Source organism: Melopsittacus undulatus, chromosome 3 (assembly GCF_012275295.1).
Source record: "Melopsittacus undulatus isolate bMelUnd1 chromosome 3, bMelUnd1.mat.Z, whole genome shotgun sequence".
NCBI classification, from domain to species: Eukaryota; Metazoa; Chordata; class Aves; order Psittaciformes; family Psittaculidae; genus Melopsittacus; species Melopsittacus undulatus.
Window position 1 is genome coordinate 81,195,884 of NC_047529.1, and position 243,793 is coordinate 81,439,676.

Sequence of the window (243,793 nt, forward strand, 5' to 3'; positions counted from 1 at the left end):
TAGTGTATCAGCAGAACCACACAGCTTGGTGTCATCAGCAAACTTGCTGAGGGCACACTCAATTCCATTGTCCATGTCAGCGACAAAGATATTAAACAAGACCGGTCCCAACACCGATCCTTGAGGGACACCACTCGTTACTGGTCTCCAGCCAGACATTGAACTATTGACCACAACTCTTTGAGTGCAACCATCCAGCCAGTTCTTTATCCACCCAGTGGTCCACCTATCAAATTGATGACACTCCAATTTAGAGACAAGGATGTCATGTGAGACAGTGTCGAACATTTTGCACAAGTCCAGGTAGATGACGTCAACTGCTCCACCCCTGTCCATCACTTTTGTAGACCCGTCCGTTAAGGACCTCATCACTCCCAGCTGCTATATTATTAAGATCAGGAACATGGTATCTTGTCCTTGGTCTCTAGTTTATCCCTTCAATATTTTTTTTCTGCCTGAGTCCAGCTGGCTTTGTAGCAAAAGTACATTCCATGGACCTTCATCAAGTAAAAATCTTGGACAGAGGATCAGACCAGGGAAGTGAACACTTTTATGTTAATATAATTACCCACAGATAGAGCCTACTGCTTTTTTTTTTTTTTTTTAATTTAAGTGACTTCAGGACTTCAAGCTTAATAAAATGGACAAAGTAAAGCTAAGTATTAGTAGGGATGTGTCACTGATACATGCTCTCCCACAAGATCATTCTTCATTTCTTTTCTCCTTTCCCTTTAGCAAATAGACTTTTTATTGGTTCCTGGGTCTCAGAGATCCCAGCCTGCTTGCTCACTCTTATGACATGCACACGGCTAGCTGAAGAAATCCCTAAATCAATAAAATCACTATCTGAGATAAGAGCAAAGAAAAAGATTTTTCTGGGAAACCAAGCAATATTAGAGCTGGTCAGAAACACACTGGGAATATTTTTGAAATCTTGCTTGATTCAACTCTTATTCATCTGAGCTGAACTTGAATTAGTTATTGAACTGAATCGTTTTCAAAATATGTCAGAATATAACTTCTACATCAAGCTCATGTATCTCCAAATACTTCAATCTGCATATTGATGTAGAAACTCCAGTAGACAGAGACATAAAAATTTTAAGTAGCAAATGGCTTGGCTCTCTGAATTCAAACTTACCTACTGAATGCAAGCACTAAGTATTCAGTCATTATCTCAGTTTACCATTTATCTGCTGATACTATGTAAAGAATGGTTTCAGCCACCAATAAATATTATCTGACTACTTTGCAAATATCATTAATGCCAAAACAAAGCCTAACTTAATTAATGTATGAGTCAGCAAATACCACTTGATGACATCTACCTACTCTTTGGCTCTATCTCTAAAGTATGTGAAAGACACTGTAGCTTGCAGCATACTATGGTGTTTCTTTGCTACACAATTTTGCCTTCTCTTGCAAAGCTAGCTTGTATGGTTGGTATGATTCCTTCCACTTATGGCTGCTTATGATTCCTTCCACTTCATCATGCAAAGATGGGAAGACCATTTTTTTTCCAAAATGACATATGATGTATTGTTAAAAAAGTGAGGTTCCCATGGTCTGAACTTTTTGAAATGCTACAAAACCCATTGCCATATAGACAGTTTTCAAACAGTGCAGTGAAATCATATGGACGGGTGTGATTTTTTCTATTAAAAGCTCATATTTCTTGCATGAGAACAGGACATCCATAATTTGGAACTGTTTTAATGAAGTCTGTTGCCAGACCAGAGCGCTACTGAGAATCATAGCAGAATGCCAGAAAGTCAGTGTTTCTGCCATTCTGTAAGGTTACTTATGATGAAGTTAGGAAAGCTAAAGCCTAAATGAAATTTATTCTGGCCAGGAATGTCAAAGGCAATAAGCAGGGCTTCTATAAGTACACAGGTGACAAAACAAAGACTAGAAAAAATGTGGGCCCATTACTCAATGAGATGGGGGACCTGGTTATGCAGGCAATGGAAAAGGCTGAAGTACTGAATGCTTTCTTTGCCTCAGTCTTTCCTAGCAAGACCTTCAGAAATCCTAGATCTCAGAGATCCTGGGGAAAGACTGGTGCAAGGAAGATGTACCCTTAGTGGTAGAGGATCAGATCAGGAATACATGAGTAAATTGCATACACATAAATCCATGGGCCCTGACGAGATGCAACCATCAATGCTGAGAGACCTGGCAGATACCATGGCAAGGCAACTACTGATAATTTATAATCAATCACGGTGACTGAACGCATTTCACAAAGACTGAAAGAGAGCAAATATCAACCATCTTCAAGAAGAGAGAAAGAGAAGACCAAGGGAACTACAGGCCAGCTAGCCTCACCTCAATCCCTTCGAATATCATGGAGCAGCTAATCCTGGAAATGACTGCAGGCATGTTAAGGACAAGAAAATCATCAGGAGTAGTCAACATGGCTTCACCAAGGGGAAGACATGGTTGACCAACTCAATAAGCTTCTCTGATGAAGTGGCTGGCCTGGTAGATGAGGGGAGAGCACTGGATATTGGATACCTAGATGTCAGTAAGGGCTTTGACACTGTTTTCTGTAAGATCCTTGTAGACAAGCTGTTGATGCGTGGGCTGCATGAGCAACAGTGAAGTGGCCTGAAAACTGGCTGAATGAGCAGGCCCAGAGGGTGGTGATCAGCAGTGCAAATTCTAATTGAAGGCCAGTGGTGTACCTCAGGGGTCAATATTAGGTCTAATCATGTATAATGTCTTTATCAATGATCTGGAGATGAGACGGAGTGTATCCTAAGCAAGTATTAGCCAAAACTGGGCTGATACAACAAAAAGTGCAAAGCCCTTCACCTGGGGAGGGACAGCCCCATGCACCAATATATGCTTGGAGGCTGACTAGCTGGAAAGGAACTTGGCAGACAATTACCTAAGGATTCTAGTGAACACCAGGTTGAACCTGAGCCAGAGAAGTCTAATGCTATCCTGCAATGGACAAAGTATTGTCAGTGGGTTGAGGGTAGTGATCCCTCCATACACAAAGTATTAGCATATTGCACTCAACCGATCCAACAGAAGCAGAACTGGGCAGGTTTAAATTGGAAATTTCCTGTGTGCTTTGGGCTCCTGCCAGCTTAGAAGGGTGGAAAGCTCTTAGCAGGTTTTGAAAACACAATCTCAGAAGACATAGATCTGAGTACCACATTTGATCTTTAGTTCTGGAAAAGCTTGCTGTATTTGTATTTGTAAAGAAGAAGAAAGAGATATTTTTATTAAAGCTGTTTTAGAAAGAAAACATGGCTTGTCTTGGAAAACATTCATAGGTTGGGATGATCAAAATAATAGTGAGTTTGCCTCTCTCTTTGGTTTATGCAGGAAAATAATTAAAAATCTAAAAAAATAATATTTTTTAAGTGTTTGACTCTTCTGTTATGAATAAACTTTTCAAATTCATTGTTTTCTCTTCCTCCAGAGAATGGTAAATTTTCAAACTCAGCACTACCCTAATGTCACTTGTGAAATACTAACCTGGTCCTCAGAGTTAATATCCTCAACTCAAGATGTCTTTGATCCAGTCACCCATACACTTATCCTTCATTTACTTTCCCTTTCCATGTACTTGGGTCAAGTCACATTATTTTTCTCCATACTGCTGAAAGCAGAAACAGCTGCTTTGGACATGAATGCAGAAACAGCTGCTTTCAGTTCCTTGTATTCCCATGGCTCCTGTATTCCCATGGCTCAGCCCAGAGCCACGTGTCACAGACAGAGAGCAAATTTCCCTTCACCCAAAAGTCACAAACTGAATTATTCTTAGTGTGACAGAATGGTGGAGGCATTTAGTTGGAATCTTCCTTGTGAATTGAACATGCACATTTTGAAAGGCCTTTAGTTTCTATTTGAGCAGTTTTCCCAAGGGATAGCTCCTTTGCTCCTGAGCTGGCTCACTTGTGAAAGAAACACAGCAGAATCCAAGTTGCTTAACTAACTCACTGAAAGTGTACTTTGAAAACGGTAAAGCACAATATTTTCCTTTGGTCTCAAGGTCAGAAATAGCTGATCTTCTTTTCCTGCCACTAAACATCCATTTAAAAGCAGTCATCCACATTATAGTATTATAGTTTAAAGGAAAAAAATTGGCATGTACTTAAATGCTTCAAGGCACAGCCCTGTTCTGGAAAGTGTTGGGCAACCTTCACTTTGAGATTACTGGTAGCCTTATTAGTTATTTATATATTTCATGACAGTAGTATTTCATGACAGTAGTTTATTATGTAAATAAATGCTTATCTCTAAAGCCTGGAATAATTTTTAAAAAGAAATCATAACCACAGCTGTATATATTTTAAGCTTAGTGCTCTTAATTCAGTAAAAATCCAGGCAAAATACTATTAACATTACTTACATATTTTTATCTAGTTTCTGCTAGGTATCATAGTTGTGATTTCATCTTTAATGATTTTTCATATTGATCAAAACACTTGCAAAACAGCATTTCAGGGCTTTCCAGGTCTCCTATTGCATGAACAGACCCAGTGATTCACCCAGGCTGCTCATGGGTGCGAGGCTGCAGAAGGGCTGTACGCAAAACTAGCTGTGCAGCTTATCTGCCTTTACTGCATAGCTTCATACTCCAGTGTCAGGAGGTGGAAAGACTGCTGGATTGATTCTGTCTTATGCAATGCCAGCATGCTTTAATACCTCTATAGAACACTGAATTAAATGCCAGTAAATAATTAATAAAAATAAAATAGCAATTGTATTTTGATCATAGCAAGTGGGTTGTGTGCCAAAGAGAGGCAAGAAGTCTCTAGGAAAAGAAGAATGTATCCTTGCTTTGGAATTGATGGGTTTGATAGATATCAGCAGTTTTATTACTTTTCATCTAGTACAATGGGGGGCCAGGGGGTGGCAAGGGAGAACACAGGTCCTGCGTGTAAAGGCGACTGTGTGTGAGGAGGTGGCAGTGTTGTGTAACCACACTGACAGAGTGCGTCACAACATGTGACATGTGGCAGCAGCACAGCCTTAAATAGCTCTCACTGTCTTTTCTCCTCCGGAGGTTTTGAGAAAAATTTGGTTTTCTGAGTAATGTTTTATCCTTCTTAAAATCTCCCAATAATATGGCTCAAACTCCTCTAGATGATATGTACATGAGCTGTTGGAGAGGTTTAGGGAAGAATAGGTGGGGATGTTGGTCTTTTAAGTCCAGATGTTAAAAACATATTCCTGGGACTATGGGATGAATACATGTTTATTAATCCTTGTGTTAAAATTGATCAATGTCCCTTCATGACTCCTGCTGTAACAGAAAAGCGTCTGAAAATGACTAAAAATTTTCAAGTGATAGAGGATCCATTAAAAATTATAAGATTTTGTTTTAGCCATTAACTGAATTTTTATTTTAATTATATTATTATTGACTCATATTATTATATTTATATTAGTTTGATTATATATACAAAAACCTAAGCTCTGCACTTGAAGTTTTGGACACTTATCTGGATTCATCACATGCTTGGGTTTTTGTTATTCATTTATCTGCTAGACTTCAGAGGCCTTATTACCATATTTCTGTTCTTACTCTCATACTTACAGACTGCAACCAAGTCATTGCTTATCTCTGTAAACTAAACATATTGAGTTTCTTCAGTCTTTTTCTCCAGGAATTGTTTCTTCACGATCCTCATTGTTCTGATCTCTCAAATTTATCTGTGTAGTTTTTGATCTGTAACACCAAATTTGGACCAAGTATTCTACTAGTGGCTGTGCAAACAAGGAATACAGTAGAAACATAATGTCAATAGTGTTACGCTATAGTCCCCTTTTATTCTCTGCAGAACTATAGTGGCCATGTAAGTATGCTGAGCCTTCATGTCCAGGTCATCAGTGCCCTGCATCCTTTCCAGAGTCACTGCATCCTGAGTCCTACTTCCTGTAACCATTGCTTTCATATTTTGTTTCTGGTTGACATTACTTGGCTTCCCTCTTGATGTGCAGAAACAGCCAATAACCTCCCTAAAGTCTGATGGGAAGCTCAAATTTCCTGGGGCCCAGCCTAGAGCCCTTTTTCTGCCCCCAGAGCTATGCTTCAACTTTGCCAGATGGAAAAACCTGCTGCCCAATGCACTGCTTCCCTACATCTCAGCTAGAGTCAACTTCACATCATAGATCAGCATCTATTACCAGTCCTTAGCAGGAAATCTTTATAACTCATAGTGAGCTTTCACAGCTGGCCTGCCAGGCCTTCTGAGACACAGCCCTGTGAAAGATTTCACTGCTCCTTAGACCTATTCATGTTTCATAAGCACTGGCTTCTTATAATGGAACTTATTAAGCCAGGACTTACTCTTTCTCATCTATTCCAACATTCAGTGTTAGACCACTTAATACAAGTTGGCTTTCTCATCTGTGTTCACCACTCAACATCACCAGGCCAAGGACAGGATATTGGCTCTCTGGGGTGGGGGCTAGGGGGCATCAATAGTGTTTGGGATTTAGGGTGAAGGCAGGAAAGTAGAAACCACCCAGGAGGAGTTTTCTGGTTTGCAAGCTAAGCAGGTTGCTGAGGCCACACATGGCAGCTATGAAGAGAAAGGCAATTGCTGGATGGGTGACAACCATCAGGAACAAAAATGTTCTAAGGGGCAGTAAATAAGGAACCGGTGAATGCAAGCTGAGAGCAGAGACTGAGGCAGCCACAGAGCAGAGATGTGATTGGGCTCCCTCCCCTCCCTTCTCTTATTTCCCTTATCTTCTAACCCAACATAAGCAACTTTTTCTCCAGGCGCTCCTTGCAGACAGCATCAAAGCTGTGCATCCAGAAGGAAAAGGACTGCTGGAAACAGCCTGTAGCTAAGCTGTCCTGGACAAATAAGTGTATTATTAGCAAACAAAAAATGTATGCTCTGGCCATTCAGCTGCTTAGGGGTGGTATTTGTCTAGTTCTGACTCTTTCTTTCCTTTTCCCTAAGATTGGCTTCAACACAACACCACTGTCCTTTCTAGTAAACGAGATATATGAAATGTAACAAAAGAAAAGAAGGCAGTATCTTCCTATTTGCTTCCAACCTTCCCACCACTGCCCCCAAGCTTCATTTGCCATGCAGCAGCAGTTTTTTGTAAAACTTCTCTCAACACACTGCTCAGTGAATAAGCATTAATTAGAAGAATAAGAAGATGGAGATCAATGTTGATTTATAGGCAGAAGGCAGGGAGCTAAGCCTGAATGGATACATAGCTCTGAAATGAAATCTGCATCTAGAAAGTGGTCAGAAATAAAATAATGAAAAGACAGGTTCTTATAGTGAAAAAGTAAGTGGCAAATTCTGCTTGGACCCAGGATGGGTGAAAAGGTCAGGACTAGACAGCTTTAAAGGATACTGATGGCAATGATGAGCAGGATGGGGTTACATCAGGAACAGCTGGTTCCTTTTCTTGGCTATGTTTTTTACTTCAAGGTAAGAAAACTTCTTCTTCCCCAGTGTGCTGTCATGCAGTCTGTAAAATGTTCCCAGTGATTTCTGAAATGGGCTCCTTGCAAGAGCTTTTTCTCACCTTTGCCCCTACAGGTTCTTCCTTTTGAGAATTAAAAGAATTCGTATTTCCAGGGTTCCCTTCTCAATACCAAAATATAATCTGATTCCTGCCAAATTCTCCACCCATTTATTCCTCTCTCTAGTCCCTTACAGAAAATTAGTTTCAGAATATGACAGACACATTTCCACTGTGGTATATGAATGTCATACGGAGGGCAGTGCTGTCTTTTCACAGGCTCTCCTGCTTCCAAATTTTACACCACTCCTTATGACTTTTTTTTTTTTAGCAGGATTTGCTACTTTTTAAGTCAAAGAGGGATCCACTGCAGGAATGAATTTACACTGGCTTTGTGCCACCCAATCTTGAGAACTGAGGCACTGAGTTTAACATTTCTGAGACAAACTATAATGTGTTATAGGGAGTATGCAGCTTAACATCCGAGGAAGGAGAGAATGTGTTTAAATGGGGATGGTTTAAATGAAGCAGTATTTAAAAAAGACCTGGGCCAGCTGAAAAAAAACCCACCCTCTCTTAGAATGCAGTCGTAAAGGTTTGCTGTCTGCTTTCCAGAAGGGATTTTTTCAAATGACAAACTGTGCCAAATTCTGCTTCTCAGTCACAAAGCCCATGATTTACACCATGATTTAGTGCTTGGTGCATGAATATCTGTGAAATAATGACTGAGCAGGCATAGCAGTAAGTCCCTGTACACTCTTAATGTTATGCAGTGCAGTTTCTCCAAGGGAAATATGAATTTATGAATTTACACACTAAGATATACCCCAGCCACTCAAAGTACAGGTCCCTGGAGGCCCCATTAAATTGACATCATGATGAACATTGGGCTGTGCTGGTCTGTACACCAGCTCCTTTTTTTTTTTGTAGCTTCTCAGCAGGCTTCCTCATTATTTTGAGAGAAATGCAGCCAACAGATTGAAGATCAAAAAGAGTCAAAAGCAAGATGTGAAATATCAGTCCAGTCAGAAATGAACAAATGCCATTTGATTTTCTCTGCAGAGGAGGCAGTCTAGTGAGAAGCATACAGTTGTACCTAACGTTTGGCACGTACTGGGAGGTGTTTGATCACTTCCATCACCTACGTGTCCATCAGCAGTTAGATTTGTTTTCAGGGAAGTGATAAGGGAGAGTGAGGGGGAAGCCAGTGTCACCCTAAGCTGTTTCAGAGAAAGAGCAAGAGAGAGAGATGTTGCCCTGTTTGCTGATGGCAGTTGGTTCCCTCTGTTTGAAGCCGGAGTGATTAGCCTTCTCCTTCTTTGTATTTCTGATTGCTATCACATTATGTTCCTGTGTGCCATTCTTTTGGTGGAGTATAAAATATATGTTCTGACCTGAAATTAGACAAACAAGAGAGGTGCAGCTTGCCCCACAGTCTCAGACACAGCAGAAATGGCACTAAACAAGTCTTCAAGGGCGATGCATTGACAGTAAGCCATGTCTTCAAACTTTTGGTCCAAGTGCAACTGCTGTTTCGGTCCAAGCCACTGATAATGGCTCTACAGGAACCCCCTATCTGCACTGACAGGAGTTTCTGATAGCTAGCTGTGACTCCACAGCAGAGGTTTAGCAACAGGACTGGATGATCTCCTGAGGTGCCTTGCAGCCTCTTCTGTTCTGTCAGTCTGTATCCCCAGAGAGAAGCCAGACTTGGTGGGATTTTCTGTTTCCAACACTCTTGAACAGATACCCAGCTTTGATAAGAGATGCCAGAAACATTTTTATGTGAGCAAGTAAACAAAAACTAACTGAAGAAATCAATGGCTCAGGAGTTTTAACAGGCTTTCCCTTTTAGTAATACAGCATTTAATTTTTCTGCTTGGCAGCTTTGTACAAACAGGTGGGGAGGAAAGCTCTGAGCTGGCTTAGCTTGTGTTTTTTGACACAGCCAAATGTCAATATTCAGAAGTGTCATGCAAATCAAAGCCTCAGATCTGAATGGCTCCATTCTTGAGGAAGTTTGCACAGAGATCCAGATTTTACAGATGGTTTCTGTCTTTATGATGATCTGGCAAAGACCTCAAGACTGAACCTCAGCATGGTCTAGAACTGCATGCTGCAGACTGAACTTATCTGAAAATTTATGGCTGAGGAAAGAAAGTGGTTGTTGCTCTCAAATGCAAAAATAGCCTTTCCTTGGACTGAAAGCTGGTGTTTTCCTAGTTGCCAAATTTTTTTACAATAAAGTATGCATTAGAATGGCTGGCAGAGGAGAAGAAAGCCACTCAGGTGTGCCCAGGACAACATACAGTGAACAAAAGGGAAGATGCCATTCTAGCTTCTAGCTAGTAAAGGTTCATTGAACACTACTGATGGCTTTTGAGGTGTTGCATAAAGTCATGAGCAGTCCAAGAGAAAAACAATCATAGCAATAAGAAAATAATTTTTCCTGAACACTCTTGTGAGAAACACTGAAGGCCAAAGGAAAACATCAGAGGCAACTCAGAAGCTGAAACAAAAATCTGGTAGTGAGAATCTACTACAGTTTCCTGTCAAATGTTTCCATTCATCTGCATGAACCTTGTACGCAGCAGTCAAATGTGAATAAACTTTGTGGAGTTCCTGGTGCCCTAAGGCCAAGCACATTAACACCAGGCTTTGCATATATATATATAAAAGGAAAATAGTTTCTCTGCATTACTGAGCTATGATTCTGCACTGAAGGCTCATTCAAACACAATGTTAGTTTCATTCCAGTGAATAGGTTTTGAAGTGGATAAAAGTAAAGTAATACAAGCACATGCTAGGACACATATGCCCAGAAACAAGTGATAAGGATGCAGCTACACGCCTAGGTTAATAATAGCCTTTTATAAATTCTCTCAGGCTAGGCGGTGTACTGAATTTACAGTCAGTAAATAAACTCATCTTTACTCCTGACACTAAGTACGTGTTCCCTAAAAGGAGATGAATATTGAGATACTGTAAATAACCAACTAGTGGGAAAGGCTGGATCTGTACTTAGAGCACACAGTTAGGTCCAGTTCCCCTGATGCCATAAGCCCCTATGGTAACCCTAGATAAAGTGTTAACAAAATCTTTGGGGGTATAAGGGTCCCTGTATCCTACTTTATTTTTTTCCAGATGCATAATTTTCTGCACTAATAAAAAAGCATAACAGAATTACATGTCCTCACAGCACAGCTAGAGTAATTGCATTAAAGCCTGTGAGGGTCTGAGGTGGAGGTAATGGTCACTGCATGAATATTGCATGCTGAAAATGTAGCAGTATATATTGCAACCACTTCCTACCCACATGTGGGACTTTCCACAGGCAGAATGGAAATTATGTCAAATCAATCAACTGCTAAAGTCTGCCCAGGCAAATTATCTATTATTTCCTGATGTCCAAAGAGATAAGCACAAGAATTGTTATTCTTTAATTTTGCATGTATTTTTGCCATGATTTTCATCACACCACTGAAGAGAAGGTATCTAGGCAAAATCTTAACCCTGATCCCCATTGTTTTGGTAGTTTCGAGTGGGGAAGGAAAGGAGGTGGGGATCACAGTCCTCATCCATTTTTCCAAATGTGAAAGTCTGGCCACAGTCACAAAAATAATTCTCTTTCTGCCAGCCAGAAGCGGGTCATTGCTTGCTTACAGTTTGCCAGTCTTTTTATTTGCAGTTATTTTAGCAGCTCTGAATAAGGATATCCTGTGGCCAGCTTGGCTGTGTCCATTCCTGCCTATTTAATTATTGCATAGGCATGCCTCCAGGCCATCCTGCTTCTATCATGAGAAAGGCAGAAAGCGAACACTCCCTTGGCCTCTTGGCAGAGTTACCAGTGTTTCATGATGCAGGATCCTGTGTCATTGATCTATTCATGCACACGGATTTTGAATAAATCAGGCCTAAAATAGTTTGTAACCCAAATGAAACATTTCACAAAAGCATACATTAACTTTTAGTCATTCTGACTACACTTTGTGCAATCAATGCCACAGGGGAAAAAAATTTAGTGGCTATAAATTGTGAGGTGTGACATGCCCTTGTATGTGTCAACAGCTAAAACAATTATTTCTGCAGTAAGCAAATACAGAAAGTCAAAGAAACGGGGAGATTATCCTTCTAAACAGTTTCTATTAGCAATTTAATTTTAGCCAGCATATCTGACCTCCTTTTTACCCATCTAATTCATTTACTTGATCATTTCTTATGGACTGAGTTTATGAAAAGAAAATCTTCAGTATGGTTAGTGGGGAGCAGAGTGCATTTGAAAGGGAGGGCAATAGTATTGAAAGCATAAGAAACCTTTCTTCCAAGCTTGAGTTCTTTTGTGTATCTTCCCTCACCCTGTATAGCTACATTATATTTACAAATAAACTATCAGACTGATTCTTGCTATGAGGAACAGATCCCATTTTCTTTGTAACTAACCTACCCCCTCATTCTATAATGGAAATGGATCAGTATAAATATGTTAATGGCCTTACCTGAGGCAGGCATTTCAAAAGAAGATAACTGAGTGTGATGTACAGTTTGAGTTCAGAGCTTCCTGTTTCAAAGCATACACAGATTTCTATTTTTGTAGAGCAAAGAAAAAACTAATGAGCTTTAGACATAAAACATTTGGTACCATCATGCAGCTGCTGTATGCCAGAAATGCTGACAAACCTGTTTGTAAGTCTGCAGCAACCACATGACACAGTATGATTCACATTCATGTTGACCTTTGTCTTGTTTGTGATAGAAAACAATTAAAATTACCAGAGTCAACAGACTGCAAACTATGTAGAGTAATTGGGTTTGGTTATCTATGCCTTTAACTGTATTTCTGGGTTTCATCATTCTGGCTTACATGTACACAGAAGCTACTGAACCATTCATGCATGCTCATGTGGAGATGCAGATTCAGTGTGTTTGACAGCTCAGGAAAATTATAAAGCAATGTTGTCAAACAATGGCACAGAAGATGCAAGAAGCGTTAGCTAAACTGTCAATAAGCCACAACATTAATGTAAATTATCAAATCAAATTCATTGAGCTAAACCCAGTATAAACATTTATCTTAAGAGAACATCATTTGGATATTTGATGATTAAGTTGCCTTCCAAGACAACAGGCTAGATATATAAATTCTATTAATGTTTCCCTTATTAACACAGTGGTTTTAAGTATTTATTCAGGAATTACATGTCTAGGACACCTTATTTTTAAGGAACACCTTTATCATACAAGGTCTTCCTTGGTCTCATAATGTCTGTCAGGTGTTCAACACAAATACAAGGTGAGGCCTCCTAGTACTGTGGAAGGTGATGACAGTGCTAACTGGTATTCAAATGTACTTACATTCTTCTAGTAATGGCATCTTTAGCTTTGAATTGGAATATTTTTTCACTGCAAACCTGTCTTTTACTTTCTTTTTTTTAATGTTCTTTTCTTTCAGGAATACCTCCGTATATGCTGGCATTTTGTATTTGTCATCCCTTAGACCTAGTAGTCTCTTCTCTTCCCAGTGCCACAGAGTTCATTCATATAGCTATTTCTTTTTGTTGCTATACACTCTCAGACTTTTCCATCATGCTTCTCCCTGTAGCATTCTATTCACTTTAAAAAAAAAAAATCTAATGTTTACGAGAGTGTTGAAGCCATCATTGCCTTTGGTGCTTTCCTCCTTTTCTGCAGGAAGTAGCAATGACTATTCATGCCATGAGTACAGTTTTATCTTTGACTTGCTGAGCTTATCCAGGCTAACATCACTGCCTTTTTGCCCTTACTCCTCAAACTTTCTTGGTAATTAATGTCCATCTTGTTTCCTAATCTTTGTTCTGCAGTCAGTGATTATTTCTGTTCCTTGGGTTTTTCTTTTCCTAATGAGAGGAGATGGGGAAAAATTATGAAGTGTATAACAAATGGTGTTTCTGGTTTTTTAATTCTGGTAGTTATCCCTCCCTCTAAAATCTCCAAAGACAGAATTATAATAATGCATACAATAATTTACAGGAAGGATTGTTTTTCCTTTAAGAAAATGAGTACTTTTGTACATTCATGCTTCAGCAAGTAAGCCAGTGACGAATTGATAGGATTAAACAAATGTTCTATCTTATTTTTTACATAATTTTCCTCTACAGACTTTTTTTCTAATCTCTTAAAGCAGCCAGCAATTTTTACAGCACAAAACAAAACTGGAGTCTGATGTGAATGAGGGTTTCCTTAGATGTATAAAATAGAAATGTACAACGTGAAATCCCAGCACAGAAGTTAATAATGTCACTTCTTTAAGAGTTTAATATGGAAATACCCTAAACCACTTAATTCAAGTTTCTAAAATCCTGCTTGTTTACCTGTTGCATGGGTAGAGACCAACTTGTAGGGAATACAAGTTATTATTCAGAATATTATAGCATTTTGCTGCCTAATTCCTGGGCAAAGACCCATTGTACTTGGCACTGTGGAAATAGCGATCACAAGACATCCTCTGCTTCTCAGACAGCTTAGGCTAAGAAGATTAATAAAAGAGTAAAGAAATCAAGTATTTCTTGATCAAAATATACTTGGAGCATGCTGTTGTCAAAAGTGTATAGGCATCAAAGAAAATTATAAGTGAGATAGGGAAGAAAAATAATAAGGTAGCTCTGTGACTAGTCATTAACCTTTCTTTTAGAGTATGAAGGTTTCTGGAAAGAAACACAAAGACTCTATGGTTAAAGGTTAACAAGAGAAGCGGAGGCTGGCATTATATCTGGCCAGAAATCAGGATTTTTATAGGAAATGAGAATAAGCGCATATGGCCAGAATGGGTGTCAGCAGTCTTACAGAAGGAAATCAAGCAGTGTGGTCAGAAAAACAGAGAATAGAAGCCTAGGAATGGGGTGCACAGGAAAATCTCAGAGGTCAATATGATATGTTAGGAAAAAGACCTTTGCAGCGCACAGGGTGTCAGTAAGGTTGAGGCTACATTTCACAATGAAAGAGAAAAGGATGTTGCAATAACTGACATGTGAGATAAGGGCTCTACTTTAAAGAGGATGAGAAAGGCATTTTTTTTTTAGAAATGTAATATAGGAATAATTTATAAGTTTCTTACACAAAGCATTGTGAAAATTTTGAGAGAGCACCAAGTGGAAGATGAAGTGCTCTTCACAGGCCTAAAAGACAGGAACAGGGTTTTAGCCATACTAAAAAAAAATTAAGAAAGAAGAGGCAATTTTAAATCATGACCTGTTACATTAACATGGACTTTTCTTGCCTGCTGTGGTTTCTATTATTTTCTATACTGTAAATTATTTCAGCATAGTGCAAGCTAAACATGAAGAATCTAACATCTATTCTTAAAGGAGCATACTTCCTAGGAAGTGCTCCAGAAGTTATTAGCTATGTACATATTTAATTGTTTTGGAGCATAATAGCTGATGCTAGACAGATCTTCACATCAGTGCTGTCACATTAATTGTATTATCATCATACATCTTTTCATTGTTAGAGGTTGATATTGTATAGCTGCCTTTCTATGGATAGGCATTAATCCATACCTCTCCCCAAACAGGTGTCGTGCAAGCATGTACTTCAGCTGCATACTGATAATGCTATTAGAACATATCTGAGAACATAAATATGCATATCTATATATTAAATATATATTTATATTGTTGAGAGCATTCAAGATAAAGTACACAAATACTTGCTGGGGATTCCCACTATCTAGAGTACACCTGTAGTGTCATATAAACTGCAGTTCCCTCATTCGGTCTTCACTAGAATTATCAGCTCATATTTATTTGTTCTTGAGTCCAGCTTTATAACACAAGGCTACCTCAAATTTTTTAGTTTGTGCAAATGCAAGGGTCAATGAATGAGAGATTCTGGTGACTGTGCAGGTCCAAGAAAAGAGCCAGGAAAGGTTTCGGAAAAAAAAAAGCAGATGTCTTTTGGAAATGGTCCCATTTTCATATCTGTGAGACAACTCTACCAATATAATAGATTTTCTGACTCTTATTGCTTACTTATTTTTTATATAAGACAAAGGGGCATTCAGAAGCTCACATAATCAGATGAAAAAAAAACAAAACCAAACACAACAAACCAAAGGGTTTGTTCAGTTAATTGTTGAAGATACATCTGTTCAAAAGACAAATAGCTAATCAAAATACATCATATACAGTGCTCCGCATAAAATCATTTTATACAAATCAGTTATACAAGGCAGTGTGCACTCACAGCCTGGAAAGCCAGCTGTCCCCTGGGCTGCATCAGAAGAAGTGTGACCAGCAGGTCGAAGGAGGTGATCCTGTCCCATTACGAAAGAACTGGCTGATGGTTGCACTCAGAGAGTTGCAGTCAATGTCTCCATGTCCATGGGGAGACAGGTAAGAAAGTGGCGTCCCTCAGGAATTGGTGTTGGGACCAGTCTTTTTCAACATCTATGTTGGTAACATGGACAGTGGGATTGAGTGTGCCCTCAGCAAGTTTGCTGATGACAACAAGCTGTGCTGATGACAACAATCAGTTGACACACTGGAGGGAAGTGATGACATCCAAAGAAACCTGGATGTATCATGAGAGGCCTACAGGATGCTAGAGAGGGACTCTTCCTCAGGGACTGTAGCAATAGGACAAGGGGTAACGGGTTAAAACTTATACAGGGGAAGGTTAGGTTAGATATAAGGAAGAAATTCTTTACTGTGAGGGTGGCGAGGCACTAGAATGGGTTGCCCAAAGTCATGGTGAATGCTCCATCCCTGGCGGTGTTCAAGGCCAGGTTGGACAGAGCCTTGGGTGACATGGTTTAGTGTGAGGTGTCCCTGCCCATGTCAGGGGGGTTGGAACTAGATGATCTTAAGGTCCTTTCCAACCTAAACCAGATTTTATACTCTGCTCTTGTGAGACCCTACCTGGAGTACTGCATTTAGCTCCGGGGCCCCCAACATACAAAGGACATGGAGCTGTTGGAACAGGTCCAGAGAAAGGTCACAAAAATGATGAGAGAGCAGGAGCATCTCTCCTATGGAAACAGACTGAGAGAGCTGTGTTTGTTCAGCGTGGATAAGACTCTGGGGAGACCTTAGAGCAACCTTTCAGTACCTAAAGGGGGCCTGAAAGAAACCTGGATAAGGATTTTTTTATAAGATCAAGTAGTGATAGGGGAAGGGGGAACAGATTTAAGCTGAAAGAGGGGATATTTGTATTAGATATTAGGAAGAAATTCTTTAATATGAGGGTGCTGAGGCACTGGCACAGATTGACTAGAGAAGTTGTGGAAGCTCCATCCCTGGCAGTGATCAAGGCCAGGTTGGATGGGGCTTTGAGCAACCTGGTCTAGTGGAAGCTGCCCCTTCCTGTGGCATGGGGGATCAGAACTAGATTATCTTTAAGGTCCCTTCCAGCCCAAAACATTCTATGAATCTATGATTATGATTCTATGATTCTGTGACATATGTAGTATTTCCTTTTAGGTATTAATAGAAGGCATCAAAACCCACTAAGGGTGGGGGGAAGACTCCTTGAGCAGCATTTACCAGCATGACATGATTTTTGTTTATAAGAAGGTGTGAAATGCCATAAAATAGTACCAGTTTTCAGGAGCAATGATTTACGATGCATATCAGCATCTCAGTATAGTTTTTCACTTCAGAAAACAGGTTTTGGGTTTTAAAATATTTTGTAAATGGAGCAACAGAACATTTTCATAGTCAAAGAAAAATCCTTTTCATGTTTTATTAACTAAAACTTGCCAAGAAATACTGAGGTGTAGAACTGCATAGAGAAAAATGTAGAGGAAGAAGATAATTTTCAGCTTCGATTATGCATTATTCTAAACTTAACAAGGGCTCTGAAGTACGATACTTAACAAAATATAGCCCCAAAACTGCAAACTAGACTTGCAAAACTGCAAGGTGTTTCAAAGGACTAGAAGAACTCTACTAAAGGTAAAAGTTAGAAAATTTTTAGCTCTACTTTAAGACTGGAAAGGTAAAGTGCACTCCAGGTCCTTTAATCTCTCATCTCCATTGTTGAGCCTAAACATATAACCAGTTTAGAGAATTTGATGAAACTTCAGGGGAGTAAAGTTAAATATATTCCCGAACACTGGCATCATAGGAGTGAAATAGATCACAGCATTCCCTAGAACAAAATTTTATGAATTCAAGAAAATTCGAATTTGCCATCTTCAGTGGTATATTGCATCAGCTTTGTTTTCTGCCATGCTTTCAAGAGCATACCTTGGAAGTGTAGGCTCAAGAATTTCTGGCATAGTCCCTGTATTTTGCCATGCTGGTATAGTTGTTAAGACACATATTTAGACATACATTTTTGACAAATTTAGAACTTAGTTTTTGAGGGATTATTTTTTTGGCTCCCATTTAAAGTAACAAATTTATTTAGCCTGAATCTCTGATCCTCATATCACATCCAGCTGCTTAGCAAATGTCTATGTGCTTTTATTGCTGCCTTTATTTTACATCTGTTGTAGAACAGTAAGCAATTTGATTTTTCCTTTCAAAAAGCATAACACAGAGCTTTTATTATAAAGTACTAATAAAATAAAGAGAACATACCAATAAAACATAGTGAATAATGGTAATGCAATAAATTACAAAGTAGCTTTTTAGTTGCTTGCAGTAAGATTCAAGAATTTTAGTTAATCTTTAGATATGCACATATGCACAAAAATAATTTTCTGAAATACTAAACCATATGACAAAGAATTAATGGTGCCTTCCAAACAGGAGCTGTCAGGATGAAATATTTTTATTCTAACATGGCTCATTTTCAATATCATCTTCATAAAAAAAGTTATTAGCCATTTTAATTTCTCAGGGTAAATATGTATACAAATCCATATTTGTTACAGCCATTCAGTAATTTTTTTCTTAAATCTTTAGAGGAAAAACACTAACTAACCCCTTTTGTCTTTCCCATGCTGTTTCTCTGGTGGAAGTCATATTGGTCTCAGAAAACACAAAGTTGTTAAACATTACTTGAAGTGTCCATAAAAGCTTGAGAATTTCTGTGAAAAGGTCCTTAGAGGTACTATTTCTGTAGCACTGCATTTTCTGGAAATAACAGTTGTCAGATTCAACATGTGTAAAGGACATATAACAACACATCCATGCTCACTTCAGTTGGGATAGCAAGCTTTGCACTAGGTAATGAACTGGCCAACTCTAATCCTGTTTAGCTGGGGAAAAAAGTAAAGTGAAGAATGGAGAAGAAATAAGTTTTTAAAATGTTCTTGTGAATGGGAAGGAGAGTATTGTCATGAAGAAGAGGTACTGAGTCAGCCCTCAGTGATATCTGTTTAGTTTTCCTCTATGCAAGTCTGGTAAATCAGCATTTCCTCAGCTCCACATCTTTGTTACAGTAACACTTTTCCTCCAGCCATCCTTCTCATCTATTTTAACCAGATGCCCTTCAGTGCAGAGGCTTTCTTGGACATTTGAATGTCTTCCAGCTTGATGGGGGGCTGCTACTCCCCCAGGTACTCCAGGGATGGGTCTAATAAGCTGTTTACGCATGACTTGCAATTCAAATTAAGCTCTGTCCATCTCTGCTCTGAAACAGGGAGTGAACTGAAGATGATAGTTTCAAGAAAACTGTAACTGAGAATTACAGTTGACAAAACAAAGACGATAGGCCAGGTCTCTGCCATTGGAGGATGTCAAGACTAACTCAATTAAGTATAACTGAATTACACTGGAGCAGAGGAATGGAAAATCTTGACTGATGCACGCAAAAATGAGTGTCTGGCAGAGGAGCAGGGTCCCAGACTGCTTCTGAACTAAAGATTGCTGGTGAGGTGGCTGTAAAGTTGCTTGAAAAGGGATGTTAAATGTGAATGAAGGTCAAGCTGAATCAGCGTATTTGTAGGGAGAACATTAAACACCAGTGAAGTGGCAAGATGAGGACAAAGGGGAGAGAGGGGGATAATAACACTGAATTAGTAGGTCATAAAGAAGATGGTTTCTTCACACTACCATTAGAACCCAACACATCCATGCCAAAAAATGTACAGATGCTAGTAGTAAATTGGGTTTATAAACCAACATTATAGATCTCATTCTTGTGCTATCACCTCTTTAGTTTATGGGCTTTTTTACTGAAAACACTTCTTGTACAGCTATGCATATGGTTTCAGCTTCAAAATGGCTTTTGAATAGCAAGTATTTACCTGGCTTTGAGTTCACCCATTGTCATAAAAGGCTTATTTTTAAATAGATTTCTAAAGCAAAGGAGAATGGGGTCTGCTGAGGGTCCTCACACATGGCTTGCCAATGTGCTGAGCGATGTTGGGCAAGCAATGCTGCTGAGAGGTGAAACCTCCTCTGGCAGCTCCCCCACCCCAGGAGGTATTGAACCTCCTTAGGTCACCCTGTTTGGGGGGGACTGATGATTTTCCAACTGGTCTTACAGGCTTCACCAAGCTGGGAAAGGAAGGCTGCCTTTTCATTTATGAAAGAGATTTTTATTTTTGAAAGTCAGCCATCTCCCATATAAAGTCTGTTCATTTGATTTTCCCTTTAGAACTAGAAACAGTCATTAATATAGAGCTGCTGTCTCAAGAGTATCTATACAACCCTCAATCTCCTATCCCATCCTAAACACACAGCGCTCAAACCTGCCAAAAACCATGAAGAGTTGTTTTCCTCTTGCTCTCCCCATTAGGGCTGAGCCTTCATGTCCATGTGAGCAAGCTGTTTTAACATAAAACAGGAATTTGTTCTGTGTCAACTTTTTTAACACAAATTATGGTGACTGTCGAAGGTGTCAATTAGACTGACAAGCCTACAAGTGCAGGTCTTGCTCTCCATGACACAAGTAGCAATATACTGTATTGAGGCAGCTGTCAGAAACTAATCCAGCATGTGGTCTTCACCCTACAAGGTAGAGTACATGCCTTATATAGCAATTTAAAACCTAGAGTGTAATGTAAGCAATGAAAAATATCTGCTGAGCCAGGAGGGGAAACAGAACAACAGTGACGACTCAATATTATTTAGCCTGAAATGAAGCAAACCCAGTTTGTCTGCTGCCTGAATTTTAACAAGCATATCCTTTTTGTTAGCATCAAGATGAGGGACAGAGTCAAATTTTTGGAGGCCCCCTCTTACAGGAGAGAAAAACACAAGATGATTGGTATTATCAGCCAGCAACAGAAACAAAGAGTCTAGGTAGATACTTCACAGCAGAGAAAGAGAGAGGAAAGTTTTATAGTGGATCATAGCTGAAGTGACAAGTAGTTCTGTAATGATATTTTGTATTAAATAAGCAGTTTATTCTACCAGTGAATGCAACCTCTCTGCCTTCCTCAAGGCAGTACTGACAAGCCAGAAAAAAAGCTTGTTGCAGGAGCCTTCTGGTCCTAGCAGGGGAATAAGAAATTTGTCTGTGAGGTGGACAGGAGGGGTAGCGAATTTTTGGGAGGTTATGGAGGGAATAAGGGAAAAACTTTAGCTTTGATGCAACTTTAGAATCAAGAATAGAACTACTGTAAAGAGAAAAATAGCTCCAAGATGGAGTAGTTTCTGTACGAGAAAAAATGGACTTGCCAGGAAAAGTCTAGGAGCTCTGTTTTGTGCCTGTGATGGCAGGATATTCATGAAGAGACTCAGACCAACATTGAGATATGATGAAATAAGGAGTAATTTAAGTTAACCAAGGTAAGCAGAAGAAATTGCACAAAATAGCTGTGTGCCCAGTTTCAAGGCTGCAAGTGAGTTGAAGTGACATAAACAAGAATATCACTGCAACTAGCCTGTTCTGTGCTTAATTTGTCAACTGCGGTCATTGCTCTCCATGGCACCATCACAACCTCCACAGCAAATGACTGCAGTGTTACAGACTGAGGTGTATATGAGGAATAAGCAACAGGAAAAGATTAATCCACCATTAATGTTTTTGTCTCTTGGACTGTGTGCGCCCAGAGAGGAAAAGATTCTACCCAGAAGTTGTCTTTACATGCTATAAATATTTTATGTCCTGTAACATAAAATAAATTTTATATTTTCAGGAAGGTTTTGTTAATTTTTTTACAGATGTTAGTGAAAATTTTATCTTTACTGTCTGACTTGTTTGACTGTGTTCTGTCAGGCCAACAAACCTAAATTCAAGCTGAAAGTCAGTTGTGTCCTCTGCAGCAATAAGTACCATCAGTTGAAGTGCAGCTCTTATCGCTGAATCACAGTATAGCTCAGCTCACTTTCCCATTGTTGCATTAGTTTTAAAAATGAGAATATTTTAAGAGATTTTTATGCAGAAAATATGTGCCAATGGAGAGTACTCATTCAGTAAGAATTACATGCAAATAGTACCAATTACTTTTGGGACCATAAACAGACTCTTTGCTGTACTTGTGATCAGTACAAACACAAAGAAAGAAGAAAGTGCAAACCTTACATGAAGATGTCTGCCATAAAGCACTTAAAATTTCACACTAATTCCACCATCTGAGTAGTCAGTGAAGTAAAAGACCTGTAAAACATTTTTTCTTCTGTATATTCTCTACTTAGTGAAGGAGACTACCTTCAAACAGATATACGTTTATGCAGAGGAGATGCTGATTAGGCTGTGTCCAAGACACCTCATGATAGGAACCAGACCATTGACTTGAGTAAGAAGGGATCACTGGAATGATGTATCAAAGATGGTACTGCACTCCCCACCTGATATACAAAACTAGATCAAATATAATCACATACTCTGATAAAACGCAGCCAGGGAAGTGGCACATAAAGGAGTTGCATAACAGGGTGAAGTATAACTATCATTCTGGCAGTTTTGTCTAAGATGTTACTAGAACAGCATGTATGTTTTGTTGTCTCACGCTATGCATGGCATTTTCAGGAACTGCCTATTATTTATTATGGCATGAGAAGATGTGATCCTTTCAAGTAAATGGAAGATTATTTTCTTCCAGCATGCTGACAAACATAACACATCTTCCATGAGCTCTGGATTCTTTCTGTGAAGCTATTTATTTACTAAGGATAATGCTGGACATAGCAAGACTAACTGTGAAACTGCTGCCATAATGTATGAAAAGTTACTCTGTCCCTTTTGGGTCTTTTCTACAGCATATAGGAGAAGGTTGATGTTTCCAAGAGATTGTATCCTTTTTTTTTTTTCCCCTAGAGCTCTTTTTCCCAGAGCATTTATTTCTTCTGGCTGTATGACAGTAATAATTCTGCATGGATACATCTGTGACCCGAAGAGAAAGGTGAGTGCAAAATGGACAACTATAAATTCTATTTAAGAATCAGTGGCAAGGAATAAAATGAAAGTAACGAAACTGGCCAGAAGGCACTGACATTAGAAGAGACTCTTAACATTCCTCCCTCCCCTCCCCATCTCACTAATGTTTGAAAGTCTTAGAAATTGTCCTTCAGGGTAAGTTTAAGACTTATCCACATGACCCTCATTAGCATTTATGGAGAGTTGTTTTGCCTCTCGTTCTGGGAACCTTGCTATTGGAGTCTGCAAAGCGTAGCAGTGGAGTACAATTTATGAGTTACAAGCGCAAGTTACAAGTGCAAGGATGGAAGAAGCTTCCTGTTGCCTTTCACAGGAGAGAACATTGACAAGCATGTAGGAGAAAGCTTCTTGGAGTCACTGCCAAAGGAGCCACCATTTAGGCATTGTAGCTCTAGACATTTATTTATTTATTTATTTATGAGCAGATTTCAAAGCATCTGCCATTCAAAAGGCAATGCAGATTTCCTGTTTAAGATGCAACTGCAACTCATATAAACCATATTTGAGGCAAGTACAAAAAATAAACTAACTGAATAGTAGTGAACATAGTACAGGATGCAGAGGTCTGGTGGGTAAAGATCAGGGGGTAAGACTTGCTCTGAGTTCCACTCCATCCCAATATAGCACTGCTACCTTCTAGGCATTCCAGCTGAGAGACAAAAGCAGGGTTTAGAAAATGCAAGGGCAGTTCAGGGCAAACTCTGGAAAGAGAAAGCCAAATGAGCCAGCAGAAACAGCATCTTTCGATGGGGAGGTAGACATGTTTGGCTTCTGAGATGTGTCAAAAAGAAGTTATCTGTGTCCTAATTGCCCTTATTCCTGGCAGGTGCTGTGCAGATGCCTGCAGATGCCGACTGCATTACTGTTGCCATTGCCACCAAAGTGAGCTGAGACTGCAGCAAGACCCTGATGCCCCTGAAGAAGGGATATAACTGTGCGCCTGCACAGCACAGCAAGGTCCTCGCTTAGCATCCCTATGCTTCACACCTTTTAACTAGATTGTTTTATTCTTGAGGATTATTTTTATGAGCTGAGTACAGGATTAGGAGTACAAGTGAAATTGAGATTGATAAGGTTTGGTCTAGAGAAACAGACCAAATTCTGCATTCTGCTGTAATAACAGCCTCTTGCTATGCAATGGATGAGAGCAGGAGATCAAAAGTCTATTTTGAGACTCTCTGGAATTCACTTTACAGATGCTGCTCTTAACATACTGCTTTTAATTATTATTATCTTAAATACTTATACTACCCTTCTTCTAGAGTTTGCAAGTCATGATTCCAGCTGGACAGAAGATACCACGTTATATCCAGGAAAAGAAACCTTGTTTAACTTACATTTTAAAAAGTAGGTCCTATACAACAGACTTCTTGCAGCCCAGTCTTTTCTGACTAAATCCAGCTAACAAACACACTCACCTGGAGAGAATAGGTGTAGAAGATACAGATACTGCACCTTAATTCACAAGCACCAACCACACTAAAACTTTCCAGACTGGTTCCATGAACTACATAGTGCCAGGTATTTTGGGAGTCCCCATGATTATCCAAAACTGGATCTCCATACATCTTTATGCATTAAAACAAGTGACAATTTTTGATTTTCATTTGTGATTATTTGCTGTGCTTGCACATGTAGCTCTCAGTGGATGCAAAATAATTTTAAATTTAATGGCATTGTCAGGCTTTTTGTTTTTAAGCTTGTCCCTTAAAGCCAACAAACAGCCATCTGTTTTTGCAGACTTTTTAGTGTCCCATGTGCTTGTGACTCCTTGAAACTTCATGAGTTTTTTTCCTAAGTATTTAAATATTCATGTATTTAATCTTGAAACATCCCACTTAATACACTGAATAAAAAAAAATATTGTAAAGTCATCTTCACATTAAATACAAATAAAAAGGGCATGGAAGGTGCCTCCCTAGTTACCCCTTCAGACTTGAGCAGTTGGGTTGCATGTGAAATCCTTGGATGCCATAGTTTGTTATTCTGCCTGCAAAAAGAGTATTGACAGTTTGATATGTGACACTACAGGAGATAATAATTAGCTGCAATGTGGGAGAGAAGGAGAAAAACTGAGGACTCTGCAAGCAGCTATGAGATGGGAGCAGATCCCACCACTGGGGCTGTCAGGGGACCTGGCCTGAAGCAACAGCAGCTCCTCTCAGGCAAAGGAGGTTGTTGGCTGGCTCACTGGCAAGGCTGCCCTGGGCTAATGGAACAGCCTTCAAACCCAGTACTGGCATTTTTACCAGTTGCTGCTGGGTATATAACTGGTTGGAAAATTTCTGACAGAATAATGTTTCCATTAAAGAGACAGTTCTATTAAAATTGACGCATTTCACAGAAAGATGACAGCATTGATTCATTTGGACTCTTCCCACTTGAAAAAATGAGCCTTCTCGTTTCAATTCTATACTATGAAAACAGCTCATCTCAACTTTTACCACTTTGATTTACTGTACATTTAAATACTAAATGAGCTGTTACATAGACATAACACAAATAGATAGTGTTCTGACACTAAAGTGACCTATTGATTTAACTTTGTAAAAAAGGCTTCACAGTATCAAAAGCAAACATTTTGATAACAGCTTCACACTGCAGTTTCCACAGTGTCTATTCATAGAAGTGTAAAAGATGAGGCCTTGCAAGGCAAAACAGAGAAATCAGTTTTGCCAGTATAATGTGGCTAGTCAGGTTTCTAAACACCTCTGCATGGAAACGACTGACCAGAGATGTCATGTTCTGTGGGGCAAATACTTGGAGGAGGGTTCAGTTTACCATGGGCATGAGCATCACCCAGAGCTATGTTAAAGAGTCAGAATGACTAATCCTTTCTTCTCCACTTACCTACTGTCCATAGAATCTGCTGTTCTGAAAAGTCAGGGAGATGCAGGACTGACCACAGCTGCTCATCAACCAGCCCTCATACATTACCTCTCTCCACTGACTTTCAAAATGGGATGCAGCTTTTCAGTTAGTGGCTGGCCAAACACAGCTGTTAGAAATGTGATGTTGCAGCAAGGTTGCAGGACCCAGCCATGTGGGTGTAGTTAAACAATAATGAATAAGGTGTAGGACATTTCCTGGGGAACAGATAACCAGCTGTGAGGAGTTAATGACCCACATTGCGCTTTGGCTCATTAACTGCAAGCAGATATTAGTCCCCAGAGATCATTCTTGATGGAGGCTGGTGTTGTTTGAAATGAGATGAGGCTGTATTGTTTCCTTTATGCCTACCTGTTTGTTCCCATGAGTTTGATGGTGATCTCTTTCTCTTTGTCAGAGTTAAAGGGTACTGAATCTCCTCTGTGTGCACTAGTAAAGGTCTTGAAATGACCAGGTGGTAATGGGCTGTTCTGGCACAGCAGCATCTAGTTGTGCTAACTCCTGGCCCATGGGTAACCCCAGATTCCCTTATTGCATCTTAGTTCTACATTGGCATGGGAGTTTTCTCTGTTCCCATAGGCAATGCAGTACAACTATGAGAAAGGGAATTGGAAAAAGAGTGACTTGTGATATCTTCTAACTTATTCACGGAAATGTCAAGAATTCCTGTAATTTTTAAGCTAAAATTAGTTATTCTTTAAAGGCAGCTGTTCCACAAACTGTTTCTGAGAAGAAAAAGATGTAAAGCAAATAAGCAGCTATTTTTAGAAAACATAAAAATATAATAACAGAAGTTATTAATGGGTGTACCTTTGTCACAGAAGTTCAATAACATTATCAACTAAATCACATCCCCAGTCTTTTACAGCTGCCCAACAGTAGTGAAAGATAGCCTCTTATTTTATTGAGTCCAGTAAAAGAGATTGCATAGAGTTTTATGTCACTTTTTTGCACATTTTAAAGTTATTTTATATTCTACTTAGAAGGGAAATGCTCACTGGAAACATCACACTAAAAAAGTCAGAACTCCTCTTTCCAGCCTCTCTCCTAAACATCCCAGGGACAGCTCTGGGAATAAGCATCAATGTAAGAAGCTCCTGCTGGTCTGACCACTGGGAATTATTTGAAACTAATTTCTTGTGGAACTCCATTGACCATGATAAAATTACACCAAAGGTGAATTTGGTCCTGGCTACAAGGAAGCAGGACAGAACCACTGTGGATACCATGGTACTTGCATCTGAACATCTGGCTTACTAGTGGTTTTGGAATTGCTCTCTGTGCTGGGAACATGAGGGAGAATCACTAATGGCAGAAGGAATTAAGAAGACAGTGGCTAAGGGCAGCTATCCAGTGAGATATTATCTAAATGCCCAGAGCACTTGCCATGAACTCATTTAAAAAACTCCACTGTTTTATAGCTAATGCTAGAGAGAAATGCTCATTTGAATTACTTTGCAGCAACAGTGCTTTTTATATTAAAGGTCATGTAAACTTAGACTCCTGTTGTAGAAAAAAATCCACTCAGTAACAGGGCTGCATCTGAAAGACAAGAGGTTTGAGGGGGAGTTTTTGTTTTTCAGTTTCCTTGTACTGGTAGCCTTGGCAAGAACTGAGAAATTAGGCAGGGTTGGCCTTATTCAACAAGAGCAAGGTGGTTGTTGGAAGACTCAGTGGACTCCAGGCACCTGGGATGCATTGGACTGGAGAAGTATAAACACACAGGAAAGCAGCCAGCCAACCTAACATTGCCTACCTGATTTCACAAGGGAAGCTGCAAATGCACAAGGAGTGTTTATGGGTAGAGTTTTAGCTCTCAGTAAGCCAGACAGTTACTAAGTCTGAGATCTCTTCACTTTTATCTTATGACTACATTGTATATTTTCCAAGTAAAATTGCTCGCCATTTCATCTCCTAAAAGACCTCCTGTGATCTTAAAAGGTTGAAGAATACCTGGAAAGCAGCTAGGAAAGTCACAGCTCCAATCTCTGACCCATGAGGATAGACACAATTTTGGACAGGGAAGTTTTGAAGCAAGACCATTGGGAAAACTGGATCTCACATCTGATACAAAGTCACAGAATAAAAAGGGAGACTAAAACATACAACCCCAACTATTCCTGTGACATAGTAACTGGGTGAAATAGTATGAGTTTTCACATGGGAAAACTGGGGGATCAGGACCAGTCAGCATGGGTTTGTGAAGGTCAGGTCCTGCTTGACCAGCCTGGTCTCTTTCTATGATAAGGTGACCCATCTGGTTCATGATGGAAAGGCTATGGACATTGCTTATTTGGACTTAACATTTGACACTATCCCCCACAGTGTTCTTCTGGATGAATTGGCTGCTCATGGCCTGGATAGGTGGATTCTTCACTATTTTGGAAACTGGCTGGATAGCTGAACCCAAAGAGTGGTGGTAAATGGCATCACATCTACCTGACAATTGGTCACTATGGGTGTCCCTTGTGGTTTGATGTTAGGGCCAGTGTTGTTTAACACCTTCTTTGATGATCTGGATGAGTGGATTGGGTGCATCCTACTAAATTTGTGGATGACACCAACTTGGCTGGGAGTGTTGATCTGCTGGAGGATAGGAAGGGTCTGCAGAGGGATCTGGACAGGTTGGATGGATGGGCTGTGGCCAATGGGATGAGGTTCAACAGCCAAAGTGCTCGGTCCTGTACTTGGGTCACAGCAATCCCATGAAACGCTACAGGCTTGGGGAAGACTGGCTGGAAAGCTGCTCAGTGGAAAAGGACCTGGGGATGCTGATTGATGAAGCTGAACATGTGCCAGCTTGTTCCCAGGCAGCCAAGATGGCCAGCAGCTTCCTGGCCCAGGCCCGAAACAGTGTGGCCAGCAGGGCCAGGGCAGTGATCATCCTCCTGTACTCAGCACTGGTGAGGTCACACCTCGAATACCGTGTACAGTTCTGGGTCCTTTACTACAAAAAAGACATTGTAGTGCTGGAGCAGGTCCAGAAAAGGGCAACACAGATTATGAAGAGTCTGGAGAATAAGTCTTATGAGGAATGGCTGAGGAAACTGCAGTTCTTTAGTCTGGAGAAGAGAAGGGGGACCTTATCATTCTCTACAACTACCTGAAAGGAAGTTGGAGAAAGGAGGTGGCTGGTTTCTTCTCCCAAGTAACAAGTGATAGAACAAGAGGTAACAGCCTCAAGCTGCACTAGGGGAAGTTTAGGCTGGATGTTAAAGATTTCTTCACCAAAAGGATAATTGGATATTGGAACAGGCTACACAGAGACGTGTGGAGTCACCACCCCTGGAAGTGTTCAAAAAACATGTAGATGAGGCCCTTAGTGATGTGATTTAGTGATAGTCTTGGCAGTCCTGGTTTAAAGGTTGGACTTGATGATCTTGAAGGTCTTTTCCAACCTGTTTGGTTCTACAATATAAATATACTTACAGTAAAAAAAAGAAAATAGATTGACTACTTCTCTCTCTGCTATAAAATGCAGTAGACTAATATTACCCTCTCAAACTTTGTCAGTGTATTACAAGTAGAATGAAGATTGAAATTGAACAGCATATTTTGAGGGACGAGTAAGAAGAAATTTGTTTCTTTATTCTTTTTGTTATATTGTTTCACACCATTTTTATTGTTTCTCTTCTAAAGTGCAAGAAGGTCTCAATATGTGTGCGTGATGCCAAAATACACTTTGGCTTTAGAATTAATATTCTACCTTTATAGCAGAACAGTCATTTGAAAACTGTCATAAATGATATACCTAATGCCATAAAGCAGTTCTGAGAGTAGGTGAACTGAGGGCTCGAGGCTTTTCTCTTTTGTATATTTCTTGAGTGTTTATGGAGCTCCGCTGCCACAGAATCTTAAACTTGTGACTTTAAGAAATTATTCTCCTAATACTTCAGTGTTATTAAAGAGTAGAAAGAGCAAGTCCATGAGAAGTGACAATGTGAAGTCCGAAAGTTTTGATGGCTCTCCCCAAGTTTTCTGATTGGTTCACTGAGAAAGTTAAAAAAAAAAAAAAGAAAAAAAGGATATTTTGCATTTTCATTGACAAATTCCCTGAAGTTCTGCTTCTGCTTAACTCCAGAGCAATTTGTCTATCTCACAGGCTCTGTGAATATATTTAATTCCCCAGATTGGACAGCCTCCTCAATTTAAATGTTTCTTGGCCATAGTGAACCAGACCTAGCAGCCATCCTCGGCACACTCTTTAGAAAATGCATGCATAAGTACATTTGATCCGCAGCCAAAACAGTGCTGGAAGCTGTACTTGTTTTAATATACAAAGAAAGAAAGAGGAGAATGACATTGAGTATTCCTTCCTCACCATAAGAACACGTGCATGCTTACTCCCTCCAGTAGTAAGGAGTATCCTAAATATGAGTTAATTCACATTAGATTTGCTGTCTTTAGCTTCGGGATACACAAAACCTCCCAGCCACCAGGCGTCAGATGATACAGTACTCCCATCCTGACTCTTGCGCATGGCCCTCTGTTATACAGATGTAAAATCACTGGGTAACAAGAACATATCTAGCCTTTCAGAGCCTCAAAACACTAACTTGAGTACAGACCTGTAAATACTTTTCATTCATGCATTATTTGTCATCAAATCCATGCCTGGTTGAAGTTAGTTTATGCTAGTTGGACTCCCTCAGGGATGGAGGTTTTAAATTAAAAGAATTATGCCTCCTGGGTCCTTTAGGCTCCCAGCTCTAGGAAGTGATTTGGTAATCCAGACCACTACGCTAACCAGTCTAAGTAACATCTGGAGTTCTATTTCAAATGAAGATGTATGTGATTCAGAAAAAAGGTAAGATTTAAGATAGAAACTTTTATCTGAAACATTTCCTGTTTACAAGTTCAATGCTCAAGCTATTGGAAAAGTCCAACCAAAGTGCCAGCTTTCCCAGGGAGGATAGGGTCATCCAAGGCTGTTGCAGTTTAAACACCAGATTCAAGACTGTGGGTTCAAACTGTGAACTGGAGTCACAGAAACCCAGGAGGTGAGTCCTCTTGCAGCTTTAGCCCTATGTGACTTTTCAACCATCCCAGCTTGGTAGGGAAATGAATGAAAACCTCTATCTTAGATACATAAATAGCTACTTTAAGATGGATCTTGATTATTCACACTAAGGAAGAATGACCTCATTTATGGTTAGCCATGTTAAAGTTAGATATTTGCTACTGCTGTGTACGTACTTCCTTAGCTGAACAGATTATTCTTGAGAAGTGCCTGCATGGTTTATGGTAAGAGCCTGGGTGAATGACCTGTAACAACTTTTTGATGGCTACAGCTGGAAAAGACAAATCCCATTTCTTTGTGATTAACATTATCAAGAAGAGATGCTAAGACAATGCTGTCAAACATTTGGTTTTCATCAAGAAGAAATCTACCATTGATACATCATTTACACATATGCTTATTTTGGCCAATAGCCAAATGACACAGCCATAAAGTCAGATATATTTCTCTAATAAGAAAACAGCCTTAGTTTAAAAGTGGTGATGCACCTGGGCTAGCTGAAATCTCACTGTTGGTTAGGGGTTTTTTGTGTTGCCTTTTCTTTTTTTTCTTTTTTCTTTTTTTGTTTTTGTTGTTGTTCTGGTTTGATTTGGTGGTTTGGTTTGTTTTTTTTTTGTTGTTTGGTTTGGTTTGTCTTTTTGCTGATTTTGGTTGTTTTGGTTTGGTTTTTGTTTTTTTTTTTCTATTGGGGACATAAAAATATTTTTCTAAAAAAAGTCAGAAACCTGCTTTGTGGAGCTAAAGATCATGGCAAGAAAACCTCATCTTGAAATACATGCAATATCCCCATGAGCATTCACCAGACAAAAGGGGGGGAAGAGGGATTGTGCTGTGCTTTCACACATTGTTTTCATATAATGTGAGAACAACTGTCAATGACAGCATTTAGTTGGTTGAAAGAATGTGTTTTTCCAGTGTCTCCTTACGAAATTCTGTTTTCCAGCAAACTCCTTAGATACCGAATCTCTCAGAACAGAGCAAATGGATTGCAAAAACGCATGAAAACAAAATGACTGTCACCACTGATTAATGAAAATAATATGCGTGCTGGTAGGCACACACTCACTAATCATATTTTCCATATACAAGTCCTAATCTTATATTTACATTCAAAAAATACTTATTTTGCATAAAAGGGAACAACAAAAGAAGCGGAAAGTAAATAGAATGTGGGAGAACACAGTCTGTATCTCCTCTGCAACAGCCTGTGTCTGAAAAGATGCAATGGTAGCAATCTCCAGTTGATACCAGATTCCTTGTGACTGAATGGGGTTATACAAAGGGAAGATCCTGATATTTCCTAGACATTGTTACAGTCTTGAATTCTCCAGACCAGGAAAATATTGCTTTGATAAAAAGGACAGATAACAAATTGATGAAAGTTAAGCATGAGGAAGTAACCCTTTCTTTGATCTTTTAACATTAAACCCTCCAACTCACTAAAATAAACACAGTCAGAGGACAGGACTGATGTAATTCACTGCATCGTGCATGTTTAGATACTACAGATTACACCCCAGACAAATTCCAGCCATGTGTTTCAGTCTGAGGTTCTCTACCTTGCAGTCTCAGCAACTTCTAAATGCAAGTCCCAACTGTAGCTCAGAAAACAAAAGCCATGCAGACAGAACAGTGGTCACCCCTTCTCCATCCCTTAACCCTGGATGCAGCTGGCACCAGCAACCTCACTGTGCAGATGGTGGCCTTCCTACTCCTTCTGCAGTTCTTTCTCTTCCTTGGTACTAACTGCCAGCTTTCTGGTGAGAATCTAAATTAATTTATCTAGTGGAGTGATGTCACCCTATTGTGAAGCTCTGCTGAACAGAATAAAAAAGGAATGGAGTCAAAGCTGGAGGAACATGGTGGGGGTCTTTTTTGAACTCTCTGAGTTCTGCTACAAGGATGTGAGCATAAGAGTCTTCAGTAAATGGATGAGGTTTAATGAGTGCCTGCACCCAGACCTACGTTTGTGTTGCACACAGAAAACAGCCTCTTTTGTCTTTTCAGTATTTTGCCAAAACCTAGAACACAGGAAAAAGACAAGTACTGACAGCTGAGCAGCTTGCACCTCTATAGCTGGCTGGGTCAACCTTCCTTTCAAAATCCGAACCAAAATTTCAGATCTAAACTTCCTCTCAAACTTTGCAAAGCTAAAGCCCAGTGCTGAGCTGAGCAGCGACAGACCAACGTGAGCAAATGCATTGGAAATTCTTGTCCTGTTCTGAATGGCTAAAAAAAGGAGCCATATGCTGTTTATGCAACTGCATAATAAAGCCTGCTTTTAAGTTTGCATTTACGGAATTCAAATTCCTATGGTTTTAGTTTAAAAATAATTTTATATTTTGCACCATAGTACTTTTTCTAGTAGGAATTGTCTAGGGTTTTTTTTTTCCTTTTTGAAAGAGACATGTTTTCTCCATTTCTTTGAGTTCTTCTAACTTACAAGATAAATGTTTGAGGATTTACATTTCAAGTGGCAATTTTTCTTCACAATGTTTTTGACCCAGACAAAAAGAGCAGAAATATTAAAGGTTTAAAGTTATTGCTAGAATTTTTCATAAGCAAGTTTCTAAAGAAAAGCCAATGTCAAGTAAAGATTCTTTATTTTTAACAAAGCTTGATTTTGGAGCTGGACTCCTGATGGAAATTATACCAAAGAAATAATAGGGATGTTGGAAAGCAGAGACTATAAGCAAAGGAAGTAATTTAATTAAGGATATGGATCTGGAAGGCCTAGGGTCATCCAGGGAGGTAAAGGTAGAAAATCTGGGAAAGACAGTGAAATGACTCATAATCTGTCATTTTATCTTTTGACTAGTCAACAGTTAAGAAGACAACACTGATTTGGTTTGGTCTTAGAAAATACACTGACTTTTGCAAAGGATCAATCATTATCTTGTGAGACCTCACTTGGAGTTCTGTGTGCAGTTCTGGTGTCCTCAACATAAAAAGGACATGGTACTGTTAGAACAAGTCCAGAGGAGGGCCGCGAGGGTGGTCAGGGGACTGGAGCACCTCCCATATGAAGACAGGCTGAGAAAGTTGGGGCTGTTCAGCCTACAGAAGAGAAGGATGTGTGGAGACCTTATAGCAGCATTCCAGTATTTGAAGGGGGCCTACAAGGTTGCTGGTGAGGGACTATTCATTAGGGACTGTAGTAAAAGGACAAGGGGTAACAGGCTGAAACTTAAATAGCAGAGGTTTAAATTGGATATAAGGAAGAAATTCTTTACTGTTAGGGTGGTGAGGTACTGGAATGGGTTGCCCAGGGAGGTTGTGAATGCTCCATCCCTGGCAGTGTTCAAGACCAGGTTGGATAAAGCCTTGGGTGATATGGTTTAGTGTGAGGTGTCCCTGCCCATGGCAGGGGGGCTGGAACTAGATGATCTTAAGGTCATTTCCAACCCTAACTATTCTATGATTCTATGATTCTATTATCAGTTTGTTAAAAATCTCATCAACTCAAGTACCAGCCAGCAATCTGAGGGCTGCACATGTTTAACTTCACAGCCATTTTAAAACAAATATCAAAGTCCCATTTTCCTCTGCCTTTTACAAAGAACCACCATTCTTCCAGAACTTACTTTAATTTCATTTAAGAATTAGGGACCTTATGCTTACACACCATGAGACAGAGCAGGTGGGAAAGGAGTGGGAATTGGATGTGGAGGATAATTAAGGGCCTGGACTACATGTGGTCACTACTCCTTTGAGGAACAGTAACCAGGAATGGTATTTACCCAGGTTGGGAAGTTGGGAATGCTTTTTGGTTTGGGGGGGTGAGGGAGGTTGGAAGTCAGCAAGCATAACCATATGGCAAAATAGAAATCATAATGTCAAAACTTGATTTGGTTGTCCTAAGAAAGAAAGAACCTGCTCTTCCTGTACAAGTAGTAGTATTCTGGGAGGTGTTGGTGGTTTTTGTTGGTTTTTTTTGGGGGGGGTTGTTTGGGTTTTTTTTGTGTCTTTTTTATTTATTTTTATTTTTGGTGGGGGGAGAAGGCTGGTGGTGCTTTTTCTTGTCTTGGTGTTTTTTTTTTTCCCTGTTCTCCCCCTTTTTTGTCAAGAATTATTAATTCCTTTTACCTTTTGATTGCATAATCCTTTAATGCTTTGCTGTTCTTTTAATTAGTCTGTTATCACTATCTTTTAAGTAGCATTTCTGAGCAATCCTGCGTGTCCTTTAATCGTGTCTGTTCATTGTTACCTCTGTGACTTATTTTCTATGCACATATTTTCTAGATGAAAACCTTTCACCATCCTTTGTGTCTTAAATCATCCCCTCTACAGCAGAAAGAAGGTATCAGTCAGTAAGTATGGCAATTCTAACCTCAGGTATTTGTAGTCCGTGAAATATTGCAAAACATCAAAAGCACTTGAGCAGAAACTTTAAAAGCATCCAGAGAACATAAGCTAGTTTTAAAAGTTTGCCGTGATTGGTACATCTAATAAGCAATACCCTACTATGACCTTTTAAAAGCATTGAACACCTAGTGAAAAATACCAAGCAGCAAGGATGCCAGTTTTTTCTGTGGTTTTGTGTGTGGCCTCTCTTTGAGAAGGAGGAAAAAAGAGAAGCTGTTACCTTAAAAGCACTCCGTTAAGAGGCACTCTGCAGCTGCAGTTGTGCCATGATGTCTTTGTCTAAATTAAACTGCAAATTTCTGCAATTACCTGAAGTGGTAAATGCTGAATTTTAAACCTTAGTCAGGTCTTCTGTAAACTACTTCTGTTTCTGTGCTTTCAGGGAGTTCTGGCTTCTCTATAACCACCAGAGCACAAAGAGAAAAGCAGAGTGAATTCATTAGTTTCTGCTTCAACAACAAATCAGTACTAGAGCTGCACCTTTTGGAGAAAGAAAACAGATACAAGACAAAGGGCAGGCTTAAGACAGAGCTTTTGCTGTTTCTAGACTTTCTGTTTGACTGAGCTATTGCTAGTTGGGCTTTCTTTGGACTCAGCTAGACTGTTGTAAAGATAAAGACTTTGAAAAACCATTTGCACCAGGTACAGGAATTCTGAAAAAGAAAATCCCCGCAGGAGGCACAAGTAGTGTAAGTATTGCCTGAAACACAACATTTTAAGCAACCCAATGTGATAAGTTTCTGGAGCAATTAGTGTACATACATAACTGTATCCAAATTTGCACCTAACCCTGTGCTTTTCTTAGGGAAAAGCCTTCTGCCCTATGGCACACACACTGAGCCCCACAGACCATGCTTGCTGCTGGGCATTTACAGATATGCAGGCTATAGGGGCTGCCCTATCACTGTGGCTGCTACCTTGAGGCTGAGCTTTCCTTCTGAAAAAGTAAGAGACCTGAGCCAGAAGCAGGAATAGCTGTAAGGCAGAGGCCTTGCTCCTATGTGGCTGGCACATATCCTCACCAGTAAGAATGGATTCGACTTGCAATTGCAGACCCCTTGCCCCTTGAAAGTCTACTACAGCAGCAACAGTAAACTGGTTCCTCCACAGCTACAGAGGAGAAAGCTCTATTCTACCAGCAATCATAGAGCTAGGCTGTGCTTTAATGTGTCGTACTTTATTTACACACTTCTTTTGCTTGCATACATATTTTAAATGTTAATCCTCAACTATTTCTTTTAACTGCTTAATGGAAGTAGTTTCCTGCTCTACTGTTTCCCTAGCAGCCATGCAGTCAACAGTCCTTTTACCATGTGAACCACAATACACTGAGACTGTGGCCTGGGAGACAACCTGCTCCTGATACTCTATAGGAAGATTCTAGCAAGACTTTGACAGTTCAAATTGATGTAAAGCACTGTGGCCTGACTTGCTCTGGGTTAGCATATTCTTCTCGTTTAGAAGTCCATAGCCTGTTTGGCCTGTATTATACATGACATGAGCACCACTAGCCTCCCCTCCAGGCAGTGCCTCAACTCAGCAGGCTGCTGGCTCAGCTTACATCCCACATCACGTATGATTTGCTGCTTCAGGTCTAATCCAAGTTTAAAGTTCAGGTCCTATGGGTTTAAGTTTAAGGCATTTTGTTGTTGTTTGTCAAATTGGAAATATTTTGTTTCCTGATATTCATGATCTGACTTCTTGTCAGTGTGTTAGCTCTTTATTTAAAAGCTCACAATCCCTTGCTAAAACCAGTGAGAACTGTTTAAAGCCATTGCTAATTTTTTTTTGTGGTTTTGTTTTGTTGGGGTTTTTTTCTCAGAAATATGCTGTATTTTAGTCTTGGTCTTTGTACATAACTGAAACCAATAATTTTGGATGCCAACAATTCTGCATTCATGACTTGTCACATTAAGGAAGCTTGTTTTTCCCCAGTGTAAACACTCATCACTTCACGAAATACCTAGCCCATTTTTCCTCTCTTCATTCCACTTCCTGCAGCTATAATGATTTTAAGCTTTTTGGCACAGGACGTATTTCCATACCCCTGTGCTGTTTGTAGCACACTCTGAATGCTGTGGCTGTACATAGGACTCAGAAACATAAGTACTGATCTTAGTGTTCAGCCTTCACTGTACCACTCCCAACACCAGCACCCTGCTGCAAGGTTCAGCACTAAAGACACAGCTCTGATGTTGCAGGTGAACTGAAATTTCTGCAGAACAAATTTGCTCCCAGCTGGAGGAAATGCAGACTCCAAGAAGGTGAATTATTCTTCCTCCTGACCGTTTTCCTCAGCCTGCTGTACACAGATATGGTTATGCAGCATAGTACTTTACGTTAACCCCTTTTGTGTGATGTTATAAGTCAGCAAGAAGCCAGCTGTTTTTTCATGGTACCTGTCATTTCTCTCCTGCTGTCTCTATGAATGTGCCATAGCTTTACTAGACACACTAGCACTGACTATCCTCAGTATTGCAGCAATACAGCTCCCCAAACCCCATTCCAGTTACAGAGACAAAGCTTTCACTATAAGAGTTGCCAAATGGAAGAAGATACACTCTGTGCTTGTTTTTCAGGATTACACAAACAGACTTTTGGACAGATTTTCTTTGTGGGATCAGCATCCCATTTAAAGTATTTTCCTTTCATAGGTGCTTTATTAACACTGACACCTGGGCTTGTTAACCTGGCATCTTGTGCTGCCTGTGCATTGAGACTTTAAGCAGGTTTCCTCTTCAGCTGTGCTACCTGTACGCATGCAGGACCTGGAAGACGTGACATTTTATGCTGCCATAAGCCAGCTCTCAGACACAACTGCTGCTGGGGCAGCATGATGTCTGTCACTGCCCGCAGAAGCATTGTTTTTCTGCAAAGTCAGAACAAGGGGCAGGGAGCCAGTACTCTAGAAGCAGTACAAACAATTGCTTCAAGAGAGTTCTAAAAGCCACTGGGAACTTTTGAAGCTGGATCATGCCCAAAACAAGCTAGAATAGAGTAGTACTGAGGGAAGATCCTGGGGTTCACATTCTCCCACCTCCTCCCCAACATACTCTGTCTGAAGTTGCCACACTCTTAGCTATTCTGGAACTTGTAGACAGGAGTGGTGTTTTGGGCTCCTTAATACCCTGCCATTGTGGGTCTCTTGCAGCCCTCTCCCTGTCACCTGCAGGAAGGCTTGTAGGGAGCAAATACCCAGCAAATGGTCTCATGCTCATAGGTCATGGCCTATCTCCAGAAAACTGTGAAGAGGAGAGATTGTGAAGATGTCGGGGGTAAATGAAGGAAATAAGCAGCTCTACAGAGGACTTGAGTGTGCTGGTCAATGAGAAACTGAACTTGTGCCTCACAGGCGGAGCCCAAGCAGAGCAACCCTGGCTATGTTGCAGGGAAGGGCACGCTTGCTTACTGGCTCAGCAGGGCAACTAGCAGGGCTGTGCTGGCACATGTGTCAGTACCTGCCTCACCATTGTCCTTCTCTGGACAGCCAAATGTTGTTGACATCACCTGCCAGAAAAGAATTACATTCTGGTGGCTCAGCATGTCAGGCAGGGACCTGCCATGTTACTGCTAGCACCTGAGCTTAGATATGCTAAGTGGCCTCCTAAGGGTTTAGGGGCCAGATGAAAAATCTGCACTAGCCTTCCACAGTTGTTGGGGGTCGAGCATGGGCGCTTTAACAGGCTTGCAGCAAGCTGTGAGAAAGTGAACCTCTGACCCCAGGCTGGAATAGGAAGCGTCAAGGTCAGCAAAACAGGAATGCAATAACAAGATGCCAGAAGCATGATGTAACGCTAAGCTGAAGCGAAGGTGTGAAACCAATCAGGAGAGGCAAAGTGAAGCGTGTACCTCTCGCGGGCAAAGTGAAGCAGCCAATCAAGTAATGCGTGATCGCATGTAAGACAGTATATTAAGAGCAGCCTTGTAATCAATAAACGGAGCATTTTGTGAATCTACATCGTATCGGTGTTTTCTCCCCTCCACCTGGCCGCAGCACACAGTTTTTTCCTCCTGTACTTGACAATTCATGGTGTCAGAGAAACCGAAGTGTCATTTACTTCCATCATCAGCCTGTTTGCAGAGAGCAGCTTCGTGGTAGGCACTAAACCCTCAGGAGGCTGAAGGGCCAAGGAGAAGGAAGATGTGGCAGCTGCTTGAAGAGAATCTTGTATCTAAATCATGCTTTTTTTTTTTTTTTGCAGACAGCACTCAGACTTAAGCCAACCCAAAACTGAGTGGAATTTTCCCATTGAAGCTAGGAGAAGTAAAACACTCAATTCCTATAAGTTGCTCATATGAAAACCACAACCCACAATGGGATTGGAGAGGATTATTTTGGTTTATTTGCTCTTCAGAAACACCCTTTCTCATTTATATTTGTGTCAGATGCAGAGTGGAGAGGTAGAAAGTCAGAAACAGCTGCCTCAGAAAAAAAAGTCACGGGTTATGTATAACCTGGTGAAGTGCTAGCTACACAGAATGGTTTGAAAATAGCCTCTTTTCCAAGTTTTATTCTGATGTTCTTGTAATCTTGGAAGCATGTCCTTCTAAGAGATCAAAGACTATTATTCCTTCACACATTAAAGTGAAAGAAGCATCAAGTCAGAGCTGGACTGAAAGACAATTTAAAAACAATACTAAAGGGTTGTTTCCTTTTTTTCCTTGCTTTCTTTTTTTCTTTTTTAACTGAGAAAATACAAGTTTTTCTTATGGAATATGCTTTTATGAGGGTGAGAAAATCTTTGTCAGCAAATTCAGATACTGTGATTCTGATCTGCTACCAGTTCTGTGCTGCTTTGACTGATTTATATTGGTACAGCCACTTTCCTCCAGTTCCTCTGTGTGATGCTGTGCTAAAATGAGGCAGGAGAAGCCTTCACCAGCAATGCTCCCAGTGCAGCAACAGGCATCCAGATCAGCTGTCATTCCTTTAGCCCCAAATGCAGAGCAAATTACATCTATGACTAAGGGTCTTTTGGGCCACAGTTTAATGATCTTTTAAATAATTCTGGATCAGTCCTGATCATGCTGTCAGTCCTGGACACTCATCTGAAGCCTTGAACATATTTAATTACCTGTTTACCCATTCCCACCAAAAAATTAATAATTTCCAAGTGTTCAAATATACATACACACATCTCTGAATTGGATCTACTTTAAATTCCTAACTTCCTTTTTTTTAATGTAATGTCAACACACTGAATGTCTGCAGATATACTCTCGAAGTTTGCTAGAGAACAGTCTATTCTGAACATAAAATGTTTTCCCTTTTCTTTGAAATGGAAAATAACCTGAAAGCCTTTCCTTGGTAATAAACCAAGCTCCACAGCATACGTTTTGATAAGAAAAAAAAAAATATGATTTCAGTATTCACAAAAAAAATAGGCCTCATTGTGGTATAAAAAACAATACATATGCCTAAGCACAGAATATAACAGTATTCTCTTTGATGAACAGGATTTGCTCCATTTTTAAGCAGGAAGAAACTAATGAGAAGATACAGGCTGGCAAAGCAAACTGAGTATTTGCATTGCAGCTCCAAGTCACCAGTAGGTTTTACCCACACACTATATTTTAATATGTACCTATACCTGATAATTAGATCAAATTTCACTCCTTGACTAGCATTTTATCCTTGTTCTTCCTTATTTGTTGGCTTATTTAATTAATAGATATTTATTTTATTCTTAGACTGCAGTACTTGTAGGGGGAGGACACATTTTGTTTTTAATTTAACAAGTCAAAACAAATCTTGTGATAAAGTGTGGCACATTAAGAACAACTGGCTGTAGCCTTCTTCTGCTCTTCCATGTATCGTATTCTCTCTTCCAGCTTGGGAGCATTTCATTTAAAATTAATTAGAAAAAAAAACCCAAACCAACCCCAAACAAGAAAACATGACTTGTTAGAAACCCACTAAAGAAAATAAACATGACCATTTAGAAGAGACTTCACTTATATGTGAAGAATTCAGGATTACACACAAGTGGAAGAGGCCAGAGATATCCAACAACCTGTGGACTGCCAATTTCAGCATTATCTTTGCTTTAGAAAATTGGCCATTGTCTTCCTGTAGCATCACCAGGTTGGCTCTGTTGTCATTACTTATTCTATGAACTGCTAGAAAAACTCGTCTCCCTTAAGTGACTAGCAGTAATATATGACTACAGCAGTCCATGGGGGTTGGGGTGGGGTAGGAAAAGAGAGCTTGAGAAAAGACTAGAGAATCTAGACTAATTGAAAAGGTGAAACAAAAATATTTGCTAATTAAAGATGTCTGATTTTCACTTAGTTACTAAAACTGGATGGAAAATCTCAACAAAAACAAACAAAATCTGATTTTGTTGGATGGCAGGATTTTAATGACATTAGAGAAAAAAAGTTTCAAATCACAAGACTTATGGTTTCCATGAAACCTTCATTTGAAGGCAGAGTTGTTAAAAATAAATGCAAAATTTTATATAACAACATCCTCCAAGGTATTTCCCTTTTCACAGCATGAGCTCAAATTCATGGCATAGTGCAATTACACTAAATAGAAAAAAACCTCTAAATGTAGGATGTGACTCAATCAAGCACATTGTATCATTCCTTACTTTTGACATTTCTCCAGTTCCCACCTATAACTGCTTTTAAGGTTGTAGAAATGCTGATTCAATTTATGTGTCTTTAGAGACTTCACTGCCATACCTAATTTACGCATATAATCAGCTCATATTCCATATACAGACTGTGGCACCTTGAGAGGGCAACTCATCAGCAGTATACTGGAGCTCTAATTCAGACTTTAAAACGAGAGTTTCCTTCCTGATGAGCTATCAGCACCCCATTTTCTAACACAGGCTGTTACTTAGTGGACACTATTCTGTAGGTTTTCCCAGGCTGTCAGAGAGCACTGACCTTGCAAGACAGCTCATCCTCACACATGCTTGGCTCAGTTTCGCACATACAGACTCACTAGTTGTAGAGTGTAGACTTTGTTGATGGTGAAGATTGTCTTCCTTGCTCCATTATGCTTTAATTACATATGCAGTTCACTAATCTCAAAATGACAAGAACATTTCAAGAAATGCCATTTGTAAGGGATGGAGATCTGACAAATCTAAGTTAGCCTGAACCACAGGTACAAAAGAGCAAGGCAAGAATGAAAAGCCTGAGTCCAAACATATTTCTTTTTGAGAGAATCTTGCAAGTCTTTATAAACATACCCAAGATATTTTAAGGCTATTATGTTTATTTTTAACTCCTGGTATAAATAAAGAAATGTATGATTACCTGATCTTTCATGAATTGGAATTACTAAAGCATTTGTGCAGCATTAGGTCAAGTTAAAATATGACCCCTACAGGCATTGCAAGTAAATCAGATTCATTTCTGGACTATATTTCTTTTTAGTGGGATTCAACTTATTTTGATTCACTGTCAACTTTGATTTTCTCTCTTTCTTCTTGTTAACAACAAAGATTTCAGAAACTTTATGATTTCCCTATAATTTTAGGTAGATCATATCTTGGCTAAGGAAAGATATAGGCTGTAGTCTTTGGTTTTTGTTTGTTTACTTGTAGAAGTTAACTAGGACAGCATCCCTTATTTTGTCAGTAATAAACAACAGGCTTTATTCTTCTTTTAAACTACAGCTCATCACACTAACTGTTTCAAAGTACAGCAGCTTTTATCAGCGTCATTTGAGGTTCAAAACCTATGCAAAGAGGTCCACCATAAAAAGTTTAAACCCTGTTCTTATCAGCTTCAAGTGTGCATTGCCTTTGTCAACTTTCAGAAAAAAGGTATGTGAAATATAGGTCAATTTTCATCTGGCTTTAGCAACAAAGCTATACTTTTGCACTGAATGAAAAAGAGGGTTTCTAAACTCTTTTGAAATCCTAATATTGTCAAGGGGAATACTTGATTTTATGAAACTTAATATTTATGAAAATGTTTTATAATGCAGCCTCCATATCAGGCTTTTGGAAATGGCATCACATTAGGGCTATGCTTTTTGTGGATGCAAATAGTTGGAGATAAAAGAGATGTCATTTTAATGACAGAGCTATAGACATCCCAATGACACTGAGCAACTCTCAGACAGCAGAGAAAAATGGCATGCCTCTTTTTAAATGCATAACCTCATAAGTAACATGTGCAAATGTGAAAAACAAATATTGCCTTCCCTCAAATGATTTGCATATTCAGAAAAACCACATCTCCTACACCTATACACACAAAGTGTTATATTGCCCCTATGTACATTCATCCACTTTGCACGTGGTCTGGGTTACTGAAAATCAAGGAAATGGATCCAGTCATAATTCCCTTGTGAACGTCAAGCCAGATGGTTTATGTCTCCACAGCTGTGAAAATCTGCCATTATAATGCAGATGTAAGAAGCACCTGTCTGTACATCCTATTCCAACTAATGCTCAACAGAGGCTCATTGAAAAAAGCAGCAGCTCATCATGCTGCCATTTGCACTTGCAAACCTCACTCCATGTCTGCCCCTAAACAGAACTGCCTGGGACAACTCTTACCAGAAATCTCTCTTGATCTTATTCATAGTGGCTTTTGAGGTAGCTCCCCTCAGCCTATCTGGAAACAAAAATCTGCAATTGAGTTTTAGAGTTAACTGCAGCATGTGCTCAGTAACAGACGAAACACTGCACCTCCAGAGCTCCTTTTACTCTGCTTTGACAGTCCCAGCAGAGCTCCACAACTCAGCTATAATTCACCAGGAGTTACAGCTTTATGATAAGGTTGGGCTAAATTTTAATGAAACTTGACCAAGTTTTTCTGCAATATGGTTCCAGGAATGGGTATGGCTTATGACTGCAAACAGCTGGAGACCATAGCTAAGTTTTGATGTGAGTTTGAGCTTTCATACTGGGCCCCGGATACAAAGTACAGCTAAAACACTTAGTGCTTCTAGAAAGCTGAGATAGCAATGTTTCTACTAGGGCCACTGTTCCTTGTAGCACTCAAGAGAAACCTACTATCAGCAGGGTTCCTTCTGAGGTGCTGCAGATTAGAATAAACCAAGTGGCCATTTCATCACACAATGGAAAAAACATTTTCCATACATCCTCACAAAATATTTCTACCTTACTTGATCACCATTCAACAGAAGGACTGATGACAACTTAAAATAAGGTTGTCTTTCTCTACCTAAGGCCTCAAAAAGAATGAGACACACAGAATATTGGGAGAAGAAGTCATGAGTAAATCTATCAGACACAGGAAAGTCGAGATGTTTGAGATTTTGAATGCTGCAATATTATGATTAAAAGCTTACAATGAAGTAGCTCTGTTTTAGCAGGGCAAATTTTCCTCTGGGCAGGTCAGACTGCCAGTATGTATCCAGCTCACCTCTCCTGTTCTGTACTTGTGTGTGTATAATTGCTTTATCACAAATCTTGCATTTATACCTAAAGTATTATCTTGTGTGGATTACTTTGTTTTTACAGTCAAAGAAAATATCTGATGGGCCACAGTGTGTGGTTTCTTAGCTTGTTAAGTACTGATGTAGTAAACCCTGACAGAAGACTAGCAAAACCCTTTTTCTCTATCTTGGAGTTCTATTTGGCATAGAAATCTCAAGTAATTTCAAGTCCACTGAGCACTTTCCCCTCCAAAATCAGAAAGCTCCTAGAAATGTTATCACTTCTTTGCAAATTTGTTCTCATGCACATACTCCACACAGGAATGCAGCCTTTTGCCATTTCCATTACAGTTTTTATTCCAATATTCTTCAGTGAAAGAGTACTTTGACTGTCCAGTTTGCTCAGTCGAGCAGAGTAAGCCATCGTTAACTGCTGGCAAAAAAGGTCACTTTGCTAGCATTTTGTTATTCAGTGTCTATTCTGAGCCTTGATGTTTAACTCAGCACTAAAATATGTGGTTTTGTGTTCTGCAGGTCTCAAAGGTGCCAAACTGCTTTTGGAGTGATTAGAATAGGTTGTTTTTTTTTTTTTCTTTTGAAGGTGGTGGCTGAGACTCTTTTCATGTAATAAGAAATATTAAATGGTTATTCTGATGTCTGCCCATGGAGGAACATACACACTCTGTCCTTCATTTCATATTCTAGATACAGATTAAGAACAAAACAAAACGGAAGGGGCTACTTTGTTAAGTAAAATCAATGGTCCCCATAGAGAGCCAGAGTTTATCAGAGCTGTAGTCTTACAAACCAATCTCACAGTATATTTCACAGAAGTAAGGTGTCACCCTCCACCACTTTGGCCAACTTCCTGGTCCCGTTGGTAATGTTTTTTCTAACTTGTTTCTTAATTCACTTTGATACCTGAACCCAGGACACTGTGACAAAGACATTCTTCGCTGGCCATCCTAAATGACATTGTAATATTATAGTTAGTCTGTTAAATAATTGCAACTTACTCTCCTTGGCGAGGTGCACAGATCAACAGCACAACCTGTGTTTATCATCTTGTGTATCATCCTATGTCACTGAAGCTTTTCACTTCTGCAGGGTAAAAGTTTGTGGTAAGACCCTGCAGGTCTTTTGAATGTGCTTGCAGTACCATGAAAAGACACACACTCTGCTAATGCTCATTTTGATGAGAAATAAGCTCAATTTTCCCCTCATAGTAGGGATGTTAAAAAGACTGTCCCTCCCCATACCCTTCTCCCCTAAGACATTGGGTAAAAAATCCCAAACAACTTTTATTTCTTACTTATCACTCTAAGTAGATCACAGGTAAGATAAAAGCTTGATTTATCTCAGATTATTCAAGTAGAAGTAGGTTTTACAGCTTCTCAAGGTACTATGCCACACTCACATAAGGCTTTTCACTGTGAAGCACTGCAGACTTCTGCCCAAAACTCTGCCTGCATGAGTGAGACTTCAGAGCACTAGGATAGATACAGTCTCTAGCGGTTATGTGCTGGAACAGATTCCAGCTTCTACTTATGCAATTGTGGAAAGAGAGTGAACTGCAGACTTATTTTTAGTGGCACAGATGCACTTACTGTCTCTCATTGAGACTGGCATAAAGACACAATGGCACATTCCCAAACTGAGAAAGCATCTGTCCTCGTGTTCTCCTCTCTAAAACAAGTCTTTCCTTCTTTATCACCCTCCTATTTTTAAGGCTAGGAAAGGGCAGCACATGGCTCTTGCCACCTACCAATCTAAGTAATGTTTGCCATACCGTTCTAAAACTAGGTAAAAGCAGCAGCCCGTGGTTGATTTCAGGCTCAATAACTTCATTCAGCTTGGAGTTGAGAAAGAGAACTTCCTCCACCTGAAAAGGCTTTCACTGAATTCAGTTTCCTCTGGGAATCTCTTCTGAAAGACATGTTATTTAAATCCACCAGCTGGGAGCCATTTCTTCTGCTGACTCAGTGCCTACAGGGTGTAGCTGATTTCCTGAACCCTTACAAGGCCCATCCACCCTGCCACAGAGGGACATTTAGGGTAGAGGCATTTTAGCTATGGTCCCAAAGCATCAATAATTTCGTTCAGATTTGCATTAAGAAAAAGCAAGAATGGAATACACAATATATAGAAATGAAGTACCCAAAAGTCAAACAGAAGTTAAATACTTGCAGAAACTGATGCATTTGAAATGAAGGCACAGATCAATTAATTCCTTGGAGTTTTGAGGAAAACAACAGGCAGTATGCCAGATTTACATGGGAAGTGGGGTCAACAGTGTTATCTAACTGGAGAACAGAAACATAAAGTATTTAACATAAGTTCTATAAATTGTGCTGGCAGCAATGAAGGAATTTATTTGGCTTTTCTTTTAGCAAAACTTGAGTGATTTTTAAAGCAAAGAATCATTGTAGATGTGGAAGGAAATAAGCAATAGCAAATGGGACAAGACACAAGGTGAATTTGCCAGTATCAGATCAAGCTGATTTCTTTCTCCAGTGAGATAATTAGTATTCACACGGAGAAATATTTGGCTGATCTAACATCAGAAAATTATTTAAATTACTACACATAGGAAGTTGTTAATTAGACTGGAGAAGATAGGGAATGCCTATGAGTATTATAAGTTGCAAGAAACAGGATAAAGAGGGTGTCTTGGAAGGGCCTGTCAACCTAGATGGAAACAAGGCAGGCTGTTCCTCAGCAACTGGACTTTTGGTCTCATCTTACATAATGTTCTTATTATTTGGAGCATGCTGGTGAAGTTTGCTGACCCTGTGAAGCTGGGAGGCATTACAGAGATGTAATAGGGTTAGACAATTGTATTGGAAGAAATTGATGACCTTGTAGATTAGAGTAATAGAAACTGTATGAGAGAACTTCATTCCACATAGAAAGCTTATTCAGGACAGCAGCAAAAACTTCTGCTTTAAGGGATGGATAACAACCACAAATGATAGGAGAGGAGAAAGATCTTGCTTCCAAGCGTGAGATAGTCACTGTCCTCTCTAGTGATTAGGAAAAGCATTTCTGTAACACTGCCACAGTCAGACATCTTTACAGTAGGACAGACTTTTCCTGCCAGGCCTTTTCCATACACTCAGAGAAACAGCACATAAGGAGAATGGCATTTAAAACACTGATGAACAGAGCACTCATTTTTCTTCATTTCAGACCAGAACATGAACTATCCTTCCAAAAGAAGCTTCCTAAACACATTTCTGTCTCAAGGGAGAAGGTGAAAAAAAAACCCAGACACTCAATAGGGATGATCACATTGCTTAATACATAATTAAAAGGGTGCTGAAAGTGAAAAACATAGAATAACAAACCTTCAGAACACAACCAGACACTGTATTGCCACTTAGAAGGATATATAAAAATGGATAAGATTGACTAAAATACCTTTTAAGATTAGTGAGGAAAAGTTCTTGATTTCTGAAGAGAAGGAAAAACATGAATTATTAATGAATCTGAGATACTGACTGCTGTTGAAATTGAAAGTAGGCCTGCAGACTCGGACATCTGACCCTGAGCATGGCTATACTCCAAGTTTTGGAGAGGACAAGAGAGGAACTTTGGCAAGCAGACAAATACACCTTTCATTCCTCCACCACAGCAGAGGAACCAAAGTTCCCCAGTTCTGTCTGCTGCAGGGACATCCTATGATGAATGTCACATGAATTACTGCAGGTTTCAAAGCACTCCACAGCTTCTAAGGGATAGAGTCTGTGAACTGATCAATCAATTACAAGGTTAATCTGATTCATAAAAAGCATAAAAAGAAAAAAGAAAGAACTATATAACGTGGATAATGACCACGGTGTTTAATTACCAAACTCTTTCTGTTAGACAATTCTCTGTTCACACTTCTCAACTTTAGCAGATCTAAGCACATCACAGGCTGTTCAGGCATGGCGAGAGCTCCTTCATCTACTATGAGATGGCTTTGTGGGCAGTGGGACATCACATATCTGGGCATCAGAGGAGTACAGCTCTCCAGACAGACTGCCGGAGTGGCAAAGCAGTCTACCATTCACTGCCTGCTTTGTCATTGCAATAATGGAGCTGGTATCACCCCTATTACCAAGGAAGGGCTCTTCCAGACCAGGCTGTTGCTGGGGTTGTGTATTTCTGGCTATTAAAATGGGACTTAATCTGCTATAGGGCCACCACTAAACTTATCTAGGATCTGAACCCCTTCTGATTTGAGCATGACTGCATTACTATTTTGAATGGCTTGTGTGAATTTAAACAGGGAAAGAAAACTTAGTGTCTATGGTGACTGCATTGCTAAGGTGTGTCGGTCTCCCAAAACCTTCTTCCATTTACTGGTTATTCACTTAAAATTGCAGACACCAGAACTTGCAAGCCTAGGGAAAAAAAACCCAACATTTTGCAAGGCATTTGCACTATTGCTGATCGCGTGACTATGAAAGAGTCACTGGTCATTACATGTGGCATGAAGGGAAGATGCCAGTGAAAAACTGCAGTAGGGAAAAAAAGACAAGTTGAACACCGACAAAAAGAATAAGGAATGGTGTAAAATTTCTATCTCTAACCCTCTGCAAGGGAAACACATCACATAGATACGTTTGTGAGACACGCTTTGCTAAGTTGTCATTAAGCACAGCAACTAATATTAAGATTGGGTCTTCAGAACCAAGTTTCAGATTCACGGGCTGGCATACAGTTGTATGAGGTAGCGCAAATTATACAAATGCCGGTTGTACAAGGTAGTGCAGAATAAAGCTGAACTGTGCCAGCTCACTGTCAAACTTCTGATCAGAATTAGGTTAAAAACTTGAATTCAAGACAAAATAAATTTGTGCTTAAATTTCATGCAGCATGTTGAAAACTAACACATTGAAACAGCTCCTTTTCATCTAGAACTGAGAAAGTTGTATTCTTTTCCTATACAGACACAGACATTATCATCAACACACATACAGAACAACACACCATAGTTGATGTAAGTAAGATGATTTAGGAAGCCAGGCTTCTCAGATGCATCTGAATATCCCAATTGGTATCTACCTTCCTGTCCACATGGTATCACGACTTTGAAAAATCTGACCCCACACCACATCTGGGACTTGAGGACTTCCAGAGTTTTACCTCCCAACAGCATGTATCAAATTCAGATTTTACTTCTAATCCTATTGTTGTGAGTTGCACAGAAATCCTGGTGTCACTATTACTTATGACCACATTTTGCTTGAACTGAGCTTTAGAGTTTCTCTGTAGCTTGGCAGCAGAGCTGAAGCAACAGAACAAGGACTGCAAAGTTGATACGTGTGAAAAGACATTTTTAGGAAAGGTATAAGAATGCTTTACAATTCAATAGCACAGTCACCTGGATCTGGGGCTATGATTATACTAAGACGCCAAGTGATGCAAAACACAATTTGTTTCTGTTCTTTCCCTTCAGACCTACACTTTATGAGTGAGATTATAGCAAAAGGCTTGGCGTATGAATCATTTATGTGAAGGATATCATTAGCAACTTGCTGTGTTCTCAGCTGGCTGCCTGTTCCTAACCACCTCAGTATTTGTTAAGGTTTTTATATTGGTTTCATTTTAGAATATTCCTTTATGTAGTTGTCTGTAGGAAACAAGCTTGCCATGCATATTAGCCAGAATCTTTAGCATTATATACATTAGTTGAAACTTCTTTTCCAAGTGGAGTGTGACAGCAGCTTTTTCTTCTCCCCCACACTCTTTGTGGGGGGGCTAGAAAATTCTGTAGTTTAACTGCATGTCATCTGTGCTTTACAATAGTTCTAATGCACGAGAACTCTATATGCACAGCAGGTAAAAGGGCTTTTCTTGCAAGAGTCCTCAGCATTGTTATTGTTGTTGTAACACAGTAGTAACATTCAAACTCTTTTGGGCTGAGTTCAAACATAAAACAGTTATTTTCAAAAGTAGGTTTCCACCCCCTGTCCCTGAGCATAGGCAGACTCATTGCGTTTCATTTGCTGATACACAGAGAAGGCCCTTGTTAGTACTACACAAAAAACTGGTACCAAGTCTATAAACAGACTGCAATTCTTCTGCCCCACTTATCTTTCTCCCTACCCTCTTTCAAACAGAAACCATAAAATCCAAGATAAAGACCAGTGTGTGGCTTCCACGGGCCAGGACATTTCCCCAGGCTTCCTAGGCTCAGGCACTGCCTCAGGGCCAGAACTCCAGAGGCCTTTCTCCCAGGCACACTGGGAGAAGGGATGACAGCAGAGCTGCGGTAGGCAGGGCTGTGGGGCCCTGTGTCATAGTGCCACCACACACCAACACAGCATCACAATGCTCTGGGGCAGTAGAAGGCAGCGTCCTCCCGTGTCCCACTGCCAGAGTGCCCGGCTTTGCCACCAGGACAGAGCTGGCAGCCTGCAGGCAGCCGAGAGGAATTCCTTGGGGCACCAGTGGAATTACTTGGAGGGGCAGAGAAGGGAAGACTGCCTGAAGCTGCTGGGGCTTCTCTGCTGCAATTGCAGCTCCTGGAGGGGCCACACTCACAGCTTATGGGATGGATGGATGGATGGATGGATGGATGGATGGATGGATGGATGGAAGTCCTGCTTCAGTCCTCGGGGAGCTTGCCGTCCTCATCAGATTCTGGGGAGATAGCGGCAGTAGCCATAGGAAACAGGATGCACAGATGGGCCAGTGGCCTCGCCCGGTGCTTTGCAGCTCCCGCTGCCAGGCACGGGAAGGCTTCTTGTCCCTAGGGTTGATCAGGCCAGCAGCATTTTGCTCTTCTTGGAAGCCCCTGAGATGGCTCCAGGTGGAGGCAGAAAAGGCAGTGCCAGTGTCCCCTTGTCCCCTTAGAGGCATAACCAGCCCGTGGACCAGGAGCCGGTCTTGCTCACATGCTCAGGGAGTAGCCGATCGCCAGCGCTGGGGTCAGGAAGGAATTTTCCCCCGGGGCAGATTGGCACTGATCCCCGGGGGTTTTTTGCCTTCCTCTGAGCACTGAGCATGACCCCTTGGCAGGGCTCCTCTGGTCCTGGTGCTCTGGGTTATGGCCTGGTGCTCATGCTCCACGAAGGTGGCCCTCGTGTCCTGCAGCTGGGGGGGGAAGGGCTTTTTTCTCCCCAGGGTGGACTAGCAAGCGTCCCCGGGTTTTTTTGCCCTCCTCCGCAGCCGAGCACAGCCCCTTCATGGGGCTCCTTTGGGCTATTGTATCCCAAAGGCAGCGGCTCGTGCTCCACGCAGCTGGCCCTCGTGCCCCGCATCCGGGGGGAGGCAGCCTTCTGCGCTCCCAGGGTGGCCCCCAGCGTGGCCCCGGGACTCGCTGCTGTCCTCTGTAGCACTGAGCACCACCCCCTGTCAGGTCTTCTCTGGCCCTTTCTGGCTGGCTTCTTCCTCTGATCTCGCACCACCACAGCACTGCTCTGACAGATTTATCAGAAGAAAATAGAACCTAAACTAAGCTAGACTAAAATTAACTAAGGTAAGCTAGCCTAACCTAAAATAAAGAACTTTGTTTAAATAAATAACTTTCGTTTCGTTTTATTTATTCATTATTTTATTGAGGTTTTTATGTTATTTTATTTGTATTTAGAAATGCATTGATTTTACTCTTTTTTTTATTTATATTATTTTCCTTAATTTTATACCTAAATAGTTAAAATACTCTTTCCACCTGTAACCTTTCTGACTTGTGTCTTTGAAAGCGTTTTTGGTGCTGAAACCCACCTGCCATTTCAGGTAAATAACGGTCTCATCATTATACAACTCATTGGGAGTGCAGGGAATGGAATGGAATGGAATGGAATGGAACGGAACGGAACAGAAGAGCTCCGCTATGTTATGCATATAGTTCTGCATTACAAGCTCTGACGTAGGTCTGAGGGGCTGTCTGCAGTCCCAAGGGAGGCCAGTCCCCCCCAGGAGACCACTCAGGAAACAAGCCTATGGGAGAGCAACCAGCGGTCACTCTGCATTTCAAGGATATAAACGAATGTGCTGGGGGGATTTGTTGCCAGTCTCGAAATCTCGGCCCTTCATACAGTACCTTTATGTGATACTTAGCTGAGGGTTTTAAAACTCTTCCACACAACTGAGTCAGTTACTTGTTTTTCCTGAGTGTTGCGGGGAAAAGCTGCTCAGTGCGTGCGCTTTAAACCAAATTGGGATCAAAGTGCTTCATTGAGCTACCAAGAACATGGAAGTAGACAGCAGTCAGTGAAGGGTTGCATTCAAGTTGTAATGCAAGAGGTAACCCCCCAAACTAGACACATGAATGATAACTAACCACAACCAAGTATCTGAACACCCTGCGTAAGAAACGCAGAAGAGATTTCTTAAATCCTTCTTTCCAAGAAAATACCTCACCATAAGCGGCACAGTAGCAAATGCCACTTGGTGTATTGATAAGGAATGGTGAGGAACTCCTGTATGTTCTCTGTGCTTCTGCAGAGTTCACGCAGAGGGAACCAAAAGCCCTTTCTTTCACCTCTGGGATCACCACAGTCAAATGACCGTACATGGTATAAAATCCTTCAATGATACAGTCTGAAGACAGTGATTAATTTACAGGGACAGCCCGCAGCAGTGCCCAGTCTGTGGCCGCCATGGGCAGGGAGAGCCGCCTGGGCCTAGGCCCGGCCTCAGGGCCAGCAGCCCAAAGGCCTTTCTCCAAGGCATGCTGGCTGAAGGGGCAGCAGCAGAGCTGCAGTGGGCAGGGCTGGGGGGCGGGGCCCCGTCACCCCCCCCCTGCCCCGTGTCAGAGGGCCCCACCCACCAACGCAGCATCACAATGCTCTGGGGCAGTAGAAGGCAGCGTCCTCCCGTGTCCCACTGCCAGAGTGCCCGGCTTTGCCACCAGGACAGAGCTGGCAGCCTGCAGGCAGCCGAGAGGAATTCCTTGGGGCACCAGTGGAATTACTTGGAGGGGCAGAGAAGGGAAGACTGCCTGAAGCTGCTGGGGCTTCTCTGCTGCAATTGCAGCTCCTGGAGGGGCCACACTCACAGCTTATGGGATGGATGGATGGATGGATGGATGGATGGATGGATGGATGGAAGTCCTGCTTCAGTCCTCGGGGAGCTTGCCGTCCTCATCAGATTCTGGGGAGATAGCGGCAGTAGCCATAGGAAACAGGATGCACAGATGGGCCAGTGGCCTCGCCCGGTGCTTTGCAGCTCCCGCTGCCAGGCACGGGAAGGCTTCTTGTCCCTAGGGTTGATCAGGCCAGCAGCATTTTGCTCTTCTTGGAAGCCCCTGAGATGGCTCCAGGTGGAGGCAGAAAAGGCAGTGCCAGTGTCCCCTTGTCCCCTTAGAGGCATAACCAGCCCGTGGACCAGGAGCCGGTCTTGCTCACATGCTCAGGGAGTAGCCGATCGCCAGCGCTGGGGTCAGGAAGGAATTTTCCCCCGGGGCAGATTGGCACTGATCCCCGGGGGTTTTTTGCCTTCCTCTGAGCACTGAGCATGACCCCTTGGCAGGGCTCCTCTGGTCCTGGTGCTCTGGGTTATGGCCTGGTGCTCATGCTCCACGAAGGTGGCCCTCGTGTCCTGCAGCTGGGGGGGGAAGGGCTTTTTTCTCCCCAGGGTGGACTAGCAAGCGTCCCCGGGGTTTTTTGCCCTCCTCCGCAGCCGAGCACAGCCCCTTCATGGGGCTCCTTTGGGCTATTGTAGCCCAGAGGCAGCGGCTCGTGCTCCACGCAGCTGGCCCTCGTGCCCCGCATCCGGGGGGAGGCAGCCTTCTGTGCTCCCAGGGTGGCCCCCAGCGTGGCCCCGGGACTCGCTGCTGTCCTCTGTAGCACTGAGCACCACCCCCTGTCAGGTCTTCTCTGGCCCTTTCTGGCTGGCTTCTTCCTCTGCTCTCGCACCACCACAGCACTGCTCTGACAGATTTATCAGAAGAAAATAGAACCTAAACTAAGCTAGACTAAAATTAACTTAGCTAAAAGCTAAACTAAAATAAGATAAATAAAATAACTTTCTTTATAAATAAATTAAATACTGTTTCCACCTGTCTTTGAATGTGGTTTTGGTGCTGAAAAACCCTTGGCATTTCAGGTAAATAATGGTCTCATCATATAACACACTGTGAGTGTAGGGAATTAAATGGAATGGAAATGAGTCACTGCTCATGTCAGCGGAGCTGCTGCCTCCTGGGCTAGGCCTGACAAGTGCTTGGAGCTCCCTGGGTGGCTTTTGCTGTTCAGACCTGAGGCTCCTGGAAGTGGTGTTTCCCCTCCCTCTGGTGCTGAAGGCTCCTCTCTGGAGCTGCTCACCTTGGCAAAAACATGTGTCATGCAGTACAGAAAGGAGGAAACAACACTCCAGAGGCTGCAATTCAAGAGGCCTCGCTTTGGAGTTTTGGGCTTCTGAAAAAGGAAACCAGATGTACTTGTTTGGAAATGCATTGCTGCATATTACATTCTCCATCAGCCTGATTCCAGGGACCACATTATCTTTGGAAGAACAGGACATTAAGGATCATATCTATCCTGCAAAAATATTTCTACTATCAGTAGACACTATGTAGGGCAATTAAATGTCTGTTTCAGTTGCACAATGAACTAGAGGGAAGTTGACACTCTTCCAATTGCCTTTGCTTTTTGGACTGAAAAAACAAGCCTGAAAATTTCTGACAAATACAGAAAAACAGAAATATTGTGTGTTTAATGTGGCTTTGCAAACAAGTTGTGGATCAATCATAGAATCATAGATTAGTTGGGGTTGGAAAGGACCTTAAGATCATGTGGTTCCATCACTGCTTCAGCTTATTATGTCATATAGGACTACGAAAACCCTGCATGTATTAATTCTATCTGTGATGGGCTTAAAAAAACCCAAAGAAGTGGAGGTAGCACAGACATAGTGAGTCAATATGTATAGACTGAAGTGAAATTAGGGAGGAATTAAATTTGTTCTATAAAACAGTTGAGGGAAACCCTAAAACAAACCAACAAAACCAAAACCCAAACCAACCAAACAAAACCAAAGGACAAACAAAAAAAAAGCCACAACACACAAACGTCAGCCCCTCTTGACCCCCTTTCTCCCTAGAGATGCTTTGAGCCTGTTCAGTAGCACAGGTATTAGTATTGACTGTGGGGCTGATTATATTGCTTCTTACTAGTAGACAGAATCTCTCACAACACTAATCTGTACTTTGTCCCTTACACAGATAGCCCTTTGGGAAAACTGGGTGGAAGAAAACATGTTGCCTCTCAGTGTCAATAGCAAAATGACTATTATCCTCATCTGGGACAGGAATTCACCAGTTGTCTATCTTGTGCCCTTAACTAGCCAAGACAAGGTCTACTCACAACTTCAACTAGGCTTTGGACAAAAATTTATCATATAGCATTTTGTTAAGACACAATGTATAAGAGAAGGGAAAACAGAAATACAACTCTGACACCTTGCATAGAAAAGGCACTCATCTCTGCTCTGGTAAATACAGTCTGAAGTTGTGCTGAACCTGAGGTCCAAATGTGAAAGTTTTTTGACTTTATGTGACAGTGTTCAAGGTGTCACCAACCCTACCAGCATCTTTTTCTTTGAGTTTAGGTGCCAAAAGTCGCATCAGAATGAAACGTGAGGACTTGGAACAAATCCTGGTAGAAAATTTTGGGAATCCTGAGTGGTCTTCTGACTGTTAGTGCAATAGAAATGAAGAGTGTGCCCACATGTCTGTGTATGCATATAGATCTGTGTGTGTGTATATATATATATATATAAATTCCTTTAGACTACAGTTTGCCTTATTCATGACATAACTGTTTAAAAGTGATTCCTACATTTTTATCCCATTTCTTGACAATAGGTCTAATTTACCAGATATGCAAACAATCTGCAAAACAAGTCAATGTGAGGACTCATGGTACTAGTGCTAATCCCAGCAAGATCCCAGATTGCTCCCAATTAGGAAAATTCTTATTAGTATTGGAACACAGGGTCTAGAAGGCTCAAATATGAGAAGAGCTGAAGAACACGGTTTCTTGTTAATTGATTAGAGGAGAGTGCTTGCCAACTGAAAGAAGTCTGACTCTGTATAAACTGAACCATCCAGGAAAAGAACTTGAGCTATAAAAGCAGCTTTGTAGAGTTCCGTACTAAAATGTAATTCCTCCCCATTTTCACCTTTCTTTGGTATCGATAACACATGGGTGTTTCAATTTTTAATTAATTTGAAATATATATTTGAAAAGCTGTTTTTTTTTATAACAACAACATTAAATCGTACATACTGTAATAAACACCTCAAATAACAGTGCTTGCACTACCTGTTGTCCAGAAGTGAAAGTCAAGGAGATTCAGCTCTTATTCTTACACGGGACACTAGTTATTTGTGTAATAACTACTAATATTTATATTGCAACAATAAAGGAAGTTGAAACAGGAACAACTGGGAGTTTAATATGCTACAAAAAGTTACCTTTTCCCTAGAAAGTGAGGAGGGCAACATGCACACATTCTTGTATTGTGCAAATATTAATAGGTTAGTGTAAATAAGTCAGCTTCAAAACATTACTGAAAAAACTGTCTTCATCACCTTAAACTTTTTCCCCATGAACTTTTAAAACCATTTCTTTTTGCTTGATTTCCCCACCTCCCCCAAACTGAGTACCAGAGCTCAGCTGTGGAGACTTGTCAAAGTTCTCAGTCACAAAAATCAAAGAAAGAAAGCTGTTACATTTATGCAATATACAGCCTGTTGTTTGAAATCAGTGATACGCACTTCACCAGATCATGGCTGTACACAGTAAGAGCTAGAATCCCTATGTCTCTCTCCGTACAGATTTATTTTCAGAGGCTTTCAGGTCTTCTTGCCATTGTCACAGAGCAAGTCTGTCACGGTTTTCCAGGACCACAAGCAGCTGTTATTTAATAGGGACTCCAAGCTGGTCAAAGCATGAATGCAAGTGCTATGTCTTCAAACAAGGTGAAGATTTACAATTTTCCTAATAAGCAAAGAGACTGGGAGCAAAAGGATGCTCTGTACAGCTTCATTGTGTTGCCTAGGAGCAAATGCTCTTGGGGTTGTGTTTAGAGGCCAGGCCTGTCTTGTAGGCTACGCTGTGTTGCCACATTAGTTTTCCAGGCTGTACAGCTGCACTGTGATGGAACACAATGGCAAGATATCACTGGAGCTATCAGCCCCACTCTCAGTGCAGCAATGTTATGTATTAACTCTAGGGCAAGCAATCCCCTCATTGAGGCAAACATGAGAAACAAACTCACGTGCCAGACTGCTTCAATAGGTTACTGAAGGGAGTAGCAACAAAAATCCTATTTTAGTTACTAATTTGAAAGACATTTGGGGAAAAAAAAAAGTCCATGCTGATGTGGGATTTGTTTCTTCTACTCTAAAGCTGGAAATGTTCCCATTAGACTCTAAATCCAGAACATTGGCTGCTTCTTGTTTCATTAGAGTGATCAAGAAGGAGCCTGAAACTAAAAGCATGTATTTTCCCACCCCCTGCACTACTCTCAAATCGCGTATCTCTAGAATGCATACTAAATACAATGTGCTTTTAGATGCTGATGTATAAGTTATTTTGTGGATGGGTGTTCTGTGAACTTAATTAGCTCTCTGGATTCAGACCAGCCCAATCTTATTCACCTTTTTCAAGAAAGACCATCTGAATTTGGCAGGAATTAACTTGTGAAACTGACTAAATAAGCCAGATTTTATTCATATCAAATATATCAAGCAGTGCATGGAAAATTAAAGGTCTTTATTACAAACCCCTGTCTGTCTTCTCAACTGTCGTGACACCAATTATTTACTTAAAATTGAATTTTTAAAGTATAATTTAGAATTGTATTGTCAGCTCATGAAGTCTACTCTTTTTGGGTCTGACTCATTCTTCCCACTTAATCTCGCAAGAGTGACTTGAGTCTCAACCAAAATACAATTTAATTTCCATGTAAAATTGAATTAAGTATAATTATGTTTCATAATTACTACTTGTGTCTGAAAATGCCTCTTCCAGAAAATCAATAGAAATAACTTCTCAGCAATTTCTTCTTTGCAATTAAGAGAGACTTGGTTAAAAAAATAATCCTACTAGCTAGACATGTTTTGCAGACTGTACTTGTGTACGAAATATCATCTGCTGCACACAAATATAACTCATTCCATTTTATACTCACCTTTCTGTTCTTGAGGCTTCTTGTCAGTTTACTTGCCTCACTTTTGAGACAGCTGTATACAGAAGACTACAGACAGTGTCCCAGGGGTTTTTGTGTGTGCATGTGTTTTTCAGCTCACTGGCAGTGCAGTTGGACATACCAGACCCTACCCAACAGAACCACTTGGAAACAATCTTTTGTTACCTAGCTGAGATTACTGAAATAGGAAGAAGAAAAAAAACCCACCACAAATCAGTATATTCTGCTGATGACTCCTCACTCCTATTACAACTTCAGGCCACAGCAAGTGATAATTCCCAGAGCTTGCAGGAGCTAGAGGCCATTAGATTTTCATTGCTGGAGAAGGAAGACTTCCTTCATCTCCCCTTCCTAAAGAATCTATTCTTGCCACATCAAGGGGGAAACAGGAATCACTGTGAGTAGTGCAATCCATCCTGGAAAGAGCCTGAGAAGTTTTTCACCTTTCTGCATAAACAGGTGTAGAGACAAGGCAGATATATTCTGCCTCTTCCCTTCCCAACCACCAAGCTTATTTGCTGCATTTTGAGGTTAATGACACTCTTAAGTGATGCAAGGGGGTTGGAGCTAGATGATCTTAAAGTCCTTTCCAACCCTAATTATTCTATGATTCTATGATTACACCACTAAGTAACTTGAGGAAGGGACGGGAGAGAAAAGTGTCATTGTAGAAGCAACCTACTAGGTACTAACATTGCAGCATCATTCAGTACATGTTGTCATGGGAAGCTTATGCGGCAGAGAGAATCAAGGTGGGAGTGCAACTCCCTCAAGAGCATTTTGTTTTTACCTTCATAGTGCCTCCAAGATAATACAGAATGGCTTTGATCTCTTTTGCTAAGGGGCAGCCTCTAGCCACATATTTACCTCACCAGTCCACATTTTAAGAGATAGTTTCAGTTTATACAAGATCTGGGATGTCTCCCATGATCTTACACACTTTCAGTCCCTTTGTTTTGCAAGGGAGGAAAGTTTTTTTCTACTAATTCTAGTAGATACATGCTCACACCTTAGAAATGCCATTCGCTTCTAGAGCAGAACCTTCTTCTAGGAGCAGTTTAGCATTTTATGAAGAGAAAAATGTTGCAGTCATACACCAGGAAAGCTCAGGAATGCTTCCTTTAAAGAAGCCAGGCATATTAGCATGAGTGGACTTTCCATATTCGGTATATAACTACTGTTCAGTATATAACAACTTTTTGATAAGGCTGACACAAGATGAAGTGTGTAAAGAATTCTATTGTGGATTATACATTGAGAGCACTGTGCAACACTGATTTTGCATAGATCAAAGGTAAAAGACATCATAGCATTACTCCACATCTGAGCAAACATCATGCCTTAGCCAGTAAATCAAAGTAGTAGTCTCTCTACCTACCTTCATAGATTAATCCTACCACAGAATTGCTGAAGTCCTAATTCTGCAACTGCACCCCTGATTTTACCCACCCAACTTAAAGCCATTACTGAACTGGACACACAGACAATGAAAAAGAAAAGCCTGATCCACAGGACAATCTGTCGCATCCAAATAGAGGCAACCTCAGTGCCTGGGAGGAAGCGTTAGAAGTACTTTTCCCATCAACTACAGATGTCCAAACCAACTTGCCTAAACTAGTTTTAGAACACAAAGTTCAGGCAAAATAAATCCTCTTTCACCATATGCAATGCATGTCATAAATGAGCAGACAAATTTAACTTCACAAAGTCCCATTCAAGTGGCTGAAAATACCATAGCAGTTTCTCATTGGTCTATCAACAGCTGCAAGACATAAAAGCATATAACACAAAATTAAACAATCTCACTGAAAAGTAAACTATTGCTTGCAACAGCATTAATCTGGTATTATTAGAATTAAGGCCCAGAAGAAATTTTAAGTTTGAATTTTACCACCACTGAAAGAGACCAGAAAGTCCTTATGAATCAACATCTGATCAAGGAGAAGAAAATAAGACAATGATTGCAAAGTTTTCTATGAATCCCTACACACTATGTTATATAATACAGTATACATACATGGAAGTGCTGGTCGTATTGTGTCAAGACTTATTTACAGGGAACAATCATACTCCCTGTTCTTAGATGACAGCAGTAGCTGGAGGGACTCAGGCATATTTGCTTTGGTTCGGCACTGCTCTCTGAGGGGTGCCTGCAGCGGGTGTCCTCTGCATGACACCCTGCCTGCTATTCACAGCACAACACAGCACTAAAAGCTGGTTCAAATACTCAATGTTAGGAATTCTATTTTAGTGTAAAAGAAGAGCTGACTGAATAAAAATGCCTCAACCTTACTGCAGCTAAATTATATGCTGACCTTTCTGACGTTAAGCATTTCAACAGAATCTCAAAAAAAAAAAAAAAAGAAGAAAAAGTTGGTTTTGGTAAATGAACCTTTTGGTACTTGTTTTGTGACACATTCTGACCACTTTCAGAGTATAGACAGGGCACAAAACTTGCTGCTAATGGGCCAGTAGGATAAAGCATTAGATGTAAAACCTGTCATCACTAGGAAGATAACAGCATGTCTTCCTTTACTCATCTTGTTACTAGGCATTTTTCTTATCTTTCACAGGAAGACAAGGATATATGTGTAGTACGCAAGAATTTGCCGACAAATCGGATAGAACTGTAACATTAGAAAAGCAGATGTACAACGAGGGTTTTTAAATTACCTTCAATAATTACATTTCAAACTCTGATGTGACTCTTCTGGTGTTTTAATCAGCCTTAAAGATGTAACTGCACAGGACTGTTCTGGTTCAAATAGATGGCAATATTTCAAGATGCCCACATGCAGAGAGCTGCTACCAGCAGATAATGTTGCCTGTGTTTCTTAGTAACTGATAAAACTGTTAATTTATAAGCAGGAAGCCTGAGTAGCCTTAGCTTTATGTTAAGATCCCCCTAAAGATATGCTCCAAGACATGTCATATACAACCAGAGGAAGCAAAGCTGAGGTTAGACCACTACTATCCCTAATTGCCTGTTTTAGAATGACAAAATCTAATAACTTCAAAGCAAATGATGCAGTTAGGGATTAAAATAATTTCTTGTGAAATTTAAAATTCACGCACTTATCTTTTCCTTTTCACTGAAGGCCTGCTTGGTGCTTAGCAACTATGAGCTATCTGAGCTGCTCGTTGCAGTCACTGCTATACAATGAGAGACTTAGAGAAAAACATCTAAAGGTTATGGAACAAGCTCATCAGGAACTCAATTACTGCAAGTCATAAAAATGGTCCAGAATTAGCCAGTTCATCCTATATGCTGCTGCTGATTCAGAACAAATTCCCTTTTATTCATGTGTATGTACAGTTTATATACACATAAAATACAAAATATATATGTTGTATATATAGGGTTTATTTTTCTATGTATATTTTATATACACATAAAATACAAAATACATGTGTGTGTGTTTATATATATATATATATATGGTTTATTTTTCTGTTTCACAAGTGCACAAAGGACTTAAATGAGAACATAACTCCTGCTGATACCTAGAACAAGTTTCACAGTAAAAAAGCTAAGTATCCTTGATGTGATCACTCAGAGCAGAAAAATAACCCAACCAAAACAACCAGCCAAAACAAACAAACAACCCCCCCCCAAAAAAAACCCAGACCAAACAAAACCCACGACACCCAGTGAAAACCCGTCCCCACAGCAGAAAAATTACTTGCAAAAAAGCCAGTACTCTTTGTAAAAAATAAAAAAAAAACGTGAAAGGCAAAGTATAGCTCAAATAATTACCCTCACACTCAAACATGTGTAAAGCTACCACACTGAAAGCATGGGCTAATAAATAACATCTGCTGATAAATCCTTGAGTAAGTAAAAGGATTTCAATATTGCTACATGGTACATTAACAGAGGCAGCTCTCAGAAAGCTGAAGAGGTGTGTCCAGATGAGCCAAATAAAAAGGATCATGAACTCCTGCAGATTAAAACCTAAATACACAGTGAAGCAGACAAAAATACTCCAAGGCACAACTGATAAAAGGTATCAGTAATAAATCTGTTTTTAAGTACATAAGAAGCAGAAAATCTGTCAGATTACAAAGAGTCAATTGATCGTAACTTAAGAGCAGAAACCTATGAAGAGAAGACATTACTTCTTGCACTGCTCTTCATTCTTGGAAAAGCTGGGAAGATTCCCATGTCAAAACAAAACTGGGTGGGGGCAGGTCTTCTGGGGGATCTATTTGGGCTTTGGTTTTGTATGTGTGCAGTTTGGGGGGGTTTGTTTTGTGAATTTCTTTTTTTTGGGGGGGGGGTGGTGGTGTTGTTTTGCTTTTTAGGTTTTTTTGGTTTTGGTTTTTTTCTGGGTTTTTTTTTATTCCTTTTTTTAAGTTATAGAACAAATTGTTAAAACAAACTCAACAAGTTGCCAAGACCAGATGGTATTCACCCAGGAGCACTAAAGGAACTCAAGGATGAAATAACTGAATTGCCAGGGGTAGCATGCAGCCTCTCATTGCGTCAGTACCTGGGGAATACGACAAATGTGAAGTCAATTTTTAACAAATAGTTTCAATGGGACCCCAAGCCTCTTGACCTTGTGCTTGTAGCAGGCAGGCAAGTGTCAACTTCAAGTAAAAGAACAAAACCAAAACAGAATTAATAGACATGTGAATAATAAACTTCAGGAGTCAACATGGCTTTGAAGACCAGTTACACCTCACAGAACTCTATTTTGAATGGCACATGGATAAGAATGATAAGTGATAATATTTACTTAGATTTCCAAAGGGATACCTTATTAAAAAGGTAGAAACAAGCAACTGCAGCATGAGAGATGAAAGTGTTAGCACAGACAAGTAATCAGCAGAAAGGAGTGAAAACAAAGGTTAAAAGTAAATGGTCATCCCATGCTAACTACTGCTTGTACCTTGACTCGTGCTGGTTTTCATTCTCTTGAAGGACCCAAGGGAAACTGAACAAACCAATTTGTAAATATTAAGTTAGTAAGGGTGAGGGCCAATAGAAAAACAGCGGGATGAAAAAGCTGAATGGACAATAAAGGAGCTGCGAAAATTCATTGTAGGCGATAGTAAAGGACATAGAGAAGAAAAAGCACAATCACAGCTTCCCATATAAACGATGGCTCTTACCACTGAGCTGACCATCACCACTCAGTAGTGGTACCTTGAGAATGTAACAGAAATAGGAACATAACATATAACTATATAAATGTAATAGGCAGCTCCGTGGAAACACCAGTTCAATACTTTCCAATATTTACAACCTGAAATTTTAGGCACTAGTAGGTGATAAACAGAGAACAAAATAAGACCCTCATTATGCCGTAGGTCATTTTGACCATGAGTGTTATGTATAGTCTCCTCATATCTTGTGGAAATCTGGTACAGATTCAGAGGTGGGAAGCAACAAAGAGTAAGGAGACAAGATTGGACTGCTCAGTCACGCAATGAGTTGACCAAAGGGGCATATGGTAGAGGTCTACAAAAATCACAAAGCTCATTAATAGGTTGAAAAGGGGTCATGTGTTTTCCCTCTTTGCCAGCAAAATGAGGCGTTAAAGAAAGCCATCTGGAGCCAGGTTCAGAGGAGACAAAAGTGCAAGGTTCATTACACAACATTCCCTAAGATAATAATAATTATATGTGGGACAATATTTGGGGTTACCCATCTTTGCACTCTTTTCACTTTTCCACATGCCACACTGTATTTTGTATTATCATATATAATTCCGATACATCTGAACTAAGATTCAGAGCAGCAGTTTATCTGGATTTCAGGATAAATATGGACACTGTTTACCACAACAGACAGCTTTTCAAGAAGGAGGTATCATGGATTTGAATACCATCTCTACAAAATCATGCATGTAACAGATGAAGAGATTTTAAAATGGAATGTATCTCTTGAAATCAGAGATAATCTTTTTACTGTGCTTTCCTCTTGGCAAATAACTATCAGATTTTCAGCAGCTAAATAACAGTAGAGCTTGTCATTTCACTGCAGCTCCCCAGTAACACCCAGCAAAGAGTCTCAGAAAGGCAATGCTGATGCTGTCCATCCTCCTTAATTAAATAATGCTTGAGATTAGTCCGTCACACCCCTGTTCCCGGGAATAAATTTAAGTTGTTTGTATGATCCTATCAAATAGCACCATACCAAAGCCCCATGGTATGGGGTTTTAGGTTTTTGGTATGGTATTTTAGGTTTCTAGACCTAAGATTTTCCAGGAATCCTTGCCAGGGCAGTCTGCATATGGACATCCTACTTTGAGATCAAAGGAGAAGACTGCACTTTTCCACCAAAGAGTGGAAGGAAGGAAGGTGGGAAGGAGAAGGTAAGTAACTTCTTTATTCTTTAAATTGCCATAATCTGTACTCAAATTTCATGATACTGTTACATTTCCCATCCTATACATTTTTTCTTGCCTTCCCATCTTGGTATCCTGGCAGGTCCTGTTCCTCCAGCCCTTTGGTCTTCCCCGTCAACTGATTTAAGGGCAGTAGCCCTTCACTCATTTATTGCTCAGCTTGAAATCTCCCTCTTCCCCATTGCCACATTACCTGCAGCTCCCCAGTGTAGAAAAAGCTAAGGGTATCTGAAACAAGACCAATTTCATTTCATCACTGTTCCCTGAACAAAGGCTAGAAAAGCTGGCAAATCCCAGTATTTACAGACATGAAGTACTAGAAAGCCATGTGTCTAGGACTGGTATCTATTTTATGATCTATTTTCAATTTTCTGCTGTTCCTTGCATTTGAGGTAGTATGTATAGCAGAATTCTGAAATGACCTACAGATGGTATGCAGTCTACTCACCTTTCCAGATGGGTATATTTCTGGCTTGCCTTTTTCTGTTAACTTCCAAAGCAGCAAAGGACTTAGTTGAGACTATGTACTGCCTAACACACATGCTATGTGTGTGTAAAAACTATGTACTGCCTAACACACATGCTATGTGTGTGTAAAAACCAAAACCAAAACTTGTGTGACCAGGGAAAGGCTGGGTGTACAGTGTCACCCATTCCAGCAGACAGCTATGTGGCTGTGACTTGTATGTCACTGGTACATAGTAAAGAGACAAGAGATCAGCAGTCTCAGTACTCTAAAGTGCATTTCCTTTTGTTACAGATGAGCACTACAGGATCTTCTAATATAGAGGAGCTGTCTAGTATCCCCACCTCCCTCCATAACCCTCTAGAGATCCCATTAATGAAATGTATAATTTCTCCAAAGGCAATGAGAAGCTGTGGATGAGGGAAGCTTTCTTTGTCTGATTTACACTCTCCAGTGGTTTTGGCACCAGATTTGATCCTACTGAAATCCTGAGTGTGATGGAGACCAAAATCTTTATGCTGTTAATATGCTATTGCTTACTTTGCCATGAAATAATAATACACAAACTTTCATGAATGGATCAAAGGGCAGCAAAGGGTATTCAGTCCAATCTGAACAAGTAAACTTTATGAATAATATAAGGAATTACACATCATCAACACCACATTATATCTGGAAGCAAAAGCTATGCAAACTGTGGCAAATATCATCCAAATAAAACCTAATAATTGCACCTTAGGAAAAAAAAAATAAAAAAAACAAAACCAACTAAACAAAAACCCCCAAACCAAAACAAAAAACAACAACAAAAAACCCAAACAAAAAAAACAAACCCCAAAACAAACCCCCAAAAGCAAACCCAAAAAGCCCAACAAACCAGATTCTGTGTGAGGACCCCATAATTTTCTCTCATTAGAGGATGCTAGAAATCTTTTCCCTCATTTCAGCAATATTTATTTCAGTGCCTATTCAAACCTCTCTGACACTGAGTCAATACTAGCCTAGCTGAGCCTTCTTTCCAGCTTTCCTGTTCTCTGCTCTTGGGAAATTCTACCCAATTAATGTTGCTCATTTTATGAACATAAGACCATTAAGTGTTGAGCTTTTCACAAGTTTTATGTGATACAGTTTGGCACTTACTTGTACATGATGAAAGGCCCTTTTACATACCATTGAATACAAATATTCTAGCCAGGTGTTGCAGAAAAGCCACACTTTGAGGTAGTTCAGAAATAGTAGCAATTACTGGTTCACTCCCTGATTATAACACTATAGGCAGCTTGTAGAAGTAACACTAGCCTAAAAGTTACTTAACCTCTTCCTGCATACATCAATATATAAAAAATAATACCGCACACAGACAAGACTTCACTCCAGTCACTTCTTCCACTACCAGGAGCAGGCTGCTCTGAGCACATCTGTTTCCTCCATTAATCCCTGCAGCACAGAAGAACATCTAGACTTCGAGAAGGCTGGGGGCCCACATTTAAAACAGAGTTCAAGGACTCACAGTACATTGGCCACTGGAAAACTCTTCTTAACCTTGTGAGCAGGAAGTCCAAGGGAATTCCATTGCTGCTAGAGGCACTGCTTTGCACATATACAAATACACACCTTGCAGTATGGGTCTGCCTCACCATCCCATTCTGAATGCTGAAGTATCCCCTTCAGCCTAATCTCTTCCCACCCCAGAGACAATCTGGCTAATCTCAGCACAGCTTTCACACTTTAACCTGCATCTACTGTTCTTTAAGAGAAAGTGGGCATCTTTGTAGATGCAGCTCTAGTCTGCCAGTTTAAGTGCAGGAAGAGGATTGAGGGGGAAGAAAACAGAAAGATAATGCTTTACCTTTTCAACAATCAAGTAAATACTTTTTTCTGCCAGTTTGGTTATATGAAGCAGAAATACTGCAATGGAATTGATTCAAATGGAATTGACCATGTTACGTCAGACTTCAAAATCTGTTAGCTCTGCTGTAAGCATAAGTGCCTATATATTTACTTTTGGAAGCTTTATTTATCTTTTTTTTTTCCAAAGTAAAAAACAGTTAAGTGATTTAATCTCAAGGGAAGTGACATTTGGATTTAAGGTGTTTTTTTCCAATAAACTGAAATGTAAAGACAACATTTTCTTCTTGGCAAAAGGCAGTGGATAGCAATGAATAAAACCTGAAATAAAAATAAAATTGAGATCTGCATGGAAAAGATAATACCATTCCCTCTCAAAGAGCTTAAAGATTCCAAAATAAGAGGTAGTCTGTGTGTAAATAGAGTTTTAGATAGAAGGGCTAAGTATCCACTCTGTTCTGGGAAAGTGTTGCAAATCTCTTTTAACCAGACACTTAATGCCAGGAAAAAGACGTTGTCAGTGGTGGAACTGAGGACTGAGAATGGGTAATAAAAATTGCTTTGGGTACAAGTGAAGACTAGGTCTTTTGTAAAAATACTCCTAAGAAAGAAATACCTCCACATCAGCTGGATGAGTCTTGAAATGATTGAGCATCCCTTTTCTTTTGAGAGCAAAGTGGTTCGGTTTGGGGTTTTGATTTCTTTTTTTCAATAAAATATGTTGAGAGATGCTGGCACAGAGTCATTCTGCCGTATTAACTTTATCGTAAAGTTAATGTGAAGAGACTACAAACCACAGAACTATGCTGAACATTAAAACAGGTCAGGGAAACCATCATTTCAGAAAAAAAAAATAAAAAGCCCCTTCAGTAAATAAAATAAACATAATCAGGGCATCCTCTGTGATGAATGAAGGTCAGCTAAATGCAAACCCTTTTCTTCCACCTGTGGAGGAAGTGTCTTGTGGTAGCATGACTTAGCCCTCTAAATAATATCCTAAATATAAAGAGCTTCCTCATGCACCATAATTTCTTGCAGCAGTGCACCACTTTGCTTGTACATGTCAAAACTCTTGTCCTTATTACCTCTTCCTAGTACTTGCCAAGTGTTTAAAAAATAGAAACCTATTCCTGGCCTGTCTGCTCCCCATGGCTCACAGCCCAGTGGGGTAATCACTGTGCTACACACCTGAATCACAAAGGTTTTCATGGAAGACCCAGGCTTTTCAGCTCATATTCATGGGCACAGAAGAAAGCTTGAGAAATATTTAGAGCAAAGCTTAAGAACTAACCCCGTTGCAGCATCTTCTTAGCAAGATGTTAAAATGGGGTGTGAGAATTATTCACAATTTGAAGGAAAACCACTACCACCCCCTGTCCCAAAACTGCAATCATATCCAAGTTGTTTGGCTGTGTTAGAGAGCCTAGGCTTTACCTTCCAAAATCTTTCTGGGCACAGCAGCACACATTTAGGTGCCTTTTCATTAAAGCAGTAAAGGTCTATTAGCATAATTGTCCCACTGTGATTTTCTTTTTGCCAGAGAACAATTGCCTCCCATATCTCTGAGCTGTCATCCAGCCTTACAAAAACAGCCTCTCGCATGTGTCCCACTGAGTTTTCTAAGGCAATAACTCAGACTGGGGAGGTCAAACCACCACTTCAGCAGAAGATCAATTCACTACAATAATTATTTTCAGACAAAGCACAGAGTTCATATTTGTGTCAGCAGAGATCATTGTCAGTATTACAACAGCTTGTCCTAGGATTTGCAATACCACTGTGCAGGATGAGGTACAGAACAAGCAACCCAGGAAGAACAATGTAAATGGAGTCCCTATGAGGTGCAAGCAGCAAGGGACTGAAATTAAACTCTGCATTTTTACTTTTGCCTTCTAGGAACTAATTTTAAGTTGGATGTATTAATGAAGTATGTGAATTTTGAAATGTCATAGTATTGGGGTTATACTCAGTAAAACAGAAATCTAGAAGATATTTATGAGAGAGTTCACCTGCCTACACAAACAGGAATTCTGCCTGGATTGGCCCAGTGCTATTAATGAAATCAAGACAGGAAAGGCTGGAATGGCATATGGGTGACAGATGCAAGCGTGTAATTTGATGGTGCAGTGGAAAGAATTACTCAGTACATTATCAATTTAGTATTTTCCAATTTCTTAGGAGAAAAAGACCTCACTTCTGGTTCAGCCATTTAGAAGTTAACCTTCCTATGAAGGCAGTACATGTGTGTTGCTTTTCAAATGGAAACTTTATGCCTAAGTTCCAGCACTCTACAACAAGATGGTTAGAAAGGACTTCATAAAGTCACACAGTCCAGCTTCAGTCCTGTCATTTCTGATTGATGTTTGCCCAGCCTGTTCTTAAAGATTTCCAGTTTCCCAAGTGTAAGACAGAATCTCATGATCTTTTAGATTGTTGTTTCGTTTGGGTTTGTTGTTTGTTTTCCCTAGCACCAAAGCTCTACCTCTGTTATTGCAATTATAGCTTGCTGAGAAACATGTTCAATGAACTCAGAGATTTTTACTTATTTTTGAAGGGTTGGGCTCAGATTATTCCTTCACGCTTTGTAAAAACAAAAAAATAATCCCAAACACCCTTTAATATAAGGAATCCAACCTGATTATCTCCTGTTTTCAAGCTGAAACACTGATAGCCACATCCACAGAGCATCTTATCTGGAGATAATGGATTTTTTCACCCAATCAAGTTTCCTAAAGACCAGGTTTTCTTAACTTATTCACAGGAATTTCATGTGAAACCACATCAAAACCTATCTTCCCTTTTAGGACATCATCATACTGTCCGGCCACAACTCTAAGTTCACAGATAAATACTTAATGATCTAGGTAAGTTAACTGCAGGCTATGGGAAGTGGTCAACAGACCTTTGAAACTATTTTTCATTATTAAAAATGGTAGGCAATGACCCGGTATGTCTTCTTTTTCTTGCTCAATCTTGCTTTTACAGGATGCATTTCTTGGAAGAAAGCCCAGAGAGATTATGGGATGGTGGTTTACAACTAAACAGGTCCACCTCACTTTTTGGCTGGTGTATTTCAGTCCAATCCAGTCTCCTCTTTCACATCATTCAAGTTAGTATTTGACTTTCACTTGGCATTGCAAAGTGAGCAGCAGCTTGAATTCTGAGTCATCTGGCAAGGATACTCTCTCCAAAACAGTAAGTTCAAAGGTACATCCTCTCCACCTTTCCTGTCTACTTTTCCATCCTTTCAAACCTGGATTTTTTGTGGAATAATGAAAAAGAAATCCTTCTATTCAGAAGTGAATATACAGCATGCATTTAATGTTCAGAAGAGCATGGGTTGTACCTTACTGTCTTGGTTTCAGCTTTAAGTTATTTTTCTCCTTTCTAGTAGTTGGTGCAGTGCTGTGTTTTCAACTTTAGTCTGCGAACAGTGCTTATAATACACCAGTGTTTTAGCTGTTGCCAAGTATTGCTTACCCTTTTCAGTCTCATGCTCTGCCAGTGAGATGGGGCACAAGAAACTGGCAGGGAGCAGAGTCAGAACACCTGACCCAAACTATCCAAAGAGGTATTTCATACCACAGCACATCATGCTTAGTTTATAAACTGGAGAGAGTTATCTGCAAGGCCCAGGTTGCTGCTCAGGTCAGGCTGGATATCAGTCAGTGGGTGGTGAGAAATAGTGTTGTGTATCACCTGTGTTTTCTGAGCTTTCATTTCTTCTCTTGTTGCTTCCTATTATTATTATTATTGGTATTCTTTCTATTATCACCATGTTTACTTTATCTTAGTTATTAGACTGTTCTTGTCTCAGCCAGTGGGGTTTACATTCCTTTGATTCTTCTCCCTATCCCACATGGGGAGTGCAGAGGAGGAGGTGGTGAGCAAATGGCTGTGTAGTTCTGAGATACCAGCTGGGTCTAAACCACAAGACCTACATTAACAGCTTAGATATCAATCTCAATAACAGGCAGAGGTTTTCTTGCCTGGTATATCACATATATCCTGGAATATTGAATTACAACAACCTGAAAGCATAGGTAAATGGAATGTGATACCTGAAGCTAAGGTCCAGTCTTAGCTTGCTTAAATTTAAGTTACCTTAATTATCTTCCAAGGACAGATTTATCACCTTTAACTGGTTTAGCTGCAAGTGTTTGCTTCACTGCCTTCTAACATACACATTTAACAATTAGAAGAGCAGCATTCTACTAGATATGAATTACTTGGTTTTTTTCTTGCTCCAAAATGTAGCTCTTAATCAGATATTGTGCTATGTTAAAACCAAGTAGTGGGTGCACCATCCAGAAGCATACCTGTAAGCAGCTAAGAGGTGATTCTGCAAGATCTGTACTTCCTGCAATTGAAAACACCTAAGGGCAGATTTACAGCTCACATGTCCTTTGCATCCCGAGGGAACCAGTTGAATCCCTACACATTTTTCTAGAGCAAAGTAAAATTCAAACAAAGCAAAAGGACACATCTCCTAAGAAGTCCCTTTATTCTCAGCTGAATCTTTTCTCATGCAAACAACCCACATGTATGTGCACATAGACTAGCTCAGATAGCCATACCTCTAAGGTAACTTGCCCATCCCATGCTTTTACTGAATCCCACACCTGTATTTTAATCTGGTTTCAGACACATGGCTTCTGTACAGTGATTGCCTGCGTGTCTACATAACACCATTTTACTGTATGCAAAGCCAAGTCATGAGAGACTATTTCACTTGCAACAACACATCCCACCCTTTTCAACTAGGGTATACAACTATGTGACCTATAGTGACTCACAGGCTTAATTACCACCCACCTACTGATCCCCTCTCCATTAGCAAGCTGCCCCAGAGGGAGGTGAGGCAATGTTTCTGACTTGCTGAATTCTGCACATGCCCTAGCTCAAAAGCATTAGTGGAGAAGGAGAAAATCTGGATGCTCTTGCAAAGCTGCCTCTGTGCACTGGTTTAGATTGCAGAGGGATGGGTCAGGTATTGCTCCTGTTAGCTGTTATGCTCCCCGTGCTGAAGAAAAACATTTTCTGACCACTGCTCACATTCTGGCAGCTACAGAAAGAGTCTATGACCGGAAATAATGTCTGAATCTGAGGAAGAGCCTTGAAGGAATTTGCTTGTTTTGCCTCTAATACAGTAAATCAGATTAACTCTAGCTTAAGACTGACTATTTATATTAACATGTAATTTGTCTACATAACACAAAGAAAATATTCCTCAAGTTAGAAAAGGGCCATGCTTAGGGTCACTAGTTTCAAAGTCTGGAAATGAATCAGCAGTTTTGAAATTACACAGACAGACCAACCAAGCACTGCAGCAAAATATGGCCTGGGACAACTCTTCTGCTTATTCCTTTCCCATAAAAACACCATGAGCCAAATCTCTTGTTTAAAAACAATCCTCTGATATTTCAGTAAAAGTAGTAGTGATTCAGGATCACATGCCCTCAAGGCTGAGGTTTGCAAAATATCTGATGGTACAAGGCTGTGCCAAACAGAATGGCTGTGAACAAACCTTCTCCAAGAAGGAACAGGGCTGAATGACAAAACAACAGAAATAGGAGTGAAACCCTATGCCTTTATCATAAATTTACAGAATACCTCTGTAAGAGATGTAGGATATTATTCAGAAAAGCTGCTCCACAGCCATCTCCTTGGATAAAATAATCATGTGCTTTGCCTGCTTCCAAATAACAACATATTTCAAATCCCAATCAGAGCTGTTGACAGAGTTAAAAAATTCAATGCCAGGCCTATAAAAGGGCTACCATTGTTAAACAGATGTCTGTCAGCACAGCTTTGATGAAAAACAGTCCCTGGAGACCCATGAGGCTCGCTATGCCCCTGGTTTTACACACCCTAGACCTGGGTCTCCACACTTCATATGAGGAGCCACTTCCTTCAGCTTTATGGTATCTGAGGGCCTCACTAGAAAGGACTCTTTTGTTAGGGGACAACAGTCTTCCTGGCAGGACACATCACTTCAACTCCAGGCAGCTATGGTGTGCTACCTAAAGACACTAGCGTAGAGCAGCAAAAGCACCAGCCCTGTTCGATCTCCTAATTGAGACTGTTCAGGCAGGCAGGTGTTACTGGGTGCAGAAACAGGCTTTTGCGACTGAAGAATTGGATTCTTATTTGTACCCTCTGATATCCAAAAGCTTTGTCTTGAGCTCTCACATAATAATTTTTGTGCATATTGTGTCATACCCTCTTTAAATGTGGGGAGAGAGGAGAAGGCAGGATGACTTAAGGACTCCTTTTTAAGAAAGCTGGCTTTGGCCCTGAACCATTCACATTAACCCAGAGATATCTGATATGCATCAGACCAAACCATACTGATAACTTGTCCCAACTCTCTATTGCCCAGCAAGTGACAATCCAGAAATAGTACTTTTTCATTGAAGTAATGCAGCCATTCCTTTCATTCTGCATTTAGGTATGCAGTAGCTTCCCTGAGCTACTGCTCCATTAGCTGGCAGCTCTAACAAAAGGCCAAATAACTAGTTGGGCTAGGTACTATCAACAAAACCCTTATAAGGCTGAAACAAGTCCAAAACCCAAGCATAACAAGAAGAGTGGTATACACTAATTTCTCCAAATCCGTAACACTCCAGGTGATATCAAACAGCTGCTGGACAGTAAGATCATACCTTTTTCATCTGCTCCAAAACACAGACTGAAAAGTTTAAGCATTATTACCTTGAAATTCTCATCCAAACAAGTACAGAAGAACCATTATCTGGAAGAGCAATTCACTGTAAAAATGTGTGTTTTCCCCATACCCCTCCAGATTGCAGCTTCTTCCTTTTTGTGCAGAAAGACCACATTTCTTCCAACAAAAATTACTGAACCAATCAAAATTAGGTGGGAATGCACCCCAGAACTGGACATTGGCTGAATGACATTTTAAAGGATTTTTTTTAGCTCTTTGTTCATCAAAAGACAACACAGAGAATGCTGAGAGTTTAAATACATAATTGCCTAAAGGCATATGAAGGAAGCCATGCAAGAGACTTGTTTCCAAATGATCTTAACAGGTCCTCAACCTTGCAGCTTTTACTGAACATATGCTCAGCATGTTATACAGCAGTGCTCCTCGTATAATTTAGTAGTCTGTAAATAGGGATCTCCCTAGCATCCCTTTCCTGCTCCTTAATGCCTTGTATACAGTTTTCTCTTATTAATTCAGCTAGTTGTTAAACAAAATTTGCAGAGAAGCTAATGTAAGAAAATATTAAGTTGAGTGAAGAAACACATAAATAAAAATAGAAATTTATTACACACTCATATTCTTCTTCTTTTGCGTATTGCAGCTCAGCCCATATTACCAGTTTCCCTACCCTAATCAATGATGGAGCAAATATGTAGCACAAGCAAACCTAGGACAGATGACAAACAAGCAACAGATTTTTTTTGCAAGCAGATTGAGAATTTAGCCTGTGATCCTCCTGCTGTTTTAAAGGTCTTTTTTAGTCCTTTTGATTTAGTAAATTTTATAGCTGATGAACAATTTGCCTAAAGCCAAGAGCCTAAAGCATAACATTAATCAAGCCAACCGTTAGAGCAGTCCTTATTTATTTTGTCTTCTTTTTTTTTAAACACAGCTCCCCTACAACATCTCTTGCAAACCAGAGAAAACCGTGACCACTGTGGTAACAACACAATAGATAATAAACAGACTATAAATAGACTGTTATTTTTAGAGCTGTGCATTTCTTAATTGCATATAAACTTACACAGTTGTGAGCACTTTGTGAAGATGAAAGAATGCACTCTCCAGATTTCCACAGGGCACAGAGACTCTTCATTTTATGTTGTGGATGGGCTGTAGACATTATCTGGCAGAAGCAGAAACACAGCAAGGCAGAGATTTCTAAATGAGAGAGGAAAAGAAGAAGGAGCACTATTATCTGCCCCCAGCTCCCAGCCTTGCTCCACCTGGCTCAGCTGTGGCTCACAGCTGTGAGAAGCTGAAAGTGCTGGTCAGATCTCAGCCCTGGCTGGATTTCAAATTGCCTCTGATGGGACCTGGATCTCTATGGAGCTGCATGTACCAAAGAGAATTGAAGCCAGATGGGAACATCCTAGTGAGAATTCCTAGAAACCAGCTTTTGTCCTCACCAGGTGTAGAACCTGCTGATGATTTATGTGGCTTGCAGCCTCAGTCAAATAATAAAATCCTTTTTCATCTTAGGAACAGTTGTTCTGAGACAAAAAGTGTCTGTGTGTCTGCATCTGCGTGCCTACTCATCATTAACAGACAGATTGAAGTGACTGATGTCACAATTTTAATAACAGAAGCCAGAAACTCCAGCAAAACATTGACAAGAAGAATTTGTTTGCAGAGGTTTTACAAGACCCTTAGGAGGAAAAACAACCTTAACAAAGACAGATGTAATTATTGAGAAAATTACTGGGTGTTATGCACTGTTTCTTTCAGTCCATGGCACCAGTGAGGTAAATACTTCAGACTGGACCAGCATTCTTTTGAGATGTGCTGCTTCTTCCTAGGGAATGAATAACCACTGTTGACTGCCTGTGGCCTTCCCTTGCCAGCCATTTCTGGGCACACTTCCCTGCCTGCTGTACCTGTCACAGCCCTTCTCATTTTCTCCTGGTGCTGCTGCCCCAGCAATGCTTCACATGTGTTTCTGCTTTGGCTTTTCAAGTGCTTCCACCATTTTCCGGCTGGTGATTCTCCTCTTGCTTCCAAGGCCTTCCCCCTGCTAGAACTGAAGGACCCCTTCGGTTTGCATTGCTAGGGTTGCTTTGCACACACTTCATCTTGAACTGCTCATCTAGTCTCTCCATCAGTGCTCATGGGCTCAGAGATGAACTCTGTATCTCCGTGTGGCCCATGCACCTTGAAAGCATCAACCTCTAAGCAGAGGATAAGTCACTGACACAAAGTATGTCTATTCACTTTAAAGTATTCAATTACTTACTCCTTTTCGCAACAGAGATATTCAGACGGCATGCAAACTACTCCCTTTCTCAGGAATTTGAACAGTTCTCAAAGGCCAGATCTGTTTCAAGTATTTTCTTTGGTTTGATAGGTGAGGTGGGGAGCCAATGCCTAGCTTTTGGCCAACGAAATATCCTAGTAAATGAGCAGCAATGAAGAATTTATTCAAAGATGTAGCAAGCTTTGCACAGCTGTAAGAAGTTTTATCACTATGAGTAACAGTGCCATCTGCTGACTCCCACTGCAACCATATTGGGAGGATTCCATAATAGATAATTAAGCAATAAATTTTTCCAAAATCCAATATCTTTTCACAGAAAACAGCTGCTGTTATGGGTTTTAAAGTCATCTTATAGGGTTCTAGGGTAAAAATCATTTTCAGTATTACTTCTTAAGTGAAGAAATCCTCAGCTGTTTTGCTATGGACCTGAGAGACAGCAGTCTTTTATTAACTACTGCTCTGATGTCTGTAGGATATTTAAATTACTTTACATTATTACACAAAGCATTGGAAAGCTTTGCATAGCTGTCCCCAGTTTGCCACCTCTCTAAGTGATTACCTGGGCCACATGAACAGAGTGCCTACCTTTCCAGATGGAAGCAAGACCCTTGAGGTTTGCAGAAAACCCAAAGCAGCAGTGCCTGAACTCAGCTATTTGGAAGCAAAGCTGTTGCTTTGGGGGGGAAAGAAATAAATACAATATCTTAGTTGCTATGTACACTGAGCCTGCCAGTCTAAGGAGCCTAAAATCCACTTACTGGTCCCAAGGGATCCAACACAATGCTGATGCTGATGAGATCCATTTTAGCTGCCAGCCCCTGAAGTCCTGATGGCAGCCACCTTCATGATCAGGAACACTAGCTGATTTTATCACGATTTTTAAGCTAGTGATCAGTTATTTTTCAATCAAAATGTGCTTGATGGAGCGTTGCTTTCTAAATAAGGAAGATTGCTTCCATACATGTACCATCCTTCATCTTGCCAGAGAAAAGCTTTTTATCTGCCATTCACTCTGCCACAATTAGTTTCATGCAAAAGATTTTAGAGAGAAACCCCTAAGAAAACCAGAAGGTAATAAAAAAAGTAAATCTTGGTGATGGGAAGCAGTATAGCTGCAAGACTTACTTGCTGAGTCAACCCAAATCCTCATGCAAGTAATGCTTTATCACATATTTCTTAGCAGTCCGGAAGAATTTGCCTTTCAGCCCTCTACTGCTAAGCTGATGTGGGCTGGTTGCAAACAGGAGACACGGTTTGCTGCATCTCAGATGTTCCTTTCCTGCTATCCCATATGGCTCAGTAGCGTCTATGATTTGCACACTATAGAGACCTTTGCCATGGGGCTGGCATCACTATATAATACTATCATCAATTCTAAAACATTATCATATCATCATATCAAGTTTTCTAGACCCAAACTGTCAGAAACTGCAAGCAAGGCAGATTTACTTGTCTAATCTTTATTCTGTGTTAATATGAAAAAGCTTGGATGGGGTAAGAATATGTAAATTAAAAGGCTGTGAATGATAGTGCAGAAAATAAAGAGCAGAGACTGCATATAGAGTCTACCTTAAAGAGTAGAGATAAATTTTGGGCTTTTAGAGTGTTGGACTCTGTGTGACACAGCTGAAGTCTGAGACTACAAGGCCCACAGTGGTGGCTAGGGGTGAGTGTGGGAAGGTAAACAGCAAGCACATTTCTAAGAGCTGTGGCTGCCAAGGTGAGAGTCACTGAAGGCTTTGGCAGAGGTTTTTGGAGCCCTGACTGAGATGCTGTTAGAGCATTTATATTAAATAAGTAAGAGAAGACTGAAATTAATAATCCCATTGAAGAGAGACCTTGGACTATGTAGCCATGCACAGTAGTTTGCAAATACACTGGGAAAAGTTTACGTGGTAACCTCTTCTTCTGGGTCTGTCCCACTTGAGTCAATGAGCGTTCTGCAGTTCCTTCCAGTGGGTGTAGGGCAAAACTGACATCAGGCCAATGTTCATATGTGTGTATTGCTTCTTCCATCTGGTAATGCAAAAGGAGGCTGGCTGCTTTTATTCCAGACTGGGAAAGAGAGCTTGGGAGGTAGATTGAACTGTCATAATCAGTTTGATGGTAAAGCAACTGTATCTCTGGCTTCATTTTCTCCCTTTTCAGTACTATTTGCTGTGCACAGAATCAATCCCTGTTTATCAGGTTTTCTCCTCATCTGTCTTACTCTTTCAAACAAGAGAGAAGGGAGGGTTTTGAAGAAGCCCAGTTGAGTAAATGCTATTTGAACCCCTACAGCCAATCCAGACAGGAGTTGCCTCATGTGTCTTTCAGGCTGTGATCCAGCAAGCACACCCCACATGAAATATGCTACTTTCTTTTCAGTGTGACGTTTCTGACTCCTGTTACCCTCTGAAATCATTAGCAGAATTCATCTCTGGAAAGCTACTCATGCAATTCATATGCATTCCTATATTTCTGTCTCAGCCTACCTTACTCATCCACACACCTCATGTCAATGTGAAGTGAGTCTTCAGTTCATCATATTTTTCAAATTAATTTTGATTTATAATCCTGTTCTCCAGCATATGCACAGCTCTTCCCAGCCTGTGCAACCTGCAAATTTAATACACTTACAATGATGTCGCCTGTGACAAGATGCTGCTCAAGATGTCTCTGTGCTGGCACTTTACAGATCCAGGCTGGACTGCCAGCCCATGAAATCACTTAGAGGGTTGGGAAAAAGCATAAGGATAGTTCTGGAGTGTGTACCCAGGCTTTCAGGGTAATGAGGTCTGTTCAGCAGGAAGCAGTGGGTAAGATCCAGTTCTGCCCACACAACCATATGATAGATACTGGTCATGCTGGGAGCTGTGGCAGGGCACCTCAGCTGGTCCATGAGAGATCCAGGAAAATGATTCTGGAGTTCCTCCCAGGAATGCAGGAAGTGCCACATACCCTGACTTTGATAAAATCCAGCCGAAACTTGTTAATGAGACACATAATTCTGCTCTCTGTTACTAGTGACCCTGGGACCATGTAGGAGTGAGTGCATGTGGGCCAGGTGCAGGGTGGATCTTCCAGGTATATTTGTACATGTTAGGTTCAGAACGTGCCCCAGAGGTTGGCCAGCTAGCCACAGAGGCTTCCAAGGACTCTTGTCAGTGGCGTGGAGTCTGTCTCAACATCATTTCTGTGATGAGCATATGATGTCTCTCATTAATAATCATAATTTTTATATATTTTGATAGGATGAAACACAGAGTTGTACACTTGTTAATTTTGCTGTCCTCTTCTAATTCCTCACAGAAAACTCCTTCCTGCCAGAGGCACTTTCATACCAAGCAGCTTCAATGCTATCTTTAAGCATGACAGAGCATCCTCAGCAGCTCCTGAACCAAAGCACTTGAATCTTTTAATCTTCAAAATCATTCTTTCTATGGTGACATTGATAGTGGTCCACATACCTGCTTGTAGTGGTAAGATGTGATCATATCTCCTTCCTTACCAATGGAGTTCTGTCAATCCACCCTGTTTAAAGCTGACTCACAGAACATGATAGTATATCAATTTACATTAACAAGAAACTGGTGAGAAGACACAATGGTTTTAGGTACTGGTAATAATTTTCACTCACTGAAAGAGTTCCTTTTCCTTGAATGAACTGTAGTTGGGATTGTATCGTGGTTGTTATCACTTGGAAACTAATAATCTCTTTTTAACCAGAAATAGAACTCCTTGTGGATCTCCTGCCTATCTGATGACAAGACTGCTACCAGCTGCTTTACATGAGGAGTGAAATCGGTGTAGTCGTGGTACAGTGAGTTCTGCTACTGTAATACAAAACCAGCTTTTGTGCAGATGCCTATCTGCAATATGAGTGACAATATTCAGTACTCTCTGTACACAGTGAAAAATTTTCTGTAGAGCCCATATAGCAGTATAACTTCCCTAATTTTTATGCCGGCTAATTTCTCCAGAGAGAGGCTCAGTGGACAGGTCAGTCCTAATATCTATTGCCTAACAGAATGTCTATATGATGGCTTTTGATATTTAATGTAGGCAAAGACTGTTAAACACACAATACATCCTTACCTGGAAAGTTCCATCTGCACCCTGCAGTGGAACTTGGAATTTCCTTCCACAGTTTCAGTCACCTCACATGCAGCATATAAAAAGCTAAGGCCTGAGGTTCTGAAGAGGTGCACATGTGGGATTTCAGTCCTATCACACATTAGTAGTTTGATGCTGGATCACAGTTTTACCCATCATGTAGGTAAAGGAATTTGGAGCTAGATCTACAGTCTTTGCTTGTAATTTTTGTTTTGATGATTGACTCTGCAATTTAGATTTACCAGCCTGGGAAAACTACAGATACTGAGTAACACCTATTAGCTGGAGTTGTCTATTTTTTTTAACAGAATACTGCAGTGGAGAGAATATAAAAGACAGGGCAGCAGTCAGTACGCTGTAGAGGTGCTACTGTTCTGGCACAAGTGTTTGTTTTATTATTGGCTGTTTTCTGAATACATTCTTTTGCACTTCAGATTACACAACACAGAATCAGCAAGATGACATTCTTCTCCCCTAATACCCGTGTGTGATTTTATTCCCTAAATTTCCCCTTATAAAGCTGAACACAATTGAATCAAAAAGAAAAAAAAGAAAAGACTGCATCTACAAAGACAAATAAATAATGAAAAAAACCTATTTCAGCTACTTTAACAAAGAACCAACTTAATCTAGGAGCTACTCAGCACTTAAAACTGAATCCAACATATGCAATTACTGCATACTCAAAACCCATTCAAGACTATAACACCAAACTGCTTATTCTGGAGAATTAAAAATAAAACAACAACCAAACCATAGTGAGGCAGAAATGTTTGCAACCCTCTACTGGCTCATCACAACCCATGAGTCTAGGGCTTTTTGTTTGTTGGTTCTTGTTTCTTCATGGCATCTTCTGTAGCAAAGCTTGGCTGCACTAAATGCAGCACTTGGTGCTTTGCAACACCTCCCCCAGGTAACAGATCCCAAGATCCCTTGTTGCTCCATCCATTTGCCACAGTAGTGACCATCTACAGTGCTAGTACTGCTCTTTTGTAAGTCAAACCTTCCCCCTGAGAACTGTGGGGTGAGGTAGGAGCCCATGATGGGAAGACTTGGAGGGAATGTTCATAGCTGCCAAATCAACCCTGTTCTTACAGTGTTCTTCCTGCACTGAAAGTCAGCAGCACTGTCCATGTGGTGATGTTATCCAGCGGCTTAGGTCTGGTGCTGCATGCAGAAGAGCAGGGCCGCAGCTGAAGTTGTCACCATGGTGTTTGCCAGATCCTTGCTGAAGACAGCTTCAGATGATTCCCTGCTCTGAGGCAGCTTGGGCCTCTATTTTTGTCCCTTTTCATTTGCTAGCGAAGTCATGAACACAAGATTATTTCTTCAGATGTCAGCAATACCCAGTGATTATTCCCCTGCTCACTTATAACTGTTTAGTAGCTGAATCACTTCCCAGCCAGCAATTGTGATCTCAGAGATGGAGGCATCTGTTCACACAAACTGAGGTGTGGGAACAAATTAACTCTAGGTTTGGAAAGGGGTAAGAGAGAAGGGAGAGACTCATTTTAAATGTAATTATTTCAAACCCTAAGGCATGCAAGGCAGCCCAGGAAAATGCCCCCTAGCACCCTGCAATGCTATTTGAAATGGGCTTCTCAAAGGCACACAGAAGCCGTTTTTCAACTTACTAATAAAGAAATCACGAACAGCAGTGAAGTGGCAGGGTTGCACCTTATCATGGTCTGTGCCAGTGTGGTTCAGATCTTAATTTTGTAGCTTGGCCTAAATAGTTTACCAGATCCTGTCGCTATGTGTGGCAATATGATTTGATACGTGTTCTGGTGCAGAAAAGCGCTCACTGGTGTGAGATGATTAAGGACTCATCAGTTTGCAATTGCTGGGTTCTGCTGGCTGAAATGCTCCTAAGCTTTTGAGCCACTAAGCAGAGAGCCCTATTGTTTTTTTCCATTTCTTTTGCTCTCCTCTATGGCTGCTCGCTGTATTCCCTGAATGCAACAGACTGCCTCTCAGCATCTGAGCTGGCTTCCCACCACTTCTTCTCTGATGGAAGCCTATTCACAAACAGTCCTCACAAGCTTTCCCCAAAGCTGTTATGTGGTCTGATAAAAGCTTCATGGACAAACACACAATCAACCACTTAAAAGCATCTTTTCCAGGGGAACACTGCATTCCTGATGGCAATTTTCCTGAGGTTAATTAGAATATGTTCAATTTTCATTGTATTTCCATCATCACAGATTTCCAGCAAGCTGCTATAAAGCAGCACAGACCTTTACCACTCTTGCCTCTTACAGTGACAGCTTTAGATTTGGCAAGGGATGAGCAGGGAGGAGAAAGGAGGAGGGAAGGGGAGAAAGAAGAATGGTCAAGCCTGAAGCAGATGCAACAGTGGGAGTTTGTAACCTTGTAGAATTCACCCTGGAGCCCTACCCCTGCAGACTTTTACACCAAAACCTTCCCCTGTAGACTAACTCACCTCCCCCCCCCCCCCCGCCCCCCCAGCCCCATGCACCCTACACCAGTGTTAGGTAACAAAAAAGACCAATTCCCCAAAGAAACAAAACCTCTGAGGTCTGACATAACTTCAAAATAACAGAATGGGGCCTCCAAAACCTATTTCTTGCAACATGCCTGACGTGGACTGCTTCAGGCTTTCTTTGAGACAATTGCCACATACATGTCTTTGGTATGTAACTGCCCCACCTGTGAATATGTGTTGTCATTCCCTTAACCTTTTATATCTGTGTGTATTAGCATGAGGAGCTCTGAAGGATGATTAACGATTTCTTGCCTCCAAATCCACAGGAACAATAAACACAGACATTTTGCAGTGTGGTTTGGGCTTAGGTTTGTACACGTGGTGCTTTGGGTCTGCATTTGGTTAGTTTTGCTGGCCCCTGGACACTGAGAGTCAAAGCAAAATGCTGTGTTCGCTGGCACATGCATGCTGTGATGCAATTAACAGTTACCACCTTTTTCCTTCGAGGTTAAGAAGCAGAAGCAGCAAATTAGATGTTGCTCCACTGCTGCCATTTCTAAAACCACAGGAAGACTTACACATCCAGCTGGCTCTGAACGAATTTTCACAGCAGCTCCTGAAAAAGGGGAAGAGCCAGTGGCTCCCTTTGATAGTCCTGATAAGGGCTCAGGAAATAGGAGAGTTAAGCAAAGGTACAGGCCACACCACTGTTCTTCATGGAGAAGAGAATAGGGCCTGGAGCCCCTCAGATCCAAATAAGACACATAACTGCAGAGCTGAGAACCTTGTTACAGAGAATTCTCTGCAGGGGCCCAATTTTCAGCCTATTGCTTTAGAGCAAGGTGGCAGAGCTGTAGGATTTGACTTCAGAGCGACAACCCTGTGAAGGACAGGCACTTGGTGTGCATTAGTACTGAAGATGAAAAGTTACTATGACTTACTGTTTTCCTTCTTAATTAATTAGCTTTGATAAAGTGCAACTGGTGCAAAAGAAAATTAGACCTGTCTTCCCTTTCCTGAAGGTTGTAACAGTACAAACACCTTTTTCCCTGGCTGACAACTTTTGAAAGCATAGGGAAACTACTTTTTGTGATATCCATGTTGGAAATGTTCCAACAAATTTGGCCAAAATTGCCCAGACAATGAACAGGCAAGGGGTAGAATCACTGGCCAACCTGAAGGCATCCAGGCCTCGTCTCCACTGAAAACTAGTCTAAAGAGCTCTCTTGCCCATGCGGGTATTTAGGTGACCTCCAAACCTGAGTCAGAGCATCTGTGAGATCACACCTGAGTGTCAGTCCTCCACTTTGGTTCAGTAGTGCAGACAGACAATTTCAGCCACCCAGATATAAGGTGAACTCAGGAATTTTGTGAACTAGATGGGCTTGAAATAACTTCCTACAGAAGAGGACTTTGCAAACAGGCACCTTTGAATTCCCATCAGCAGTTTTGTGTCTGCTCAAAGGTTGGGCACTAGGAAGAAGTCAAGGGAGAAACACAAAACTCTTAGGAGGCTTTTCTTTAGTCAAAAATAAAGGTAGGAATTCATAGAGGATTAATATTGTTAGAAGCAAAATTATTATCTTATTGGCACCTAGATGCTTAGGTGTTTATTCATCTCTCACTGTTGATAAAGTTAATTAACAGATCTCAGGATAAATGATTTATTTACTGGAGAGATGACTATTTATATGATAATAACCCTCACTATTCATATTCAGTTGATTAATCTCTAGAATAAGCCAAGACCCTGTGTGAATTGATAACAGCAGGTCCTCATGCTGGGTGGGGTATATGTCAGCCCCAAACATCCACTGCTCTCCAGCATGCCAGCAATCACCATGTGAGAAAAGAAAGCAGAGTTTAAAGAATGAGAAGGTCAAAGCCTTGGTAGACCTCACAAATCTTTTTCATCAGGATGAGAAAAACTATCATCTTCCCTTGTTATCTTTGGAAAGGTTAGTTAATGAAGGCAAGCGAATTTACACTGATAAGCTGAGCTGGAACAGTACAATGCTACTACAGTCAGAACAAGAAAATCTTTATCAGCTCTCAGGAAGCCTGTTTGTGAGCTTGCTTTAAAACAAAAGTATATCCAAAAAATGAACCAGAGAATTTGGGAATTAATGCCAAAACATAATAGAAGTCAACTTCTTGGAACTTGCCTGCTCTGCAAAAATGCTGCTGTTTCCTCTGTCCAGACATAGTACAAGTGCTTCAGCTGCACCTAAACTAGAAACAACAGGGAAAAAAGGAACACTGAAGAAAGCTGTTCTGAAATGTTCTGACATCTTGAGTGTACAGTTGGAGTTGCAGGATATGGATCATTGGGCATTTTCAACTGTTTCTGAAGGAGCTATTTAAAGAGCTCATCCAACGTCTTATCTGGGCAGGGCTAGGCTGCAAAGTTTAATGCTGAAATATCTGGGATATTATTATCCAGATGATAATAAGCTGGCAATTAAATTTGTGTTGATGAAATTAAGACTGGATCACACATACATTACATATTGATCTTCAGGGAATTATAGAGCCAAAGGGATTTAAGTCAGATTTGTTAATGTATTTTATTTCTGCATCAAACTACACTGTATATTTTAATATATTGAACCAAAATATAAGCACATACCAGAAAAACTCCCCAGTTAAGATTTTTGTTGTTGTTTCCTGCTGTCTTCCATTAGTCCTTTCAGGGAAACAAAGTCCCCCAGGCACTATGCAACTGAACAGAGCAGTCACCATGCCAGCAGACTTTGCTAGAACAAGAAATTCCACCACTATGGAACTAGGAAGGGGCCCTGCACTCACACATACTGCAAGATCCTTAGCCCCACCCTGTCCCAATACCACACATATCCTGATCCCATCCCACCACCTTACCTGTGTTTGGCCTCTTGAATGGACAAAACCCAGCAAATAAGTGAAGCAATGACCAGCCAGTGAGCAGCTGCCTCAAGGCTGCAAAGCCATGGCTACAGCCCACCTCCCCTTCAATGCAGGCTCTAGTAGGGTGTGTTTCCTCTGCAGCTGATCTCGGCAAAGACTATAGGAACTTAGTATCTCTGAGATATTATCCCTCAATTCCTTTGCCAAATTTGACTGAGGTAACAGAGCTGATGGAAAGGAAGGGCAATGGGAAAGAAGAAGACTGGACAAAAAGAGAGAGGCTGAGTTTCACATCATCTTTGTTTTGATAGGATGTCATGGTTTAACCCCAGATGGTGACTAAGTACCACACAGCTGCTCACACATTTCCACCCTCCTTCTGGTGGGCTGGGGAGAAGAATCATGAAAAAATGGTAAACCCCATGGATTGAGATAGGAACAGTTTAATAACTGTAAAAAATTAAATTAAAATACAGCAATGAAAAGGGAGAAAACAAAAAGAGAGACGTGGCTAAAACCCAATAAACACAAGTGATGCACAATACAATTGCTCACCACCTGCTGACTGATACCCAGCCAGACCCCTGCAATGATCTGTCCTTCCTTGTTTTTTTTCATTACAGGGAGCTACAGGTAAAGATGAAGGGAGCCAGCTAAGTTCTTCATAGGCACATGCAAAGGAAACTGCCCTGCCCAGTTACTGCTCCGAGAGCAACAGGCACCATGGCATGTGCAAAGCAGATCTGTGCAGCTTTCCTCTCCTGTCATGGCTGGTTTTCTGTCTTTGTCCTCCAAACTTCTTCCTGTCACCCCTGCTCTGGTTCTCACTGAAATGAATCACATACTTTTTATATACTGCGCATCCCCAGGCAAAATATCTCATAGAAATGCAACTACAGTTTAGTCACCATCTGAATTTGATCTGCTCAGGCACACACTATAGGGGAGGGGCAGGTGTTGTTGATGTGTATGTTGCATAGACACTGGCTGTTAATTTTTATTGCTGGTAAACTTTCTCTCTATAAAATCTGTGTGAAAGCTGGACTACCATGTTAAAGGAAAGTTACCAGATGGGGAAAATATGGTTGATCAAAGTGGCTGTTTCCATGTTTGCTCAGTGTTGTGACACATCTTCACACTGGGTAAGGTGATTGGCAGAGAAACAACAGCAGTGAGTGCTGATGGGTGTATGCGTCATGTATAAATGCCTGGAGCTGAGCAGGGCTCAGTTTCATGAACTTCACAGAGCTCCTGAGTCTGATTGTAGGTTTTGCTGCAGAAATCAAGAAATTGAGAGAAAAATTAAATAAATATAAGTGTCACAGTTCCTGCTTCAGACTACTGAATGCAAAATGAAGTAACAGCAGGGAGACTGTCTCAGGCAAGGAATTAAAGTTTAACACTGCAAGTACTCTACAGAAGGTACAATCCTATTTATTCCTGTTTATATTAGCTTCCTTGTCTCCATTCCATTCCAGGAAGGAAGGATAGCTTTCTTGTTAAACCTGAGTTTCTGGATCTATCACAGACATTGAGCATGATCTGAAAGTCATGTCATCTCCTATTCCTTCAGCACCCTGTCTATAAAATATGGATAACACTTCTTCCCCCTTAGTCTTGAACCCTGCATGTTTTGAGTGCAGTTTATTCTATGTATGTGTGTGTAGATATATACTGAGGCAAAGACAGAAATACACAGACCCTGATTTTGCTGGTATTGTAAAATGAGACTAAAGAGCTTTTAGTAAGGCGCGAGCATGGTGGACAACTAATTTACTCTATCACCAGTTTACAAATAGACATCAATTAGGTCTGTAAGCACTGGTTCCCATGATGTGCTGCTGCTAGCAGAGATGAAATGGACTGGTTTCCAGAAGTTTTGCACCTCAGGCTATCTCCAGGCTTAAAAAGGGCTTGTTTCCTTACAGAAGGATAGGACTATTAGCCATCCCCAGCCACTAGGGTGGAAAGCCTAAACACAACCCTGCCTAGACTGTTCCCTGAGTGAAGAAGTCCCTGTGCTGGTTACCCATTTGTTGTTGGACATGTTGGCCCTGTGACACAGAAGGGCTCTGGCAGCTGGCCTCATCCTCACTGCACTGCTTATTGCAGTCACTGTTTCAGTTTTTGTGGATGCTGTACCAGCTGCTGCTTGTCTTGTCTCACACCCATCCTGAAAAAAACTGGTTTTCAAACTTTCAACCTGTACCCAACCATTTTATCCCTTCATCAATAGCTTCTCATTCTTTAACTCTGCTCTCAATTCCTTTACTCACAGCAGCTAACCAAGAGCTCTTTTCCTCAGCCCAAAATATACCTCAATGTAAGGCCCCCTGAGGTCCACTTTGTATTTGCTGCTGGCCTGTGGCAAGGCTTGGTTTTGCATGGTCACTTCACCAGGCATTGCTCATTTTCTTCATTCAGCTTTCTCCCACTAAGGCCCAGGTTTCGTGGAAAGCCATACCTTGTCCAGGGACTGAGTTTTTTTCTGAGCCAATGTCAGGACAGAGATCCCAAAGTGGTTTCTTCCTCCAGGATGGCACATCGCTGTGTGGGGCAGAGCAGGGATGCAACACTCGGGAGGCAGAGCCTGGGGCAGAGCAGGGAATTAAAGAAGTATTTAGATAAGAGTTTCTTCTGAGACAAATGGACCCCAGGTTTGTTTGGAGGAGATGCAAGACTCGTCTAACTCTGAGTCTTGAGACCAGCCTGCTATGAAATCCAGCACTGAAGCTTGCTCCATCTGTGAGCTGCTCTAGGAGTATCAGTGCATCACTGAATTCACTGAAGCAAATTTGTTATATGTATTTGTTATACACAGGGAATTAAGTGCCTGGATAACCCTGTGGGATCTCACTGAAAACACACAGCTTTACTCCCTGGTCCTGCATCTGCACCCAGTTGTTGCAACTGCAAGCTAGCAAAGTCCTGGGTGGGGGGGGGGAGAGGGAAATCAGCTATTATGAAAGAATAAGCATTCATAGCTCTTGCAGGGAACACCTGAAGGCAAGAGAGCTGCTCTCCAATTGCATCAAAAGCTGTGCTGAACATGTATGCACAGGGCAACAAAAAGCTCTTCATTTGGGCAGAATGGGGAAGCAAGGTAAATCTAAGAGGTGATGAGATGCATTTCAGAAGACTTCCCACAATACAGTAATGAAAAGAAGTTTGGCTAAAAGATTACAGAGGGATGGGACTGGCTTTTGAATTTCCCAAACAAAAACCAAAACTAAATTAGGACAAAGACCTCAGAATTTATGATATTGCTAAGCTGACATGGCTATTTGTAGGCCTCACTGTAAAACATAGCAGAGTTTTGTTGTTCAGGGAAGACGGTTATCCTGGTGGCAGGCTGAGAGCTCCCTGCTCCCAGGGGCAGCATGAAACCTGAACAGCTGGAGTCCGAATCGGGGCACTGAAGCTGGTGCTATTGCAAAGCATGTTTCTGATGAACACAACTTTCAACCTCTGCCAACAATGCTTTTGTTCCCCAAACCCTGCTTGGTACCCAAAGAGCTACACTGCCTGGTGAGAGGCTTTGGAGTGCATAATCATTTATAGAGGAATAACCAATAATGTGCAAACCTTGGTGGCGATGAATTTTATTTTAAATATTCTTATAAATGGAAGAATAACCAGACTTGCTCTGGGGAAGTAGTTTCTGAGCTTTCTGACAGGTGATAACTCATGATCTCCCCTTAGAGGCCATGAAGTGCTTTCTGCCAAAATTATCAGTCCTTCAGACATTTTTTAACTTGTGTAAGCTAGGCTTTTCCTCTTGGGCTTGTTAGCAAAGGATGCCTGACTACTCCAGGCACGTTTCGAAAGGAAAAACACAACATGGGATAATTTCTGTGTAAGAATATGAAATGTGATTTAACTTGGCTGCATGATGCTGGGCAAAATAATTAATTTCAAGGGAAGCTTTGCCATCAGAGCAGTTGAATATTCAAATGTAGCCACTGGCCAAGAATTCAGTCACCAAGGTGTCCCCTTTTTGGGCTTACGTTTTGGGGCCTGATAGGCAAATGACAGATACCTTTTGCTTAAAAATTCTCCCTGAGACACTCTGAGAATCTTTGGTAAAGCTTTTTTTTTTAGCATCACTCTAATGGTGCTTCTTTTGTTGGTGGCCTGTTAGCAAAAAGAAAAACTAAAAAAGTGGTGGATAAGCAATGGTTTTAATTGTTAAATAATCATTTACTGCTGAACTTTGTGGAAAATTTGGAGGTATGGAAAATACATGTCCAAAATGAAACATATGTCCAAAAAGCAAAGCATGGGCAAAAATTATTACAGTATTTGGTTCCAGATGTGCAGACATGACAGGACACTCATTAGAAGAAAACCCAAGCCAACAATAAAAGCTCATTCTGCACTGTCACACATGTTCCTTCCCTGGTACCTATGCAAGCCAGATTTCTAAGCTGAGAACTGTCTGCTGGTCTGTGGTCAGCCCTGCGCTGACACTCAGGACATGCAACTTTCCTCCAGAGCTCACTTTGCGGCACATGGGAGAGCCAAGTGGCTGAATGTGCTCACGACTGGACAATCAAGGCACTGCGACTCTGGCTGATGTGTATCTGGAGGTCAGTGCAGCATTTGGAGATGGACAATCAACTTGAATTTGATCCCACGCACAAATAGCAGAACTGATGGGGATGAGTTATTTCATCTTTTTCTCCAAGTTCAGAGAACAATCTGTTCTGTTGCCAGGTCTATTTGGGCTACACAGATAGAGATTTCTCAAAACATCCTTGACTTTGCCACAGTTTTCAAACTGTTTACTGCATTTCAGTGAACAGAGGCACATTCTGCTGGGAAATAACTAGGAGAAGAATGTTGCCCTAGTGCTAGCAGTGGGTAAAACACTGAAGCAGATTTAAAAAATTGAGTTTTACAGGACTGATTGTATGTATGCCTTCTTTTGGTGCAATGCTCTGCTCACTCTGCTGATAACGGGACTGGACTCCAATCAGCTGCTGCACAGCAAATAACACAGCTTGCATTGCCAGGACCTCCCCAGCTTTCAGTCAGACCCCTCTGTGGCATGGCCTCTCCTCATTAGCACTGTCCTCAGGGGAGAAAGTGCTTCAAATCTCAGCTGAAAGGTGTGGGACTGAACACCTGTGACAAACAAAGCTTTCTGCTTTGGCTCAGTAGAGGGAAGGCACGCACAGTGCCCATGTATATCTGACAGTGTTTGCAAGCCCTCCCCTCCCTCTTGCCACATCCCACCTGCTGGCAAGTGGACAACCCAGCCTCTCAGCCCACCCATTCAGCTTTTCTGCAGCACAGCTGAATACCAGTTGCATTGTGGCAACTCACTCACCGCAGCCTTGAGCCAAATCGTGCTGAAATCCTGAGGTGATCTGAACTGATCCCATGGCTCCCCACAGCTGGGAATGAAACACCCTATCCTCCTGAAAATACACTCCCTTCCAGCCTGAGAATACCCTGCTTGGGTTTTTAACCTGATCTCATTTATTTCCTATCTCTATGTCTGCGATTACTCTCCCTCAAACCCTCTCTCACCCTCTTACCAGCATGCCTTGCCTAAGTCCTCCCGCAACGTTATCAGCTGGGATGATGAGCAGCTGAGCTCTCCATATTACTGCTGACACAGGCAAGCTGACAAATTAAAGAGTGATCACAAGCCATGCCGGGTCAGCTCTTATGGGGAGTGGGAGAGGGAAGCAGACAGGACGGCAAATAGCAAGAGCTGGCTTTAGATCACTCTTCCTTTTGTGGCTCCAGGCGTGGAGTGACGCAGGGGAAAGACCCATATGCTTCACTGCCCTTGGCTTGCCAAGAGCCACTAACTACCTGGCTGATCTGAGCCATGCCCCATGCACTGTTACACAGCCAGCTGGCAGCTTTGCAAAGGGATTCAGTGTTTTTCATTAGATGGTTTGTAGTTTATTTTTTCCCTAACACGCACCCCTAAGGTAAAGAAATGCACATGATCTGTCTGCACAAGGCCTGCTCTAGCAGAAAACACTGAGAGGCAGCAGGAGGTGAAGTGCTGTGTGAAGAACAGTGAAGCATGCCCTCAGTTTATTTCCCTAGAAGATGAACTGGATCCTCAAATTTTCACAACATAGTCCCTGTGACCACTGAGGCTTTGCAGTCAGGAGCTAATCAGTGAGCAGCCAGGGGCACAGCTGGATTCTGCTCATTCAAAAGCCACACTGGTGTGTCCTGCATTTCTGGCACAAGATAGGATGCACTGCTCAACCAGAACAAATCTAGGATTAGTGGTGTTCATTTTTGCACAGAACACAGAAAGCATGGCACATAGCTCAGGAGGAGGACGGTGATGACTGAGGAGCCCAGGCTCTCAGGTTCATCCACCTTTTTCACTGCCATACTGGCTTCTGGAAGCAGCTACCGTAGCTCACAGGATGAGCAACCAGGCAGGAGGCAGCAAGTCAGCCCCTTACAGTTGAAGAGCCACTCAGGAGTGTCTAGCTGATGGGAAGGGATCTGGCATCAAAGAAAGGAAACAGCACAGAGCCAGGAGACAGGTGAGGTGAAAAGGTACAAAAGCAGGACTTCTGCTTTGGGAAGGGAACTGCAGCACCTTTTGCACTGTGCTGCTAGAGCATCCTTTGCCAATAGAGCATCCTTTCCTCATGGCTTCAAGGGCAGAACTAGAAATGTGCCTTTCCTTAAACACAGGAGTGCTTCTCTGGCACTGAACTGGTGTCAAGACACACATGGAACAACATGGTACCAGGGGTTAGTGTGACCAGCCGCACTTTTTCCCCTGCCAGTTCTGAAGGGTCGTTGTACACTTGTCATTTTGGGATGTGATTCCTGTGCAGAGAAAGAGTTGAATTGAAAGGGAAAGCAGAGGTCTCTTTTCCATTGGCTTAGCCCACAGACCTTGTTCCAGCAGGAGGAAAGGGTGATAAGATGCTTTAGTCTCTCTAATTGTGCCGCCTTTGGTGGGAGCACGGCTGTGAGGTCATTCTTCCAGCCCCTACTCAACAATTCTGACTTCAGCACTTGGGATTTTAATTCAGCCTCAGTCCTTGGTACCAGCTGAAAACATGCGAAGTTCACCTTTGCCTGAAAAAGGGTGGACTTCTGCACTTGGAAATGTCCACTGAGTACATTCAAGTGGATCCCAGCTGTGGGAGCAATTTTGCAACATGATGATTTCTAGGTGACTTGTGGGCATTCAAAGTCTGCTTTTCCTCAGAAGAGTGGCACCTTGATCTGTGCTTGTTGCATTGCAATTACTGTGATGAACTGCTAGGAAGTGAAATCAGGAAAATTATATATAACCAGCCAGTATTTCCCCACTCCTCTTTGTTACCAGTTCAGCCATGTGCGTTCCTCTGCTCATGATGCTTCTGGTGAGAAGGTGTTTCTTCTTTGTATTTGACCAATTAAAAGAGAATTACTATGTTCATGCTCTTCTTCACTAATGAATCATGGATTTATGTGTGACAGAAGGCAAAGGAATATGGGAGAAAATTTACTCTGAAATGCAAAGATCTTGATCCTGCAATGGACACCTCGCTCAACAAGTAAATGGAGCTTCAATTGGCCCCTTATCCTGTAAAGTTCTCACTTAACTCCTGGGGAGACAGGATGATGCTGGTGGTCATTGTATCTCATGGCAGGGACAGAAAAACCTCAGCAGAGAGCCACTAGTGTCAGTTATTCACTTAACTGTGGTTGGCTCACATTATTTCCCATTAGCCTGTGTAAAACAAAACCTGCAAGGGCAAAAGCTAAAATAACTGTTACTACGTACATTCTGCATTAGGTTCTTAAAGTGCCACAGAAACAAAATGTGTCTCCCCATGCTCTGTATGGAAACCGGTGGGCAGACGGTGGTCCTTCTTTGGGTTTATTCCACCACTAGATGACACTCGCGTCTCCTGCACAGCATCCAGTGCGCCTCCCGCTGAAGCCTGCAGGAATGTTGAAATTTGGGATTAAGCTGTCGACATCCCTCCAGGTGGGAGCTCCCTCAGTGCCTCTCAGATGCATCCATTGCCTGATTAATGCAAGTGATTGCACATCAGGGAGCCTCAGTTCTTTACTGCACAAGTAAGGTGAGAAAAAATGATGAGTTGACTTTGCAAATGTTGTTTCCTGCCCAAGAGAAGGAAGGTCATGTGCACTTAGCAAGAGGGTTTCTCTTGCTGAGTTGTGGAGCATGGCTATGGATTAATGAGAGAAAGCACTGATTTGGTTGCTAAATGTATGGGGTACCCAGGCCCAGGCACTGCAAGACCCCAGACTTACTATGAAGCCACAGCCATGCTGTGCCTCCCACCTAAACGCCACTTTCAAAAGGTCACAGTGCTTACATGTATTACTGCAAATGCCCAAATTACTCTCTTCAAAACTAGGACAACTCCTTGCCACCCAGCACTCTCAGGGGGCAGAACTAATTTCTGTATTCAAGTGCTCACATACTGTAGGGTAACATACTGTAGCCACCACTACAATGGAAAACTTTTTGAGTGATACACTCCATACTGTTTTGTAGCAGAGCACTAGAAAGGACACAGGAAAGTGTAGAACACGGTGTTTAAGGACAGCTGTAACAATATTCCTAAAAACTCTCCACGAAGAAATGTCCATATACTTCTGCTTGTGGATATATATGCTCACTGATGCCCAGACAAATAATGAAGGGGTGACAACTTCAGTTCTCCCCGAAATAAGAGAATATGGCAACATTTGAACATAGTCTGAGATGGCAGCCCTAACCTTGTCCTAACATGGACTTGGACAGGCTGGTGGGGCCATGCAGAATCCCACAGGATTGTACTTCCATAGATCTGCTTGCAAGATGAGAGATTTATGTTTTTTACAGCTTAGCAAGTGATTATAGGGATAATGGGTACAATTTGTTAGCAAGCTAACCTTTACAGAAACTTCCTGTTATGAAGATCTTCCTTTCACATTGTGCATCTTAACCTGAATAATGATAGTCTCATGAATTTTGCTATTTCAGGTTTCCCCTGCTTATGGTCTTTGTTTCCTCTTTTTCTGCAAAAAAAATGGAAAGCTGCTTCCCAAACACGTTTCCTCACTTGCAGTGCTGACCAGGCAATTAAGAACTTCATTCACAATCAATACACAGAGCTTTTGAGACTATATAATGCAGTAGGTAAGGAGATGAAAATAGATTTTTCCCTTGTAGGTGTTCCACAATAAACCTGAGTATTTACTTCTCCTGCAGTAAATCTACTTACCTCCATTTAATCATGATGATGAAATCAATTAAAGATATCTTACTTCTCTGTCCAAAAACTAATGAGGACAACATTTACAGGCAAGCAGGGTATTCTTGATACTGAATTACTGGACAGAGACTCAAGAGACTTCAGAGAGCCCATAAATTTGCCAGCCTGAAAAGTCTAGTTAAGACTTATACTGCTGGACAAGTCTGAAAATTCTTCAGACCACCAGTCCCTTAAACCTTACGTTGTTCCTGTAGCAGAAGAAAGCAAAAGTGGTATGTTTGATTAGACCTATTATCATATAGGGGAAACCCGTCCATTTTAGGGAGGCAATTTTCAGGAACAGCTTTTTTACTTTTGGATGAACCATGATGCCTATGAGAGATCCATCTTAAGCACAGCTCCTGCTAACTTCAGTGGGAAGCTGGTGTGAGTCAAAAGTGGTGGCTCAGTAGTGCACAGAGAAGAACAATCATAATTATAGCAAGAATTACAATTGGAGACTTTCAAAGTCAATCAGACTGCTTCTGTTAATACCAATAGCTGTCTGGTGGCTAAATTGCCTAGACTAATTCTTTTTTAACACCTCAGCCATAAGACTCATCATTAGACAAATGCCATATCCTAATATACACTGCAGCTTAAATACAATGAGAGCTTCAATCTGTTTTTTAATCTCTGTGATATTCTCTCTTGTTGCCCACATACTGGGGAAAAATGTTTATTGTAGACAGAAGACTGCATGGACTGCTCCCCCTCAGATGGTTCTTCAAGTCTTCTTATCCCTGAGAAGTGATGAGCTCCTGCAGACCTTTGGTGCCTGCTGACATGTGTAAAAAACAGTAATAAACAAACCTTAAACCAAATGTAAGTGGTTTGCTGCAGATCTCTGTGCTGCAACTCAAAACATTTGCTGAAAGAAAGTAGCATACTATGTGTATCGGATTCATAAATGGAAGGAAAAGGTCAATAAGCTATTCAAAACCTCAAGCATGCTTCAGCTTACTCATACAGTTAGCTACTCAATTCATGCAAGAGTACTTGGAGGGGAGAAAACAGACCCTCACTCATCCCAGTCCTCCAGTTTCCTCTTGTACAACATGCAAGAGTGTGGATTTGGTGTCCCAGTTGAAAAAACTGTCCAGGATCAAGCAGATGCACATCCAGTGGAGCTGGCACTTGTACTATGTCTTTGTTCAAGGCTAGGGCCTTCACGTTGTGCTCCTCATTGGCACAGACAGTGTCAATGCTGATGAATATCACCCTGAAGTTGTCACAAATATCTTTATGCTTGTTCATTCTTTGGATGTCTTAAAAGACAAGCATTGTACTCAGAGATGACAGCCTATGTTGTCAGAGCTAGACTCTACCACCAGTTAATTCAAACTGGCCTGATTTTCAGTGCCCCAGTTTGAAGCAAGTTCTTCAGCTCCTCACAAAATCAAGACATTTTTAGTTAGAGACATACCTTTTGGTAACTGATAGGGAACATTATGACCTGCCTTTAAACTGTAATGTGTAACAAAATTAGAGAAACAATTTATGGGACAGCAGATACTTCCTTTGGCAAGTTACTGACTCCCAAGTGCATTATATCCTTATAATGAGTCAATAAAAGAAGTCACAGCTAGAGCAAAATGAATGTCAAGTGGAAGAATGGACAGCAGGTATTTTTAATGATTTACTCCACCAACTCCTGAACAAGCACTTTAGTTTTTGGAAGTTCACTGTACTACACTGTACGAGGTAGATGACTATGGGTATTTCAGCAGCACCTCTTGTACTGCAGTGAGATCAATACGGTGTGCTGGTGTCAGCCTTGCCAGAGGAGAAAGGTCAGGTGAGCAGTTATCTGGCCTGAGGACAAGCACTGAAAACAAGAAGTAGAAAAGTCTTACAGGACTCAAAGGCTTGAGGCAACCAAAGCTAGATACAGGCAGCGCTGGTTTTCATGCGGCTTTGCAGCAGTGAAGATTCATCCACCGGTTAGCTGAGCTGTGCTTGGGATATATCAGGGGGCAGTTGCACAGTCTCTCAACAGGCAGAGGGACTGAAAATCCTTCCAGTTCACACAGACGCATCCTCCTTTGAAAGTAGAATAGGGCAAGACAGGGCACAGCTTTGAAGGGCTTAGCTGGAAGCAGTAAGCTTTTGTTGTTCCGCAGACCAGTGCCTTTCAGTTATTATTTTTTACTTCATTTATTTTTAGCACTACTCAAAACTGAGTACACATATCGCTGTGGGGTAAAGACTGAAAACATAGCTATCCTTGCCTTCAGTCCCTCAGAAATAAGCTCAGCTCAGCCAGAAATTCAGCATTTCTCTTCTGTAGCTGCCAATGGCTCAGAGACTGCCTTTGGTGGACACTGCCTGGGCAGGACACGCGTCTGAGCCCCAGCTCCCCATGGCTGCCCTTGTCCGCAATCCCGCTCCAAATCTGCGGCTGGGTGAGGGTGGGAGCAGCCCGCACACCGTTCCCCGTACTGACGGAGGGGCCGAGGCCCGGCGAGGGCAGGCCCAGGAAGATCGCCCTCTAGCGAGCAGTTGAGGCTAGCGCTGCCATGCTTTCCTGGGCCTCCGAACCCCTTCGCCTGGCATCCCCGCCTTCGCTGCCGCGGCTAGCATTTGGGGCGCGGGGTCCTGCTAGTGCCGGTGCCTGCCTCGGGCAGAAGCCGTAGCGCCGGTGACTCGTCTGGAGCACCAGCCAGCTGCACTCTGCAGGGGAAACAGTCCTCAGAGCCAGGGGTCTAAGGAAAAACGTGTTCTGGAGAAAAGAGTGGCACATCTGGCCCAGGGTTTTGGGGAGCGTTATGCTTGTGCTTGGGTCTAGGCTAGTGGTGGAGAGACACTGCTTTATACCACCGCTCTGAGAAAACAAAATAGATCTTGAAAAAAAATATATCTTGAGTTTCACAAAGAAACACTGAGAGTGCACTCAAGGTGTTTGCCTTGTTTGTATTTTCATGAGACTTGGAAATAACCATATAGGTAGAAGGTGTGAGATGCCTCAGAATGACTATAAACCTGTCATTATTTTCTTTTCAATAGCTATAACATTTTATATTTTTACATGAGAAAACAGCAGCATCAGGACTACCCCAAAATTTATGAGCCATTTAGTAGGCTAAATACTCTCTTAATTACCTTATTCACAGTGTACATTACCTGTTGGCATTGACACAATTCACATCTCATTTTAGAAATTCCTCCAGGCAACAACCATCATTATGAATTTTTAAAAGTGACTGAATGACTCAGCCTCCCTATTTGGCTGGTCAGTGTTCTGCATTGCTTCCATAGAACCCGTACTATCTTTGATACAAAAAATGACTGTGGCACAACCTTTCTGTAGGTTTGAGTTTAAAGTCACTTCCAGTTTTACCCATATTGCTTCCCCATCTAGCCACAGGGTGACAATTTGAAAGCAGCAATAAATCCAGTGGAACCTATGAAAAAGAATGGAACGAGGAGACCCCGGGTTTCGTTGCGTCTAGAAGCAAAGTACTTTACTGGCCTGTCAAGGGTGCTGTCTTACCCTGTGTATCCCGCTGGTGAAGTCCTGGCCTCCAGCAAAACTCCAGCTGAAATTCACTGGGCAGGGATCCTGTCCGATAAAACATCTTGCACCTGATTTGCAATTATTCTGCACTGCATGCTGGCACTGTTGTACCAGTGCTGACTGTGTGTTAAATTATATAGATGATATACTCAGCACACATCTGCTGATAGATATGTGGGAGAAAATAATAGACCTCTAGCTCTTGTTAAGGTCAGTGAGAAGACAGAAAATAGAACAACATCTCACTTTGATGTGCTTTCCTGTGCACCCAATCTGCAAATAACAGGTAAATACATTCTTCTCATCTTAGCCAGATTTTCAGATTGGTTTTGTTTTGTTTTGCAGTGAATAAATCAGCCTTTAGGAGAAAGCAGATATGGATACAGACAAACAACTCAAACACTCAAACTCAAACTCACTTGAATATCTCAGTCTATGCGTAAATGGTATTTCAGAGCATCAATTATCAAAACAGTCTCCATCTGCAACATCGCAGCTGCAATGTGTTAAGCCACTAATATATTTGGGAGAAAAAAGGAAAACACTCAAAAAAAAACCCCTAAGATGCCAATGAAGTCTTTGGCACTGTTAACGCTGAATAGTTTAGTTGAAAACTACTTAAACAAGTCTGAGAAATGTGCTTTTGGGAAACCTACCTTTTGCACTTGAACAACAGAAAAGCATTCCCTTGTTCTAATGATGATGGCTTTTGATAATGGGAGTGAAGTGCTGTGAGACTCATTCTCCAAAGAGCAAGGACAAGGTGAGAGGAAGCAGCTTCTTGTTCTTTCATAAACTGAATCCCACATTGCCTTATGCCACATTTCTGTGGCGTGAGAGAGAAAAGTACAAGCATTGCTTTAGGCACTTGTGACTAGTTTTTGGTCTCTTATTCCATAAAAAATATGACTCCTGGGAACTGGAGAAAGATACATAAAACCCTGTGACATACATTTTCATCCCTTTGTCTATGCAGGTGGCTGGGAGTGGAGCAGCTTTAGTCTTTCCTTCTAGATCTATGATTCTACCTTCCAGCCAACAGCTGTCTCCAGAGCCAACTCAAGGTTTCTCTGTAGTGCAGCGGGGCTCAAGGGGAAGAGTTGTGTGTTGTGGTCTCTGACACGGGCAGAGAAGAGGATGGACGGATTTTGAATTCTTCACTGCCCCTTTGTGTCCCTTTTGGCACTTCCTGCTTTCTGTATGCTATCTTTCAGGTCCTTTCCAACCCAAATCATCCTAGGATTTTAGGAATTACTTCTGGTTTCTCCTAGCCATGCTATGGCTGAGTGCTTTGACTGCCTCTGTACCATGGCAATAGCTGATGTCTGGTTTCTGCCACTTGTAGAGTGTTCAGCCATGGGATGGAAATTAAGTCTAGGACGCTCTAGGCCACAGAACAGTGGTCTCTTTAGTCAGACACTTCATTTATGTGACTTACTAGCAAGTTAAACCTTACCAGCATTCCTGGAAGTGCAGCTGCTGTATCCCTCCTCACATGTTCCAGCTTTGCAATGGGTTGGCTTATACACAGAGTCAGGCTGTCTTGCTGTGTTCTGTATTAGGTCTTGTGAGAATGGCACAGTGGTCCCAACTCAAGGGTAGCAGGGAAGGATGTCTGTGATGTCCTGCTATGTAGGTCACAGACTGACAGCCTCCACTTCAGCTCTCTCAGGTACAGAAGCCTGGCTGTTGCTTTCAGTGGGTTTTGGTGCACCCACTGGGTTACCACATGTAAAGCAAACACCTCTCATGTGCCCCTGAAGAGTGAAGGTTTTGGTACCTGCCCTTAGAGAGAAGCCTGAGTTTCAGAGAAGTATCCACTCAGACCTGGCCCAAAGTGACACATTTTGCCTACATTTGTGTTACCCCATTCTCAGATTAACCTGACTCTCCCTGGACTACTGTTCCTACCCACATTCCTACTGACACAGAAATTAAAAGTCCCGAGTCCTACCTGATCTTCTCTGGTTTTGGCTAGTAGCACCTTCAACACACCTTGCTTTTGTGCTATTTTCTCACTTTATATGATGCAAACTAGTTCCTTCCTTGATTTTCTATTTGCCCCTCATTACAAGAAATATACTGAGGTGCTGTACTGTATTCAGAGGAGGGCAACAAAGTGGGTGAATGGTCTAGAGCACAAGTTCTATGAGGAACAACTGAGGGAACTGGGGTTGTTTAGGCTGGAAAAGGCTCAGGGGAGACCTTATTACTCTCTACAACTACCTGAAAGGAGGATGGAGAAAGGAAGTGGCTGGTCTCTTCCCCCAGGTAACAAGCAACAGAACAAGAAGTAACAGCCTCAAGCTGCAACAGGGGAAGTTTAGTCTGGACCCTAGGAAAGATTTCTTCACCAGACTGATGAACGGGCATTGGAACAGGCTGCCCAGGGAAGTGGTGGAGTCACCATCCCTGGATGTGTTTAAAACCCACGTAGATGAGGCCCTTAGTGATGTGGCTTAGTGGTGGTCTTGGCAATCCTGGGGTAAAGGTTGGACTTGATGATCTTGAAGGTCTTTCTAACCTAGTTGAATCTCTAATTCTTTCCTGTCTGTCATCCTTTGGGATGGAGGACAACATCATCTTGTTTATCTGCAAATTACAGGGATATTTAAGTTACTGAAACATTACTTGGATATTGAATCTATTAGGGCAGATTCAAGAAATGAATGAGAGAAAAAAGGGCTCTGAATGTGAGATTTCTTTCATTCTGCAGACTGCTGTGTGATTATGCAAAGCTGTTCTCTTATGTTTTCTGCCAGACAAAATATGTAGACACTTTTCTTCCTTTTGGAGGGGAAATGCTGTGCATGTGCATAAATGCTGTGTCTCTTCCTTGAATTAAAATGACAGAGGTGGTAAATTGCACATTGCTGGGGTGAGCAGACTGGCAACTCAGTACTGAGCCTGATTTCACAGCACATTGCTTGTCTCAGCAGCGAGGCATCCTGGAACGGGCTTGATCTGGTTTTTGGTCTGTAACTCATTGTGTAAATGCCAGCCAAATTAAAGCAAAGCAGATGGGACAAGTCATTTGAAGATTAATGAAGCTACTTGTGTTAAAAAGTAACTTAGATATGTATTTTAATGAAAAAGATCTTGTCTAGTTCATAATGGCTGGTCAAAAGAAAAGGATCAAGCAGTGAAAAATCACTAAAGCTTGGCAGAACACACCTACAAAGAATTATTTGAAGTGATTAACTCTTCTCAGAGTTAATCCCCATTAAACTGACTTATCAAGTCAAAGACTTAATTTGTCTCTCAGGTACCTGCACTGCTTGGTGAATAGTACCATTTTTTCCTAAAATGTCAAAGTAAAGAAAGCAAACTCTGAGAAATTCTTTAGGGATTACTCATGATGCAGCCTTAATGTGTTCAAGTTTTCATTTTCCTTTGGCATTTGCAGTTTCCATCAAAACTTTGCAAAACTTTTCCTGAACATTGACATTTCCCTTTTTCTAACTGATTATACCTCATATGAAAGAGAAATGAGTATCAGGAATCAATACAGTGAACAAGTGATTTTTTGTTTTACCACTACAGAATGCAGCTCAACCTTAAAGATGCTCTGAAAGATGCCCCCCTGCTCTAAAGAATCTCTAAATCTTTATTTAAAATTTCAGCCAATCACAAAGTGTAATTGTAAAGTATTTGCTGTAGTGGCCTAAGCTCTGAGCTCAGTCTCTCAGGCTGCATAGGTGTTCCACAGGAAGAAAGCCAGGCTTGTCTCATGTGCCGCAGTGCTGCTTTCTGAAACTGCTTCTTTTTGTGCAAGTCCTTAGCAATGATCACATACTAAGAGTCTGTTCAACAGCATTTTAAATGCAGAGATTAGAACTGTATATGAGCTGTATATGTACATTTGTATATGTATATGAGTTGGAGGTACTTAAGATGCAGGGAATCGCACAAACACAAATAACTACCAGAGTATTGTAGACTGGCTCTGTAAGAAGCACACAACATTCTGCAAGAGCCAGATCAGGATTTTTGAGCTGTTGGAGTAATTCATCGTCTTTGTTTTTGCACAGAAATTGCCATATTCTTCTTCTGGAGTAAGACCCTGCATTTCAGGGGATAAGTATGTAACTGTCCAGGTCACAAGACAACTAAATGGCATCATTTAGAGATTGACACAGCTAGCTATCCGTGCTGTTCTTCATATACAGTCTTTCCATGAACAAAAATTAGAGGCTGTATAAGTGACTGAAAACTTTCTCAGGGATGATTTGCTAAAAGAAATGTTAGAAGGCAACTGTTCAACCCCTGCTTCCACTCCCCCAAATCCAAACCCTCTCTTCTGTGACTTTAAGCCACCAGATACCTGGTAAAGCACGCTTTGATGCACAGCTATCCCTCTATTGCAGCTCCAAACCAACTATCATCTTAGAAGATCAAGTAATTATTTTTTGACTCAGAAAACCTTTCTCTATCTGTTCTCTTTTGTTTTATAAAGAGCTTGACCCCCCATTTCAGTCCTTTGCTGAAGTTCTTTACTGAACAAGAAAGCACATAATTTCAAGCTTGTTCTTATGCCCCTACTAAATCTTTAAATGAGAAAACTATGAAACTTGGAATTGTGTATAACATGAGAACTAGATTTGATAATATTAATTTGAGTACACTGTGTCTGGGTCGATTACATATGGAGATGGGTTGTGAACATGCAGATTATTAGCTGTATTTTTGACATTTAGATGTCAATTATGCTGGCTTTTGGAACTGGATTGATTTTTACAACAGAATGTCATTATAGTGCTTGCAGTGACATCAAGAACAGAACTTCAACTTCTACAGAAGCTCATTAGAGATTCACATAAGAAGACAACTAACACGTGCTATTGCCATGGAAACAAGATGGAATATTATGAAGCAGTAGAGCCCATATTCCAAAATAGAGAGGACAAAGTCAGAACAATTATAGCACAAGACTGATAGACTTCTTAATGGCAGCCTATAGGGGTCAAAGCAAAACTTAGCTCCTGCTTTTTGAAATAAAAATTACCAGTGCAGTTGTAGGACTCTGGTTTCAACTCCTACTTTTCAAACACAGTAGCTCAGGTCAGTTAGTTTAGTTTACATTGTGTGCAAGGAAGGAGGCCAAATAGAGGCAGAGGCATCACAGGAGGTGTGTAGGTGTGGTGATGTACAAAGAACAGATACCACAGAATAGAGGAGTGAGTGAAGTTCAAGCCAGGCAGCAGCATACTGACAAAACAGAGGTGAGCAAAACCAGCAGAAGGAAAACATTTGGTATGTCATTAAGGTGCAGAAGAAAAGCTAGTTTCAAATGCACTGGCTAGCCAGTGTCAGCAGCCAGAATGCAAAGGGTAACATTTCTATGATTTGCATCAAATAGGTGAGTATCCTGGTTTCTCATGTTGCCTAGATAATGAAATGCTTTTGGACATACTGGACATACTGGATGTATACAATATGTAAGCAGTCTAACTTCCCAAGTTTCTGCTTGTGACTGCCTGGTCTGGAGATAGTTTTTGTCACTGTAGGAGTTTTGCCAATTGTCTCCGAGTACAGAGTGCCAGCTAGTGAGTATGAATGCATGTATTTTTGTGTGTTTGATTACTATACCCCAAATATACAAGAATTCTATGCTTAGAGAAGCAAGAATTTCATTCACACACTGGTTCTACCTTTAAGAAACATTTTTAAATTCCAGTCAAAGGTTTAGGAGCCAAGGGTCTATTGTAATCCCTTTGAGCAAAGCCACCATGGCTAAAAATAGCTTAGGAAAGATAAACAAAGAGTAATAGGGTTTTAAGGTGTATTCAACAAGCCTTGAAGGTTGTGCCATGAGTTTGCCACTGCAGAGCTACTGTGAGATTCAAAAACACTCAGGAGAAGGATAAAAGGGAAAAATATTATAGTACACAAAAGGCTTGTGAGTGCCTACAGAACCAGGCTTTGGGAAGCCTTCCAATGCCCACATATGAAAAATGTAGTATGCCACTATTTAATTATTACAAACTTCATAAACTGTCATCCACTTAAAGAGCTCATGTTTCTGCCAAGTTAAATGGTTTCAAAACTGATAGGTTACATTCACTGTTTCAACTCTGATTAATTCTTGAGTAGTTCTGTTTTGACTAGAAAAAGACGAGAAATATGGATTTTGGGAGAAGAATCCAAATGGAATATGAATTTTTGCTGCAAAATTTTATTCCATTAAAACATACAAACTCTAATAGTAGTGAGTACATTTATGAGAAGTAAATTACTGAACACTTTGCCAAGAAGAATAATATTAAATCAATTTTTTCACTAGCACTAGTCAAAGAGATAAAATGTGATACAGTTGACAAAAATACTAGAAAATAACGTTATTTCTCAACTTTGCATATAAACTTTCTTTCCCAAATTATTTAATATAATTAAGTAGCAACTACTTCTTTTTCCCTGTATTTTTTTTCTGCTTTTTTTTGATTGCATCTTGCTCTGCTTGCAGGGCTGCTTCCTGAGCTTCCAGCTCTTCTTGTTTTCTGCGCTTAGCCTCTAGCAGCTCATTGCGGTATGCTTCCCGAATATTGCGAATTCTGTCACGTCCTTCATCTAAGGATGCCTAGCCAAAAACAAAAAGCAACACCCCCCAAGTACATGAATCTTGGTTTCCTCACTAACAACTGCATTCTTCCTGTTGTGTTTCTCTTTGGAACTCTGTAAGTACAGGGAGTACGTATCTCCTCTTATTTTCATGTGTATTTCTATTGATTTGTCACAGTGACACTGCTGTATGTCAGTCTTTTCAACATGAAGAAGAGAAAATTCATTAAAAATCTTTTAAAAATTGCTGGCATAATAAGCTAATTGTGTGAAAGGAGGATAGGCAACAGATTAGGTACCTGTCTGGTCTAGTTCCTCTTCAGTTACAGGCTTGCTTTTTTATTCTAAACACGTCTCTTAAAAACTTGTTTTCAGAAATGCCTAAATGGCTAAGAAGTTCCAGTCTTTTAAGAGACTAAAGGAGCCAAAATCACATTGACTGTCAATGGGACTTTGGGCAAGTGGGACTTGGATACTTCTGAAAACTTCTTCCTTTTACATTTCCACCCTGGAAAATGGGAAAAGCTGGGTATCTTTATAGAGTTCTCTGTGGTCTAAGGATGAAAAAAACCATACAAGTGCTAATAAGCATAGTATGCATATTCACAAGTAACTCATTTTAAATTCATACTGTGAAACACCTTTAACGGGCATAATTTCTAGAAGGAGACTAGTAACTACTCAATAAAAATTTGTGCTTCTAATATGTGATATGTTAGTCACCCAAAATCATAGCAGCATCTGAAAACCTGGATATGCATTCTTACTGAGATCAATCAATCACTGTTAGAGAACTATGGCTCCTTGCAGACTTGTAGTTAAGTAATATAAACCAGACTGTCTGGGAACTTGTTAAGGATACGTTTTTGAGCGACTTCTGTAGTTACAATGGTTTGATGTAAAATTATTTTTACTGTCTCTTACCCAGTTTTAAGAGCTCTGAATAGTCACCAACCGATTGCTGGTGGTCATTATATCACCACTGTACAAGAATCATTTTGTTCCTGCCGACAATCAAGGGTAAAGCTGATTTTGTTAAGATATTTGTACTGATTTCATGTGCAATGCATTGTCTGAGTTAATCCTAGGAATGGATCCTATACTAATGCTACCAAATTTATTATTTATCAACACTTTTTTTTAGTTAATTATTCCATAGTTTTGTTTGCTGGCATCATGCATATTCCAAGAAAACCCCATTCTCTGACTTAAAATGCATTAGTGACTGTAAAATGCATTAGGATCAGCTCAGCCTCCTATGTAAATTAACTTGTTCTTTATTACTTTCCAAAAAGTTTTATAAAATTCTATAACCAAAAAAATAGCCAAACCAAAGATGATTTATCTAATCTGCATCTGGTCATATATGTGAAATGCCTAATTTATTTCCATTTATAATTTTCCATTTATGGTGATATTCTTAGTGTTTTTGCAAAGAGCTGTATCAAGAAAGTACTAAGAATATCATATTAAGGAAATTTTACAGTACTTTTTTTTTTCCCCTAGAACCTTTAGTTTTAACCTTTGTCCAAGCAACATTTCAAGCATGTTCATTGTTTCTCATTATTGGTACTGAATACAAAAATCTCGAGAATGGTTCATCAAGATATTCACATTAGTGGTGGATGTCACAGTAATAGTTACTGGAGATTAATCTTGAAAACCTACCTGCAGATTCTCATACATTTCAAGTATATTTTTCTTCAGCAGAGCTCTTTCGTTTTTTTCTTGTTTTCTTTGTTCCAAAACCACTTCTCGAAGTTCCTTAAAACGCTTGATTTTTTCTGCTTTACGTATCTCTTGCTGTTGAATGATATACTCATTTCTTAGCACAGGCTCTGACATTGTTTTTCTGAAGGAAGTGCAAAGATATTTGTCTCATTTCAAATACAGGTTTGGGTGGTGTATATTTTGCTTAACACCTATATGCATATATCTAGTTTATATACTGCAATGTCACCAGCATATGGTTAGACATGGTTAAGGAGTCACACTTTCTCTGCTTATATATATAACACTGATGAGCAAGTACACTCTGAGGCCAGGTCTTGTACTTGAATGCCTACTTTAAAAATATTTGTAAAATCATGCTCATGTTTGAGCATATGAAAAACTCCCACGTGTGACCCTTATTTTTAATTTGCAAGAAATATATTCCCAGAAGATTCTGATATTAAAATTCAGCATTGAGACAAATGTATTTTGATTTTTTTTTTTGCCGTGGCATAATGGCAGCTAAGTGAATAATATATTTTTATAGTTTGACTTAAATGACTAGTGTAAAAGTCAAGGAGTTAAGACAAATGAAATGCTAAGAAGACTCAAGCCTATGGAAATATTTTGCCTCATTTTCTACTGTTTTAATGTTATTCACTTCAATATAACACCACTTTCCTATTCAGTTTAAAATTAAATTTGGAGATTTTTCATCATGTTCTAAGGTCTTTTGAAAATCAGTGAGCTGCATAAATGCCACATTGAATACAAATGAACTTAAGCATGAACTGGTTCTAACTACAGCACAGCAAACATACAGATGCATGTTTATGAGCTAGGCAAGTTTACATCAACACAAGTAATAAATAATAGTTTTTTAAATAAAGAATATAATTAATATAATTATTTCAGGTATTAGCTATTATTATTAACTGAACTTCATTTGTCAACTATATTATACTGCATCCAATTACAGACAGGATACACGTGCATAAAATATATTCTGTTTAGTAATGCCTATGTATGAAAATCTTTAGTCAGTCTTTCATTTTAGTATTTCACTGGGAGTTAATTGTTCCTGCTGCAGTTTACCTCATGTAAGGACTAAGGTCTATAGGCTCCCATTTGTTTTGCTGCATTTGTAAGCTTGAGTCAGTACCAGCCTGTGATGCTTGCGTTCCTGTGGTAACATAATCTACAACAGAACACATTAAACAGATTAAACTAGTTATTCAGTTATGATAGGAGGCTCCATCTAAAATTAATTCTTTTGGCTCAGCAAAATGCATTATTACATGAGAATATGGGTTGGAGATGATATAGTATTTCTGCCTTTCTACTTTGAACAGTCATGATAGAATCAAGGATGCTGCAAAAAACCTGCATATGCTAGCATGAAATTAGTATATATATTTTAGCTAAATCCACAGTACTCAAGAAGGTGTGTAAACCTAAGCAAGAACGATCAATTTCATGTGTCTAAAGAATATAAGAACAACTTCTAATAAGCAAGGAATTCTTTTATTCAAAAAAAAACCCAAACAAAACCAAACCACCAAAGAACCAAAACACACACACACAAATCTGATTGTTCAGCTCTAGCTGTAGCTTAAAAAAATTATATTCCCTTTTGGCAGAGATTTATCTTAGGAAATACCAGTCTAAAGAAAAAAGGTCCCATGACAACCTAAAATTGTCATTCCGAAGTCTTAGAATTTCTTTAACCACATGGACAGCAGCCATGTTATGCTTTAATGTAGCATTCTCACAGTAAGATGACACATCTGGTATTAAGCATGATGCAGTACTGTGATTATTCCAATGCTTCCTCCTTTCCGTTCATGTGGATGTGCTGAAAATGCTTGTGAAATGTGATGAGATTTAATGATGACTGCAGTAGTTTGTTTCCTTAAGAACTCTCTTATTATACTACTTACAGTAGTAATTGAAACATTGAAAAATATTGCTGCAATTTTCTCACAAAAAATAGGAAAAACGGGTTTTTGAGCATTAAAAAAATTTACTGTCTGTATATTTACTGTCTATGACTGAAGTCCTTACCCATTAACTTAGAGGAAATGGTACTTTTTAAAGTTCCTTTGGAACGCAAGAAGTAACAAATGATGTGTTTGTCTAAGGCGTAAGGTGAGGATTAGTTCTACTTTAAGTTCTGAAACATTTCTAGACTGATTACTTACCTAACAAAATATCATAAAAATCATGGAATAGTTAGGATTGCAAAGGACCTTAAGATTCTCTAGTTCTAATCCCTCTGCCTTGGGCAGGGACACCTCACACTAAACCATGTCACCCAAGGCTTCATCCAACCTGGTCTTGAACACTGCCAGGGATGGACCATTCACAACTTCCTTGGGTAACCCATTCCAGTGCCTCACCACCCTCACAGTAATATTAATCTTAAGAATATTAATCACAGTATTAATATTAATCACAGTAATATCAATCTGAACAAATTATGTACTGGTCATAGGTTCTAGTTCCATGTACTGGAGCCATAACCAGATATTGTCACAATCAGACAGGGTACTATACTTTCCTTTTTGTGATGACTTGCTCTCTGCATTATTCTCAGAAGAACAGAAACAACAAGCAGCTTTGCACCCAGTGTGGATTTTCATCAGAGTCCAGTAATTGCCACAGAATATAAAAAAAGACTGCATAGAAGTTCTAACCATTAAATAAAATTAGGCAACACATAGGGAAGCTGCCAGGAAACTGATGCTACTCAGTATGCACATTTTGACACCTCACTTCCAAACACTGTCCATAAAGAGTTTCCATGAGCACTAACAATGAATACACCCATTAGAAGTACTAGTGTCTTACTGACATGCTATTTCAGCTCCAAAACTATTTTTTAATATTTCTACACTAATTACCTCTGGTTAAAACTTGGAGTTGAGGAAGTAGGTATTTTCCAGTGAACTTCCCAAAATTGCAGGTTATTTTAGGGTTAGAATTCTAGTACAGAAGGAATGGACAAAGTTTGCTTAAGGATAACTTAGCAGCCTCCAAGAATTGTGAAGCTGTATCTGTGTCACAATGCAACAATTAAAACAAAGAGGATGAAAAAGATAATTGATTAAGCATGCCATTATGCATTTGGACACCTTTTATTGGGGCTGTTCTATCCATTTACTATCAGTATTTAATGCAGAAGTCTTTTCAAAGGAGCTAGACATGATGAACATGATGAATCAAAGACAGAAAGTTGTACCCTTACCTCTTTCTCCTGAACTTGGTGTTATACTGGCAGTCTCAGTCCCATCTGTGGCCTCCTCTGAAGATCCCACAGGAAACTTATTAATAAACCGCATGCGTTCCTGAAAAGCCTAGAGAACAAAGTTTTAATCCAGATAAGAAAACTTCTACTGAATACTTCAAATTCTAAAGAATTTTAAAAGTAGAAATCTGTAATTGGTCAATAAGACAGTAAATCTTCAAATCCATTGCATTAGAGTTATGATGCTACTTCAGATTACTGGTGAGTATATTTCATTGATCTATGAAAATACCACTTCTGACAACAAAAATACTATTAGTGAACCGCTGGGGTGAAAAAACATATACATAAGAGGACCACATTTCATGTCAGAGACATATTCAAGCCACATCTCCAACAGATTTTTTTTTCTGAAATAATAACCTGTCAACATTAAACATCCAATTTTTCTAGTAACATTTTGGAACCTTGTTTAGTTTTAATGTCTTGTGTAAAGGAGAAGTAAATTAGCATCAGTACTTAAAGTTCATCCTTAATTTCTATCAAGTGTGTAATGCGTATGTGAATGAGACCCCCTAAGTAAAGCATTGTGAGATGGTACTTCAGTAAAATGAAAAGTAGGGAGTACACTTTGAATGCTTCATGCGTGCTGGCTATATTTAGTACACATCCCAAATGAGGCACTGATGCTGTCAATAATAGACCTAACACCAGAATGTAGTATGCAACTCTGCCTGGGGCTGGAATCAGAAATGATGTTACAGTTCTCATTGAATTAGTTCTGAGAAGCTGAATACTTTACTTATACTGAAGATCATCATACAGTGGAATACTGAAAAAACACTGACCTTTGGGCAGTTTAAAATATTTTTTGGATTTAATAAAAAACCCCAACAAACTATTCCCCCCCCCCCCCCCAAGAAAACCCCAACCAAACCAAAATGCAACAACAACAAAAAAACCCACCCAACAACCAAATAAATCACCCCTCAAAAAAACCCTAACCAAACAAAACCCCCCAAAAAACCTGAAAAACTGAATGCATGGTCAGAAAACATCCACCAATTGAACCTTCTTAGGGAAATATAATTTTCTCCTAGGAGCTCCCGAATTAGTATTGCTTCTCCAAAATGGTGAGTTCATACAGAGCAGCATGTACAAACTCGTGGGTAATCTGTAACCCAGAATGAATTTGGGAATCCTGGCTGCAGGGACAGTTTGACTGATGATATGGCCAAGTGTTCTTCAAGAGAAATCTTTTTGGTATATTTGCAACAGTGTTATGTCTCAGTAGAATCTGTTCATGCTAAACATTAAACACTTCAAAAGTAGCAACTTCGCAATTGCCTAAAGGTAGTGGGCTTTCTATGGATAAACTTTGTTTTATAAGGTAGAATCTAAAGTCTCAGTAATCTACAGAAGACTAAAGTAGATGGTCTGGATTCCTGCATAGAATTCATGCACAGAATCACTTTTGGTTCTTTAAGCTGTATAAAATTTCCTGTCTTCCACAGAGTGGTTTGGACAGCCATATGAAGTCAGGTCTCTGTTGTGGCAACTGCTCTACCACCACAGCAGCTCCTGGAACTTGTGAAGAAACATCACTACAAAGACTGCACTCTGATATTACCTTGATAGCTCTTCCTGGCTCTGCAGACTCCCATGCTTGTTTCATAGCTTTGATCTCATCTGCTTTCTCTGTGTCTTTCTTCACCTCCAGAAAGTCTGCCTCTTTCTGTTCACTAACTAGACGTAAAGTCCAGTGTGGTTTGTTTGAAGCAGCTTGCTGAAAGTGAGGTATCATAAACATAATGTATCCATTAGTATACATCTAACACCACTATGTAGGATGAAGGTATGTTTCCGTATCCTGGTAATTTTCCCAAGTGATACACATTTTCATTGGTAGACTTTGACATGCATGACTACACAATCAGTGGCTGCTGAAGAAAGATTACTTGGCAATGTCTAGATGCAATTTGAGGTATTTTCTTTACATGCTTCCCTGGCTCTCATGCAGCATGCTCCACACTTCCAGTTCTTCTGAACACTCTGTCTAAACAAGATATTTTGCAGTGATTTTCTCATCTTATCTTCCCATCCTTTTTCCTTTTTTCCTGCCTTTCCATTTTTCCTTCCATAAGCTTTTTACTAGAAGTCTTAATATACTTAACTAGGCTTTTTGTGTAGAAATACATCTCACTCTGTCTTATGAGGCATCATGATTTTTCCCAGTCACTTCTCAAACTCTAAATCACCTTAACAGATAGCTTCTCCAAAACGGTGGGGTACAAGCAGTGCCTGAAATCTAAGGGACTATTCTGCTAATGAACAAGATATTGTGCTGCACATATTTCTGGAAACTATCATCTGCAGAAGATTTAAGCCTAAGATTTAGAAGTAAAGACAGGAGTTTAGCTTTTATTTGAGACTAAAGGTGAGCATCTTCTTTATTTGTAAGCAGTCCCATCTCTAAACTTGCATCTGTTTTAGTGGCAGCCTGAAGAAATCCCAAGAACCAACATCCCAGAACCCCTAGTATATCTCATAACTGAAGCTGAAATCTGACACAGCCTGAATCTGCATTGTATTTCTATAGCCAACAATCTCAACTGCAGTCACTCAGATTGCTCAGAAAGAAGGGTCAAGGCACTGTTCTGGAGCTCTATATAATTATGTGTGGGTGTGAATCAGTGGGAAGTTTGCTGAACAGTAGGTTTAGTCAACAAAACAATTCAGTAGAGATTTCTCATGAAAAACTCTTTGGAGATGCCCTCCTCTTGAACTACCTGCCATCAGGCAGCAAAATTCCTAGCAAAAGCAATACCATTAAATGAGGAGCTGTCAGTTTCTCCTTTGTCTTCCATTAATCTGTTTGCAATCCATAAAGTCAATTATTCCTTTTAAGGCATACAGCCTGGCAGTAGCCTTTCAGTCAAGCACAGAACACTGGGGTTATCCCACCACAGGTGAGAATTTGTAAGCAGGTAACAATTTTTCTAACACTTTATATCTGCAAGCTAACGGCAACTGTAACATATGAGATGGGAACTGACTACAGTTGAAATACCTATTTCATCTCCCTGGGAACCCCTGAAAACCTCTACGGTGGGGGACAAATGGAACATGAAGATAGTGAATTCATGGAATTCAATAAACCTTCAGCAGAGACTGAAATTAGGTCAACAAAAAGAACAATTGATAGCTGCTTTATACATAAACAAAAAAATGTGCAATTACATCTCTAAACACAGGATGCATGTCTTTTACATGTGTAATTCAATCTCAGGTACAAAGCTAAAAAGGTGGCAGAACAGGGCATAGAGAAATGAAAGGGGATACGCTAGAAGTGCTAGTAATACTGATTTTGATACAATGATGGCATATTCAACAAATACTATTTTTGGTTTTGTTCTCACCTGAGATTCAGATGGAGAAACAGGCAGTAAACCTGATCCTCTTTCTTTATTGGACTTATCTTTTTCTGTCTTCTCAGATGGTTTATCTTTTGTTTTTCTGGTTGTTTTACGAGCACTTGCAGACTTATGTACTTCAGAAAAACTGAGCGTTAGAGGAAATCTGTGCTCCTCATGCTTTTCCCCATGTACTATTCAGATGTGGTTATGATGTATGATGAATTAGAGGATCCATTGTCATCCATAAATATATTTTCCCATATAATATCCAGGGTGGAGAAACAGCACAAAACAGCCATACAGAAAGACAAAGAGAAGTCAGTTAATTAGTTGGCACTTTGAAGTACTACACTAACATTTATTGTGGGACCAAGAGAGAGCATGGGTACAAAATAACTTTTAAAAACAGACTCATAAGGTGGTTATATTGTGACACCTTTACCTGTCCTAAATAGCACTTTACCCAGGGCTTAAATGTGAGCTTGGCATGGTTCCTGCATACCCATCACTGCATTGTTGCCTTGTGCCTGGGTCAGTCCAAAGATGGCAGTGTACAGGGTCACAGTCTGAATCTTATTTCTTTTATATATTCTCATACAATCTCTGTCAGTGTTATGCACTAGACTGGTCAAAAGCTCAAAATAGGTAAAAATTAATGTTCTTACTATCTCATATGCTTATACATCTGTAAGTGTGAAGAGCAGAAGGGAAGGTACACCCCACCAGAAATGCAAGGAAGTTAAGGCAAAGAACCATATCTGAGATTTGATGAATATTTAAGAAATTCAAAATTATCATTCTCAGAACTATCTGAGAACATTTTGGATTAATTATTTTATCTGTACATGTATATGCTGTATGTATTCCATGTATGTGAATTAAAGATACTGAGAATTGATATTTGTAACACTTATTCTGCACTGTCTTAGCTGGGGGGAGTTGTTAACAACACTTGTTGCATATAATACTCTTGTTAAATTAGTAAATAAGCAAGTAAATAAATAAATAAATAAATAAAGCAAGTTATATTAGTATATAGCTTTAACAGCATAAGGAACATGTCAACTGAAACAACCTGGAATGAACCCACACCCCTATGAGAAAGATTAAAGATCTGAATCTGAAATCTCTATTTCCCTCCAACTTCATACTGCTTGAAACGTTAAACAAATGCTGAAAACCTAGATTTAGTGAATACAGTAAACCAGGGGATTTCTCATAGAAAAAAGAGGAAATGAATGGCTGTTTTACAATTTGATAATAATAACAAGATATTTTTCCCTTAATGCTATGCTTTTCTAATTTCTTTCCACTAAGGACAAATCATTGTACTGCATGATTAATGAGCTTTGGACCAGATCTGCAATGTCATGGCTGAAGTTATCTGGATATATCAAATTGTAAATATTAAATATATAGAAACATATTCATAATACACATATAACTACACAAATATGATATAAAAGTGTATTACATCATACATTATACATGTGCTTATATATAAATTGTATTATTCCTCCTGATGCTACTTAAATAATGTAAAATGGCACCAAAGTGCTAAGCTTAAATTGATTCAATGCTACCACAGCATACATTAAAGAATGAAAGCAAAAATTAAAGTGGTCTCCACAAATATTGAAGGTACTAAAAGAACTCCAGAGGAAATGCAAATAAGTTATAATATCATTACATAAATGGCTTTCCATTTACTTTCACATTATCATAACACATTAGCACCATAACTCAGGCTAGTGTACATGCATTATTTAGTGAATTATTAATTTTTAAAGATAAATCATTTGCTGTTTATAGAAACACTCAAGAGACATCCAGTGTTATTAGCTAAATGATATCAGACAAAGACTTGCTATGTTATGGGATACTACAAGCTTTGTCTGGCTTCTATATTCTACATTTCTGAATTTTAACATTTTGATCCTCTGGACTTATTCATACACTGAGAAGTTAGTAAATAACAGTCAAGCATATGAAAAGACAGGGATCTTATGCATACACTGAGAAGTTAGCAAATAACAAGCACATGAAATAACAGGGCTAAAATGAGGTATCCTGCTTTAAATCCAGAGGTCCTGTATACAAGCACAGCTACAGGCTGCAAGGACACTGGATTGAGAGCAGGACAATTAGGAGGACAGAGGGGTGTTGGTTGACAAAAAGCTCAACATGATTCAGCAGTGTGCACTTGCATCCCAGAAAACCAGCTGTATGCTGGGCTACATTAAAAGGAGCCTGACCAGCCATTCTCCCCCTCTGCTCCACCTGGACTAGTCTGTTCAGCTCTGGGACCCCCAATATATGAAGGATGTCACCTGTTGGAACAGATTCAGAGGGCCACAAAGATGATCAGAGGGCTGGAGCACCTCTCCTACAAAGACAGGCTGAGAGAATTGGGCTTGTTCTGGCTGGATAAGAGAAGGCTCCAAGGGAGACCTCGTACTAGCCTTAGAGTACCCAAAGGGTGCCTTCTAGAAATTTGGAGAGGGACTTTTTACAAGGACATGTATGGATAGGACAAGGGTGAATGGCTTTAAACTGATGGGAATATTTAGATTAGACATTAGAAAAATATTCTTCACTGTGAGGGTGTGAGACACTGGAACAAGTTGCCCAGAGAAGTTGTGGACACCATATTCCTGGAAGTATTTAAGCCCAGACTGAATGGGGCATTGAGCAACCTGGTCTAATGGCAGATTTCCCTGCCCATGGCAGGGGGGTTGGAACTAGAAGATCTTTTAAGGTCCCTTCAACTATTCTGTGATTTATGATTCTATGATATGAAGGCTTAGTTCCTTTAGCTAAAAGTTTGCTGCACCGCACAGGTTCCCCCAGCCCTCCTCCCTCCCTCAGCAGAGCAGGCAGTCTCCCCAGTTTTGCAATCATCCCCCAGGTATTTCTGGAGGAGCACTGGCTGCAGGTTGGCACTATATCATGCAGCCCAGGAGAGAGTTGACTGAGGGAGATGCGAATAGTTCCTCAGGGCTTTTCCAATAACAAAGCCAAGCAACTGCTTCGTATGCAGATGTGGTAAAAAGAATGGGATGTGGTAAAAAGAAAGGAAGGCAGGAAGATGATACAGAAAGTAAAAGGCCATTCCAGCTCACAGCTTATGCAACCATCATCACAAACTCTCAGTGGCAGTTACTGCACATCTATGGCACCAAGAAAAGCTTGGGCATCACACCAGTTGACAGTGATGACAAACAGCTGATATCAACTCCTAAAATAACTTCTCTACCATTTTTCAATAATTTACTCAGAGATTCACTTAGTCTAATGCTGGAAGGGGCCACAGTGATCATCCAGTCTGATGTCTTGTGCATGACAAGCTGAACAATTACACTAAATGATTCCTATCTTAAATTTATAACTTCTGATTACAGATTTAGATACCACAATTGTTTTGTTTGGCTTTTTTTAGGCAAGATAGACCGCTACTCCTCATTTATGAAATTCAGATTATTGAAAATGTATGTTATTCATAGGTAAAATAAAGAGGAGTCTTTTCAAGTTTTGTTTTTTTTTGAGAAGATACTATGCTCCCAGTATTTGAAATATAGCATTGAATATGAGCATTTAGTGGTATTACCCAGTAGATGGCAGAAATGACTCTTACCTGTCCCATGAAAGACTTTCAGATTTGGTTACGAAATGATTGAGAAATTCAGATGTTGCTTTTCCTGTTTCTGACTGGACCCTCAGTCAGAGATATTCTTAACAGACACCAACATCAAGAATCTTTCTAACGCTGGGATCATCCAGACATTAAGGTTGCATAAAAATACACCAGGAGAGGAGGAAACTACTACTGTGGTTGCAGTAGTAGAGTGGGGTTTTATAGCATGGCTTCAGGGTCTACAGGTTTGTAACCTCTAGCACCATCAAATATCCTCAGTGGTCTACTTTTTGATGTCCTGAGCTCAGCAGTAGCAATTATTTTTCTCCTTAGTAGCTGGTGCAGAGCTGTGTTTTTGACTTTCAGCCTGGGAATAGCACTGGTAACACCAACATTTAGTTGCTGCTCAGTGATGTTTACTCTGACCAAGGACTTTCTGAATCTCATGCTCTGCCAGGGAGGAGGGGAAGCCGGAAGGAAGCAGAGACAGGACACCTGACCCAAATTAACCAAAGAGATATTCCATACCACAGCACGTCATGCCCAGTATAGAAACTGCGGACAGTTACCTGGAAGAGCTAGATCACTACTCAGGTCTGGCTGGGTATCGGTCAGCAGGTGGTGAGCTTGTATTCTCTTCCCTTGCTATTTCCCTTATCATTATTATTATTGGTCATAGCAGCAGTGGTTTGTGTTATACCTTAGTTACTGGACTGTTCTTATCCCAACCCATAGGAGTTACATTCTTTTGATTCTCCTCCCAATCCCTCTGGGAGCAGGGGGAGGAAGAAGAGGGGAGTGAGCAAGAGGCTGTGTGGTTCTGGGTTGCTGGCTGGGCTTAAACCACAAGTGGTGAATCACTACAGAGAGGCAAGCTGGGAAAGAGAGAGGAAGAACTGAATACCCTGTTAAACATTCTGTGAAATCTTGCCCTTGGCATGAGCCAGCAAGTTCGCCGGTGGGAAAAAGAAAACCTGTGGGAGAAAATTTCCCATCTTTGGAGCTAAACAAGGAATATTCCAAAGGATATTACCTTTACCTTTTCAAGCCTGCCTCTACTACCTGAGTTGGGCACCCTGTTTCCCTCTACTATTCCAGGTGGATAAACAGCCTTCTTGTATGAACAGCTAATACTCTTGAATTAGCTGAAGGCAACACACTAAGTACATGCTGCAGACAGCATTCAGCACACACTGATAATTCAATTCTGGGTTGTGACAGTTGTATAATAAAACTTCTGATCTTACTACAAGAAAAGTAAAACCAAAGAACCCCAAAAGGCAATAGCTAAAAGCCATGTATACAAAACAAATCTTAAAATAATTTTAAATAATTTTGTTCACGTAGTCAAATAACTTAAAATGCTATCAGCAGTTGCAAGATTCCTTGGTTTTTTTTCCACTTCCACACAAGAATTATGATCCAGGCATTAGGGTTTTTCTAACTATTTTTCCATTGAAGTCTTACCCCATTAACAGTTCCCAATGGAAGTGAAAAAAAGGGACAAAATAATAAAGACTGTATAAATAATAAAATATCTGGCACTTTCTAATTTCTGTGTATTTGGGTTTTCCTGCTTAATGCCTTTTTAATGTTTTGTGTTTGCAATGAGCTCTTTAATAAAACATTTAATGAGATTTCATGTATAAAAAATATGACTAAATATTAGGAATCAAATAATGTTTGCTAACACAGTTCCTTTCAAAATTATTGCCAAACAGCAATATTACAGATTTTGACCAAAGAAAAACCCTAAACATCCATATGGACAGAATTATCACAGCACCTGTATGCCAGAAAGCTTACTTTCTTCAGAAATGCTCTTAATAAATATTCTTAATATTGGTGAATACTGACAGAATAATAGTATGAGTCTTCATTTAGATGGAGACTAGTCTAAAAGTCTTTAGTAAATGCTAATACAAGGCTGGAATATACTTTTGCCATGACAAATTAGCTTTAACGCAAAACTAACTCCAGATGGCACTGTCGTCTTACATGAAACAGTGACAACTGAAATGGTGAAAATTTGTTGGAGAAATTTTCCACCTGGCTCATTGCAGCTTTCCTAAAAATCACACGGTGAGAAGATGCCTTTTTGGTTACACAGCAACACTGCTACTATATGAATTGTGTGTTTGACAGCTGGTGCTGGCAGCTTTAAATGATAAAGCTCAGTTTTCAAATTGCTTTAAGACTACTTCACACTCAGAAAAAAGATTTAAAGATTGAAAGAAAATTTAAGGGTATCAGCAAGTGTACATATATAGAAGGAGGACAATACAAATAATTTCTCCTTATTTCATATTTGAAAAATTGATTTATAGAACTTTAACATTGATGAGATTGATGATATTGGTAATTTAATGAATAGTGGAAAGTAGTATTTTAGGTTCTGCAGGAAATTTAGGAGTGAGAGCACAGGGGAATTAGCTGCGTATGTCCATGTGTGTGTGATATTCTGCACCAGCAGCTGGAGTAGGGCTGCAGCTGCAGGAGCCACTATGGGATCCACGGAACAGGTACTGGCAGACTGGGTGTTTAAGTCCAGCTGTTGTAAGGATCCACCTCATATACACATACACACACATGCATATATATAAAAACTCTCTACTGGATTTCCATTCTGTCCGGCCAGACAGGGAAGCAGGATGAGGCCATTGGCACTATCCGTGTTTGTGTGAGTGTTCTAGGTATCTGTCTGTGATCTGCATGGCTGGCAATGTATATATGTATGTATGCAGTGTGTATGTGTTCTTTGTGCATGTGCCTGCTGTGACTACATCTCTAGCATCTCTCATGGCTGGACATGGAGTGGCAGCTGAGTCACCTCAGGCTGTTTGATCCAGCATGATAAATTTTCCTCTAACATAATTAAGATCCAAATCATAAGGAGAAACAAATATGAGACATTTATCTAATTTCCAGAATACTGACTAGTATTCTAATGGCTTTTAATGTATGTTGGTTCAGGGGTTTTTTTGTTTGTTTGGTTTGGTTTTTGTGTCCTTTTTTTTTTTTTTTTCCCTGTCCCTTAATGAGAAATGCTAAGAGAATCTACAAAAAAAATAAAAACTTTAATTTCTGTGTCCCCTGCCTGGCTTGAATACGCAGCCTGGCCTCAGGGCCTTTACTAGTCTTGCCTCCTGCCTAAATTCTTCTGCTAGTAGTATGGAAGTAATACATATCCTGAAACAGGTCTTTTTCTTCTTTTTACTTTTGTCAGTGCATCTTCTTCAATTATCAGCAAGCGTGTTTGTCTGGTTTCAGGAGGAATTCTGTGTTTGGATGTACTTTGTCAAGGCACTGTGCTCTTACATTACACTTCATCAGTCTCTGACTGTAGAAGCAGTCATACTTCTGTAGCTGTTCTAGATCCCTACTTAAAAGTTAAGCCCTAAGAAACTCAGGTGAGTTTTGCAGTGTATTCTTTGCTTTCCTTATAAATTGTGAACTAAATATATAGAATTATGCAATCAAACTTTATTTCTATAAACCACAGAACAAAGAGCTTTATTGCTTAATTATTTCACTCAAGTAGTGAATAAAAGAAAAAAATCATATGGTTGTGGCTTGTAGCAATACAACTTTTTTTAATTGGTAACATGACATATTTGAATAAATACATACACTGACCTACCTTTGCTTTCATTTTTCTCCATTTCTTTCAGTTCTTGAACAAAGAGAAACTGACTCTCTTCACGTGGCCAACTATTATACAGCACCAATGCTTGTATGATATACTTGTGAGACTGAAAGAGAATCCAGCATGTTAACACACTTCTAGTAAGCATTCAAAAGTTCTGTAGGTTAGTGACCTATCAGCTCCTGAGCTCAGCAAATAAAACACATAATTAATTTACAAGCTTGTACATTATAGTATTCACAGGAATCTTAAAAAAATCAGTGCTAATTCCAAAGATTTTAATTTAATTCCTGTGAAATTAAACAATTACTCGTGTGTTTTATCAAGCAAAACTAAACTGGGCTATACAGCCTCAGGCTGCACTGGGGACATTTAGACTGGATATTAGACACAATTTCTTCACAAAAAGTGTTGTCAAGCATTAGAACAGGCTGTCCAGGAAAGTGGTGGAGTCACCATTCCTGAAGGTATCTAAAAGACACATGGTTGTGGTACTTGGAAACATGGTTTAGTGGTGGCCTTGGCATTGCTGGGTTAATGGTTGGACTTGATAATCTTACAGGTCTTTTCCAACCTAAAAATTTCTATTATTCTATTCCTTTAAGATTTCCATGTAACTTTCCTATATATGCCATGTGCAAAAAAACGGAAACTTTTGTCTTTGATTTTAAGACCTACTACAGTCCTTTGAGCCCTTATACTAGCACTCCATAATGTCTTAATTTGAAGCAGAGATGTCAGGGTCCATGGGTTATTTTATAAATTGTCTGCACTGAACATGAAATGATTCCCTTTATTTTTTTTTTCCAAATTCTAAAGCCATTTCTGAGTCAAAGGAACAGTGGAATTTATTTCTTTTCTTTTTATTATTATTTTTTTAAATTTTTGAATATATTGATTTGAAACATTGTTGCACCTGAACTCAATTATCTCAATTATAACTGCTTTAGAAAATAAATGCTGTTGGTTTTTTTTCTAAGATAGACAAATATTACTATAAGATGTCCAGAAAAATCCACACTTTTGACATCCCTCTCTGAGAAACTTGGCTCAAGTAGCAGCTCTTCTGTGTGTGTTACTAAAGCCTTCAGGTGACTGTCAATAGGTGTTTCTCTATTAAAAATATGAAAGATAGCCTTCTTTTACATCAAATTTCATAGAAAACTCATATGGAAGCATCAGAAGTTTAACTTAATTTCTGGTAGCTTTTGGCCCTTAGCTGAAAATTATGCTATACTTGACTTGGATTTGGCAAATGAAGACCACTTAAAAATTGAATGCGTCACTTTGATTCGAAACCAAAAATGACCCTTTCTTATTTGTTTACCCATACAAGTACATTATCCCTCAGGATACCAGATCTGCATTTACCAAAAGAATTATCAATACCCCTTAATTGCTTGTTTGTTTGTTGTTTTGGTTTCTTTTTTCCCCAAAATCCCAGTGATTTGGAATCTCTTACTTCTTGCGGAGTTCCATCCTTTTTTTGACATGTTTCCAAGACAGAAGATTCATCTTGTAATGTAGGTGGACCTTCTCGTACATGTCCCGCCTTCAAAGAAGTTTTGGTGTCCTTTGAAGATGAATTATGAGCTTTTTTTTTTGATCCTTTCACTTCTGATTCCTTCTTTGTAGTACTTTGACTAATCTTGTTTGCTGCAAGATTAAATATGTCGGTGTTAATTTTCAGAAATACTACAAAATGTTGGTATGAGGTAAATAGATACCATAGTCAATATTCACAGAAGTCACACATAGTCAATAATGCTCACAAGGGTCCAATTGAAATTGTTTATTTCAAATACTATCTTGATTTTATTCTGCATGCAAATCACAAATCTCTTCAAAGCAAATAATGAGAAATTTGAAAGACTGCCTATATAACTGCTGTTACTGTTTATAAAGTGCATCATTTTACCCCCTTCAAGCCCCACACTACTTTCCTACACTAACCATGACAGCACTATGCTATGTATTACATAATACAGATACCTTTGGGCTCTCTATGATGGGGTCTCTGTGAAACTAATCTAATTTAATAAGTTGTGGACACCTGTGTAAGGAGGGGAGAGGTGCATTGGCCACAGTTCTGGCAACTCCTACCCTTACAGAAGTCTCTGATGTCAACCTGGCACAAAGGTCATAGCTGACTGAAGTTTAGAAAAAGCCATTCTTGAAAGGAGCTATAGAACTATTTGTGGCCTGTAATTTATAAAGGTATATCAATATCTCCTAAGGAAGGTATATAGGAAATAACTGAAATCAGGAATGTGCTAAATAAGGGCTATCATGGAAGTATTAATCCAGAAAGTGTATATTTGTGTTCATTTCTAATGTAACTGAACACTGAGGACAAGAAGCCTTTACTCTTCCCAAGGTATATCGAAGAAGCCAAGGATGATACTGTATCATCACAAGACTTCAAAAGAAAAACATAGTTTCACGTGTTTTGACAAAACATCCAGGAATTAACAGAAGCTGTCAGGACTAGCTGACCAGATTCAGCAAAATTTACTGGTGGTGTGTCAGTGTATAAATGCCAAATAAAATGTTAAATGTGCCACTAGAAACTCAAATGGACTTATGAAATATTGTTTTTTATGAAAGTCAAACGCCACAGATAACTTGCTATCTCATCTTTCCTCTGTATAAGGCAGTGCTCCCTTTTTCCTAAGAAAACCAGAAGTCAGGAAATGAAAATAGCAACTTTTGCAGAAATGCTTTCTTTAAGATACCTTAAACTCCTAATCCCAAGCTATGACTTGCTCTTCTGCATGACATTCAGAATGTTCTTTTCTATCTCTGTGAAAACCTGCTGCAAAGAAATAATTCAGATTCCAAATGGAAGAATAATGCTACACACAGACATATTCTAAACTGATAACTTGCCTTTAGGCAACCATTTGCAATATTTGCATGCAGGTTTCTAGTCAGGAAGGATCTTCAAGGCCTACTTGAGCACTGTTATCAAGGAACAGTGCAAATGATTTACAAAAAGGTAGCTTTGAAGAAGTGAGTCCAAGTAAATGTACTCCCTCTTGTAGTCAAGAGAGGTGAGCTCCCTCCATAAGGTCAGATGTCTGGGCTTTGGGAGCCGTGTGCTGCTGTCTGAAAGAGCGTACCTCTACCTATCAAGGTGTGTTTCAAGGGAGGTTATATTTCTTTGGCTACGATCAGCTTTCACTGTCCTTCTCTCTCTCCTAAACCTGAAGAGCTTAAGAATTAAAAAAATCTATAATGGTTTGCCCAGAGGAAGATCTTGCCATGAAGATAGCTCAGAATGGTGGAACTCTCCATAAGGATTCTGCTTAACAATCCATGCATAATCATTCTGCTTTCCATGCTGCAAAGATGACTTGCAGAAGTTCCCAAATATCCATCAATCCAAAATAATAGTTCTAGCAATTGTCAACAGGTGGTGCTGTGGTACCAAATTACTTTTCTTCCTACCTACATAAATATCCAGTCTTGGTTTTCCTAAGCAAAGCTCTGATCAGAAGGAATGACTATCTACCTTTGGATCCAGATTCAAACACAAGATTTCTGAACATGATTTTTATACTTTGACACTGTATTGTACCAGACTGCTACTATGGAAAATAAAAGGATTATGAGCATCCTCTTCCCCATCTGTGCTTACAGGCCTGTTGCACTTGTACCAATAAAATGAGTTGTACTGGCAACATGTTAATATGTAACTTCTTTATTGACAAGCAAATGTTATAGGTCCATGTCATAGGCTGCATCTCAGAGAGGTAAATATATTCAAAATCAAGTGGTTTAATGCAGTTTTTTAGCTATAAAAGATATATAGAAACCATTTGTGACCATAGATGAATTAACAAGTTATGAGTGGGAAAGGGGAATAATATTTTATTGGTGATATTTGCACAATAAGGTCACTTAATGTCACTTCTGGCAACACAGTGATCAATTCTATGAGAGACAGAACATGTGATTCTGAATAAATCTCAAATATGAAGATTGACTTTCCTAACTAACAATTTTGGTGCTGATGATATAGTGGTTTCTGATTATTCCGATTCTGTGAAAACACTCTTGTTTAGAGAACAACTAGATGCTAACAGTATCGATCTTGTATTGAGTGTCAGTTTTCCAAATCCCCACCTGAATTTGGCATTTATGGAGGTCCCTATCTTTTTATTGTACTGGGCAAAATTTCCTCCTGCTGTTGACAATAGCAGAGAAACAAGAAACATGCTTTTACAACTATAAATGCTATAAATTGCTATAAATTGCATTCAGCAGGCTGAGTAATATGATGCTGTCATATTGGTTATACTGAATACATTCAATCTTTTCATTTAGTTTGGAAGCTCTGAAAAATTTGGAATACCTACACAAAATGTCTGCTTTGTAATAAACAAGATACCTCATATAGGAAAAGAATTTAAATGTTAAGGCCACTTGGTTTAGTATTGTAAAAATAACAGTAATAGTAAAAAACCCCAACAAATTGTGACAACCATTCTTTGCAAATGAAAACTCTCTATACACTCACACCCACTTAAATGGAATCAGAATATTTGTTTCACCTTCAAATACAGTCTAAAACCATTAAAACTTTTCTTACAGGCTCCACTGCTGAATACAAACCTTAAACAACAACCTTTCTACTTTCAATCAGGTTAATGTAACAGGTATTTCATTGAATGATTCACAATGGATTAAAGTAACTTTAAATTATCAGAAATTATTTGTATCATGGCATATAAGAATAAGACATAGAAGCCTAAGTGCGTGTCTGTTTTCTGAAGATATTTTGTAAAGCTCTTCTTGCCTATGTCCTCTGCTAGTTTGGCAAAGTCAAAATGTCCCTCTTAAGTATTCTGACCCATTCTTCCCATTCCAGCATCTGTTGGAACCCATTTATATTCTCTTTCACCTTATCATGTTTCGGACTGTGATCTTTGCCAACAAGTCAGTTTCGTGAAAGAAACTTTCTCCACTTTAGTGAGGGTAATGTGGCAATTTATTTCAAGAACTATGATGCTGACCCTAATCTGAGCTATTTTACAGCCTTCCTGCTGTTATTTTCATCAGTTTACAAATAAGGCTATTAATCCATTCCCACATTCCAAAACCAGTACCCAAACCAGCACCCAAACCAGCACCCAAACCAGCTATTGATTATCTTGGTAGCTCAGACAGAATTATGACAGCTTATCCTTGAGTTCCTTTAAAACTACAACATTGTCATCTAACGAATGATTTCAAGAGCATGATCTCCACAGTACTTAATTTTGCAATTCTGGTTATAAGGTGCAGTTGAGACAGAAATCAAGATACTTCATAAACATGATTAAATTATTAGAAATAATGCAAAAAAATGGAAATCTAGATGAAACATTTTTCTAAAGGATGTTAGAAAATGACACAGTTCAAAATAGTGGTGATGAGCACATTAAATATGCTATTTTGGGCTCTCCTGAAGCAATCAGACGCAACATTTGAAAAATTTGTCTTTGCCTCAGGTTCTGAATATACTCAAATGGGCAGAAACTCATAGGTCTACAAAAGATTTATTGTATAAAAGTCTTCATAAAAGGACTGAAGACTTTAGTATCTTACAACATGGATGTATAGTGGTGTCCACGGAGAGTACAGTAGCTGACTTGTTTATAAACAACTGCTTTACTTAATCAAACTTGTAATGCTTATGAATAATATAATTTTCAAAATGAAGCCCCATTTATATAGTGAAAAATTAAAAATAGTATACTCTCCTACAAATAAAATGGAAACAGCTTAAGAAGTAAAGTGTATAGAAAAGAGGGAAACAAACTAAAATTATGAAAGAAGATGGCATGGCAGTAGTATCTGCAATCTATTACATAAAAGATGGTACTTCATTTTTGTTAAAGATTACTTAGATACCGCAGGGACATTTACTGATACTGTGCCTAAGAATTATGTACCTCATTTAGCTGTATTTTTTGTTCCTGAATAGTTGAATTAAACAGTGCTTCAAAATCAAATGTCAATCAACTGTCCGAGAGTACTTTCATATGACAAAATGTTCATTCCTGTTTTGTTTAAGCTTCTTTTAAAAGCAGCTAAAGTTAAGGCTTTTGCTTTAGCCCCAACTTTATCAAACAACAAAAATGCCAGCAGCAAACAGCTAATATTATCTGATGGTAGCTCTTGAGTACTGAGTTCATTAGAACTAATTTCTGACAGCCTGAAGTGAAGCATGAAAGAGGATGGCTGGATAACCTAACTCTGCTGCCTGGAGTGTGCAGGAAGTTACCTCGCTACATCGTAGGGGGATGATGGGAGAGTATTGCTACAGTCTCAAGCTGAAGGCTCTCTCCATGAAGTCCAGTTGTAAATATATACCTCCTTAGTTGGACAGCATATCCAAGGAAACTAAATTATTTTTGTATCATCAAAAAACCCAAACTTTAGTCTTCTCTACTAATTGATACTACGGGATCACAGGAGGCTGAGTGAGGCTGGAAGACACCTCTGGAGATAATTTAGTTCAATTCTATTGCTAAAATGCAGGGGTCAGATAGGGCAGGCTGCTCATGGCCATATCCAGATGGGTTTTAATTATCTCCAAGAATGAAGACTCCAAAACCTCTCTGGGCAACCTGTTCCAGTACCTGATATCCTGAGAGTAAAAATAAAAACCCTAACAAAACTGCAAACCAGGCAACCCCCACCCTCCAAATCAGCTTTTCTAATGCTTAAATTGATTTTCTATTTTTCAGGTTTTGCCCATTTCCTCGTCTTGTCACTGTATTCCACTGAAAAGAGTTTGACTTCATTTGCTTTACCTCCTTGCCCCTTATCCTGGTATTTACATGCTGTGAGGCTTGGATATAAATTCAGAATGTTAGCTTGCTGAACTACAGGGACTCAGTTTTAATTGGTGCTAGCTGAATTTTTCTTAGCTACAGTCACAAGTTTCGAAGTACTTTGAGAAAATACATGAATTTTAGCATACTTATGAAAGGTGACCTTTGAACACAAACTGGTTCTCACCTTCAACAAGAGCTGAGCTGACAAGACTGCAATGTAATAAATAGCAATTAAAAAACAAAGAAACAAAAAAACCTGAGTAAATAAACTTATTGGATTCAAATGTTCAGCCAAAAATTATTATTTGCTGTAATTTTCAAATAAATTTGTCACAAAAGAAATTTTGTTTAATTCAAGTGTTCCCATAACATATAACTTTTTTTCAGTATTTCAGTTACTATCACAAAGAATTGACAACAATATAATAGCAAAATGGGCATTTATGCCCTTTATGCCAACTTTGCAAGAGTAGGGAAAGTAGCTCTTCCTTCAGTGTCTTCTATGAATATCATGTGAAACCACAGCAGAGCTAGTCAAAACAGTAGTGTTTTTCTCTAAGGATGAATGTTATATAATTTATTAAGTCTATTTTTTTCTTGTACTCTGGGCCTCATATGCCGGATGACAAGCCAATAAAATACGTGCTGCTGCTAAAAGGAGTGATGCCCAGGACAGTGCATTTAAACCATAAGGCTTTAAACCTGTGAATTACCTACCATGTTCCACGGTCTGGACATCTGTTTCCTAACAGCCAAAAATTTTTGAACCTTAAGATCAAACAAAGGCAAGCTCTTGAAAAATAAAACTTATTTAAATTCTCAAGGACAAGACAAGCATATGCATAAAAATTTCAGAAACCAAGAAGCTACTTCAATTATCCACAAAGTCTTTAGTCAGTTATAAAAGACAATCAAAAGACAGAGGAAGAAAATAAGACTGGACACCTTATTTCAGTCAGTCTTTTCAGTAACTTTCCCCATTGCTGAGAATGAAGGACTCCTGTTCATTGCTTAAAAATTAAGCCAATTTCACTCAATCACAAAGCAATTAAGGATTCATGGAAAAAGTAGAAAAAAAAATTTCTGTGATTATCTAAAGATACTGTAAGAGTGCATATCCCTCAGTAAATAAAATTATCAAACACAGAATACAATACTTACACTGAGAACTCAAAAGCATTTCATTACTCAAGAAATTAAAAGCAGGGATGACTGCCTGTCCTTTTCCCGTGACACTCAGAATTTCCTCTTCATTATCTAGAACTTGTAGTTTAATAAATACATCTGATTTAGAGGTTTGTACCTGCACTGTAGCAATATGTGATGCTGTGGCTTTTACTGAATACCTGAAGAGGAAGAAAAAAATTATAGCAATATAACCAACTATCCAACTATGCCAGAACATTCTTTCTTAGGAAAGTGCCTAAATGCTGTGCTGACCTGGAAATAATACTTAAAATTGAGTTTGCAGTCAATGGTTTTCCCACAGTCTGGTGTGCTAAACTTCCTGTAGTAAAGTCGAGTGAAGTGAATTTATGATAAAAGTAAGTGCTGCTGCAAAAACCAGGGTGGTCTTGCCATTTCTTTTTTTCACTGCCTTATCTAATAACCACATATATATTTTCTCTCCTGTGTTATTACTGTTTGTGAAAAACATGGTTAGCCAGATTAGGGAATATTTAAATTAAATAATCCATTAATTAGAAATATTGGTACAAATTGTCAGGAGTCAAAGGAAAATATTCTAGAATTAAACTTCAAAATATATATGTGTAATCAGCTTTAAGCATGGGGCCTGTTTTACTATAGAGTGTAGTCTTTTGTGGAAAAGTAAGTAAATTGATTTCGTCAGAGTCAGTTCTGAACTCAAGCTCAGCCATAACAAACTGATTTTGATAAAATTTAATAAACTAAAAAAAGACTAATAAAAATTAAATCATCACAGTTTAATTAAATATGTTGTCCTAAAAGAATCAGCATGCTAAAATAAAATCTATAAAAAAATTTCCAACACTGCAAGATGGAAATTGGTCTGATATATCAGAAAAGAAAGTGGTTTATTTCTGTATTATTTAAAGCTTTATCTGAATAACTTAAAAAAAAATAAATCAAACTTGATGTCTCCTCCACATCTGCAAAATCTTGATTTTAATATATTTAATCCCGCAAAGTACTATGGAGTTTCAGTAATTGACATATGGATATGATAACAAGATTGAACTTAAGAGAAATGTAAAATACTGTTATTATGATTTTAAAGTTATGGCCTGTGTACTTCATACCTGTTCTTCATTAGGCAGTAGCGATATTTCAGAGAATAAGAAATGTTAAATTTCATATTGCACACCGATGGCCCAAAAAATTCTGATATTTGCCTTACAATCCTCCCATTCTAAGAAAGAGAAAAGAACATACTTTTCTACAGGTATGGTCCATATAAAAGGCAGAATTTAATCATTCTTCTCTCAATATTTACCTGAACATTATGTGCTTGTCATTGGGTATGTAATACTCTTTAATTTCTTTAATAGAATACACATTATTTACAGCATCACGAGAGAGAAATGGGAGTGGACTGTAAGAACCAATGAGCCGGAGCCTCCATCTTCCAGCTGCCACAGGCAGGTCACCAGTACGTGCTTCAGCCATAAATGTGTATCCTTTCTGAAAGAAGAAAACATGACATTTTTACTTGGAAATAACACTACTCAAAAAGCATTCCATGACTACATGCAACACACGTTCTGTCCATGTTATGCTTATTAATATAACAAGCAAAATACTTATTGCTCTATTATAGTTTAACTTATGAAAAATCTCTTATTGCAGGAATTTGCATTTGGTAAAAAATTACACAGCAAGTCAAATCCAATCTCACCTAACTTCAAAGGTGGCAGGTACAATAGAACTCCTGAGGTAATTTTCTAATCACATTTCTTGACGATTCTAAGTAGTTTAAAAACATCCAATTTAACAAATATTAATGAGCTCTTACTCTTTTATTTAAGCCTGTGCAGTACTCTAGTCTGAAAAGTGTTCTTGTAACATGACTGGAGTTCAGTAAGACATATTTATTTAATATATTTTCTTGCTTTGTACATCATATGACTATGTAAATAACTCCTGAATAAAACATCCGTACATCTCTAGCTTCTGTGATATTACTATTCTTTGTCCTGTAAAGCCATTAGCAATAATATCAATCAAATTCTTTTCATTTGTTACAAAACATTTTTCCCCTCTTGATACCTGAGCAAAACTATATGTCTGATGATGACAGTAGTAGCAGTAGCAATTGCAGTAGCAGTAGAAAGAGTTAAAGACTGCATAAGTGAAGAAATTCCACTCCAAGCTCTGAGACAACCATATCAATCCTATACTATTGCTGGGAAACAACTGGCTTGTATGCCAGATGTAAGAAAGATGTGTATTGTAATGTGTTGATGTATTTGAAAACTGCACAACAATTCTGAGGTTACAGATGTTTTTAACTGCAAAGGTTACCACAGCTGAATATAAAGAAACTAATATTTTGGCAATTTAAGCACAAGACATTCAGCAAAAACTAGCAATCCTCACATATATGAAAGAAAAATAGATCAAGATAAAATGTAAACATGAAAATTACTGCATTCACTGATACACCAGAGATTCTAAAATGCCCCTTCATGCTGTAGGCAGTGTGAAATTATGGGTGTATTTAGAAATTTAGAGATCAGATTAATTCTGTGTTCAAATCTGAGGTTAAATTAACATCACCCCTACTTTCAATAATGTTATTGTAAGTATAGTATTAAATATCAGGATATTAATCTCATTTTTATGAAGATGTTGATTTAAGAAAAATATCTGTATTATTTAAACAAATAAATTAATTAAAAATGGAGCACAATTAATAACCCTGATGCAGATTTGTCTGCTCTTTATGAATTCTGTGAAAGAATATGGGGACAAGAATACAATTACATTTAATTTTATTTTGCATTTGAAAAAAAAAGGCAATATATTTCATTACCTGAAAGGCAGAGGCAGGAAAAAGGGATATGGTGAGTGCAATATCAGTTGAAATATAACAGGAGAACTCAGGATTAAGTCTCTTCTTCAAGTTCTCTAAGTTAGCCATACTAATGAGCTATTTCAAACATAAAATTTCATATTCCACCCAAGAAAAGTCCAGATCAAAATTCTTTGAAAGGTTTTCTCTCTTGGCAGTGTTCAAAATTTCAGTTAAAGGAAATCAGCATTTACCAGTAACAAAGCTTTGCTGAAAAAAATTTATAATAACTATTCTATGATTCTATGGTTGTGATTTCAGGACTACGCAATAACGCAGGGTTGTAGCTTCAATAATACTGAAAATTTAGAATGGAAGTAAAAGAAATTACTCACGATTCCTATTTGTGCAGTTGTAACTGCAAGGCACTTCACACCCTATACTCATTACAAGGTAATGGCAACCATTCAGTTATGATTCAGAAGAACTCACTTATTTAAATAAGTTAGTTAAGTATACAGTTAAGTCCTCTCTGTTCATAACAAGTACACATGAAAACTGAAAGGAATCTAGGCAGATATTAAAATTATTTCTGACAGCAGAGCAAAGCACTTTATGCTGTATACCTGTTTATAAAGATAACATTATGCAGTCTTAATGCTCACTACAAATACGCAGAAAACTGAAGATAAAAAAAAATGTTTGAGTGGGCACTTTCTGAATACTGTAAGGAATAAGGACAATAACTGAATTTTGCAGCTGTTAGGAACACTGAGTAATTATCAGTCACTACTATTAAGTTAGGAAACAGATCTAGAGAACACCATCAGATTTTACGCCTCTTTCTCAAAAACCTGTGAAAGGTTTCATTACATAACAGCAATGAAGATAAACTTGCTATAATTGGTAAACTTGTTACCAATTGTAGGTAACAAGTAAACTTGTTACAATTCACTGTCTCTAGAATCAGAAAGGGTTGTTATCTAGTATATCACTTGCACTACTGAAGGACATCCAAGGATCAAAAAGCAACATCACTATGAACCCTTGGCTGACACAAGCCAGTTACCCCTGTGGTAACTTTTCTGACACCTCCTGCTTAAAACCCAAAAAAACAGGATTGTGAGGCCCTGCCTTCATGGTCAGCTCTTCCTATCATTGTGAAGCAGAATTCACCAAGCATTGGATTGTTCACCCACTAATAGGGAACATGAGCTGGGTTTAGACTGTCATGAGACTGGTTAGTATTCCCCTACTGATGTGTTGTTGCAAAAGTAATCCTGCCCAGTACGAGAGGAACCGCAGGTTCAAACCTGTGGTGTGTGTGGTTGGCTGAGGAGCCACTGGTGCGAGGCTACCATCTGCTACCAGGCTTATGACTGAGGGCTTCTAAGTCAGAATCCCGCCTAGATGTAGCGATACCACAGAGCCGCTGGTGCCTCAGTGGGCTCACAATAGCGGTTGCTGGAGATTGACCCAGGAAATGACAGTCTTGCTCAGAACTTAGGAGAAGGAAAACTCCTATCTTCAAACCTGGGCTGATGGAGCTCATCCAGCCTTGTAGGTTCTTCTATCTAAGAGAAGGGCACTCTAATAAAACCTATGACCTGCAGACTTTGCTGTCACTGTCCTAGCTCACTAGGCCGTGGCAGTTAAACCTCGAGTGTAAAGGGGTGGGGGGCGGGACACATGTCCACACAGGCTGCACTTCACCTAAACAATCCACTGCGCAGGCTGGAAGGGCTTGCTCTCACTTGTCGGTATAGACAGGCAAGGGTCGAACTGGTAGGTGACAAGGTACATGGGTAGCTGCAGATCCAACCTTGCATGCAGGCGGACCAGCGCATGGGTAGCTCGGGATTACTCAGCAGATGACAGTCCTGGTTGGACACTCCCTGACTGCCTAAGCACCCTTTTTAAAACAGATTTGCATATCCCACTCGCCCTTGGTCATCGTGCTTGAAGTAAGCGTGGTTAAAGCCCTTCCCAAAATCTTCACTTGCGAAGCCAAGCCATCACTTACACTAACTTTCTGGTAAAATTTATTTCCATATGTCCTTCTATGACTAATCAAGACAAATAGCTGATCAGCGTCCTGATCAGTGTCCAGAATTTGACTTCTATTTTCTAAACTAAATATGTTGTTAATGATGATTTCTTAAAGTCTTACCCTGTTAGCCAGCTGAAGCTTGAGAAATACTTATCTCTATTCTTTCTACAGTCTGTTCAAAGGCATATATATATATGAATGACAAAGAAAGTAGAATTAAAAAAGAATCAACATAACAAACAAAACACCAAACAAAACCCAACACCCTCCCCCCCCAAAAAAAACCAACCCCCCAAAAAACTCCAAACAACCAACCCAAAGCACAAAACCAAAACAAAACAACTGTATCAGCAGTAAACAAAATTACCATGGAAGAAGAAAAAATTAATACCAAAAAATTCAAAATAATGTAAAGCAAATAGTTTCTGTCTAGATCATAATGTCTGCAGAAAGAAGGTAGACATTATTGTTAGTGTGCAAATTTTATACTTATTGTCAATCATTCTGAAATGAACTTTAACGTGTTCCAGGAGCATCTCTGCAGCAGAATAACAATATCTGTTGATAGGATTTCCTTTTATCTCTGTTGTAAGTTGCTGAAATGTAGTTTTGAAGCAGAACAACTAGTAACTATTCTGTAATAATACTGATGTTTAGGAATTCAAGCATACTGCATAATTTTTTGCTTGATGTATTGTATCGTTGACTATTTTCACAAAATACCGTTAAAAAGAAAGGTAACAGCCAGATTAAAATAATACCACTGTATTTTTCTTTCATAATAATTTCATAGCATCATGTCAAACATCAAGAGAGCTCTCAACAGCTTTTGCAGGTCCACTGAAACTGTGAAATATTTACAACTAGGAAAATCAAGCTAAATTGTACAGTATAAGGTTATGTCTTACTGAGAAACTCAGTAGCAGTGGTTAAGAAATGTAATTAGAACAGTTAGAAAAATACAGCATACCTGCACAATCCTGTTTAAATACTCTTAAACCAAAATCACTTTTTTACTGATATTAACCACATTTAATATTATAAAACGTAAGTTATGAGTTTAAAGAATAATAACAAGAATGTCTGCTTTAAGAGGGGTCTTCCTCAATAACAAAGGATAGGAATAAAATAAAAAGGGACACTATCATTAGTTAATGACAAAATAACTGAACTATCATGCTGTACTCAGGAAAAAAAAAATGGAATGTACCAGGTGGGGTAACACATAACAAAATAAACATTTCCAATACTAAAACCACTGTACTGCATGAAGTGTTGGTAAGGTCTTATTTAGAATATTGCATATAATTCTGACACCTTTAGCCTAGAAAGGTATGTGTTAATGGGAGGAGGTGTGAGAAAGAATTAGTAAAATCAGGGAAACTGAAAACCCGTCTTGCAAGGCAGAACTAGACAGTTTTACCCTGCTAAGCAAGACAGATTCTGATTATGAAATCTGAAGTAAATCTGAAGTTGTGATTGCTCTTTCCGCAACCCATCACTTTCCTTAAAAACTGTAAGTAATGCTCACCGCTGAGATTTCTTTAAGCATCCTGCAACTTGCCATTGTCAAATGTTGAATTTTCCTGTCTGGTGGAATCTACACTCCCCTCTAAGGATCCCAAATTAGTTTTGAGAGCAACCCTTCTTATTTAAGCCTATTCCCCCAGCAGTAGCAGACACATTCAGCTAATATTCCCTATAAACACCAGATAAGGCAAGTTCATTCTAGTGCAAAAAAAGAAGAAAGGTCTGATCAAACTGGAAGTTACAAAAGAAAGACAAGAAAACTGCTCCTCCTACAGTGTTAGACTATAAATGACATCAATTCCTTGTTATTGACAGATGATACTGTGAAGGCTGAAATTTGAACATGTCTTCACTAAAAGATCAACCTGCGAAGATGTGGCTAGAATAGTTAATATTAGCAGTAATATTACAGAGGCCAGAGGTAAGCCAGAATAGGAAGAGAAGTCGTAAATGATTTTACAGGTTTTGGATTAGTTAGTCTGATGATCTTCTGAACTGTCTGAAGAATATTAAATTAACAGATTAAATGAATCACAAATCTTTTAAATTTAATTATGTTAAATTATGTTTGATACCTGATGAAGGACAGATAAGGCTCTGGAAGAGTACAGAACTGCAGTGTTGTATTTTTAGATGGACAAAGTTGTCTAAAAATTTTCAGTCAGCATAGCTCCAATGGCTGAAAACATAATGAAATAACTAATAAAGCTCCTTGCAACCCCCTCAACGTAGCAAAAAGACCGAAAAAGCAAGTCCTATCAAACCAATCAAGCTTCCTTCTGTAGGAAAGCACAATATAGGAAAGGAGGATACACCTGCCCCTGTCTCTGATCATTCCTCCAAGCCTATGGAAACGATGTTATAATGAAGAAACCCTAGTTGGATATCACATCCAGAAAGTACATATTCAAGGATCATTTTGGAAGAGCAGGATGCAGTCAGTGAGATTTCAAAGATCTAACCTGATTCCATTCAACATTTTTATTACTAATGTGGATGGTGAAATGGAGAACATACATGTTTAATTAGCTGATACCACTAACTAAGGAGGACAGTAATTTTAGACAAGGGAAAATAAGAATTCAAGATTATTTTAAACTAGGGAAATGGTCTGAAAAAACAGCATTAAAATCAGTGGTGAAATACACTATATTTAGTCAAGAATAACAAATTACAGGATTCAGTTCTTCAGGAAAGCACCTACTGTTACATGACTCAACGATGGTGTTGTACAATAAGACAAGCATCACAGCTGGACATATTAGCATAAGTAAAGCCCAAAAACATGTAAGCTTATCATTCCTTACTCATTTGTATGGCCACAAGTTAATCCTTGATGTAAAGTTTAGTGTGCTCAGTTTGGGCATAATAAACAAGAAAAAAAACAACAGCAATTGGAAAGAGTCCAGAGGAAGGAGGAATAAAGAGTGCAGAATACCTAACTTGCAAGGAGAGACTCAGCAAACTGTCTTCTTTAGTCTAAACATAAAAAGGCAGGAGGACAGGAAGCCGTGATGACACTTTAAAAATACAGTTACGCTTTTAAAAGCAAACTACACTCATGCTTCTGAGGTAACATAGAGGCTTTGAGGGGAGCACATCTATATTGCAAACAGCACAGGGAAGTCGGATGATATTCCTCCATTTAGCATTAGTAAAAAACATTAAAGAAAATTAAGACTATTCCTTCATTGTAAAACGTTTAGCACAGATGCAGATCAGTGATAGTCTCTGTTCAAACTTGCTAAAAAATAAGAGCCACTTCTAAGTAGAACATTATGATATAGCTAAAAATGTCCACAGAATTTGGTTAATTGTTATTATTTTAAAAATTATACTTTTCACAACAACACTTTGTATTACCTTATTTTTGGGATAAACACGAGGTGCCACTTTGAAAAAGACATGGGGCATTTCCTCCAGTGTGTCATTATCAACAACATGAAGTCTATAGGAAGGGATAGTAGTATACACCCTTGGCACTATAAGCATGTCTTCTGGAACAAAAAATATTTCTCTAAAAAATAATAAAATTATAATTACTTCACAAATAAAATGACTTGTAAGACAAAGTAAAAGCATGTATTTGAAATGGACTTATGTAAAATCACATTTTTGAACCAGGTTAGTGAAAAAACACAGTGTATCACTACTACTTCCTCACAATAATTCTGTATGAAACTCACCTAAAAAGCACAAACCATGTATTTGGTGGCTGATCAGTATACGATCCATTATAGTCAGCAAAAGACATCTTACACCATTCATCTTCATAACAAGGAAACCTTTCAATTGACTTACAGTTTCTTTTAAACATTTCTCTGGAAAGCATAAATCAATATCAATATTTGAATCTAATCAGGAGGGCATATATATTTTGACCTTAATTTATGCTAAGCATGAAGAACACTGCTTCATGCATGAATGTGAAACAATGATCTAAAATGTGTTACTAAAATTCCTCTAGTAGCTGTTTACTCTCAAAAAATAACAACTCAGGTAGGAATCAGCTCTTTAAGATCTAATGGCTCATAATGGCCAATACTTACAAATATTTCTATCAGCCAGTCTAACCAGAAGTATAACTGCACTGAATAGCCCAAAATATTATGGCTCCTACAAAACTTTTACTTCCTTCTTTTTTAAATTATTTAATAAATATCAGCTAGAACTTCCATTTATGTATATTAAGCTGTCATCTTAAAGCTGTGGCATCATTAGGAGATCAAAAACCCCTTTATTTAATTTTAAAATTGTTTTGAACAAGAAAGGAATAAAACCAAACCCAAATAAGTTTAAAATGGAATGAAAGACACTCCTTTCACACAAGAAGGAACCTAAGACTGTAAATTCAGAAGTTAATTGTAAGGTAAATAAGCTCAGAAGTGTTACAATGTTCTGCAAAGTTAGAGCTAACCTCACTGGCACCTGACACCATGAATTTTTATTTAGCACATGCAGCATCAAAAATTAATGTTTCTCTGGACAAAGCAATGTGAAGAACAGCTACAGCATTTACTGGCATGTGAACAGGTTGTTGGGTGAAGGACAGATGATGGATAACAGATCTCACTCAATCTTTTGGCTCTTTCCAGTGATTTTCTTTGGAGACTGATTGAGTATATTCCTACACAGAGGTGAAGAAAAGCATATAATTTTCCCTGCCATTCCTTCTGTCTTGCATTATTCTTTAACTACCCAATTTCTGCACTAAACAGTATTGTTTACTAAGTATGTGTTTTGTGCTGTCTTTTAATTGCTCTAATTCAAAGTTTCGTTTATATGATTTACATAAAAGAGCTTAAAGAAATTTCACAACATCCATTTTTGGTGATATCTGTCTTTTGTGTCAAGTATGAACATATTCAAATTGTTCTATTGCAAAAGTTTTAGCCACAGATTTGGACAATGCTCCTGTGATGTTCTTTTATTTCTATATAGGGATTGGAATTACAGAAACAATCTCCACATTCATGTTTTCAGCAATGGTAATAGCTGACCTTGACATTTAATTAAGGTGAGTCACAGAGTGGATGCAAGTACTGCCAGAAGTAATTTCAAGCAGAACAGTTTGAAATTTTAGACATGAAGCCTGGCAAAGGTTCCTTACACCACTGATAATGAGCACACAGACAGAAAAAGCCCCTCAGAAACCTCAGATTTTTAATTCATTGGAAATGATCGTGGGAAAAACATGATGATCTTACATGGGATGCATAATGAGAAACAAGTGGTAACCCTAGCACAAACCGAGGTTTTAGGACATTTTAAACCGGTGTCTGTGTTGTAAAGTAGTACTGCTTCTGGCACCCAGGAAGTCTGGGGTCAGAAAATAGGAAAACTTCCCATATTACTGAGCTTCCAAAATTCCTGCATGTGACTTTACTGGCCAAGGTGCTAGCTTGTTACATCAAAAGTAAGTTTGCTGGCAGTTAAAAAATGAAAATTACATTAGTATGGTTTTAACACTGAAATATAGCCCCAGGGGCAATGCCTAGGAATCAAACCCGTAAGTTTTAGACTACTGTATAAAGCAGACTAAAAAATGGATTAGAAAAAGGATAAGAAACACTAAAATGTGAAATAAAATTACACCCCATATGAGTGTTCCTGAAATTGCTGGTTATGAGGAGTAAGGATTTATACCCACAGCCAGTAATTATTGCCGGTTCTCACTCCTCACCCCTGGCAGAACTAATCTACTGCTAGATCAGTTGTGTGACACTTGCAGAGAGACTTTTTGAAGGACTTAATGAAAATACATGATTCCCCAAGTGTGTCATGCTTGCAAATGACTTAACAATGTTGAAATCAGAACTGTTACCTTGCAAAAGTTGTAATTAAATGCCAATGAAAGCATCTTCTTAGAAATACATCTATCAAGCAAGTACTACAAGCAAATCTACTGATGTTATAAACTGGTATAATTACATAGTATAGCTACCTCCTTCCTAATGTCAACTAGGATTCCTTAACAGTGTGAATCAAAATGCTGCTTTAAAACCAACTGGCTGTTTATCTAAGGAATCAGTATCAGATTTATACTTATGAAACAGCCTTTATGATATTAAAAAACTAAATGCAGGAGAAAGGTAACAGTTTAGCTCGAGCTGTACAAAAAAAGCCTTTAACACACATACCTGTTACAATTAGATTTGCTACAGTTTTACTCATTTAAGCCCCACATAATAAAGCACAGGATGTCTCCACTAAAAACAACAGAATTTTGTAATTTTAAAACTAGCAATGCTCTTACCATATTTATTTTGTGAATCAGCAATTTATGGCAATTCTATGGTACTGCTTGCAATAAAATGGCTTATTTCATGATTACCTTAACAACATTACAGCACACTCTTCAAAATTTAACTCAATCATAGTCCACAGGTTTTGCAATGTTTCTTTGACATTAGTGTTTTCTTTAGTACCTGGAAATAATAAAATAAGTTAGAAAATAAAGTATCTAACTTTTGTATTGTTCTAAATATACACCTAACAAATACTTGTGAAAAATGCCACTCGTTCAAGTAAACTGTCTTATGAATCACTAGTTTTTATTTGTCATTTTACAGAAGTCTCACTGAGATGAAAACTAATTTCTCCTTTGACAGAGGAAATGCTATTCATCATCACCTTTGTACTTTTCAGCACTCCTACAACTGCAAAAATGATGTGGCCACTATTTTCTCCAATTTACAGTTTTTTTCACTGTAACATGTTGTAGTGATATGACATGATCTCTGTCCTTGGAGAAGATGCTGTTCACCTCCCAACAGCTTTCATTTGCAGATACTATGAAGAAGCAGGTATGTGCCTAGGCAGTCTGTGTAGCTAAAAAGAAAAGAATTGGGCAACTTCATCAGGTAATCCATCCCACCCAGTTTTGATAGCTCTCAGATGACAGGGTGTGTCATTTCAAGCTACTTCTATCCACACGACACAAATGAAGACTGGACAAGTTTAGACCTATTGTTTAACTTTTCAAGACTGAAGTTAGGAGGAATCCTTCCTTACTGTATGACAGAAATCGAGGGAGAAAAAAAAAAAGAAAAAATAGAAAAGAAAAAAGAAGGGGGGGGGTAGAGTAATAACACTTTATTGCAATAACAAGTAAAAAAAATATATATATATAATGAGGAAAAGGGAGATGTGGAGACAGTGTTCTCACAGGAGAATGAATATTTGGTACATGAGCTCTGAATAACTCTGAAAGATACAGCAAGGCTGTGAGAGGCCTGAGGGAGCTTAAGCAAGCAAGGTAAGAGGAAGCTGGAATTCACTGAGTTATGAGAACTGTGGACTGCTGGCAAGCGTTCGAGGTCAAGTTCTCACACCTGTGCTTAACCAATTATATGCTAGTCACTAAGGGTCTTCAAGACAAGTATCCAATCATGATATGCCAAATTGCCGTACGTGTGTAAGCAACATAAGGAGTTAATCCTTTGCAATAAATAGCTTTTTGTCTGTTCATATTGATCTCTGACTGAGTCCATTCCACGGCAAGGAGAATAGACTGACTGAAAAAAAACCCAACACTATAAAGCAGTGTGAATATAAAATCAGAAGTAAAGGATTAAAGGTAATAAAAATATTAAGAAATCAGAAGAAGACAGTCACAGACAATAGAAGAAAAGACTTGGGATGATCACATAGTGCTCAAATGACAAAAAGCTAAAATCTAAATTTCAAAATAACAGCTTCTGGCACCTGGGATTTGTAGGAAAGTACTACTACTGGAAGTTTACAAAAATTTCTATGTAAATAAAAATAGAGGGCACTAGACTACTTAGCAGAAAAGCTTAAACAAGACTGGGCTACAGGTGATGGTTTGGAGAGAGGCAGCACCAGGTTTACTAATGAGGAGACGAATGTATAAAAGACAGCTTGAAGAGATCATCTGCTGCAGGCTAAATATATAGGTGAAAAAACTCAAGCAATGATGGTATATCAAGAAGCATACAGGTTGGGGACGGCTTACTAAAGAGGTAATATGTATCTCACAATTGAGCAGTTTTCTTTGTCACAATCCTCAGCTATTCATACACTGTGAGGCTAGAAGGAAATGCTGATCTAACTTCTGTGTAACAATCCCATAATATATCAATTTCTATTTCATCATGTATAAATCACAGAATAATAATCCTCTCCAAATTTGACGAGTAACTGTTTGATTTTAAAGTTTTCAGTAGTACAACACAAATTTTGGTTTATTCCAATAAATACCTTACCCCCTTTAAAATTTTAGTTTAATATCTACAAAAATCTAGGAAGGGTTGTCTTTCCTCTACTTTTTAGTACCATATGTGCCAACTAAGTCATTAGTTGGCACATAGGAACCTAATCCTCTTAGTATAAGAGATCAGTGATATACATTGCATTTCAGTTCATTTTAACTAGACATTAATTAGTAAAAAAATCTTTAGAGTAAATATCTGAATAAGATGAAATATGAAACATTTTTAAAAGACACACCTGGTTTTCTGCTGTTCAATACCTTCCTAACATAGGTCCCTCTCCAGAGGGCTTGAATTTTAAGAGCTGCTGCTGCTTCTTCCGAAGTGGGAATTTGGCTCTGCCAACTACCAAGGTTATTCTTCAGATAACTCTCTGAAAGAAGGAGAAAAAGCAACATCAATAAAGCTGGAAGTCCTGTAGCTGCCTGCAATGAAGTTAAAAAGAAAAACTAAAGCACAAAACAAGAGCACTATACACCAGAAACAGAGGTTTTTGCATAAAACTTTCAGTTATGATAATCACTTTTGAAATTTTGCGCTTATCATAAAATTAGACGAAATATACTCTGCAATTACGCAAAGTCATAATGCAACTACTGTGCTAATTCCAAATACCAAATCATTGAATTCTTACTTCTCTTTACAGACAGCTATTGCAGTGCACTTTTTAAAATCAGGTCTCCAAATGTAATTTCAAAATATCCTTTCAAATATGAGCCAACAGGATTTGATACATTAAAGAGTGGCCCTGAATAAAGCTTAAAAGAGTTTCACAAGATTTAAGTCTCTCAGTCTAGTAATTTTATTAAGTAATAATTTAAATACCAATGTTCAAACATTGCATTCAACCTTTGCTAAGGAGCATTGGAATAAAGAGAAGATCTATAATGAAGTGAGAGTTCATCTGACTGCAACTTTCTGTTATCAAGGAGTTTTGGAGTAGAACAGAAATTAGTAGGTTCTGACAGGTTAGTAATGAGCTCTTTGAAGGCATCCTGGCCTAGAATTAGCATCCTGGCAGCCATCAGCAACAGGTTTTAGAGGGAGGGTATGGAAGCAGCACTACAAAAAGCCAGAGTCAGGGAGCCAGTTTAGAACTGCACAGATGCAGAGATACAGAACAGGGGCAGTGAGGCAGAGTAAAAGGAACAAAACAGTGCTCCAAAAGTATGCACCAACAAACAAAAGGAGAAAAGTGAGAAATCTGCTGGAATAACTCAGACCACACTGCAAACTACCTTAAGAAAATATATTGCTGTCATCAGACAGGAGATGACACATTTCAATCTAATCACTTAAATTGACTTTTATTAAATATGGCTATGCTCCCAACTATCATTCCTCCTTATTGTTTCATTTCCAAACCTCAGAAAAACTATTTAATCCTTAGTGACTCTGAAATGTTACACAAGACCACTGTGACAACAGATTAGAACTCAACAATATGAATGGCACAACCACTTTTATAAAACGGAAGCATATAATCACAGAATAATATAGGCTGGAGTGGACTACTGAAGTTCATCTGGTCCAATGCCATATCCAAACCAGGATCAACTTAGAGCAAGCTGCTCATGTTCTTAAGTACATATTTACATAAGTAAATTTTAAATTGCTTCTGAATACACAAACTTAATAACTTGGATGCAGTGCCATACAGAAAATTATTCATAGAAACTGTCAAAAACTATCCCAGATCAGGCTGAAAACCAGAAATGCTGAATGTTTTGTGAAGTTTTATGTTCCTAAAAGCTTAACTCTTTTTTTCTTCTCTTTAAAACAATGCCATAAGAACAAAAAAAAATTTCTTTGCAACATACAAGTCAAAATAATGAGGTCAAAATTAAATATTCTGATGTTTAAAGGTCTTTTTGACTTAATGCTTCTTAATATTTTGTCTTATAAACAGAGAAGTACCTTACTATGGAATGTTTTAAATGAACATTCCATATACTAGAAGATATCTTCATATATATATGAAGATATACTAGAAGATATCTTAATATGTATGAGTATATATGTATGTAATATTTATATAATATTTATTTAATATACAAATATACATGAATATATTATATATACTAGAAGATACTTCAAATTTGACATTATGACTGAAAACTTATTCTTCAAAAATTTTTGACATTTCTTACTCATTAAACAGAAGATACCCTGCTAATAATAAACCTGAAGTTCTTAAAGCAGCCTAGCAATACTTTGTTCACAATCAAATCACCCGCAGTTTTCTTGTAACAGTGTGGATGAATCTATTGTAGGCAAAGTAACATGATGCTTTTTTTTCCCCCCAGAAAGATCTATTTTGCATATACTGGAGAGGCACTTTAGCTATTCAACCAAGTAATCACAAACGTTCCCTCACTCTTCACTGGAACTCACATTCAACTACAAAGTGCAAGAAACAAATATCCAGAATTATCTCTCCAGTCACACAAACCAACTATATCATCACTGCTCTTAACCTATGTTTCTGGAAGAAAGATAAGTTTGTTCTGGAAAACAAGAGGGCAGGAACAGGAATTATCAAATATGGTTTACACACATAAAACAAGCTTAAGAGCTCACAGCTTGACTTCTAGACAACATTAATGAAGGTTTTAACAGAACTGCACACAAAAGTTACTCTACTTCCAACTTTAAAGTTGGAACTTATCCATGAGAAAGAAATGCACCCTTTGAATTGTGCCTAAATAACTGTCAAGTGCCTGAGACTCTAAAATCACTGCCACAGACCTTCAATGAGTTAATGAACTGAGTTGGCTCACTGTGCAGGTCCAGTGAAACCAGGACAAGGTAAACAGATGAAATGTTCAAAAGAGAACAGGCAAGCAGTATTGATCTGTCAAGACTGTGTCCCCTCATCTTGCATATGCTTTCTTTCCCAGGAAGCATCACATACATCTGTAAATTCAGCATCTCATGACTCAAAAGTTTTGCCAGGTCCCTTTATCTAATCTCTTCCCAGAAGACCATGCCATGGAGAAGCACTCAGCTTCAGAAACTTCCATCTTTTTGTCATGTGTTCACATGGCATGGTCTTCCACTTGCTTATCATGGTTCAAGTGCTAATTGCTTCATTGGACGGATGGTATTTGGCAGACAAATAAAGATGATTAGATCATCTTTGGAGTGGTTTCTCAGAAATTCTACCAGGCATGATTCCTAACTGCAGTACATCACAGTATCCTTGCCCTCAGTAAATCTTGAGATGAATTAAGCAGAGTATAAAATGAATATGCTAATATAAAATCAAGGTGGCATTTCATGAAAAGCTCAGTTTGACCTAATCTTCTCTCAGACACAAACAACAAGATTTCATTCATCTGTTACAGCAGTCTGATGACTGTTAAATCCCAAGGGGTTATAATTCAAGTTTTAACAAGATCTCAGCAACTAACTGACAATGCATCAGTACTAACATAGGCCAGGCAAATCAGGTGATGCCAGTCCTTCTAGGCTTTCCTTATAATGCATTTTTAATCTGTTTTTATCTGCCATCTACCCTAATTTTTTCTTGACACTTCACTTGATTTATGCTGTTTAAAACACAGTTGTCTCTATTTCTTTAGAGTTCAGTGACTGGATCTGAACAAAAGCATATATTTATTCCAACGCAACCTTTATTAAGTAGGGCAAAACATACATCCAAGGTCAATAAAGCCAAAGGAAAAAAAAATCACAGTCCAGTTTGACAGGAATCTCTTATAAGATTAAGATTTTTTTAAGTCTGGAAAAGCAACTAAATTAAAAAGAGATACTGGACACTGGAGGAAATCAAACTGACATATAACCTCCCTCCTTCATGTATTCCACCTTTTTGATTCATTCCTCAAATTCTGAAAAATATTCTGCCACAGTGGATCTCATAATTCAGTAATATACATGAGGTCTTTGCTACAACCTGTCAAACGTGCTAATTATTCAAATCTAATTAAATAATCTCTTTCCTTCAATTGTTGACAATTATTTAAGGGTTTTGGGGGGAACACAGAAAACAGTAGCACAATCATCTTGAAAAATGTGTCTGGTGCTGGGGACTTCCAGTGGTGTGACAAATGTCAACATGCTGACCCTTATACCCTTGCCATAGGATATAATTCTGTGAAAAATACAAAGAGTTCTGCAATCATTCTGGCTGATCCCTTATCTCCAATATCTCACAGACAAACAGCTTTCACAAAAGGGGATCTGGACAAAAGTACCCATTAAAGAGTAAGATACAAGTATATGTGCTTTCTTAAGAAACAAGAGTATTACATCATTTTGTCAGTAAAGCTATCTGTGTAAATTTTAATGAAGTTTTTTTATACTATTTTTTTAAAAAAGCTGACAAATTAAATGAAACTACTATCATTCTCATTGACCAAGGAGAAAGACTTTATACTGTAAGTTCATAATAGCAGAAGGAAAAGCTAAGTCACCCTGAAAGGACTTTAGATAGTGATGATGTATCTTCCTGCCAATTTTTCAGATAAATTCTTTCCCTGTAATAACATAAAATCATATACATAAAACTTCTATTAATAAATTAAAATATTATTAGATATTAATAGAATAAAAAGTTACTTAAACTGCAAAATAACACTCTTAAAACAGAAAAGAGCTATGTATCTGGATGCTAGGGAAACTTAATTCTAAATGCTTATGTCTCCAGCCTGCATGCAAAATGAGGCAAAGAACCTGTGGGATGTGAATTATGCCTGCTTATAACAAATCTGCCTTCTAGTAGCTCCTCCCACAGTACCTTTGGATGTACAGCATACCCTAGTCACAGGCCAGAGAAGAGGTTGATGGTGCTGTAACTAGTTTCCCACTATGTGTATGTGACTAGCCAGCTAACTAGCTAGCAAACATGATTATTGCCAAATAATAGGCTTAAAAAGCAAGCTAACAAGCAAGCAAGCAAAAACCAAATTACCCACAAACAAATTCCCTCAGCCCATCACCAAGAAATAGTTGCACTTCCAGAGGCACTAATTTGATTCCTTCTTCACTCTCATTTTGTGAACAATATATGCATGTAAGGTCTTTTCAGCAGGTAATTTGAACAAAAGCCATGATGCGTAGTACATCAGGTAGAAAGAGCATCTGTAGAGATACTTGTTAGTACTTGTCAATACAGACAACTGCAAGTAAAGGAAGACAAAGGGCAATTTTATACACTTGAAGTGATTAGCAATACCAATACAGTACCTGAAGACACAATGGCATCTTCAGAAACCTCGGTGTTTTCAAAATCCAGAGTGAAGGACCTGAAGGCAAATTTACAGCTGTAGGAAGCTTTCTTGCCTAATACATTTTTGATCAAATACCAAAATACACTATTGAAAACCTAAAATCAAAAAGAGGAAAAGCATTCAAAGAATGATTCATTTTAAAATGCTGATTTATATTGTTTCTCATTATTTCAAAAATTTCTTAATCTTTTCTTTTTTCAATGTAAAAACTAAGTCTTCCTATATATAACAAATATACTATTTTCTACTATAACAAATACAGTATCTGAAAAATAGGCCCAACTGTAGAACTATAATGCTTCAAGACAGCAATCAAGAGAAAACCAGTTTCATGCCCAGCTTATTAAATATAGGACTGATTCCACAGTAAGTTTTTATCATCCAAAAATATCTTAGTTTTTGTGAAGTGAGTTGATGGTCTCATATCAGAGCACAGAACACACTATAATCACCATCATGATACTGGCATACTAATTAAAGGTTTCAGAACAGAGTTTGTGCTTACTGAATTAGGAGGTGGCACCCAGGGAAAAGTAGAAACATATTGATGGTCAAGAGGGGAAGATTTGTTGTCCTGTTTATACAACTAAATGGATGGCTCTGTTTTTATTCTGGATATACTGATGATCTTTAGAGAGCAGAAAACCAGTGTCTTTTCTTCCTTCAATAGATGGAAATTTTAGAGTACGTTTTTCAGATCTTGTTTCGTAATTTGAATTAAAGAACAGTAACAAATTACTGGAAAGATAATTTTTGTCTTTAATTGTCCTTCTTTTGGATTTTTCTGCTTTTGGAAATGTTTTCTCCTAAATTATATTTTTTAATATTAATAAACACTTCCTTTATTTTGAAAGACTTAAGAATGGCAAAGAAAAGATCTACTTTAGTATATTCTTATGTCCAGAATAATTTTTACTGTTTGTAGTAGATAGGTAATTTCAATATTCTTATTCTTGAATCTCTGCCAGCTCAGTTCTTCTCATTTATCTAATTTATGTTTTTTTTTTTATTCCTGTGTAACTATACTTAGTCTTCTTAGAGATGGAGAGAGGAAGAGACATGTATATTCACGCCTACTGAATTTATCGTAATGTCCCTCAGTTTTACACATATTTCATATGAGCACATACATTTAAAATCTGTATTTTCATAGAATGGTTTGGGTTGGAAGTGAACTTAAAGATCATCCAGTTCCAACCATCCTGCAATGGATTCTGTTGCTCCAACAGCTTCAAGTCCTTACGCTGAGGACACCAGAACTGCATACAGTACTCCAAGTGAGGTCTCACGAGAGCAGAGTAGAGGGGCAGGATCACCTCCTTTGACCTGCTGGTCACACTCCTTTAGATGCAGCCCAAAATACAGTTGGCTTTCTGGCCTGCGAGCACACACTGCCAGCTCATAAAATCATAGAATCATAGAATAGTTAGGGTTGGAAAGGACCTTAAGATCATCTAGTTCCAACCCCCCTGCCATGGGCAGGGACACCTCACACTAAACCATATCACCCAAGGCTTCATCCAACCTGGTCTTGAACACTGCCAGGGACGGAGCATTCACAGCCTCCCTGGGCAACCCATTCCAGTACCTCACCACCCTCACTGTAAATAATTTCTTCCTTATATCCAGTCTAAACCTCTGCTGTTTAAGTTTCAACCCGTTAGCCCTTGTCCTATCACTGCAGTCCCTAATGAATAGTCCCTCACGAGCATCCCTGTAGGCCCCCTTCAGATACTGGAAGGCTGCTATGAGGTCTCCACACAGCTTTCTCCTCTCCAGGCTGAACAGCCCCAACTTTCTCAGCCTATCTTCATACAGGAGGTGCTCCAGTCCCCTGATCATCCTTGTGGCCCTCCTCTGGACTTGTTTTAACAGTTCCATGTCATGTTAAGCTTCCCATTGACCAACACCCCCAAGTCCTCTGCAGGGCTTCTCTGAATCCCTTTTCTAGCCACACTGTAGCTGTGTATAGGATTGCACCAACCCAACTGGAGGACCTTGCATTTGGTTTGGTTGAACTTCATGAGGCTGTCATTGGCTCGCCTCACAAGCATGTCAAGGTCCCTCTGGATCCCATCTCTTCCCTCCAGAGCATCAACTGAACCACATAACTTAGTGTCGTTGGCAAACTTGCTGAGGGCACACTCAATCCCACTGTCAATGACACTGACAAAGATATTGAACAAGACCTGAGGGACACCACTTGTTTTTCGTCTCCAGCTGGATGCTGAGCCATTAAACACAACTCTTTGCATGTGGCCATCCAGCCAGTTCTTTATCCACTGAGTGCTCCATCTATCAAATTGATGTCTCACCAATTTAGAGACAAGGATGTCATGTGGGACAGTGTCAAATGCTTTGCATAAGTCTGGGTAGATGACATCAACTGCTCTGCCCCTGTCCATCAGCTCTGTAGCTCCATCACAGAAGGCCACCAAATTGGTCAGGCAGGATTTCCCCTTAGTGAAGCCATGCTGGCTGTCACCAAGTACCCTGTTGTTTTTCATGTGCCTTAGCATGCCTTCCAGGAGAATCTGCTCCAAGATTTTGCGAGGCACAAAGGCACAAAGGTGAGACTGACTGGTCTGTTTATAGTTCCCTGGGTCTTCCTTCTTTCATATTCCCCTTCTTGAAAATGGGGTTTATACTACCCTTTTTTCAGTCATTGGGAACTTCATCTGACTGCCATGATTTTTCAAATATGATGGACAGTGGATCAGTAAGTTCATTGGCCAGCTCCTTTAGGACCTGTGGATGGATTCCATCAGGTCCCATGGACTTGTGTACATTCAGGTTTTTAAGATGGTCTCGAACCTGATCCTTTTCTACAGTTTGCCTAAAGTCTTCATTCTCACAGTCCCTGCATCTGCCTTCCAAGTCTTGGGCAGTGTGATCTGAGCACTTGTTGGTGAAGACTGAGGCAAAGAAATCACTGAAAACTTCAGCCTTCTCCAAATCCAGGGTAGCCAGTTCTCCTGATAGCTTCTGGAGATTACATTATCCCTAGTCTGCCTTTTGTTTGCTACATACCTATAGAAGCCCTTTCTGTTACCTTTCACATCCCTTGCCAGATTTAATTCTAACTGGGCATTAGTTTTCCTGACCTGGTCCCTAGCTTCATAGCATCCTAGCTTCCCAGGCAGCATCTTCCCAGGCTGCTTGTCCTCGCTTCCACCTTTTATAAGCATCTTTTTTTCCCTTCCAAGTTTCCTCAGCAGCTCCTTATCCATCCATGGAGGCCCCCTTGCCCTCCTGCCACATTTCCTTCTAGTTGGACACAACACTCCTGAGCTTGGAGCAGGTGATCCTGGAATATCAACCAGCAGTCTTAAGCCAGCCTGTGCTCTAGGGCTATATCGCATGGAAAAAAGTCTGTTCTCTTGAAGTCCAGGGCTGCGAGCTTGCTGCATGCCATTCTCACTGTCCTGAGGATCTTGAACTTAATAAAGAATGCCACATTTGGAGCACATAGGAGATAATTTTTTAAAAGCATAGCCATTCATGTGAAGAGGATAACAACAATGTTAAGCTGTAATGTTGCTTCTGTAGCTTTTAGATATGTGTTTATTAAAATTGTTCACCTTGAAGTGTTCTTCAGCCATTCCAGTACCACGGATGCTAGGAGGACAGTGAGTTAGTTCTAACTCCTTCAAGGATTTAGAAAGCTCAGGCTTACTGCTGAAATTATTTATCACATTTCCAATAGCTTTCAGGATAGCTGTGGCCTGTTCTATAAACCGGTAGCTCTCCTGGAGAGAGAATAAAACCAGCCATTGTTAGAAAATTGCTTTATGGCTGTGACAGCATACAAGCATTTTTTATGTGAAGTACTTAAGTAACGTGATTGTTATTAAATTTTAAACTATAAAAATCAATTGGGTCTCTGGTATTCGAAAGCATACAAAAATTTCATGGACTTTAGCTATTGAAATAATAACATTATAACACTATAACAGGCACTGTAACATATACCTGCCAAGGATTTTATTTTTCCTGTACCATTAGCCCTAGGACACTCAATAAAAACCAAAATGCATATGGACACTTTTTTACTGCAGTGATAAGAAGAGTGTTATTAGCTGAAATATGCAGCACCTCTTCTATTATAAGAGGACAGGTGAGTATTTGTATCCCACTGAAAACAATATCCAAATAGATGCTGCCTAAGGCACCATTAATCTTCATCAGGATTTCTGTGCAAGAATGTGGACACTTCCCTGTAAATGATACTCCACAGAAAAATTGCTGTTTCCAAAAAGTGCAGAGTAGACCTGAAGATAAAATTCTGTGTTATTGTCTTGATGAGGAATAGCTTTTCATTCACAACCCGAAGACAAGGGGATAGTACAGCCAGAAGATGTTTTTAATAGCCCAACTTCTTGTATTTAAACTTCCTTGCTGCAATAAATTTGCACAAGCTGCTTTAAAGTCTTATTATTAGGACCCTTAATATACACTGCTATGTAAATCTGTGTAACACTCACCTTTAAAACTAGTTTTGCACAACTGCGCTCTAGAAGCTATACTTCTTCCTCTCAGTGCCCATGACATATACTTGGGCCTACTGCTTTCCAAAGAAATCTTGAAAATATGGATGACAGTAGGCAACAAAGGATTGTAGGCAACAAAGAACAAAAGCTATAGTAATTACTCCCCTGGGCCTCTCATCTCAGCTATGAAAAAATGCCTGAAGCAATAGTTCATTTTAGAGACAAAAGTTGCTATGGCATGCAGTGAGTAATATGTGATCCCATAGGACAAAACAAACTATATTGATGTGACAGTTAATTTTCCTACGTGGATATTTTTTCATTATTAATTAATATTTGTACAAATATTTCAACACTTCTACCACATGCCTCAAAAAGAGAGCTTATACACTACCTCTGACCTGTATTTCATGTAAAAGAGTACTTTTAACATTCCATTTTATGCTGCTGTTCAATGTAACCGGAATACTACTTACATATTTCTGTAAGACAGTTGTTGCAATAACCATCTCAGTGCCCACTGTACTGTAAAACACATTACTTTTATGCGCTCATCCATTTCAAACTGAAATTAATAGTATAACATTAAAATATAGCAACTATAAACTAAGATGAAAAAGTACTTCACTTTAAAACTAAATAATAGTCAAAAACATCATTATTAAAATGCTTGACTAGTCTGGTTATGCATACCTTTTCAAGACATGGTATCACAATATCCTCTTCTCCAAACACACATGGCACCATGCTACACAGATGAATATGGTGTCCTATGGGAGAACTTACGGTGAAGAGCAATATATGTCGCCTACATTCCAGCAAAAACAAATGAAAATACAAACATAAAGCACCTTAATTAAAAAAAAAGATAAAAAAAGAAATCACAGCACTTCTTAAGCTTTTCTTTTCATACATTTGCTAAAAATGAAATCCTTTCATAGATGCCTGGTTCTTCAAATCCTGCATTTCTAACTCTTTGTTTCTCGAGGACCTCCAAACATAGCAGTAGGTATGCAAGCAGAGAAGACACTATTATTTTATTTTTAGTTTATTAGTTTAGGGTTTATTTGCATTTTCTATAGCAAAATAGGTAGCTTCACTATTTCAGATGGATACAAAAATCAAATCTTTTTTTGGTCAGGATTATAGTTAGCCATACTTAAAAATCTATCTACTTTTAGAAAGCTTAAAGAAGTGTTCTGGTCATACATTACTTAGATTATACTTTCCATGTTTGCATTGATAAAGCCAGGAAAATTTAATCCATAATCGTGTCAGGCTAGATCAACACTACCTTTATGGACTATTTTATGTAGCAACTGTGGGCCAAACCACACAACTGTTAACTCCTAATGTAGAAAGCAACAGAAATTCAGTATGTCTTACTGCAATACACTCAGCTCAATCTTGTTTGCCTGTTCGTACCCTGTAACAGATTCCACTCATAGAAGAAACCATTCCTAGCTATAGTTATACAACACTGGAAATTCATGCTTTTCTTTCCAGCAAACAATGTCTTGCATTCCCACTGAAACACTTGAGGAGCGTGCTGATATCAAAAAGTGAAGCTCCATGGTCTTTGTCAGAACAGCATTTAGTTGGTCACAGCGTCAAACTGTTAACCAGAGATCCAGCAGTGAGAGGAAGAAAGGAGAGTTACCTCTCCACACACACTCACACTTCCAAAATTGCATCTTCTTGCAAGCAAAATCTGAAATGCCCCCTGGCCTCTGACAGACAGAGGGAAGAAAGTGCCTTCCTGGCTTAGCAAGTAATTTCTCATTGGGAATGAACTAGGGAAGCAGTCAATAAGCCCATTTATTTCCCACATCTTCTGCAAATTAAAACTTTCTGAAAGCCTGCTGGCTCTGCCTGGAGTAGGGAGAATAAAAGGTGAGAAGCTCATCAATTTGAGCTACCTGTATCTCTGGTAGCTTTGAAATTTGCAGGGGCAAAAAATATATGTTTTGGTTTCCATACAGGACAGAGATAAGCAACTCTGGAAAATACACTACGATAATACATGTAGTGGCAGAGCTAATAAACAAACACTATGATAATTTTTCCACTTTTATTCTAAATACAAACAAATAGTCCTATTGAAGATCTCTGACTTAGTATTAGCCTGATATTATTGTGGTGTTTTCTTTCTACGACTGTTTATTTGAAACCTTACTTGATTGAAAAAAACCCACCATACATTTTTGTCTCATCTCCTTGAGATTAAACTGGTGATTCTCTATTTCTGGAAAAGCAGAAGGCCTCAGTGAATTAGTCAGCAAGTTTATGCTTACAGCAGGATATGACAATGTCATCTTCCTTGTTTCACTGGAAGCATTTCCAGAAATTAACAAATAGCAAGGACTCTCGCCTTTTATCTATTTCTTTCTTTAAACAGTCAATGCTCTACACTGAATACTAGAGTTACATGCAAAAGAAATAAATTGTATTAAGTGCTATGTGAACATGAAGTAAGATATGCAAACTTTCATGGATAAGCTCAGAATTTCTCCTATTATGTTTTGTATACCTTGTTTCACAAAAAAAAACTATAAAACTTCATATGGTATCACCACACTATCATAGTTCCACTAAAAATATTAATTCTTTAATTTTTGTTCGTACTCCAGGGAAAATCTAAAAATAATTATTGCCAGAAGAACTTTTAAGCAGAAATTTATATTTTAGTCTAACTTTTAGCAAGTCAGTGTGATTTTTCTTGCTAAATGCTCATATTAAAAATTTTTATAAAGGTTTTGGTAGTTATTTCAAACACAAAAAATTTGCAGTCTTACCAAATCCTAACTATCAACCAGTTTGATATTCCAAAAACTTTTTTTTAGTAAATAAACCCTTAATAACTGTATAAAGTAAAAAAATCATCTCAACCCTGAAGACTAAAGCATTAGGACAGAAATGAAGCCTCACACATACCCAACAGGAAGATTTAACACAGTAGCTTTGGTTGCAGATGTATGCATCTTTAACAGAAGTTCTCCAGGACTCAGACATTTCCAAGAGAAACGTTCAACTGTCAGCACTCCCTTTGAAATGCTAGAAGATTCTTTTTTAGTATCTAGATTAAGAAAGAAAAAAATCAAAAAAACAAAACAAAGCAAAAAAAAAAAAAAAACAAACAAACCACCCCCTACCCCTCCCCCCCCAATTGTGTGGGAATAACAGCAATATTATGACAAATACACTTATGCAGAATCTGTAACTACCTCACATTCATTGATGTCTTCATTTAGACTTTGATAACTCAGAGAAAAGAGACAGTAATTTAAAATGAGCAAGTGGTACAGAATATGGCTTATTTGTAATATTTACTAGAAAATAATGGGTAAAAGAATGTGTCAGGAGGATGTGTAAATCAGGCATCTTCCAAGTCACCTAAGGCCACTCTAAAACTACGTAAAAATCCACTCTGTCCATATGCAAAGGAAGCAAACAGCAAACAGCCATACAAAGCTTATATTTATATTATAGTTTAATTATTTTAATTGGATGGTTAGTTTGGGTTTTTTTCCCTTTCTTGTGTTTCTATCTGCTCTTCTCTAGATGCACTAAGATTATGTCCATACCCAATATCTAAATATCTGAGTAACTAAGGACAACTGTCATGACATGCATTACCTTTTCTGAATGCCATTCTATTATCTTCATAAAATACAAGTAATTTTTACTTAAACCATCCAAGCTATTGTATCTTCAAATAAGCCAGCTGTATAGTTTAAAATATATGTTTCAGTTTAAAACTCACTTAAAAATATACTTTCGTCATATTGCTGACTTTATTGCCTCTTTATCAGCTAAGGTATAAAGTAAGCTACAAGAATGTTATCTATAGAAACAGAAACCCTATGAAACACAAGAAAATCTGTACTAGAAATACACCAATTAAAAGCTCGCAGCAAATTGTAATAAACAGTAAAGGGAGGGATCCTTTCAAGAAAACATTCATCACCAATATGAAACAACTACAACTCTCAATCTGTGCTAAAATACATCACAGGCAAACACAGCAGCACAGACATATTCATGAATGGGAAAACACATTAACATGTACTCTTCTGTGTTGAACTTACCTCCAGTATCATACCAGCGCACTAATGCAGAAAAGCTAACCAGGATTTCAATGGGCATCAGACTATCCACAAGTAAGTAATAGAAGACTCGGTCATCAGAAAACTGCATAGAAAACCAGACATTTCTGAATCTTTCATTTTCACAGAATGCTGTCAGCCTGGGCTTACATGAAATAGGACTAAGATTTTGGATATTGTGACCCTACCTATGGTATGGCAAGTAATTAACTGTCATTACTTCCTACAATTTCAGATGTGTCAGTTAAGCCCAGAGCCTCTTGCTGCATGTATAATAATATTCAATTAAGAGACAGGTAAAAGGAAAAAGTTTCCTGAATGAGAATATCACCTACTTTTAATTTATATTCTTCATATGTACCTCAGTTTAGTAGCTCTTCTTGACAAACAATATTCAACGGAAGACCAAAAATCTTTTGTGCTGAAACTTTCTGATTCTAATTAATTACAGTAGCTTGAAAGAAGTACTTTTTAATTCGGAACACATGACTAAGTCTGCTTCTTCTTCTTTTTTTTTTCTTTACAAAAATACTATAGGGAGCGTTTTTCACTCTCAACTTTAATATATAATTCCTATGCCAATATTAGAAGCTATAGAATGGTTCCCAGGAAGTCTTCAAAATTTGAAGGTCAGTGAAGTTCTTAGCTTCCAAACAGTTTTAATACCTGTTTTTGCTACATTATCCAGAGTCATATCAATAAATTTTTGGATTTGATCCTGGAATACCACCCCTATTATCTTCATAGCATGATATAAAAGTGCTCTTTTATAAGTCTGGTACAGAATTTACCTAACAGCGTAAACACCTCATTTGCATCAATGTAAAAAAAAAAAATGGTTTTACAACAAAGGGTTAGGGTTTTGGCACAATAGCACACACAGAGTTATGTAATTTTGATGCTGATTATGGCTTGTGCAAGTTATTGTACAGTGACTGGGAAAATTTCTTGTGATGTGATTACAAATACAGAGAGGTGTGAAATTATGGGTATACTACAATTATGAATCATAATCCATGTAGTTAATCTTTGCAGTACAAGATTTTAAATAAGTTAATTTTACATAAAGTTCATGCCTGGAGTTTGTGTTTCAGTATTCTACAATTACACTTCAGTTACAGTATAAAACAGGAACACGATATTCAAGCATGCTGAATAACCTTCTGATAATATGAACTAATGGCAGATTTAAAGAAATACAATAACTTCTGTGTAACTAAGGGGTATTTCTAATCCTGGGAAAAGAATCTTTTAAATTGCTAAAGGTCTTACCATGTAAAGAAAATTGGAGGTCTCTGCTATAGAGACTCCCAATTCAGATTTTAGGTGACAGGTAAAGATGAAGAAGAACTGAAGGACAGATTCTGCAGCTGAATCATTTAATTTAGTCTCTACACTGTTATAAGGTAGATTTATATAAAGATAATGAGAAGATGGAGATCTGATTCACTCTCACTAACAACCTGCATGACTAACATATTCAGTTTTTTATTATTGTGCAGTAGCATTCCATAACATTTTGTCTTGTCTTAAATACAATTAAATACTTCTGGATATTTGCCAGAAACCATTATCTTTGTATTGACTACAGTAATATTAATGCATTATTATTTTTTCAGTAACAGCAGCTCTATGTGGTCTACTAATACCGTTCATCATATATGTATTAATTATGTAACACTGTTAACATTAAAAAGCACATAAAAACTCAATACAGTCAAATACCTTAATATCCGTCTTCAGATAGTTATAAGCATATGTATGTGGCTTGTGGAAAACATACAGCTTTCTAGGGAGAAAATGAAATCAAAATGCTTGTAGGAAAATAACTTTAGTATAAATGACCTATTTCATGTAAATGTCTATTTCATAGCACAAGATACAAATTTTACTTTCATAAATCATACTCCCAGCTATTTCGCAAAAAAAAAAACCAATGTTTTTAGTTTCATTAAGGATGAATACAATTAATTTCCAGAGAAAGCAGCTGACACTAATTTCTATCTTTGCTGCATTTCTACAGTTTTCCATTGGAGGTCAGGCCACTAATCTGTTCACTTTGGAGCTATAAATGGTAATAAGCTAATACTACACTAAAACTTCCATGCCTATCTGAAAAATATTGTAAAGTACCACTATAAGGAAGAACACTTTTGTACAGTTTATTATAGTGTTTTTATAATTCTGTAGAGTCTGCATACCTTCAGAAAGCTCTTTAGATCCTGACAACAATTCTTTCTAACCTTGATTAAACCTAAGGCAATATAAATGACTTTAGCTAGAATTAACAGAATCAGATGTTAACTTCAAAGTTTTATGTAAAATAAATGTTTTGAGTTCTTTGAAAATTCACAGGGACCCTTACCTATTGCTGACATATCAATCCCTGCAACTCAAATTTTCCTGATTAAAGTTAATAGGAACTCTGGACATTCATCTTATTTTCGCTGTGTCTGAGATGTAGACATGTCAGTCAAGAAAATGCTTTCAACAGAACTGACTGGTAAAATGAAAATCTTAGGTGCCTAACTTCTTTTGAGTAATAAATTCTTCAAAGGTAAATCAAGATATATTGTTAACAGCTACTTTATCAGTTTACTGTGAAAATAAGTATACTCTCACCCATTTAGTGACAGGAATAACAAACTGATGAATGCTCTATACCTTAATGTTAGTGGTCTACAAAAGGTCAGCAGTACTTTAAGATTTAACTAACAAGTTAAAAAAAATAATATTTTACATTCTCTCTGTATAGCAATGTGAGCAAGACTTTGAAAGAAAAAGACTTTGATTGTGATGTTTTTTTCTGAAGGCCCTATCTTCCTGGACCTGGGGCTTCCTAAAAGTATTCAGGCAAAACAAGGTCTAAAGTGATCTATGATCTTTTGCTCCTAAAGTTCCTGTAGTGCTGGCTGGCATAAAAGTTAGACATTCTTCCTAATAAAGGAACAGGGTTTAATATCTGCTCAAGAAAACTTTTGAAAATAAAAGCTTCAAAGAAGTCTCAGTTACAAAATCAAATGAAAAAAAAGGTGAATTTTTTTCCTCTGATGAAATTATTCTCCTCAGCAATGTCAGATTCTCTGAAGGATTTAGATTGCATGAGACTTCTTAAATCTGAAAGACAGTAACTTACGGTATTAGTGCTACAACTACACTAGCTTTTTTATTTTTCAAGAAGTATAAATGGCTTGGAATTACACTGAAAAGTAAGCACCTAGTTGATCAAGCTGAGCTATCCTGATGGCAATACATGATTTCAACAAGATTTTTTGCCTTAGAATTGTGTTGTTCAGATGCAGACATGTATGCCAGGTGGCTGATGGACTGGGTAGAGTCCTGGGCTCAGCTGTAACAGTTATTTTTCTCATTCCTGGTAGGTGGTGCAGTGCTGTGTTTTGGCTTTCGTTTTAGAACAATCCCGGTAACACATCAGTTTTTTAGTTGTTGCTGAGTAATGCTTACTCCAATCATGGTCTTTTCAGTCTCTCCTGCTCTGTCAGTGAAGAGGGGCACAGGAAGCCAGGAAGGAGCAGAGACAGGACACCTGACCCAAACAGGTATTCCATACCACAGCATGTCATGCTCAGTATATAAACTGAGGGGAGCTGCTCACAAGGCCCAGCTCACTGCTCAGGTAGGGCTGGGTGTCTGTCAGTGGGTGGTGAGCAATTGAATTGTTCATCACCCGTGTTTATTGGTTTCTTTCCTTTCCCTTTTTAGTTTTATATTCTCTCCCCTTATTATTTCTCTTATCATTATTATTAGTAGTAGCAGTTTTATACTTTGTTTATTGAACTGTTCTTATCTCAACCCATGGGTTTACATTCTTTTGATTCTTCTCCCCATCCTGCCAGGAATACAGGGGAAGAAGAGGGGAAGTGAGCAAGCAGCTGTGTGGTTCTGAGTTACTGGCTCAGCTTAAACCATTACAGGTATGTGAGTACTCTAATAGGTGCACACTCCACAACCTCCCATCTTCCACTCACGTTACAGTCTAACATATGCTTTATGAAGCTGGTAGTTGTGTTCTCCCAAGACACAGAGTGGGTCTGCACCTACAGACTCACTGTCAACAGGGACAGTAAGTCTGTCCTGAAAAGACGCTTCGGGACTACCCTGAGAGGCAGTACAGCTATACAACGAAGATGTGTTGAGAAGACAGTTTTTACCCATCACTTTTCACATTTTACCACTGCTACACTGTTCATTTTATGGAATAAAACCTAAAACCTCTGTTCCTTACTGGAAACAAACACAGAAGTCTTCAAAACTAATCCAGATTTCCCTGGAAACAGAAGTCCTTTGTGACTCAGTTTCTTCCTTTGATTTATCCCCTGTCTGGATATTCGTATTGGTATCAGCGCTTTCTAGTTTTCGTTTTGCATCAAAACCGATATTCTCATCTAATTCTGCAGAGATAAGGAGACACACAGAGCCAATACAGTGACAATATGCACATTAAAGTAGTATTGTTCTTACACTGAAAAATTATCATATATTACCAGGATATTTTCCATACGTCTCAGAGTTTAAAAATGAAAACTAACCCACTAACCTAAAAAGATCAAAAGGTAACTGAAACAACTATATAGATATTTGTTGTTTCCATTTGCAACCACTTAAATATTCTGCCTCAATATACTATCACATTTTAAACTGTGCACTAGAACCTTTAGCATGTTACGTAAACATATATGAGAATTCTGCAAACCTAAACTCATCTATATAAAGGAAAATACAACCCTCTTGTGAAAAGGTCCTATTCAGTGAAAAGCTGATAGGGCAGTATCACAAAATTTTTACAAACAATAGAATATAAAAAATGCACAGAATTGTGGCAGACACAAAGACCTACCCTTGCCTCTCGTACTTAAGATAATACTTCCTGTGATGCTAGTTACACAGATCAGTCTACTTTTAAACAGAAATAGATTTGAACTATATTATATTAATTTTCTTGAAGGAAAATCAGAACTCCTGTCAGATTCACACCAAAATATAAACACAGAAATGTAATCTAGACACATTTTGCAATCATTTAATAATTTTTGAAGTTGTGTTGTAATGTCACTTCCACCGCCTTTACTCTCTGAAATTCATACAAATAGTTCTTGAAAATGTTTAAACTGCCCTCCCCAAGTTTTGAGAATAGCTCAAAACAGCTGAGAATATAAGAACAGCATAACTCAAACATGAACAGCTATTAACTCAGAATGTTTGCTGATGAAAAAGATGAAGTAATATTCAAACAGACAAAGTATAATAAATGAGAAAGCTAATTAGAAAGATACCTCATGTATATTTAAATGTGCTTTGTAATATTTCATTATCAGCAAGACACAGTGATGTGATGGATAGCTAATTTTATGATACAAGTGGCTCTAACTTAGTTTGCAACAAGAACTGAAGAAAATGTAACAAAAGAATATGTACCAAAGACCTTTTTCTCTTCCTTAAACTATGGAAAAACTGCCTGAAAGCTACAAAATCTAGGCTTCTCTTGGATTTAAGTTAACATGGATTTTAGGCCTCCAGTGAAATAAACACAGTGCGTGGCTTACAACTGCATATCACAGGCAGAATGATGAAGGGGCCACAGAATCACAGAATGGTTTGGTTTAGAAGGGACCTCTGGAGATCATTTAGTCCAACTGCCCTGCTAAACCAGGTTCACCTATAACCAGTTTTTAATGTCTCCAGAAAAAAAAAAGACTACACAACTTCTCTGGGCAGACTGTTCCAATGCTCCATCACCTTCAAAGTAAAGAAGTTCTTCCTCATATTTAGATGGAACTTCCTGTGTTTCAGTTTGTGCCCACTGCCCCTTATCCCTGTCACTGGTCACCACTGAAAAGAGACTGGTCACCACAGCAGAACTATGCCCAATGTCATCTTCTTCTGTCTCAGTGTTCTTCTTTGTTCATTCTGCACATGAGTATTATCAATAGACCTTCTTCAGGATCAATTGGGTCAGTAGATCTCTGCAGCCTTCAAACAGAATATATGCTGCACCCTATTTAATAGCCAATACATAAACATTTCTGTTGAAAGGCTGGGGTCAGAGGGAAGACAGCTCTTCTAGTGCAGCTAAAGGAAAGCAAAACCAGTGTCAAAATGGCTGAAGTTTCTGCAATCCTCTTTGAAGAAGTAATGAGAGGTAATGAAAATCACGTGAGAATGTCATTAAAAAGCGTATTTTATCCTTTTTGATCTATGCAGTTCAAAGATGGTGCTGTTCAGAGCTTCTGGATACAATTATAAGATAAAAGCAAACCAAACTTCTAACTATTGTTTACATTCTATGCAAGAAGTACCATTTCCAGCTATATGAAACTGCAAACATTGAGTGATATAATGAAGATATACTTTATGGAATAAAATTATAAATAAATTTGAAGCAAAATTTAAGAGCTGCTCAGTATAAAACAGTATTTTAAAACTGACATACAGAAGTTAATTTTAGTAAATAATTTTTCTGTAATTATTATATAATTAATTCCTTCAATAAATGCAAATCCTAATCAAACACACAGGGATATAAGCTTATTATAAAGTTAAACACTGCAGGGAGCTTCAGAAAAGGGAACAGCATATCTGAATTCAAGAACTTTATGCTACTTAGAACTCAAGCAACAAAGATTAATGTTACAGTCAAGCCCAAGAGGAAAAATAACTTGATGAATAAGGGAAAACATTGAAGTACAGATGTAATAACAAAACATGCACTGTAAAAAATCCCAGAAGACAAATAAAACCAGATCAATAACTAAGAGCACAACAGCATACAAATTAGAATAATTAATCCAAAAAGGAGAAAAGAGTAGCAAATGAGCACTGATTAGAGCAGTTTATCACAAAAATAACTATTTATATGGTAAGAAAATACTGTACTATAATAAAGCCCCCAAAATTATTAGAAAAAGAAATGTTCTTAACTGAGAAGATACGGTTAAGATAATTTAGCATCAAATTCTGTCTTTGCTTTTGGTAAATGCTCATCATTCTTCAAGCAGTGGCTCTACTGAGATGCTTAAATGGCAATCAAGCCCCTCATCAAACTTTTGGATAATAACATTTATTCAGTATCTGGATGCTTTGTATCTGGCTCTTTATAGTCATGAGCTAGCTCTTTAGGAGAACACAATAAGAAACACATTAAAATGTTTGCTAGCCAAGTAAATTAAAAAGCACAAGAAAACACTTCCTTGTAAAGAAAACTTTAAAAATGGTTCAAAATTGAAGTAAGCTCCCTGTCTCGGTTTTCAGTAAGGAGGGATAGACAGGCTGGCTTACTGGACTAGAGATACAAACCCAGAAAATTTCCAGTTTACAATAGAAATTGGAAGAACTTAACATGTCTCTGGACAAATACGTGAAACAGCAAGATTTCTGTGAGGTAACAGGTAATCATGAGAATAATGTGATATGAAAAGCAACTTCCATCAGATCCAATATCTGCACAAAGAGAAATTGCAAATCATAAAGAAGCACTTCATCTAGAAAATATAACTGCTTTCTTGTAAAAACAACTCAGAGTAAGTCTAAAGGAACAAATTTTCATTTTACAACAAGGCACAATCAAATTATATGTTTAAGAATTTTTTTTTGTTCTGGTATATAAACATTTCATTGCATTTGGTGAACATCAACAGTGCAAAATCTCAATGGACTTTAGCAGTCTCAGTAATTTAATAAGAATATGTAAAATTTACTTTTTTTTTTTTAGCAAACGTAAGAGGACAGAGATTCCCAAGCTGAAAGGCAGAAATACTGAAAAGCAATTATCTATCCAGGAAAGGATTTGTTTATATGTGTGACTTTACTTTTAAAGTAGCACTGTTCTCAATAGGAATGTGTTTCAAATCCTCTTCAAGTGAACAGAAAGAACCGTCCTGACATTACACTATTCATTTATTTAACTAATATCTTGTAACCAGACTCTGAAAATATAGTTATTGAATTATCATTCATATTCCTTTCAAAAGTTGAACAACTTTTAGCCATATTAAAAAGTGTATCAAAAAAAAACCCCATACTCATGAATAAAACCTTTTTAAAAGATTTCTCTGTTTCTCTCAGTTTTGGATCATGATTCATGCTTTCAGATATTCTGCGGAGTTGAAACACTCATAGTGAACCACTTAGAAGTGATAGTAATACAAAGTAACTCTCGTAAGTTACAGTGCATAGCACAATGAAAAGCATTCAACCAATATATATAACTAAGCCTTGCTTCCCAATTATTTTTCTTCCTTAATTATTTTTTTTGAAGGTGGGTTTAGTTAATAATTAATTGAGATATTACAAGGAACTGTATCATTCAAAGAAAAATAATCATACTTCTACCACCTAATAAGACCATACAGCTCCAGTCTTAGAATCTTGCAATGACTAGAAATATTGTCTAAGTAAAGTTGGAATAAATGGGTTTTGCGTAGAGAAATTACAACATTTGGGTTGAGATGGCCTGGAAACTGTGAAAACAACCTGAGTACAAAGGTTTTTGTTGCAGTAGTAATGTGAATTATTAGTATTATAGGGGATGGAAACACATCCTTTTCCTTTGTGGTGCTATGGAGTATTTTCTTCGATGATTATTTCCTAAGTATACTTTTGTGTAAGCAGAAAGAACAGCAATCAGACTACTGACATACACTAACTTCAGAATCAATTAATAGTGACAGCTACAAAAATACTCCAAAATTCCAATTTAAGGATTAAAGAGTCATCTTCCAGTCTCTGAAGGGGGCCTACAGGGATGCTGGTAAGGGACTATTCATTAGGGACTGCAGTGATAGGACAAGGGCTAACGGGTTGAAACTTAAACAGCAGAGGTTTAGATTGGATATAAGGAAGGAATTCTTTACTGTTAGGGTGGTGAGGCACTGGAATGGGTTGCCCAGGGAGGTAGTGAATGCTCCATCCCTGGCAGTGTTCAAGACCAGGTTGGATGAAGCCTTGGGTGATATGGTTTAGTGTGAGGTGTCCCTGACCATGGCAGGGGGGTTGGAACTAGATGATCTTGAGGTCCTTTCCAACCCTAACTATTTTATGATTCTATGATTCTATCTACTGCAAACTACTATATTTCTATTAGGTTTTGGCATTGAGCTGGGAGAGAAAAACTGAAGCATATATTTCCAGCTTATTAACTTTAAGGATTTCGATAGTGAGATTCTTCTAATTTTATTTTTTTTTTAATGGAATGATATTAATAAAGATAGGGATACATAAGAAAAGCCATTCAAACAACATAGTACTTGAATGGCAGAAGTCTGAATATAAACTTCAAACACACTTACCCTTATCACGGGTCTCTGCATTTTGCTGCTCACTGAGGGTGGTCTCCTATATAGTGGGAAAAAGACAACAGAACAAACAATGGTGCAATGGTGATTATAATCTTGCATAATTTTGTTAAATACTTTGCTTTGGGGAGGTCCTTCCTGAGATGGAGAAACAAATTAGTAAGTTATCATTGTAGTATATATATTTTTAAAAAGAAAAATAGAAATAATAAAATTCACCATAATACCTACATATACATCACCAATAGACTGATGTTTTTCTAGAGATGTACATGTGAACTAGAGTCTGGGATAACAGCTGTTCATATGCCTACTCCTCTGCTATAAGAAAGAAAATGTTCTTTGCTCTTACTGTTATATGACAATAAAATAAGTTCTATTCTAAGAACGAATTAGTCCTATTCTGAAACGAATTCTGTTCTTTTCTATTCTACATTTCCATTATTGGAAAGCACATGGAGGGATGCTTTTCCAACAAGCATTTCTTACTGTGAAAAAGTACCTGACTGTTGACAGCCGCATGCCTGACTGTTACAGTTTTTTGTTGTTTTTTTTTTTTCCTATCAGCTGCATAAACAAAAAGTAGCCTGCTCTTTTTCCACATTTTTGGCAAACAGCTTTATCCTGGTCAATCCCATTTCCAGGCTAGAGCTGCTGACCTATTATGAATGCAATATCCACTTAAATTTAAAGTTGAAACCAGATTACCCAGCCTTTCAAAAAATTCACTTAGTTTCCAAAGTCAGGGTCCTTTTATTTGAGAGATTAAAATCCTTGAAACTGATCAAAATGTGTGCCTTGTCATCCTGTCTTTCGACTGCTCTTTTATCTACAATATGACATACTCTGCACATGACTCACTTGCACTTCTTTCTGATTTCCACAGTTTCCAGCTTGTTTCCTATTCAAACATGGTACTATTTATGGGTTAACTGTCTAGCTTTGCCTCTGCAAAGACAAACATTAAAGCCTAAAAAACCTATTGTAAACAAATTTAGAAGCTTCTTTTCATCTCAGGACTCCCTTTAACAAGATTTCTCATCCATCCCACCACCCAAAACTCCACCTATATAACCATCTTTACATGCATCAAAGGTGCTAATGATGGAACTCGTAACATTGAACTGGCCAACATCTGGATACACAGAGTGATTTTCTGTTCTGCATTTCAAAGAGGAGTTGTTGTAGCTCTACTAACTGGACCTGCTTTTATGCTTTCATGCTTTCACAATACAATCTAAGCAACTTTTGAGGGGTAGAATGACATAATGTAAAGTCTTAGTAAGTTTGACTGGATGGTCCGTCTCAGCAGTACCTAAAGCTTGCATAAGATCATTGTACTGCAACTCCAGGTCTGCCTCAACTATCATATTACATACTACTGTTGCATACACAATATGAAAGGACCTGTAAATGTTTCATTAGAGGAAAGCCTTATGGCTCTCTACGTCAGTTCCTAGCTGCAGAACGTCTTTCTGCAGCATTTATTCTACAGGACTTCCACAGGCCTTTTAGGTGTTTGGTCTTTTCTTAAGTGAATAAACTATGCATTTAAAATTCTCTGTCCCAAAATAGGAAGTACCAAATAATTTAATGTTTATAATTTAACTGCAGTATTGTTTACTGAGAGAATTTTAAAATCCCTTTTTGCACAGTGCAAATTCTAAATTCTATTCCAAATCTAGCATGGTTTTTTAAAGAATGTCCATGAATCAAAGCTGAGACAGATCTAACATAAAGAGCAATTAAGAGAAAAATACAGACATTGCTAAAATTGTTAACAGTTGGGAGAACAATTTGGTACTTGAAATATATTATGTCCTATATGTCCATTTTTAAATTAATTTCTTGCTTTTCTAGGGCAAATGAGCTGAAAAGAACACAATATGATTTTGCAATTGTCCGTGTAATTCAGCTCCTGCTTCCAGACTTCTGTACACACAACTGTGCAAAACAAAAGGCAAGCTGTGATCACTTGTCATGTGATGCTGATAGTTACACCTCAACAATTGGGTCTGGAAAATCTCTACTAATGCATGGACTATCTTTCCCCTTTAAATTGGGACTTCAGAAGTATGCATGCATAGAGCTGTCTACATGGAGTCTACAACTTGCAAGATTTCAATATTGCCAAATTTCCTCTAAGAGCCACAGTATTTACCAATTAGGTACATGTCAACACTACCAGGCTTCTTCTCAAAATCTTGTGCATGTCCAAGGTATAAAAAGTACCAGATCTACTGTACAAGCCTTGGAGACTGTAATGTTTGCACCACAAGTCTAGCACTTTCTGCCAGACTTGTAGTTCACGGACAGTACACATGACTTATGTTTTTTAGAACAGACATGTGGTAGCTTACTATAGGGCCACTTTGTTGGTTTTAGCAGCTGGCAGCAGGAAAGCCCACAGGGATATATAAAATCCTCAAAAGCTGCTTCAACAAAATTTCCAGTAAAGGAGCACGTACCCCGGAAAATCTAAATGATTAGAAATGTCACTTTAGCCAGCTTGAGCTGTGAAAGCAATCTAATGAAACTTGTGTAGAAAGTCCTGTAGACTCATTTGCTCAAGATTCTGGAGTGCACACATAACATAGTCAAAAGCTGTCTGCTTCTCTAATGGTATGGGATGTGTCTATTACCTAAACCTCACTGATTCTGAGACAACTGGGAGTGTCAAGGAAGTTCTCATTCTGTTATGCTATCGCCTCAGCCACAGCGGTTAAGACATTGGCACAGAAAGAGAAACTGAAGGCAATTTTCCTCCTTAATGAACACACACTGTCTGAAAGGTCAGCTCTGATGCCACAGTATCTGATAAAGAAAGAAAGGAAAAAAGACTTGAATCCAGCTATGAAGCATGAAAGGCTGCACACAGTTGAGAGTCAGGGAGAATTTATTTACTCATTGTTATTCCTGCAATCAATGGGAAATCTGAAAGCAAAATGTGAAAAAAAAAATTAGTGGTTGACTTAAAAATCTAATTTATAGTCTATTATATGTTACAATTATTAATATGTAACTTTAGAAATAATGACAATTCATAAATTTATAACTACCTCATACCTGATATTTTTATAAAACCAGTGTCCTTTTCTATGTAGAAATTAGGCATGGCAAAACTTTTCATACGAGTTTTTCTGTAAAAAAATCTAGTCACCTTCCAAACATAAGTTCTCTGGATATAACCGCAGGTGAAGGAATAAAGCTTCAAATACATTATTAAGATTAAAAATACATTTTAAATCTACCTCCAAAATGACAAAAATTACTAAAATATTTCAGATCCAACTCTGTATTAAATTTCAAGGGCTTAGGTTGACTTTTGCATTGATAGTCACTTAGACACAATCTTTGTTACCTACTCCTGAGTCACTGTTTTCACCAAATCAACATCAGTTCTCTTTGTAGCTGTGATGTGGGAGAAAGTAAAAGGTGGGTTTTGATACAAGGCAGTGGAACAAAAGAACAACTACAAAGCAGTACACAGAGTGAGGTATAGGAATTGCTTAAAAATACTGGATTATCAACTCTGTTTCTTTTTTATTCGGTCTCTAATGTTAGAACTGTTCCACTCTCTATAAGCAAGTAGATATTTGTAAGAAATATCTACAGAAAGTTACCACAAATGTCTAAATGGAGGTCCCTCTCCTCAAATCCCTCTTCTAATTCATGTGCCTCATATCTCATGTATACTTTTATTTTCCCCTAAAAAAATAAGCAAGGAATTTTGATTTTGTGCAGACTCAATAACTGTCAGAACTATAAAATTTGTAAAGAAAGTACAATTTTTTATTTTCTTTCTAGCCCTCCTGTTGACTCAATATGAACTCACTGGGCTTATGAAATATATAATAACAATGATTAGAATAAGAAAACGCTTTTTATGACACAACAGGCTAGAAAGTTTATGGGAAACATGAAAAAAGCACACAGCAGAGCATGCAAATTAAACAGACTTGAAGCCAGTTGTAAATCAGAGGACTGACCTTGCACATATAAAAACATGGCACTGAAGTAAGAAAAATAAAGTAAGCATGAACATTAAAGAACAAATGTACTGTGTTTATGTCACTGCAAGAGAGGGGCGGTCTTAACCTTTCTGCTCTAGAAAGCAGCATTGGCAACCAGCTTAGCACTGAAGAAGCCACAAACAGAAATCAAGAGTGTTCTGCCTAGGATCTCTGAATACAGCAGACTATTAAAATATCAAGCAGCCACTGCAAATTCTGAAGGTAAACATATTGGGATTAGAATTTTGTTCCTTTGTTACTGTTCAACATTTCCTAAAAAAAAAAAAAAAAAACATAAAGAGCTTTCTTCTCAAGAAAGTTGGAGACAACTTGTATTAAAGAATTCATCACAGTGAAGAATATTCAAGTAGGCTTTCGAATAGAAGAGCTCCAACAAAACACTATTCCAAGATAATAATTTTCTCAAAAATTTGCCAGAATTACTGTTCCAGGAGACTGCAAGATACTATGTAACTTACATATGATGACCTTTCTGCTTTTTTCCTGACCACAAAAATGGATAAGGAAAAAAATGAAATAAAAAATCAAGTTCTGAAAACCTCCTAGTTCAGCAAGTGATTATTCCACAAATAATTTTCTCCAGCCAAATGGAACAAGCATATTTCAACATGACTTACACATATAAATTGCTTACCTTACAACTGAAGAATAAAAGTGAGCTTTTCCGTTAAAGAACTAGGCCTATTTTATGGAGTTTTAAAACAATGAAAAAAACCCAACAACAAAACATATAACAGTGTGATTCAAGATCAATTTAACTACCAAAAATGCATACTTTTAAAGATACTTTTCCTAATGCACATCCACAAAGTTTTTAGAACTGGTAAAATAACAGGGAATGGGAAATCCAGGGCAAAAAATGTTTGAAAAATTCAGTACTAAAACATTTCTGTTCTTTGGCATGGGCAATTTAGGGACACAAAGAATACCATGTCTTTCAACTTAAGAAAGGACATCCAGCTCCTAAAATTTTAACTTATATTTATCACTAGTCTGTTTCTGTGACAACAGACCTTTAGGAACTGTGAATCAGATATTCACTGATGTAACTTCATACAGTTTACATTGGAGTGAACTGAAATATGCCAATTTAAATCTGCTGAGCATCTGGCTCAGCAGCTGACTGAATTTCAGTCAGCTTAAAGCATACAATTTCTGTATCCCAAAGATATATCAAATCTGCACTAAAGGTTTTAAAGCAGACAACTCCTGAACAGCAGTCACACAATTTAAATGGAGACAAAGTTATTCACATTTGGTATTCTACAAAACAAAATTACAGCAATTAGCAATAACTTGGTCATTTGTAGATATCAAAGTTTCTCTTTCAGTGCTTGCTTTTTTAATCACTAAACGATATTGTTACTTTAAATTTTAAAGCTATTGAAAGAAAGCTTTCCAATAACGAATCTCCCAGAGGTATCCACATAATTTTGTTGATTAAAAGACTTAATATGTGAAAGATTGTTCTGCAAGTTATTTGCTTTTGCATTCCATACAAATGCAGTCCTACTTACATACTGCAACTATTAACTGGCATAGCATTTTTTCAGCTGAGATTTAAACTGAGGCAAAAGTAAAGCTCAAGTGTAAGTCCATTAGCTGCTCATGACGTCTTACATTTCATGTCTGAATCAGACTGCCCTCAGACTATGTCACATTCATGTCTTCTCCCAGTCATTTCAGATTTATCAATGTCTGTCTCTTTTGTATTTTCTTACTTGCTCTTGCCTCTTTTTGACTGCATGTCCTACTGTGACAGACCAACCTTCTACAATCATATATTTCTTACACTCTTGGACTAGAGGAGAGAATCAAAGTGATGTTCCAAATTACTTCTATGTTTCTAGCACATAAACATCTATTAAGATGTAACTAACTCAATCTGTATTTGTACAGCTAGAGAGACTGAAGTTATGCAACCAATAATTATATATTGTATGATGCTACTTACAGCTCCTTATTACTTTGCTGTGTTTGGAATGATTTTCATAAGTTGCAATTTTTAAAAAGACTTTTAAAAATGAAGTACTAATTAGACTATTGTAAAATGTATACAAAATTCAGGCTAATTAAAAATATATTTTATTGCAAAGAATTTTCCTTCACTACAGAATTGGCTTATTTTAAAATCATAAATACCTAATCACTACACATCCACATGTACATTTTCTATATATACAATAGATATAGAATGATTATAGCAACTGAATTTAAGAACTGAAATATAAAAATGGTATAACAGCATACTCTGAAGAAGAAACATATAAATAGACACTCCAAAAATTAAACAGGAACTTATTGCCCTTTTACTTCAAAATTTAACAAACTAAATTTTATTTTCTGTGTTCATGAAGATATCTCATAGCATACTATTCTTAACAGTATGTCTTTGGTCTTCAAACACATTTTATAACTCAACTGGCAGTCACTATATAACAATCAAATACTACATTTGTAACCCACAAGTATACTTATCAGTTGGCCCCAGAAAAGGACAATAATAAGGACAGTAAAGCCAAAATATTTCATAGTGTTAGCTACAGGACTTTTAGAATTTGAGGAATAAATTATTAAAAAATAAGGTTAAAACAAAACTTGATGTGAAAGATATCCCACCCAGCACACATCAATATAACTATAAATTGGAAAGGGGGGGGAAGTTACTTAAATAGCAGGGAAAAAAGCTCACTGAGAAGTCTTTAAAATCCTGTATTTCAGCAGTAAGTATTTTCTGTTTTGTCTCACTATCCTTTGGAATATAAAACTAGGTCAAATTAAAATAAAATTAGGAAAATTATTACCTGAGAATCATCTTTTGCATTTGAACGTCTCACACTTTGATTCATAGGCACATTACTGTCTCTCACATTTTCATCACTTTCAGTAACAGAAGGGAGACGGGACAGAGAATCAAATCCTTTTTTGAGGGTAGATTGTGGAAAGTGGCTAAATAATAAAAGAAAACTCAAACACTTTAATCAATACATTTACTTTCAAAAAGAAAGTCTTCATAACTAATATGCTTAACATGATGTTGTCAAAATAATTTGTGACTCCTTTATTTTACAGCCTAGTAGGGCAGCCAATATCTATATATGCTTATCTTTCTGCCTTGGCACTACACACATATCTACGCTCAGAAGACCTGAACTAACCTGCCTTCTTAACTAATCCTCAAAAAACCAAACCCAAGTCAGCTGACAAAAACTAGATGGTAATGCTAGAAGTAAATAAATTTCCATGTCCTCTAGAAAAAAAAAAAAAGTGGAGTAGTTAAATGGGGGGGGGGGGGAGGGGAGGAAGTGTCAGAATAATCTTTTGCCTTTTCCCTCAAAATGGGTCTCCATAGCTACCAGACTGCTAAAACACACGATAACCAAGGAAACCTGTGCAAGGTCTATTCTGGTTGTAGCAAAAGAAAGCTTTGTTGCTGACTTAGTGAAGGCAGAAGTAAAAACTGATGGAAATACAAATAACTCTTTGCTTGTTAAGTGAACTGGGAGAACAAGATCAAAACAATATTGCACACACGCCAATTAGACATAAATGTGTAACTGTGTTACTGCAGCAATAAAGAACAAAGAAAAATGTAACATGTTATCCAGCCCCTTTCCTAAGACTGAGATAATGAAATATCAAGATTTTTAGCAGTAACATAGTAACAATTATCTTGCCTTTGAGTGATTCAAATATTTTATTAGAATTAAAGCAAGAGATTAAAAACTCTTTCAGTCCCAGTTGTGTATCTAAGTCCCTTATTTTATTTAGGCAGCTATATTACTTTAATGAAATGCTAATACTTGCTATATATTTTTGGTTACTACCTGTTAATTAAATCACAAGAGATTAAATTAGCTCATTGTCATGGAAACTTAGCACATTAAACAAACTGTCCTTGACAAAATTTAGTAAGTTGACCATGAAACAATCTATTAAAGATGAAAAAACTACATAAAATATGGTAACATGCAAATAAGGAAACATCTTAATTATTAGTCTCTCGTTCTTTTAATAACCTATTAATGGATATCGCTTAGAGCATTTTTATGTATGTCTACTCCTACTATTTGAAAACAAAAATTAAGTAATTTAATGTATTTTTAACCAACAAAATGCAACTGTATCAGCAAAACAATACACCCAGAATATTCCAAGTTAATTTCTTCCACTGAAAAATGCTGCTCAATAAAAAAAAAAAAAAATCAACTCAGACTGGTTTCTTACCAACCCATCCAATCATCATGATCAAAATACGGAAACTGCCATGTAATTTGTGCAGTTTACTTAGAGACGTACTTAGAAAAAGGTATACACACCTTAAAAATGATACACACATCCAACAGTTTACAAATTGTTGTTGGAGTCATTCTCAAGAAAATAAATATCCTTCAAAATAACATAAAACTTTTGGTGCTCAATTGGTATGTCATACATGCAATGCTTCCTCTGTCAAGATTTCAGTCAGAATAAAAGTGAGGATATTAATAATTCTAGCAGTTGTTGACAAAACGTTCAACATCTTCAGCTGGAGTCTGTAGAAAAGCATTATGCAGTGGGTCATAGGAAAAAAATCCAAGGCCCTGATATAATTAATGATAATCCTTCTTTTCTTGTCTGCAAGCAAGTATTATTCTGAATATTCAATGCTGACTAGAAGTCATGTATACATTGATTTCTGAAACTCTTCTCTAAGACACCCTGTATTTATACAAGGGTTTTTATATATATTTATACAAGGTTTATACATATATATTTTCAAGGGTTTACGGGACTTCCAGCCTTTAACATGAGGCATTTATACAAAGGTGTGTTCTGAGCATGAGCTTCCTCACCTGAACTCTCAGGTTTCTTGTAATAACTATAATGAACAGAGAACAGCCTGTTTTATTCATAAAAATTAATTGCTCCATGCCAAATATGTGATGCCCATGAAAGTATTGACTGGCCAGTCAATGACTTCCTTGTTATGTGCAAGAATTGAAAGGGACCAGTAGTTTGAGGAAAAAATAGAAAGACAGCAGAGAATATTCCTATTTCTGGTGGAAGCAATCTATTGAATATTCACTGTGCCTACTGAGTAGAGAAACTGGCAGTGTTTTGCCCAACAGAGCTCCCTGCCCTTCAATGTCAGATGCCCTGAGAAGTGTGCATCCACCTAGGGGACTGTTCATACAGGGTGTAACAAGTTGGAACATACCCCTCAGGTGTGTGCATGTCCACCTCCTAGTGGGCTTTCTCACAGACATAGAATCACAGAATCATAGAATAGTTAGGGCTGGAAAGGACCTTAAGATCATCTACTTCCAACCCCCCTGCCATGGGCAGGGACATGTCACACTAAACCATGTCACGCAAGGCTCTGTCCAACCTCACCTTGAACACCGCCAGGGATGGAGCATTCACAAAATGCATGTAGATTAGCAGATTGTAGGGAACAGCATATAAAATTTATAGCACCCCAACTTGCAACTCCAACAGAAGGTTTGTACAAACAGAACAACCTGCATGCCTAAATTAGAAGGTGAGCTATTAATCCTCAATGCCAGGAGAGCATATAACTGCATGTGTATGCCTTTGTGTGCATGACTAAAAATTCTTCAGATTAGTTATACAAAGGTGTTCAGAAATTTGTATGTCTGTCAACATTTGGAAGCATCTAGAATAGTTGTTTATCTGTTATATAGATGACATTGATCATAAATATACAGTTCATTGACTGACGATTAATTATGTGACATCAACAAATCAATAAAGTGCTCTGATCCTAATTTGCTTTCAACTACATAATCTGACCAGTTTTTCCCTGTGACAGAAGTAAACATAAGCCATTGCACTTTCACAGTCAAATGGAGGAACGGTACAAAGCTAATGCTGAAACTACACTGAATACTTACATGTCTGTGGGTAGTGTAATAACATTCAATTTGTAATTCAAAAATAGGCTAGCAATCTCAACATGTTCTTCAGGTTTCTTTACCACAGACACTGGAAAAAAAGCAACCTGTTAAACATTTGTTCATAAGAAATTTTTAACACTAGAACTTCGACAAATAACTTCCATGGGGGATTCACCAAACCTAAATAATACTCAAACTATAATAGCATACATTTGAATCAAAGAGAATAACCAATGGTGGCTCTAGGTGACATATCATGAAAAAATACTGCTCAGAGCTCTGATCCTCAGCCTGCAGAGTGTAAAGCGTGCTTAACCTATGTAAGGTTATCCAACTTAGCTTAGAAAAGCCATGACAGTACACTGCTAATTTCCTGTTTATCTCATTACATATTGCTAGCTTGCCTGAAAGACTTTCATATTCAAGGTATCTCATATCATGCATTTAATTCCATTGTGCAGTACAGACAAACCCCAGTACAAGTTTACCTCTAAAACTATGAGTTTTTGCAGCAGTACTACTCACATACTTCAAACGTTTGAAAGGTGTTTAGAAGCTTTCATAGCTCTGCATGAGAGAGCTTCTGCATTGGTTTGATAACACCCCCTCTTCATTTTCTCAAGTAGAGTGCTTTCTAGCCTGAAATTAAGACACTTCTCAAAGTGTTTAGGAAATAACAGGGCTAATGGGAAGTAATACAAAATTGGTAAGAGAAAAAAAAACAAAAAAAAAACAACAAACAAAACCAAACAAAGTAATCCCCAAGGAAGTTCTATTGAAATTAAGCAATGAGATGATAAATATGGCCCTGGAAATTTATATATTTGCAATAATTAAAATGTTATTACACATTTATTTTGGAGGTTTAAGTAGACAAACCTTGGGGTCCAGATGACACAAGTGTTTCCTTTTTCTGACGGAAAAGCTTCCAGCGAGGAATGGGTGGTGGTTGTGGTGGTGCTACCAGAGGACAGGACCTTGTTCTAGTGATCAGGACAGGATGGCTATATATGTGGGAAAGTCCATACTGCCTTAGTTTCTCTGAAGAATCAACCTATGAAACATAGAAAAATAATCCGGCTGTGTCACACCTCCTTTCTCATCATATTTCTGACAGAAAAGAACAGTACGCACACAAAAGCATCTAACAGCTTGGGTAACATATGAAACAAAAATAGCTCACCTGACAAGGCTATCCAAAAACATTCTAATTAGAATTTGTTAGCAGAAAAAGTATAACTGAATAATCGTGTTTACATGTATTGTACTTCTTATAGTAGATTCATCACTCTTTTCAACTTATTTATTTAACTGAATTCTTTTAGGTGCTACAGAAAATACATACGTGAAGCAGAATTAATATGTAAAACAACAGCAACAACATTTTGTTTTAAATAAACATATTTTAAAACTTTGAGGGAGAAAGTCTTTATTTCATGCTGAATTTATAAAGTGGCAGAATTCTGTAAGCAACTGGTCTTTTAGATACTTGTGAAATCTCCATAATGTAATATCACTTTGAAGCAATACATCATTAAACTTTTCATCTGCTGGCTAATTTAGAGAACGTATTAAAGGCACTGCAGCTGACCTGTATACCAAATCCCTTAGCAACAGATTTAAGAGCAATTTTAGATGTGGACATTGAGTGGTGCTCTTTGAATTAAAATAATAATGGTGTAGTGCTTAACATTTTTCATTACTGAAAGTTCTGTTACAAGATTTGCACATCCTTTGTATATTAAAAATACACCTCCTTTTACTTGCTAAATAAATCACACATAATTTAGTTCCTTAACATGCTCATCAGCAAGGCTTTGATTGCTCCTGCTCATTGTCAAATGTTCCTGAGGTTCTGCATTTATGAACTTTGCAGAGAAGGATGTAGATGCATTTGTGATTGTCAGTTATTTGAAGGAAGAACAAATTTAACACAATAAGGTTGTCCACGGAAGTTATGGCTACCCCATCCCCCGAAGTATTCAACACCAGGTTGGACAGAGCTTTGAGCAATCTGGTCTAGTGGAAGGTCTCCCTGACTGTGGCAGGGGGATTGGAATGATCTTTAAGGTCCCCCCCAACCTAAATTATTCTGATTCTATGAAGGTATACAAGCAATGTAAAGGCTTCACTTGATCTCTGAATTTATATAGATATATTACAGGATTGGTGACTGGGTACATACATATTCAAGCAACTTAAAAATGCAATTTAAAACATCTGAGATTAGAAAGTATATTGAAGACTACGAATTAGGTGCCATAAACAAGAACTTGTCAGCTGCTGAGTAGGAGACATACCTAAATGACTCAATTATGCATTTTTTTCCATGTTATTTGAGGAAACTTAAGGCAATTAAGTTCAAGCCACATCAATCCAAGGACATACACACTAGAAAACAAAGCTAAAAGGTATACTGCAAAAATTCTGGAGGGAAATTATGGCACAACTGTAGTTAACAATACAATTTTCTAGAAATTTAGAGAGCAATGATTCTGCCAATGAGTCAACTCTTCAAAACTTCAATTATTTCTATCAGTGTAGTATATCTCAGCCCTCAAAGAAAGCTTGAAAATGAGCTTTTTTAACCCATAAGAAACCCACTACACTTCTATCTTTAATTTCTGTCAACTTCCATTTTTCTATCAGTCTTTACTAAAACACTGGTTTAGACACATAGGTCCATCTGCCTCATCCTATTTGGCATGCAAAGCCTCTTTTTCAGTACTCTCTATAACCTCACAGTCTGAAGCCAAGTTTGAGACTCAAGGCAGGAAAAATATAACCTTATGTCACTGTTTCTAGTTTGCTGTCTGATGACTAGCACTACTTCTGAGGAAAAAGACACTACTGTCTGAGACCTTAAATTTAAATAAAAAAATAAATAAACCATAGAGAAAGAGCTAGTCTTCAAAACAGCATAAAATACACAGCACAACTCGCAAAAAGAAAGTGCAAGAGTTAAGAGCAGTAAAGCATAACACCTGCAAACCATTTCTGGAAATTTCTTTATTCTGTCAAGCTTATCAGTTTCCGGAGTAGGCAGCTTAAATTTTAATGTTCTAATTATGGTAAATATGATTTAAATGTACAAAAAAAAATCTAATTAATAATCAACTCAAGAAAGCCAGTTCTGGCATTATAAATAGCTTTCTGTAGAGTGTGAGTGACTAAGTGGAAATTTAAGCATTGTTTTTACCCCAGCTGCGTGAAGTGCTGCACTCTCTCCAGCTGCTTTCATCAGATACAACACTAATGATAGAAATGGATATAAACATGCTATGTCTTAAAGAACAACGCAGAGAATTCATGTTTTTCAACTAACCCCTAAAATAATTAGTCCTTCCATTCAGAAGTATCTCATTATGATACATTTTTTAGTCCCCATCAAGATTCTCCCAAGAGACTTCAGCTCCTGGGATCCAGAGGAAAGTGGAGTAAAACTGATAAAATGAGCAGACTGTGGCACAAAAATGCAGAAAATGCACAATCAGAATACAGAAGTACCAAAAATATAAATTTAACTGATAATCACTACCTAATGACTATTTCACTATATTGATTTTATTATTTTTGTTGCAACATAGTTGCTACAAAATGAAAGTCTCTGATACTAAAATAATGCTTTCCTGTCCTGAGATCACAGACTCTTACCATCTGCTTTAACGAAAAGACATCCTTTTCAAACAAATGCAGCGGTATACAGCCAGCATACACGACCATTTCTGGCTGGGTTGGCACAGATGATTCTACAGAGAAAACATCAACATGCTTTAGAACAGCATAAACAGTAAATAAATGTTGCTATACCTCACCCTAACTTATTCTGCTCTCTTTGCCTCATTTTTGTTATTTTCTTTGTCTCATTTGAAACAAGAGCTCATTGTAGAGTACTTATAAGATTCCATGGATGGCAAAACCATGCTGTTTTAATCTTTACCTATTTTAGACTATCAATGACTTTTGCCTATTTTACTTCTTTTACACAGATGAATAAGAAAAACTACAACTTACAAATGCAACAGGTCAGAGGTAGCTCTAACCATTGTTCTATTTTTCTTCAGATTTTAGTAATACTAGATACTAGCCTGAAGAACACAATACACATCATCTGGGCAGATGAAATGAAAACATACTGATTGGTCAATGTTACCTGAAGGCTTCACACCAGTGAAAGCAAAGTTTGATCATACTAACAAAAGGATCAAAAGCCAGAGCCCTGGACACTCCTAGCAATGGATATGAAGAATAAGATTAGTTTGGGAATCAGAGCATTTGTTAACCAGGGTTATTGCTCTTACTTCTGTCAAGGAGATGGAATAATGGAGGTAATGTCAGCTGTTTCTTAAAGCATGAGGGGGTAACCACATAGCTCTTACCCTACGTGCCTTACAGAAACTTGTTTTCCTGTAATTCTGCCACAGACAAGGTGTAAAAGCAGAGACACGTTCACTTGTTATTCCTAGAAATCTGTTGCACTGGGCAACCACGCAACCATCTCATACTTGTATCTGTGGAAGAAGCTATTGTTGATACCCTAATAATGAAGAGAAATCAAGGCTGTCTGGGTGACAGCCAGTTTATTCATGTTGAAGGGAAATTAAAAGTCTAAAAAATTTATTAGTAGAAATGTAGGTCTAAAGGTCAGCTCAAAAAGAAGGGTATTTATTTCTCTTTATTGTTCCTTAGTAATCTAAGAAAGTATGTGAAGAGAGGTTCTCAGCACAGAGGTTGTGAAAAACAGCACACCTGTTTTTCATTAGAATGTTTTGTCTTTGCTCCCTTCAGCTCCACCTCAAATATAGGACAATTTCTACGTTTCCTAAGTGTGCAGCTGGAAGGTGCTCTAAGAATAGGTATTTTCTGTGAAACTGAATAAAACAATGTTGTCTGCATAAAAAGAAAAAAGTGTAAGGAAAATAAAAGGGAAATGAAAGATAGCAAGTGACTGGAAAATACAATTTATCAGACTTCAAATTGATTGTCGTGGTTTAAAACCAAACTGCACAGTTTGTTCACTCACTCCCCCCCTTGTTCCCCCAACTCCCGGAGAGTTAGGAAGGAGAATACAAAGAATGTAGCCCCCATGGGTTGAGATAAGAATGGTTTAATAGCTAAGCTATAACATAAATCACTACTGCTACTCCTATTACAAATAATGATGATAAAGCCAATAACAAGCGAAAAGAATACAACACCTCACCAGCCACCGACCCATAACTCACCCCACCCTGCCCGACCGAGCACCGACCGATACCTCCTCCATCCCCCCAGCCTCCAGCCCTTCCGGGTTTCTCCCAGTTACATCCTGGGTATGACGTGCTATGGTATGGAATACCTCTTTGGCTAGCCTGGGTCAGGTGTCCTGTCTCTCCTTCCTCCTAGCTTACCCTCCTCCCTGGCAGAGCATGAGGCTCAGAAAGGCCTTGGACAAACCAAACATTTGAGCAGTAACTCAAAACATGCTTGCTATCAGCAACCGTTCTCAGCCCGAAAGTCAAAACACAGAACTGCAGCAGCTACCAAGAAGGAGAAAAATGACTGCTACTGCTCAAACCAGGACACTAATTTATTTAGAAGTTACACAATAGTTTCTTCTTGAAAAACTAAGCTATCTTTGCATCTTAAATATTCTTCCAGAAATTCAATTACTCAATTAAATGGTGGTGGTATGTCAGAGTTTCTTTCCAGTGGATTCTTAGTATTTCCCACTGCACATTTGTGATTCCCCTGTTAATCACAGCTGTTGTGTTAGCTATGGTTTTCAACTTATCCAAAAAGCAAGCCTATAATCTAGGTTTGATCTCAGTCCCTGCTGACATATTTAATCTGTTACAAATACAAGTGTAGAAGCTACCATGTCCTACACATTACAGAACAGTTCATGCCACAAGGTATACCAGTATCATTGCTTGTGAGAAGTATTTCTCAATTAAAAGTATTCCACCAAATAGCAGGTGGAATGTAAAACTGTCATATTCAGTCCAGATGGGTTATGAAATAAAATGTCTGCAGGGCAGACAATAAACAGCAATGAACAAATTATTAGAGCATGGAAATGATTAACCAGGCACACCAAGGCACACCATATTCACTTTAATAATACTATTACAATACTACAAAGATTTGGTACATTATGCCTGTACCTTTTAAAAATAATGTATTATTTGATCCTTTTTTACTGTACAAAAAATGAGGAGGACGTATACTCTTCAGTGCAATCTGTATGGTGCTATGGTTTAGATATGCGACCAAAACAGTGCTCATAACACACAAGTGTGCCAATTATTGCTAAGTAAAGCTCACAGAGCATTAAATCCTTCTGTTTCTCATTCTGCTACCTCAGCAAGGATGCTGGGGATAGACAAGGGGTTCAGTCCCACACAAACTAGCAGGGGTGTGTTACATATCACAGCATATTATGCTCGGTATAGCAACTGGGGTGTTTTCTGCTCAGGGACAGGCTGGGCATCAGTCACTGGGTGGGGAGCAACTGCATTGTGTGTCACTTGTTTTGTACATTCTAAGATCATTATTATATTTTACTTTCTTTCAATTATTAAACTGTTCTTATCTGAAACCACAGCTTTTATCATTTTCCAGTTCTCCCATCCCTACCAGAGTTAGGGTGAGGTGGGCTGGGGAGTGAGCAAGTGTCCGCATGGTACTTAGTTGCTGGCTGGGGTTAAGCCACAACAACAATGTAATGAACATAAAAGGTTTTGCCATTTTAGAAATAAAATATAAATGGTATTAAAAGTAGTTAAAGACCTCTTCAGAAATTATTCAGATTTATCACAGAAAGAAGCCCTCACACTCAAAATGTAGAGTGAAAACTTACAGTAAGGAGCTAAGCATGTTTATGGTGCTGGAAACAAAATACTTGTCAAGATACTTCCATTAAAAAAAAAAAGGCAGAAAAAAAAATAGAAAAAGAGTTGTTGCATCAAGTAAAGTCATTGTTACAAAAATTCCCAAGACCAATTTAGAAAATTTTTGCAACTACTGCTTCTGGAGTCTGACTTTAAACCTAGCCTTAGTTTCTGGTTCTACTGTCCCAGGCCATTCTCTGCAGACTATGTGTTGCAAAGCCTGCAAGCTTTTTCTCCAGTGGCTATAATCTCATAACAAAAATACATTTGAATTCGGTATTATTTCTAATTGCAGTTCTCCTTTCAAAAACAAATAAAAGCAAAGTCCTATGTTTTACATATAATTTGTTTGTAATTTTAGTTTCAAAAGAATAGGACTTACTTTCAGTTAAGGCCTGAAAAGAATATCTGGTTTCAGCAGACTGAAGTGCTAACTTGTGCTTTTCTTTATCTCCATCTCTGATTTTCTTCTTTCCAATTTCTTTCTGCTCTGCTTTTTCTATTAAGCAAGACAAAGATTGTTTTTCTTTTTCAGGTAAAAACTTCTGGCCAAGAACTAATGTCATTCAGTTGAAAAAAAAAATTCTTAAGATGTAAAGGCAGATTTACTGAGAAGCAGCCAGGAAGACTTTGGTCTCATCTTCTAGTTAGTGCACAACCTTCATGTCCCTACTATAATGTTTGCAACTCCTGAATTCCTGGCACTGTGACAAATATTTTCTTGATGTTTTTGCTTGTGTGCATCAGTGATTTCCAATAGAATCTAACACAGATGAGGCACAGGTTCCCAGTGGACACAGAAGAGTCTCCCACAGTCAGAACTTTCTTTCAAGCCTCAGAACTTAAGACTATAGGAAAATATATTTCTAATGAAAAAATCCTGAACATTATTAGAGCATCCAACAAGAGTTTAAAGCTCAGAGCTGGAAATTACAGAGCTGCAGCATAACAAAATGCTTCCCTAATTCTTAGCTGTTTGAGTTACTAACAGAATTTCTAAGTCTTGGAGGTAAAATCTACAAAGTTTTTGGGGAATAAGTTACAGCACCCTGTTGGATGAATGACAGTGCTGTTCCCAGTGGCTGCATCCCTGTGTGTGTCCATTCCAAACTTTGAAACACCTACTACACTGATAACAGGAATTCCTAAGAACAAAGAATACCCCACCCCACCCCCCCCAGCCAGGTCTCTTCTAAAATTTTATAACACTTTCAACATTAGAATATATTATTTGAGATTTAAAGTGAGAAAGGCAGGGATTTTCTGAAAATCTAAGAAGAAACAGACATTTTACTATATTATTTGTACCTTCTAAAGAAATGAAATTTCATCTATACCTTCAAATTACAAACAGCAACTCAGTCTCAAATATAATAAATGAGGAATAACATACTGGAATAAATAAGTTTGTAACCCTAAGTTTCTTTCATTTAAATGTAAATAGGATTACCAGCTTTTGAATAAAATTGATACCTATATCTAGTAGCATAAACAGCAATGTTGCTATAAATGAACGTCCAGGTAGACATTCAAAAGTACTTGTCAGAACTCTCTGCAGGTTACACTTTGTAACAACCATTATTAAATGTATAATTTATTGATGGTCAGAGTAGTATGGCCTTGGGGAAGCTGCAGCTTCTCAGGTTGTTATCCCTCTGCAAAGAGCCAGTCTTTAGATAAATGTCAATGACACAGGGCTGAACAAATCTTTGCCGTACATTGAAGCTGTTTTCGTAAAAGAGACTAGTACTGCTTCTAATGAGATCTATATAGTTAAAACAAAAGCTTTTTGAATTTATACCATTGCGATGTGTTCAATGAAACAACAACAAACCTACAGAGCTGCACGTGGCACAGCAAAGAAATACAAATTCAAAGCCAGAGGTTATGCTAGTTTTATTTATGCTTGATCTACAAAGATAACACTACCTAAAATTACAAACCTTTGACAATTTTATCAGCTTTCCCTGCTTTCTCAGGCTTCTCTGACTGCTTGTTGACAGATGAAACTTCATTTTTTAACTCTGAGACTTCACTCTCTTTACGTTTTGTATCTGACTGAGGACTATCAAGTACGGGACCTTTCTTATTTGGCAACTTGAATTCTGGTACAACCTCTTTCAAAAAGCCCCAGACTTTGTCCAAGTATTCAAGCCTTAAAAGAAAACAAAAACAAACAAAAAAACCCAAACACATGTATATGTTAATGATACTGATATTTACAATAAGAGTGATTTTTATTTAGACAGCACTATACTATGACAGTCCAACTCTGAGAAAAGTTTTAGTAAATAAAACTCTTGCATGGTTTTGGGTATCAGTGAATTTCTTGAGACAGATTATGGGCAGACTCATAAAGAAAGAAATGGTTGTTACAGAAGCATGTACATAAAGCATCCTTTGTAAAGCTTTTTAGAAGCTAAAAGTAGCAGTAGCAAAATTTGCAGACCACCTTGCAACTACACCATGAAGCAACTTCATTCTGGCTCTGTCTATTAAAAATCTTCTCTAAGGTACTTCTAAACTAGATTTTACTAACTATTTCAGCACAGGTAGTTCCATGCCTCTTCCACTCATTCCACCAGCTACAGCAATGTTTTTTTCATATGACATGACAGTTGCAGCCATACTGGTTCTCCACAGAAACCCAGCAACTCCAGAAATAATCTAAACCTGAATGAATTGTTCAGAGCCATGAGTTAACTTCATTCAAGCTAACTGGATGCAACTTTTTTTTTTAGTAAAATAATGGATTGCACAATGAGCTAATGCCATCTTATACTACGCTTGCAAAGACTCCATGGTATTCATATTTTCTTATTCCAGAATATATTTTCAGTAAGAGCCAGGGTTGTGAATACTGATTTCTGCTGTTGCAGTTGTAAAATAATAGTACATAAAATATACTTACATAACAGTACATAAAAAACCAAAATTTAGTCTACATTACTTTAGTCCATAGGCTACATACACAGTACTGGAAGACACAATTATTAAAACCCTCTAAACTGCAAGCATAGCTTAGGACATAAAAATTGCTGAACTAAGGACTAAAATAACCTTTGACTGCATTTATTTAATACTGAAATATAGAAATAAGCAATTTGAACAAAGTAAATAATATACAGACCAAAACTATTTATCTACGTATTCATTAGAATGCATACATCAAAAGGCAAAAAAAGGTAATTTGAAAAAAAATGTCTAAAGATTTAGTGCCTGTAACTCAGTCATTCATACAGTAAAAAGAATATCAAGCTGGAAAATTAGAACATCTGTTCAGAAAACAGACTTAAAACACACAGGAAACAACAAAAAATAATATAGGTTGGAAATAATTTTTTATTTGAAATAAACTGGAACACTTGATATATGTTTAAAAGGTGAAACACCATCCTAGCTGAAGTTGACTACTTCCAAATCTAGGGTGTATACTTTCTAAAGCACATTCATATACACAGTTACTACTGTCAAACATTTTGTATCTGTGTACTAAATGAAACAGATTGCTCTAACCCTGTTTTCAGCTGTGTCTAATATTAGTTAAATTAATTTTATAAAGAATAGACATCAGCTTTACATGAATACTTTACATGCAACTGCATGACCTACAAAGAAAAACACAATAAAATTACATTCCTTGAAGGCACATTTATCTAGTGCCAGAATTAAAAACTGTATACTTGCCAGAATTGATTCTGAAGGATGCTTAGGGCTTAGCTTTATTTTTCATAATGCCTCATAGACTTAAATATTAAACAACTAATATGTAATTATTTAATAGAAGAACTTACTGGAGAGGAATAACTTCTGGTATCCATCCAGTCAGTGTATACAGAACTGTAAATTCCTTCATGTCTCTATCTGTAGTTTCACATATACTGCAAGAGAAAGGAGGCATTATACAAAGTTACATTATAACCAACTCTCAGTAAACTCTGTATTGCTTTCTGTAGGAGCAAAATGACACGCAAACAGAATAGCTTGTTGAAAAACAAGTCCTTACTTGCAATTTTAGTTTTTAGTTTTCCAAACCACTGCTGACTACTACCCTATAAAGTCAAAAATTGCTTCATCGGTACATCAGTACAATGGAATAGTTTCAAAATTGTTAGCAAGCATACTATGTATACTTGCACACAGTAAAGCCTCTTTCTGCAGGGTTGGAGATGTGGGTTTGAAATCCCTCATGCTAGAAGGGTGATATGAATCTACAACTTCCACTTCTTGAGCAGCTGGTCTAATTCCCAGGTTATTATGCACAAGTAGGCTATATTTCCAGCGTACCAAAGTCCACTCTTTCAAATTGATAGTCACTCCTACTCTCTGGAGAGATTTCTGTCTGTAGATCCTAAGAGGTTAAACATGCCAGCACTTGGCCATGACTAACCCTTGTACTCTGGAAAAATTCAGCATTTCAAACATGTTTCTGCAAACAGTTTCCTAACAGGCAGTTCTAGGCAACTCCTTAGCCTTTAGATCACTCTTCTTACAAACATAAATCAATATAGCCAGAACATGGAAGCCTGACTACCCAGACCAGAGTTTTGAATTCTTTTCTGAAGCTTAGTCACTTAAACACCTGGTGTTTATTCTTCATCTCATAGAAACCTGTGGCCATAGTTGTCAATCACTGCACTGTGAGCCAGCTTCTACATTCCAGGTCAGTTTTAAGAAAATGGATCACCGCACAGTCCACAACAGAACTGTAACAGAAGCAGCTTACAATATTCTAATTTCAGTACTGGTTAAAGCTGATAAAACTTCATTAAAACTTCTTGAACATTTCCATTTGGCAGAAAACCACACATGACGCTTTTCAGGAATAATGGCAAACAGAAAAAGCAAACAGTACTTCAGCTTCTTTGCAAAGTTTTCTATGCATAAATTTACAAACACATCTATAAAGGAAAGAGTGCACCTTCTGTAGTTACAGAGGATTTTGCTTTATTAATTCCTGGTGTGAGCCTCCAGAAATGTATATGTGTGTCATTATAAAAATTTTTAGCAAAATATATTTCCCATATATACTAAAACAACTTACTTTTTTGCAAATTCCATGTGACTTCACAAACCAAAAGTGAGATGACAAAACATACCTAGTATTGGCCAGCTTAATGATAGCTTTGGACAGCAACATTGGCCAAAGTTCAATTTCACAGGCTGTAGCTGGTAGCAACAAATTATTCTCTTCATTGAAAGGCATAGTGTCATCCACAATGATTTTTCTCCAGCACCCCTATGATAGAGGAAAGAGGGGGAAAGAAAAAAGAAAACCCGGAGTTTGTAGGTTGGAAACCAAACACGTGGGTAAGAGAACTTCTAACAGTTTCCCAAGAACCCGATTCTTCTGTAATTTCATTTACATTACAGATAGCTTTAAAAGTTTTCATATAATATCTGAGAAGCATGGAAACCATATTCTATCTTATTTAAGAGATTAATTAATTTATTCAGAGATTAATTTAATTGCATCTATTTCCAAATATATTTCCTTTCATATGCATAGTCCATCATGTGCATGCATTCATTGCTGTTTATTCAGCTACCATGACAGATACAAAAGCAAAAGTGATGGATTAAAAAAAGGCATAACTAAGATACCAGCTTTGCATATGCCTCTTTAAGTCTTAGTCTGGTAAAACACTTGTTATATAAGCAGTCCCTCTTGTTGCCCAAGAACTGCCTCGAATGCTGGCTCCAGTGGTTAGCTTCCTGGAAAGCATTAATTGTATCTTATAAAACACTACAGGAGAAAACACAAAATGACCAAACGTAATCAATACTCATATTTCCAGGATAAGAAACAGGTAAGAAATGATAATGATGTCTTCAATACCAGGTACTTCATTACTTGGTTTAACTAGTAACCCACACAATAATCTTGCCTACCATTCTCCAAAAAAGTCTCTGTCCTAGGGATCAATTCATAATACAGAGGCTAAGGAATTAGTGGGGCAACATCAAGTACTCCTGTTAATTCACACAGAAAATGACAAAGAATGACCAATAACTCAAATGTTCACCTTATGTTATCAGAAAGGGGAAAATTACTGCTGTTTGTAACTGTAACTGTGCCTTCAAGGTGAAATGACCATCCATTACCTCTATATGAGTTCTATAGGTTTCAGAAGAAAACAAATATAGGCCATATGGCAAAGATACTCCAAATGTAAAAGAAAGGTTAATATTTTTTTAGGGTGAAAATTATTTCCTGATAGCTAAAACTAAATTTTTAAGATTTCCCAAGTTTTCAGAGGATCCAGTAAGTGAAATGATCACATATTTATCTCTTTCAGTAACAGCTGAAGTTTAATACAGAGACTAGTACAAGTTGAAAAGTAAAGGAAAAGATTGTGGAGATATCTGGTTTTCTGTAGCTCAGGACATGTTTTGATTCAGAGTAGTAATTCTGTGCATGTAATTCTTAAAAAGCAATACTCTTTTTTGTATATGTAGCATCAATTGCTTGCTTTTTATACTTAAGAAATAATACAGTCCATATCACAATCATTTTGCACCAGTAATAACCCTTTTACAGCATTTCAGTATTAACTCTAAAAAATATTATGCTAGTTTAAGGAAATAAGACACCAAGAGAAAGAAAAGTAGGAGGGGCAGAAGGTTTATGGTTAGAAAAAGAAATCTGTAGGTAAGAAAAAGTGCAAATAAAGGAACAAGTTCAAGTAGGATGTGGGGTAGAACTGAAAGAATTTCATTCCAATTATGTGAAAAACTATCCAAGTTTTGATTTGGTGGACAACAATCCCCTCAGGCCTCACTACTGCATCTTACTGAAACCAGTTAATTAGTCTTCCACTGTGCTTTCTCACCCTTTTCATTTAATTTTTCACTTTCTCCTGTGAAATCTGTTTCTCCACTATCTTTACTGATATTTGACTTCTCTCATTTGCACATTTTCTTTAATCTCCCATCATCTGACCTTCTTTTTCCCCCATTTTTCTTTCTGTGAAGTACTGATGTACAACCAAAGCAAAAGAAATGAAATAAACTCAAAGGCCCAAATCAAAACATAAAAAAGCAAAAGTGGCAAAGAAACAAAAAAAAACAACCCACCCTGATAATGCTTACAGAGACTTTGAAATGCAGTCTTTTATCATGTAAATACGCAACCTCTGCAGCATTAAATTCACACACAGAATAATGTCCTCTGCTGAGGAACCCAGTACAGTTATGACAGCAACATAATTTCTGCCTTCTAAAACTCATACAACTCTTATTCCGTATATGAATGTAAGTTATTCCGTATGTAGAGGCAGTAATAAGGGATGAAGAAAGCACAGGCATGTAAATAATTTAAGTGCTCCCCCTTACAGAAAAATTAAGAGATTCTTCAGATTTAACTACTTTCCCATTCTGTCCTCAGTTCTGGCTAGCTGACATAAATCAATAGCTAACTGCATAAAACTTCCTTTTAAAATATAATTTTTGATCTATACTGTATTAGAACTGTAAGTTTTCCTTAATACATATACATGTTGTAGGATTATTTAAAAATAAAACTAATATGCTCAGGGTTTTGTTCTCTCTCAAGAGACACATATCAAACTGCAACATTCAAAAGTGCAGCCATTCAAAAGCTCTCCCCAGTTTTATTTGTATTTATGTTCATTTCAGGAGATGGACAGATTTATAAACAATTTAACAGGGGGATGTGGAAAAGAAATCCCTCCTCACTTTTATTCACATGAAGTTTTTGTAATACAACCACTACAGTAATGGTTTCTGGCAGAGAAATAGAATATGAGCAGTTTTCTAAGGGTCATGGAAATGTTTGAGTAATTATTTTGTATTTGTAGCTGTAGGTATTTCTGAAAGAACTCTGCACTGAGGTGTTTCTAAGTGATGTTCTATATGCAACTGCAAAGCTCTCTCCATGCCTCCAACATGAAACTCTGCCAGATTATCCACCTGAGGCACCGACCTGCTGCTGTCCCTCTGGAGAAACATCCCCTGGCACAGGTGATGCAAGTTCCTTTATTTTGAAGTTTAAAAAAAAATTGTGAGATGGGAAGTTTGTGTCCTCTCCTTTTGTGGAGGAACATTAACTCAAATAATTGTAAACTGGAAACTTGCCACAGAGAGCATGAGGAAAAAATCTCCTCTCTCTTCACCAAGTTATATACATATTCTCTTCCTCTCCTCCTGTATATTTTGTCTCCTTTTGTTATGCATTTAGGAACGCCATCCTTGAGTATTCCGACTTGCACTCTTATATTCCATCTTCCAAATAACTTCCATTAACCACATCAGCGCTTTTCACAAATACCACCCTCACAAAACCTCCTTCTCCTTATTTTTAAGAGTTCAGTTCTCATTCTTACTATTCCTCTTTTTGACTGCTTCCTATTGGCTGAGAACATCTTTGCAAGGGACCTCTATTTTTTTTACCATGGTTTAAAACACCTTCAGGCTTTTTTCCCAAAATTTTTAATTACTCCATCACATTTTAAAGATATCCATTCAGGTCACACACACATTCGGTGCTTAGTACTGTCATGATATTGAGACACAGAGTACAAAAAAAAGCCCCAAACAAACAAAACAACAAAAAGGTATAAGAAAGAACTAAAAGAAAGAAAATAACTGTAAGTGTGACAAATCAAAACCAGTTTAAATAGGATTGTGAGAGGACATGTGATATGAAAATCAAATCCTATGAAAATGGGATGAAAGTACCACATGCAGCTCAATGGAACTACAAATGGTGAAAATCACTTAAATCAACATTGTTTTAACTATTCTTGATGTGATACAGAATGAACCAATTATTTTCTTTTAAATGTACTGAAATATGCTTTGGGCTAAGGAATGACACTGAAAACTGCTGTTTGACACACACACACAAAAAGTCACAGGTATCAGAAAAGTTGTTCCAACAGATAGTTTGAATACATGCAACACTAGCAACTGCCACTATTGGATCCTCTTTCTGCAATGCAATAAGCAAATGAACTCAAATGTAGTATTTTGTTGCAATGAGGAAAAAAAATATATCTCCTAATAATCAGCAAAATTTTATATCATGTATGAAAAAATAATATTGCCTTTTTGAGAAAAACTGTTTTATCAAGTTCTGAGTTGTACAAAAACCACATGAATTTAAAAGGCATTTTTACTAACATAAAGCAACAATTTGTCAACACTTCTATTCCTAAAAAAACTGAAAAACCGTATCCATTCAATAATAATAAACACTTACCCTAAACATTAAGATTTGCCATACTAGCCGCATAGACTTCTATACTGTACTCACCATCCAATAAAGTCTCACTACATATTTTCCATAGTTATTGTACAGTGGCATGTGTCCCTTGGTAGCTTTACATAATGCATAAATGTGTTCCCATGGTTTCCAAAAAAGTGTGGATGTTCCATTAGTTAGGGCTTTTCCATTATATATTCTCCAGACTACATAAATTTCACTTACAATCCATCTCATCAGCTGAAAAAAGACATAAACAGTAAAAAAATGTTTCTTATCTACCATCCATTAGAAAAATAAAATCAAGTCACATTTTAATGGTCCAAGAATAGAAAAGATTCTGTTTCAAATTAATCAATAATATTAAAGTATAGCTATGGTTTCATGCAAAAATTAATTTCACTGGTAAAACCTTTATTAAAATAATCATAATATCTACCCACAATAACACAAAACTTCATGAAACCAAGGAAAAGCACAGTATCAATTATGCTGTTCATTCTTTACCAAAGGAAAATGAAGAAATACAATTTCAAAATAAATTATGTTACAGGAGTTCCAAACTGTCACTTGTTTAACTGTTTACTACTAGATATAGATACCAAAAAATCAATATTGACTTTAATACTTGTTATTTGTACTCAGTAAGAAACAAATCTAAATCATTAGAAGTATTTTGTATTTTTTAAAAAAATAAATAGAAGCTTTACGTAATCATGCTTTAGTACCTGTGTTTTTCTAACATGCAGATTTCTGGTGTGTGCTATAGACCAGACTGTTACAGTGACTTACGTAAACAAGAATGAGAATAAGCTTTTATGACAAGAATCTTTCCTGAAAATTAATTAGTGGTTCTGTGGACAGCAAAATCTAATCCTCTGTTGACTGATGGCTGTCTCCCATACAGTTTCTGTGGTGCTGAATTTTGAATTAGATTTGAATGAAATAGAAATTATGAAGAACAACTATATTCATGAAGGCATTCAGATGCCTTGGTTCTATCTATTTTCTATTTTTACCCTGATCTATAGGAATTTAGTAAACATGTATTCAACTCTGGAGAGAAGGAAAAGATTGGCTGGATGACAGACATTTGCACATACAAGCAGGCACACCAAGAACATGACTTCAGGAAAGCTTGAATGAAAAGCATTAAAGCTACATTAGAAAGTATGCATTTTCTCTAGGAAGGAAGGAAAGGAAGGAAGGAAGGAAAGGGAGGGAGGAAAGGGAGGGAGGAAAGGGAGGGAGGAAAGGGAGGGAGGAAAGGGAGGGAGGAAAGGGAGGGAGGAAAGGGAGGGAGGAAAGGGAGGGAGGAAAGGGAGGGAGAGAGTGGAAGGAGAGGAATGGAAGAGTGGGGGGAGGGAGGGAGGGAGGGAGAAGAGAAAGGAGAGGAGAACGGAGGGGAGGGGAAAGGAGAGACAAGAAAAGGACAGAGGAAGGGGAAGAGGAAGGAAAGGGGACAGGAAGGGGAAGGGGAGGGGAAGGGAAAAGAGAAAGGAAAACCAAAAAACAAAAAAACCCCACCCCACATGTTTGTAAAATCTCTTACCATCCTTGATATAATTTTTCGAATTCTGAAAAAAGTAAACAGTAATTATACAAAACCACATGATTCTTCACCATTTTATTCCCATCATTCTTTTTTTCAACTAAGAAATTTGACACAACTTGTTTCTTGATGTAGAAATTTGGAGTAAAAATTAAAAAGTTAAAGAAGTGAAAATGAAAGAAATTTTTTTTAAAGAAGGACATAAATGTATTTCTACCTACCTCACTACAAAATATATGCTCATTTTCTGAAAGAAGGTCAAACGAGGCTTCATTTTTGACAACCACAGGAATCTAGGAGAAAGTAAATTAGTTAACTCCATAGCTAAATTATCTGAAAAAAAATAAACACTTAATGTTTACCACTAGTGACATGCAAATGTTAGACAATCGACAAATATTCATTAGACATTCACAAACTAAAGGGCATCAATTTTCAAATCTTGTCATTGCTCTCTTATTTCTTAATAAAGATATTTTAAAATGTAAATGTTCAGAATTTTAAAAAAGACATTATTCTTATCAGATTTAAAAAGTATCAAATGAAATAATAACATAAGTAAATTAAGATTTCTCCAATTTATTCACAATATTTGCAGATCTGTATTTAAATCATGACCATAACACTGTCTCATACACTGAGATTCCCTTGGCCCCCCAACCAAGACTCAAAGGTATTTGTTTCCTCATGGTCAGCTCAATAGTGGTATTGTCAGTATGAACACAGTCGTTATCAAACCTTTGACAGTATTACACAGTTTTGGTGACATTACTTGTTCATTTGTTCATACTTGTTCATACAGTCCATTTTCTTTTTTATGCAGCTTAGAAATAACATACTAGGATTGTAGTTTCTTGAACTAAACATATCTGTACGTCTCATCACTTATTGGTGATCATTTCTTGATTCTCTGCTTACCACACTAAATAGGCTTGTTTATGCTTTCTTTTATGCTTATTAATAGATTAGGTAGCAACCTGCATCATTTTAATAGCCTTTCATCATTTGACCTTTACATTAATTTTTAACAACTTAAAAATTTCTGCTAATCATACCTTCCTGATTCAAAATATACTAGACCAAAACAAGCATCAAAATTTTAATCTGGTCTTAAAGCAAATTCTTTCTTTGTAGTGCTATAAAGATAGATTTTAAAAGCTATTTTTAATGCAGATACATGTTTCCATGGCTTTCTGGGGTGCCAGCTCTGTTGTCCTCATCCTTCAGATACCTCTACTCAGTTTATGCATTTTGGCAGCATTTCTCATCCAGTCTTTTGGTCTTGTCAATTACTCCCCTGACCTCCTTCTCTCCTTCCTCTATTAAAATTAAACTTGGACCTCTTTAGTGTCTAGTTAATAACAAATGGAACTGACAAGCTGACAAAAGAAAAACTGACAAGCCTGAAAAAGTTGAAAGAATGGTCAAAGTGCTTTAAATTTTAAGCATTTAGTCTGAAGCAAAAATATTTTAAAACTTAAGATTAGCAGCAGCATTGAACACTAACCTTTGAAATGGTAGGCTATTTATTTTCTTTGCATTTTAAAAATAAACTGAATAAGAGCTTTTCATAATTTTAAAATGTTATGGTTACCTTCCAGACAAGTACTGTTAAAGATGTGGACAATTTCTGTATGCAGACTGGCAAAATGCAATAGCTGAAGTAAGAAAAAAGTACTATACTTCTGATATAGCTAATTCATGGTTAGAAGATAGATATTTACCTCAGATATCTGCTCAAGAGAAGCCTTAGTTTGGAACAAACAGAACTTTCTCATGGAGTCAAGCAGAGGAGGCTTGGGACGTTACTCTCCCTATATTTTGCACCAGGAAGTGCTGGCCCATTGTCATCCCAGTAAGAAAGGCAGTCAGACTCCGTACAGTGTCATTTAAAATGCTGTTATTAGAGCTAACTATAAGGAAAGAGATTAGTATAGATAACCTGAGGTCCTTTCAGACACTGGGAACCCAAACTGTGTAGCATCAAACAGGCCTCTGATCCACATGCAGCATTCTGTGCAGATCTCACCCACAGAAAAGGTTACCCCATTTTGGTATTACTGAGCTATGATAGGATTTGAGCTGTTACAAGATATTCTTACAATAAAATATCTGTTCATCATTTCTACTATAAAATAGAAAGAATACTCACATAAGAACTTGCAATTAGATAAAGGCAAGGAAATGCTGGTGGTGTAACTGCCAGTAAGAAGTGGGAGCTGCCTGCAGGCTCCTCCCTTGAGCTACCTGAGTTTATCCAGCAACCAGGGATTTCACCCAGCACCATGCAGGCCTCAGGGGCAAACTGTATATGCAGTATGGGTTGACTGTTACATAGGTCAGTGACTCTTACGTGTACCGTGGTACCTGGACAGGATGACTATGCATGATCAAGTGGGTTTTATCTATTGAAATAATTTCCTCTATCAGCTTTCCTCTGCTTGTGATATAGCTAGGCAAGCACAATTTTTTCATTACAACTTTGCTCATTTCTTACCTTATGTGCTAAAAACTCATGTGGACGTTTCCATGAATGTACTTTTAAAGATGCTGGCAACTCTATTTTCCCTTCAGGATCCTCAAAGAAATGCTATACAAAATAGGCATGAACAAAATGGAACATACTTCATTAATTACAGTATTGTATCTTCCACAAGATTGAAAATAATATATTGCTCACACAATAATTCACTGAAGGGAAAAAATAGTACTAATGCAACTAATAGTATCTATAACTGAACTAAAACAGTGCAATGCCCAAAATGAAGATTCAGTACAAAAGCTGCTTGTATTGTTCTGAGAAGCCCATGTGATCTGCACTGTCTAAATAGATCTATATGAAAAGTTTTCTTTCATTTACATCTTTCAGAAAAACCTCCCAAAAAAACTATTTAAGCTTTTAAGTCAGGCACTCTTTTACGGAGTTCTCCCTGAGTACTTTTTCCAACTCACTTATTTCTAAAGCTTTCTAAATTGAAGACTGAAATAACTAAGGCCACACAAACAAAGCAGGTTCCACACATTTAAAACTGCCACAGAAACCAAAAAAGAGCTGTAATTATACAGCACTGTGAATTAGACCATTAAAGAGAGAGAGTCTCATATAATTTTCAAACTTTCATTTCCAAAGTGATACTTATCCTCCATGTGAACAGGAGACATCAGGATATATGATAACTTGTTTACTTAGTAGCACAATGTAGGATGAGGAGATGCCTCTAGTACAGCTGATTGAGAAACTAATTGGTTACATGGTTAGTGCCTTTTATTTGTGCCTGGAATTTTAAATAGCTTTTAGGCATACTATACACTGCTGTGTATTTCATAGTCCACAATGTACTCTATCCTCTACAGACCAAACATGAGAAAGAGCTTCTGGGAAGAAAAAAAGTATGATACTTTTGAGTACTTACTGATTCAAGGAAGGCAGAAGAAAATTCAGTACAAAAACATAAAAACCAAACACACCCTAAGAACTCCAAAATACTATTTTCCCTGCCTTTTTTTCTTATTTGTTTTATTGTGTAAGTTCCTCTAACATATCAATCTGCACCAAACTATTGCAAGTACATAAAGAAAAAAAGCTAAGTTGAGGGGGAAAAGAATCTTTTAGGAATACTTACTTTTCTGAAAACTTAAAGAAAACCTTTTAGCCTAGACCATAGAGAACTGTATCAACAAAGTTTATATTCTGCTTTCAGAGGCATCCAACCCTGACTATATGGTGCAACAAGAAAGTTTAGCACTTAAACACTAGACAAACCAGAAAAAGACAATTTCTTTACCTTACAAGTGAAAAAATACTTTAAAGAAAGGATACTGTAGGTTCAGCTGACTGACAAAATCAGGCTTATCTTTTATTTAAGGTGGCTATAAGAGACAAATGCCAGGTCTCAGGAGTTCATGGTTTAATGCCAGGAGCTTTGACCACAAGTTCTACAGGAAGCACAGGTGAGAAACAAGCACAAAAACCAGACAAGGTGAAATGTACAATCTCAACAGCACACTGCTCTGCTCTGAGAGAGGCTATCATGTAGAGATACTTGGTAAAAGGCCTTTAGCATTACAAGGAAAGAAACCACTTCCAATCAATTCCTCTTCCCACTCAAGAAAATAGGACTGTTTTTATTCATGTTCTAAGTGTACTCAAAGGTACTGGAGGCCATCGCTAATTCTGTTTCTAACCAAAATACCCTATACAATGTTGAATTCTGGCTAGCTGCTTGGATCAAAAGAGGCCATATGAAAGTATTCTTTAGATCTGTAAATTTATCTGCTGTGACTAACAAATTTAAAAATTTTAAACATGTAAAAAGAGCAATGTTTCATATAGCTTGTGACTGAAGAACTGAATGATCCAGTAGCACCTCAGAATGCCTCTTATGCTAAAAAAGAAATATTGTAGTTACAATTATTTTAATATTTCATTTATTATAATAATGTCTGGCAGACCTAACAGATTAGTGCTAGATAAATGTTTAGAGCACAGTCCAAACATACCAAATGTAGTAATGGAACAGAAGAAAGACAGAAAGGAAAATTATTTACTTGTCAAGTTAATGGCAGCATTCAGTATAGAACCTACACCTTGCCTCTAAACAGTACTTTGGCCCCATGGGGCTACAATAAATTTATGCTTGGGATAAGAAAAAAATAAAATCTAGAAACATATGCTAACGTACACATAGCACATAAGAATACATATTCTGGATGTTCACACATGAGCATATGAACAATGCAGAATTTATATATAGATGATCAAGCACGGTATTAAATTGATTTTAATTTAATGATTTTAAATTTTATGAATGATTTTAAAATTATTAGTTTAAGAAGCTCTTTAAAAAATAATTTTATTACTATTCTGCACAAAATGCAGATACATTCTGTAATGATAACAAGTTTGAATGAGTAAAAATCCAGATGAAACTTATAAGTCATTCCAACTCAAATCATTCTATGATTCCATGATAAAAAACAGGTTGAAGGGACCTCAAGAATCATGTGGGGCAACTTTTCTAGGCAAAGCATGACGCAACTAGATGTGCTAGCACCCTATCCAGCCAAATCTTAAAGTGTCCAACATCAGGGAATCCACCACTTCCCAGGGGAGATTATTCCAATGGCTGATTGTTCTCATTGTGAAAAATTTTCCTCGTGTCAAGTTGGAATCTCCCCAGGAGTTAGTGTGCCCATTACCCCTTGTTTTTATCATGTGACCACTTGTGAAAAAGGAGTTTCTGTCTTCTCTGCACCCACCCTTTAAATACTGGAACATGGTGATAAGGTCTCCACTGAGACTTCTTTTCTCTAGGCTGAACAAATCGAGGTCTCTCGGCCTTTCCTCATATGGCAGGCTTCCCGGTCCTTTTATCATCAAAGTTGTGACAAATACTCTATTAAATACAGGTACAAAAAATAAAGCAAAAATAATATATATATATCACACAGCTTACTGAAGTAGGACTTTTCCCAGTTTTATCTTTCTCTTTTCCAGCTTTTCCAGGATCCCATTTTTCTATATTGATATCTGCTTCGTTCCATTCTGGCCAAATAGGAAATCTCCACTTCTCACTGGAAGTCACGGTTACACTAGGAAACAAACAGAGGCATGAATAAAAATAAACAGTATATTAGGGAAGGGTGGTGGGAAGATTTTTATCTTTTTTCTTTTTTTAATGTACTGTAATAAAAATGTTAGTGTTAGTAACTACAATAACTTTTTGTCACTAAGATAAGCAAGCCTGTAGAAGTGCTAGATGGTTTTATTAGGTATAAACCAACAAAATATGTAAATACATTTATATGAGGATTTCTCATATTGCTGTAGTAAACGGGACAACTGAAGCACAAAAGCAGAATCCAAGGGCAGTTTCCTACTTCTTCCCCTGCTTAAAGCCACAGGGTTCTCCTTCCCTTCCTGTGCCACTCCTAGCATTCATGACCCAATTCAACTCACTAACCCATCTGAAGACTTTCCTTTTCTCCTCCCCACCTCAACTTCTTTTCTTTAACCAACCAAAAGGCACTTGACATGGATAAAAAACATATTGGGGAAAAATGAATCCCACTTCTAGCCACCTGTGAACTGTCAGACCAGTCTGACTGTCCCAAGTCATCTTCATTGTCAGGGCCTTTTGTGCTACCTGAACTTTAACTACCCTCTTCTTGGGATTCACAACTCAGCGAAAAACTTTGCTGAGACTGAAGGAATTTTCACAAGACACAACGCGTTCATAGCTACCAACCAGCACTTGTAGTACCTCTACACATCATTTGTCCAGTACGAAGGGCTGAAAAACTGAATTAGATAGAATTAGAATACAGTAGCCCCTTACTCTTTAACTAACAAACCTGGAAGCAGGCAAAGTATATGCAGGTCATATCTTAATTATATTCATTCAAACCCACTGGCAATAGAATGTAGATGTCGTCCACTCAAAAGAAGAAAGGGAAGAAGCTCCTGGGACCAAATAAGCAATCTGGCACTAAAAACTGAGTAAAAGGGTTTAAATAAACTGTATTGCATTAAAAACATATGGACTTCAACTGATTAGAAGGACAAACTAAGGTCAGAATTTCCTCAGTGGTACTCAGCAGTGTCCTACAACAGAAATACAGTATTAGACAGAGACTTTTTTATGACTGGAGCCTTTACAATATACTTACCTTATACTTCTATTACGTTATTTATATCAGCTATAAAAAGTTGGATTTTTTTTTAATAAGAAACAGTAGAATGTTGAAGAGATCAAGAAGATAACAGTGTTTTGGGCTACAGCTGGAGAGTGTTTTTACAAACAGGTGCTAAAGAATATTTATTTAAAAAATAAAGCTTTATTTCTCTAGAAACTGTCATTTTCAGGAGATTTGAATGGGACAGCTTCCACTATTTCTTTATTTCAGAACAGTTTTTTTCTTTAACTCCTGGCCAAGTATTGCATATCATATCATACGGATATTTATACTGATCATCAGTATACAGATCATCAGTGATAAAAATCTCAAAATTCTAGCTTTCTCTTGAGACTTTGGTAACTCCACAGAAAAAAAAAAATAAATCCTGATTTACAGCATCACTTTGCAAAAAGCGTTTGACGTTTCAGATAAACAGTCACCATGTCATAAATCACATGCTCTTTTTTTTAGCTGTTGTACACAATATTTCTTCATTGCTCCTGTATAGGTGCAACATTAATTACAACTATATTATATAGACAAATACAGATTACATGAGTAGTCTGGCTAGGGGAAAATGGTCTGTACCAACCAACACCAGAAAATACTATTACGCCTTACTTCCCAGAAACAGAGGCATTGTTCAAGTATAGAGCAATGAAATTACAAAAGAAAAGGCTCATCTGAAGTAAAAATAAGCAAAGGGCATTAAAGGCATGGAAAAAAGCTTCTGCAAGCATGCTGGCAGCAAAAGGAAGACTAAATAAGGAAAGTGTATGTTAACTGCTCAGTGATGCAGGGAACTTAGTGACAAAGTACATGGAAAAGGCCAAATTACTCAGTGCCTTTTAGTGTCTTGGGTTTTGTTGGCAAATTTGGCTCTCAGGCTTCCCATCCCATGAGTCTACTAACAGGGTCTGTGGGAGTGAAGCATCATGTACAATTAGAGGAAGGCAGCTAGGATGCATTTTAATCCAACAGGACACACACTGCTCCATAGGACTAGTTGGAATGTGAGCAAAGATACTGAGGAAGCTGATTGGAGTCACTCTGAGGCTCCTGTCAATCACATTCAAAAGACCATGGTAATGGGATAAAGTTTCTGATGACTGAAAAAAGACAAACATCACACTCAAAAAAAACAAATGGCAAGAAGGAGAATCTGGGGAACTACAGTGCTTCAAGATACTTCAGACTCAAATGGACAAGGGACTAAGCAACCTAATCTAAGCTGGTCCTGCTCTGAGCAGAGAGCTGGACTAGACAGCTTTTAGAGGTACCTTTCTATCAACATTTTTCCATGATTATTCTGTGATAATGCTTTGTTAGCAATAATAAGGACAAAAGACATGGTTAGTCATTATCTACACAATAACTACATTCATCCACGCTACCAATAACTCTTACTGGAAGACAGCTGTGAAAATTCAATGCCATCTGTGCCTTCTGCTGTGCAAATAAAAAAATACAGCTTCTGCCACTCTAAGTGTAAGGAAGATGAATTCTCTGCAGTGATACTTTGCTTTGCTTTTCCATCTTTGTAACCTCAGTCATCTGTAAATGGCCTCCAGCCTCTCTATTATGTGTGACCTTTCATTAATGGTATAATTTTTTTCTCCAGCATCTTCTGGAAGGCTCAAATGATGCTTCATTCCATATGTACAATAATACTTAACAAGCAATTGAAAACCCTGAAGTGTTTCTCAGTTTCTTTTGATTACTAGGAATGCCTATATCATTGCCAGTTGTTTTAAGGTATCAGCTGTATCTGTCTTAACTGCAACCATGAAGATCAATAAAAACTAGAATGTTAGCTGAACTGACAGTTCCAACATTTGTAATATTTGAAGTTCTGCCTCTTTCAACATTGATTTAAATACAACTCCTGGCAGATTCTCACATATACTTATGAGCAAAACACGACAAGTTAAAATTTTTATTTTTTCAACTTTTTCCTTATTTCAGATGAAATATGAGTGACATATATAGAGATTTAAAAATTCTAGAAATACTTCTGTATTTTTTTATCTCTTTTTCTCCCTCTAGGTCTGCATTTGCTCTTTTAAATATTTATAGAGAAGCATGGAAGTTTCACTCAGTAATAATGACAATAATGACAAAGATGTTCTGAAACCATTCCCAAATAAAATCAAATAGTAATTCCAATAACTGCTGTAAGATTTGCTTTGGGATGATAATGGAATAATAAAAAATACGTGTTTTTTAAAAAAAGTGAGATATGGAAAGACTTGGCTAGATTACTATCACACTAAGGCAGAGAGTTACTTTCCAATACGTTCTGACATAATACAATACCCTCAACACTAATGTGAAAAACATGAAAACATTGCTATCTATGACAGATGTCTTAATTAATTTGGGGAATCCCAATGCTCCTACTTCTCAAAAAGGATTCAATAATATTTCAGGAAAATTCTTAAAGAACTGTAATTTAATTGGACTCCAAATATAAATAGATAAAAAAGGCATCTGAATTTATTAAAATACTGTATTTGAGTAAGGCTATTAAGTTGCTGCATTACAAGAACTGAATAACATAATTAATTGAGAATTCTTTGAAGCAAACTAACAGATACAAGGAAAATGCAAACCATTACTGGTATTTTATGCTCACACTGGATGGCTTCATTGTGCAATAGTATTTTAAACACTAATTTACTGGCAGACTTATTTTTAATCCTGTGCTAAACCCTAAAGGAGAAAAAGGAAAACTAAATTGCCAAATGAGGGAAACACTACAAAACTAGCACTAATTCACCTCTGAGCCTCTAAGCAGCTTCTCCAAGAATACTAGTACAACTGACGTAGTGCCAATAGGGGAAATGGGATAGACATAGGTGTCCTGATAGACACCAGGATAGACAAACACAACAGGTAAAAAAATTACAGGCATATTGCAAACTAAGTTTTTCAGAGACTTAGGATTTAATAAAGAGAAAGGAAGCAAAGCCCAAATGGTACTGGAAACGTGTTCTCTCAAGTTAAACATAGTCAGTCTGTAGTCTGACAGAGTAGGCTGCTCACCCACTCTGTAAGCAAGATCTTATCAGCATAGTCAATGGAGTTTAGGGAGCAAACATTTTCTTCTTAAAGTAGGTAAATCTACCTGTAAACTATTTATGACCATTCCTCACAGAGAACTCAGCAACACTGGAGGGAGTCTTCTCAAGAAAATTACAGAAATTTCAGAGGTATTGGTATTTAACTTCAGAACAGCTTAGCTACTTTACCTTCCTTTCCCCATACTCCTTTAATTCCGGTTCAGCAGACAATAATAACTCTGTGACACTATGCAGGTTTTCTAGAATTAAGGAAGACATCTTTTTCTCCTTTTTATTCTTTCCTCCAGATAAAGGTTTAATGCTCTCTTTCCTAACACTCCCTTGCAAAAGTTAGATGCACCTTTAATCAATAAAACAAAACAAAACTCCAAAAGAGGAAATGAGACATCTTCACACAATAATTTTGATAAACAGATAAAATTGTTCTGTAGTTCTATAACAATGCCAGTACTGCTTCCATAATGACTCCAAGGCTTTATGCAGAAATCTCTTTGGAGACTTGACAGCTTCAGCTTTTTCTGTCTCCATGTCTACACCTCAGAAATTAGGAAAAAAATCCCAGGAATTCCACCACATCAATGACTTCTTCAGGCTTTTTGATTAGTTAATTATGTATATGGATATATCTGATCTTTTTTATTCTTTCTGCAAACCTTGTCTTTCCTTATGACGCAGCTTGTGCAGCAAAATCCTTTCCCTATTTTCATTAAGGCTCCATTTGTTTATTTCTCTTAAACCTATTTAAGTTTCAAAGTTTAAGATCTGCTTTATATTATCATCCTAAGAAATCAATACAAAAGTTTTCATGACTTAGGACACTGTATGGAGATCTCTGCTTGAGGACTGAGAGGCAAAACTGAAAGCTGTTTTGATTGATTTAATGAACTGCTATTCAGCAGCTGAGCTACAGTTACTGTTTATGTATCTCTTCTTAGCCAGCTTCAACTGGAGAGTAAAATACACATTCAGTTAAAGCACATTTTGGAGAATCAAAAGACCGATCATTGGTATCTGTAGCAGCAACTATTAAAACAAAACAGCCATTTTATTTGCAGCATGATACATTTAGGCAGTATGGTATGATGAGGTATTTATATGTTAGCCTTTCTGTATACAAAAATGACTGTGAGTTTGCTCTTTATTTGATTCGTTCTATTAAGAATTTGTTTATCTCCACAGAAGGGCATTTGTTGCTAAATAATTGCCAACAAGCTATCACTTTATCCCATCTTAGTTGTTGTGGTTTAAACCAAGTCCGCACAGTTCGTCACTCACTCCCCCCCTTGCTCCCCCAACTCCCGGATAGTTAGGAAGGAGAATCCAAAGAATGTAGCGCCCACGGGTTGAGATAAGAACAGTTTAATAGCTAAGGCATAACACAAATCACTACTGCCACTACTACTACAAATAATAATGATAAAGCCAATAACAAGTGAAGAAGATAATACAACATCTCACCAGCCACCGACCCATAACTCACCCCACCCTGCCCGACCGAGCACCAACCGATACCTCCTCCATCCCCCCAGCCTCCAGCCCTTCCGGGTTTCTCCCAGTTACATCCTGGGTATGACGTGCTATGGTATGGAATACCTCTTTGGCTAGCCTGGGTCAGGTGTCCTGTCTCTCCTTCCTCCTAGCTTACCCTCCTCCCTGGCAGAGCATGAGCTCAGAAAAAGGCCTTGAACAAACCAAACATTTGAGCAGTAACTCAAAACATACTTGCTATCAGCAACCGTTCTCAGCCCGAAAGTCAAAACACAGCACTGCAGCAGCTACCAAGAAGGAGAAAAAATGACTGCTACTGCTCAAACCAGGACATTAGTGTTCCCTGTAGGCATTTTATATGGTCAAGGATATTACCTATAGCATGTTTTAAAGATTAAAAAAATAAAATCTGGATTTTATCATAGCAATATCCCAACAGAAGACAAAATCTATTTGATGCTCACTATTTTTACCTTGCTCCCCAGAATGTTGCCAATCTTTTATCTTTCATTAAATACTATCTATTCTTCCCATAAAATGTCTACAACCATTACACTGTAAATCTTAGTTTCATTCAAATGCAGAAAATACACTATTAGCATCTATCTAATGTCACTTACTACAGTTCTTAGGATGGCAAATAATTAACAAATATGATTCAGTGACAGGTAATGATATTTAGGTATCTGGCACATCAGTGAATGAAGCTCAGACCTGAAACTTTCATTCTTCTTTCCTCCTTGAATTGCTCTGCGTGCTTTGAACTCCTCTATATGTACAGAAGTAAGATCAATCTCAAGAAAGAGATGGGAGTGAGGAACCTAACATCTCATATTCCCCATTGCATATCAATGTTGGGTCACATTGAGATGAAACTTTTGGTCTCTTTTCACTTGCCAGGAAGCAGTAAAGAAACACATGTCCCTTCCCTTGGACAGTTTGAGCAGTCAGAAAAAAATAATTTCTGGTCCCATTAAAGGCTTTTATATTGAGAAAAAGAGGGCAGAGAACAAACAGACGGCTCAGCTTCTCCAAATGTGCCCTTGGGGAAGCAACTTCACTTTTTCCCTTACCTTTTCAGAACTCAAAAACGAAAGTCACCACTGAAGACCTCATTTATAGCAGAAAGTTCTTTGAAACTCTAATCACAGAATTTTTATTTTTTTTTAAGTAGCATCTGAATATCTTAGAAATCCACAGCAGAAACCATGGCAACACTCAAGTTCATAAGAATCTAGAAAGGATATGAGAACATTCAACCAAGTATCAGTAACTGTAGAAAAATTATTTGCTCTTTTCCTTCATATCTAGTGCCACTCTTCAGAAGAGGAATGGCCAGAATGAATCATGATCATACAATCTAATAAGCAGCTAAGGCAATACAGTCTCCTCTATTTGTAGTATAGTCAGTAGTGATTACAAAATAAATCCAAAATATTTAGGTGTAGTCTACTGTAACTTACCATTACTCATATCTTGGACACTAGAGACAAAACTTAAAGGACTCTCTGTAGTTAAAATATGCTAGTCTGAATGTCTGGGAAGAGACTTAAGCCATGGATGCAGTTCAGGTAGGATGAGCAGAAAAAATATTTGTAAAGCATCGAAGTTGCAATGATAGTTGTTTGCAAAGCCTATTACAACAGGTTTTGTTGTCACTTTTGTATATTGGGGTAGGATTTCTTCCTGGAAAAGCACATAGTGTTGTCTGTGTGAAGCAAGATCAAACTGTGGATAAAGTGAAGAATACCAACTGATTATTCTTTATAGGTACATTATCTTTAAAGAAGTCTGTAATTTGGATCATTACTTTCAAGTGTAATATTCTCATTTTTAAACATAGCTGACATCTTTGCAGGTGTCAGATGAACTACTAACAGACTTCTGTAACTTGCGAAGAATGAGCCTGCTTCAAATGTGCTCACATTTGCTAAGACAGAATGGTCAACCTAGCCTCACATTTAACCTTGCAAGTTAGAAATCCACGTTTTCTTATTTTTATTTGCCTGCATATTAATGGCAGGCAGGATGTGTTAGAATTTTGGACTCTTTCTAACCTTCTATTTTTGCATTCTATTCTGCAGGAAGAAGAATAGTTTCATGGCACAAGCTATCATTAGTAAGTGCCTCAAAGCCAGAACCATACTGGAGGTCACTTAGACTTTAAAAAAACCCCAACAGTGTGACTGAGCATTGGAATAGGTAGGCAAGACAGGTTGTGGAATCTCCTTCCACAGAGATACTCGAAAGCCATGTGGATACAGTCCTGAGCAATATTGCTCCAGGTGACCCCACTTGAGCAGAGAGTTTGGACTAGATTGTGGCGCCTTCCAGCCTCAGCCATTCTGTGTTTCTGTGACAACAGTTCAATTAAGAACTCTGTTCAAGTACAGTCAAGGAAAGCAAATAAAAAACTAGGACACATTAGAAGCAGGCTGTCCAATACAAGAAATGAGTACAGAAGCACTGAGTATAATCAATTTTATGTCCTGTGTATGAAATACTATGTTTGGTTCAGTCGCTCTGACAATGTAAAAATAACTTTGGAAATTCAGGTACAGGCAGTAGTTGGAGCTTGGAGAAATGACAAAGTGGAAACACAGAAAATACAGAGTAGTACAAGTAAGAAAGTACTGCTTATCTGTTCTCATGACACAAGAAAAATAATGCATCTAACATAAAACACAGCAAATAAAAAAATGATAAAACATCTGACTGCTCAGTATATAATGAGCCAGCCCAACTCTTTTACATCAGATGTGACTGAGGTGAGAAAAATGATCTATAGCTTCTGGAACAGCCTATCTGCAGCAGCACGTACCTCTTTCAAACTCAGAACAAAAAAAAAAAAAAAAAAAAGGAACACGCCACTTGGGGGAATCTTAGTTCCACTCCACTGAGCTCTGTATGAGAAACCACTAGTAGTTCAGTCAAAGACTTCCCACTTGTTACGATTGTCCTCCAAAGCTGGAAGCTGAGGATCTCTTTCCATCTCTGCTGTACGTGATTCCAAGAGAGAATCTGCAGTCATGTTTCCTCATATAATTGTACAGCACCTTAGAAATTATGGAACCACTAACTTTCCTGAGTTTGTTTCTTCTAGAGGTCCCTGCTAAAAAGATTGAGCAGGCCTTAGATTCAGCTATAAGAATGTTGGTAAGATTGCAGCACCTCTTTCCATACTAGAGCTTGGTACTCAAGTATTTTTTAAGAACATGGCTTGTGCTTTGCTCCTTTCTTTGGAATTTCTTCCTTGTTGGCTTCTGTAAAATCCTTTTGTGCCTTCTGTATGACACCTGGATAATTAACTAAGAACTAAAAATCTCTGCATGGCAGAGCACATCAGTACTTCTGTGGATTTAGGTCAACTCATTTACAAAGCACTTAGCAGGTGTTAATAAGAAAACCAGAAATCCCATTTCTTCATCTGTGGTTACAGAGAGCTCACAGGAGAAGCTGAAGACCATTCTGCTTAAGTAGATGAATAATCCATAGCACACACCGTCTTCAACATGATATTTTAAGATGCTCTCCAGTTTCAATGCACAATTATTATTACTCTTTTGACAGCTCTTTTTCTGTTATATAGTTTTGCTGAAAGCTGTTTTTCCCTATTACACTGTTCATCATATTGTTCATTGTAATAGAAGCCTAGACTTCTATTGCAGAGTCTCCAACCAATGGCTCATGGAGCATGTTTGCCTGCAGCATCCTCTGTCACTGCTTTGAGTTCCACAGAGAGAAAAACCTAAAACAGAGATCAGTAGGGAGCATGGCATTTAGTGTAATACTGCCAATGGTACATAATGGTTTTGTGCCCAAGAGTCCATGAAGTTTGAAATCTACAGATCAGGGTAGGCTAAGCTCTCAGGGGCTTGATTTAATTAGAATTAACTAGGAAAAGCAATTTGAATACATAATTTCCTGATTAAAATGCAATCAAGTTAATAAAAAATTAAACTTACTGGTTGGCTTATATGCAATTTTAATGCATTTAACATATTTATTTGGGAAAGAATAACTTGCCTCACCACAATGCATGAAACTAAAAGTCAAAGGCAGAAGAAAAGTAAAAACAAGTACTAATAAACTGACTATATGAAGTTGTACTGTATTTACATACTGTAACATTACAATGAATGAAGCACAGGGTCTGAAAGCAAGATCTTAATCTTTCTGGCCAGAAAATGCTAACACTAAAAATTCTAGCTGTGCTTAACTCTATTTCTGAGACTAACAAAAATAACGGCCTTGGAAATATGAGCTATGTACAAAAAATAGACCATAAAAGACAACAAATGAAAAGTACATATTTTATGCTCAGGAAGGACAACACAAACTTCTCAGGAATGTCTCTATTTTTTTTTTTTTTTTAGATTACAATTTAGGTATTAGTACAGTAGCACAATGAGAGTTTGCAGATGCACATTGATGCAATAAGTTCTGAAGAACAATGAGAAAGAACTTCACCCAAATTGAACCTAAGATCATAACATCTTTATCCACTAGCATTACTATGTCTGGGGAAAGTAAGCATGTGCATGATGGTACCATTTGTTCAGCATCTCAGTGGTTTTTTTTTCTGCAGACTTGTTCCATGACTCCATGTAACTCTTTACATTAAAAAATTAAAACTTACGGTAACCGACATGTGTGCTCCAGCACAACACTAAAAGCAACTTCAGGTTCTGGCTATTCCAAACCTCAGTCAATCTAGCGAGCCCCACCCAAGCACCAAAAAAGTCACCTGTTCAAGTCTATATTCTCTAAACCACTGCTGCAGCCTAAACCTTAAGAACAGTTACCGAAGGAAGACATGCTGGCAGTGGATAAAACCTCAATCACAAGCCTTGGCTGAATCCTTATCCTGGGGATATCGGAATTCAAGTATGAACTGGCAATGTCAGTATTTTTTCTGTTCGCACTGTCCCAGCCTTTAATTTTAATAGCAAACATTTGGTAATCCTAGGCTTTGCAGTAGCAATCCTCTGTACAACAGCAGTGCAGCAACCTGCTACTCATGGTAATCAATCAGGCACACAGCTTAGCTTAAATCACTTCTTCCAGGCAGTCCAGGCTTCAGTCTGTCTCTGCAGGTTCTTAAGGATCCATCAGCAGTAAATATAGCACAAAGTTACTGCTCTCCCTAAAAACAATTCCAGCACCACTCTGACCATCAGTGATCTCTGCCTGTGCCACAATTATCCCTAAATCACTTGCCTCACTTGGCACTATCAACTCCTCACTTCTGTCCCTAATATCCCAAACTCTAATTCAGATAGAAGCTGATGGCTCAAGTTTAAATCAGAAGATTGGGTTTGATGGCATAGAGCTTCATCAAATTAATTTTAGAAGCATTTTAATACATTATCCATTTTTACTAGCCAGAATCTCTTTTCAGTGCCGACAAAGACATCAATTCCTATTCATTATAGCCACTGCAACCTGGGAAAGATCAGATTCTCAGGAGCCTCTAATGCTTCAATCAAGAAAAGCTATTAGAACAGCAGTTCTTTTGAGCTCTTCAGCCTGTCATCTCTAGCAACCTGGCTAGCTCCTGAAGGGAACTGCTACCTAATTAGAAAGCAGGACTGAAGAGACACCCATGCAAAGTCTGCCTAAATGAGTCCACTACCTTTTGAATGAGTCTACCAGCTTTCTCTGTATGCTTCCAAGGTCCCACTCCAGCACTGCAATATATCCACCAGTAATCCCTGTTTATTTTCTGCAGTGCAGATGTACTCTGCTGACTGTTGTAAGCATTTATGGGGGAAAAAAGAAGCCTCATCTCACTGGAAATCAAGCAAAGTAATTTCAAGGTTATTGAAAGATATTGTCCAGGTGTGTTTGTACACACTACTCTCAGAGGGCTTCTACATTACCATTATCCATAAGAGCTGAAATTATAACACTGCAATTCTTTGTGGTAAACACTGACAGCTCTCAGGATGATTTTTTTACAGAATATTTCTAAAAACTATTAGCCATTCTTCTTTTCATACTACTGATATTTCTATTCAGTATTTCAATTGAGAAACATAAAAGCGAGTGAGTAGTATTTAGTATCAAAAAGACTATAATTAGACAAAAGATAAAATCATAGAATCATAGAATAGTTAGGGTTGGAAAGGACCATCATCTAGTTCCAAACCCCTGCCATGGGCAGGGACACCTCACACTAAACCATATCACCCAAGGCTTCATCCAACCTGGTCTTGAACACTGCCAGGGATGGAGCATTCACAGCTTCCTTGGGCAACCCATTCCAGTACCTCACCACCCTCAGGGTAAAGAATTTCTTCCTTATATCCAGTCTAAACCTCCCCTGTTTAAGTTTTAACACATTACCCCTTGTCCTGTCACTACAGTACAGTACTACAAATACTTTTGACATTTTTATCCCTGCAACTGCTGTGCTTAAAAATAAAGCAGAGATCTTAATGGAAAACCTAGCCTGCAATTACCACAGAACACTAAACTTTCAAGACAACTTTTTCCCATGTAGCCTGTGAACATCCCATTCCTCTTTCAGATACAGGGATCGTAATATTACCTAAGTTCTCACAGACTTACACAAAATTTGTACAGAAGTTGACAGTCACAAACACACTGAACAAGCTTGGTAACAATGAACATAAACAGATGTCAAGGAAATATCTAGTAACTGTCATATGTCCAATGAACACAACTTCAGCCTTACAGTATTTGTGTGCTATTCACTTCCAATCTCCACAACCCACTAAAAAAAGACAACTTGGTAAGCTGCCTTTGAGAAAACATTTATGATTACTACCAATATTTGCCTACTATTTGAAGAAAATCATTACCTGTGGAAACATAGAGCAATCTGTTCAGCACAGGAATTACCAACCAAAATGAGGACTGAGTCACAGGCTTACATAGTACAGCATCATTCTGTTTCGTGAGAAAATAGGGCTACTACTTCTGTAAAATTTTCATTTCAGGACAAAATTTACAGGTAAGTTTAGAATAAGCTTTCTTTGATTTAAATTAATTAGCTACAGCTCAACACATGCTAAAGCAATGTTTTTCCTGACATCTTAAATGAGAGGGTTTATCAGATCAGCTACTGAACATGCAAAGAGATGCACTGGTCTTAAACCAACATTTTTCCATCCGTCCATCCATCCATCTAAAAGGCCTTAACAATATTTCAGGATGATAAAAAGTGAGCACGGATAGGTTAGTTGGAAAATTAGTATCAGAGTTGCTGCAAGTTTGGATTTTTCATGTCACAGATTTTCTCATTTCCCCTTTTACATTACCAGCATTTCCGGTAATAGATATATTAATATAAGTATTAATTGATACAAACAGAAGTAGGTGCGTATACTAAAAGCTGTTCTGTCAAATAAGATTATTCATTTTCATTTACTGATATTTGTTTTTTTGAAAAAGGATCACCTCATCTCTTCATATGCCTGAGTAACTTTCAGGACAGTAAGATATCATATGGAAATGTGTTTAGCACATACACTGAAATATCCTGTTTATAACAAGGGCACTCTATATCATAGAATCATAGAATAGTTAGGGTTGGAAAGGACCATCATCTAGTTCCAAACCCCTGCCATGGGCAGGGACACCTCACACTAAACCATATCACCCAAGGCTTCATCCAACCTGGTCTTGAACACTGCCAGGGATGGAGCATTCACAGCTTCCTTGGGCAACCCATTCCAGTACCTCACCACCCTCAGGGTAAAGAATTTCTTCCTTATATCCAGTCTAAACCTCCCCTGTTTAAGTTTTAACACATTACCCCTTGTCCTATCACTACAGTCCCTAATGAATAGTCCCTCCCCAGCATCCCTGTAGGCCACCTTCAGATACTGGAAGGCTGCTATGAGGTCTCCACGCAGCCTTCTCTTCTCCAGGCTGAACAGCCCCAGAGAAGATAAACCCAAAAGATGTGACACAGTTTAAACAGAAGTTATAGTCTTAATGAAAAAAAAAAATAATACAAGCTATATATTCTGTGTTGTGGAAGTTTTGCATTACAATCAGATTATTGTAACAGTTTTTCCCATAGTCTAGTACCATAAGTCACTAAGTCACCCTTACAACATTTTCAAACTACTATACTTCATGTAAAATAACTTTAGTGAAGTGAGTAAACATTCCTGCACTTCAATTGTAGCAAACACTGAATTAACATTGGCATATACTAGACATTAGCTCCAATACAATTAGTTAATAACCGTAGAATGAGAGACAAATCATGTCTGCTGTCCTTTAGGTCCAACATCAGATTTCAAATACAATGCGAGCGTATGTCCTAGTTTGCATTTCAGAGGCCTTTCAATAAACCTTAATACCATTCAAATAGTTTCTAATTAAATATTCTAATCTCAGTTGACACTGGGAAAACAATTTGCTAATCTGATTTCTTCATCATGGTCTTATTTAATAAAGCCTAAAGTAATAATGTACTACAGAAAAAGACAGATACTGTTCTAGATATTCTAATACAAAACCTCCTGTCATAAGAATGATTCTTTTACAAGTTATTATGTATGATACAGGAAAGAATTAACAATTTTACTAGAAAAGCAGACTCTCCAAAAAAGACAGACATCTAAATTTAATTAAACAGCTTGAAAATCTCACAATGTAAGAATGCCTCTTAGGGGACAAAACCTGAAATATTGGACAAAGTCTTTTGGATGACAGCCCATTCAATTCCACATACACTGGGAAATAAGAAAATACTTCTTTCTCTCTCACAAAAGTGACAGCTCAGATATTGACAGAATAAATATATATATAAACTCCTTGAAGCAGTCAATATGAGCAGCTGCACGGCTGTGGCCAAAGCAAACAAACAAGTTAGTAAGCAAACGGATGCAGTGAGGAGAAGAGGGAATTGGAGATCCTGGCTGCCTGCCACAACAGAAAACATCACAATGGCAATCAAGGTGTGAAATACAAACAGAAGTATGAAAATAGGAAATAAGAAACTACTTTGTAGCAAAGGCTGGATACAGAATAAGAACAAAGGCGCATTTGAAGATTGGTTTAAGGAGAGAAATAAGTGATAAAACTGAAACCTCTATTTAAGGCATGAAAAAGAAGAAAAGGGCATAAGCACATAGTTCTTTTTCATTTGAATCCTAGTAACATACATTCAGGCTTTTGGATGAGAAAGCTGCTCAAAACACAAAAATAGAACTCCCAGGTCAGAAGTGAAACAACTAGCAGCAGTGAAAGAAAGTCGATGTTTTCTATTTTTTTATTTGTCTTTGCAGGAAGAAGTTCACACATTCACAGAAATACACAAATTCACATGGTATACCTAGCAAACAGTATATCATTTTAAAATAACTCAAGAGATGCTAGTTACACTAAAATATTTAAGGAATTAATAGGAAGAATTATTATTTTAATACTTAATTTCCTCACATTCATTACAACATAAAGCAAACACTTAAGGCTGTATTTCCCTTCTGCAAGTGAAACAGATGTGCTACCAGAGTTATTAACCATTTTGTTCAAAAACTTCTGCTAGCATAGTTCCTCTGATAAAAACTGAAGGTGTGTATTCCCCAAATTACTGTCCCAAATCACAGTTTTGGGGTTCTTTTAAACCCAAACAGCCATTTCAGCGAACACTCAACTTCTGCCTGCTCCTGACCATTTAGTCAAACACTTCACACTGCAAGCTGCAGCCAACATGCTGCCCCTCACATACCAAACACCTGCACCACAAAGCCAGTCACCCACCTGTGTATGCAGTGCAACATCATCTCCTCTCTCCTATTGCTGCACCCAGGCCCAAGGCACCTGGACCACTGGGCCAGGCGCTGGATACAGTTTATCACACTGGTGGGATGATGCCACCAGGCAGGTGTGTCAGAATCATATAAGAATGGTTTGGGTTGGCATGGAATTTAAAGCTCATCTAGTTCCAACTCCAGGCCACGGGCAGAGACACTTTCCACTACTACATGACCCCACCTGCCCAACCCCACGCAAGAAGTACCACAAGATGAAGAAAATACAACTTCCCCACAGCCTTCCGCTCAAACACAGTATGCCAACACCCAATAACAGCCAAGCCGCACACTATCCACTGAAACAGCTTTTAATCAAACACCCACTTGAGCAAGTAAACTCTCTCAGCGTGCACTGTTTGCAAGCACCGGTAACCAGCCTACACCGGCGGCGACATGGCTGTCCAGCCCTGCCGACCGCGCACCTCAACGGCCGCCCAGGCCTGAGGAAGGCAGCGGAAAGCCGCGGGGTCCGCGCGGCACCCTGCCGTGTCTCCCGCTCCCTTCCTCCTTTCCCCCGGCAGTCCTACTCTTTGGCGAAGACTCCCAGCGTCACGGAGCTGGGGCGGCTGCCCACCTCCTTCTTCTTGCCCCCCTTGGAGGCCATAGCCGCGTCCCGCGTTGCCAGGCGACCGAGTCTGCCGGAGGTAGCGGCCCCAGCCGGTCATGATCCGGGGGGCGGTGGCAGGAAGGGCGGGGCACAGAGGCCGCGGCAGGTGCCGGCCGAAGGGGCAGGGGGACAGCCCGGGAAGGGCGGCTCCGGAGCTGCTTGCTACCTTCTTTAAGTTGGAGGGACCAACACATTGATGTAAAGTGCGTCTGGGGAAATAGGCTTAGCGTTGAGAGTGATGATACACTGCTTCTTGAGTTCATGCACGGGCCTCAGGGAGCTTCCCATAGACAATCATCAGATGGTTTGGGTTAGAACGGGCCTTAAAGCTCATCCAGTCCCAACCCCTAGCCATGGGGCAGGGACACCCTCCACTAGACCAAGTTGCTCAAAGCCCTGTTCGACCTGGCCTTGGACAATACTCTGAAAAAAAGCTTAAGACATTTTGTAACTGATTATGTATAAATATTCTAATCACGTTACTACGTTTCTGTTGAACAGAAGCAAAAGTACCAATTAAAAATGGTAGCAATTTCCCCCATCCCTTTTTACAACAGTACATATCAACGACATGAGAAAGAAGCAGAAAAAAATAATTGGTCCTGGAGCCCAGAGAGGTGTTTAAATCTGGAATGTGCAAGTATTTGGTTTTTTTCACCTCAAAATGATGCAATTGATGAATTCCTGGTGTGAAGCCTACAAGCACCAAAGTGAAGAGAGTTCCACCAAGTTCTGGTAAAACTACTATTAATCAGGTACTTTTGAACTGAGTGGCTAGTTGCCTTCAATTAAGCTAAGCAGACTTTTTCAGATACAGTCCAGAGATCGTGTTATAGCCCACAACTCTTGTTTCTAACAACCTATTAGCCATTTCCAAATCTGTAGTGCATGATGAAATATCCATAATAAAGCAGGATGTATTTCTTCAGTTATTCAAGCTGAACTTTTTTGAAATATAAGTCAATGAAAATTTGTCAAATTGCAGAGGGCATGAGTAGGTCAAAAGAAACAAGGAAATATATGCAGATGTGCTACATCTAGAGGCTTATTTTAGACAAATGTCAGATCTTGATTTATATCAAGATGACAGAAGGCCAGACATACAGTTTTAAACTTCAAAGTGGAAAATTCCTCCACATATTTGTATTTCCTTCAGGATTATGTCCAACAGAGTCCATTTTAAATAAGGTACCTTGGGACACTTCTCACTTGAGAACCAAGTAACCATTTCAGCTTTATTTTTTTATTTCCAAACTGAGCAGCTGATCTCTCTTCAACCAGTTATGCTATCAAATATTGATCAGAACATGCACATGAATAACAGCAGAGCCAGACAGAGGTGAGTTCAAGCAGCTTGCTACTCCTTCAGTACCAGTGCAGGGCTATCAACCTCCAGGCCTTGCCAGATGCCAATGCAAACTTGCAGACTGAGGCTGGAACTTACAGATCTGAGTTTGTGACCAGAACACAAATAAAATCACCTCAGATAATCTGTGATTCCTGTCTATTCCTCTGAATCCCTTCTCCTTTCCTATACTTGCTGGATGTAGAAACTACTATGGAAAAATATCCACAAACTGTAATACAGTTACATGAAAGAAAAGTAACTGAAATTTGAGTGTATCTGTCTGTAAACATTTTGGGTGGTGAATGTGAAAGAGGAAGGAGAGAAATCAGAACAGAATGTATGTAAGCTAAGAAGTCCTTTATTCTTTGCTCTGTTAAATGACAGCTACTATATATGAAGTTCAAAATGCACCTTTTTACCATAAAAATCTACAGTAAGTTTGCTTGCAAAGTGTAATGGCAATAAACACATGTATCTAGGTGCTTTGTGAATTAAAAAAAGATTTGCATCCATCAAGTTACAACTTTTTATTTATCCAATGATTCAATTTAGAATTCCATAACATTACAGCAATGACAACGGCAGCTTGTTTGGAAAAAGAAGTTACTGTGAATTTTTGAAAAGCTAGTCTTCTAACTGACAAAGAATGTTTGGTCAGATCAGCTGCTTGACTGGCCTCATGTCTCAAGCCATGAAATACATCTGACAGATACTCCCTGAAGGGAAAAGTTGATAGGGCAGAGGCAGCCTCACAGTTAGTAAATGTGAAATAAATACAAGAGACAATAAAACAAAAATGGCCAATGTTAGGAACCCATAGAGATGTAGCTAAGCAAATACTAAGATAACAGGTACTGGTTAATGACGGATGGGTGGTATCCTGGTCACTGTTCTTCTAGGACACCATTCAAAACACTGTATTTTTTTTTTTTCACTCTTAAACCATCACATCAACTTCTGTAGCCCATGCAATCACTTACAGGAAAACAGTCTTGTCCTGTAAGGCTGTTCAGTCCCACATATTTTGTGCTTTTTAATAGCTATAAATACTACAGAATACTATGAACAGAAACACTACAAAAGCCCCTCTCAGGGGTCTTGGAGCTCAGAATTAACTCTGATTTTACAAAGGGTACAAGGATTATGGAATAAAACAGGAGAAAGATTTTGCCGTAAGAGAAGGTCCGGAGTGTGGTAGAGATGCAAATCTTTATGTGCAGAAATACCTGACACAGAGGCTAAGGACACTCAAATTCTTCCAAGGAGTGCTCAGTGGTAGTATTCAAGACAATGTGAACATTGAAATACAGGAAATTCCTCTTAAAAATAGGATTTTATATTTCCTTTACTACAGTGAGGTCAAACACTGAAACAGGTTTCCTAAGAGATTGTAGTCTTCATCAAATGAGCATTAGTAACTTGCTTGGGCTCTGAGCAGGGCTGTAGGACTACATGAGGACTATATGTAGGACTACGCCCAAGACCCCTTTCCAGGCTTACCCATTCTGTACTTCTGCAGGTTTTCCATTAAAAAAAAAAAAAGGTGAAAGTTAAACATAGAAGCTTCCATAAGAACAAATACTATATCTTCAAGCATCAGGTTGCAGCAAAGTTAGACAGGAGATGAAAGTAAAATGGATTTTCTTCTGCTCTTACTTCCACTACTCTCTTCTGTTTATTTACTAAGTGAAAGAATAGGTGGGAGTGAGATAAGGAAGGTGCAGGTCTGTGGGAAATTGTGAATGAGGGAGGACAACGGTGGGTGGGTATTTCAGGAACAGCAGACAGTAAAGAAAAATTGAGCTTGTGAGGAGACTGGCAATGCCTGAGAAAAAGGAAACCCCTGCAGTCTGTGATAGAGCTTTGGAAGAGCAGCCTGCACACACAGTTAAGAACAGTCAGCTACTGAGGTGGCATATGACAGGGAACTGAACTTGAGCAAAACCATCCTCAGACTGGCTGAAACTATCCAGAAACAGCTCTATTCTGTTAATTCTTAAGTCAGCCTGAGGTTAATAAGCAAAGTGGGGAAGTGGAATTTACAAGTACCTTGGGTAAATTGATGGGAGTAAGACAAGGTACAGGCAGAAAATTGCAACCAACTGCATAACAGACTTCTCCTAAGCACAGGACCTTCTGCCCACTGCTATTTCAAAAATATCTTACGGTTCTGTGTCTCATCTGATCTTAGCAGAGGCATATTTTTTATGGCACTCCAGCTTCCTCTGAATTTGATATGGTGCTAGAAAGGATCCTGAAGAAGCCCAGCTAAATTACCATTTCCATTGCTGAAGTAGCTTTTGATCACACTGTCATTATAGTCTCTTTCTGGAATGAAGACAACCCTTAAATATTTGGTAAAATAGTATCTACCCAAGCCAAAATTAAATACAGCAGTACCATTGAGCCCTGTGGGACCCCTCAATGAACACATCTAACTTTTAGCCAAAGTGCTTTCACAAAGTGGGGGACCACCACAACCTTGATCACCTCTTCACTTAAATATTGGGGGAACAGAATGTAGGCAGCAGGGGAAAATAAAGAGAACTGGCCAGCACCTTTACCTGTCTTTCGTAAATTTATATTTGAAGACTTACAGCAAGAGTATCTTCCAGTGTCAAAATGCAAGACTTCCTGGTTCTGACACTGTTCAAAATCCCTATCTGAAGTTTGGAGTTAAGGACAACTGTGGTACTCTAGCTACTGAAAGTCTTACAAATGGGATACTGACAGAGAAAGCAGCATTACCTTCTAAAAAAAAAAAAAAGTCCAAAATCTTTGGCTAAATGATGTGATGATTGTAGCCTGAGGGACAGAAGGATATTTGTTTTTAAAATGAGAATACACAGCCTTAATACAGTGTTAAAAACTGAACTGTGGAGCTTATTAAATCTCTTACTACACCTTTTTACTTTAGTACTTTTTATTTACAATCTAAGGAAGTAAGTTTTTCTCCCCTCCCAGGAGATTTAAAAAGTTGTCTTGTAAGTTAAGGCACGCCACAGATCGTAGCAAATCCTTTTTAATGGTAACTTTGGTGTACTTTAACTGAATTTGCAGTTGTGCATATAGGCTAAAAGGAAAAAGTTATACTATTTAATAAATGCAAAATATCTAGCAAATGCTAGATAAACATTTTGTAATTTTATGATTAACATTCTGCAATAATGTTAGTAACAGTATCATAAATGAGTATACCTGTAAGATATCTTCAAATGTATTTTTCCAATCAAGTAAAATGAATCTTTGCTAAATAATAATAAAAGCAACTCAGTTTACATTTTCTAACTTCTGAAACAAAAATTACAGAAATCATTGAGACTCGTGCCATCGTATGTATGACACAAGTACTATCATATGCATTTGAGCTATAGCAAGTCTCATCTAATTGTGCTTATACCAATAATCCAGCAAAAACAAATGGCATCCCAATGGACAATCTGACTGAAAGCCATTGTTCCTTAAACTACTAAGTATTGGAAGGCAGTGATTTGGGGTATCTTAAGCTGAAGCCCAGTCAAAACCAACATCTGTTTAAGTTTCAAGCAAAATAGTTGGCCTGTATGGTAGGTTTACCCTGGCTGAATGCCAGGTACCCACTAAGACTGCTCTCTCCCTGCCCTCCTCAGCTGGACAGGGCAGAGAAAATACAATGAGAGGCTTGTGGGTTGAGATAAGGACAAGGAAAGATCATTGATCAGTCACCATCACAGGCAACAGACACAACCTTGGGAAATTAATTTATTTCTAGTCAGAGTAGGGTAATGCAAAATAAAACCAAATCTTAAAAACACCTTTCCCCTTCCCTCCCCTTCTTTCCACCTTCAACTTTACTCCCAATTTTCTCTACCTCCTCCTCTGCAGTGGTACAGGGGGACAAGGAACAGGGGTTAAAATCAGTTCATCACATGTTGTTTCTGATGCTCCTTCTCAGTGGGAAGACTCCTCACACTTTTCCCCTTCTCCAGCATGGGGTCCCTCAAATGGGACACAATCCTCTACAAATTTCTCCAATGCGAGTCCTTCCTATGAGCTGCAGATCTTCACAAACTGCTCCAGTGTGGGGTCCCTCAAATGGGACACAGTCCTCTACAAATTTCTCCAATGCGAGTCCTTCCTATGAGCTGCAGATCTTCACAAACTGCTCCAGCATGGGTCCCTGCCATGGGTACAATCTTTCAGGAACAGACGGCTCCAGCGTGGATCCCTCATGGGGTCTCAAGTTCTGCCAGCAAACCTGCTCCAGCACAAGCTTCCTACAGAGTCACAGTCTCCCTTTGGGCATCCCCCTGTTCCAGCATGAGGTCCACCACAGGCTGCAAGTAGGTATCTGCTCCACCATGGACCTCCATGGGCTGCAGGGGAATCTTTGCCCTGGCACCTGGAACACCTCATCCCCTCCTCCACTGACCTTGGTGTCTGCAAACTTGTTGCTCTCTCATATTCTCACTCCTCTCCCCCACTGAAATTGCTGTTGTGCAGTAACTTTTTTCCCTTCTTAAAGGTGCTGTCCTAGAGGTGTTATCACCATTGCTGATGGGCTCTGCCTTGGCCAGCGGTGGGTCTGTCTTGGAGCTGACTGGCACTGGCTCTGTCAGACACAGAGAAAGATTCTAACAGCTTCTCACAGAAGTCGTTCCTGTAGCCCCTTGCAATCAAAACCTTGTCAATGCAAGCCCAGTACAGCCTGTACATATACGCATAGAAGGATCAGCACTTCAATGAGCCAGATGCTGTCCAGGGAAAAAACATGGAAGCAATCTTTGTGCACAATACAACAATTTCAATATTGAACATTTCAATGTTCATATAAATTCATAATTTATATCAATAAAAATAAGTTAAAACCCAAACCCATCTGAATGTGAGAGGTTGAAAGGCTATTACTCTAGATGGATACTAAATATTACTTTTGATACATACCAGTAAAGGGCAAAAGAGTTTAGAAATGGAGTTGGCAGAATGCCCATGTTATCTTTAACCTTTAAGGAGCTGTGAGCTTTCCAACAAGACTGATAACTATAACTTGAGCTTTTCACCAGGGTCATGATAATAAACAGGTTAAAAATTCCTAAAGGAAAAGGGGAGGGTGGGGGAGAGGAGGGGAGCAAAACAGAAATCTGTATGTTTTACCAAAAGCCTGAACACTTGATTTAATTTTCTAGAATCCATAAAAGATAGATAAGAATCCCTTAACTTTAAAAGGCCATATGGCAGGTAGCAGCTACCTTTTAGTCCCAGTTATAATTTAAGGGCAATAAGGCCATGAATCCTGCATATTTTAATTTCAAGTTATAAGGCCAGGAATTCTGCATATTTTCATTTCCTTTAGAGCTCAAACCAAATTATGATTTACTCAGTGATATTATCTTTGCAGAAGGATGAAGGAACCAATATTGAGATACTGGTCCTCTACTTGCACACTTCCCAAGCCAAAGCTACCTGAAACACCATCTCTACCTGAACAAAGGAAGTTTTTAAGGTACTTGGGGCAGGAAGCATTTTGTATGTACACCAACTGAAATGATAAAATAACCATCTAGCAGAATTTGTCATGAGAATGTAAGCAACATAGGAAGTCTAAGCTAGGAATTTTCACCAGGAATACTATTGTATTTTTTTCCTGTTTAAACACAAATTGAAACAGACAAATGAGCTCACAAACAAAGCTTTATGATGGTCATGAAAAATACAGGCACAATTTCTTTCAAATAATCTTCATTACATAGTTAGAGCTGAATCTATTATGTTCCTTATTTACAATCTTATTGTGCTGTAGGACAAAACTCTGAAGTGACCTTTCGCATACTGCCAAGTGAATGATGTATTTCAATTCTGAATTATTATCTATCTCGCTGGCATTTTGTTAATAGATTTTTTTATACTCTTCAAAGTATACTGCTGCCCCCACTTCTTAAACTCTTTAGCAATCCATAATGTGAAGGAAAAAGGCATACACACACTTTGAACTGTGTGTCTTTACCAAATAACATGATCTGTAATGGGAGAAAGGGGGCAAGTTCCCTGTTGTGGAACCAAGGTCACTAGCAAGATATTAAGAACAGAAAGATAAGGGAGCAAGTTTTTAAGAGCAAAATGCTTCACCATTTAATATCACAGTTGTATAGCACATATTTCTTTTATAACTATTTCCTCATCTCTCCATATATCAAATGGTTACTCAGGCCCTGAGTCTGTAAGAATGACTCAAACTATTCCCCAGCGATTAGCCACTATAGATGAATAAGGATTTGTTCAGTTTAAGGAGACTGAACATTATTGCAACTCAATAGGTTTGACACAAAGTTTAAGCAAACAAAACTGAAGCTTGGAATAGCTTATTTTTCTGCTACTGCAGTTAAGATACAACTAGAAAATCCCATACTGAAAGACCACTAATTGCTCTAACTCCTTTCTAGTTTTCTCAGCAATTTTAATGCCTCATTAAGCTTTGAAAATTAATAGAGGCTGACTCTGCATTAGCTGCACAGATGTACTGCACAACTACAATCCAGGAAGACTATATGCCATCTTCAGCCTTAATTAAATCAGTTGATAGAAACACAGCAGGGAAAACACTTTCCTGAAGCACCAATTCACATTTTTACGCAAATTTTTCCATCTCAAAAATGTCCTTTAAACATAGGGACTAGGAAGTCAGGTACTTGCTCATTTAAGATTGGCATATTTCAGATTGCAAGAAATAATGAAATAAAATAGCATGGGGCCTCTGTTCATTTGATTGAGATGAACTATCACTTTACATATATATATATCCTGTACATGTAAAACAAATGATGTTTGACACTCTTTGCTTACTTGCGTGAAGTTACATTGGGTCTGTCTAAACTTACATGTATCTTTGCAAATCAAAGCTTTTCAGTTAGTATGGCAAGGGCTTCATAACTAGTCTGATTTAAGCACTTTTCCATAAACTACAGTCTTGGTCTCTTCTACCAGGTAGATGCTCCCATCCCCTTCCTTCGGCTAAAGTACCAGTCTTGTCTTATAGTATTTACTTTCTGGCTGTATCAGATTTCCTGATCCATCCCAGTCTCAAACAGTAATGCTCCCTCCAAAGAATAGGAGCAAAACCACTCTGTAGCACAAAGTCAGACTAGCTGTCTATTAAAGCTCATCTGAATTATCTGATGATCCTAAGCTAATTAAACATAGTTTTAGCTTTACCACAGTAAGGCTTGGCATTTTAAGATAAGCCTTTCACATACAAACTACTAGAAGACAAAGTTCTTTCCAAATGTGAATGAAAGCATTTGTGTATAGGGTGAAGATTCATGTTCTCAAAAGCAAACAACAACGTACCTAAGATGCCCAAATATATTTATTTTTCTCTTAAAAACTACATTACTCTTTAGAGGAAAAAAAAAAAGATTGTAGTCTAAGAAATCTCAACACAGATTAAAGTATACCCAATCTGGCACATAATTCATGCTGATGCTTAAGAAAACATCAGCATCATCAGACCAAGCAAGGTAAGACTTCTGAAGTCAGTAGCAATGAGATACCAGGACAGAAGAAACCCTTAAAATAAAGGGGAGTTCCAAAGCCTTTCAACCAAGTAGAGCCAGAATTCCAGAATGTATTTAAGAACTGTGAAATCTCTCTAATACTTTTGATCTTCATTTGCTGCTAAAAATACATGAATTATAACAAGGAAACAGAAGCATCTCGGTATACCAAGTTAAAAACTGGTAAACCAGTTCACCAGCTCCAACTAGTCAGGAGAGTGCAGCACTGTTCTAAAATTGAAAAGATAGAGCTTGTGGCATGGGGGAAAGGATTTGATAGGCTAGCAAGGACCAGTTAAGCTATTTCCTTCAAGACCTCTCTCCTTTCTCGTATTCAGAACTATGAAGACAAAGGAAAAAGCAGCAAGTTCATTATCACAGAACAGTAAGATACTTACTTTTTCATTCTTGGTAAAGCTTCCAGTGTTAATGCATGAAAAAGTTACTGGATGTTTATTTCTGGATGTGCATATAGGTGAGATTACCATATGTGCCAAAAACTATGTGCCAAAAGTTCAACTGTATCCATTAATATGTTTCATATGTAAAGTATTAGGTGAAAATATTCTGCCTTAAATGGAAGGAGATGTATTTTTGTTAGTATCTGTATAACCATGCCTTTCACTTGTTAAATACCATCAGTTACAGATCTTGTTCTTATTCATGGTAGAAGCCATCTACTTCACTCAGTCCTAGTGAACACACTAACATATCTCCCATCTGTCATTGGCCCCTTCAGTATTTCTGGTATATTTCAATCCAGGAGAACTAGCAATGAGACAGGTTCTCATGGAGGGGGATAATAAATAGGGACATATGTGTAGGTGAGAAGGCTAAAGTGAGACATTACTAGTGACAAAGGAAAAGTTTAAAGGTGCAAGTACCTGTTCAGCTAAAACCATGAAAAGTGAGTCCTATTTGGAATGTAGCATACATCCTAGAAGCAAACTAGACACAGAATGCTGTCTTTGTTCCTTTTTAGGAGTGTAGACACTACCGTATTTTCCCAGGTAAGACGACACTAATAAGATTTAAATTTAGCCACTCAAGCAAGTGGAGTGATAACTCCCAAGATACAGTTTCAGGCAAAACAATATGTAAACACCCACAAGAATCACCTATTTAGTTAATACCAGACAGCCCGTATGAATTGTCACAATGCAGCACCATAGCAGCAGTTTGACTTAAGGAACAGTCTTGCTGGTTGTCCCATCACATTTACTGAACAGTGGTAGCATTAACAGCACTGTGATTTACTCTCTGCTTTCAATGGGTCTAGGTCCAGTTTTGGTTTCCCCACATCATTCTCTTCATTAGGAAAGGTTTTGTAGTTGGTAAGGATGTTTTCCACCAAGAATCGAGCAGCTTCATCTATGTTGATGTTGTCCTAAAATGTTGAAAGCAAACAAGTGACTTTCTTGACATAGTGATACATTTTTATTAGAAGCTGGCTGAATAGAAAAACTCTTCTATAGTCTCATTAGCATGACAGAAACAGCTTAGACACATCAGGTCACTGCTCAAACACTTGATTTTTGAAAAAAGTCACCAGAAAGGTTTGAGACAAAGTTACTCACCCACATTATTAATAGGACACTTCAAGTCTAATTCAACAGGCAGTCAGGGATAATTGTCACCTGCATTTATAAGACTCAAAATGCCAAAATGCATTTCTGCATTAAGAAAGATAATAGACAATTAGACTGTTCATAGTAGCATTCAACCTTTTGGGGACTTTTTCTGCTGCAGTTTGGATGCATTTATTTATGTAAAAGGACTTTGCCTCAAAATCCCAACTAAATCAGTGTGCCTCTTCTAGCCACATGTGCATGTTTTGAACAGTACCTTCACAATATACACTTTTCTTTGGAGTGTATGCAAGATAGCCCTATTAAATACATCACTAGGTATCTCAGTTACTGAGAGGCCAAGCTAGCCAGTGCCAAGGGGCCTCTGGCCACAGTTTTGATTTGGCTGGGCCACCAGGGCTCACTACAGGGCTACCATGCTTGGAATTGCTTCGGTTACAAACAGAACACCATCCCAGAGCACTCTTCTCTTTACAGACTCCACATGAGCAAGGCTTGATCATGAGAACATTTGACATGTTACTACTGCACTTCACAAGCTTGTGGTTGTCAGCCACAAACTGCTTTTTGGCAGTGTGCAGATGGACGCCTTTCCGTTCTCAGAGAGGAGGATGACTCTCCTCATTTTGGTGTGAGGGTGTTAATAAGATACTTCCATGCATATTTACACTCTGCAATTATTTTGCCTTTAATATTCTACCTGATCTGTAGAGAGTGGGACCTGTATTACTGATGACTAGACTGAAGATTCAAGTATCATTTCCAGCAGAAAGGCAAAAGCAGATTATCAAGATCTTTAAGTGGGCAGGAACTTAAAACCATAAACTGATTTGGTATGCTTGGAAAACAAGAAAGCTGTCCTGAATTTTTGCTAAGCTATTTTAACTACACCTCTTCAGAGTCCTATCAAGTAAATCATAACTGAATTAGGACAAATACTGTCTGGACTTTTCTCCACACCAAGAACCTTGTTTGACATTGTCATGTCTTAGATGCTACCTAAAATGCAAGCTGTCACTATGCTTCCACATTAGGTTTAGTCCCTGTGCTACTTGCATTTATTTTTAACCCAAGCTGAAGTTCATACCTAGCAGTGTTATGGACAGGTGAAGCTCCAGGGAAGATATGACCCAAAGCAGAATCTTGGTATTCTTTGAGTATTAGGAACCTTAAAATGGGATGTTTTAGTACTAGGTGGGTGTGGAATTTGGGAATAATTTATTCAAGTGCAAACAAATTATTAGCTAATTTAACTAATTCTGTCACTGCATCTTCATCCTTATTTTAAAGTGATCCAGGAGAGGTTTGTTACTTTATTTCCTGCATTATTCTTCCAGACTTTTTACTTTTAATAAGTTCTAAGTGTCATTTTGTGCCAGTTCATCAGCAGCAGTTAAAGGAAGTAGGCCAACCAAGGAAAAAGAGGGATTTTGAGGTTTAGCTTTCCATATAAATGAGTTATCAACCAGACCAATAATTTGGTCTGTCAACCACATTGTTTTCATACAAAGAGACCTTTCATTTTAAGAATCTATTGCATTTTAAGGAACTGTTGAATTTCATTTCCAGCTAAGCTACTGCAACTTGATCTGTGCATTAACCAAGTCTATAGAATAAAAGTGTACAACATATGAAGTTACTTACAGTTCCATTTGAATAAAGCAGCTATCAACCTAAGTTACTACACAGAACAGTTTGGTTTTCTCCAGTTTAGCCCTGACACTGCCTCATAAAACAGAAAATGTTTTAGTGACATCGTTGTCCAGGTAGGTAGTACCAAGTGAACAAATTGCTTGTTCACTTCTAGTCTTACCACTTCCTACAATGCAACAGTGAAGACAGAAGCTGTAATTAAAAACCTGCACCTAAAGACTACTTATCTTTGACAGTAATATTAACATCTAAAGAAAAATTCTGATCCTGACGCATGCAAGATGAAAAAAATTAACAAACTCAGTTAATCAAAGTTTCCAGTTAGTTTCAAGGTTCTCTGAATTTAAGACATAGTTCTAATCTAAACCAAATATGCCACAAGTCTGCACACCACTTTCAAATTTCCTGAACACTGGAGACCTAGTTATCACATGCTATTCTTAAGAATTTTATTTCCTATATGATTATATTCATCCATTATTACACCAACACTTACAATTAAGACATTTACTTATGCTCACCTTCGCAGATGTTTCAAACCATCCAACAAAGCCACCTTCTCTGCAGAACTGGTCCATTTGAGAGGGATTCTGGCTGCCATCTTTCTTCTGGTCACACTTGTTTGCAAGAAGAACAACAGGGATGGGGCTGCCATTGGGAAGTAGTACTTTACTGTCCAAATCATGCTTCCATTTTGAAACAGCCTCAAAAGTAGACCCTCTTGTGACATCAAAGACCACAAAAGCACCAACTGCCTCTTTGTAGTATACTCTGGTCATATTTCCAAAGCGCTCCTGGCCTGAAAAAGAGGACAGTGACAATATATTTATATTAAAGCATGAACTGTAGTGAGTATAAACTGACTTGTGACTTGTATACCAGGTTAGTACATACAAGTTTGGGATTCGTGTCTAGTCACTTAGTCCATACAACATTGCTACTTCTATCCTAAGTAAGCTTACTGTAACAGCTATTATGTGTATTATGCATATGACAAGTCAGATGCTAAGAGCAGTTTGCAACCCCAACTAATACTTCGGAATTTTTTTTTTCCAACATATTGAGTAATGTCCTTTGAGAAGTAATGCCTAAAGAAGAAAACCACTACAAGTACAGCTATACACAAATCATTCTTTCATCAAAAAGTTCTGCAGTATTTAGATATAACTCTACTTCGGCTAGAAACTTAAGCCAACTCAGAGCATTTTTCTGAAGTGTGAGTAACAAAGGCTTCTACAAGCTCCAAGACTAACAGTCTTCAAACCATCATCTGAAGAAGTAACCTACATTACAGATTTTTCCTTATGGACAAGCTCAAAAGCAGCTAGTTTAACAGTTCTAGCTAAACCTGGACTATCTGGAATAATGCCCAACTATAGGGACTCCACAGCAATCCCATAATTTGAAACAAGATTATCAGAATAGAATATATTTATTCACAATAAAAATCCAGAAGAAAACCAATGGTTAGTGAGCATAGTAAACTAAAAAAGCCTTTTCATATTAAGTACAACTATTGTAGTCAGTATGCTTGAAATGTAGAATTAAAGTGCCAGTTCAGTTGTTACTCTGTTCAGAAGGTCAGACCATCATGCTATGTTTGTATTTGAGCATGCACAGCAGTGACAAGTGCTAGCACGCTGTTTGGAATAGTTCAGGCTACCAAAATAGCTTTCTGCTTTCTTCGGAAGTCTTCACTGGGAGTGGTCATCCCTGCACTTTATAATTTAGTTTTACACTGTATCATCACTTCAGCTTTTAGTGCTTAAGCAACTTAAGTAAAAGTTTTAATTGGAAACATAGTTGTTCTCTGTTTATAAACACTGAAGTCTGCCTTTGATTAGCAAGGACAAACATTTACAAGAAGTGGGTACTAACTTCTCAGAGCCAGAAATTCATTAAGTGAAGGAACTTGACAAGGAATCCTGTTCAACAGCATGCCTCATTTCAACTTCAGTACTTCAGTGTACACATTAGCTCATTCACTATAGACATTTTCAGAAAAGGCTGACTAAGCAGCTGTTAGAACTGCCTGAAAGCAGCAGCAGTTAAGTTCCAGAGAATTATAAACCTGACTTTATTTCTGTCTGTTCAGCTTTAAAGAACGATGCTGCACAAAACAGCATCACTAGCTCACATATTCTAAGGAGTAGAAATTATGCATTAATTTCTTCACTACCAGCTCATTATCCTCTGTCTGATAACAACCAACATGCAAGAGGAAAGTTCTTCCCTCCATATTCCAAGTTCAAAATTTGCAGCAATATTTATGCCATGGACTTTAAGGCAAACAAGCCAGGCACCAAGCCTGTATCTCTGTGACTGTGTCACTGGAAGAGACATTGTTGGTATGTGTCTCCTAAACAGCGTACACAGAACCTGTATGCAAGTAACACACATGGTCTCTAAGCCTTTCTAGGCTAGATTCTTAAGCCTAAAAGGCGGTTTTGGCCTGCACTGAACTAAACTATACTTTGTACTCTATAGCTGTCACTTAGAAAGTGTGGGCTTCAGCTGTCAAGAATTATTTGAGTATTATTTCTAGCTGGTTTTATGATAAAATTCAATTTTTGCTCTTATGAGATTTAGATTTGGAAATATATTAATACATATTGTTCAGTAATTTAAATTTGGATAAAAGTGGACAACTGATGTGCATATCAATGTGAAAGCTTATCTTACTAGATTTAAGCTTTACATTAGGAGGATTTTATGCCCCTTAGCCCTAAAAACGCTAAGTTCAACACCTCTATAGTGTTAGATTAATGCCTTTTAATTGGTCAAAGGCAGCACTCGTACTGGAGTATCCTTTCCTACAGTAGCCCAGACTCCAAAACAGTTTATTATGGAGCTACTTTCACCTCTAGAAATAACCACCACTAACAATAAGCCTGACCCACATGCTTGCTCTTCTGATCTTTAGAACTGCTCTTCTGTTCTATCTGAAGGCCTAAGGAGGAAGGATATATTCTTTCTATATCACAGAAAAAAGACAGAAGCAGTAACACATGGCCTGTCTAAGAAGTAAGTTAGTTTTGCTGTTGTAAAAGGTATACGGCATGAGGCAGGAAGAGAATTCAGTATAAACTGAGTAGACTTTTACAGTTTTATTACTGACAATACACATACTGAGCTTCTTATAGGAGAATGCAGAGCATTCTAGACAGCCTTCTGAAAATTTAACAGGACTTTCATGCAAAGCTTTAGCAAGTGATCTTGCAAAAACACCCATACAGAAGAGGCAAACTGCAAAGCTAGGAGTCTGAGCATCATTCTCTATCTGTTATTAAAACTAAATGACTCAATTTTTGCCATGCTCAGTTCAAGTAGGGATTTGTTATTCCCTTTCCTATGTCTAGCAAGTTTTTGCTCTAATCATTTCACCATGTGTGAGAATAGTGTTGAGCAGTGCAAAAAGTGGAACATACCCACAGAAGGGAAAAAAGACAAAAAGAGATCAGATGAAACTAGATTTAAAAACTCCAGCGCACATAATCATGGAAGGAAGAGGACAGGAAGATAGCTACTTGCTTACTACAACAGTATGGAAAGGATATTATAATCACATTGGTAGGTCTAGTGCCTTGACTTACACCTGAAGGTACCACAAAGGTATACTTTCCCTGTGTTTTAGGGGTTCAGGTGCAGATGAGGAGCTAAGCTACAAGGCAGTCACAGGGATCAGAGGTTTTGCTTAGGGGTATGGAAGTGCTGCATGCAATGTCAAGTTCTGCATTCTCTAACCACAAAGTTTTCACATATAAATGACTCAGCACATATTGCCACCATATTTTCCAGTAATTGCAACAACATTAAATGAAATACTTGCATAATGTGATGCATCAGGAACTAATACAGTTCCCTACAGCATACCAAGCATTAAGTTTAGTTTAAAACTGTATGAGAGCTTGGGAACTATTAGTTTAATAATAAACTTCCCAGTTTACATTGTAACAGGGATAAACTGTAAGCTAAAAACTACATGAAAAGAATTATAGCCAGGTCTGACATAAGAAGCTTTATCTTTGTCCTTCACTGTGAAATACAAGTTATCATTGTAAGATTTGGACAGTGCCAACCTTGCCTTCAAGTACATTTTAAAAAGTTTCTACAGCAATCTTCGCCAGTGTAAAGAATAAAAAAAAAAGAAGTCTTATTTATCACAGCAGTGTGACCTATTGGGGCAGCTTCTGCTTTTAGTTAGCTGGAGATACCCTATATTCTAACCATTATTTCTGCTCTTACTCTTAAATCTTCCTATGTGGTGGGAATTAAGACTAGAAAACGCAAGTTAAAGGTACAAATAACTGATGGATATGCATGACACCATGTTTTTATCAGGGTTTCTTCTCTAGGCTACTTATTATACCTAGAAGTCTTAATATGTAGTTTATTTGAACTACTAAGGACTCACTCAAGGAAAGTAAAATGGCCTAGCTAGCTTCCCAAGCTATACATTTTTTTGCCAAAGGTGAATTTTGGTTTACCTCTGTCAATACCAACAGTACAGAAAGAGTTCCCCTACCTTGTAAAAATCTAAGCTTAGTTTTATCTGCAACCACACAACTCTGAAATCAGAATTGTGTTAGCTGCATTTAAACCCTCAACATCTCATTATGAGTACTGATGGGCAACTGGGCAAAGTTCCCCTTTTGCAGAAGAGACTGACAGTTTTGGCATGCTCCAAAATTGCATCATTAACAAGAAAGAAAAAGATGGCTAAGGTTCATAAAAGCCCAACAACTGGAAGAATGATGGAACAGTAGTGTCTTTCATTGAAGTAACATAAGGTCAAGTAATGTTTGACAGGCTAATCAACTTAATGGGTGGCCAGAGCTCAAAAGCTGATTTTACCAAGTTCGGCAGTTCCACATCAGATAATCTTGAACTACAAACATGTAGTCTAGACTACATGTCCCCCAGAAGTCAGTGCACAACTAGCTCAAGAATTTTACTCCAAAGTTATTTGCTGCTAACTGGAAGACCAATGCAATGAAGTTTTGCAGTTTTTTCCTGGACTAAATTATACAGTTGTCAAGAGTGTGATAAACAGTGAAGTCGTCTGTTTATGAATAAAGCCAAGCAACTCTTGCCAACAGGGTCCTTCAAAATGCTGAAACTCAAGAGTTCAGTTAGTTTAAAAGGAAAAGTTCAACCTATGAAACCAAGCCAAAAGAACTTCCCAGAAATACTGCAGCAGTGAAGAAAATGATCAAGAGGCTTAGTGAATCAAATTAAGTGAGTTCAGAATGTATACAAGTAGCATCCTGCTAGCACATTTCAGTTACTCTGCTTTTCTATCAACAGCTGCTACACACTGCAGTGAACTCAGACATCACAGGATGCTTATTTAGCTGTAGTGAATGGTTGTAATAGATCAGTTTTAGTCTGGGAATACTTGAACATTATTTTTCCATTGTGAGAAAGGTTCTCAGATCAACTATTTACTGACCACTAATAGTCAGTCATGCCAAAAATTCAAGAGGGGTCATTAGTGACAGTCAGACTAACTCTAATTTAACTGCCAACACCATGGCTCTGAAGTCCTTGCTACTACTCTGATCTCATTGGCCACACAGTGTGCAAGCACAGGGCCACTATTTAGGCTTCAGTGCCAAACTCTACATGTTAGTTGTTCTAGGCAATTTCCAGAACCATGAGATTTTTGTGCTTTTATTCAACCTAGACAGGAACAACAGTAAGCAAACCCCCCTTTTTTCCAGTCTTAATTCTACCACAGGAAGGCCTAACTTAACAAGCACTCGCCTCCCTGCTCCAGTTGTGCTATTTTACAAAAGATTTTTCTCCAGCTCTCACAATTTCTCAGGTCAGGCTTTCATATATTAACATCAAGGAGCTTCTGACTCCTTATATATAATTCCAACTCTCTGTAAAGTTCATGTCATTCTGTATGGTAGAGTTAAGCTAAAGCACAATCCAAAATGGGTGGGCATGCAACCCAATCCTCTAAGTTATAACTACTGTCACTTTCAAAACTCACCTAATTCCTTCAGGAGCCACAGGAAAGAACAGACTACAGTTTGGATGCCTGTTGGCCCTGATTAGCCTGGTGGAGGTTTGGCACAGCATAGCAAATATCCAGAATTGCCCTGAGGATGCATCTCCCAGTTCTCCAGACATCTAATGTACATTTTAGCACTCTCAGGGTCAGGTGCAAGCTGACTGAGGCTCCTTTTTAGACAGATATGAGTATGTTGCTGGCAAGCTACCACTGCTGACGGCATTCTCCCCTCTCCCCAAACCAGCACAGCTTGTCCCAGAACTGTCTTACCCAATTAGGTCAAATCTGTTATTCAACAAGAATTAGGTTAACCAAACCACTATCAATATTGCAGAACATGCTGAAGTGTGTCTACCTGCTTTTTCACATGGAGAGCAGCCTTAGATTCAGTAGACAGACTCAGATTGTCAGTACTTGATAGCTCTCCACTCCTCACTCTCACCCATTTAAGCTGTTAATGCAAAGTTGCCACATGTTTAAACCACAAAGGTGTTAAACTATACTAGTACCCCAAGCAGATATTAGAAACCTCTAGTTTAAAAAGCCACATCTAGCCTGACTTTTACTTTCTACCGCTGTGAAAGTGACACTTGATATTTGTGGTTCTGCTGACAAACACCATAAGGCTAAAAAGCAAGAACTACAGGAATACATCTTCCTGTATTAAACAATACTAGAAACACTTTTACAGACTGCAGCTCTTAGTTTCTAACAGACAAAAGCAGCCTCAAAAGATTTAAGTGAATTTGCTAAGGATGGTGTGGTAAATCTGACCACTGCATGGACCTCTTCCCAACAATAACTGTCCCAAATCCTTCAGAAAAACAGACTTCAGGGAAAAGGTAGCCAGCTTGTTAATCCCTGTTCGATTTACTCCCACTTTACCAAAAAAAGATAACCCTTGATCCTGTGGTTATGTCTGCATTAGGAAGTTGCAGAGAGCCACTGAAGCAGTTCTGTTGAATGAGATTGTGTCAGAGGCCTGACATCCACAGCATACTATACATACAGTATGTATGAGACTGTAGTCATTGAAAAGCCTCTGAAAAATATCATTTCAGATGCAGCAGTATTTTTGATTGTTTAGATCATAGTGTTTTCATGTGTTCTTAGAAGTTACTATTTCATTCTGAAACCGTAGGCAGCAGTTTGCTCTAAAAGTTCCTTGCACAACACAGTTAGTAACCTAATAATTCGTTAGCTGCCCAAATTTTTAAAATCTGTGACTAGGCCTGCCATTTACTGTTTGCTATCACTATACTTTATTCTAAAGCAGCACAGTCCTGTTCACTACCAGTGAAAAAACAAGAGCACCGAGGTGAAAGAAGAAATGTTCCATCAGGAGCACTGCCCTTGCCTATAATCTCAGAAAATGGAAAAAGCACACCATTATCCTCCACAAAGATAGAAGGCTTTCCTCAAACACCTGCACAGCTTTCACAGGGAATTTTACAGCATAACTAATAAAGTTTTCATTACTGCCTGTAATCTTGGTCTAACCTAATGATTTAAGATTGCCCAAACTGATTTCAACAATTTACTATCTTGTCTAAGAACTTTAAAGGCAATACTCTGCACTTATGGTTCAACAGGCTTTGTCCTGCATCAAATGTATTCTACGTATGACACCCATGTTTGTATAAGAAAAGTTTCAACTGTTTTGCTTGTGTCTTTACTAAACAGAAAATTAAAGTCCCTGACCAAGCACTAGGTTTCCATCCCCATAAAAGTAGAGTTCAACCACACTAAATGACTTCTGCTTCTAAATGCAGCATGTATTGAAAAACCCTCCTTTTGTTAGTGTTCAGAAAAAGTTGATATAGTCCAATTAGAGCCAGCAACAACGTGAATGGTACTTCCTATCTTGTTTTAACTAGACGCAAACAAGTCATCTGCCAGAGTTAACCTTTTTCATGCTTGACACCCTCTGATCCATCTCCTTTGGTGTGCTGACATACAGCCAGAAGCGTACTGTGTACTTAGCAGTGATTTTGTATGGCACTACAGCATTTCACATCATACAGGAGAACAATTCTAAAGTCAGTCTGTTTCAAGAACAACTTTATCACAAGACTGAAAAAATGTTAATCTCCAAAATGGTCAAGGTGTCATGGCACATTCTGTGTGATCAGAATTTTGTATCAAATACCTGCCACCCTACCCAGCACTCTAGCCTTTGAGCAATTAAAGTACAAGTTTCCATAAACTGTTTGCAGTGACACTCAGAGGCTACTTTTTACCTTATTATTTTAAAAGCTACTAAAATCCATACAATAAGGAATATCCATTTTCATTTGCTGCTAATCTAGAAGCCACAGCTACTGCTGTGGCTATACTTTTGCTATACTTTCTCTGAACAGAGTCAAGATATTTATTTCTAAACAAGCTCCATAAATCCCTGAAGTTTCATCATTTTTCAAAGCATAATCTTACCACACCCCATTTACCTTGGTACTATGTGCCTATAGCCAAAGGAAAACTTTGAATATCTAACATTCTACCACAGGTAGCTGGGAAAGCATGCTGTGCTTTGTAGTGACTGCTTACTGCTGGTCTTGTTAGCTTTAACATATGCAAGAATTTCACAAGAGGTATTCCTATGCTTTCCCAGGAAAATATAAAGAGAACTTCCCTTACTGTAAATCACTTCCTTCTGATGTGGCATATCACACTTCACAAGTTCCGAAGTGAGTATTCGAAGGTAAGAGTTCACAATACACTGCAAAAGCAAGGCAATACTTACCACTGGAGTTCAAGGAAGACATTTCCAACAGTTTTGAGACTGCTAAAGCAAAGAATCTTAATTTATACAGCATGCTGAAGCCACTTTTGGAACCAGGCAGCTAGGATTATTTTCTTTCCTGCATTCCATAAGACGGGTACTCATTTGAGAACAAACCCTTTAACAGCACTTGCCAGCTCCAATTGTACTCAGGTATACATGCTTCAGTGACACCCTGTCCCAGTGCACATATAAAGAAAAACTAACTAGTAAAAGCCAAAGTAGAGATGCAAATAAGGTGAAGACACTAAGAGTCTGAAGCCATAACACTGACAGAAACAAAGTTGATGATAAAGGTCAGTGTATGTTCATGTAAACTCCATATATTAAAAGTGTATGGAGTGAATATATATAATATATACAATATCTAATATTGTATATATCAATGTCTCTGAAGGGTAATGCATCTGACTTGTGAAACCAGCTTCATTTCTGACTACTTGAGTCTGTCTTACTTCAAAGGCAAGAATTTTGCCAATACTTGCCTCACAAAATCTTATTATCAATGTTGGTGATTTGTGCAAAAATTTCTAGCTTGCTTTATAATCTGACCCCAAAATTAATTATTATGTGCAATATATACTATTTTTACTCCTGTCTGCTGTACTGCACATAAAAATTTAGGTATTGTTTCCCTTTACAGTAGCTTCTTCCTACCCATTTGATGGACACCCATTCATTCATTGTCCTCTGTATCAGAGTGCTAGGGAAGAATTTTTATTGCTATCTGGTCAAAAGCATAAAGTTTGAGCAACCACTGTATAGGATATGAACTTTACATATTTGACTGAAGCTCCATCTATTCCATAGTAATTAGAAGCTCAAGCACTAAGTGCATTTCCATTGCTTACAGAAATTAAGAGTATCCACAAAATCAATATAGCAAGCTTTCTTTTAAGCCTGTACTAGATCAGGTGGTCTTGAAAGATCGCATCTTTAATCCCATTTCCTGTAGGACACCTAGCAAAACCTACAGAGAAATTCTAAGCTTATTTCCAAGACACAAAGAACACGTGTCTCAAGTGTACCATTTAACTGAACAGTCCCATCTTTCAAAGTTACTATACCCAACTGCCTTACAACACCAACTTCAAAGCAGCAACATTTTCTATACGCTTATGGAATTCCACCAGAACACAGGCTTTAAGAAGTTCAGTTCATAATACAGTACATTGAGTTGCTATATAATACACCACTAAGCACAAAAACCTTCACCAATATGAATGATTCACTAGAAAGACAAGGAAATTGCTTCATCAACAAGACCAGTAACCATACCTGGCTTGATAGGGTTTCATAAGAAATTACTTAAGCAGAATAAATCCCAAAAAGAAAGCATGTTGACATACAGAGCCTACATCTAGAGAGGTCTGACGGCTGGAGAGACACCAATAACAAACAAGCTTAACACGTTCAGCACTCATTTGGATACTAAGCTGGAGAGCTCCAAGCACAGAAAGTCATTCTGAACTAAAATGTCATAACTAATTTGGCAGTTCAAGAGTCACAAGAAGGGACACCCACAGATTTCCCACAGAAGGGTGGTTTGTAGAAGGACACATGCAGTACTCCTTCAGTTCTGTTTATTGCATCTACTGCTCCAAATGAAGTATTTAAAGTCTTTCAAAATGAGCAGAACTTCTATTTTCATCTTCTCACACTTTATCTGCTAGTTTTGCATGTTTCCAGACAACATCATTAAGTAATTTTCCTCACATGAGATTTACACTTAAGCATGTATGAGCAGGAAGCATTCAGAAATCAGTCACAGGTCTTTCAAATCTTTATCATCAGTCAGGAGACTTAATCACAGTGACTGGGAGTTTCTTGGCCTTCCTCAGCTGTTTAGCAGAATGATAATGCTCCCATCTCCACATGAAGGCAGCTGCTGCTGGAACCTCCATCTCCATATAAACTAGAGATTAACCTCAAGTAAGGTTCTAAAAAAGCTCAGAACTCAAGTTCTGCACCCACTTCTGATGGGGTTATTCATGCATATATTTTTCGCTAGTTAGGTATCTTTATAACAGTGTGTCCTGGGTTCAGCAGTAGCAGTCATTTTTCTCCTTCTCTGTAGCTGGTGCAGTGCTGTGTTTTTGACTTTCAGCCTGAGAGCAATGCAAGCAACACCTATGCTTTTAGTTGTTGCTAAGCAATGTTTAACCAAGGATTTAGTCTCATGCTGTCAGTGATAAGGTGCACAGGAAGTTTGGAGGAATCAGAGACAGGACATCTGACCCAAACTAGCCAAAGGGGTACTGCATACCACAGCACATCACGCCCAGTATAGAAACTGCGGGGAGTTACCCAGAAGGGCTAGATCACTGCTTGGGTTGGGTTGGGCTGGGTATCAGTTGGCAGGCGGTGAGCTGTTGTATTCTCTTCTCTTGTTATTTCCTTTATCATTATTATTATTATTATTGGTGGTAGCAGTAGTGATATGTGTTATACCATAGTTACTGGACTGCTCTTATCTCAACCTGTGGGAGTTGCATTCTTTGCATTCTCCTCCCCATCCCTCTGGGAGCAGAGGGAGGAAGAAGCAAGGGGGAGTGAGTGAACAGCTGTGGGGTTCTGAGTTAGAAGCAAGGCCTAAACAAACCACAACACAGTGAGAAAAAAACACAGCTGGATGCAGGTTATGCTTGGATTGTCTTGCCTCCACCCTATGCTCACTTGTACTAGACACACAGCAACACAATTTTTATACTTTCTTCATAGGAATTGCCATTCTAATCCCTATATTGAGCTTCAAAATCAGGGGACTGCAGCACCTCCCATATGAAGACAGGCTGAGAAAGTTGGGGCTGTTCAGCCTACAGAAGAGAAGGCTGCGTGGAGACCTCATAGCAGCCTTCCAGTATCTGAAGGGGGCCTACAGTGATGCTGGGGAGGGACTATTCATTAGGGACTGTAGTGATAGGACAAGGCGTAACGGGTTGAAACTTAAACAGCAGAGGTTTAGATTGGATATAAGGAAGAAATTCTTTACTGTGAGGGTGGTGAGGTACTGGAATGGGTTGCCTAGGGAGGTAGTGAATGCTCCATCCCTGGCAGTGTTCAAGACCAGGTTGGATGAAGCCTTGGGTGATATGGCTTAGTGTGAGGTGTCCATGCCCATGGCAGGGGGGTTGGAACTAGATGATCTTGAGGTCCTTTCCAATCCTAACTATTCTATGATTCTATGAATGACAGTGATAGTCAATGTGATCATAAAGGAGCAGCTAAGACTACTCATTTGATGGTCTTGTTAGATCAAAACTTTATGATGCAGAAAATCCTTTAAGTCTTCCTCCAATTTTGACTGAGTTTCATCAATATGCTATATTCACCTCCTACATTAAGTTGTAGTCAATGCAGTATACCCACTAAAACAGCCTGCTTGTCAAACAGGAATCTCTAGTGTACTGAAATAAACTTTAAAAGTACTTCCTTATCATTAAGATTCCTTTGTTTTGTATCTCTTCACCACAGACTCACTCCTATCTCCTATTTATTTTGCCAGTTATTTATGTCCTTTGATCAAGGGGGTTAACCTAGTTCTAGCACTTTCAGACTGTATCCAGGAAGAGGTTTATCATAACTCTGCATGTCAAGATAAAAAACAAGAGTAATACCTAAGGGTGCTAACGTTTAGAAGTCTTGCTCCTGTATGAACATGCATGTAATCTGTTCATCTCCTTTCAGAACACTTCATGCTGCAACCAAGATCATTTGACAATGACTGATCAATCCTGTTCCAAAGCTTCATCTCCATTACTCAAGAAGCTACAAACTGTCTAAAAATTAAAATGCCCAAGTATTTATGGAATATACAAGTCTAACCTTCACCTTTCACTGTTTACACCCCCTCCCCTTTGATTCTGCTGCAGGAATCTGCATTACAGTGTACCTTACAACAAGGTTATCGCCCATTAGAGGGGAAAAAAAAGAAAGAAAAGGCAGTGTAACACTGTCATGCACTATTTGATACAATTATCTAATCACTAAAATAACAGTGCAAGAATTTGAAGTTACTCAGGAACCAGCTGCGGTGCTATACACAGCACAACATTCATCATTTTAGCTACAACCACACCGGAAGTCAGCACAATATCTACATTATAATCTTCAGCTTATGACTGAACTACATGGCCAGTTCTTATCATTAATTTAGGTACAGAACCTTAGATTGCAGCACCCAACTGTTTGAGAAAAGTTCTTTTTTATTAAGAACTGCTAAGTACAAGCTTTATCTTGTCAAAAAATAACCTGTCTTCCTACTCTTAAGGGTTAGACTCTAATTCAGAAGCCTTTTAAGACACACCAAAACCAATTCAGAATGCCAGAACCATACTGCTCGTAAGGAAGTCACATGTAACAATACTTACCATAATATGTGGATCTGTTGAAGAGATCTAAAGCTGTTTGTCTGCATACATCAGCAGATGAAATTATCTACATGAGCTGCTGAAAGCCAGAAGACAGTTGGGCTGGTGAGTTAGAAGGGAATGACTATCACATGCTCAGATACTTTGTTACACACTTCAATTAAGTGCTTTAGGAAACATGTGCTATGACTATATAAAAGCCATCTTCAACCTGGTTTTGTAACTAATAATTTCTGTGTAGGTCTGTTAACATCCTCAGGTATTTAGAAATATCATGAATATAGACATAAACAGCTGCAGAACACATACCCAGGTCAAGGACTTAATGTCATGATCTTAAAACTGCAAACCTTTAAGGATATTAAAAACCCCTTTATTTTAATCATTAACACTTAACTGAGATGTAAAATTCTATAGGAGTCTAAACTGTTACTGTCCCACTGGCTAAACACAGCCCAATCAAACACTAGGACTACAATTACTCCCGGAGGGATGGGGAGGAGAATCAAAAGAACACAGCTCCCACAGGTTAAGATAAGAATAATTTAGTAACTAAGGTATAACACAAATCACTACTGCTTCCACCAATAATAATAATGATAAAGGAAATAACAAGGGAAGAGAATACAACACCTCACCACCCAGCAACTGATAACTCACCCCCACCCCACCTGACCAAGTACCGACCAATACCTACTCCAACCCCCCAGTGCCCTAGCCCTCCTGAGTAACTCTCAGTTACATCCCAAGCATGAGGTGCTGTGGTATGGAATACCTCTTTGGTTAGTTTGGGTCAGGTGTCCTGCACCTGCTTCCTCCTGGCCTCCCTCCTTCCCTGGCAGAGCATGAGACTCACACAGTCCTTGGTCAGAGTAAACATCAGTGTTATCAGCCTTGTTCCCAGGCTGAAAGTCAAAACACAGCACTGCACCAGCTACTAAGAAGAAAAACTGACTGCTACTGCTGAACCCAGTACAACCACATAGTAAAATATGAAAAATATTTCAGCAACAGGAAAAAAAAATTAATTCTTCAATCTATCAATATTAGCACAAGCCTCCAGGGATTTATCAGCAGCTCTTAACTCACTCTTCACTTTGCAATGTCCAAAGTACATGAAGGGCAGTAACAGAGAGTGAAAAATACCATCTTCTAGATCTTGAAATTAATGCATGGCTATATTGATAGGACTTCCCATAATGTAAATGAGTCTGTCTAAACTTAATTACAAATTACAGCTAAGTTTCTGTCTAGCCTGTTCGAACAGGCTGCTTCGGCAAAGCCTACCCCAGTCTCAGAAACCAAGGGCTGGGGAGAAGCTAAACACAAGTGTGGCAGCCTCCCAAACCCCAGGATACTGACAGTCTCCTTTCTTCAACCTTTGGAACCCTCAACCTGCTAAAATACATACAGAGCATTGTGGCAGATTGCACCAATACTGTTAATTGATTTGCAGAACTTAAAACTGATTCATAAAAGGTACACACAAGAAAAGAAAGCTTGCCAACACTTTAGTTGCTCTCCAAAAGAGCAATTAGGAAATATTTTAGTTTACCCTACAGGTTAGCAGCAGAAAGATCTTTGGTATGTTCCAGCATATGGCACTGAGAAGCAGGCTTTTTAGTTTGAAAGCCTGAAGCATTTTGAGACAACCTTTAGAGCACAAAGGCCAGAAGCTAATGTTCAACTGATCTGTCACAGGATTACAGCAACCATGTTACGCTTCCTCTTTTCTGAGCTTCCACTTTGTAAAGACTATAGTTCATGGAAACAGTAACTACCAGTTGTTATCCTAGTGCCTTCCAGCAATGTAAATTTCAACACCAGCATTTGAAATAAAGTCTACTTTTTCATATCTGAGGAGATATCCAGAGCATGGTGGAGAGGGATGAAGGCAGTTGCAAGTGAATACACAGACTGCACACAAAACCAGAAATGCAGTATTAGCTTGAGATGATTAAGTATTTAAGGGAACAGGTTTCTTACAAGACCACAGCAGAACAGAATTTGTTCTGTGTCACTTAACACTGCAGCATAAGCAAAGTTAACTAGGATAGGTATATAGTTGGAAACTTGAAAACAAAGGAGTTAAAGAACAGTTTTGACTCATACATAGCAAAGGAATGATGGGCAGGTTTGGACAAATGGACAAGGCTTTTCTGCTTCCATGTGCTCAAAGTATGGTTTTGATACATAAAACCATTTCCATGTAGAACTAAGTATACTCCAAGTGCCCTTCCCTCACTCCAGGTTGCAAGGACACAAGTTAGTTTTACATTAAGTAGGTGATGTCAAACATGCAAAGTTTGAGCATATGTTCTCCAAAACCAATTTTATCTGTTTGAGTTACCTTTAGCCTGTAAAGCATGCTTACTAAACATAACCTACTTGGAAAATACGTTTATTTTTTTCTGTAAGCATTACAGAACCATAGCCATGAATGGATTTAAGCAGCCAGTCATAACCAAGGCCATAAGCCCTCAAGCACATGGGTCAGGAGAAGCAATAGAAGCAGGAAGAGCGAGGGAGGAGCCGCAGAGCCCAGAAGCAGAGCAAAGCAGGTTCCTGAGGACTGCTTTTAGAGTACATACAGCCCATAAAAAAATCAAAAACTTCACTGCCACATCGAGATCTCTCTCTACTTATGCCTCAAACGCAGACAGAAACGGTTGCAGGTAATAGGGGTAAGGAGAAGACCAAGACGACAGGCTTCACAGTCAAAATACCCTTTCTTCCGCTGGGGCCAAGCCCCAGGTCGCCAGGTTTCACAGGCCTCTGACCGCCGGGACTCAGCCTGCAGGAATAAGCTGGGTCCCGGCCCTTACCTGCTATATCCCAGAGCTGCAGCCGCACCAGGGTCTTGCTGTCCCAGTTGATGACTTTGAGCGCAAAATCCACCCCTATAGTGGCCCGGTAGTGCTGGGAGAAGAGCTGGTGCACGTAGCGCTTGATAATGCTGGTTTTACCCACGCCCAGCTCACCGATCACCAGCACCTTGAAGAGATGCTCCCTAGACTCGGGCACGCCGGAGCCCGCTCCTTCCCCACCAGCCATCCTCGGCCCTCCCTCGGGGCCCGGCGGGGAAGCCGGACTGCCGGGGCCGCGGCTCTCCCGCCTCTCGACTTTCCCAATCGGCAACTTTCCTCCAACTTTCCCTAGCCGGCTCCCCGCTGGGCCGGCCCACGGAAACCGGAGCAAGATAGAGGGAAGGGAAGGAGGGGAAAAGGGGAAGGAGGGAAGGAAAAACCCCACAACCACCTGACTGCAGTCACAGGACGCGGAAACTCCGCGGCCGTATAAAAGCCCGGGGGAGGGCAGCGGGGAGGGGCAGAGGGAGGGACCCGGCCCGCCCCGGGGAGTGGGGGGATGGAAGGTTTTGGGTGCCCGAGGCCGGGGTAGGCTATCTTGTTCTCCCTGGGCTGCAGGGGGCCGGCTGTAGCGGGAGCTGAACCTCAAAAGCGGGCTCACACCGGTGAAGTTCATCTGCCCTATGTTACTGATAGTGGATGCCAAGTTTTCTCTCAGTAAAGCCTCGGGAGAGCCCCTTACTTGAAAACACTACGGTTGTCTCCTGTTTGGCAAAGCACATTGTGGCAAAGAGGTTCGTGGGACAAAGAACTTTCTCATGATGTCTGCTGATAAGCACACTCCAGTAACCCACGCTAGCAACCACAATCATGTCCCCATGATCAGGCTTGCTGGCTTCCCCACCCCAAGAAGCCAGCCTGAGGCCCTTTGGGCAGAGGGTGTTTGCACCGTGGGCACCTCCTGGCACTTGCACACCCTGCAATAAGACTGGGACCTGCACAGCGGGGAAGGGCGGTGCTGAGCTCGCCCTAAGCAAACAGGCTGAGGGCAGAGGCAGCAGCAGTGACGTTGTGTAGGCTGGCACGTCGAAAAGGCTCAGGTAACCGAGGAAGAAACCACCTCCTCATCTGCAGGATTCCCATGAAACACAACTAAATTTGGTTCCTTTCTGTTCCCAAATTAATCGAGTCTAATATTGTTTATCATTGTTAAAAAAACACGTTAGACAATGAACAGACACATTGTTAGAACCCGACATAAAACCACCTTCCCTTGGACCATGTAGTACCATGCGCACAGATTGTAGGTGCTGGAAAATTAACATGCTCTCCAAATGAAACACCGAGCCCCAGGCATCTGTCCTTGCAATAAGAGGATGAAATTGTGCAGCTAAGTGGTACTGTCTTCATCCTGTAATGTTTAGTTGTCATGTACATTCCTTCACAGAGTTATTTCATGCCAGGGAGCAATAAGGACTGCTCCAAAAGGGGAGGGCTATGTGACTGTCTTGACAGCTCGTGTGCACACAAGCTAGGAGCCTAAGTGAAGATCTGATTAGCAATGGAGGGATGCTTCCCATGGGAAACAAAG

General features: G+C 38.6%; 2 protein-coding genes across 2 annotated transcripts; both read right to left on the minus strand.

The window, feature by feature from the left end:
* Positions 1-104,585: 104,585 nt before the first annotated feature.
* ADGB (androglobin) lies at positions 104,586-206,729 on the minus strand. The gene is made up of 35 exons (XM_034060762.1): positions 206,644-206,729; positions 197,906-198,041; positions 194,947-195,039; positions 192,671-192,742; positions 190,949-191,137; positions 186,771-186,910; positions 185,466-185,552; positions 183,615-183,826; positions 182,054-182,170; positions 178,454-178,548; positions 175,679-175,853; positions 174,797-174,887; positions 171,704-171,848; positions 164,860-164,905; positions 159,801-159,966; positions 157,280-157,343; positions 155,537-155,639; positions 154,383-154,524; positions 152,142-152,256; positions 150,540-150,707; positions 146,915-147,053; positions 141,945-142,079; positions 139,807-139,900; positions 137,159-137,293; positions 136,836-136,989; positions 129,875-130,062; positions 128,560-128,744; positions 122,034-122,227; positions 120,566-120,677; positions 113,295-113,482; positions 111,506-111,661; positions 109,876-109,984; positions 107,724-107,826; positions 106,584-106,767; positions 104,586-104,934 (listed from the first exon to the last, which is right to left on the minus strand). Exons 1-35 carry the CDS (start codon positions 206,727-206,729, stop codon positions 104,758-104,760), a joined length of 4,695 nt encoding a protein of 1,564 aa, XP_033916653.1. The 3' UTR covers positions 104,586-104,757.
* Positions 206,730-215,792: 9,063 nt separating this feature from the next.
* Positions 215,793-242,673, minus strand: RAB32 (RAB32, member RAS oncogene family). Its single transcript, XM_005150095.3, has 3 exons — positions 242,221-242,673; positions 226,743-227,020; positions 215,793-224,366 (listed from the first exon to the last, which is right to left on the minus strand). Exons 1-3 carry the CDS (start codon positions 242,447-242,449, stop codon positions 224,217-224,219), a joined length of 657 nt encoding a protein of 218 aa, XP_005150152.1. The 5' UTR covers positions 242,450-242,673; the 3' UTR covers positions 215,793-224,216.
* Positions 242,674-243,793: the final 1,120 nt, after the last annotated feature.

Coding starts and splice junctions, on each gene's coding strand:
- ADGB (XM_034060762.1), bottom strand. CDS start 206,729: ATGACTGCAGATTCTCTCTTGGAATCACGTACAGCAGAGATGGAAAGA. Junction 198,042..206,643: donor TTGGAGGACAATCGTAACAA/GTGGGAAGTCTT, acceptor TTTGTTTCCTAG/TGTAACCGTGACTTCCAGTG. Junction 192,743..194,946: donor ATGAGTTTTTAGCACATAAG/GTAAGAAATGAG, acceptor ACTTTCTCCTAG/ATTCCTGTGGTTGTCAAAAA.
- RAB32 (XM_005150095.3), bottom strand. CDS start 242,449: ATGGCTGGTGGGGAAGGAGCGGGCTCCGGCGTGCCCGAGTCTAGGGAG. Junction 227,021..242,220: donor GCAGCTCTGGGATATAGCAG/GTAAGGGCCGGG, acceptor CCTCTTTTTCAG/GCCAGGAGCGCTTTGGAAAT. Junction 224,367..226,742: donor GGTTTGAAACATCTGCGAAG/GTGAGCATAAGT, acceptor TCAACATTTTAG/GACAACATCAACATAGATGA.